This window comes from Vespa mandarinia, unplaced genomic scaffold, assembly GCF_050613455.1.
Source record: "Vespa mandarinia isolate Hongniang unplaced genomic scaffold, ASM5061345v1 scaffold_57, whole genome shotgun sequence".
Classification (NCBI taxonomy): Eukaryota; Metazoa; Arthropoda; class Insecta; order Hymenoptera; family Vespidae; genus Vespa; species Vespa mandarinia.
The window spans coordinates 751-238,481 of NW_028197191.1; the positions used below are offsets into that span (position 1 = coordinate 751).

The 237,731-nt window shown below is 28.2% G+C and overlaps 12 protein-coding genes, 7 long non-coding RNA genes and 3 pseudogenes across 52 annotated transcripts; 12 read left to right on the top strand and 10 right to left on the bottom strand.

Annotated features, from left to right (window-relative positions):
* Positions 1–3,966: 3,966 nt before the first annotated feature.
* LOC118450130 (fatty acyl-CoA reductase wat-like) lies at positions 3,967–90,173 on the top strand. Its single transcript, XM_085664409.1, is given in 10 exon segments — positions 3,967–4,175; positions 87,163–87,470; positions 88,268–88,516; positions 88,616–88,761; positions 88,886–88,995; positions 89,083–89,278; positions 89,397–89,630; positions 89,724–89,863; positions 89,915–89,981; positions 90,068–90,173. Coding segments are annotated over 9 exon segments (1,536 nt in total). The 5' UTR covers positions 3,967–4,175; positions 87,163–87,182.
* Positions 13,478–35,333, bottom strand: LOC118450119 (fatty acyl-CoA reductase wat-like; annotated as a pseudogene).
* On the top strand, positions 19,006–23,854 carry LOC146872071 (putative fatty acyl-CoA reductase CG5065). 2 transcript variants are annotated; one of them, XM_085664425.1, is made up of 5 exons: positions 19,006–21,186; positions 21,254–21,641; positions 22,817–23,148; positions 23,382–23,622; positions 23,715–23,854. In XM_085664425.1, the coding sequence occupies exons 2-4, from the start codon at positions 21,623–21,625 to the stop codon at positions 23,529–23,531; spliced, it is 501 nt and encodes a 166-aa protein (XP_085520551.1). In that variant the 5' UTR covers positions 19,006–21,186; positions 21,254–21,622; the 3' UTR covers positions 23,532–23,622; positions 23,715–23,854. The 2 variants fall into 2 exon arrangements, with proteins under 2 accessions (XP_085520551.1, XP_085520552.1); XM_085664426.1 differs by lacking the exons at positions 19,006–21,186; positions 21,254–21,641 and adding an exon at positions 21,672–21,813.
* On the top strand, positions 23,975–25,330 carry LOC146872072 (fatty acyl-CoA reductase wat-like). Of its 2 annotated transcripts, none has more exons than XM_085664423.1 (5): positions 23,975–24,084; positions 24,155–24,340; positions 24,442–24,681; positions 24,753–25,031; positions 25,118–25,330. In XM_085664423.1, exons 2-5 carry the CDS (start codon positions 24,186–24,188, stop codon positions 25,221–25,223), a joined length of 780 nt encoding a protein of 259 aa, XP_085520549.1. In that variant the 5' UTR covers positions 23,975–24,084; positions 24,155–24,185; the 3' UTR covers positions 25,224–25,330. The 2 variants fall into 2 exon arrangements, with proteins under 2 accessions (XP_085520549.1, XP_085520550.1); XM_085664424.1 differs by having other exon boundaries at positions 24,774–25,031.
* Positions 25,895–28,394, top strand: LOC146872073 (uncharacterized). 3 transcript variants are annotated; one of them, XR_014983668.1, is made up of 6 exons: positions 25,895–26,121; positions 26,229–26,432; positions 26,640–26,799; positions 27,335–27,610; positions 27,702–27,783; positions 28,010–28,394. It is a non-coding gene; the product is annotated as an uncharacterized LOC146872073 (long non-coding RNA). The 3 variants fall into 3 exon arrangements; XR_014983666.1 differs by having other exon boundaries at positions 25,895–26,099; positions 28,010–28,391; XR_014983667.1 differs by having other exon boundaries at positions 25,895–26,099; positions 27,453–27,610; positions 28,010–28,388.
* Positions 40,168–44,045, bottom strand: LOC118450109 (fatty acyl-CoA reductase wat-like). Of its 2 annotated transcripts, XM_085664389.1 has the most exons (10): positions 43,917–44,045; positions 42,415–42,746; positions 41,933–42,181; positions 41,694–41,839; positions 41,482–41,591; positions 41,216–41,411; positions 40,965–41,114; positions 40,875–40,889; positions 40,525–40,782; positions 40,168–40,438 (listed from the first exon to the last, which is right to left on the bottom strand). In XM_085664389.1, the coding sequence occupies exons 1-10, from the start codon at positions 43,933–43,935 to the stop codon at positions 40,333–40,335; spliced, it is 1,581 nt and encodes a 526-aa protein (XP_085520515.1). In that variant the 5' UTR covers positions 43,936–44,045; the 3' UTR covers positions 40,168–40,332. The 2 variants fall into 2 exon arrangements, with proteins under 2 accessions (XP_085520515.1, XP_035741463.1); XM_035885570.2 differs by having other exon boundaries at positions 40,875–41,114.
* On the bottom strand, positions 48,885–57,942 carry LOC118450144 (uncharacterized). 2 transcript variants are annotated; one of them, XR_014983651.1, is made up of 6 exons: positions 57,588–57,942; positions 57,059–57,352; positions 56,453–56,582; positions 49,743–50,061; positions 49,206–49,247; positions 48,885–49,117 (listed from the first exon to the last, which is right to left on the bottom strand). It is a non-coding gene; the product is annotated as an uncharacterized LOC118450144 (long non-coding RNA). The 2 variants fall into 2 exon arrangements; XR_014983650.1 differs by lacking the exons at positions 56,453–56,582; positions 57,059–57,352; positions 57,588–57,942 and adding an exon at positions 50,766–51,238.
* Positions 60,224–62,251, top strand: LOC146872074 (uncharacterized). 3 transcript variants are annotated; one of them, XR_014983657.1, is made up of 4 exons: positions 60,224–60,398; positions 60,787–61,002; positions 61,073–61,789; positions 62,082–62,246. It is a non-coding gene; the product is annotated as an uncharacterized LOC146872074 (long non-coding RNA). The 3 variants fall into 3 exon arrangements; XR_014983658.1 differs by having other exon boundaries at positions 60,781–61,002; positions 61,073–62,251; XR_014983656.1 differs by having other exon boundaries at positions 61,073–62,250.
* On the bottom strand, positions 71,523–73,228 carry LOC146872075 (uncharacterized; annotated as a pseudogene).
* Positions 72,321–182,742, bottom strand: LOC118450134 (uncharacterized). 10 transcript variants are annotated; one of them, XM_085664400.1, is made up of 6 exons: positions 76,415–76,609; positions 76,082–76,285; positions 74,930–75,904; positions 74,755–74,836; positions 72,578–74,331; positions 72,371–72,510 (listed from the first exon to the last, which is right to left on the bottom strand). In XM_085664400.1, the coding sequence occupies exon 5, from the start codon at positions 73,878–73,880 to the stop codon at positions 73,380–73,382; it is 501 nt and encodes a 166-aa protein (XP_085520526.1). In that variant the 5' UTR covers positions 73,881–74,331; positions 74,755–74,836; positions 74,930–75,904; positions 76,082–76,285; positions 76,415–76,609; the 3' UTR covers positions 72,371–72,510; positions 72,578–73,379. The 10 variants fall into 10 exon arrangements, with proteins under 10 accessions (XP_085520530.1, XP_085520526.1, XP_085520528.1 ...); XM_085664402.1 differs by having other exon boundaries at positions 72,578–74,392; XM_085664399.1 differs by having other exon boundaries at positions 74,393–74,836.
* On the bottom strand, positions 78,352–83,999 carry LOC118450140 (putative fatty acyl-CoA reductase CG5065). Of its 5 annotated transcripts, none has more exons than XM_085664396.1 (9): positions 83,881–83,999; positions 81,792–83,817; positions 80,442–80,773; positions 79,969–80,208; positions 79,730–79,875; positions 79,506–79,615; positions 79,218–79,435; positions 78,590–79,148; positions 78,352–78,504 (listed from the first exon to the last, which is right to left on the bottom strand). In XM_085664396.1, the coding sequence occupies exons 3-4, from the start codon at positions 80,751–80,753 to the stop codon at positions 80,059–80,061; spliced, it is 462 nt and encodes a 153-aa protein (XP_085520522.1). In that variant the 5' UTR covers positions 80,754–80,773; positions 81,792–83,817; positions 83,881–83,999; the 3' UTR covers positions 78,352–78,504; positions 78,590–79,148; positions 79,218–79,435; positions 79,506–79,615; positions 79,730–79,875; positions 79,969–80,058. The 5 variants fall into 5 exon arrangements, with proteins under 5 accessions (XP_085520522.1, XP_085520523.1, XP_085520520.1 ...); XM_085664395.1 differs by having other exon boundaries at positions 78,354–78,504; positions 79,250–79,435; XM_085664394.1 differs by having other exon boundaries at positions 78,353–78,504; positions 78,590–79,435.
* LOC146872076 (uncharacterized) lies at positions 96,933–97,455 on the top strand. Its single transcript, XR_014983652.1, has 3 exons — positions 96,933–96,997; positions 97,091–97,236; positions 97,351–97,455. It is a non-coding gene; the product is annotated as an uncharacterized LOC146872076 (long non-coding RNA).
* Positions 97,659–98,631, top strand: LOC146872077 (fatty acyl-CoA reductase wat-like). Its single transcript, XM_085664410.1, has 4 exons — positions 97,659–97,726; positions 97,828–97,923; positions 98,090–98,410; positions 98,497–98,631. The coding sequence occupies exons 1-4, from the start codon at positions 97,659–97,661 to the stop codon at positions 98,600–98,602; spliced, it is 591 nt and encodes a 196-aa protein (XP_085520536.1). The 3' UTR covers positions 98,603–98,631.
* Positions 113,716–114,624, top strand: LOC146872078 (histone-lysine N-methyltransferase SETMAR pseudogene; annotated as a pseudogene).
* On the bottom strand, positions 117,763–119,773 carry LOC146872079 (uncharacterized). Of its 3 annotated transcripts, none has more exons than XR_014983655.1 (3): positions 119,671–119,773; positions 118,992–119,207; positions 117,763–118,921 (listed from the first exon to the last, which is right to left on the bottom strand). It is a non-coding gene; the product is annotated as an uncharacterized LOC146872079 (long non-coding RNA). The 3 variants fall into 3 exon arrangements; XR_014983654.1 differs by having other exon boundaries at positions 118,992–119,213; positions 119,596–119,770; XR_014983653.1 differs by having other exon boundaries at positions 117,764–118,921; positions 119,596–119,770.
* LOC146872080 (uncharacterized) lies at positions 122,043–131,158 on the top strand. 2 transcript variants are annotated; one of them, XR_014983659.1, is made up of 6 exons: positions 122,043–122,406; positions 122,643–122,936; positions 123,413–123,542; positions 129,936–130,254; positions 130,748–130,789; positions 130,858–131,158. It is a non-coding gene; the product is annotated as an uncharacterized LOC146872080 (long non-coding RNA). The 2 variants fall into 2 exon arrangements; XR_014983660.1 differs by lacking the exons at positions 129,936–130,254; positions 130,748–130,789; positions 130,858–131,158 and adding an exon at positions 125,043–126,790 and having other exon boundaries at positions 123,445–123,542.
* Positions 135,997–139,717, top strand: LOC118450108 (fatty acyl-CoA reductase wat-like). The gene is made up of 9 exons (XM_085664414.1): positions 135,997–136,050; positions 137,182–137,513; positions 137,747–137,995; positions 138,089–138,234; positions 138,345–138,454; positions 138,525–138,720; positions 138,822–139,061; positions 139,154–139,411; positions 139,498–139,717. Exons 1-9 carry the CDS (start codon positions 136,032–136,034, stop codon positions 139,601–139,603), a joined length of 1,656 nt encoding a protein of 551 aa, XP_085520540.1. The 5' UTR covers positions 135,997–136,031; the 3' UTR covers positions 139,604–139,717.
* On the top strand, positions 141,456–144,315 carry LOC146872081 (uncharacterized). Of its 5 annotated transcripts, none has more exons than XR_014983662.1 (6): positions 141,456–141,688; positions 141,818–142,021; positions 142,227–142,703; positions 143,013–143,195; positions 143,287–143,688; positions 143,945–144,315. It is a non-coding gene; the product is annotated as an uncharacterized LOC146872081 (long non-coding RNA). The 5 variants fall into 5 exon arrangements; XR_014983665.1 differs by having other exon boundaries at positions 141,457–141,688; positions 143,287–143,368; positions 143,945–144,314; XR_014983664.1 differs by lacking the exon at positions 143,945–144,315 and having other exon boundaries at positions 141,457–141,688; positions 143,287–143,368; positions 143,487–143,896.
* On the bottom strand, positions 155,589–168,939 carry LOC118450111 (fatty acyl-CoA reductase wat-like). Of its 3 annotated transcripts, XM_085664392.1 has the most exons (10): positions 168,645–168,939; positions 161,912–162,246; positions 159,820–160,068; positions 158,501–158,646; positions 157,623–157,732; positions 157,357–157,552; positions 157,023–157,262; positions 156,153–156,256; positions 155,999–156,065; positions 155,589–155,925 (listed from the first exon to the last, which is right to left on the bottom strand). In XM_085664392.1, the coding sequence occupies exons 2-10, from the start codon at positions 162,224–162,226 to the stop codon at positions 155,838–155,840; spliced, it is 1,515 nt and encodes a 504-aa protein (XP_085520518.1). In that variant the 5' UTR covers positions 162,227–162,246; positions 168,645–168,939; the 3' UTR covers positions 155,589–155,837. The 3 variants fall into 3 exon arrangements, with proteins under 3 accessions (XP_085520518.1, XP_085520517.1, XP_085520516.1); XM_085664391.1 differs by having other exon boundaries at positions 155,999–156,256; positions 168,730–168,939; XM_085664390.1 differs by having other exon boundaries at positions 155,999–156,256.
* A 1,850-nt stretch (positions 182,743–184,592) lies between the features above and the next one.
* Positions 184,593–190,651, bottom strand: LOC146872082 (fatty acyl-CoA reductase wat-like). 2 transcript variants are annotated; one of them, XM_085664417.1, is made up of 9 exons: positions 190,541–190,651; positions 186,699–187,030; positions 186,217–186,465; positions 185,978–186,123; positions 185,758–185,867; positions 185,492–185,687; positions 185,151–185,390; positions 184,801–185,058; positions 184,593–184,714 (listed from the first exon to the last, which is right to left on the bottom strand). In XM_085664417.1, the coding sequence occupies exons 2-9, from the start codon at positions 187,008–187,010 to the stop codon at positions 184,609–184,611; spliced, it is 1,617 nt and encodes a 538-aa protein (XP_085520543.1). In that variant the 5' UTR covers positions 187,011–187,030; positions 190,541–190,651; the 3' UTR covers positions 184,593–184,608. The 2 variants fall into 2 exon arrangements, with proteins under 2 accessions (XP_085520543.1, XP_085520542.1); XM_085664416.1 differs by lacking the exon at positions 190,541–190,651 and adding an exon at positions 188,147–188,273.
* Positions 190,652–208,873: 18,222 nt separating this feature from the next.
* Positions 208,874–222,013, top strand: LOC118450110 (fatty acyl-CoA reductase wat-like). Of its 3 annotated transcripts, XM_085664412.1 has the most exons (10): positions 208,874–209,174; positions 215,528–215,862; positions 217,706–217,954; positions 218,955–219,100; positions 219,869–219,978; positions 220,049–220,244; positions 220,339–220,578; positions 221,345–221,448; positions 221,536–221,602; positions 221,676–222,013. In XM_085664412.1, exons 1-10 carry the CDS (start codon positions 209,171–209,173, stop codon positions 221,761–221,763), a joined length of 1,539 nt encoding a protein of 512 aa, XP_085520538.1. In that variant the 5' UTR covers positions 208,874–209,170; the 3' UTR covers positions 221,764–222,013. The 3 variants fall into 3 exon arrangements, with proteins under 3 accessions (XP_085520538.1, XP_085520539.1, XP_035741465.2); XM_085664413.1 differs by having other exon boundaries at positions 215,528–215,697; positions 221,345–221,602; XM_035885572.2 differs by having other exon boundaries at positions 221,345–221,602; positions 221,676–222,012.
* Positions 222,014–227,874: 5,861 nt separating this feature from the next.
* LOC146872083 (fatty acyl-CoA reductase 1-like) lies at positions 227,875–232,708 on the bottom strand. The gene is made up of 4 exons (XM_085664411.1): positions 232,690–232,708; positions 231,052–231,344; positions 228,959–229,207; positions 227,875–227,958 (listed from the first exon to the last, which is right to left on the bottom strand). The coding sequence occupies exons 1-4, from the start codon at positions 232,706–232,708 to the stop codon at positions 227,917–227,919; spliced, it is 603 nt and encodes a 200-aa protein (XP_085520537.1). The 3' UTR covers positions 227,875–227,916.
* Positions 232,709–237,731: the final 5,023 nt, after the last annotated feature.

Here is a 237,731-nt window from a genome sequence, read left to right on the forward strand (position 1 = left end):
GTTTAATTATTGATAAAAAATCAGTGGAAGCCAAAATTTTATTGTGGTGAAATAAATTTTTTTTTCAGTTGCATACTGCCAAGTGGAATGTTATAAATTTTTAATAAGAAAACTAATTAACCTTTAAACTATAACATTACTATTAGAATGATATTTTAAAGCAAAATTCATTATTTTAATAGTTACAGTAGCTGACGCGTTATGTCTGTACTGTATGTGTATGAGTGTAACAACATGTGACAAGTTTCCTGAATATATTGGGTTATTCGAAATGTAATTTCGTTTTGTCCCGACAGAAGATTTTTATTTTCAAAGTGACCTAACTCCATTTATCTTCAAATTGAGATATTTAAGGGTTTGCGTTTCAATGAATTAAAAAATATACGTATAGGATACTAATGAGTCATACTACTTAAGTATATCTAAGGGTGTTAAATTTATAGTTCCTATTAAAATAGTGGCAATTATTAAGTGAATAATATCCGTTTTCTTATCAAGAGTGAAATTAGACAACTTTCAAAATTAACAATCAGATTCATTATAAAATTTAAAAGTGCCCAAGTCCATTCAACATAATTTAAGATGCTTCAAATTGAAAACAACAATACTTAATTTATTTTACATATCTTTAGAACACTTTGAAAACAAAATTTATGCGATTCAAAACATTTTTTAACTACATAACGTACAAAATTACAAATATAAATTTATTACAGAACAATTTACTACTCATCTAGATTTTGTGTGTGTGAAAGGGATTTGAAGAAATCATGATGTTCCGGTAATATACATCGTAATAGGTCAATCATGTCCTTGAATTTTGCTGTTGTAATTTGTCTGATATTTTTATACAGTGGTGTCAATACAATATTTTCGAACTTTTCTTGGTCTACCCCGACGTGGTAACAAATTCAGGACTTTAAAATTTTCATTTTCATTCATTAATATCTTATAGAAAATTTTATACGGTTTATTTCTGACAAAACGCATCCAACATATTTTTAACCAGTTTATTGATTCTCCATCAGAATTCTTTACTCTTTTAAAAATTGCGTCTTCTAATAATTTTGTTCATACAAAATCTTCTTTTCTCATTTCATTTACAATAAAGTTATTACCTTTCCGACACTTTTTTAATAACCTTGTAATAATCTTCGGGAACGAACAGTAAATTATTTTTTTTTAATGACATTTCTATCACGCCAAAATCTTTATCATTTGGTAAAAACGAATGTCCTGATATTAAAAATTTGTGGTCTATGATTTCCACATTATTTTTCAAAGTTTTTACCACATTAAAGCTACTTTAATGTTCCTTTTGCCCGGTGCACATGTCACTGTACGCTATAATTTGTCTTTCATTTCTTAAATTTTTAATATGTTTTAGGATGCATGAAACAATTTCTTGAGCACCTCTGGATGCAATAGTTTCATCCCAAACGTACATGTAAACATTATCGTTATGAAAATTGTTAATAATCCAAATTTAGAACATTCATATTGCGTTTGTAATATGCTACTGTGGTAGTCAACTTGGAATACGGTAATGCTTTTTGCAAGTCGAACGAGAAAGCGAAATAATAATCTGAATTACGTGATACTTGCCCTTGATCTTGTTTTAGTGAATTCCTAGCTGATTCTGCTAGTTTTAAATGGACTTCGTGTTCTTCTGTAAGTTTATTCTTTTCTTCATCATCATTTGATGCTTTAATTTTGATGTTTAATAAGTCGCATTTTTGACATGTATCTTTGCGCGATTGGTGGAAATGTAAATCAAAATCTTTTATAAATATTTTTCTGTAAGTTCGCTCATTAACGGCATTTATTTTATTTTCCTCGCAATGAAGCTTGTATAAATCGAACATTTTCCTGAGAGTTAGATCAGGATGTAGATATCTTCTATTAGGATTATGAGATCTGGTATAATGGGATTCAAATTTATCATACTACTACCAGAAAGATGGCAAAGATATTGGATCAGAATGGCCAATATATAATTTAATAAAATATTTGTTCATTATACGAAAATTGTCTTTTATTTTCACAAAAAAAAAAACGAAATTACTTTCCGAACAACACATTAGTAGATAATACAATTAATATAACGTTGATAGTGTCACGTCTTCGTGCGTTAGTCAACCAGAAACTATAAAAGACACCTCAAAGAAGAGAAACTCTTATAGGCACGAATACGTGTGCATATGGAGAGATATCATTTTTTCAATTGTTTCTCCTCTATCTTTCCCATAAGAATAACCATCGGCAGCTTGTAGTTGATAAGTAATTTAGATCTATAAGACACGTAGTAAAGAAATACGAGAAGACAAAGAAGGACAAAAAGTATGTGCAGGAATGCAGATGCGTCATACCTCTTTCACCTTTGGCAACGGAGCACTCCCAAGAGCCACGCGTGCAGAGATAAAGCTGACCAAGGAAGTATTAGGTGTCCCAAAAGTTTCTCATTATCCGTCTATGTCATCGGTTTCAGTCGTCCCAAAGCTATTTTATAGTACGTTTCGTTTGCGCCACAGTCTCTTTTCAAACTTTCATCCACAGTGTTAAACATGGATAGAGAGAGACGACATTTACGTCATCTTATGTTTCATTGTTTCAAAAAAGGTGATAGTATAAAGAATACTGTCGAAGAGATTTATATCATATACGGAGATGGTGCTATAATTATTACAAACGTTTGTAATTGGTTTAAAAAATTTAAAGGGGGAAATTTTAATCTGGAAGATGAAGACCGCAACGGCCGCCCAAAGACGATGGATACGGGCCTTATCAAGGGCATGCTTGATGAAAATCCGCGATATAGTATGCGCGAGATAGTGAACGCCACTAGGATTCTCAAAACAACAGTACATAATCACCTAACTAAGATGGGATATGTTAATCTCTGCGAATTTTGAGTTCCGCACTTACTAATGAAAACTAGTCTTATGAATCGCAACTCTACATGCGACTTGCTTCTCCAGCGACATGAAGAAGATCCGTTTCTAAAGAGGCTTGTCGCTGGAGACAAAACTTGGATTTTATATGAAAATGTCCATAGAAAACGCACTTGGTATAAGGACAATACAACTTCAACTGTTGCAAAGCAGGGATTACAGCCCAAAAAAGTTCTTTTATCCATTTGGTGAGATTGGAAAGGTGTAATTTTCTACGAGCTCCTTCCTCAAGGTGAAACAATAAATTCTACGATCAACTGAATCAATTGAAAGCTGCTATAACAAGAAATAGCCATAATAAATGAACCGACGAGGCATTATTTTTCATTATGACAACGTGAGACCACATATTGCATTAGCGGTAAGAGAAAAGCTCTTACAATTTGATTGGGATGTTTTACCGCATCTGCATACTCTCAATGATCTCGCTCCATCTGATTATTACTTCTTTCTGTCCTCAAAAAATTCTCTTCGCGATAAGCATTTTAAATCCAGTCAGCGAAAAAGTGCACCACCGGGATTATTTTTTGTCCAAAACACAACAATTTCGGAATGAAGGCATAATGAGGCTTCCTGAGAGATGGAAGAAGATAATAGAGCAAAAGGGTTCTTATATAACAAAATAAATAATAACTTAAACAGTAAACATTGTATATTCCTTTCACATTAGAAAAAAGAAACAAACTTATGGGATACCCTAATATATGCAGCAACAGTGTAACGAAATGGCTTATCGCTTGGAAATTGACGATAGTAAAATGCGCGAGAATGATTCTTGCAAGTATGTATGTGTAGGAGAGGCATGTGCAGGCGAGGACGCAGCAGAAAAAACTTAATCGTCAACACTTCATCGTCAGGACATCATCATCCACAGTCGTCTAGATAAATTCATCACAGTTAGCCGTTAAGATCATTTTGTTGGAGTCAGTCGCTAAGCACAGTTCTTTACAATTAGCAGTTACAATACTTAAGACTTATATTATATTAAGACTTATATTATTATTCATTGTAAATTTCCATCATCGATTTTATACTAAATAAATCAATTCGTAAAAGAGAAGAAAAGTGTGCGGAATACCAAGCATCGCTTAGCCCTATTATTCCTCAGCTATCGTTAGCAAGAGAAAACCAATTCAAGGATCAGTACCAGAGTCAGGAACACACGAAAGAAGTATAGACGCGAGGAACGATATTCGGAGCCTCTATCATCGTTTCATCGAATAAGTAAGTTAAAGTAAATCTTTCCTGGCGTAGTTCGATTGCCCTATTGTGAAGAAAAAAGAGGAAAGAAGAGCCTCGCTCCCGTGTAAGATTTCGAAACGATTGACCGAAAAAGAGGCGTGTGATTAGGTTGGTGTAATTGGAAGGCTGCAGGCACTTCGGTTACTCTACAGCCATTCAAGACACAACATCAAGTTGATGTCACAATAGCGAGACGAAGTTGAACTATCTTTTGAAAAGATTAAAATCTCTCGAAGTCGTTTTCCGTAACGACTACTTCTTGTCCATCCTCTTCTAAGAGTAATTCCATCATTTCTACTGTTCCAGATCAATCTGCGAACGTGTTCGTATAGATAAACTTGTAAGTCTTTTTACTTCTTCATCGTACGAGAAAGGTTCTTTCACTTTTCTTTTGCTCGATTTTTATTCATCCGTATTATGCAGTTGTGGAGAATTCTGCGCGAGGAGAGATTGACCTATGTTTCATTTAGGTAATGTCCGTGTGACATAAATATAAATACAAATATAGATATCTCTCTCAACCTGGCAAATAACTGGAAAGCACTCATTCAAAGATATTCTAAACCTTTTCTGCACCATGGACATATATATTATAATTACATATTAATTCAAGAAATTAATACATAGCTTTTATATATTAGTTCAAAACATTATTTATCAATTTCTTTTTTTCTTTTATGTCTACAAAATACTAAATATTTAATATTATAATAAACTAATAAATAATATATTTTACAATAAAATAATTACATTATATATAATTCATTATTACAAATAATTTCATATACTTTATACTATATTTAAACTAAATTATTAATTTTTAATATTCCTTTTTTTTTAATTCTAAAAATACTTCATATTTTTATTTCTCACTACCTTCAAAATTAATTTAAAAGAATTAATTTAAAAGAATTAATTTAAAAAAAAAAAGACTAATTTAAAAGAATAGAATCGTAGAAGAACCTGTTAAATTGGATAAGTTCTCATCTGTGATGGAATATCGAATATTTCTTATGAATTATATAATATTCGCTATTCCGGATAGTTTTGCTTTTTTTGTCTCCTTTGACATTGATTTTGAAAAACATAAATATTCATTAACAATTTGTACATATGTAGATTAAATATATTCCAAGCTGTAGTTGTTGCTGTACTTCGTGCAAGTAAATAAACAAGCCAATATATCGTCTGCGCGAGATAAATATAGATATATGTTTAGTTCTAGGAATATGTATAGGTATACGAATGTAAATGTTTCCATTAAAATGATTATTTTTCATTGCCGACGGACTATAAAATGGATTTATGGGAATATTATTCAAATAAGAGATCACTCAGCTTTCAATGCAGAGATTTTTGCGAGCAAAAACATGAATTATAATTCACACGTAAAGCATATGACTCGGTCGTGATGTATTAATTATTTTTTTTTTTTAGAATTTATAATCCTTCCTACTTTTCTTGATTTATTTTTGTTCAATATGATCAAACGGCACGAGATTCTGCAAATAATAGTCTGCTTCAGTAAATTTCAAATCGACTTAAGTAAACATTCAGACATTTTGATAAATAATTTACAGAAGAACAATAGTGAAATGGACTATCAGAGGTAAATAAAGTTTAGGTGATAAATTTAATTGAAAATGAGTGGGCGAATTTTGTCGAGTTATTTGATTTAGGTACAAACCAATTTCATTCGCTAGATCGATTAACTACATGAAACAAATCGTAAAGAAAATTGGTATAGTAACATTATTTATTATTCAGAGGCAATAAAATTGTTGATCATTTAGTGGTGTTAAGCTTAATTATTTATTTTTAATTTAAAATTTATTTTTAATATAAAAAAATAAATTTTAATCAAGTCCATTGTCATGAAAATTTAAAAAGAATTCTATAGTAGAGTTAATCATATTGGCCTGTGAACAGATCACACAAGTTCGTTGATATACTCATGCTATCGAAAGCAAATAATTTAATATTTTCCAATCTTGATTATTTATTCCATGTCCAGTCCTAACTGTTTTGTAATATAGAATATTTTGAAAAAAACTGTTTCCCGTAATATTGTACTTACTTCCATTTCACTTCCGCGAAATAATGATAATTTTTAAAAATGAATATCCATATAATTTTATTTACTTTTAAAAATATTTTCCATTTTGCACAATTAAAATTGATGCACTTTTATCGAAATCATAAACATTTGAAACAGCATTTTTTCCTTGTACTCACGTAGTGTAGATGTTGCTCGACCGAAGGTTTCGAATTAACTGTAAAGTAGTTAACATTACAACCTCTTACATTTCAAAGCTTAAACTAACGGAAATCAAAATGATAAAAGATTCTACATTCACAGATTAATTTTTGACGTTTTCAAATTCTTAAAATATACTACGATGATGGCAGATATCATGGGTTGTTCGGAAAGTAATTTCGTTTTTTTTTTGTGAAAATGATAGACAATTTTCGTATAATGAACAAATATTTTATTAAATTCTATACTGGCCATTCTGGTCCAATACCTTTTGCCATCTTTCTGGTAATAGTATGATTCCATGCACATAAAATTATTGGTCTTTGCTGACAAAAATAGATCGAGGTGATTTTTGACTTCCTCATTCGAAGTGAAGGTTTTACCGTCTAAAAAATTTTGCAGTGACCGAAATAAATAATAATCCGAAGGTGCCAAATCTGAAGATTATGGTGGGTGTGGCATTATATCCCATTCAAGCTGTAAAAGCTTTTAGCGAGAGACCAAACTTGTATGAGGTCTCGCATTATCTTAGTGGAACACTATACCTTTTCTGTTGTCAATCATTCAGTTCGTTCAGCTGATGACAGTAGACTTCCGAATTAATTGTTGTGTTATCCGGTAAAATCACAAAAAAATGATTCCTTTATAATCCCACCAAACAGACAGCATCACCTTTTATTGATGGATATTGGCTTTGGAAATGCTTTGAGCCGTTTTGCTCCATAATCTCTTGCGTTTGACGTTGTTATATACAACCCTTTTGTCGTCCCCAGTAATGACGCGCTTCAAAAATGGATCATTTTCGTGACATTTGAGAAGCGAATCTCAGACGTCAACGCGACGACACAAATTTCTCTCCGTGAGAACATGGAGATTCCATATATCAACCTTCGGGGTTAAACCCAGGCCTTTCAAGTGGTCCTAAACAGTTGAATTTGATAAATTTAACCTCTCACCGACGTGTTGTTACTCGCCGGTTTGCATCAACTAATGCCTTTATCGTGTCTTTATCAGCTACAAACGGCCTTCCAGAACGTGATGCAACTTCGACATCAAAATTGCCGGATCGAAATTTTGCAAACCTCTGGCACTAGCGTACTGTCAACACATCTTTTCCATACACATCGGTTAATTTCTTTCTAGCTTGAACAGCATTTTTACCTTTTCTATAGTAAAAAAGTAAAATATGACGAAAATGCTGCTTATTGCTCCCTATATTTAATATGGCACCAACCAAAAACTACTGCGTAGAATAAATTAGACTTTTTCACACACAAGCCTTGTTATATCAGCCCTCAAAACATATGATTACGCGGCTTAAATGTAAAGTTGGTTGCAAAAAAAATACAATTAAATGTTCTGTCGGGAAGAAACGAAATTACTTTCCGAACAACCCAATAAATTTATAAATATGTACATTCTATAAAGCAGTAGTTATTTTTAAATATGGTTACAATTTTTTCTTTCTCTCTCTCTCTCTCTTTTTTTTAGATCAATGCAATGTAATTTTGGGAATATTTTCTATTTTGAAATTAACTGTCTCTATAGATAGGTAAGATAGGGACTAAATGTCTTAATGTTGAGAAAACATACAAAAGACAATAAAATATATTATAGTTCATACCATACATCATTTTGTGATAACATTGGAAGTAACAAAAATAACTAATCTAAAGAAAATTAACAACTTCAACTATGTTAAAATATAGGATTGGTAGGAAATAGAAGAAAGGGAGATAATAGGCGTGGCCAAATGGCGGTGTATAGACGAATGTTGGCTTATGTTCTTCGCCCAAAGTAATCTTACTGGTCCTGCTGTGTCACCATAGCGTAACATTAGCGTCATTTTTACGCGTTACTGCCATCAAATCCGAGAAGCACGAAGACATTTGCTATGAAGAACATATACAAATACGCCCTCGGAAAATGAATGTTGTAATACGAAGAATGTACAATACAATGGCTCACGAAAGTATTCGAATGCTCACTATTGAAACTTTACATGTATAATGAAAATGTTACACTTAAGCTCGGGAAGTAATATTGCAGTTATTATAGAGCATAACTATCCAGATTATGTATACTAAATTTGAAGCGAATCGAATAATATTAGTAAAAGTTATGAAACATTCATTGTAATGATCACAAAAGTATTTGAATGCTTAGATAACAAGTGGTCGAAAAATGTTTTCGTAGAGAAAACATGTGGAAAATCCAATTAATGAGTAATTTCATTAAAGTGCATATAATTAATACCGTTGAAATACTTTTGTGACCCTGTTTCAATACATCTTTGCAATGAATGTTTTATATGTACTATAAATATTATACGATTCATTTCAAAGTTTGTACATATAATTTCGATAGTTATGCTTTATAGTGGTTGCATTACTTCCAAAATTTAAGTCTAACATGTACGATTTTATTATTTTAAGATTTAATACCGAGCGTTCGAATACTTTTGTTAGTCATTATGTATGTATATATATGACTTCGGAAAATAAAAACGTTATTTATAAAAGACATAAAATAATTTCAAGTGAGATAAGTAATAACGCATGAGAAAATTCGATCTAATATTTTCTAAATACAGTCCAATTTTCGAATATTTGTTGGATGATAGGATTGACCATTATTAATAATTTTCAGGAACAATACACTTTGTTTATTTTCAATAAAAGAATTTATTTATAATATAAAAATTAAATTAAATCTAAAAAATTTTTCTCTTGATCGTTAAATCATAATTTATTAACGATTTATCAAAAAATGATGTCTTTTTCTGAATAGGGTGCATTAACATAGTATCTAAAAATTATATTTGCATTTATTATAAAATATTGACGTGGGATTTGTGAAAAAACAAATACAGATTACTCCCTGACTTTCCAATTAAATGGTTGGGATTTTTTCGAGGATTTTTTCGAAGTACACTCGGCTGCTTACAGAGATGAAAAGATTTTTATTCTTTGTCTTAATCATTTTTAATGACAAAAATCTATTATGATCTTTTTTAAATGCAGAACAATAAACAGAACGATATGTCTCATGTATTTAGAGAAGATACAAAAAATCAGAAGTAAAGAAGCAGAACCTATCTGACCTGGTTGTTATGTAAGAAACACAAGAAACGAGTACAAAAGCAATCGGCAAGTGACAATGTAATAGAAAACGTAGATAATAATGTTAATGCCTAAGTTACTGATAGTTTCATATTACCCTACTTTTCGTACAGACGTGAATGATTTAATACAATAAGACAATGTAATAGCACGTTAATAACCTTCGTAATAATTTGATCTATAAAGTTGATCGAATGAATTGAGATTAGATGAGGGTGAAAAGATTAAGGGGACTGGTTACTCTAGAAGATTAAAAAAATTGTATTTTTTTTTTTTTTTTACATTTTCATTGACTTTGAAATTTTGTGAGGAATTTAAGCCAAGATCAATAAATTCGAAAAATTGACGAAGTTATAGGTGTTCATAGCTTGAGCCACTGCAAGTAGTGTATCGCGCGGTACGGTCCGTACATACTCGTCGTGTATGACTGTTCCATTGTGTCCTTTCGTATGCGTACAGTGAAGAAAAAGTGACAAAAAAGAATGCACTAATCACGTGCAGAAAAGAGTGGCCAAACGACTTTGCAACGCAAAAGAGCAAGCAAAATTTTCGATGGAAGAAGAAAACTATCTGATAAGCTAATCAACTAGTTAAGAGCATACTACAGTTTTACTATTCGAAGGTCTTCTTATTCCAAAGACGAAATGAAGCCACGACATGAAAAGCCGCAAGATGAAAATTGTTCTTCTGGAGAAAACACGTGATCTTCTTGGCAAAAATCGAAAGCAATCGGCACTTTGGATGAATATGAGTACGAAAATTTTCTACCTTCAATCGTTCACGGTGCCATTTGACCAATTTTTAAGGATCTCATTTGGGATGAATTGTTGGTGCGGTGTGAAGGAGGTTTCATTAAAAATAATCAGAGCCTCTGTTGTTTGGTCGATGACTTCTAAAAGCAATTCATCAACGATGGCTACAAAAACATCCTATAGATGATGAATTTGATGCATCTGCAAATCGGGCATCGCTACTATAAATTATGAATGTTGACAAGCAATGTTGCGAAACCGCTGAGATCCAAATACAAGAAAATACGAAAGACGCTCACCAAGCTCGAAGATCATCCGAGAGAAAATTTCAAGATACCCTATCTGCTGCTGAAGGAACATCATATGGACCAGGAATCTCTGAGTAAATATGCGCAAAAAAATCACTGTATCAACCAAATAACCGGGCACATTTTCTTTTGCGTTTTTCTCGAATCTACATTTTTCGATATAACCGAAAAGAAATTTCGAAAACTACAGGACTAATCGACTTGAAATTTGGACACAATACTCCCAGATACATTATCTATAAAGTAACGTATGATTTTTGCGATATGTTAATTAGTTTTTTTAATATTAATTTTTTTGTTGTCAAATATTCGTGCAAAAACAATATTTCATTTACTTATTACCCATTTCTCAAGACAGGAAAAAATCTGTATGCTAATTTATACCCATAATATTCACGAATAAGAAAATAATTTTTTTCTTCAAATGCGCCATTACGGAGATCCACTTCCGGTCAGCAACGAGCGTTCCAGCGTTCCAAATTTCTACGGCATCACCTGCAATGCCGCTATTTTTAAATACTTTAAAATAATTTTTGTATGACAAATTGTTTAAGCTACAAATCACCATGTAGCAAAAAATAATAAATGTTCGTTTGATACTTTTGAGTTTGATTTTTAAAAATAAACCCATTTTTCGAGCGCTCTGGATGGCCTGACCCATTAATATAAGCTAGTTGTCAAGCGAGAAACAGTATGCTGATATTTGTACAAAATAAAAATCAAAGAAAAATTTATTATAGTGCTTGAATATGTATATATAAAAAAGAAATATATAAAAAGGAAATAATTAAATAGGGAAGTATTGATTATCACCTTGTATATAGTGACGTTTGTGACATCAGTCTAATGAGAGTTAATTAAACTTTGTTCTTTCTTTGAGAATAAAATAAATACTCAAATGGTCGTTTCAAAACATACAATTATTTTCTAGTACAAAAATATCTTATTTTGAGAACAAAAAAAATACTCATTAATTCCATCAATCTCCATTATTTTCAGTATTTTTTTTTTTTCATTCATTTAATTGAAATTACCATACATACAATCTCTTATCTCTACAAAGAGCTATAAAAAAAAGAAATTACAGTAAAAAAATAATAAAATGTTTACTCGTGACCGATTAACTGAACAATGAATAACTCAAAGTGATGCTTATGGCAAATTGGGCGTCTATATGAGGGACATTCAATCTTAGTTTTCCCGTCTTTCGAACGTGGACAAATCATAAGGGTGTTGCTTTTCATATACTATAATTCGAGAGAATTCATTTGCCCAATACCAAGTTCGAGTATGCTCTTAATTCCTAATTTAAAATCAAATCAAAGAAATAGCATATAGAAACGCTCTAATATAAAGTTCTATCAGACAAGATTGAGAATTTGAACATATTAATATTTCTATTTATTATAGAATTTTGACATTTCTATCAGCATTTTTACTTTTCAGTAATATTCTGGCATTTATAGCAACTGTATCCAACATCCCGATGAAAATTCTTATAGGCCAACGATTAATGTTACTATTAACAGTGACTGAATGACTTAACTGATCAAAAGATTCGATTTCTCCTTTATTTTCATCATATCATTCATTAATGTATAATAACTTGTTTTTCCTTCTCATTGATTGCATTTGATTCTGAAATATAACGAGACATAAGGTTAGAAAATAACTTTTACCATACTTATATATATAGGATCACGCATGACGGTAAAAAGCATGAATGGACTAAAAATCTTTAATAATAGAAAATCAAAAATTAACGCAAAACAAATTTACTGTACTCAGGAGGAATAGTACACCCAAGATTTTGCGAACTTCAATATTACTCCACCAAAATACAGCGACTGTCACAATGCGCACTGTTCTGGCAATATAAAGATACATATCTCATCTACTGACAAATGGCGGCGCTAGTCCTATTTACAAACATTTATTTGTTTTAAATTGTGTTTATAGTTGGTCTGTGATGTCCTGCACCCCAAACAGGTACAACAAAAAGGATAAAAAAACGAGTAAAACTGCCAAAAAAAGAAATAAAAATTAGCTATTGAAAAACGAATTCGAAATTTCAAGAGGACTCAGTTCTCGGAGCTGGAATTTTATATCAATTGTAAATATATTAAATATACTTAATAAAAATTTACCATAGAAGCTTACATTTCAAGTTTTAACAATATATTTCTCAAATCTAATCGCAAAAATTACAAAAAGAAAAATTACTGAATCAATTGATTTAAAACCAATGTACGTTTAAAGTATATTGAACATTTATTAATTTGTTGAAATAATTAAATTACATTTTTTTATCTCAAAGATTTGTCATTTGGAAAGTCAGCAAACTATTGAAATAATTGATATTTGATTTTCCAGAGAATAATAGAATATTTTAAATCCACGTCTCGTACATTTGTTATTTTGTGCATTTTGTACAACGTACATTTCAATAGCAACATTCGAACAGATTGAGAATTCGTTTGAAATTTATATCATTTTCTTTTTTTTTTTTCAATTTGCGACCAGCGACAGATGGTCGCCATCAAGAGGGGTAGAAGAGTATCAGAATCTTAAAACTTCCATACCAGAGTTTATTGACAAAAAAACCAAAACATCTTAAAGAATGACATTTATACACTAAAAACTCGTTCGGTAAAATATATCCAAGCAAGTGAAGCCTATTTAAATTAAATAAACATTTAAAAAAAAATATAATGTTTTTAATATTCATTAAAAATCCGTCACTTCATAAAGACCAAACTATTATATTCGAATAAGGATGAATTAATTTAATTTGTTCTAAAATCATTATTTTATTCAATCGTGAACGATATCATTTAACGCTACCTTAGATTATTAGCAATGCCCAGGCACTAGGAATTAATCCATTAATCGTCAGATCTCCGGGAACAAGTTCACTTTCATCGATACATCGCAATGATGAATTCGCATTATTCCCATTAAAACACTTGCTGTAATTCCTATAGGTCCGTACATATTATCTACTCATCCTTGAATAGGTTCTCGATACGTGGATATCACTGGATATCAGGAATATTAAATTGATTAACATACACCATTTATTGTTTTATTTTATAATTTATTACATATATTACATTACTACCAATTAATTCCAGGACAAAATATTCCAATCGGTATAGAGTCAGCATGCTTTTTTACCACATTCTCAGCAAGTGATTTCGTATACACATAACAATTTGGCCATCTTCCAAGTAAAGTAAAATAAAAAAATTGTACGAGTGTATTATCAATCAACGTGCACCACCTATTTCTTTAATATCTTCGTTATAAAAAAATATGAAACGTACTGCGGTGTAATATCGTTAAGTAATTTGTCAGCATCTATCGGTGGATCATAAATCTTTTCCTCGATTTGATTGTAAAGGCAGTTGGCATAAGCCGTGGATACGTGGACGAAACTCTGACATATTAAAAATAACAAACATTTATTATAATCAGAGCTTTCATTAAAAGATCTTGATAGTTATCAGTAAGTATCTATAGGATAAAGATGATACCTTCAAATTCGGCATTTCTTTGGACAAATTTATCAAATCCCTTAGACTTTGGACGTTAATAGCTACCGCCGCTTTCATTGCTTCATTGAATCTCACGGTCGCGGCGACATTGAAAACAATTGATACTTCGCGTATGAGTGTAGCTCTATCAATTTTGGAAATACCGAGATTTGGCAAGCTACAATCTCCCTTGATCGCGACTATTCGTTTTCGGAAATTTGGTTCTACCTTCCTCAACTTGGAAAATAACTAGAAAACGCACAGAGTTGTAAATTTTGTCTACTTCGTTTAAATAAATGTCATAAAAAAATAAATAGCATTCGAAGACTTTGTACATGTTCAAAGTACACTAAACCAATAATTTATTTATTAATTTCTTGTTTCTTATATCTAGCAAGTATATACAAGGTATTCAATTTATCTCAAATAATTAAAACTTGAGAGACTGAAGAAAGCAAAAAAATTTTTGAAGAGATTTGTTTGATATGATCGGAAACATTAGATGATGCCAAATTTATTTATTGTAATTCGAACGATATGGAAAATTCTACTGTTAAGTTCATTTTTTTAATAGAAATATATATTCTTTTTTCACGGTGAAATGATTTTTTGAGACGAATTCGACGACTTTCTATATGAAGTCATTTATTATTATAAAATACTACAAATTACATTATAAATTCGTAAGATCTTAAATAGTAAGGAATACAAACATATATCACTAGTTCCTGACTGTTATACTCCATACAATTCAACATGAACATGATTTAAAAAAATGAATTTGACTTTGAAATTCTCCTAACGTTTAACACATTTAAAAAGAAATTGAAACATTATGTATCCCTTCACATTAAACAAATCCATAGAAAAACTTTCTTTTTTAAGTTCGACCTCTCATAAGATATTCTCATTTTTCAAAATAAATAAGACACGCTGTATACATTATTTAATAAATACAGAATCTCATAGATAAAGAATCAAAGAAAATATAGAAATAATAAACAACTAACCGAATCTTCCATAAATTCATCCAAGCGTTCAAGAACATTTTTCCCTTTTTTCGAACGTATCAAAATATAAATGCATCTGATGCCAGGACATCCTCTTAACAATTTCTCGATTAATAATTTTCCCATGAATCAAGTTCCGCCAGTTAAAAATACACTTTCATCGTCGTAAAACTTTTGAATAGGTGTAAGATTGTCGATTATTTCGACGGATGATTCTATAGTTGATGTTCCAACTGTTGAATCAAGGGCCACTTCTTGACCATACTCTTCTAACAGCGGTTTCATCATTTCTACTCTTCCAAATTGATCTATAAAAGTAAGCGCGAATTAGAAATTTTTTTAAATTCTATATCATAATTTTCTCTTTCGAACGAGTTTTTTTAATCTGCTTCTGAAAAGAAAACTGATAATTTTATAACCTTAACGTCAGAGTATATATGCTAACGCGACGAAGCTGAAATGTCTTCTGAAAAAATTATAAATTGTACTGTCGATTATTATTGACGCATTTTTTTATTCTAACGCATTTTATTCTAACTGCGTCTTTTCTTTTATCTTCATATTCATCTGACTATCACTTTCAATTATAAAATATATATTCATGGTAAGCACGTTTGTGTATATATACCTACATACTACTTTTCTGAGATGCGAACGTACAAAAAGTAATAATGCGAAATAAAGAATGTTAAATACGGTTGACAAAATATTCTCGAAAAAATCTACTTTTTAATTGATTATTACAATATATTTTCTTCTATAATCTGTTACGATTATGATCAAAGAAACAATTTTTCGTGGGAAGAATTTCATCTTTTTGGCTTGTCTTGAAATTATTCGAAAAAAATCAATTAACACAATGCGTTATGAGGGCAGTGAGGAGTCGATTGTGACATTGGTTCGTCGAAATTTATCCACAATAAGTATGTAGCCAATATAAAATACATATCTATATCTATAATAAATAGGTATCTTATTTTCAGCCTACCGTTTTGAGACATTGTTCGACAAAAAAAAAAAAACAACCGCTAAGGTTATGCATTCATTATCTTTTTTTTTTAAATCTTACGCCGAATTTTACGATAGTTTTCTCTCTATTCTTGATTTATCATTACACAATTCAATTAAGAAATATAACGTTTAGATAACAATCAGGGTTCGATAAATTCCAAATCGATGTAATTAAACAGTCGAACTGTCGATTTAATAGAGAAATAAAAAAAAAAAGCAATAGTGGCATATAATGGGAAAAAAGAAAAGTTTATGTAACTCATTTAATTGAGAAAACTATCTTTCTACAATAATGTCGTTTATATATTATAATATACAATATTGAATACATAATCTTGAATAGAACATAATATTGAATATTCGTTTCGAAAATGCGATTCTATGCTTGTTTTTTATACTGTATTCCCTGTCAAATGTTAAATATATAGTTTATATTTGTATTATATTTAATGCTACTTGCAAATTAATATAATAAAATTATATGATATAATATTTTATAATAATGTATAATTTCAGAAAAGAAATGTTCATAAAAGTATAATATGTTATGAAATAATATAATAAAAAAGATACGAAACATATAAACGAAGTATCGTGATTGTTTCTCTCACACTGACTATTATTTTCGCGTAATATCACGCATAATTGTAAATATAATCTTTAATAATTAAAATATTTTTCTTTTTTCATAAATACACAAATTTTACTCTCTTTCACACATATTTTCCAATTATGGATTGAAATGGCGTATGTGCTTAAAAAAAAATTATTAACGTAATTAATAACTTTATCACTAATGTACTTTCCTTCCGCACTCACTATAAGAGTATATATTCAAACAGAGTTCACTTTCACACTAAACTATAAAATCAGATAGAAGCAGCTTAATATTATTCCCCTTTACTATTTATTCAGCATATCCAACACGATCTGAAGGTGTAACAATTCTAAAGGTCAAAACTTCATTTTTAAGTTTTTGCTCGAATTATTGAAATCTAAAATAACTGTAAACAAAAAATGCAAATCAATTTATCATGATGAAAATGATAAGGAATATTCGAAATCAAAACTCGCCAATAATAACCTCAATATACTTATGTATTTATTGACCTGACGCATAATTATTGCATTATTAATTTCATGCTAATTTTCATTGCTTTCCAATAAATATCGAAGAACAAATTATCTAACAGTAATATATTGTTTTCAAAAAATATTTGCTTTTATGTGATTTACGATTTAAATTTATGCAGGAAATATTTTTATATAAGTACATAAAAATATTTAATTACTTTATACAAGTTTTTAAAATTATAGCGGGATATCTTTTTATCAGTAATAAATAAGTTAATTAATAAGAAAAAAAATATCCGACCAAATTTTTATGAATAAAAATATCCAAATAATTATAATTTCTGGCTTCCTTCCGTGCCATCCGAAAAGAAGGCTAAAGTTATAATTTTTCATAAAATTTACATTTTAGAATCCCTTAAATATGAGAACTCATTGATCCGCATTTTGACAAGAACGTGAATTAAAATTATTCTTTCCTCTTCATCTTCATTGACAATCTTGTTTCTTTTACGAAAAATCTGAACATTACGATAAGACGTGAAATCATGTAATTATAAAGAAGATACAGGCAATAACGAATTTCAATATTTGATGCTTCCATTAAAGCATTGAAAATTCGAAAAATAAATATTATTAGAAAGCGATAGTGAACGTAAAATGCAAGAAAGAAGATATCTCTGTTGTTTTACACAAACATGTAGATGCATTTCAATGAAATTCTTTAAGAGTTTGAAAATAAATATCCTTCAAAAATAAAGTCCTTCATAAAAGGAAAAAGAAGTATTTACGATCTTTGGATGCTAATTTATGCGATATATCAACCACTAATGACTAGCGGTTTGAACATCAGAACTCCGGACATTAAGTTCACTTTTACCAATCCATCCTGATGATTAGTTTCTATTAATCCCATTCCAGCACCTGCTGTAATTCCTATTGGCCCGTATATATTATAAATCCATCCTTAAATAGATTCTTAATATATGAATGTTATTAAGAATATTATATTAATTTTTTCGCTATCATGGGTGACTATAGTTAATCACTATAAAATTTTCCTAATACATTATGATCGACTAAAGTGGTTTACGTTCAAAATCCTTCATATATACCAGAGACGACTAAAGTCACGAATAATTAAGTTCACGAAAATCAGTGAAAAAAATCAAATCAAGTAAAAGAAATTTAGATAGCCTATATATATATATATATTATATATACTATATATATATATATATATATATATATAATTTTATAATATATATAATTATATAATACTAAATGGTAATAACTATATATATATATATAAAGTATACTTTCTTCAGGTAGATTTGCCGCGCTTCTCATAGCCCGCCCTTGCATTGTCTTCTGTTATTTACAAATTCTTTTGTTACCTACAAATCGAGCCGTTAAGATTTGGAAGAAAAACGTGCAGTAAGAAATAGAACTTAGAAGAGAGAAGTAGTATAAGAGTTTACAAAGAAATTTATAAAAGATAATATATTAAATAAAATTTAAGTAGTGTGAATAATAAACGTAAATTATCGTTTCTTTGTTCACAGGTAAGACTGTAAATAACAAATAAGTATTATTTAACAAATAAAGATTTATTCCTTTGTTCACAGAGAAACATATTTTCGTTTATCACCTCACATAATCAATTCGAGATATTATAAAACGACAATTTTTGGTTTATAATCGAAAAAAACTACAATTCGCATTTAAATGTGTGGCATCACCGAGCGACAGAAAGACAAACGTGATTGCCATAACCTCTATCACAACTGAGGACAATGAAAAATATATGTTGCCAGAAAATGAAAAATTTGCAAGTAACCACAGCGAACTAATAAAAACAGAAAGTTATAAGAGAATAAAAAAAAGCTTCAATCAAAGAGGCCAAGAAAAAAAATATGGATTAAATGCACACAGGAAATGGACAGTACGTATTTGGATGAAAATGGCAATTTAATGTTTAATGATCTATACCTAGAAGAAATAGTAGAAACAAACATAGTAGAACCCGTACAGAAGAAAGAATAGATTAAAAGTAATACCAAATAGATTTAAAGTGTATATCGGAAAAATTCATGATTGAAAAATTTGGATGTAAACACTCAAATGTAGAACAATGGTTGGAGATATTTGAAAAAGATTGTCAAAGAATCGAAATTAAAGAAGATAAAACAAAAATTGAAATTCTAAGATTATTCCTTGACAGGGCATGTTTAGACTGGCACTCAGCAACACTAACAGCGTTGACAATAGAGGCTGGTTGGAACGAATGGAAACAGAGATTCTTGAAATCATTTGCTGATAGGGGATGGAATACAAGTATATACGCTATATCTTACAGATATAAATAAGGTTCACTAATGCAATACGCTATGAGAAAAAAAACCTACTATATATACCAGAATTCATAAGAGATAAAATAGACAGCGAAAATTGTCAAAACTCAACAGAACTATTACAGGAGATAAAGCAATGTGAAAATCTAGTAAGTAAGAACAATTTAAAAAAAAAGAAAGAGGAAAGACAAGATAATAAGAAGAAATTTGAAGAAAAGAAACCATGTAAGAATTGTGAAAAACTAAACAAAGGCATTAGATATCATTCAGAGGACTCCTGTTGGTTTAAAAAGGAAAATAGAAAGGAAACCAGAATAAATTGAAGCAATTCAATGATAGAAGTGGACCTATGTAAGGAATAAAAAACCACACTTTTTGATCAAAGTGAAGTTAATATTAGAAGAGAAGTTAGAGGTAAACGGAACATATGACCCAGGTTCCCAAATCTCTCTAATAAATTCGAGACTAGTCAAAATCAAAAAAAAAGAGACAGAAGATAAAAATAAAATATTTTTAAAGATGGTCAATGGTGTGACACAAACAAAAGGTTTAGTAACCATTAAAGTAAAAATTTTCGGTAAAGAGGAATACGTTGATGTATTTATTGTAGAAAGAAATAACTTGGATGATTTCATTATTGGGTTAGATATGGTAAAGAAATTCAAACTAATTCAGGATGAAAACTTACAGATATCTCAAAAGAAAGAAACACAAACAAAACAAAAATATAAATACATTGGATAGAAATGAAGAAATAAAAGAAGTTAAAGTAAATTTTAACAAACATGTGAATGAAAACAAATTTAGATTGGATCTGAATCAGACCCTAGTAAACAAAATAAGATGCAGGATAAATGAGAAAGAAAAAAAAGAGCTTGGACAACGATCGCTAAAGAATGTTTGGATAAATATAATGAAACAGAACATACAGTAACCGGCTTTACGCCTAAGTATTTGTTAGATGGCACAAACACTAGCATTTTACCCGAAGAAATAAAAAGAAGAAACAGTAAAGAAAATTGGATAAGAGATAAAGAACTAGCTCTAGAAAGAACAAAAAAATCACACAAATATAATAAAAAGATATTTAATAGGTTGAATAGAATAGGTTGAATAGAAATAAATTAGACGAATTGAGAATTGGTCCTTTCCAAATAGTAAAAAAAATATCAGAATCAATATACAAAATAAAAACAGGAAAACGAAAACAAGAAACTGGATTCTTCCACATAACAAAATTACTTCCAATATCAGAAGATGGAGACGAGGACTAAAAATTGTAGGAATTTTATCCTAGGGGGGGGGGAGATTTAAAGAAAGTATATTTTCTTCAGGTAGATTTTGCCACGGTTCTCATGGCCCGCCCTTCCATTGTCTTTTGTTATCTACAAATTCTTTTGTTATCTACAAATCGAGCCGTTAAGATTCGGAAGAGAAGCGGGCAGTAAGAAATAGAACTTAGACGAGAGAAGGAGCACGAGAGTGTATAAAGAAATTCATAAAAGATAATATATTAAATAAAATTTAAGTAGTGTGAATAATAAACGTAAATTGGCGTTTCTTTGTTCACAGGTAAGTAAGACTATAAATAACAAATAAGTATTAATTAACAAATAAAGATTTATTCCTTTGTTCACAGAGAAACATATTTTCGTTTATAACCACACATAATCAATTCGATGTATATATATATAATACATTATTATACAAACAATAACCTGTGTGTGCTGATCGCTTCTTTTGGAACACATGTGTTTTCCAGGATATATGTTTTCCACGAAATATATTCGAATATGAGGAAAAAAAGCAAGAGTGTCGAAGAAGATCAAAAATTGATCAGTGAAACGTGGTAGGAGAAAATGGTTAAATACTTTTGATCGTTTTTATATTTCAGTGCAAAAGTGAGCATCGTTCAATTAACATCTACTACTGTCCTAAGGAATAGAAAAAATCTCTACTACGAATGATCATAACTTTACTGTAAGCCCGTTTATTTTAATTCTGCAATATGGAAAATAATTCTGAAAGTAAGTAAATTTTATAGAAGTATACACTTAAAAAGAATCAGAATCATAAGGTGTGTTATAAAAATTAAGTAACATTTTTTACGAAAATTCAAATAAATAATTACGTAAAAATTTTAAGAAGCATAAAAAGGTTTGTGAGTTACATGAAATTACGGAAAAATAAGAAATTAAGGTATTCGGTTAATATTACAATTCAACAAAATATAGAAGAATTAGTTAGCAACTACCATAATTAATACGATAAATAGAACGCGAAAATTTTTTTTTTAATTTTCGAAATATTCCTTAGTGTAAACTCGGAATGTGATCAGCTTTGATTATTCTTTTGTTAATGGACCGATCAAAAATATTTTTATTTGACATAAACATTGTTGAGACGAAATATGTAATGTAATTATCTACAGTAAATTTCCTGACACTCTTTTTTGTCGGTTTTTATATAGTCCCCTTTAGTTTTACATAGACCAATATTTAACTTTTATTGCACTTATCTTTTAACAAATATTGAAAAGATTTCTCTAAGAACCGTAATAAATATTTTTTTCCTGTCTGAACGAAGTGAAGATTAAAAAATTTGTCTAGTAGAAAGAATTTCGTATCATTTTATTAACGAGGAATATCACACGTTGTTCTGTTTGCGTAGTACCCGAAAAATTATAGGTAGACTAGTACAGAAAAATGATCGCATTCGAAGACTCAATTAATTTTTCTTCTATAACTTGTTCTATGATGTTAACTAATTACATATTATTCTGAGATAGGTTGAACGATACATTTGCAAGTGAAAAGTTTTTCATACTTTTTTATACGAGGTCATTTCATTCTTATAGTAGACAAAAACCAATATGAAACAATTATTATTACGTGTTTATTAATATTATTACATACGTACATGTTTCTTTCTTACTTCTTTGTTATTTATCCCTTTCCAATTCAGGACACCAATTATCGATCATTTTCTATTATAACGAGATTGTCTATTTTAAATTATAAATATCTATTAGGACGAGTAATAGATGCCATGAATGCCTTTTAATGATAATCAAACGTTCGATTATAATATTTTCAACGGACACTTGAACTTACTTGCATTATCGTTTAAACGATTAATATAAATAAATACGATAGAGAAACAGAAAAGATTTCTACATTTACGTTTATGTTTATGTTTTCAGATCAATTTAGAAAAGCAAATATGATAGACGTACTGCCAGAAAGAGGTGAACAAGAAAGAGCCCTACCAGAAAGTTCTTTGAGAAATGCTACGGAAACTAAATATGCTCCTGTATATATTCAACCCATCGAGGATAATGACGAACTTACACCCATTCAAAAATTTTACAGTGGTCAAAGTATTTTTATAACTGGTGGAACAGGATTCGTAGGAAAGTTATTGATCGAGAAATTGTTAAGAGAATGTCCCGGTATCACTTGCATTTATCTTTTGATACGTACAAAAAAAGGAAAAAGTGTGCATCAACGCATGAAAGACCTAATTGAAAATTCTGTGAGTTATTATATCTATTACAGGGATTAGTAAATTATTATTTCACCTTTGACCCAACTTTGAAATTATCTCTTTTTATTAAATAATATAATAGATATATAAAATAAAGAAAATTGAGAGACAAAGTAGTGGTCTATCATAACCAGTGGAAAAAATCGCAAAAAGTCGTTTTCCTGTTATTTATCATAACGAACGTGAGAGAGAAAATATTTACAACTCTATCAATTTTCCAGTTATTTTCCACTTTGAGAGAGAAACAACCAACATTCCAGAATCGTATAGTCCCAATCAAGGGCGATTGTACCTTGCAGAATCTCGATATCTCAATGGCCGATAGAGCTACGCGAGGTCTCAATTATTTTTCATGTCGCCGCAACCGTTAAGTTCAACGAGAGAATAAAATTGGCGACAGAAATCAACGTTCGAATTGTAAAGGATATAATAAATTTGTCGAAAGAAATGTCAAAACTGAAGGTGCCACCTTTGTCCTCTGTATACCTATTAATAACAATTAGAGTCTTTCAAAATCTGCCTTTAACAAATCTTTGTTATCCTTAACATTTCAGAGTGCTGTGCAGGTATCAGCGATTTATTCCAATTGTTTTCATATTACACTTGAGGAGAAATTTTATGATCCACCGATATATCCCGATAAGTTGATAAATTTGGTGAACAATATAAATGAAAAATTGCTCGACGATATTACCCCACAGTATGTTTATATCTCGGAGTATCGATTGCTTAGTTTATAATATATTTAGTTATAAAAAATATAAAATAAATAGATAGTGCATTTAATTACACTCAGACAATTGCTTGATTGTAGATTACTCGGAATATGGCCAAATACTTATGTTTATAAGAAAACAGCCGCAGAGAATTTTATAAAAAAGCATGCTGACTCTATACCGATTGGAATATTTTGTCCAGGAATTGGTTGGTAGTAATATAATCCTTACAGAATAAAACAATAAATGGTGTATGATAATCAATTTAATATTCCTAGTAATATCCACTTATCGAGAACCTATTCAAGGATGGATCGACAACGTGTACGGATCATAAAAAATGTTTTTATGGGATTAATGCGAATTCACTACTGTGGTAAATCGAAAAATGCGGACATCGTACCTGGTGATTTGACCGCCAATGGAGTAATCGCTAGCGCATGGGAAATTGCAAATAATCGGAAGTAACGACAAATACTTCAAACAATATTTTTAGGTTCAAATTAAATAATGACATTAGATAATATTGAATTAATTAGTCTGTATGAATACATAATCTTTTTAGATCCAATGAAGATATTTCCATTTACAATTACGTATCAAAGGATAATCCATTGACTTACGGCAGATTTATAGAAATGATAGTTTCGTATGGAGAATTGATATCATCTGAAAAGGCAATTTGGTGCCCCACCTTTAAAATAACAAAATATCGGTCGATTTATGTTTTCTACATATATTTTGTACATTTACTACCAGCTCTTATAATTGATACACTCTATTTGTGCAGAGGTAAAAACCTAAGGTAAATTTCTCTTATCTTATTTTCTAAAGGGAGCATATTAGAACGATAAAGAAACGAAAAATTTCATCTAGCGATGATCCTTTTCGTTCAAGGTTACTCAGAATGTATAATAAAATTCACGAAATGTCAGATCTACTTAATTATTTTTGTATAAACGAAAAAAAATTTACGAATGAAAGATGGAACGAATTGTTGAGGAAGTTGACGCCGGAAGATCGTGAATTATTCTTTTGTGGTATGAAGGTTCTCGTTTGGAATATTTATTTTGAAACATACTTCTCAGGTATAAGAAAATATATCTTAAAGGATCCTATTGAGACACTTCCACAAGCTCGTATAAAATGGCGAAGGTATCTCTCTTATTGCATTTTTACTTCATTTTCCCTCTGTTATTGATAATCACTTTCAAATAATATTGATTTTTCAAATTTTCAAGGTTTTATTTGATGCATCAAGCATTGGAATTTCTTATCGCCTGTGTTCTATTTATCATCACATGTGCTGTGATTTCCTGGCTGCTTGTAACGTTTGTATCTCCGTAAAAGAAGCAAAGATAAGCAAAAGAATGAAGAATAAAAATAATCATAATTTAGACTATCGCCTATGTACGAATCAATAATTTCTTGAATAAAATATATCAAAGTTAAACGGTTTTTATTCGTGAAATCAAGGACAAATATTTGGGTTAGAACAAGTTTCATTCCTAAACTTCACTGAAATCATGTATCACTTTTTCTGCATTTTCTCTTTCTTACTAAAAATTAAAGTAAAATGAATAAGACAATAATTCAAAATCCGTTCGATAAGTACATATTTCGGAATCATAACTGGTGAGATTTGTTCTTGAAATACATATTAATGTCGTATCATTTTTATTGGTAAATTTATTATTTTGGATTTTTTTGTGAAGTGCATTTATTATACTGATCCCAAATCCCATAAATTTAACCAAAACGTCGAAAATTAATTTCTAAATATAAAGTTTCTGATCGTTGAGTTGCGTATCATTATCGAGCTTAGTATATCGTTCAGCGATTCTATTTTTAAACATGGCTGATACCATAGTGTCGATAAATAAGGAAGCAATATTTCGAGATAACTTATGGTTTGATAGTCCAGTAAAAACTACAAACGCGAACGCCGCCAAAATAAGCTTACACATTACTACCGCAAGGTGTCGCCTAAGTTATTCTTTGATTCTTCCACTCTTCTACTAACCAAAATAAAAGTTTTTTAACTAAGATGTACGTTCAACTTAATATAAGTTCTGGTTGTAAAAAAATCCATTGTTACCAATTAATTAGTAAAGTTGATGACGTAAAATATTATTAAAATTAAAATCATTGAATGCAGTTTTGAAATATTATATTAAAATGAAGAACAGATCAACACGTCATAAATGGAAAGATACATTTTAGGTTATATTATATTATTAATAATGTAATAATTTTTGAGAAAATTAAACGTTATTTAATAATATACCCTAATGTTATAATTTAAATCGTTCTTTTGAAAAAGTACATGACACAAGTATTTTCTTTGTGTAGCTTGCAAAAGGGAAGAAAACGACGAGGAAGTGGAAATGTATTTTTATGAAGCGACACAAAAATGGAATCTCATGAAATTAACATATGACTATTGCAGTTCTAAAATATAAATGAGAAAAATTATTATACTTTCGTAATCGCTCGATAAGGAACAATTAATCATCGAACGTTCCTAAAATATATATAGTTAAAAATTAAAGAAGAGTAAGTATTACAATTTCTTTTTAGAAAAAATTGCAAGATAATAAACATTAACTTACTCGCATTTAAAAGTTAATGTCTGAAGATTTAATAGACTATATCGATATTATTTCTTTCTAAAACAGACATTATAACCTTATTCCAATAAAAAAATTAATTCTTAAATCAAAATTTTATTTATACCAATTAAAAAGAAATATTCAATTTCAGCTACAAATTATCCAGGAAAACTCGGAATTATCAGCAAATGAAAATAAGCTTATCTCTAAAAACAATGAAAAAGAAAACGAAGATGGTAATGACGATAATGAAAACGTGATGATAAAAATAATACTTTAGTTGAGCAAGACAAAGAAGAAAGAATGGAATGGTATGAAATTAAATAATGAAAATATTGTATATATTTAGAAGATAAAGATGAAACGACAGATGCACATTTGTTTGACATACGAAGACATATTGAATTTTCGTATATTTATTCATATATTATTTTCATAATCTAGACCAAACTATAATTCGATAGATATGCAACATTGGAGAATTATGGTTATGCTAATCTGATTGCTACTTTCAAGATTTTAACTTGGATTGTAATCGAGCGATTACAAATTAGCGATTAAAAATTTTCATTCATAAAATTCATAAAATTAGTAAATATATTTTTCAAAAATTTAATTTTCTTCGCATGGATTTCGAAATAAGTTAAAAGTCATATTGTTTACTCAGATAACGATTATTGATTATATAAAAAGAGTAATACTTTACCTCTTACTTCACTGATGAAATGATAAAGAAAAACTGTAGCTATAGAAATAATTGAGGCACTTAATTTGTTCTCAGTGGTATCATTCCATTTAATATTAATTAGGATCTCTATTCTAAGTATACAAATTTATTATGTTCAGAGAAATACAATATTCAAATGGGCCACTGATATAATGGGTACTATATAAATGCGAAGATTAAATAAAATACTTTTTAATGTAAAGTCTCTTCTGATACAAGAAACGTCCACGATTATAGAATCATCTACTTTTGAAAAAATTGACAAAGGAGGTAACTTCTGTGACAAAGAAATAAATGCGTAAGGAAGAAAATACCAAATTCTATAGTAAAAGACAACAAAACTACAACAAGAGATATATAAGCTGCATGTAAAGTGTCGTAATTAGTTCTACAAAGTATGTCATCCATATATATGGTTCTTTTTATTTGTAATACGATTACCAACATTTATATTTCCTTATACATTTAATAAATTTATAATTGTAGTTTGTGGGAGAATTGAAATTAGCAATAGAGGAAGAAACCTAAAATTATGCAATAAAGGAAGAAAGTAAAAAAGAAGAAAAACGTAAGTAGTGAAATGTCTATAAGAAAGAGAGTGTCAAACGAAAGATCGACTTTGAAATTCTCTAATTATGCGTTTTATATATATATACATATATTATTACTTTTTAATTTAATGATATAGCACTGTCGGTATTAAAAGTAATAATATCACTCATTAAAAGACTTTAAAAAATTAATATACTTAAAACTATTAAATACAATTTTATATAATAATATTTCTGTTGTAGGCTTAGTAAACATCTTCAGTTATATGCACCTGCACCTCTGCTGACACGCTTTTCCAAATTACAGTAAATACATGGTACTGATGTGATATTGCCGCATCGTGATATATCTCACACTTTTCCTCTGTGTTTCTACCATGCAATTGCTTCTTTTAAAGGAATAGTGTTTTATCGCTAAGGAAGAAGAAGAAGGAAAAAGCAGTCAGTTTTAATTCAGTAGTCAAAAATCTTAATTAGAGAATGTCTGAAATTAATCTTTCCAATCGGTTCATAACCCTGTAAATCTATTAATATATACATATTTGTGTCATATTTAATCAATTTTTACTCCTTAAATTATATTAATTTCTAACGATTGATCTATATTATTTCTTATAAATATGTAAGAAGAGAAATAAACTATGAGAATGTTTGGATTGTCAGAAAACAAGTGTAAATAATTTTTTATTTCAGACCTACAGGTAATTTCTTAATAAACGTAATTAACATAAACTTCAATCTAATCGTTTCATAGTATTGCAATTCATTCACAAAAAAAATATAAATTTATAACAAATAATATTGAATAACTGGAATAATAAAAATACATATATCATAAAATTCATTCATTTATAAAAATAACAAGCTGCAATAATATATTTACATCAAGGTAAGAAAATTAAAAAAGGAAAAAAAAAGTTGTATCGCCGTTCGATTGAAAAAAATCTCACTTTTGCAATGACTAAACTCAGTTTCCTTTCTTTTTGTAAATTTTTAATTGGAATGTTAGCAAACTGTAGAAAAATTCTAATAAAATCAATGTTGAATCATCTATGGAGCGTTTGATTTTTTTCGATTTAAATTTCGTCGATCTTTTATTTTAGTGATTTTAATAGTAGCTAGTAACTCTGACAGATTAAGAATTGAAATATTTTTTTTAGTATCAATCTAAAATCTATAATTTCAGTTGCTCTCGATAAGTATTAGATCACCAAAAAGTCTACTAGTTTAAAAATAGGCGTAAATTTTCAGAATTCTGATTGCATCTTTAACAGCATGGAAAATAAGTAGAAAGCGGACATTGTTAAATTTATAAATTTTTCCGTACGTATATGCATCTTTTTTTCCGTATTACATGATTTTTAAACTCATGATTATTCATTTTCCATTTCTAATTTATAAAAATAAATTACAAGTGAAAACTTATACGCAGTTTCTATTGTGTCTTAAAGGTAATTATAAACATCGACGTGTTTCTAAATCAATTCTCTCGCCAGCGAATGAGGGTTGTATCCTAACGCATTAAAAATCAGGACATTTTTCATTAAATATTTTCATCCTGTGAAATTATTCCATATTATGTTTAGATTATAAGTAATGGGAGATACAGAAAATCGCCGTCTTATAAATGGAGAACAATTACGGTAGTATCAATGAGAAAAAAGAAAGTGTAATTCAAGAAATCTGATACAGTGCCTGAAATAACTTTAATGCACGTATCCAATAATAAACGCTGAGGAAAACAGTATATATTTATTTGGCTTATGATAAGAAAATTAATAAATATTATCATACTCAATTGCTTAAATATTTTTGTTTTCAAATATGCCTACGTTCTTTTACATAATCAAAGTCTGATTTATTTATTCATAAAAAATGCATTTCTATTAGGCAGTTTTTATGATTCGAGTTCGATAGCTTAATCTTATGTCATGATTGTGAGCAAAAAATTGGATACGCAATGACGCAACTTTTATTTGGAGATTTTGTAGAGAATCATAAATGTAAAAATAAATATTTTATCGAATAGCATGTAAATGAACATTACAATTAAAATATTAAACTTCTATTGATAATTTGTTCGTTCAATTTCGTTTAATTTGATTTAATTTTGTTATAAAACATATACAAAATTTGTAATTATTATTTGATACAACGTAAAATTATTATATAAAACAAATCTGTAAATAGGTTATTTAGTTTTACGTGAGTTAATACCGTAAATTCATTATATTCATTTTCAAGAAATATATTTAATCAGTTTAAGTAATTCTTTCTAAATTTAATATTTCCAGTAATATTTTGTTCTCAATTATATTTGATACTTCTTGTTTAAATTTTAAACAAAAAATTATTGTAAAAATTATATCAAGAAACAATATTTCCAATATTCATACATATTGAAATAACAGAACATTGAGGTATTCAAGTATAGTCTTTTGGAAATTAGACGTAGTATCCAACTATTCGTCTCGCTTTACACATTTAGGCATGAATGTTTTAATATACGAGAAGCTGTGTATCCGACTTTGGAACACTTTTCCTAAACCATTCTTTTGATTATTCTTCGTAAATTTGAAAATTTATTTCACTGAAATTTTTTACAACACTTCCATCAAGGCGAATTATTAGATAACTAAATAGAGAATATGTGTTCAATATTAATTTTAATGTTACCATTAACAAAAAGATAGACAGAAAAAAACCCATTGAAGATTTCAAAATTGAAACTTGACAAATTTCATATGATCTAATACGTTGAGCACGATATATACCCGATGAATAAATGGAGTTTTAATGCGAGAATACAAAAAAGAAACAATTATCATAGTTTAATATGCAAAACAAATACGGATCTATTTCGCGTATATTATTTTTTTATTTATCATTACGTCATTATATTTTCATTCTACCTTGTTTTATTATTACCATATGTTAGTCTGAACGATCATATATACTTAACTGAAAAGAAATGCAACCAGATATTGGATAAATTTTTTTTACAACGTTTTGTCGATGAGGTTATTCAATGCAAATGAAATGATACCAATAAAAACACTAGCGTACAAATAATAGGAAAGATTTATAAACGCTGAACCGTTATGTTTACATTCTAGGCAAAAATTATCTTTCTACAATGTATATATATATATATATATATATATATATATATATATATATATGTATGGATATATGTACATACACACTAATTAGAAGTTTAACATTTACCAATTTAAATAATATTGATAAAAAGTCGACTTAAGTAATTGAATAAAATTGTCTCAAAAATATTTACCATAAATAGTATACATTAATTATTGTAATATTCCTAGAGATATTCATGTTTCAAATACTTATTAAAGATTGATAACAAAAATATGAACATATGAACAGGAAGGAATTACATTTGCTACTCTAAAAAAATAATAATCATGATTTCCTCTATCTACGAATCAATGTTTTCTCTTATTCAAGGTATCTAAATCGAAACATGGTATGAAAGAGGAATTAAAATACGATTCTGGAGAACTTTATTCGTAAAATCTCTGACAAATATGGATATATTGTTTGTTATTTATTAAGTTACTTATTAGATATAGAAAATATACTTATATTACCATTACTGTTTTTGTTATTGAGTACGAATGATTCGTTGCAAGTTTAAGTTCATAAACCTTAAAAATGTATACTTTTCGAAGCAAATTTATAGCTATTATATGATTTGTTCTTCGATATATATTGCAAAGCAATTTGAAAGGAATGATACAATAATTCACCGTTGTAACGACACACATACATTGAAGTCATAAACAACTAGTTTCGCAGATAAAGTACTTATCATAAGTTCCGTATCTTTTTTCTGATAAATTCGTCTTACATTTATCTGTTATGTGGGTTATTCGGAAAGTAATTTCGTTTTTTCCCGACAAAGGATTTAATTGTATTTTTTTTGCACTCTACTTAAGCCGTATAATCATTAAAAATCAGAAAGCTGATATGGCAAGGTTTGTGTGTGAAAAAGTCCAATTGATTCTACGCAGTAGTTTTTGGTTGGTGCCCTTTTAAATATGGAGAGCAATAAGCAGCATTTTCGTCATATTTTACTTTTTTACTATAGAAAAGGTAAAAATACTGTTCGAGATAAAAAGAAATTAACCAATGTGTATGGAGATGTGTCGACAGTACGCCAGTGCCAGAGCAGGTTTGCAAAATTTCGATCCGTCAATTTTGATGTCGAAGGTGCACTACGTTCTGGAAGGCCGGTTATAGCTGATAAAGACACGATAAAGGCATTAGTTGATGCAAATCGGCGAATAACAACACGTGAAATTGGTAAGAGATTAAATTTATTAAATTCAACTGTTTATGATCACTTGAAAGGCCTGAGTTTAACCTCGAAGCTCGATATAGTGGTTCCCCATGTTCTCACGGAGAGAAATTTGTGTCGTCGCTTTGATGTCTGTGATTCGCTTCTAACACGTCACGAAAATAATTGCAATTTTTGAAGCGCATCATTACCGGGAACGAAAAATGGGTTGTATATAAGAATGTCAAACGCAAGAGATCATGGAGCAAAAAAGATGAACCGGGTCAAAGCATTTCCAAAGCCAATATCCATTAAAAAAAAGGTGATGCTGTCTGTTTGGTGGGATTTTAAAGGAATCATCTTTTTTGTGATTTTAACGGATAACACAACAATTAATTCGGAAGTCTACTGTCATCAGCTGGACAAACTGAATGATGCACTTCAACAGAAAAGGTTAGAATTAATCAAAAGAAAAGTTGTAGTGTTTCACCAAGATAATGTGAGACCTCATACAAGTTTGGTCACTCACCAAAACCTTTTACAGCTTGAATGGGGTACAATGCCACATCCACCATATTCTCCAGATCTGGTACCTTCGGATTATTATTTGTCCCGATCACTGCAAAATTTTTTAGACGATAAAACCTTCACTTCGAATGAGGAAATCAATAATCACCTCGATCAGCTTTTTACCAGCAAAGACCAATAATGTTATGTGCGTGGAATCATACTATTATCAGAAAGATGGCAAAAGATATTGGATCAGAATGACCAATATATAATTTAATAAAATATTTGTTCATTATACGAAAATTGTCTTTTATTTTCACAAAAAAAAACGAAATTACTTTCCGAACAACCCATTAGTAGATAATACTATTAATATAACGTTGATAGTGTCATGTCTTCGTGCATTAGTCAACCAGAAACTATAAAGGACACCTAAAAGAAGAGAAACCCTTATAGGCACGAATACGTGTGCATATGGAGCGATATCATTTTTTCAATTGTTTCTCCTCTATCTTTCCCATAAGAATAATCATCGACAGCTAGCCATAGTTGAAATGTAATTTAGAACTATCTATAAGACACGTAGTAAAGAAATACGAGAAGACAAAGAAGGACAAAAAGTACGTGCAGGAATGCAGATGCGTCATACCTCTTTCACCCTTGACAGCGGAGCGCTCCCAAGAGCCACGCGTGCAGAGATAAAGCTGACCAAGGAAGTATTAGGTGTCCCAAAAGTTTCTCATTATCCGTCTATGTCATCGGTTTCAGTCGTCCCAAAGCTATTTTATAGTACGTTTCGTTTGCGCCACAGTCTCTTTTCAAACTTTCATCCACAGTGTTAAACATGGATAGAGAGAGGCGACATTTACGTCATCTTATGTTTCATTGTTTCAAAAAAGGTGATAGTATAAAGAATACTGTCGACGAGATTTGTATCATATACGGAGATGGTGCTATAATTATTACAACCGTTCAATTTTAATCTATTTGAAAGACGATTCCGCTTCGTCGCGTAACCTAACGTTTGGTTAAACAATTGTTAATTTCATCTCATTTTCAGGAATGAATGAAAAAAACAGTTTACAGTTACGCTTATGTTTACAAATCGATTTGGAAAAAGTAGAATTGATAGAAGCTCTTAGGAGGAGGTGGAACAATAGTAGTTGTTGGGGAAAGTACTTTGACAGGTGGTATGACGACGAAATATACGCCTGCAAAAATGCAATCATCCAAGGCAACTGTCTTTAGGCTTACCCCACATTCAAAAGTTCTACGACGGTCAAAGTATATTTTTAACCAGTAGAACAGGAATATTATAAATTGTTTTCCATGCACAAGTCTTGGAATTTGTGGGTTTCATGACCTAATGAATAATTTAAATCGTGAAATATTTTATTAACACATAATGGACCAATGCCGCCATATGAAAGGCCTTGTACTTTACTTACTGGATCCAATCCCGCGCATATGGTGGCAAGAACGGATTTATTATTTTTATTGCTGTGATTGTTGTTATATGTACTAGTAATGCGTTCAATATCGTGCCATGTCATTTTTGTGAATTATCTATGTTCCGTTATCTTTTATCTTCTCCTGAAATACTTCCGGACCGTTAAGGGTTAATTATTAAACTATAAAACAAAGAACAAGCAGAAAGTTTTTTTTTTATTGAATTTAACCTCTATATTGCAAACAAAGCACATAATTTCTTAATTGAAAACAAATAAATAGTATTGTTCATGAGTCCTGTTAAAAATTTTCATCCCTTCTGCTAATGATATCAGAAATATGTTATATAAAATATAAGATAGTCGACTGACCATCATGGCCATCTTATCTAGAGTTTCTCTATAATTAAATATTTAGTATTTTGTAGACATAAAAGAAAAAAAGAAATTGATAAATAATGTTTTGAACTAATATATAAAAGCTATGTATTAATTTCTTGAATTAATATGTAATTATAATATATACGTCCATGGTACAGAAAAGGTTTAGAATATCTTTGAATGAGTGCTTTCCAGTTATTTTCCAGATTGAGAGAGATATCTATATTTGTATTTATATTTATGTCACACGGACATTACCTAAATGAAACATAGGTCAATCTCTCTTCGCGCAGAATTCTCCACAACTGCATAATACGGATGAAAAAAATCGAGCAAAAGAAAAGTGAAAGAACCTTTCTCGTACGATGAAGAAGTAAAAAAGACTTACAAGTTTATCTATACGAACACGTTCGCAGATTGATCTGGAACAGTAGAAATGATGGAATTACTCTTAGAAGAGGATGGACAAGAAGTAGTCGTTACGGAAAACGACTTCGAGAGATTTTAATCTTTTCAAAAGATAGTTCAACTTCGTCTCGCTATTGTGACATCAACTTGATGTTTGTCTTGAATGGCTGTAGAGTAACCGAAGTGCCTGCAGCCTTTCAATTACACCAACCTAATCACACGCCTCTTTTTCGGTCAATCGTTTCGAAATCTTACACGGGAGCGAGGCTCTTTTTTCCTCTTTTTTCTTCACAATAGGGCAATCGAACTACGCCAGGAAAGATTTACTTTAACTTACTTATTCGATGAAACGATGATAGAGGCTCCGAATATCGTTCCTCGCGTCTATACTTCTTTCGTGTGTTCCTGACTCTGGTACTGATCCTTGAATTGGTTTTCTCTTGCTAACGATAGCTGAGGAATAATAGGGCTAAGCGATGCTTGGTATTCCGCACACTTTTCTTCTCTTTTACGAATTGATTTATTTAGTATAAAATCGGTGATGGAAATTTACAATAAATAATAATATAAGTCTTAATATAATATAAGTCTTAAGTATTGTAACTGCTAATTGTAAAGAACTGTGCTTAGCGACTGACTCCAACAAAATTATCTTAACGGCTAACTGTGATGAATTTATCTAGACGACTGTGGATGATGATGTCCTGACGATGAAGTGTTGACGATTAAGTTTTTTCTACTGCGTCCTCGCCTGCACATACCTCTCCTACACACACATACTTGCAAGAATCATTCTCGCGCATTTTACTATCGTCAATTTCCAAGCGATAAGCCATTTCGTTACACTGTTTCTGCATATATTAGGGTATCCCATAAGTTTGTTTCTTTTTTCTAATATGAAATGAATATACAATGTTTACTGTTTAAGTTATTATTTATTTTGTTATATAAGAACCCTTTTGCTCTATTACCTTTTTCCATCTCTCAGGAAGCCTCATTATGCCTTCTTTCCGAAATTGTTGTGTTTTGGACAAGAAATAATCCCGGTGGTGCACTTTTTCACTGACTGGATTTAAAATGCTTATCGCGAAGAGAATTTTTTGAGGACAGAAAGAAGTAATAATCAGATGGAGCGAAATTATTGAGAGTATGCAGATGCGGTAAAACATCCCAATCAAATTGTAAGAGCTTTTCTCTTACCGCTAATGCAATATGTGGTCTCACGTTGTCATAATGAAAAATAATGCCTCGTCGGTTCATTTATTATGGCTATTTCTTGTTATAGCACCTATCAATTGATTCAGTTGATCGTAGAATTTATTGTTTCACCTTGAGGAAGGAGCTCGTAGAAAATTAAACCTTTCCAATCTCATCAAATGGATAAAAGAACTTTTTTGTGGTGTAATCCCGGCTTGGCGACAGTTGAAGTACTAATGTCCTTACACCAAGTGCGTTTTCTATGGACATTTTCATATAAAATCCAAGTTTTGTCTCCAGCGACAAGCCTCTTTAGAAACGGATCTTCTTCATATCGCTGGAGAATCAAGTCGCATGTAGAGATGCGATTCATAAGACTAGTTTCCGTCAGTAAGTGCGGAACCCAAGTTTCGCAGCGATTAACATATTCTATCTTGGTTAGGTGATTATGTACTGTTGTTTTGAGAATCCCAGTGGCATTCACTATCTCGCGCATACTATATCGCGGATTTTCATCAAGCATGACCTTGATAAAGCCCGTATCCGTCATCTTTGGGCGGCCGTTGCGGTCTTCATCTTTAAAAATTTCCCCCTCTAAATTTTTTAAACCAATTAGAAACGGTTGTAATAGTTATAGCACCATCCCCGTATATGATACAAATCTCGTCGACAGTATTCTTTATACTATCACCTTTATTGAAACAATGAAGCATAAGATGCCGTAAATGTCACCTCTTTCTATGTTTAACGCTGTAGATGAAAGTTTTAATAGAGGCTGTGGTACAAACGAAGCGTACTGTAAAATAGCTTTGGGACGACTCAAACCGATGACATAGACGGCTAATAAGAAACTTTTGGGACACCTAATACTTTCTTGATCAGCTTTATTTCTGCACGCGTGGCTCTTGGGAGCGCTCCGCTGTCAAGGGTGGAAGAGGTATGACACATCTGCATTCCTGCACGTACTTTTTGTCCTCCTTTATCTTCTCGTATTTCTAGGTGTCTTATAGATAGTTCTAAATTACATATCAACTACAAGCTGCCGATGGTTATACTTATGGGAAAGATAGAGGAGAAACAATTGAAAAAATGGTATCGCTCTATATGCACACGTATTCGTGTCTATAAGGGTTTCTCTTCTTTTAGGTGTCTTTTATAGTTTCTGGTTGACTAATGCACGAAGACATGACACTATCAACGTTATATTAATAGTATTATCTACTAATGGGTTGTTCGGAAAGTAATTTCGTTTTTTTTTTGTGAAAATAAAAGACAATTTTAGTATAATGAACAAATATTATTCGGGGAAGGAAATTGAGTTTAGTTGATAAAAATAGAAGAAAACATTACCTCTCAATTCTATTTTGCAAAGCAATCACACGTACTTTATCTACTGTTAGCGTTTAAATGTCCTACATACGTTCATTTCGATCATAAATACTTCTCTATCAAAATCAAAACAGACTTCGGTTTAGACTGTAGCACGCGAATACTTAATTATGCTTTTTCTTATATCTATAGGAATGTTAAACCAAACTTTTTCTTACTATATTATTCATACGTAACCGTTGGGGACAAAAACTGGTTAATAAGCTACCGTTCGATAAAATGCTAATTAGATTGCGTGACGACAGTGACGTAGGTCATGAATACGACAGATCGTATACAAATGAGACGGCGAGTGATGAATTAAACATAAAATCGTTGTAACCTCGGATCCAAAAAAATGTTTATCATCTTTTCCTTTTAAACTTGTGTCGGTTATATCTCTCTCACTCGTACATAATAATCGCTTTCTCGTTGCAGATTGTTATGATTTTGAAAATCATAACTGAAATTACTTATAGTAAATATACCCTATAGTTTTTTTTTCTTTTAAATGTGTGGAAGAAGAAATTAAATGCTATTAAATTTGATAAATTTTTAGTTTTGATCTCTATTGAATATTGTTCCCCAATTTTGTATGTAACATTTGCTCTTCCAGATCTTTTTGTTTTTATTTTTCTCTTTACTCTTGAAATTGCAAAATATTCATGTTCACTCGTAAGCTGTATATATGTAGACTTCGCATTTTCAAGTTGAAGTTATTGATAAAATTCGTACGAGTAGAAAAACAAGCTTATCTAACTTTTTGCGATATAGATGTATACAATAGGTATAGTTGTAGGTATTGTAGAATTAGGAAAATATTCATGTATATATGTATCAGTGTCGAAAAAGTGCTGGGAATGATGTGAGTAAGATAGAGGTGTAGACCTGATATAGATATGGTATAAGATAGACATGTAGATATGAGTGATACGAACGATATATAAGCGAGAGTATATGAGCGATGGAGTTAAGTGACGTGTGATGATTAAGTGACGTTTAGGATTTTGTTGAAACACATAGTTCGTAGATCCGTATCCTAAAAGATATACGATAATGAGAAGAAAACGATAATGGGCGAGCGAAAGAAAGAAACGATAATTAGTATAAAGAATTAGGCATTAGTGCGGAGAGATTAGAATAGTACAGAATAGATCAAAATAGAGAATAGAGTAATATACACTGAAAAGTATAAAAGAAAAGAGCAAAGGAGAACAAAATAGTTAAGTTTTATCGAGTATCGAAGAGAATAGAGAATCTATTTATATCTTTTATTTAAATAAAAGAATTTGTTGTTTTCTTTGTCTGAAGCTCATTATCCTACGGTATGTAAATATTGGTTTTAGAATGAATATTTATTGTTGACAAACTACGACAAGTCATATAAATATCATTTAGATAAGAAACCATTTAGCTTGCAATGCAGAACCCATTTTTATATTTCAAATTAGGGGACTCAAACAAAACCGATGCACTATAAATTCTTATTTCGTCTTTTCTATCTCACTTCTCCCAACATCCAATTAAATAAATATGTTTCATTAAGAAAATGATATTCTATAAGTTCTTGCTAATATATCGTATATCCTGATTTATAGTAATCTTGTGTATATTATAATAAATTAATCTTTGAATATTGATGATTATCAAAAAAAAAAAAAAAATGCTTCGGAATGAATATTTTCCACTGTCAACCGACTATGAAAACGGGCATATGGGAATTTTACCCAAGAAAGAGGTCAATTAATTAAGAATGCACAATGCGTTTTAGGGCAAAAGATATGAATTATAATTCGAAAGGGAAATAAATGACTTACAATCTTTCCTCCTCAACATGATTTATCGTTGTTTAATAATATTACGAAACATGAGAATATGCAAATTATAATCATGATCGATAAATTGCAAATCGACTTAAGTGAGCAATCGGGCATTTCGAATTGTCATTTTGAAAAATACTATGATAGATCGTAAGATAAAAGAAAGCTCATATAATATAAGCGTTGAAGAAAAGCTTATGTAAAAATTCTGAAGAGAAGTTAATCGCATTTTTTTTATACTTTTTACAATGTATACACAATTCGTAACTTATATTATCATAGAGGAATATGACTAAATTTGTATAACATATTTATTATACAATTATGATATCACTGTATGTAAATCTATATATATTTTACTTATTTGCAGAAGTATTTTCCATTTTGCATAATTCAAATTGATGTCCTTTCATCGCAATTATAAATGTTTGAAGCAAACATTCTTCCCTTATGCTCATGTCACATACAGATATTGTTATCGAATGTACTCACTGTAGCACTGAACTATAAAGTTTAGTAGAAGTAGATAGCCTTTTCCCCTCAATCACGGAAGGTTTAAACTGTCAGTGTACGCAATCCATAACCATCAAAAACTATACATTTAGAAATTAATTTTCAACGTTTCGGTTAAATTTTTGGGATTTGAGATCAGTATGGCGAATACATTTCACAAAAAAGTAATGAATATACCAGTAAAAATGATACGGAATTAATAAGTATTTCGGCAACAAATCTCAGTAGTTACGATTTCGAAATACGTATTTGTCGAACGAATTTTGAATTATTGTCTTATTCGTTTTATCTTAATTTTTACTAAGAAAGAGAAAATCCAGTAAAAGTGATACATCTTTTCAAAGAATTTTGGGAATGAAACTCATGGCTAAGCATTTGGCCACAATTTAACATTTAATAAAAATTAAATATAAAAGAATAATTATATATTATATGCAATAGATGGTATAGTATATAAGGAAAAAGTTCTAACCCCAACATCTGTCCGAGATTTCACGAATAAAAACCGTTTAATATCGATTTATTTTCATTCAAGAAATTATTGATTCTTATATAGACGATAGTCTAAATTATGATTATTATTATTCTTCATTCTTTTGCTTATTTTTGCTTCTTTTACGGAGATCCAAACGTTACAAACAGCCAGGAAATCACAGTACATGTGACGATAAATAGGACACAGGTGATAAGAAGTTTCAATGCCTTATGCATCAAATAAAATCTTGAAAATTTCAAAAATCAATATTATTTGAAAGTGATTATCAATAACAGAGGGAAAATGAAGTAAAAATGCAATAAGAGAGATACCTTCGCCATTTTATACGAGCTTGTGGAAGTGTCTCAATAGGATCCTTTAAGATATATTTTCTTACACCTGTGAAGTATGTTTCAAAATAAGTATTCCAAACGAGATCCTTCATATCACAAAAGAATAATTCACGATCTTCGGGCGTCAACTTCCTTAACAATTCGTTCCATCTTTCATTCGTAAATTTTTTTTCGTTTATACAAAAATAATTAAGTAGATCTGACATTTCGTGAATTTTATTATACAATCTGAGTAACCTTGAACAAAAAGGATTATCGCCAGATGAAATTTTTCGCTTCTTTATCGTTCTAATATGCTCCCTTTAGAAAATAAGATAAGAGAAATTTACCTTAGGTTTTTACCCCTGCACAAAGAGATTGTATCGATTATAAGAGCTGGTAGTAAATGTACAAAATATATATAGAAAAAATAAATCAACCGATATTTTGTTATTTTAAAGGTGGGGCACCAAAGTGCCTTTTCAGATGGTATCAATTCTCCATACGAAACTATCATTTCTATAAATCTGCCGTATGTCAATGGATTGTCCTTTGATACGTAATTGTAAATGGGAATATCTTCATTGGATCTAAAAATATTATGTATTCATACAGACGAATTAATTCAATCTTTTCTAATATCATTAATTAATTTGATCCTAATAATATTGTTTCGAGTATTTGTCGTTACTTTCGATTATTTGCAATCCCCCATGCGCTAGCAATTATTCCATTGGTGGTCAAATCTCCAGGTACCAAGTCCACATTTATCGATCCATCGCAATGGAGAATTCGCATTAAACCCATAAAAACATTTTTTACGATTCCTGTTGGTCCGTACACGTTGTCCATCCATCCTTGAATGGGTTCTCGATAAGTGGATATCACTAGAAATATTAAATTGATTATCATACACCATTTATTGTTTTATTCTGTAAGGATTATATTACTACCAACCAATTCCTGGACGAAATATTCCAATCGGTATAGAGTCAGCATTCTTTTTTATAAAATTCTCTGCGGCTGTTTTCGTATAAACATAAGTATTTGGCCATATTCCGAGTAATCTGCAATCAAACAAGTGTAATTAAGTGCACTATCTATTCATTTTATATTTTTTATAAATAAATATGAAACTAAGCAATCGATATTCCGAGGTATAAACGTACTGTGGGGTGATATTGTCGAGCAATTTTTCATTTAAACAGTTCACTAAATTTATTAACTTATCGGGATCTATCGGTGGGTCATAAAATTTCTCCTCAAGTGGAATATGAAAACAATTGGTGTAAGCCGTAGATATATGCACAACACTCTGAAATTTTAAGGATAACAAAGATTTGTTAAAGTCAGATTTTGAAAGACCCTGATTGATATTAATACGTAGGACAGAGGACAAAGGTGGCACCTTCAGTTTTGACATTTCTTTCGACAAATTTATTATATCCTTTACACTTCGAACGTTGATTTCTGTCGCCAATTTTATTTTCTCGTTGAACTTAACGGTTGCGGCGACATGAAAAATAATTGAGACCTCGCGTATTAATGTAGCTCTATCGACCATTGAGATATCGAGATTCGGCAAGGTACAATCGCCCTTGATTGGTACTATACGATTCTGGAATGTCGGTTGTTTCTCTCTCAAAGTGGAAAATAACTGGAAAATTGATAGAGTTATAAATATTTTCTCTCTCACGTTCGTTATTATAAATGACAAAAAAACAACTTTTTGCGATTTTTTCCACTGGTTATGATAGATCAGTACTTTGTCTCTCAATTTTCTTTACTTTATATACCAATTATATTATTTAATAGAAAGAGATAATTTTAAAGTTGGGTCAAAGGTGAAATAATAATTTACTAATCCCTGTAATAGATGTAATAACTCACAGAATTTTCAGTTAGTTCTTTCATGCGTTCATGCACACTTTTTCCTTTTTTTGTACGAATCAAAAGATAAATGCAAGTGATACCGGGACAATCTCTTAACAATTTCTCGATTAATAACTTTCCTATGAATCCTGTTCCACCAGTTATAAAAATACTTTGACCACTGTAAAATTTTTGAATGGGTGTAAGTTCGTCATTATCCTCGATGGGTTGAATATATACAGGAGCATATTTAGTTTCCGTAGCATCTCTCAAAGAACTTTCTGGTAGGGCTTTTTCTTGTTCACCTCTTTCTGGCAGTACGTCTATCATATTTGCTTTTCTAAATTGATCTGAAAACATAAACATAAACGTAAATGTAGAAATCTTTTCTGTTTCTCTATCGTATTTATTTATATTAATCGTTTAAACGATAATGCAAGTAAGTTCAAGTGTCCGTTGAAAATATTATAATCGAACGTTTGATTATCATTAAAAGGCATTCATGGCATCTATTACTCGTCCTAATAGATATTTATAATTTAAAATTGACAATTTCGTTATAATAGAAAATGATCGATAATTGGTGTCCTGAATTGGAAAGGGATAAATAACAAAGAAGTAAGAAAGAAACATGTACGTATGTAATAATATTAATAAACATGTAATAATAATTGTTTCATGATATTGGTTTTTGTCTACTATAAGAATGAAATGACCTCGTATAAAAAAGTATGAAAAACTTTTCAATTGCAAATGTATCGTTCAACCTATCTCAGAATAATGTGTAATTAGTGAACATCATAAAACAAGTTATACAAGAAAAATCAGTTTGAGTCTTCGACTGCGATCATTTTTCTGTACTAGTCTACCTATAATTTTTCGGATACTACGCAAACAGAACAACGTGTGATATTCCTCTTTAATAAAATAATACGAAATTCTTTCAGCCTGAAAAATTGTTTAATCTTCCTTCGTTCAGACAGGAAAAAAATATTTATTGTGATTCCTGGAGAAACCTTTTCAATATTTGATAAAAGATAAGTGCAATAAAAGTTAAATATTGGTCTATGTAAAACTAAAGGGGACCATATAAAAACCGACAAAAAAGAGTGTCAGGAAATTTACTGTAGATAATTACATTACATATTTCGTCTCAACAATGTTTATGTCAAAAAAAAAATATTTTTGATCGGTCCACTAACAAAAGAATAATCAAAGCTGATCACATTCCGAGTTTACACTTCTGAATATTTCGAAAATTAAAACAAAATTTTTCGCGTTCTATTTATCGTATTAATTATGGTAGTTGCAACTAATTTTTCTAGATTTTGTTGAATTGTAATATTAACCGAATTCCTTAATTTCTTATTTTTCTGTAATTTCGTGTAACTCACAAACTTTTTTATGCTTTTTAAAATTTTCACGTAATTATTTACTTGAATTTTCGTAAAAAATGTTACTTAATTTTTATAACACACCTTATGATTCTGATTCTTTTTAGGTCTATAAAATTTACTTACTCTCAGAATTATTTTCCATATCGCAGAATTAAAATAAACGGTCTTACAGTAAAATTATCAACATTCAGAGTAGAGATTTCTTTCTATTTCTTAGGACAGTTGTAGATGTTGATTGAACGAAGCTCACTTTTGTACTGAAATATTGAAACAAAACAAAAGCATTTAACCTTTTTCTCCCACCACGTTTCAATGATCAATTCTTGATTGTCTTCGAAACTCTTGCTTTTTTTCCTTATATTCTAACATAATTCGTATCCTGGAAAGCACGTGTGGTTCAAAAAAGCTATTAACACACACAGATTATAGTTTGTTTTAATGCTTGATGTATCCAATAAAGCATTAAATATTTAGAAAGTGGGCATTATTTTAAATTTTAATGACAAACGAACAATGAAAGGAAAAGGCAAGAAAGAAGATATTTTTGTTATTTTATATATACTTGTAGAAGCGTTTCAATGGCATATTTAAGATATGTATATTCTTATCGTTAGGAGATATGATCAATAGTATGTAGTTAAACATTACGAACGATGCTTAAACGAAAATTAATATTATCAGTCTTTTTGGAAATGGATGAAACATTCATGCGAAGAAGAAATGAAGGGGCGATTTAATGTGTATTTAATTTGTATTTAATATGTAAGATAGAATAACAGAAAAAATTTCTACATTCTAATTTACATGTCGCTTTCTAGATAAGTTTGAAAATGATGTAATAAATAATGTAAATGTTGGTAAAAACAGTTAGATAACGATTTTCATAATCAAAAGAGATGACAAGTAGTTTCTTTTAAAATGGATCTTTTAAAAGATAAATGTATCATTTAAAGTGATATCCTTTTAACAATTCCTTGGTCGATAATTACCTCGTTGACTTTATTCCCCTATTTACAAATATTTATTTACGTGTTTATTTTTATACTCAAAAGGCCGAAAGATCATTATCTAATTAAATGTTTAGAACGCTGTTAAGCAAAATTTTCTTTTCGTTACTACAAAATCTCTTATCATTGCGAATAATCTGATATCATCACATATGAATATGTCAGTGTTTTTTCCGAAATGCAAATGTGCAAAAATAATCCGTAATACGAAGTGAAAAATGAATGGAACTTTCCTGTCAGCTTTCTTTTTATTTTCAAATTTTATATTTCTACCAATACATAAATATTTTTTCTTAAGAAAATGACACTTTGTAATATCTTGATAATACATTTTTTATATTTCTGTATAAATCATTATGAAAGGAGAAATAACAAAGAATTTTTAATGATAGAAAATAGTAAGACATTATGGGAACTAAGAAAATACTACATTATATATTTAGTTGAGTCAAAAATTTTGTTAATGTCGTTTATATCCATGTCCATAGACACTAACAATGCGCTTGCAGTGAATAACTGAATAATTGTCAACCTTAAATATTAGTTGCACGCTCCATCCTTACTTTGAGCAATATAAGAATATTTTCGGAAAAGTAATTTTTTTATTTTTTACACGTGATCCTAAAATATCAAATGTAACTTTATAGATGGTATTTGTATTGTATTTAATGTTAGTTGCACTATTAAATAATATAAGTAAATATAAAATATGGGAAAAATACAATGTAACGTAAATGAAGAGTCATTCCTATTGTACTTGCCATTATTCGTTTATTTCTGCTAAATTATAGAAACAGAGTACGAGTAACAACGTATACGTCTTTTCAAGTGTCTCTTCAAGCTAATAACATACAACGATACGTTTTCGAAGTAATTTTCCTTCCAAAAATTGAATCCTAACACATTGCAAAATCAAAATATTTTCCACTGAGTACTTTAACGGAATCGAACTATTTTCAGAAATGATTAAATTACAACTGAAATAATAAGAGAAAGAAAAGATAGTGAGTGAATCGAATAATAATATAATCAATCAGAATAAAGAAAATTGGATGCAAGCTGTTAACAGTTCTGACATTTTCGATATGTATACGCAAAAACTATACAAACATTATTTGCATCCTATTTATCACGCATGGATTTAAATGTGTTTGAAACAATTAATTTTTAACGATATTACTAAATTATAGTATCAATCGAAGCCTGTACTTAACTTATTTTAGCCCAACTCTATGTAATTCATAAAATTTAACTTTTCATAAAATAATGTTACTAAATTTTCATAATCCAACGAACGTATAATTACGATTTTCTAAATGCATACGTATATAAATTTTACCTACTTTCAGAATTATTTTCTATATGGCAGAATTGATGCACTTTCAAGAAAATTATGAAGATTTAAAACAAGTGTTCCTTCCTTCTTCTTACTTCAGATGCAAGTGTTGTTGGAACGAAGTTTATCTTCATAGCACTAAACTATTATACAAGTGAAAGAAGTATCCTTCTACTTTCAACTGTATAACTCACCATCTTTCTTTAATGTTGCTTTTTTTATGCATAATCGAAGGTCTGACGAAAGTAGTTCATGAATCATAACAAGGTAATAACTGACTTCAATTCTTAATACATCCAACGAAGGCATAAAAATTCGAAAAACGAGTGTCATTAGAAAGTGATTGTCAACGATAGAGAAATGGAGAAAGGAGCAAAACAACAAAGTTATATTTATTATTTTATATAAGATTGTAGAAGCGTTTAAATGTGATCGTTTAAGACATATACTCTTATGCTTAGGGGATACGAAAAATAAAGATTACAAACGAGATCATATCAGATAAAAACAATTCCCGACCATTGCTTGTTAACCTTCTGAAATGATTGATATTTCTTCCACCATAATTATTTATCATGCTATACTTTCTTTTTTATTCATTGCGAAGTGACAAAAATGCTTTTCAATTACCGTTTAATCGGATTTTAAATTATTTGTAAAATAAATCGACACGATCCCTCTTAGTGAGACGAGTGAAAGAGATTAGTGTACTTGAATCGTTTCGTTTGTCAAAATTTATTTGTAATAGATACAGATACATTTCATTTTATACTTATTTATAAAGAAACAATATTGATATGTAATAATTTATTTTATTTAATTAAAAGATGAGTAAGTATATTTAATTCTAGTGCAAGCTGATAACCTAACCACATATTTTTTATTACTTTGTTTATTTTTCGACGTTTAGCATAAAAATCTCTGTTAACAAAAAAAATGGCGATTATTTATAAACAACACTGTATTAGAGAATAATTGTCCTTGTCAAAAATGTGGACAGTTTAGTCGAGAAAAATAGATATGCGAATTTTTCCGGTTTTATGCGCGCCTGGAATTACTTATAGTAAATTTCTTCCGTATTTTTATATTAATTTTCGTGTACGTATCATAAAAAATCTTGAATAATATTAAATTCGTCAAGGTTTTAGCTTTGATCGAATGTAGAATATTGTTTCCAAATTTAATAATATTCTCTCTTCCGCATTTGCTTGCTTTTATTTTCTTCTTTGATCTTTATATTAAAAATATAAATAGTCATTAGTAAAAATATAAATATTTTATATCAAAGTATTACATTAATATTTAAAAAATTTTTTTATTACCAAATTATAATTGTAATAATTGTGATTTATAAATTTAATTGTTGTTTAAATTGTAATATATTAATTTAAATTTTTCATATTTATTTAAATTTTGATTATACAAAAATATTTAATATTTCAAAAATTATGAAAAATTTGTTACTATTTTAATTACCACGGACCATTTAAATTATCGGTTTAGCATTATCTCATTACAATTAGAGTGCAATCTTTTGCATCTATTTTTTTTTTATTTTGTTAAATTATGATAATAACTAAATAACTGAAAAATTATTTTGCATAACTGCAAAAAACTTAATATAAAAACTTAAAAAGTTTTTTTATACTTTTTCCAATGTAAATTTGGAATTTGTTGAATTATCATACAGGAATATGACTAAATCTTTATAACATATTTTGTAATTATGAATTTTTAATGCAAATTTACATAAACTTAACTTAGTTTTGGAAGTATTTTCCGTTATGTACAATTAAAATTGACGAACATTCATCAAAGTTATAAACGTTTTTGTCTTGTGCTCATGCAATTTTTAGATGTTACACGAAAGAAGGGCATTCTTGCACTGAATTATAAAGTCTAGTAGAAATTGGTAGCCCTTTCCCTCTACCTTTCAAAACTTTAATTATCATTGTACAAAACAAATAACGAACGAAAACTCTACATTTTAAAATTAAATTTCGACGTATTGGTTAAATGTTTGGAATTTGTCTAAAATCGATAAGAATGTTAAAAATCAAAGTACTCGAAGAAAAATAAAGTGAAGTGATGAAAATTTTCTATTCCATCATTTCGCTATAAATTCATATTTTGTCGCTTCTGTCCCACGTCCACCACTACTCTATTAAATAAACATGTTACGTTAAGGAAATCAAATTTTACAAATTCTTATTTATGTGAACCTGACGCATTTATTTTATCTACGTTAATCTTGTGCATGTTATGACTAATGAACTTTCGCTGATGAAATTTTGCTCAAAAAAAAAAAAGGAACGACATTATGCATTATTTAGTCTTTGTTATATCTTGCATGCTTTTTTTTGTTCTATTTTTTACTTATCGTCGTTAAATTCAATCACAAGGCATGGTATAGTATGAATAATAATCAGGTTCGATAAATTTCAAATCGACTCAAATATATAGGCAGATATTACCAATAAATATTTAGAAAAGAACAATGACGGATGATCGGCAGAAATTAAAGATTATGTAATATATCTAATTTAGAATGACTTATTTCTTATATAGGTTGACTTTACACAGAAAACAAAGTAGTAAAATTACATAAATATATATATAGTAAATTATAAAGGTATATTTACATACATCGCATATTATTTATTATTCAACAGTCATAAATGTCATTTAGTAATATTAAGCCTAACGGTATAGATAATTTGTAATGAAAAACTGTAATTTATTCCTGCCTCCTTATCATATCGTTTCATCAAGATCTATCAAATACGATAAATAATTGGTTCGTATATAGAGGAAACCGTCAATTATTATTTAATTATTTTATTTCCCTTTGCTTTCTTTCACAATTATACTTCTGTTACGATGATCCGAACGTTACAAATAGTTTCGAAACAATAGTCCATCAGATGATAGAAGGACACGAACGATAATAAGTCTCATTGCTTGATGCATCCAATGAAATTCTGAAAATTTTTAAACTATCAATAATATACGGTCAATGAAGTAAAAATCCAAGATAAAAAGTACCTGCGCCATTTTATAAGTGCTTACCGTTGATCTCAATGGAATAGTAGAATATATATTTTCTTATAGCTAGAAAATGTGTTGGAAAATTAGTGTCCTAAATCTTTCATAGAAATAAAGATCTTTCATAACAGAAAAGAATAATTCACGATCTTTAGATATTTACTTGTAGCGACATTAAAAAGAATGGAGATTTCGTGTATAAATGTAGCTTTATGGATCATTGAGATATCGAGATTCAGCAAGCTACAATCGTACTTGATTGCGATTAGGTGATTTTTGAATGTTGATTGTTTTTTTCACAAAAAAAAAGAGGAAAATAACTAAAAAGTTGACAGAGTTGTAAATATTTTCTCTTTAACGTTCGTTATCATAAATAAGAGGAAAACAATTTTTTGCGACTTTTTACACGTTAAACATATGTTAGACCAAAACTAAATTTCTCAAGTTTCTTTATCTTATATATCAATTATGCTATTTAGTAGAAACAGATAATATGAAAGTTTTTTAAATGAAAAATGAAATAATAATTTATTAATCTCTTTAATAGATATAATAACTCACCGAATGTTCGATTAATTCTTTCGTACGTTATAGCATACGTTTCTCTTTCCTTGTACATATCAGAAGATAAATCCAAATGATGCCGGAACATTTTCTTAACAATATCTCTCCCAATAATTTCCCTATAAATTCTGTTTCGTCAAACATAAAAATATTTTGACATTCGTAAAATTTTTGAATTGGCGTGAACTTGTTAGAATTCCGACAGATTCCATATCTGAAGGAGCATACTCAGTTTTCGTAACATCTCTCAAAGAACTTTTCTCTATGGCTATTTTTTGTTCATCTTCTCTTATCATATTTACTTTTCCAAATCGATCTGCAAACATAAACATAAACGTAAACGTAAAAAATCTTCTCTATTTCTCTATCGTATTCATTGATTTTAATCATCTAAACGATAACGGAAAGAAGCTTCAAGTGTCTCTTGAAAAGAAGGCAATCGAACGATTATCATTCACATTTTTTATTCTAATGTGTTTGCTTTTTTTATTATAATATTCATGCGACGATACGATCATTATTGATTCCGATTATTAAAACATATTCATAGCATCAATTACGCTTCTTAATTACTCATCGAAAATATTTTAAAACAGTGTTTCATTATGATTGAAAATGATTGATGATCGGAGCTTTTAATTCGAGAGGAAAAAATAAGAAACAAAACCATATATACAAAGGTGCAACATCTTCGAATACATCTATTTCGAGTACATCTATTTATATACCACTATTTATATACCACTTATTTTAATTGCTTCATTACGGCATATATTTAATTAGTTTTTATCTGTTACAAGATAAGAAAAGTAATTTATTATTGTAAATTCACCGTTCACCTTACTTCATAATAATTCGATATAAATTGACACGATATGTCTTAACGAAGCGAATAAAAGTCAATGATGAGCTTTGTTTCGTTCGTCGAAATCTATATTAGGTGCATATGTTATTTTACACTTAATTATAAACTAATAAAACGATTGTTTTAGAGGGATGTGATCAATGTCGGACTCTTACCCCTATGTTGAATCACCAATTTATTTTCTTCAATATATAAATATACTGGGTTGTTCGGAAAGTAATTTCGTTTTTCCCCGACAAAGGATTTAAATGTGCTTTTTATTGCACCCTACTTCACACTTAAGCCGTATAATCATTAAAAATCAGAAAGCTGATATGGCAAGGCTTGTGTGTGAAAAAGTCCAATTGATTCTACGCAGTAGTTTTTGGTTGGTGCCCTTTTAAATATGGAGAGCAATAAGCAGTATTTTCATCATATTTCACTTTTTTATTATAGAAAAGTTAAAAATGCTGTTCAAGCCAGAAAGAAATTAACCGATGTGTATGGAGAAAATGTGTCGACAGTACGCCAGTGCCAGAACTGGTTTGCAAAATTTCGATGTCGTCAATTTTGATGTCGAAGATGCACTACGTTCTGGAAGGTCGGTTGAAGCAGATAAAGACACGATAAAGGCATTAGTTGATGCAAACCAGCGAATAACAACACGTGAGATTGGTAAGAGATTAAATTTATCAAATTCAACTGTTTATGATCACTTGAAAGACCTGAGTTTAACCTCGAAGCTCGATATATGGGTTCCCCATGTTCTCACGAAGAGAAATTTGTGTCGTCGTGTTAACGTCTGTGATTCGCTTCTAAAACGTCACGAAAATAATAACAATTTTTGAAGCGCATCATTACTGGAAACGAAAAATGGGTTGTATATAACAATGTCAAATGCAAGAGATCATGGAGCAAAAAAGATGAACCGGTTCAAAGTATTTCCAAAGCCAATATCCATAAAAAAATGGTGATACTGTCTGTTTGGTGGGATTTTAAAGGAATCATCTTTTTTGTGATTTTAACGGATAACACAACAATTAATTCGGAAGTCTACTGTTATCAGCTGAATGATGGACAACAGAAAAGGTGTAGCGTTTCACCAAGATAATGCGAGACCTCATACAAGTTTGATCACTCACCAAAACCTTTTACAGCTTGAATGGGATACAATGCCACACCTATCATATTCTTCAGATCTGGCACTATTGGATTATTATTTGTTTCGCTCACTGCAAAATTTTTTACACGGTGAAACCTTCACTTCAAATGAAGAGGTCAAAAGCCACCTCGATCAATTTTTCTCATTATGCTACTACCAGAAAGATGGCAAAAGGTATTAGACTAGAATGGCCAATATATAATTTAATAAAATATTTGTTCATTATACGAAAATTGTCTTTTATCTTCACAAAAAAAAAAAACGAAATTTCTTTCCGAATAACCCATTATTCATAAGTGTAACAATTAATTCACAACAACATTCACAAATGAAACTACGAAATCACGGTCACTTATTTCTTATTAGTGAATTATACGTTGATTTCTAAACTGGCAATTATTCGTCTTTTACTTGTTATTTGTAAAAATAATAATAGAAGTAAAAAATCTATATGCTTTTTTAACTCTTTCTTAAAGGTAATAATAAAGAGCGATATGTTTCTTAAAGAATTCTCTTTCGTCGAACCGAATTTCTAGGCGTCACAAAATTGGAACGTTTTTCACCGATTATTTTGATACGGTCAAACTATTTCCTTTAATTTTAATATTATAGACGATAGACAACAATAAGAAGAATCGGAAATTCGTGGTCTGATGAATCGATGGTAAGGAAAATAGAAACATTGAAAAAAATAAAAATTATATGGAAGAAAGATACTAAAACATTTAAATTAGCTAATTTGTGTTAACCCAATAAAAAATACAGAGGAAAATAAATATATATGTGACATTTACAAACAAAACTAATGAAGTTTTGAAATTTAACTTTATTATATTTAATTTTCTAACTATTTTTATGTTTCAAAATAAATCATTCTACTACATAACCAAAGTGTATTTCAATTTTCTACATATCAAAAAAAGAAAAAATACATAAATGAATTAATTAGTCAGTCTTAATCTGTAAGAATTAGAATGTCCTCATATTGACAACTTTTTCTAAAATATCTTCCTTGACATTTCTTCCTAAATTCAAAATTGCTTTCCTTTGTAATTTTTTACACGAATTTTGTTCTGCTGGTTTTTAGATAAATAATTAGAGAATCCTTTGCAATTAACAACTTAATATTAACATTAACATCGAGAAAGTTATTAAAAAGAAACTCGTTAATAATATCCTAAATTCTTTCAACTAGAATATTTCTTTAATTTTCTTTCGGTTCAAATGGGAAAAAAATATTTATTACAATAACTCCGGAATAAGCGTTAATTAATTGGTTTTCGTCTCGTACCTTCGTATAATTCATTAATCTTTTTAAGTATTTAAAATTTTCATATAATACTTTGTTTAAATTTTCGTAAAAGAATTTTATTAAATTTTTATAACGTATCTTATAATAATTTTTTTTTAATGTATACCTATATAAATTTTTCATACGTTCAGAATTATTTTCCGTATTGCGAGAATTAAAACAGACCGATATAGCTATCAGTAAAATGTTGAATGTTAGAAGTAAAATTCTTTCCTTATTTTTATGTTAGTTACAAGAAATTGATCGAATGAAGCTCACTTTCGAACTGAAACATAAAATCAACCAAAAGCAATTAATCTTTTTCCCCGGCACAATTCAATACTCAAATCTTTCATTTCTTCGACAATTTTGCATTTTTGCGCATATTAACAGGCGATAAGAGGTTTCAATGCTTAATGCATCCTATAAAACCTTGAAAATTCGAAAAATAAGTATCATTTAAAAGTGTCTGTCAATGATAAATGAATAACGAAGGAAGAAGATCAGAAAAAAATATCTTTGTCATTTTTATACATGTTTGTAGAAACGTTTCAATGACATCCTTTATGACATGTATTATATTCTTATCATTAGAAGATACGTTTGATAGGAAGTACTTATGTATTACGAATGAGATTGTTTACATCGCGTATGAATTTCTTATGACTTAGAATCGTTAACTTTCTTGTCAGTTTGTTTTTCATTTTTTATTCGTCTTATTTACCATTTATTACCTATTATTTATAAAATTTCATTCAACTACAGAAAAATTACCACATAGGTCCGACATTTTGTGAATTTTCAATAAGCACGAAAGAAAAGGAATAAAAGAGATTGAATGTCAATGATGGCGAATAAAAATTGATTCTCATTTATTTTATTAAATAAAATATAGAGAAAACATAGACGATTATGACATGCGTACAGTGTACCATTTTGTATTCGTTTCTCTACCGTTCAATTCGTTTGATCCTCTAGCTTTTCGATATTTTGACGATAGTGCTTATCACACAGGTGAAATCAAATAGATTATATGTTAGTAGGATCGAATCTAACTGCATAATTTCGATTGTTCCACAAATATTTCAATAATAAAAAATAATACTTTTAAATCGTGAACTTTCAGAAACCGAGGAACTTATCGATTATAATAAATGTTAATAAACATAGAAAGTAAGCGCAGAAAAAAGTTTAACTGGCCGATATTTCGTCGTCCTAACGCTACAATATCAAATAGGTTTTTTTTCTCGGCATCAATATCTTTCAATTTGTCTTATGATGAAATGTAATTGCAAATGGAAATATTTTCATTGGATCTAAAAGATAATCTAATTCGAGTAAGCACGTAATGATTTAATTTTTTCTATAAATCTTTATTTGAGAGCAAAATTTGACGCTATCTTCGATTATTAATGCATTATGAATCCATTGTTAGGCATATCTGGAAGTATTATGTTCACTTATCGATTCATTGCAATAACAAGTTCGTATTATTTCGTAACAAGGAACATTTATTATTTTATTCTACAAAGATTACGTTATATTACAACAAGCACCAAAATTAATATTCTAATTCGAATGAAGGTCCGCTGCCACCTATTTTTATGATATTTTCATTAACTGATTTTGTATTCGGTCATATTATCGCAAGTATTCTAAAATGTATTTTTAATTAAAAATTATTTTTCATTTTAATAAATTTTTAATCAATATATCTGTAAAGTTGGTATAAACGTGCAAACGACACTTCAAGATAAACGTATTGCGGTATAATCTCGAATAATTCGTCAAGTTATTTCTCGTTCATATAATTCATCAAATCTATCAACTTATCTGCATCCATTGGTGCATCCATCATGAAATTTCTCATCGATCGGATTGTTGAGATTGATTGATGGCTGAGATTGAAGCTGTGGATTGAAAAACAAAATTCTGAAATATTATTAGAAAATTCTGAAATATTATTGAGAACATTTGGTAGGTTCAAATGTTTTATTGAAAAATTATGATTGTGATATATATATGATATATATGCAAAGTATCCGAATGAATCTGTTAGAAAGTAATAATCTCTTTTACTTTTAATGATAAAAGAAAATGTCGAATAAACGAATCGTTTGATTCGAAGGGCATACATTGCAATTTGAGAATGTATTTTTCTCAAGATCGTTCTAAAATCAAGAGATTTTATAATGTTCGACGTTTTTTTTGCATAGCACATATTCCGCCACCGCAACATAATAGCTAAGGTAAATCGGACGAGTTATGATACTATGACCTATAGATGAATTTGAGTGAAAACAAAATTACATAATTTGAGCAATTTATGGAAGTAATGAAATCACAATGATATAAAAATTAATGTTAAAAATTTATAACAAAAGTAAAATATTATTTATCGATTATTTTTCGAAATGTTCGATATGTTACGAAAACAGATTGATAACATCCAGGATGATTCGATGAAGGAATCTTCGTTGATATTCCCGTACAATAGTTAGAGCAGTTTCATTAATAAAATCATAAATAAAATATGTATTGGCATATTAATGATTTAAGAACTTACGCGGTATATTGATATACCATATACATTATGATTACTGATTTCAACAGAATTAATTTCTATTAATCTCTAATTAATTACATTAATCTCTTCAATGATCTCAAGTAATAAACATAGCATTTGTAAAGAGATTAGATAACTGCCGTCAATCTATTAATATAATATAAATTATATAAAACGAAAACTAGTTCGTTGTTGTTTCCCGTTATTGTTATATGTTTATAAAGAAGCATTTTTGAGCCTATATTTACGTGACATTTTTCTTTTATTTGAATTCGTAGAATAAACTGGCATCGTTATGTGAAAAAAAGTGAGGACATTATATACACGAACATATTGTTTTTGTTTATTTCTGTTCATTTCGTTCTCTGGAATGAAATGGACCAATCACTTTCTAATAACGAAATCTTCTATTATACAGTATTCATACAGTAATCGGTGATCGTAATAACCATCATAAATATCTTTCTATAATTGTAATTAATCGTTACTATGTGGTCATATGAATATAAAACTAAAAAAGCAAAGAAATCTGACTGAAAAGTATATAGAAGATAATCCGATTTTTGATATTGATCCTTTTAAAAGGCAATGGAAATTTAACGCGTTAGCGGACGAATAAAAATCGTAGAAAAGTAAAGATAAAGAAAGGATCAAAATCAATGTGTATGATGAAAACGTTTTTAAAATTGCTCGAAATTCCCTGGATTCGATAATTTTCTTTTTCACGTAATCAAATAGCCATTGATTTAAAGACTCCTAGTAATCAATCATCATAATTTTTCTGGATTTCTTGTCCAGCATTTGTCTGAACAACAATATGGACATAAGTTTTCGATTCGAATACCTTTATATGTCATTGTATTCTGGGTTTCTCTTTTGGCCAGGCATCGTGCGGTGTCATCTTCTCAGGATCATCGTATTCCATTTGGTTAAGCGAGTAAACTGCAATGTATACCGGTTCCGGATATAATATCCTGGGCAGATTTTATTGTTCTGTTTGATGCCACTAATCATTATTTCTCCGTTTCGTAAAATTTAAACAAAATTTTCTTCGAAATTAACTAAGAAACATTTCGATTACCAATTGAAAATACCAATTGAATATTAGATTTTGTTTAATTTCGTACTAAGAGTTATATTATTTACTCGTACATTGTCCCATATTTATTATTAATGAACTTTTTAATTCTAATTATCGAAAACCAGCAAACTTGTGTGATAACACGAATTCTTACCAAAAGATAATTAGTCTTAATTCAAAAAATCATTCAAAGCTGTGCAAAATTTACCGAGACCCAATATTATTGATAACTCTAGTATCTATCTATGATTGATACCGTCAGTGATAACAAAAGCGTTAATCGATTCGTCATCTATCAGTTTATAATCCTTTTTTCTTATTATTTCCCGAAATTATTTGATTATTTGCACATAAAGAATTTATTTTTACCTATTCGTATCATAACTTTCTTCTTTGCCTTCCATTTTCAGTTTTTGTTTTCTTCCGTCATTTCACTTGTCGTTGTCGCTGACAAGGTACATGTCTCTTTCATTTCTTACACCATCCGATCCTTTTATGAATTTATCTTGGAATCTTTTGATCGTTTGATCACCTACTGGAATGCTATCACCTGTTATTTGTGTTATATCGTTGGCAAATTGTCTTCAAAATCATAACAAGATCTACAAGTTCAATAATTTTCTTCCTCAGATCTCTCTCGTTTGATGTGACCTCTCTTTGACCCTTAACACGTGAAACATAACAGAATGAAACTTCTTCATTAGCGTCAACTTATATGAGTTTATTTTCATTTCATAAATAAAACAATTATTTTTTTTTCCATAATTCACATACATTTAAGTTCCTAATCAAATATTCTAATGTGCGTTAGACGATTGAAGACAAAATAAGACACACGATACGCACGTTTTTTTGTATCCATTACCTCACCTTTTGATTTTCCGGATCGTTAGCTTACCTTTGAATTACAACCATCAGATCTTCAATTCCATATTCAGAAATAGTTTTCTGATGAAATTTCCAAAATAGAAAATCATTCCTGTTAAATTGATCCCGTTCTTCGCGAGATATCATCTTTGACTATTTTGTAAATGATTCCTGCACGTGTCTTTTCTTTCTGCTGATTTAACTCGCGAAATTAATGTGTATTTTGTTACTTATGTGACAAAAATATTGATCCAATAATCTGTCACGAATATTGAAGAAGGAAATGATAACTTTATATACATCGATTAAAGAAATAAATCATATAATTAAACGGATAAGAAAACAATATTTATAAGAACGCAGAAATACGTGGTTGAATATATTCGTACGATTACTCACGCCTAATATCATTACACTCACAGATGTCACTCGCATACGGCGCGTTAATAAAAAGATATTTAAATAATAGCCAAGTTTTTAACGCTTCCAGTTTTGTTAGCACGAATTTTTGTTTTATCAATAACTAGTGGTCACGATAATTGGTTTCAATGACCACTAATGGCTTAATGTGCGCTTTCTAATTACCGAAAGGCTTACAAGAGGAGCAATTAGAATTCCGAAATCATATAGTCACAATCAAGAATGGTTGTATATCGTCGATTTTCGATATCTCAATAAAATAATTTAAATTTGAAAAAGAAATCGACGAAAGCTATCAATTGTTCGAGGTCTCTAGAATGCAATAAACTTATCAAAGGAAACGCGTAAATTGAAGGTACCATCTTTATCCTATATCTGTTTTAATGACTTGTCAAGATATTTTAATGAAATGTCTGATTTTATTAAACGTTCATTATTTTTGAGGTAGAAAAGTTTTGTCCTTGCTTCAACAGCTTATTGTTTTCATATTTTGATCGAGAAATTTTATGATTTATCGATAAGTTGATTAATTTGATGGAGTACATAATCGAAAAACACTTCTACGATATTAAACTGCGGTACGTTTATTTTTCCGAGTATCGAACGTCTATATTAGTTTCACATTCATTTATAAAAAATATTAATTGAATAGATTTTATGTATCGGTTGATAAGATATAGAATTTTTGGATTTTAGATTACTTTGAATATATTTACTTATTTACGAAATCAATTGCTGAAAATCTTGTAAATATGCATGTTGACTCAATAACATAATAACAAATATTTCAATATTTCGTCCAGAAATAGGTCGTTTAAGATAATAACGTAAGCCTTGTAGAACAAGACAACAAATATTCTACATTTAATTAGTGTAATATTTCTAGTAATATCAACGGATCGAGAATTTATTTGAGAATGAGTATGGACTAATAGGAATTACAGTTGTTCTAATGAGATTAATGCGAATTCAATATTGTTATGTATATCGTAATGTATAAAATATTCTCTTAAAGGAGACTCATTTATATATGTGCAATAAATGGAACGATTTGCCGAAAACTGGATTCTCTCTTCCATCCTTAGTCACGAATAAGATGTAACTCATTTCTTAAAAATTAAACATGATTCGATAGATTTATTGGAAAATTTTTCATTTAATACTTAAGAAAATATATACGTATTAAGGAAACGCAACGAAATATTAATTTGAAAATAATAAATAAAATTGAATATTGTTGAATTATAATATAAATATATCTAATCCCGATACATACCGTTAATAATTTCTCGATCAATAGTTTTCCTATAAATCCTCTTTCACTGTGAGTATTTCAAAAATACTCTGACGTAGAACTTTCGAATTGGCGAGGGCGTGTGAACGTTCTCGACAAATAATTCCAAGTCCATAACGTAATATTTCGTTTACTTGACATCTCTCGAAACATTTTTACCTTTCCAATCGATTTGTAAATCTAAACGTAAATATGAACTTAAAGATCCTTATTATTTCTCTATCGTACTAGTTCTTTTTACTTTTCGAGTTCTTTCAACCATTCTTAAGAATTAGATTAATATTTCAAACAGATTTAGAATTATAAAACTTCAGATATTTGAAAAATAATTATAAACTACTACTTTACTTTTATTTGCTAAACTTTACATATAGGCAAAGCATTCTTTCTTTATTTTGTACTATTCTTATTCTTATTTAAGAAAGATGTACTACTACGTTAACCGCTCTCAGTTTTGTATTTTTAAAAAGATATCGATATCAAAGATTACTTAATAAAACGTACTTTGAAGATAAAATTGATAATTATTTTAAAAAATCAAGATCAATGAAGAGAGCGTCTATAGATTATAAAGCCTATAAGTTACCAAATTGGACTGAAAAAAGTTTTTTGTCCAAATAAAAATATAAGATATAAACCCAAAATATAAAAATATATATAATCATAAATATCACAAATATAAAAATTATAGAAATAACAACATAAAATTATTTTTTTAATTTATTTATTTTATGTTATTCATTCAACTACGATCTCGAAAATATCCCTTTATATTGTGCGTAAGTACGACAGAAATTATCGATCGGGTACATAAATGTGATTAATACAAAGTGTCAATAAATCAGGAAGTTCTACTTCTAAAGATTGTAAAAAATTATAAAATCGGATTATGAAAAGCAAATATGAATCGAACATCCCGCGAAAATTAGAATAATACAAGAGCGCCACCATGGTAAGAGTACGAGTTACTACAGCAATATCGCTTAAGTCAGTTGTTTTATTTTTTCTGCTAAGTAGAAAGGCTTAAACAGAATGAAGAAAATAATCTAAAAGGCAGCAATATATTATCACATTATTATAAATGTTTTAAGGATTCAAGCAAATATTAATAATCATAAATTTATCCACGTTTATATTTTTCTAACCTCTTAAGTTTTATATCTATTGATTATTATAGAATCTATGCATGAACTATAATATATATTAATTAATAAGTAAAGTAGTTTGTGTTATAAAATATAAATTGAAATTAGAATCACTAAATACAATTTTTAAATACTTTTTCAAAATGAAGAACAAGTCAACACGTCATAAAGACAGAGATACATTTCAGATATTATTCAAAAATAAATGTGATTTTCCATAATATTATATGTTATTTAATATTGTTTTCTATTTTTTAATTATATTTTTAATTATAATATTTTTTAATTTTATATTTTATATTATAATTCAAATGATTTTCTAAAAGAGTCAACAGAATAGATATTAATGTCTTTCATTGTATAAGTTACAGACGTCAGGACAAGGATGAAATCAAAACCTATTTTCATGAAATGAAAAATGGCTTCAAAAATGAAATCTCCTGAATCTAAGAGAGAGTTATTGGAATTTAAAAAGACAAATAAAAGAATTTGTTATATCAATTGCTTAGTAAGAAGTGTTATGTCATTGATTCATTTTTAGAATATTTAGACAAGCGAGATGTTCTATTTCTACAGCTAATATTGGAGTAAGTATTTTAAATGACATACTAAATATATCTATTTTAATTATATTTGCACAACAATTTTATGTTTTAGATAAATAGCGACAAATCTATGAAAGGATTTTTATCAATTTTTACAAGGTATAATGGATATTTTGATTAAAAAATATAAAAGAAATAGAATACACATTCATGACTTGCCAACTAATTCAAATATCTGTGGCGATATTAATTCTAAAATGTAAAAACTCTTCTTTTACTCGATCCAATCATTTTATATTAATAGTATTGGTACAGAAAGTTCTGTCTTCATTGTCAAAATTAATTAAGAGTTACTGCGATACTTTCTACGTCTATTGACAAGGTCACCATAAATGCGGTAAAGTGGTACGACAATAAGGCCGTTCAGTTGATGAGCACGTTTTGCGAAGTTGAACCAGTAGACATAGTGAAAAGGTGGGACAAAAAAATAAACAGAATGATCGATGTATAACGAACAAATATAGTGAAAACATACAACTAACACGTGGGTGGAGTAGATTTGGTTGATTCGTTGATAGCGTTGTATCGAATTTAAGAATATATAAGAATAAAAATTCGATCAAAGAAGTGGTACCATTGCATTATGTTTTACCTCTTAGATTTTACGGTGGTCAATGCTTGACTCTTATATAAGCGAGATTGCTCATCGCATTCTGTAAGCCCCGGTCGTCAGTATAGTTTATTGAAATTTAAAACTGACATTGCATCTTGTTTATGTCAGGAACACAAAGGAATCCAGTAAAACAGGGGGAGTCCTACTTCAAATGAGGTATTTGATCATATATATATTTTACATTATTAGTATTTTAGACTTATAATAAATTGTTCGATATATTAATTTCTATATTCAAGTTAAAGCATTGGAATCGAATAAATGTTTAATGATAAACGATAAATAATAATGAAAGTGTTGTAACTTTGTAGATATATGCCAGATAATTTCTTTTGAATTAGCTTATTGCTAATCATAAATAAACATCCTTTCTGTATTCTTTATTTTTCACGTAACATTGCCATTATTTTCTTAATATAATTTTAAGTAAAATATACGGTTCTTACAGCTTGTTTTGTAGCTATAATAAATATGATGAAAGTATTGGTAGAAAATGAAATAGTTTACAACGATCAAACCAGAATGTGCTAATTATATAAGAACGATGTTAGTAAATTATTTGTATTTTACGATAATTTATTTTCTAAGTTAATAGATTCTTACGGTTCTTGATTTATTATTTTATAAGATTAGTTAATTTCTATAATCGTTATTGTATATAAAATAAAATATTCATATTTATTTATATTCGTTATGAATTATAATATTTACATAATTAGTTTGAAAAACTAATAACAAATCCTAATTATTTAATTTTTTTTAACATTTTCAGTTACTTAATATTCTTAATAAGGAAACTATATATTATGTTTTTTATATTAATTTAAAGCAAATAATGTGTTTTACATAGCAAGTGTACTTTGTACATTATTACACGTAATTATATATCCTTATAGATTAATAATATTTTTTTTAGATTTACTATTATAGGATAAAAGTTTTTTTTAATATTTGTAAGTAATTTTAAATCAAATCTGATCTCAGGAAAAGACTGTGTCAAGTTTGCATCAGCATTGTATAATATGAAAGTTGATTAATCCCTGATATACTTACATATGAGACCTGACACGACACTAACGCATGTTTACGCAACATCATAATGTTTTATAGCAAACTATTGTAAAGGTTCGATGTTAAACTCTGAATTTTAATTTAAAAGTAAATAGAAATAAACTTTTTAAACTTTTATGTATTCGTATCAAATGTTAAAACATTTATTACGTGAAATAGCAATTATGACTTATATATTTTTTAATATTTCTAGTATATATATATATAATTTTAATACATAAATAATTAATATTGACCGTTTAGTGTATATATATATTTTATACATATATATTAATAATTATTATTTTATATATTATATAATATTCTGCTTATTCAATATTCTTCATTATTATCTGATATCCTTCTTTTGAAAAGTTCTAATACTGCAAAACAATTAGATTGAAAATTATCTTAATTATGATTGAAGACGTAAATAATATATTGTCTTAGAACATCAATGGTCAATCTTTTTTAGTAAGTAAAAGTGAAATGTTATACTAACTTATGCGATAATTTTGTCAGATTCTTAATATAAATATTAAAAGACTATCCTCAGTTATTAACGAACGTTCAATTTGTTAATTTCAATATAATCACATAGGTTTGAAGGGAATAAATACAAAGAATTCTGAAAAATTAACTCTTCACAATATCACGTAATTTTTAAATTTCATTTTTATATATCTACTTTTTAATTTGATTTTTTTAATTTGTTTTTAGCTTTATATCCAAAATTGTTATTGTGTCTTAAATATATATTATGATTGGTATAGTGTAATTATATTAACAATAATAAGATTAAAATTTTTTTTTATATAATTTTTATATAAATAGTAAATATTGCGCCTGAAAGAAGGCTTCAGTTTGTACTTTTGTAAGACCTGTACTTTCAAGAGGAATCGATCAGTAAAAAATGTTAATTGTTTTATAAGTCAGTAAGCATATTATAGTAGCATAAAAATGTTTCTTATTCAACTTCGAGCTAATAATTACATTAATTTAAAAAATTAATTTCAAAATTTTTATGATATTTAATGCATTGTAGAATTTATTTATAAAATATAAAAAGACAAAAAAGAATGCAACAAATAATATCAAAAGGAAAAAGAAGATGAAACTTTCAATCTTACTGAAAGTTCTATTGAGTTAGATAATATCACTCTAAATAAAATTGATAATTCGTCTCGAACATATTCTCTAGGTTTACTTTGACTAATACACATTCGCTCAATCTCGGAAGATCAACTAAAACTTCCCCATCTTAGATTGAGAAAGATGGGGAACAGAAAGTGTTATTTTTATGACTAAAGTAACGTCACTCTTCTGCCAAAAGTCCAAGTATTTTTCTCAGAGCAAGTTCAGGATTACTGACTAACTTTCACAAGTAATCGGATAAACTCTTTATTTTATGAACTTTTTATATACATTTATAAATATAACAAAAAAAATATATATATATATTGAATTTATTATTATTATTTATTATTTGTATTTCTTATTTTACGCATGAAAGTTTTGAAAAGTTTTGAAAAAACTTAATATTATATATCTCTTATTAAATTAACGAGTCTTTTTGCATTTAGTTACAATTCTATTTCCTCCTATTAATTACTTTTTATACGTTTAGAGATCGATATGATGGTAGTACCGATAAAAGTAGACGAAGAAATAAGAAATGACTGCTGCAAAAATCGTCTCGAGAATTGGTACATCAATCGAATAAGTGCTAATTGATACGCAATTCCGATTTCTTTCAATTTATTTATATTCATAAATTCTTTTCTTTAATTGACATAAGAATTTTTTATTTTGATCATGACAGTCCTTTTTTAAGGGTTATTAATAAGTATAAGTATGATATTAGCAATATAATCAATTTTTGTTATATTCATGCACCTTAAAATAGTTGAATCTTTCAGTAGTTATAGAATTCGGAAAATTATATAAGGTATACAGTTAAGTATTCTACGGACAAACACCGCTTATAAATGTGTTAGTATGTGAGGAGTATGGGATGTTACTTTGAAAGAATTCTTTTAATTGTTAGCAATAAGTTAGTTGGCGCACATTCGTTCGATATGCCAAAGTTCAAATCATTTTTCGCAACAGGCATTTCTTTTATCCGCATTTATTAGACCTCCCATTATTTCTGCTCTTCCAAATCTATCTGCAAACGTATAGATGAACATAAACCTGAAGATATTCAAAACTTCTTATCTCATTAATTTTATTGTTTCATTTTGATTGTTCTTTTTTCTATTTATTAGAACGAATTTTTCCATTCACCTCAAATTAGTGTGATTGATGATTGATTAATGATTCTATTGAAAAAACAATTTAAAAAAAAAAATATTGTGTGTGTGTGTGCACGTGTGCGGGAGCATGGCTTTTGTTCTGTCTCATTATCGGCCCAGTTCTTTACTTCACACGCTCTGATGGAGTGAAAAACATAACGTAATTATCTAAATATATACACCGATATAATGAATTCATAGAAGTATAAACAGTATATTGCTTAATATATTTTTAATTCATTTTTTTCGTACATACATAAGCGATATTGATTTAACGTTGAATAATCTCGGATTATCTTTCGCACGAAGCGTGTGATTTCAACAAAAGTATGGACGTTATATAAAGTATAAGTATGTCTCTCATATGGGTGTATAAACTTTTCTAAGTTATATATTTTTCACGTCTGTACTAATCGAATAATAATCAGACTCATATCCGATTATAGTAATTAGTGTTAGTAAGTTATGAATTCACGCTTTTTAATTCTTTTATTTCTTTTACTTATCATTGTTCTTATTATTATATCATTATTATATTAATAATAGTAGTAACAGTAATAATATAAATTGGATATTACTATACGAGAAACCATAACAAAAATAGTAGTGATCTTAAGTCATAGATAATATGGAAATGAACTCGTTTTTTGATTTATATAAAAATATATATATTCTCTAATTATTATTTTTGATGAAATGATTGATAAATTTAAATATTTTATATATATCTGTCATTAAATAAAATTGTATCATAGTTATGTTCTATGTAACACAAAATCATTTAGAAACGCACATCAAGCATAAGAGATTAAATAGTACCGTCTCACTAAACTATCAAATAAGGAGAAAAAAGAATAAATTAGTCAATTACATTGGCTTAAATCTATACAATAAAAAAATAACTGATGAAATATCGTTCAGTTTCTAGACGAATCTAAATGCTTGTCAATGTGCTTATAAAATTGATGTCTCATATTGCTTATAAAATTTAAGGCTCTAAAATATAAAGAACAAATGAAAGTATAAATTTTTTCTAAAATTTAACAATATCTTAGAAACTGAAATTCATTTGATTGAACGGCTGAACATCTATTTCATTATTTTTGCCATAAAATCATCTATCGAAAGCATCATTAAAATATCCGAATGAGTTACAGTAATTTTTTCGTGAAACTCATTTCTTTGCGTTTGAAGTGGATTCGAAAATCTAAGCATCATCAATTTACACACACGAACAAGCAGGTAATCATCTACTTTGACATCGGTAGTACAAGTTTCTTCTCTTTTGCTGAAAATTTTGAGAAGTGCCATTGTATGAAACTTTTTCTTGTTGAAAGTAAATATTTATTTTAAACGTTAAAAACAATATTTACGCCCAAAATTTTTTAAACAATTTTGATGAGCAATGCCTCATTTTAAATATGAAAGTTTAAGCAAGGATTTTGCTATTTCGAATTTTTGAAGAAGCTTTACTGTAAAAGCATAAATTATTTTCGAAAGAATATAATTTTTTTTATAGGATGATTTTAAGAAAAAATAAAACTAAAACTAACAAATTACTTGCTTGTAAATTCTTTATGATTTTCATAATTGTAAATCGATTAAAATAATGAAATTGTGCGTGTAGAGAGGACGGTATGCTACACGATCATGTCCTACCGCAAAGGGAAAGAGGTCAATGTTATCTAATTTATTTACCTGTCTACCTGATTTTACTGCTTATTATTAGTAGAAACGCGAGCTTCATATGAGCAACATATTTCTGTCGTGAGAACAAAAAGAAAGATGTTCGACATGAATCTTAATACTTTATCATTGTTTGAGTATATTTTTAATTCAGTGAAATCGAAAATACATCTAAAAGTGAATAAAAATTGTATATGCATTTAAAAAAAAAATCATAATTATACAACATGATATGAAAATTTAGTGATACACTTCTATAAAAATTCAAATAAATAAGTCAAGTAAATAATAAAAATTTTAAAGTTATATAAGAAAATTTATGATTTATGTGGAATTACGATGAAAAATTAACCCAGGCGTTTGATTTAATAAGATTATATTTATAATAATTATTTGATTATTAGATATTTGATTAATCTAATTTGATTATAATTTAATAAGATCAAATAAAATAAGCTACCATTACGTATCGTTAATGTCTAATAATAAAAATAAAATTTGTATAATGTTAAATGGACATTTAGGGCCATGCCAGGTAATTGGGGAAGGGAGAGAACATTTTTTTATACTTTTTGATATATTAATATGTTTTAATATTATATAACGATTTGATTAATTTAATAATACATTTTTTTGTAATTTATTAACATACAAACAAATACGGCGAAAATTTCGATCTTTTCTTTGGGTCACCATCAACGCAAAATATAATAAAAAATTGAACTATAATTAAACACAATGAGCGCTATGGTTTACAAACTCTTGTAACGTTCCATATATGCATAAGAGATGTAAAATAATCAACACGTGGCGTTGAAGAGGTTCATAATACAATCTGGAAGAATTCTTTTTTCGAACAGTTCGGACATTTGTTTTGTTTTGACTTGATATTTCGTTATTTATTAAACAATTTGTTGCTTTTAGAATATTTATGCCTATTTCTATGTATTTTGAAGTAGTAGACGTTTTTGTAAAGCTTATTATTACTTATTGAGGGCAGTTAAAATTATAAATCTTAGATAGATACACAACAAAAATTTTAAACGGATTCTTAACCTGTAAGAATGTCACTATTAAAATCATTAAAATAAGAAATCTACGATATTAAAATTCAGAATAATCAAATACTCCATAGAAGATTCAATAAAGATTTTAATAGAATTTTTCTACAGTTTGCTAACATTCCAATTAAAAATTTACAAAAAGAAAGAAAACTGAGTTTAGTCATTGCAAAAGAGAGATTTTTTTCAATCGAACGGCGATACAACTTTTTTTTTCCTTTTTTAATTTTCTTATCTTGATGTAAATATATTATTGCAGCTTGTTATTTTTATAAATGAATGAATTTTATGATATATGTATTTTTATTATTCCAGTTATTCAATATTATTTGTTATGAATTTATATTTTTTCCGAATGAATTGCAATACTATGAAACGATTAGATTGAAGTTTATGTTAATTACGTTTGAAAACACAAATAATATATTGTTTTAAATGATCAATTGTTAAGCTTTATTAATATGTAAAACTGAAATGTTACAATTGCGTATGTGATAATTTTGCAAACCGTTTAGTATTAATGTTAAAAGATTATTGCCATTCGACAACATTAACAATTCTTTAGTAACTTCTTAGAGTGTTATTTACAATTAATAGAACGTTTAGCAATTTCCTGATTTTTATGAAGATTCCATTCGTCAAGTTCAATATAATCACGTAGGTTTGAAAATATTAAGTACGAAGAATTTCAAAGTTTAACCCTTTTATATATTTTATATATATATATATAAAAGTTTTTTTATAATATCGACACAAAATCTTAATTATTGCTTCGTATCCGAAATATTTATTGTTTTTTAAATATAGATTATGATTCCTATATTGTAATAATATTAATACAAATAATATTGAGATATTTTTCTACATAAACCCAGTACAAATATTACACATTGCCCCTGAAAGTAGGCTTCTCCCTACACAATATTGAAATTAGGATTATATACTCTATTATAATATGAGATTAAATGAAAAATTATTAAATTTAAAAGATTTGGAGGTGCTCTTTTTTGTTAGGGGAATCGGTATAATAACTGATAATCCACAATAAGATGAAATTAACAAAATTTTAATTTATGTATGCTATTTTTGATATTTAATTAATATTAAATTAAATTAAATTTTTTTTTTATAAAACTAATTCGAGTCAAAATATATATTATTATTAAGATTTTATACAAATTACATTTATATCAATTAATTGAATTATAAAGTTTCATTTTTATACGAAATCAAATTTAACAGTAAAATTAAATAAATTAATTAACTTAAATAAAAATTAAAATATGTGCGAATTATCTGTCATTTCTAATAAAATATTCTATCTAAGAAATTTGAAATAATTTCTATTGCAGCAGCTAGGTATTACAAAATGTTTTCTATTTAACATAGAGCTAACAATCATTAAGTTAATTTATTAAATTAATTAAACAGTTTTTATTTAATGCATTTAAGAATCCATTTATAAAAATAAAAAAATACGAAAAGGAGGAGGAAATAATTGCAAAAGAACTTTCCTCGCTGAAAGACCTGTTCAGTTTTAGATACGAAAGATTCATCCACACAATATGAATAGAAATCCGCGTCTCGAACACATCAAAAACTTTACTTTGACCAATACACTCTCTCGTCCAATCTCGAAAAGATCACAGCCAAAGGGCTTTCTATATTCTATAATCGAGAAAGACGGCGAAGAAAGGATTAAAACAGCTAAAAGTTACGGGGCACTCTTCTTCTCTTGCCGAAGGTCCAGGGGGAGACTTTCCTCAAAGCAAGTTGAGAGTTACTGACGAACTCCGCTAGTGGCTCCAAAGTGACGCACAAAGAAACTTCATTATTGTTAATCTTGGAAGTTTATTATGTAGGAATAGCAGACCATCTGAGCACTTGCGAGAAACGTAACAGTGACTCTCAATTCCTACCTAACTTTGCATTTTATTCGAACAAGCATATAATATATTTTTAATCTAATACTGAATGATTTATAATTTTAATATATTTCATTACTTATGACTGACTTTATAATATATACATATATATTTTGTAAAATTTTACATAACAATTTACAAATGACAAAACCGCTATTTTTTTCTATATTCAGATACAAAATTAGAAATATTTAAAAGGACTTAATCAACAAGTGTACGAGAAAATAAAGTAATACATTAATAAACATTAAGATACTTTTCAAATGACTTACATCGAAATATATATGCACAAAAAAAATACAATTCGAATGTAATTAGTATGAAATACTATAAAATAAAAGAAATTACCTGTAGATCTGAAATAAAAAATTATTTACACTTGTTTTCTGACAATCCAAACATTCTCATAGTTTATTTCTCTTCCTACATATTTATAAGAAATAATATAGATCAATCGTTAGAAATTAATATAATTTAAGGAGTAAAAATTGATTAAATATTACACAAATATGTATATATTAATAGATTTACAGGGTTATGAACCGATTGGAAAGATTCATTTCAGACATTCTCTAATTAAGATTGTTGATTACTGAATTAAAACTGACTGCTTTTTCCTTCTTCTTCTTCTTCAGCGATAAAACACTATTCCTTTAAAAGAAGCAATTGCATTACCAGATCTCCTGTGTTAAACCGGTGAGTCTTTCTATTCTTGTTAAATATCTTTTTGTTATATTTGTGCGATTTTTTTGTTCTTTCTAGAGCTAGTTCTTTATCTCTTATCCAATTTTCTTTACCGTTTCTTCTTTTTATTTCTTCGGGTAAAATGCTGGTGTTTGTGCCATCTAACAAATACTTAGGCGTAAAGCCGGTTACTGTATGTTCTGTTTCATTATATTTATCCAAACATTCTTTAGCGATCGTTGTCCAAGCTCTTTTTTTTTCTTTCTCATTTATCCTGCATCTTATTTTGTTTACTAGGATCTGATTCAATCTCTCGTTCAGACCGTTGGAGAAGGGTATGTTGGCAGCCGTAAAAATTAGTTTAGTGTCATTATTAGGAATTCCTTAAATTCTCTTGAGTTTATTCCCGGATATTGATCTGTGAGTATTAGTCCTATTTTGTTTGTTTCTAGCATTTTATTTATCAGCTTGATGAAATCCATTGCACTCTGGGTTTTTGATGTTCCCATAAATGCGTATCTTGTAAAATGTTCCACCAGCAGGTGGAGATATCTTTTTGTCGATCTTTGTCCTCCAAAGCCTCCAATGGTATCTATTGATTTTGACATTATTTCAAATGGTTTTGTTGCTGGTCCTAATTGTGACATCAGTCCATATTTTCCTTGCCCTCTGAATTTATTCTTAATACATATTTCACAATTCTGGCAAATTTTTTTTACATTTGCAGTTATACCATTAGCTGTATAATAAGGAGATATCCTGTTTTTGTTTGATCATTATATGACACCATTCAGAGTGTATTTCTTTAACACTAGAACTACTAACAGTTATTATATATCTATTTTTACCAAACAGGTCATTTTGACCAGTCTGATATTTAGTTGGCAAAATATAAACATTCAAAGAAAAATTTTAAAGAAAATAAAATATATTTTATTCTAATATTGCAAGTACATGATATATACATCTATTTACATAAAAGGTAGTACTATTATTTGTTTTTTATTTAGGTTTAGTTATTATTTGGATCACCACAATTTTTGCATAAAGAAATTTTTTTTCAATGTACATTTACCACAAACATGTTTTTTACAGCCAGCATATATAGTCATAGTTTTATTTTCATTACAAAAATCTATTTGGCAAGTTTTTCGTATATTAGAACCCTCGGGGCTCTTCAAGAACTCATTCAAGTTTTCCAGTTCAGATGTATCTTGAAAAAAATTGATGACTGTCTTGTTTCGTCCTTTCCCAAATAAGAGAACCCATTTATTAAAAATTTTTGGAGATCAGATGCCAACCAAAATTTTATTCCGAACTTATCGGGTTTGTTCGGCATATACTGCATGAATCGGCATCTCGCTTTGCTTGGAAATAGTTGTTCGTCGACTGTAATATTTTCTCCTGGTACGTAACAATTCTGGCTATTTTCAATGAATGAATATCAAACATTGAAATCAATGCAAATTTATCCGTTTGCAATCGTACACTCCGTTCATTTCTCTTATCGAGGCGGTTAAATTTTAAAATATCCGTAAACTCCTTTCTACTCATAGTTTTCGAAAAAAACGCTGGTCCCCACTTTTTAAACCATAAATAAGATAATTTCAAATTCTTAGCTTTATAAGCATCACGTGCATATAAAATTGCAAGAAAATTTTTCTTAAGATAGATTCCATTTTTCACCAAGAACTCTAAAAGCTTCTAGTTTTGTGCATGTTCTAATATAATCCATCATTCGTCGATTAATTATAAAAAAAAAAAAAAAGCACTACTTACAGTGGCCTTCATTATGCTTCGTTTTGTATATGCTGTGGGTCCAATTACTGCTTTGAAAATGCTATTTATTGATCTCCTTCCTGGAGTGGATCTAGCTTTTATTTTTGTCCAGATAGTTCCATCAGGAGCAATTTCAGTTTGTTGACGGTCATTCTGATCCGAAGATGACAATCTCAAAAGTCTTCTTGATCTATGTACATTCAGGATGTTCTCTTCTTCATTATTGCCGTCTGAGGAAACACACTTCTTCTTCTGATTGATTCTCTGAAATATCTGATGGTCCAATCTCAGGGTCAAAATCACCTTGGTCGATATCGGAAAAGTCTTCTCTTATATTTGTTATGTTCTCTAAAATTTTAGGTATTTTCGAACGTCTCGGCATTTTTAAGGTAAATTTTCTGGATAAAAATATTCTAAATATATTTTCCCTTATTATAATAAAAATATTCACAATTTACTACTCACTATTAATGAGAATGGTTGAGCTTGTGGTGTAACTATCTTGTTCAATTTGCGGAAATCTATAACAATCGTGATCGTTTGTTTTCATCTCTTTTGAATGTTAGAGTTATTGGTGCTGCAAACGGACTATAGATTCTTCAATTAATTTATTTTCTAATAGTTTTGCCACCTGATTTTCTATCTCCTTTTTATCCTCTATAGTGCATCTATATGGCCTCTTACTGCAATATTTATCAACCAGTAAGCCTATTCGAGCTTCGTAGTCCGAAACGGTGCCTACATCATATTTATTTTTTGCGAATATGAAATTATACTTTTCTATAAGTTTTTTATCCTTTTTTCTTGTATTGTCCAAGTGATTCAGATCCAATCTAAATTCATCTTCATTCACCTGTTCGTTAAAATTTACTTCAACTTCTTTTATTTCTTCATTTCTATTCAATGTATTTATATTCTTTTTTTATTTGTTTTTTTTTCTTTTGAGATATCTGTAAGTTTTCATCCTGAGTTAGTTTGAATTTCTTTATCATATCTAACCCAATAATGAAATCTTCGAAGTCTTTATATAATAAATACATCAACGTATTCCTGTTTATCCAAAATTTTTACTTAAATGGTTACTAAACCTTTTGTTTCTGTCACACCATTGACCATCTTTAAAAATATTTTATTTTTATCTTCTGTCTCTTTTTTTTTATTTTGACTAGTCTCAAATTTATTAGAGAGACATGGGAACCTGTGTCATATCTTCCGTTGACCTTCAACTTCTCTTCTAATACTATCTTTACTTTGATCAATGGTATGGTTATTTGTTTTTTTGTTCCTTGCTTAGGTCCACTTCTATCATCGAATTTCTTCCATTAATCCTGATTTCCTTTCTATTTTCCTTTTTGAACCAACAGGAGTCCTCTGAATGATATCTAATATCTTTGTTTAGTTTTTCACAATTCTTACATGGTTTCTTTTCTTCGAATTTCTTCTTATTATCTTGCCTTTCCTCTTTCTTTTTTGTAAAACTGTTTTTACTTACTAAATTTTCAAATTTTTTTATTTCTTGTAATAATTCTATTGAGCTTTGACAATTTTCTCTATCTATTTTATCTCTTATGAATTCTGGTAATCCTGCTGCTATAAGCATCATCAGATTCTTTGTGCTGATATCGCTGTCCATATCCAGTAATAGTTTTTCTTTCCTCATAGCGTATTCCATTAGTGAACCTTCTTTATATCTGTAGGATATAGCGTATATACATGTACTCCATCCCTTGTCTGCATTTGAGTGTTTACATAAAAATTTTTTAATCATGAATTTTTCTGATATACACTTTAAATCTATTTGGTATTCTTTCTACTGTGTGGGTTCTACTGTGTTTGTTTCCACTATCTCTTCTAGATATAGATCATTAAACATTATATTGTCATCTTCATCAAAATACGTACTGTACATTTCCTGTGTGCACTTAATCCATATTCTTCTTTCTTGGCCTCTTTGATTGAGGCTTTTTTCCTTCTGTTATAACTTTCTGTTTTTGTTAGTCCGCTGTGGTTACTTACAAATTTTTCATTTTCTAGCAACACATTTTTTTTTGTCCTCAGTTGTGATAGAGGTTATGGCGATCACATTTGTCTTTCTACCGCTCGGTGATGCCACACATTTAAATACGAATTGTAGTTTTCTTGCCATTATAAACCAAAAATTGTCGTTTTATAATATGTTTTATTATTTTGGATGAGGTGATAAACAAAAATATGTTTCTCTGTGAACAAAGGAATAAATCTTTATCCGTTAATTAACAATTATTTGCTATTTAGTCTTACCTGTGAACAGAGAAACGACAATTTACGTTTATTATTTACCCTACTTAAATTTTATTTAATATATTATCTTTATAAAATTTCTCTGTAATCTCTCATACATAGGTCCTATTTCCTAATGCTCGTTTTTCTTCAAAATTTTAACGGCTCGACTTGTACATAACAAAAGTCAATCGAAGAACGGGACATGAGAAACGCGGCAAATCTAACTCAAGGAAGTACACTTTTTTTACATGGATATGTACATAAAACGCCTAATTAGAGAATTTCAAAGTCGATCTTTCTTTTGACATTCTCTTTCTTATAGACTACTCTATTATTTTTTACTTTTCCTATTGAGATTCTCTTTCTTATTCACTACTCACGTTTTTCTTCTTGTTTACTTTCTTTCTTCGTTGTATAATTTAAGGTTTCTTCCTTTACTGCTAATTTCAATTGTCCCACAAACTACAATTAGAAATTTATTAAATGTATAAGGAAATATAAATGTTGGTAATCGTATTACAAATAAAAAGAACCATATATATATGGATGACATACTTTGTAGAACTAATTACGACACTTTACATGCAGCTTATATATCTCTTGTTGTAGTTTTGTTGTCTTTTACTATAGAATTTCGTATTTTCTTCCTTACGCATTTATTTCTTTGTCACAGAAGTTACCTCCTTTGTCAATTTTTTTAAAAGTAGATGATTCTATAATCGTGAACGTTTCTTGTATCAAATGAGACTTTACATTAACAAGTATTTCATTTAATTTTCCCATTTATATCCCATTAATATCAGTAGCCCATTTGAATATTGTATTTCTCAGAACATAATAAACTTGTATACTTAGAATAGGGATTCTAATTAATATTAAATAGAATGATACCAATGAGAACAAATTAAGTGTCTCAATTATTTCTATAACTACAGTTTTTCTTTATCATTTCATCAGTGAAGTAAGAGGTAAAGTATTACTCTTTTTATATAATCAATAATCGTTATCTGAGTAAACAATATGACTTTTAACTTATTTCGAGATCTATGCGAAGAAAATTAAATTTTTGACAAATATATTTACTAATTTTATGAATTTTATGAATGAAAATCTATTTGTAATCGCTCGATTACAATCCAAGTTAAAATCTTGAAAGTAGCAATCAGATTAGCATAACCATAATTCTCCAATGTTGCATATCTATCGAATTATAGTTTGATCTAGATTATGAAAATAATATATGAATAAATATACGAAAATTCAATATGTCTTCGTATGTCAAACAAATGTGCATCTGTCGTTTCATCTTTATCTTCTAAATATATACAATATTTTCATTATTTAATTTCATATCATAATCACATATCATTCATTCCATTCTTTCTTCTTTGTCTTGGTCAACTAAAGTATTATTTTTATCATCACGTTTTCATTATCGTCATTACCATCTTCGTTTTCTTTTTCATTGTTTTTAGAAATAAGCTTATTTTCATTTGCAGATAATTCCGAGTTTTCCTGGATAATTTGTAGCTGAAATTGAATATTTCTTTTTAATTGGTATAAATAAAATTTTGATTTAAGAATTCATTTTTTTATTGGAATAAAGTTATAATGTCTGTTTAACAAAGAAATGCGAGTTTTTTTAATGCGAGTAAGTTAATGTTTACTATCTTGCAATTTTTTCTAAAAAGAAATTGTAATACTTACGCTTCTTTAATTTTTAACTATATATATTTTAGGAACGTTCGATGATTAATTGTTCCTTATCGAGCGATTACTAAATTCTAATAATTTTTCTCATTTATATTTTAGAACTACAATAGTCATATGTTAATTTCATGAGATTCCATTTTTGTGTTGCTTCATAAAAATACATTTCCACTTCCTCGTCGTTTTCTTCCCTTTTGCAAGCTACACAAAGAAAATACTTGTGTCATGTACTTTTTCAAAAGAACGATTTAAATTATAACAATAGGGAATATTATTAAATAATATGTAATTTTTTCAAAAATTATTACATTATTAATAATATAATATAACCTGAAATGTATCTTTCCATTTATGACGTGTTGATCTGTTCTTCATTTTAATATAATATTTCAAAATTGCATTCAATGATTTTAATTTTAATAATATTTTACGTCATCAACTTTACTAATTAATTGATAACAATGGTTTTCTTTTCAGCCAGAACTTATATTAAGTTGAACGTACATCTTTGTTAACAAATTTTTATTTTGGTTAGTAGAAGAGTGGAAGAATCAAAGAATAACTTAGGCGACACCTTGCGGTAGTAATGTGTAAGCTTATTTTAGCGGCGTTCGAGTTTGTAGTTTTTACTGGACTATCAAACCATAAGTTATCTCGAAATATTGCTTCCTTATTTATCGACACTATGGTATCAGCCATGTTTAAAAATAGAATCGCTGAACGATATATAAGCTCGATAATGATGCCGAGAGCGTACCTAGAGAAGAATTACCAGAAATAGGGTAGATTTTGTGAAAAATAAAACACTATTTGGAAAATGATTTGGTATGAAATACTTTTTAGGTATAAGGTATAGTGCTACAATTAACTATCTTTTCAAATTCTCCATAGCATCTTATTATTTACGTTTATTAACTTTGAAACGCCTTATTTCTGTTCATGTTTTTCTGAATTCTTGATAATCTCAAATATTACATCATTCATTTTTATTATATTTTTGCATTTACATATTCGAATCAACATGCAAAGCAACTATGTCGCATTAATTGATTTCATATTATTCTAACAATTTTTTAATCTATTTCTGTCGATGCAAGTATACTTTTCGTTGATCCTGTTTAACGCGCATTTTATAGAATAATTTTTGTTTTTATTTGATCTCTATTTTTCTATTAATCTTGTTCATATATCTTTTTATAAAAATGTAACTACTAGATATCAATATGAACTACAGGATAAAGAAAATTGTTCCCTACTTTGGTAAACTAAAATCATGGATTTTTTTTAAATCAATTCAATCCAACATTTATCCTTATATCTGTTAGAAATCCATTCCGACTTCTTTCAATTTGTTTTTATTTATAAATACTCTTATTTATTTGGCATAAGAATGTTTTCTTTTGATCGTGTCAGTTCTTTTTTAAACGACAATTAATTTTAAACATGATATCAGAAGAGAATATTTTTATAATATTGATATACATTTTATATATTTCTATCTTTCAATACTTACATATAGATTTTCTTAAATTACATGAGGCATCCTCATCTTGATCATCACGATCATTAAACCGAAAAACACCGTTCATAAATGTGTTAATATGTGAGAAATATGGGATGGGACTAAAATCAATGTATATTTTACTTCTTGCAGAAGTTTTTCCCGTTTTGCATAAATAAAATTGACGCATTTTCATCGCAATTATAAATGTTTGAAGCAAACATTAGTTCCTTATGCTCATGTCACGTACAGATGTTGTTGAATGTACTCACTGTTGCATTGAACTATAAAGTTTAGTAGAAATAGGTAGCCTTTCCCTTCAACCATAGAAGGCTAAAACTATCAATGTACGCAACTCATAAGGATCAAAAACTTTACATTTAGAAATTAATTTTCAATGTTTTGGTTAAATTTATGGGATTTAAGATCAGTATGATGAATGCACTTCACAAAAATATCCAAAATAATAAATTTACCAGTAAAAATGATACGAAATTAATATGTATTTCAGAAACAAATCTCACCAGTTATGATTCCGAAATACGTTTTTATCGAACGGATTTTGAATTATTGTCTTATTCATTTTACTTTAATTTTTAGTAAGAAAGAGAAAACGCAGAAAAAGTGATACATGATTTCAGTGAAGTTTAGGAATGAAACTTGTTCTAACCCAAATATCTGTCCGAGATTTCACGAATAACAACCATTTAACTTTGATATATTTTATTCAAGAAATTATTGATTCGTACATAGGCGATAGTCTAAATTATGATTATTTTTATTCTTCATTCTTTTGCTTATATTTGCTTCTTTTACGGAGATCCAAACGTTACAAGCAGCCAGGAAATCACAGCACATGTGATGATAAATAGAACACAGGCGATAAGAAATTTCAATGCTTGATGCATCAAATAAAACCCTGAAAATTTGAAAAATCAATATTATTTGAAAGTGATTATCAATAACAGAGGGAAAATGAAGTAAAAATGCAATAAGAGAGATACCTTCGCCATTATATACGAGCTTGTGGAAGTGTCTCAATAGGATCCTTTAAGATATATTTTCTTACATCTGTGAAGTATGTTTCAAAATAAGTATTCCAAACGAGATCCTTGATGTCAACTTTCTCATCAATTCGTTCCATTTTTTATTCGTAAATTTTTTTTCGTTTATACAAAAATAATTAAGTAGATCTGACATTTCGTGAATTTTATTATACATTCTGAGTAACCTTGAGCGAAAAGGATCATCGCTAGATGAAATTTTTCGCTTCTTTATCGTTCTAATATGCTCCCATCAGAAAATTAGATAAGAGAAATTTACCTTGGGTTTTTACCCCTGCACAAAGAGAGTGTATCGATTATAAGAGCTGGTAGTAAATGAACAAAATATACGTAGAAAAAATAGATCGGCCGATATTTTGTTATTTCAAATATGGGGCACCAAATTGTCTTTTCAGAAGTTACCAATTCTTCATACGTAAGTATCTCGTTTAAAAATCTGCCGAATGTGAATGAATTGTCCTTTGATATGTAATTATAAATGGGAATATCTTCGTTGAATCTACAAAGATTATGTATTCATACAGACGAATTAATTCAATATTATCTAATATCATTATTTAATTTGAACCTAAAAATATTGTTTGAAGTATTTGTCGTTACTTTCGATTATTTGCAATTTCCCATGCGCTAGCGATTACTCCATTGGAGGTCAAATCACCAGGTACCATGTCCGCATTTTTCGATTTATCACAGTAGTGAATTCGCATTAATCCCATAAAAACATTTTTTATGATCCGTACACGTTGTCGATCCATCCTTGAATAGGTTCTCGATAAGTGGATATCACTAGGAATATTAAATTGATTATCATACATCATTTATTGTTTTATTCTGTAAGGATTACATTACTACCAACCAATTCCTGGACGAAATATTCCAATTGGTATAGAGTCAGCATGCTTTTTTATAAAATTCTATGCGGCTGTTTTCGTATAAACATAAGTATTTGACCATATTCCGAGTAATCTATAATCAAACAATTGTCTGAGTGTAATTAAGTGCACTATCTATTCATTTTATATTTTTTATAACTAAATATATTATAAACTAAGCAATCGATACTCCGAGATATAAACATACTGTGGGGTAATATCGTCGAGCAATTTTTCATTTATACTGTTCACCAAATTTATCAACTTATCGGGATCTATCGGTGGGTCATAAAATTTCTCTTCAAGTGGAATATGAAAACAATTGGAATAAGCCGCTGATACCTGCACAGCACTCTGAAATGTTAAGGATAACAAAGATTTGTTAAAGTCAGATTTTGAAAGACCCTGACTGATATTAATACGTAGGACAGAGGACAAAGGTGGCACCTTCGGTTTGACATTTCTTTGGACAAATTTATTATATCCTTTACACTTCGAACGTTGATTTCTGTCGCCAATTTTATTCTCTCGTTGAACTTAACGGTTGTGGCGACATGAAAAATAATTGAGACCTCGCGTAGCTCTGTCGACCATTGAGATATCGAGATTCGGCAAGGTACAATCGCCCCTGATTGGGACTATACGATTCTGGAATGTTGGTTGTTTCTCTCTCAAAGTGGAAAATAACTGGAAAGTTGAAAGAGTTATAAATATTTTCTCTCTTACGTTCGTTATGATAAATGACAGGAAAACTACTTTTCGCGATTTTTTCCACTGGTTATGATAGACTACTACTTTGTTTCTCAAATTTCTTTATTTTATATACCAATTATATTATTTAATAGAAAGAGATAATTTCAAAGTTGTGTCAAAGGTGAAATAATAATTTACTAATCCCTGTAATAGATATAATAACTCACAGAATTTTCAGTTAGTTCTTTCATGCGTTGATGCACACTTTCTCCTTTTTTTGTACGTATCAAAAGATAAATGCAAGTGATACCGGGACATTCTCTTAACAATTTCTCGATTAATAACTTTCCTATGAATCCTGTTCCACCAGTTATAAAAATACTTTGACCACTGTAAAATTTTTGAATGGGTGTAAGTTCGTCATTATCCTCGATGGGTTGAATATATACAGGAGCATATTTAATTTCCGTAGCATCTCTCAAAGAACTTTCCGATAGGGCTGTTTCTTGTTCATCTCTTTCTGGCAGTACGTCTATCATAATTGCTTCTCTAAATCTATCTGAAAACATAAACATAAACGTACGTGTAGAAATCTTCTCTGTTTTTCTATCGTATTTATTTATTTTAATCGTTTAAACGATAATGCAACTAAGTTCAAGTGTCCGTTGAAAATATTATAATCGAACGTTTGATTAACACAATCTTTATTCCGATGGGTTTGGTCTGTCTATCTTAATATCGATTATTAAAAAGCATTCATGGCATCTATTACTCGTCCTAATATATATCTATAATTTAAAATAGACAATTTCGTTATGACAGAAAATGATCGATAATTGGTGTCCTCGATAATTCGAAAGGGAAAAATATCACATGTACATATATTAATATTAATTGCTTCATGATATTGTTTTTTATCTACTATAAGGTAAAAAAAACATTTCAATTGCAAATGTAATCTAAGTATAATTTTTCGCGTACTACGCAAATGGAACAATGTGTAATATTCCTCGTTAATAAAATGATACGTAATTCTTTCTACTAGACAAATTTTTTAATCTTCACTTCATTCAGACAGGAAAAAAATATTTATTACGATTCTTGGAGAAATCTTTTCAATATTTGATAAAAGATAAGTGCAAAAAAGTTAAAAACTGGTCTATATAAAACTAAAAGGGGATCATATAAAAACTGACAAAAAAGAATGTCAGGAAATTTACTGTAAATAATTACATTACATATTCCTTCTCAACAATGTTTATGTCAGATAAAAATATTTTTGATCAGTCCACTAACAAAAGAATAATCAAAGCTGATCACATTCCGTGTTTAGACTTCTGAATATTTCGAAAATTAAAAAAAAATTTTTCGCGTTCTATTTATGGTTTTAATTACGGTAGTTGCAGCTAATTCTTCTATATTCTATTGAATTGTAATATTAACCGAATACCTTAATTTCTTATTTTTCCGTGATTTCGTGTAACTCACAAACTTTTTTATGCTTTTTAAAATTTTCACGTAATTATTTACTTGAATTTTCGTAAAAAATGTTACATGAGAAGCGTGGCAAAATCTACCTGAAGAAAATATACTTTCTTTAAATCTCCTCCACCCCCCCGCAGGATAAAATTCCTACAATTTTTAGTCCTCGTCTCCATCTTCTGATATTGGAAGTAATTTTGTTATGTGGAAGAATCTAATTTCTTGTTTTCGTTTTCCTGTTTTTATTTTGTTTATTGATTCTGATATTTTTTTTACTATTTAGAAAGGACCAATTCTCAATTCCTCTAATTTATTTCTACTCAACCTATTGACATCTATATACACCAGATCTCCTGTGTTAAACCGGTGATTCTTTCTATTCTTGTTAAGTATCTTTTTATTATTTTGTGATTTTTTTGTTCTTTCTAGAGCTAGTTCTTTATCTCCTATCCAATTTTCTTTACCGTTTCTTCTTTTTATTTCTTCGGGTAAAATGCTGGTGTTTGTGCCATCTAACAAATACTTAGGCGTAAAGCCGGTTACTGTATGTTCTGTTTCATTATATTTATCCAAACATTCTTTAGCGATCGTTGCCCAAGCTCTTTTTTTTTCTTTCTCATTTATCCTGCATCTTATTTTGTTTACTAGTGTCTGATTCAGATCCAATCTAAATTTGTCTTCATTCACATGTTTGTTAAAATTTACTGTAACTTCTTTTATTTCTTCATTTCCATCCCATGTATTTATATTTTTTTTTGTTTGTGTTTCTTTTTTTTGAGATATCTGTAAGTTTTCATCCTGAATTAGTTTGAATTTCTTTACCATATCTAACCCAATAATGAAATCGTCAAAGTTATTTCTTTCTACAATAAATACATCAACGTATTCCTCTTTACCGAAAATTTTTACTTTAATGGTTACTAAACTTTTTTTTGTGTCACACCATCGACCGTCTTTAAAAATATTTTATTTTTATCTTTTGTCTCTTTTTTTTTTGATTTTGACTAGTCTCGAATTTATTAGAGAGATTTGGGAACCTGGGTCATATGTTTCGTTTACCTCTAACTTCTCTTCTAATATTATCTTCACTTTGATCAATGGACTTCGATCAAACGATTATTCGTTTTTTTTTGTTCCTTACATAGGTCCACTTCTATCATTGAATTGCTTCAGTTTATTCTGGTTTCCTTCCTATTTTCCTTTTTAAACCAACAGGAGTCCTTTGAATGATATCTAATGCCTTTGTTTAGTTTTTCACAATTCTTACATGGTTTCTTTTCTTCAAATTTCTTCTTATTATCTTGTATTTTCTCTTTCTTTTTTGTAAAACTGTTTTTACTTACTAAATTTTCACATTTTTTTATTTCTTGTAATAATTCTGTTGAGCTATGAAAATTTTATCTATCTATTTTATCTCTTATGAACTCTGGTAATCCTGTTGCCATAAGCATCATCATAAGAATCTCTGTTTCCATTCGTTCCAACCAGCCTCTATTGTCAGCGCTGTTAGTGTTGCTGAATGCCAGTCTAAACATGCCCTGTCAAGGAATAATCTTAAAATTTCAATTTTTGTGTTATCTTCTTTAATTTCGATTCTTTGACATTCTTTTTCAAATGTCTCCAACCATTGTTCTACATTTGAGTGTTTACATCCAAATTTTTCAATCATGAATTTTTCCGATATACACTTTAAATCTATTTGGTATTCTTTCTTCTGTATGGATTCTACTATGTTTGTTTCTACTATTTCTTCTAGGTATAGATCATTAAACATTAAATTGCCATTTTCATCCAAATACGTACTGTCCATTTCCTGTGTGCATTTAATCCATATTTTTTTTCTTGGCCTCTTTGATTGAAGCTTTTTTTTATTCTCTTATAACTTTCTGTTTTTATTAGTTCGCTGTGATTACTTGCAAATTTTTCATTTTCTGGCAACATATATTTTTCATTGTCCTCAGTTGTGGTAGAGGTTATGGCAATCACGTTTGTCTTTCTGTCGCTCGGTGATGCCACACATTTAAATGCGAATTGTAGTTTTCTTTCGATTATAAACCAAAAATTGTCGTTTTATAATATCTCGAATTGATTATGTGAGGTGATAAACGAAAATATGTTTCTCTGTGAACAAAGGAATAAATCTTTATTTGTTAATTAATACTTATTTGTTATTTACAGTCTTACCTGTGAACAAAGAAACGATAATTTACGTTTATTATTCACACTACTTAAATTTTATTTAATATATTATCTTTTATAGATTTCTTTGTAAACTCTTATACTACTTCTCTCTTCTAAGTTCTATTTCCTACTGCACGTTTCTCTTCCAAATCTTAACGGCTCGATTTGTAGGTAACAAAAGAATTTGTAAATAACAGAAGACAATGCAAGGGCGAGCAATGAGAAGCGCGGCAAATCTACCTGAAGAAAGTATACTTTATATATGTATATAGTTATTACCATTTAGTATTATATAATTATATATATTATAAAATTATATATATAGGCTATCTAAATTTCTTTTCCTTGATTTGATTTTTTTCACTGATTTTCGGGAACTTAATTATTCGTGACTTTAGTCGTCTCTGGTATGTATGAAGGATTTTGAACGTAAACCACTTTAGTCGATCATAATGTATTAGAAAAATTTTATAGTGATCAACTATAGTCACTGATAGCGAAAAAATTAACATAATATTCTTAATAATATTCATGTATTAAGAATCTATTTAAGGATGGATTTATAGTATATGTAAGGGCCAATAGGAATTACAGCAGGTGCTGGAATGGGATTAATAGAAACTAATCATCAGGATGGATTGGTAAAAGTGAACTTAATGTACGGAGTTCTGATGTTCAAACCGCTAGTCATTAGTGGTTGATATATCGCATAAATTTGCAACCAAAGGTCGTAAATACTTCTTTTTCCTTTTATGAAGGACTTTGTTTTTGAAGGGTATTTATTTTCAAACATATCTCTTAAAGAATCTCATTGAAATGCATCTACATGTTTGTGTAAAACAACAGAGATAACTTCTTTCTTGCATTTTACGTTCACTATCGCTTTCTAATAATATTTATTTTTCGAATTTTTAATGCTTTAATGGAAGCATCAAATATTGAAATTCGTTATTGCCTGTATCTTCTTTATAATTACATGATTTCACGACTTATCGTAATGTTCAGATTTTCATAAAAGAAACAAGATTGTCAATGAAGATGAAGAGGAAAGAATAATTTTAATTCACGTTCTTGTCGAAGTGCGGATCAATGAGTTCTCATATTTAAGGGATTCTAAAATGTAAATTTTATGAAAAATTATAACTTTAGCCTTCTTTTCGGATGGCACGGAAGGAAATTATAATTATTTGGATATTTTTATTCATAAAAATTTGGTCGGATATTTTTTTTCTTATTAATTAACTTATTTATTACTTATAAAAAGATATCCCGCTATAATTTTAAAAACTTGTATAAAGTAATTAAATATTTTTATGTAATTATATAAAAATATTTCCTGCATAAATTTAAATCGTAAATCACATAAAAGCAAATATTTTTTGAAAACAATATATTACTGTTAGATGATTTGTTCTTCGATATTTATTGGAAAGCAATGAAAATTAGCATGAAATTAATAATGCAATAATTATGCGTCAGGTCAATAAATACATAAGTATATTGAGGTTATTATTGGCGAGTTTTGATTTCGAATATTCCTTATCATTTTCATCATGATAAATTGATTTGCATTTTTTGTTTATAGTTATTTTAGATTTCAATAATTCGAGCAAAAACTTAAAAATGAAGTTTTGACCTTTAGAATTGTTACACCTTCAGATCGTGTTGAATATGCTGAATAAATAGTAAAGGGGAATAATATTAAGCTGCTTCTATCTGATTTTATAGTTTAGTGTAAAAGTGAACTCTGTTCGAGTATATACACCTATCGTGAGTACGGAAGGAAAGTACGTTTGTGATTAAGTTATTAAGTACGTTAATAATTTTTTTTAAAGCATATACGCAATTTCAATTCATAATTGGAAAATACCTGTGAAAGAGAGTAAAATTTGTATATATATGGAAAAAAAAAATTTTACAATTATTAAAGTATATATTTACGATTATGCGTAATATTAGGTGAAAATAATAGTCAGTGTGAAACAATCACGATACTTCGTTTATATGTTTCGTATCTTTTTTATTATATTATTTTATAACATATTATATTTTTATGAATATTTATTTTCTGAAATTTTATATTATTATAAAATGTTATATTATATAATTTTATTATATTAATTTGCAAGTGGCATTAAATATAATGCAAATATAAACTGTATATTTAACTATATATTTGACAGGGAATTCAGTATAAAAAACAAGCATAGAATCGCATTTTCGAAACGAATATTCAAAATTATGTTCTATTCAAGATTATGTATTCAATATTGTATATTATAATATATAAACGACATTATTGTAGAAAGATCGTTTTCTCAATTAAATGAATTACATAAACTTTTCTTTTTTCCTATTATATGCTGCTGTTGCTTTTTTTTTTATTTCTCTATTAAATCGACAGTTCGATTGTTCAATTACATCGATTTGTAATTCATCGAAGCCTGATTATTATTTAAATGTTATGTTTCTTAATTGAATTGGGAGATGATAAATCAAGAATAGAGAGAAAACTATCGTAAAATTTGGCGTAAGATTTGAAAACAATAATGATAATGAATCCATAACGTGAGTGGTTTTTTTTTGTTTTTGTTTTATCGAACAATTTCTCAAAACGGTAGGCTGAAAATAAGATACCTGTTTATTATAGATATAGATATGTATCTTATATTGCATACGTACTTATTGTGGATAAATTTCGACAAACCAATGTCACAATCTCACTCCCCTCATAACGCACTGTGTCAATTGATTTTTTTGCGAATAATTTCAAGACAAGTTAGAAAGGTGAAAAATACTTTCCACGAAAAATTGCTTCTTTGATCATAATCATAATAGATTATAGAAGAAAATATATTGTAATAATCAATTAAAATGTAGATTTATTCGATTGTCAACCGTATTTAACATTCTTTATTTCCCATTATTACTTTTCGTACGTTCGCATCTCAGAAAAGTAGTATGTAGATATATATACACAAACGTGCTTACTATGAATATATATTTTATAATTGAAAGTGATCGTCAGATGAATATGAAGATAAAAGAAAAGACGCAGTTAGAATAAAATGCGTTAATAAAAAAATGCGTCAATAATAATCGAGAGTACAATTTATAATTTTTTCAGAAGACATTTCAGCTTCGTCGCGTTAGCATATATACTCTGACGTTAAGGTTATAAAATTATCAGTTTTCTTTTCAGAAGCAGATTAAAAAAACTCGTTCGAAAGAGAAAATTATGATATAGAATTTAAAAAAATTTCTAATTCGCGCTTACTTTTATAGATCAATTTGGAAGAGTAGAAATGATGAAACCGCTGTTAGAAGAGTATGGTCAAGAAGTGGCCCTTGATTCAACAGTTGGAACATCAACTATAGAATCATCCGTCGAAATAATCGACAATCTTACACCTATTCAAAAGTTTTACGACGATGAAAGTGTATTTTTAACTGGCGGAACTTGATTCATGGGAAAATTATTAATCGAGAAATTGTTAAGAGGATGTCCTGGCATCAGATGCATTTATATTTTGATACGTTCGAAAAAAGGGAAAAATGTTCTTGAACGCTTGGATGAATTTATGGAAGATTCGGTTAGTTGTTTATTATTTCTATATTTTCTTTGATTCTTTATCTATGAGATTCTGTATTTATTAAATAATGTATACAGCGTGTCTTATTTATTTTGAAAAATGAGAATATCTTATGAGAGGTCGAACTTAAAAAAGAAAGTTTTTGTACGAATTTGTTTAATGTGAAGGGATCCATCATGTTTCAATTTCTTTTTAAGCGTGTTAAACGTTGGGAGAATTTCAAAGTCAAATTCATTTTTTTAAATCGAACTATATAACTGCTTTTTGATAATTGGATTGATTTACATTCATGTTGAATTCTATGCAGTATAACAGTCATGAACTAGTGATATATATTTGTATTCCTTATTATTTGAGATCTCACGAATTTATAATGTAATTTATAGTATTTTATAATAATAAATGACTTCATATAGAAAGTCGTCGAATTCGTCTCAAAAAATCATTGAACCATGAAAAAAGAATATATATTTCTATTAAAAAAATGAACTTAACTGTAGAATTTTCCATATCGTTCGAATTATATAAATAAATTTGGCACCATCCAATGTTTCCGATCATATCAAACAAATCTCTTCAAAAATTTTTTTGCTCTCTTCAGTCTCTGAAATTTTAATTATTTGAGATAAATTGAATACCTTGTATATACTTGCTAGATATACGAAACAAGAAATTAATAAATAAATTATTGGTTTAATGTACTTTAAACATGTACGAAGTCTTCGAATGCTATTTATTTTTTTATGACATTTATTTAAACGAAATAGACAAAATTTGCAACTCTGTGCGTTTTCTAGTTATTTTCCAAGTTGAAGGAAGTAGAACCAAAATTCTGAAAACGAATAGTCGCGATCAAGGGAGATTGTAGCTTGCTAAATCTCGGTATTTCCAAAATTGATAGAGCTACACTCATACGCGAAGTATCAATTGTTTTCAATGTCGCCGCGACCGTGAGATTCAATGAAGCAATGAAAGCGGCGGTAGCTATTAACGTCCAAAGTCTAAGGGATTTGATAAATTTATCCGAAGAAATGCCGAATCTGATGGTACCATCTTTACCCTATATATACTTACTAATAACTATCAAGGAATATTTCGAGGAATACATTGACTTTTGTAAATGTTCGTTATCTTTGATAATTTAGAGTTTTGTACACATATCAACGGATTACGCTAATTGTCTTCATAATTCGATTAAAGAGATATTTTATGATCCACCTATGGATGGAAACAAGTTGATTGATCTGATGAATTCTTTGGATGAAAAATTGCTCAACGCCATTACACCGCGGTACATTTAAATTTCCAAATAATAATTCTTTTTACTTATTTCACATTTATTTACAAAAAAAAGAATTTAAGAATTTGTATTATGCATTAATTAATAATACATTTACATCGTTCCTTTTTTTTAGATTACTTGGAATATGCCCGAATACATATGTGTACACGAAATCAGTCGCTGAAGATATGATACAGAAGCATGCTAAATCGATATCGATTGGAATCTTTCGTCCTGCAATTGGTTGGCAGTAATATAGTTTGTGTAGAATAATACAAAAAAAAAATAATTAATATAAATAATGTATATTAATTAATGTAATATTTTTAGTAACATCAACTTATCGAGAACCTTTTCCGGGATGGATCGACAATATAAACGGACCAGTAGGAATTACTGCATCCGTTTTTATGGGATTAATGAGAACTCATTATTGTGATGGGTCGTTAAAAATAGACTTGGTACCCGGAGATCTAACTATAAATGATCTAATTGCGAGTGCCTGGGATATTTCAAATAAACATCGGTAGGTTCAAATGATTTCGTTTACACGGAAATAGTATTTTCACGATCAAATTAAATAATGATTTTAGAAAAAAAAAATTATATCTTCTTTATTCGAATCGATAATGTTTCAGATTCAGCGATGATATTCCCATTTACAATTACATATCTGAATATAATGTAATCACTTACAACAGACTGAAGAAAATATTATTTAAATACGGACAATTAATGCCGTTTAAGGAAGCAATTTGGTACTGTTCTTTAAACATAACGAAATACCGGCCGGTCTATTTATTCTACGTTTATTTTCTATATTTACTACCAGCTTTTATAATTGGTACGATCGCATTGTGTTTATATAAACGGCCAAGGTAAATTTTTCTGATCTTATTCTCTGAAGGAAAAGCATTAGAACGAAAAAAGGGAGAAAAATTTTATACTGATAATAATATTATTCGTTCAAGATTACTCAGAATGTATAATAAAATACACAAAATATCGGACAATCTTGGTTATTTTTCTATGAATGAATGGAACTTAACAAATGAAAGATGGAACGAATTGATGAGGAATTTAACACCTGCGGATGACGAATTGTTCTTTTGTAATATAAAAAAGCTCGATTAGGATAGTTACTTTCAAACTTATTTCCTAGGGATAAGAACGTACATTTTAAAGGATCCCATTGATACGCTTCCGCAAGCTCGTATAAAATCGCAAAGGTATCTTCTTTCTTTCATTTTTACATTATTGTTTATCTGTCATTAATATTAATTTCTAAATGATACTTATTTTTCGAATTTTCAAGACTCTATTGGATGCATCAAATATTGAAATTTGTTATCGCCTATTTCTTTCTTATGGTCGCATGGGCTATCGTTTCCGGACTACTTGCAACGTTCAGATCATCGTAAAAGAAGCATAATAGTGAAAGAAAATGAAGATAAAATAATAATCATAATTTAAATTTTCATATATATACAAATCAATTATTTCTCATATTTGATAGATTTTAATTAAACGGTATGGCGAAGAGGCAGGAGTAAATTACTAGTTTTTATTTGTGATATTTCAACAGATATTTGGGTTTTCTTTTTTGCATTTACTCTACTACTAAATATAACTACTAAATATAACGTAGAAGAGAAAAGTAACACGACAGCTATAAGAAAATTTATATATATTAATTAAAATTTAACAGTGTGAATAATAAACATAAATTGTCGTTTCTTTGTTCACAGAGAAACTTATTTTCGTTTATCACCTCATCTTATCAATTCGAGATATTATATATATATATATATATATATATATATATATATAATATATATATATATTAATATATATATTATTGTGATTATTGCAAATCTGTTTTAAAATAAATCTATAAAATGCTATAGATCGTTCTGCTTCTCTTCATATAATATTTATCATGAATAAAATATTTTTCATGAATTAAAGAAACAGTATATGCTTTCAACTTGTCCTTCTATATCGTGATGCTGGAACAATGTATATTTTCAAGCGATAAAAATAACTTTGTCTACAATGCAATTAGTTATCCCACAACATTTTATATCATGAATGTGCATAGACTGCTCGGAAATAAAATCTTTTTGTACTTTCTTTACTTTTCCAACAGTCGCATATGTTTCTAATTAGTAAGCTCGTAGTTGAATAATTTACCGCTTTCTTCAAAATTTCTTTGAAAAATATTAATTTGTTAACAAATTATAGCATTAGTTCTTCGAACGTAACGCGTTGGAAAGTAATGACACAAAATCATCACATATTTAGATTATCTCCAGCTTCAAAGGACGTCAATGTGTTATTATTTCAAAAATTGCTGAAAAACTTGTTTATATCATATTTACCGTCAGTCGTACATAATTTTTGTTGATTTTGGTAAATTACGTTATTATTCAAATACTTGAATTACTCTTTTTGCGGAATTCTGCGTAATTCATTAATATTTTTTTATTTTTAAAAATTTCTACTTAATTCTATTCTTGAATTTTCATAAAATACTTTTAATAAGTTTTTATAACATGCTCTGATAGGATTTTTTAAAATTCATATCTATATAATTATTCTTTACTTTCAAAATTATTTTCCATATTGCAGAATTAAATTGATGCGCCTTCAAGATAGTTACGAAAGTTTAAAGCAGGCGTTTCTTCCTTTTTACTTCAGATGTAGGCGTTACTCGAACAAAGTTTACATTTATATTGAATTATTAAAGTGAATTCAAAGAGTATCCTCGCTACTTTCAAATGATTTCATCTTTGTTTTCATTTTTTGACAACGTTGTTTCTTATACAAATATTCGAACGTCAGTAATCTGAAGAAAGTAGCTCAATTTTATAACTGGTTATAAGAAGTTTCGATATTTAATGCATTCATCGAAGTACTAAAAATTCAAAAAATAAGCGTCATTTGAAAGTGATTGTCAAAAAGAGACGAATAATGAAAGAAGCAGAAAAGAAAGAAGATATATTTATTATTTTATACAATACTGTAGAAGTTAATTTTCTTTTTGGTTCGTTCTATTTATCATTCATACCCTTTTATTCGATCGTACAAAAATGATCGACAATATATTGTAATTTTTATTATAAATTTTGAGTAATCTGGAAAGAAAAGGAACGTCGAGTATCAATGATGTCGAATAGAGATTGATTTTCATTTAATTTTTTAAAATACGATAAAGAGTGGATGAAAATTATAATTGAATGCGATCAGGTGACTCACGGCATGTAACGTTCGATATTCGCTCTTGTATTGCTAGATTATTGTTCCTAGATGGAAGAGCTATAGATAGATAATTGATCCTAGACGATTTCGTTATTGTTGCGAAAATATATATAGAAAAAAAACGGGGATAAAAGTCAGTTTTGAATGATTCATTAGTACTGTTGAAAAGGGAAGCAATAATTTCAAATACATTCGATGTATAGAAGAAATAGATTTGAACTCTTTGTGAGTTTTTGAGAAACATAAATGTTACTCCCAAATATATTTGAGATATGTGAGAAATGAAATCAAAATTGAGGTGATATTTATACAGGGTGTCTCACATAACTGGAATACGCTGAATTGAAACCGAGTAATGGTTGAAAATAAAAAAAAAACTTATAAGTCAAAGTTGAATGGTGTTAGATAGTACATGATACGCAAATGATTTTATACATTTTTATGCATCGATATATCAGAATAATGCAACTGGACTTTTCTTTTAAAAGAGATCTATATTTTTGTCTGCACCAATTGATGCATTTTTTTTTATTCCTTAGATAAGTGTATTAAGTGATTTATGTCCTAAACATATACGTTAAGAAGTTAATACCTATAGTATTAGTCGTTCATTAACACTTGACGATAGACCTAAATAATTAAAAAAAATCTAGCTACGATAACTTATAAATTTATATCGTAATGTCATCATCATTATATAAATATATATTATATAATATATATATATATATATATATATATCGATTTTAATCCGATTAAAAGAATGGACTATATAATTGAAAGATAAAAAAAATAATAATAGAAGCAAGCAGCTGAGCTAGACATTTCAGCTAAAAGTAGATTTATATGCACTTATAATCATTCAGATTGTATTACAGAATAAAACAATTAACATATAATATATGTTAAATATTGTATCGAGAAGTAAGTTAAAGATAATGTATCATATGAATATGTTCCAAAAATTAATTTCACAGAAATTGCAGCAGATATTATAATTAAATCAATCATGAATTTATCATTACGATTGATTGATAAAAGTGACTTTAAAATTTTAATTGAATACGATCACAAAAAATTAGATGAGAATTGTTATACAATGAGAATATAAAAATCATGCTCTTTATCTTACTTTTATATTTCTTTCTATTTCATTTTTCCGAAGGTTCATTTTATTTTTCTGATAAATGTACCACGAAAGAGTCGATCATACTTCGCGATAAATTCTATTTAATCGTGGAAGATGGCGGGAATGGAGAAGCACCGTGACTGTTTGTCTACACGGTTAGTTTTATTAATTGTTAATAAATTTATATTAATATAAATTTATATTAATATAAATTTATATTAATATAATATAGAGGTACGCTCTATTGCGGAATGTTTTATCGTAGAATTCAAGTTATTTAATTATTTTCGATGCCGCGACCGTACGTTATTTCTGAGTTACAAGAATTTGTTGAACGATCGACAAATGTATAATAAAGTAAGTGTGTATTTTTTCTTTTAATACATTGTATTTTCATGTTCTATATAATTTATAGTAAAATAAATATTGAGAGAATATTTTAAAATTTGTATATTAGACGATCCGTTGAGATTGTACTATTTTTCTTTTTATAGAATTAATAATTTGAGACTATGTAGAGTATTAAAGTAAAACTGATCGTTGACTAATAACTAGTTCAAAAAGAGGTTCATCTTCAACTTAATTGTTTCAGTTTAACAAAAATTTGATTGAAACTTAAAAAAGTCGTAATAAATGATATAGATCATATCTATGTATCTTTCATAATGATTTATACAGAAATATAAAAGATTTATTATTAAGATATTACAAAGTGTCATTTTCTTAACAAAAAATATTTATGTATTGCAAGAAATATAAAATTACAAAATAAAAAGTAAAATGACAGGAAAGTTCCACTCATCTTTCACTTCGTATTACGGATTATTTTTGCACATTTGCATTTCGGAAGAAAACACTGACATATTCATATGTGATGATATCAGATTATTCGCAATGATAAGAGATTTTGTAGTAACGAAAATTTTACTTAACAGCGTTCTAAAAATTTAATTAGATAATGATCTTTCGATCTTCTGAGTATAAAAATGAACACGTAAATAAATATTTGTTAACAAGGGGATAAAATCAACGAGGTAATTATTGACTAAGGAATTGTTATGAGGATATCACTTTAAAAGATAGATTTATCTTTTAACAGGTTCTACAAAAAAAGAAAGAACTTGATGTCTCTTTTGATTATGAAAATCGTTATCTGACTATTTTTGCCAACATTTACATCATTTCTTGCATCATTCCCAAACTCATCTAGAAAGCGACATGTAAATTCGAATGTAGAATTTTTTTCTGTTTTCTACCTTACACATTATTTTTCATCGTCCCTTCTTTTCTCTTTCGCATGAATGTTACATCCATTACTAAAATAAGACTGATAATATTAATTTTTGTTTAAATCTCGTTCGTAATTTTTAAATAAATACTATTGATCATATCTCCTAACGATAAGAATCTTAAATATGCCATTTAAACATTTCTACATAGCATATATAAAATAACAAAGACATCTTCTTTCTTGCCTTTTCCTTTCATTGTTCGTTTGTCATTAAAATTTAAAATGATTCTCTCTTTCCGAATTTTTAAAACTCTATTAGATACATCAAGCATTAAAACAAGCTATAACCCCTATGTGTTAATAGCTTCTTTTGAACCACATGTGTTTTCCAGGATACGAATTATATTCGAATATAAAGAAAAAAAAGCAAGAGTGTCGAAAAAGATCAAGAATTGATCAATGAAAAGATTAAATACTTTTGGGAGAAAAAGATTAAATACTTTTGGTTGTTTTTACATTTCAGTGCAAAAGTGAGATTCGTTCAATCAACATCTACAACTGTCCTAAGAAATGGAAAGAAATCTCTACTCCGAATGTTCATAACTTTACTGTAAGCCCGTTTATTTTAATTCTGCAATATGGAAAATAATTCTGAAAGTAAGTAAATTTTATAGAAGTATACACTTAAAAAGAATCAATATCAAAAGGTGTGTTATAAAAATTTAGTAACATTCTTTTACGAAGCTTCAAGTGAATAATTACGTGAACATTTTAAAAAGCATAAATAGGTTTGTGAGTTACACGAAATTACGGAAAAATAAGAAATTAAGGTATTCGGTTAATATTACAATTCAACAAAATATAGAAGAATTAGCTGCAATTACCATAATTAAAACCATAAATAGAACGCGAAAAATTTTTTTTTAATTTTCGAAATATTCAGAAGTCTAAACACGGAATGTGATCAGCTTTGATTAGTCTTTTGTTAATGGACTGATCAAAAATATTTTTATCTGACATAAACATTGTTGAGAAGGAATATGTAATGTAATTATTTACAGTAAATTTCCTGACATTTTTTTTTGTCAGTTTTTATATGATCCCCTTTTAGTTTTATTATGACCAATTTTTAACTTTTTTGCACTTATCTTTTATCAAATATTGAAAAGATTTCTCCAAGAATCGTAATAAATATTTTTTTCCTGTCTGAATGAAGTGAAGATTAAAAAATTTGTCTAGTAGAAAGAATTACGTATCATTTTATTAACGAGGAATATCACACGTTGTTCTATTTGCGTAGTACGCGAAAAATTATACGTATAGTATAGATTAATGATTTGAAGACTCAATTGATTTTTTTTGTATAACTTGTTCTATGATGTTCATTAATTACACATTATTATAGGGTAGGTTGAACGATACATTTGCAATTGAAATGCTTTTTTTTTACCTTATAGTAGATAAAAAACAATATCATGAAGCAATTAATATTAATATATGTACATGTGATATTTTTCCCTTTCGAATTATCGAGGACACCAATTATCGATCATTTTCTATCATAACGAAATTGTCTATTTTAAATTATAGATATATATTAGGACGAGTAATAGATGCCATGAATGCTTTTTAATAATCGATATTAAGATAGACAGACCAAACCCATCGGAATAAAGATTGTGTTAATCAAACGTTCGATTATAATATTTTCAACGGACACTTGAACTTAGTTGCATTATCGTTTAAACGATTAAAATAAATAAATACGATAGAAAAACAGAGAAGATTTCTACACGTACGTTTATGTTTATGTTTTCAGATAGATTTAGAGAAGCAATTATGATAGACGTACTGCCAGAAAGAGATGAACAAGAAACAGCCCTATCGGAAAGTTCTTTGAGAGATGCTACGGAAATTAAATATGCTCCTGTATATATTCAACCCATCGAGGATAATGACGAACTTACACCCATTCAAAAATTTTACAGTGGTCAAAGTATTTTTATAACTGGTGGAACAGGATTCATAGGAAAGTTATTAATCGAGAAATTGTTAAGAGAATGTCCCGGTATCACTTGCATTTATCTTTTGATACGTACAAAAAAAGGAGAAAGTGTGCATCAACGCATGAAAGAACTAACTGAAAATTCTGTGAGTTATTATATCTATTACAGGGATTAGTAAATTATTATTTCACCTTTGACACAACTTTGAAATTATCTCTTTCTATTAAATAATATAATTGGTATATAAAATAAAGAAATTTGAGAAACAAAGTAGTAGTCTATCATAACCAGTGGAAAAAATCGCGAAAAGTAGTTTTCCTGTCATTTATCATAACGAACGTAAGAGAGAAAATATTTATAACTCTTTCAACTTTCCAGTTATTTTCCACTTTGAGAGAGAAACAACCAACATTCCAGAATCGTATAGTCCCAATCAGGGGCGATTGTACCTTGCCGAATCTCGATATCTCAATGGTCGACAGAGCTACGCAAGGTCTCAATTATTTTTCATGTCGCCACAACCGTTAAGTTCAACGAGAGAATAAAATTGGTGACAGAAATCAACGTTCGAAGTGTAAAGGATATAATAAATTTGTCCAAAGAAATGTCAAACCGAAGGTGCCACCTTTGTCCTCTGTCCTACGTATTAATATCAGTCAGGGTGTTTCAAAATCTGACTTTAACAAATCTTTGTTATCCTTAACATTTCAGAGTGCTGTGCAGGTATCAGCGGCTTATTCCAATTGTTTTCATATTCCACTTGAAGAGAAATTTTATGACCCACCGATAGATCCCGATAAGTTGATAAATTTGGTGAACAGTATAAATGAAAAATTGCTCGACGATATTACCCCACAGTATGTTTATATCTCGGAGTATCGATTGCTTAGTTTATAATATATTTAGTTATAAAAAATATAAAATGAATAGATAGTGCACTTAATTACACTCAGACAATTGTTTGATTATAGATTACTCGGAATATGGTCAAATACTTATGTTTATACGAAAACAGCCGCATAGAATTTTATAAAAAAGCATGCTGACTCTATACCAATTGGAATATTTCGTCCAGGAATTGGTTGGTAGTAATGTAATTCTTACAGAATAAAACAATAAATGGTGTATGTTAATCAGTTTAATATTCCTAGTGATATCTACGTATCGAGAACCTATTCAAGGATGGATCGACAACGTGTACGAACCAACAGAAATTACAACTAATGTTCTAATTGGATTAATGCGAATTCACTAGTGCGATAGATCGATAAATGTGGACATGGTTCCTGGAGATTTGACCGCCAATGGAATAATCGCTTGCGCATGGGAGATTGTAAATAATCGAAAGTAACGACAAATACTCGAAACAATATTTTTTGGATCAAATTAAATAATGATATTAGAAAATATTGAATTAATTCGTCTGTATGAGTACATAATCTTTTTAGATCCAACGAAGATATTCCCATTTATAATTACGTATCAAAGCACAATTCATTCGGCAAATTTTTGAACGAGATACTTACGTATGGAGAATTGGTACTGTCTGAAAAGACAATTTGATCAAATTCTTTGAAATAACAAAATATCGGCCGATCTATATTTTCTACGTATATTTTGTCTATTCATTACCAGCTCTTATAATCGATACACTCTCTTTGTGCAGGAGTAAAAACCCAAGATAAATTTCTCTTATCTAATTTTCTGAAGGGAGCGTATTAGAACGATAAAGAAGCGAAAACTTTCATCTGGCGATAATCCTTTTCGTTCAAGATTACTCAGAATGTATAATAAAATTCATGAAATGTCAGATCTACTTAATTATTTTTGTATAAACGAAAAAAAATTTACGAATGAAAGATGGAACGAATTGTTGAGGAAGTTGACGCCCGAAGATCGTGAATTATTCTTTTGTGATATGAAGATTCTCGTTTGGCATATTTATTTTGAAACATACTTCTCAGGTATAAGAAAATATATCTTAAAGGATCCTATTGAGACACTTCCACAAGCTCGTATAAAATGGCGAAGGTATCTCTCTTATTGCATTTTTACTTCATTTTCCCTCTGTTATTGATAATCACTTTCAAATAATATTGATTTTTCAAATTTTCAAGGTTTTATTTGATGCATCAAGCGTTGAAACTTCTTATCGCGTGTGTTCTATTTATCATCACATGGGCTATGATTTCCAGACTGCTTGTAAAGTTTGGATCTCCGTAAAAGAAGCAAAGATAAGCAAGAGAATGAAGGATAAAAATAATTATAATTTAGCCTATGTACGAATCAATAATTTCTTGAATAAAATAAATCAAAATTAAACGGTTTTTATTCGTGAAATCTCGGACAGATATTTGGGTTTGAATTTTCTCCTTATACACTATGCTACTTATTGGATATAATATATACTTTTTTTTTTTATATTTAATTTTTATTATGGTCGAATATTTAGCTACAATTTTCATTTCTAAACTTCACTGAAACCATGTATCACTTTTTTTGCATTTTCTCTTTCTTAGTAAAAATTAAAGTAAAATGAATAAGACAATAATTTAAAGTTCGTTCGATAAATACGTATTTCGGAATCATAACTGGTGAGATTTGTTGCCGAAATACTTATTAATTCCGTATCATTTTTACTGGGAAATTCATTACTTTTTTGTGAAATGTATTCGCCATACTGATCTCAAATCCCAAAAATTTAACCGAAACGTTGAAAATTAATTTCTAAATGTATAGTTTTTGATGGTTATGCATTGCGTACACTGACAGTTTAAGCCCTCCGTGATTGCGGGGAAGAGGCTACCTACTTCTACTAAACTTTATAGTTCGGTGCTACAGTGAGTACATTCGATAACAATATCTGTATGTGACATGAGCATAAGGGAAGAATGTTTGCTTCAAATGTTTATAATTGCGCTGAAAGTGCGTCAATTTTAATTGTGCAAAATGGGAAACACTTTTGCAATAAGTAAAATAAATATAGATTAACATTATTGTATGTAATACAATAATCATAATTTATAATAAATATTATATGTAATACAATAATCATAATTGTATAATAAATGTGTTATACAAATTTAGTCATATTCCTCTATGATAATATAATTATCTATACATTGTGTATACATTGTAAAAAGTATAAAGAAAATGCGATTAACTTCTCTTCAGAATTTTTACATAAGCTTTTCTTCAACGCTTATATTACATGAGCTTTCTTTTATCTTATGATCTATCATAGTATTTTTCAAAATGACAATTCGAAATGTCCGATTGCTCACTTAAGTCGACTTGTAATTTATCGATCAGGATTATAATTTACATACTCTCATGTTTCGTCATATTATTAAACAACGATAAATCAAGATGAGGAGGAAAGATTGTAAGTCATTTATTTCCCTTTCGAAATATAATTCATATCTTTTGCCCTAAAACGCATTCTGCATTGTTAACTAACTGACCTCTTTCTTGGGTAAAATTCCCATATGCCCGTTTTCATAGTCGGTTGACAGTGGAAAATATTCATTCCGAAGCATTTTTTTTTTTTTTTTGATAATCATCAATATTCAAAGATTAATTTATTATAATATACACAAGATTACTATAAATCAGGTTATACGATATATTAGCAAGAACTTATAGAATATCATTTTCTTAATGAAACATATTTATTTAATTGGACGTTGGGAGAATGGAGATAGTAAAGACGAAATAAGAATTTATAGTGCCTCTGTTTTGTTCGAGTTCCCTAATTTGAAATTTAAAAATGGGCTCTACATTGCAAGCTAAATGTCTAAATGATATTTCTATGTCTTGCCGTAGTTTGTCAACGATAAATATTCATTCTAAAACCGATACTTATATATCGTAGGATAATGAACTTCAGCCAAAAAAAACAATCATTTATTTAAAAAAAAAGATATAAATAGATCCTCTATTCTCTTCGATACTCGATAAAACTTAACTATTTTGTTCTGATTTGCTCTGTTCTTTTATACTTTTCAGTGTATATTACTCTATTTTCTATTTTGATCTATTCTGTACTATTCTAATCTCTCCGCACAATGCCTAATTCCTTATACTAATTACCGTTTCTTTCTTCCGCTCGCTCATTATTGTTTTCTTCCATCTATGTACATCTTTTATGATACGGACCTACAATCCATGTGTTTAGACAAAGTCCTAAACGTCACTTAGTCTTCACACGTCACTTAACTCCATCGCTCATATACTCTCGCTTATATATCGTTCGTAACATATCTACATGTCTATCTTATACCATATCTATATCAGGTCTACATCTCTATCATCATTTCCAGCACTTTTTCGACACTCATACATATATACATGAATATTTTCCTAATTCTACAATACCTACAACTATACATATTGTATACATCAATATCGCACTAAGTTACATAAGCTTGTTTTTCTACTCGTACGAATTTTATCAACAACTGCAACTTGAAAATGCGAAGTCTACATATGTACAGCTCACGAATGAACATGAATATTTTGCAATTTCAAGAGTAAAGAGAAAAATAAAAACAAAAAGATGTTGGAAGAGGAAATGTTACATGCAAAATTGGGGAGCAATATTCGATAGAGATGAAAATTTATCAAATTTAATAGGATCTAATTTCTTCTTCCATACATTTAAAAGAAAAAAAACTATAGGTAATATTTACTATAGGTAATTTCAGTTATGATTTCCAAAATCATAACAATCTGCAACTAGAAAGCGATTATTATGTACGAGTGAGAGAGATATGACCAACACAAGTTTAAGAGTAAAAGATGATAAACTAATTTTTTTGGATCCGAGGTTACAACGATTTTATGTTTAATTCACAACTCGCCGTCTCATTTGTTTTCGATCTGTTGTATTTATGAACTACGTCAATGTCGTCACGCGATCTAATTAGCATTTTATCGAACGGTAGCTTATTAACCAGTTTTTGTCCCCAACGTTTACCAAAATGAATAATATAGTAAGAAAAAGTTTGGTTTAACATTCCTATAGACATAAGAAAAAGCATAATTAAGTATTCGCGTGCTACAGTCTAAACTGAAGTCTGTTTTGATTTTGACAGAGAAGTATTTACGATCGAAATGAACTTATGTAGGACATTCAACCGCTAACAGTAGATAAAGTACGTGTGACCGCTTTGCAAAATAGAATTGAGAGGTAATGTTTTCTTCTATTTTTATCAACTAAACTCAGTTTCCTTCCCCGAAAGTACTTTCCAATTCTGCATGTACTGACCCTATCGAAATTTTTAAATAGTCGAAAAATAATCAAATATAGTGAACTCTATCAAAACATTTCATTTCTAAACTTTATATGAAAATATTTCAAATTGACGGAAAAATTAAAAGATAATTATAACAAATAACAAACTGTAGGTATCATTATCCATCGTTGTATATTAATTTACGGTGTACATACAAACGAATAATTCTTCTTTCACATTTTAAGATCATATAAAACTTTTAAGCATTAAAAAGCAATATGTTTTTACTATATTTTTTTCCTTTGACAAATCTGTATAATTATACAAATATAACTAAATTTAGTTATATTTTGGTGGAGGAAAGCTGGAAGTTTGAGGAGTATACAAAATGACTGAGTTAACATTTATCAAGTCCAAACAATTTTTTTATCAATGTAAAACGAATATTTTGAACAAATGATAGATACGAAGTATGAAACAAGTGTTTAATCATTGATAAAATCAGTGGAAACCAAAATTTTATTGTGGTGAAATAAATTTTTTGAGTTGCATATTGCCATTGGAAAGTTATAAATTTTTAAGAAAAAAACTAATTAACCATTTAACTATAAGATTACTATTAGAATGATATTTTAAAGCAAAATACATTATTTTAATAGTTACAGTAGTTGACGCGTTATGTCTCAACTGTAACAACGTGTGACAAGTTTCCTGAATATATTGGGTTGTTCGGAAGGTAATTTCGTTTCTTCCCGACAGAACATTTAATTGTATTTTTTTTTGCAACCAACTTCACACTTAAGCCGCGTAATCATTATATGTTTTGAGGGCTGATATAGCAAGGCTTGTGTGTGAAAAAGTCCAATTTATTCTACGCAGTAGTTTTTGGTTGGTGCCATTTTAAATATAGAGAGCAATAAGCAGCATTTTCGTCATATTTTACTTTTTTACTATAGAAAAGGTAAAAATGCTGTTCAAGAGAATGTTGAACGTTGAAAATGCTGTTCTTTGTAGAAAGAAATTAACTGATGCGTATGGAGAAGATGTGTTGACAGTACACCAGTGCCACAAATGGTTTGGAAAATTTCGATCCGGTAATTTTGATGTCGAAGATGTATCACGTTCTGGAAAGCCGGTTGAAGCTGATAAAGACACGATAAAGGCATTAGTTGATGTAAACCGGCGAATAACAACACGTGAGATTGGTGAGTGGTTAAATTTATCAAATTCAACTGCTCATGACCACTTAAAAGGCTTGGGTTTAACATCGAAGCTCTATATATGGGTTCCCCATGTTCTCACGGAGAGAAATTTGAGTCGTCTGTGATTCGCTTCTGAAACGTCACGAAAATGATCCATTTTTGAAGCATACTATTACTGGGGACGAAAAATGAGTTGTATATAACAATGTCAAACGCAAAAGATCGTGGAGTAAAAAAGATGAACCGGCTCAAAGCATTTCCAAAGCCAATATCCATTAAAAAATGGCCATTCTATTTGTTTGGTGAGATTTTTTAGAAATCGTTTTTTTTTGAGACTACCGGATAACACAACAATTAATTCGCAAGTCTACTGTCATCAGCTGGACAAACTGAATGATGCACTCCAACAGAAATGGCCAAAATTAATTAACAGAGAAGATGTTGTGTTTCATCAAGATAATGCGAGACCTCATACAAGTTTGATCACTCGCCAAAAGCTTTTACAGCTTGAATGAGATACAATGCTACAGCCACTATATTTTCCAGATCCGGCACCTTCGGATTATTATTTGTTCCGACCACTGTAAAATTTTTTAGACGGTAAAACCTTCACTTCGAATGAGGAGGTCAAAAACCACCTCGATCAGTTTTTTGCCAGCAAAGACCAAAAATTTGATGAGCGTGGAATCATGCTACTACCAGAAAGACGGCAAAAGGTATTGTACCAGAATGGCCAATATATAATTTAATAAAATATTTGTTCATTATACAAAAATTGTCTATCATTTTCACAAAAAAAAACATTATTACTTTCCGAACAACCCATTAGTAGATAATACAATTAATATAACGTTGATAGTGTCACGTATTCGTGCATTAGTCAACCAGAAACTATAAAAGACACCTCAAAGAAGAGAAACCCTTATAGGCACGAGTACGTAGAGTAATAGAACTTCAACTGTCGCAAAGCCGGGATTACACCCCAAAAAAGTTCTTTTATCCATTTGGTGAGATTCGAAAGGTGTAATTTTCTACGAGCTCCTTCCTCAAGGTGAAACAATAAATTCTACGTCAACTGAATCAATTGAAAGCTGCTATAACAGAAATAGCCATAATAAATGAACTGACGAGCACCATATTATAGAGACATAAATGTAAGAACTGATTACTTTTTATCTAATCGGATTTAATAACGATCTTGTGGTCGCTCGATTATACGAAGAAAAATAACGTCATAACATTGTAAAATGCGTAAGTAATATTCGATTACAATATTTTTTTTTTAATTGTTTTTTCTAATAGAATCATTAATCAATCATCAATCACACTAATGTGAGGTGAATGGAAAAATTCGTTCTAAAAAATAGAAAAAAAAACAGTCAAAATGAATCAATCAAATTAATGAGATAAGAATTTTTTAATATCTTCAGGTTTATGTTCATCTATACGTTTGCAGATAGATTTGGAAGAGCAGAAATGATGGGAATGACGATAAATGCGGACGAACAGGAGAAAGCTGTTGCAACAAGTTAATTGAAATTGAACACTTTGACTGAAATTACGCCAACAAATTTAGTGTTAAAAATTATGGTTTAATAGAATTCTTTCAAAGTCATATTTCTCATATAGTAACACAACTATGAGCGTCGTTTGTCTGTCGAGAGACTCAGATAAATACCTCATATAATTTTCAAATTTTATAGTTAAATACTGAAAAATGCAACTATTTAAGTTCGAACGAATATAAAAAAAATATGCTTCTTGATAGCATACTTATAATTATTTTTTTTAAAGAGCTGACACGATTAAAAGAAAATTTTTTTATGCCTATTAAAGGAGGGAATTAATGTATAAAAATAAAGTAAAAAACGTTGAAGTAGATTTTTAACAAACATATAGATCACAAGAGTATAGAGTTGATCTAAAAAAGTTATATAATTTTTCGTGAACAAGATAGGAAATAATTTTCCTACTTCATATTGATATCTAATATGTTACATATATATATATATGTATACAATAGTCAGTATTTTAGAGAAAAATATATGAAGAAGCATAGTAAAAAAAAACATACCGAATAAAAACTAAAACTCCTCTAGGAATTCAGGTTAATCAAACATAATAGAGAAAATATATGCATTAGCAAAAATAGATTGAAAAATTGTTAGAATAATGTATCCCTACATGTGTATACTAAACCAGAATTTTAAAAATAGCTAATTTTCCATAATAATCCTTATAAAGTTGCCCATCTCCTGGTCTCGATCGAGTCACCCGTTCAACAGGGTTGTTAGACATTCAAATGTGGCCTGCACACAAATGTCTATATGTCAGGAAGCTTTGGTCCAAAAGAGCAATTATGAAATAAACGTACCCCAATAACAATGGCGCTAGAACGCCGCGGTGAAAGAATACAAGTTACTGCCGCATGATGTCACCCGAATCAATTATCGTTTTGATTCTTCCAAAAATATATGTGATTTATAAATTCTTGTTATACAATAGCCAATATAATTTTATCATTAACGTCGTTGGTATCACACAATATAATTGAAATTAGATACAATAAATGCAATTTTAAAATATTGTATCAAAATGAAGAATTGGCAGAAACGCCATAAATGGAAAGATGAACTTCAGGTATTATTATAAATGAATGCTGTTTTTTACAATGTTATATGTTATTCAATGCTGTTATCTATTGTTACAATTTAAATAATTTTTTGAAAGGGTAAGAGAGGTAGATATTAATATTTTTCTTTGTGTATCTTACAAAAGTGAAGCGAACGAGGAGGATATGGAAATGTATTTTCTTGAAACAATTCAAAAATGGAATTCCCTGATTCTAATCAATCTATAGTTATTGTAATTCGTAAATATGACTAAGAGAAATCGTTACACTTTCTCAATTGCTATCATTCCTGAAATATGTAAAGAAGCAAGATGTTTTTTCTGCGATTTATTCTAGAGCATGAGACAAGTAAAATACATGTATTTTAATATTTACATAACTACTTTATGGCATAGATAAATGATAATAGGTTTACAAAATGATTTTTTAAATGTATTTTCCTCAGTTGTTATATTTATTATCAACAAAACATATGGAAAAATTATAATATGCGTTCATGGCTTTTGTCAACTAATTCAAATTTCTATATCGATATTATTTCCAAAATATCAATATACCTTACCGATTAACCATTTGCCGTCTTACCTTAGACTTAACAGTTAACAATTTTGCTATAAAAAGTTTTCCCTTCATTATTTTCGAAATTAAACGTAAAATGGTAAACTTTCTGTTAAGATATTGTAAGGAAGTCAAGATGTGATTGCCGGTTTTAAAAGATTAAAATCTAAAGATCTAATACGGTATAAATTTCATTTCAGTTTAAAAGATACCTTTAAGAAAATTACAAAATTTTTCTTTTCAACTCACAAATTTCATTTTATCTGCCCGCGAACATTTGACTATTTAAAGTGTAGAGTGAAAAATATATGCATTTATTTCTAAATACATAATAATTTTTCCGATCTTACTATACTTCTCAGTCCTGATCGCGCTTCACATAGACGCTGTAACTTTAATAAAATATGGTGACGATAAAAAAAGGTTCGAATCCTAATCTGCACTTCGATCGTCAAAATTATGAAAGATCTAAAAATCGACGTTAATGCGAATATTTAGAGCACTCGAACAAAAAAGAATCTATTTCGTCACTTCGTTAAAAAACTCAAACTATTTTCTCGTTCTTCTATTACTACTTACTCTCCCCGCCCTTCCCCCCCCTCCCCGTCCCTACTATCTCACCTTGAACTTACGTTTATAACTCGGCTACTTTTCATTATTTTGAAATTTATGTGTAATGCATAAAAAAATCACAATGTACAATTTTCTATTAACATATCGTATAACCTGTTGTATAGAATAAATCTGCATTAATCTTTTGAATATGTTAATCTTTTGAATTCTTAATAGTTAAGACTATCATCTTGAAAAATTTTCTAATAATAAAAATATACGCGCGTGATGCATTAATTATATCGCGAATATTTTCTTCCTCTTATAATGTTTCTTACTATCATTGATTTATCGACGTCGAATTTAATCGCGTAGCATGAGATTATTTAAATAATAAGCAGATAAATTTCAAATTGACATAATTAAACAGTCAGACATTTTTAATGATATATTCCAAAGAAAAAAAAAAAAAGAAAACGGAAAAGAGACAGATGAGAACCTACACAATTTATTTAATTCAATACGCAAATTTTGTCGAATAATATCGTTTAGGTTTTGCATACATAGACATTTCTCAATTTTTGATTATTCGTTCGACGTTCAGTGTAAAACATTTTTTCAAAAGAATGATTTTTGGCTTTTTCTTTGGTATAACTGATGCTTTTTTTATTCACATTTCAAAGGAGAATCTATAATTTACATTTGTATTATATTTAATGATACTTTTAACATTAAATAATGAAATGAAATTCAAGATACGCTTGCTATCGTCATAGAATAAATTTTTTTTAATTGATATCAAGTTTTAATCGCAAAGATAATCGTAAATAATAATATTACTATTTTCAAAAATATTATCAGAACGCAATAATAATAAACCTTATTATTATTATTATAAGACACTATTTTCGTTATATTTATTAATTATAGTAAGGATTATTATTATTATTAGTAGGAGTAATTATTTGACGAAGAGACAATTCGATCTATTATTTTTTAAGTGAATAAATCCATTCGTCTAGATCTTTGTAGGATTCCATACGAATATAAAACTATGAATAGGATGAACTTACATTATTCTAATATATATGTCAATAACAATCAGCCTACTGTCTTGAAATGTTATCTAAAGAAAAAAAAAAGAAAAAAAAAAAGAAAAAAACAAACAACGCAAGCGATATGAGTTAATTGTTTTTTACTAAATTTTACAATTTTTCATTTTATCCTTAATTTATTATCGTTCAATTATCGAGAAGCCTGAAATTATTGAAATATAATTTCTCTCGCAACTAGTATTGTCTTCTCGTAACTTGATATATTTGATATCAAACGTAATAGTAAAGATAATCGCAATAATAATATTTTTATTTTGAAAAATATTATCAATATGAAATGTTAATAAGTCTTATTATTATAGTAAGGCATTTATATTTATCATATTTATTAATTATAATAAGATATTATTATTATTATTCCAAGAATTATTTGACGAGAGATAATTCGTTTTAATTGGACAATCGAACTGTTTTATCTTTTGTTTTGTAAAATTTTGTATTTGTTGAAACTGGCGAATTTAATTACGTTTTATTTACCAAATTTTTCCAATAATTATTTATTTATTCTTTATTCAATACACTGTAATTTAGCTTTTACTAAACTATAAGATTAAAAGTATTTGGCTTCTTTCTCCTCTACCACTTATGTTTAATTGCGATCAGTATATACCGAATGATAATGATGCAATGATCCATAGATTAAAATTTTTAATTTCATTTCAGTGATTAGGCTAGGTTTTTGAAATTTTATCGTGCTCGCCATCATAAAAAATGCAAAATTAAACGATTTATCAGTAAAAATGATAAAGAATTTAAAACTACTTCGACAGTGATGTCCGTCATGATTTCGTATGTATGTATTGACCCGACGCTATTCCATTAATAATTTTATCCTAGTTCTCACTGTTTTACAGTAAATATCGAAAAATAAATCTTATAATTATAATAAATTGTCTTCCAATAATATGAGTTAATAAATCTTTAGGATTAAAAATTGTGAGAATGTTTGTTCGTTCGCAATAAGAAAACAAAAATAAAAATATATTTTCTTTGGAAGTAATATATAGCTTAATAAATGAAAACAAAAATATTTCACGAATAAAAGTCAAAATTGTACCTTCACCTCTTTTTCTATTTCACTCAACTTGATCTAGATTTATAAAATAATGTTAATCATTTATTCTTACTACAGTAATAGCATAAATTATGATTATCTTTCTCTATTAACATTCTTTGATAACCTTGTTCCGTTTTATCCTTTATAAAAAAAAAGTAATTAGATAATAAAAATGATACAGGCGATACACAGTGAACGTGAAAAGTATTCGTACAACAGTGAATTTGAAGAAAAACTTCGTAGAACTTTATTTATTACAAAAAAATTGTTAACAAAATATATATATATATATGTATACATATTCTTAGAAATCTCTAAAACGAATGTTATTAAAAAATAATTATTTATTTATATTTGTTATGATTATAAATGTTCAGAAATTAGCAGAAAATGTACACGTAATAAATATTCGTACATTTCTACGTTTGCAACTAGAAAAACTATACAATTTAATACATAAACGTAATAAACAAATAGCAATTTAATTAATGCTTAATAGTAATAAATTAATAGTAATAAATAAATAGCAATTTATTTATAATTTTAGTATCTAGTGAGATTTCCTTTAGATTGTATAATCGTTTTAAGCCTTCGTGCCATCGAATTTATTAAATTTTTGGTTTTAATACTAAAAATTTTATTCCACTTCTAAGAGTCCATTTTTTTAATCTTTCTTTAAAGAAATATGATAATCACGAATTTTTTCTTCGAGATAACCCCATAAATATTTTATAACATCCAAGTTTAAAGACTGTAGGAAGATTTTTAATTGATTTAGTACATTATACAGGATCCATTATCATGTATTCTGCTTTGGATCATTATCTCGTAAAAACACATAATTGTCCTATAATCCAATTTTATTTGTACTAACTTAAAAATATTGTTTTAAATTATCAATACATAATTTATGGTCCATGATATCATTGATAAAATGGAGATATCCAACTCCTGCTTTAAGTACAACAAATATTTTATGAATGCCTACAAATTGTTTTTCTCATATTCGGTGTTTTTTTTTCTCTACACAGTATATCATTCATTCAACCCAAATATGTTAAATTTACTTTCATTAACCCTTAACGCTCCGCGCGTTTCTCTAGTACTGCCTACCAACAACTCCGGCACATTTTTGGAGCGGAACGCCTGAGATAAAGAAAGTCTTATTTTGAGCGCAAAAGATTACACGTCCTTGTGAATGCATTTGATTTTATTTATTTTATAAATATGCATTTTCCTATTGTAAATAAAAAATAAATTTAAAATTCTGTAATTCACCATGTAATATCTTTGTGTGTAATATCTTTGGAAACAATCTCCGATGTGCATTCTGGGTTTACTTAAGCAAGTGTCACAGTAATCACTTGCTTGACGTCTGCCATTCATTTGTTTCCTTTTAGAGCATACAACGCAATCCCTCTTTGCACCTTTTCTCATTATATGAATTATTTTTCGTTTAGTCTGATTTCAGAAATTGATGTAGAAACTCTTGTTCTATCGTGACAAAAATCTCCTACAAGTTGATCGATTAAAATTTTTCTATACTATAACTCCGTCAATGCTTTCTCATTTTTATTGTGCTGTACAGTTTTATAGAGAATGTATAAATTAATTATTGATATCTCCATTCCCCAGAAAAACAATTTCCGCCACCGTTTAAGCGATTTCTTCAAAAAGTAATAATAAAGGCATATTGATCAGCCCGATCAACTCCACTCATCGACTTTGTGTACCCGACAATTACGCTTGGCTTTTCAATTACTTCCACTTTTCAATTGTACCACCTCGTAGAAATCTTCTAGTAGTTATCATTTCAGCATTATGCCAGTTGCTCAATAACGATATTATCCTCTTATCCCTCCAAGCTAAGATCATTGTATTTTCTTGTTTATATACGACAGTCCTTTTTTCATATAATTTTGGTTTCTTCAGAGTTGTTGGAATACCTTTTCTGTTTGCTTTTATGGTACAGGTCAAGTGGCACTTCATTTTTCTTAATCCTTCAGCTAACGTAGCATCTTAAGCGTAATCACATGCTAAAAACATTTGGCTCAGCAGCGGAGCCTTTGGAGTTAGGGAACAAATGTTTCCATAGCGGAACTAACGGAGCATTAAGGGTTAATAAATATAACACGATTCTCATACTCCATAGGAACATTGACATACTCTTTCGCAAATTCTAATCATTTCTTTCTATTAACTTCATTTACGAAATATTTTCTACGGACTACTCTGCCATGGTATCTTGCAGTTCGTAAAAAATTACACACTGTACTATTGCACACATTAATTATTAAGATTATTTTTAAGTTTAGTAGTGATGTTTACCGCACATATCTTCCGATTTTGTTTTATTTCTTGAATTATTTATTGACCAGTGTACTCATTTATTTTACGTTTACGTTCGTTTCATGGATTACTTTTTAAAGTTTTTCGGTCTCAATATCTGTCAATGATTTTATTTACTATTCTAAAAATTTCATTGAGTGTTCTACATTTATTAGAAAAATTTCTAATAATTTTCTTTTCTTTTTCAATAGTTTCCTTATTTTTTCATTTCATTTTACGATTATCACTATTGACAATATATGAATTTAGAATACTATCTTCATTGACAACGTTTACAGATATATTCATCCTAGATATTCCAATAAAATATTCTATCGGTAAGTAACTTTAAATAATTTCTAATGCAAATAAATATTACAAAATGTTTTTTATTCAAAATCGAGCTGACAATCATGAAGTTAATTTAATAAATTAATTAAAAAGTTTTTATGATATTTAATATATGCAAGAATTTATTTATAAAAATAAAAAAAAAAAAACACGAATAAGAGAAACAAATAATCGACAAAAGAAGTTTCTTCGTTGAAATCCCTATTGAGTCAGATACGAATTTCACCCACAAGATGAGTTTAAAATTCGACTCGAACACATTGAAAAACTTTACTTTGGACCCAATAATATAACATTCTCGCCCAATCTCGGAAAAGGTCAGCCGACGAAGGCATCCCATCTTAGGAATCGAGAAAGATAGCAAGAATGTTTATATTTATAGCAATTAAAAAAGCTATGGGGCATTTTCTGCCTAAAAAGGTCTCTAGGGGAACTTACAAAACTCAGAGCAAATTTGAGATTTACTGGAACAAATTCTCTGCTTGTGGCTCCGGAGTAACGCACCAGGGAACTTCGATACTTGTATTTTTGGAAATTTATTATATAGGAATAGCAGATCAACCGAGTACTTGCGAGAAACGGAACAGTGACTCTCAATTCTTACCTAATTTTGCATTTTATTCGAACAACCATAAAATATAAATTTTAATCTAATACAGAATGATTTATAATTTTAATATATTTTCTTACTTATGATTAACATTATAATTTATATATATTTTATAAAATTTTATATAATCGATCTTTCTTAGAACGCTTCCTTATAATTTTGTTTTTATCTCTCACGTTGTCTGATCTTTTATTTTTATTTGCTTTCTTACTTTTTTATAACGCTTTTGTTATCTTTTATCAAGAAATTTCATTACACATTTGTTTTCTTTGTCACAGAAATTATTTTCTTTACCAATTGACGCAAAAACGCAGATGATTCTTCAATCATGGATATTTTTTTTATCAACTGACGATGAGATATTATATTAAAAAAATATTTTATTTCATTGTTCCATTTAATAATTATTTCTGTATTGATGATACATTTAAAAACTATTATATTTCTCTGAAAACAATAAATTTGTATATCGAATATAATGATTGATAATATTTATATTAAATAACAGTATCATGTAAAATAACAGTACTGTAAAATGACAGTACTTGTTAATTTTGTAAATGATTAAAAAAAACTTTCGATAGCAAAATTGTTAATATAACATGATTAGATGTCAGGTAAAAGTGACATCTAAGTTTAACAAATCTAAAACTATTTTTACATTTTAGAATTAATATCGCTACAGTTATTAGAATTATTTAACAAAGGCCCATGGATGCATATTATATTTTCTCTGACATATTATCTGAAATGTTTTGTTGACAAAAATACCTTTAAGAACTCTTTTAAAAAAATCCAATAAATAGATATAACTTACGTGTCTTATGCTCCAATATATAACATAAAAATATTTTGCTTCTTTATATATTTTAAAAATAATCAATGAGCAATTAAAGAAATATAACAATTTTTCTTATTCATATTTTAGAATTGCAATAATATGTTATGATTCCATTTTTGAATTGTTTCATAAAAATATATTTTCACTTCTTCGTCATTTTTCTTATTTCTTTAAGTTACACGATAAAAAAAAGAAAAAAAAAATTAATATTTCTTTCAGTTACTATTTCATGGGAACAATTAAAATTGTAGGAGTAGACAATAATATATATATAAATGTAAAGAAAGTATACTTTCTTCAGGTAGATTTGCCACGCGTCTCATAGCCCGCCCTTCCATTGTCCTTTATTATTTACAATTTCTTTTGTGACCAACAAATCGAGTCGTTAAGATTTGAAAGAGAAACGGGCAATATGAAATGTAACATAGAAGAGAAAAGTAACATGAGAGCTAGAAGAAGATACATAAGATAATAGAAATAAAATTTAATAGTGTGAATAATAAACGTTAATCGTCATTTCTTTGTTCACAGGTAAGGCTAATCAGAACTAAGCATTAATTAACAAATAAAGATTTATCACTTTGTTCACAGAGAAACATATTTTCGTTTATCACCTCCCATAATCCATTCGAGATATTATATATATATATATATATATATATATATATATATATATATATATATTAGATGGACCGGAAAGTAATGTCGTTTCTGTGCATATCGATATTTGATTGTCATTTGTCAGCTCATTGTGTACTTTGAAGTCGTGTCAAAGACATTTTAAGGTTATTGTGACTTGTTCACTTCTAATAAATAATTAAATATTAGACTTTTTTTTGCAATTTGGGGTGAAATGGCCAGCCAGATACCAGAAGAGCATATCCGGCATTGTATGCTTTTTGAGTTTCGCAAGTAATGCTTGTTGAGTAACGCAACAGTTGCGACCAAAAACATTTGCGATGTTTATCCAAGTGCATTAGACGTTCGTAAATGCCAAAGATGGTTATCTAAGTTCAGATCCGATAATTTTAATCTCTCTGACTCCTATCGATCAGGAAGATCATCAACATTAGACGATATGCTAAGGGCAGAAGTGGGAGCAAATCCATGTCAGATAATCGAAGAACTCTCAAACACCCTTAATCAACCTTGGTCGACCATCTAAGAACATTTGCAGCAAATTGGAAAAATAAGCAGAGTAGGTGTTTGGATCCCCCATAATCTATCCGAAAAGAACAAAGCCAACTGATTCATCACATGCAACATATTGCTTCAACGGCAGCATACAGAACCGTTTTTTGATCGCTTGATCACTGGAGACGAAAAATGGGTCCTATATGATAATTCAAAACGCAAAAGGCAGTGGCTCTCTTCAAATGAATCACCACGAAGTATTGCGAAGCCGAGTTTACATACCAAAAAGGCGCTTCTGTGTGTTTGGTGGAGTATACGCGGAAGTGTTCATTTTGAAGTGCCAAAACCTGGACAAACTGTTATTGCAGATCTTTATTGTGAACAATTGGATCGAGTGAACCAATCTTTAATCAAAAAGTATCCGACGATTGTCAACAGAAAAAGCGTTATTCTGCAACACGACAATGCAAGACCACACTGTGCAAGACGAACCTTGGTAAAAATTAATGTATTGGGGTGGGAGGTAGTGCCTCACCCACCATACTCGCCCGATATCACATCCTCGCATTTCCTTTTATTCCGATCGCTACAACATATTCTTAGTGGCAAAATACTAACACATTTATAAGCGGTGTTAGTCCGTGGAATACTTAACTATATACCTCATATAATTTTCCGAAGTCTATAACTAAGTACTGAAAGATCCATCTATTTTAAGGTGTATGAATATAACAAAAATTATTGATTATATTGCTAATATCATACTTATAATTATTTGGCATTTAAAAAAGGGATGACATGATAAAAATAAAAAGTTCTTATGTCAATTAAAGAAAAGTATTTATGAATATAAATAAATTGAAAGAAGTCGGAATTGCGTATCAATTAGCACTTATTCGATTGATGTACCAATTCTCGAGACGATTTTTGCAGCAGTCATTTCTTATTTCTTCGTCTACTTTTATCGGTACTACCATCATATCGATCTCTAAACGTATAAAAAGTAATTAATAGGAGGAAATAGAATTGTAACTAAATGCAAAAAGACTCGTTAATTTAATAAGAGATATATAATATTAAGTTTTTTCAAAACTTTTCAAAACTTTTATGCGTAAAATAAGAAATACAAATAATAAATAATAATAATAAATTCAATATATATATTTTTTTTGTTATATTTATAAATGTATATAAAAAGTTCATAAAATAAAGAGTTTATCCGATTACTTGTGAAAGTTAGTCAGTAATCCTGAACTTGCTCTGAGAAAAATACCTGGACTTTTGGTAGAAGAGTGACGTTATTTTAGTCATAAAAATAACACTTTCTGTCCCCCATCTTTCTCAATCTAAGATGGGGAAGTTTTAGTTGATCTTCCGAGATTGAGCGAATGTGTATTAGTCAAAGTAAACCTAGAGAATATGTTCGAAACGAATTATCAATTTTATTTAGAGTGATATTATCTAACTCAATAGAACTTTCAGTAAGATTGAAAGTTTCATCTTCTTTTTCCTTTTGACATTATTTGTTGCATTCTTTTTTGCCTTTTTATATTTTATAAATAAATTCTACATTAAATATCATAAAAATTTTGAAATTAATTTTTTACATTAATGTAATTATTAGCTCGAAGTTGAATAAGAAACATTCTTATGCTGCTATAATATGCTTACTGGCTTATAAAACAATTAACATTTTTTACTGATCGATTCCTCTTGAAAGTACAGGTCTTACAAAAGTACAAAGTGAAGCCTTCTTTCAGGCGCAATATTTACTATTTATATAAAAATTATATAAAAAAAAATCTTAATCTTATTTATGTTAATATAATTACATATCATAATTTAGTTAATATAATTACATATAATTACATATCATACTATACCAATCATAATGTATATTTAAGACACAATAACAATTTTGGATATAAAGATAAAATCAAATTTGTTAAAAAGTAGATATATAAAAATGAAATTTAAAAATTACGTGATATTGTGAAGAGTTAATTTTTCAGAATTCTTTGTATTTATTCCCTTCAAACCTATGTGATTATATTGAAATTAACAAATTGAACGTTCGTTAATAACTGAGGATAGTCTTTTAATATTTATATTAAGAATCTGACAAAATTATCGCATAAGTTAGTATAACATTTCACTTTTACTTACTAAAAAAGATTGACCATTGATGTTCTAAGACAATATATTATTTACGTCTTCAATCATAATTAAGATAATTTTCAATCTAATTGTTTTGCAGTATTAGAACTTTTCAAAAGAAGGATATCAGATAATAATGAAGAATATTGAATAAGCAGAATATTATATAATATATAAAATAATAATTATTAATATATATGTATAAAATATATATATATACTAAACGGTCAATATTAATTATTTATGTATTAAAATTATATATATATATATATATATATATATATATATATATATATATATACTAGAAATATTAAAAAATATATAAGTCATAATTGCTATTTCACGTATTAAATGTTTTAACATTTGATACGAATACATAAAAGTTTAAAAAGTTTATTTCTATTTACTTTTAAATTAAAATTCAGAGTTTAACATCGAATCTTTACAATAGTTTGCCATAAAACATTATGATGTTGAGTAAACACGCGTTAGTGTCGTGTCAGGTCTCATATGTAAGTATATCAGGGATTAATCAACTTTCATATTATACAATGCTGATGCAAACTTGACACAGTCTTTTCCTGAGATCAGATTTGATTTAAAATTACTTAAAAATATTAAAAAAAACTTTTATCCTATAATAGTAAACCTAAATAAAATATTATTAATCTATAATGACATATAATTACGTGTAATAATGTACAAAGTACACTTGCTATGTAAAACACATTATTTGCTTTAAATTAATATAAAAAACATAATATACAGTTTCCTTATTAAGAATATTAAGTAATTGAAAATGTTAAAAAAAATTAAATAATTAAGATTTGTTATTAGTTTTTCAAACTAATTATGTAAATATTATAATTCATAACGAATATAAATAAATATGAATTTTCTATTTTATATACAATAACGATTATAGAAATTAACTAATCTTATAAAATAATAAATCAAAAACCGTAAGAATCTATTAACTTAAAAAATAAATTATCGTAAAATAAAAATAATTTACTAAAATCGTTCTTATGTAATTAGCATATTCTGGTTTGATCGTTGTAAACTATTTCATTTTCTACCAATACTTTCATCATATTTATTATAGCTACAAAACAAGCTGTAAGAACCGTATATTTTACTTAAAATTATATTAAGAAAATAATGGCAATGTTACGTGAAAAATAAAGAATACAGAAAGGATGTTTATTTATGATTAGCAATAAGCTAATTCAAAAGAAATTATCTGGCACATATCTACAAAGATACAACACTTTCATTATTATTTATCGTTTATCATTAAACATTTATTCGATTCCAATGCTTTAACTTGAATATAGAAATTAATATATCGAACAATTTATTATAAGTCTAAAATACTAATAATGTAAAATATATATATGATCAAATGATATAGAAAAAAAAATTATATAAAATACTATAATATAAAAACGTATATACAATTTTTAAATATTTATAAAAATGACGAATTGAAACGATATAATTATATTAAGATAAGGAATTTATTATAAGCAATCGGTTATAAAAGTAATTGCGAGTCGAAAAACAAATTAGAACAATATATATTATAAAAAAAGTCATTAACTTGATATAAAATAAAAAAATTTCAGTGAATTAACCCTCGGTGGGCCGAATTTTTGTTATAAATCCAAAAAAATTGGGGGAAAGAAAAATCAGCAATTATAAACCTATATATGCAAATGAAAAAAAAAATTTCTGTTTAAACAATTTTATTGCAGTATATTCACTATGTGACTTTCAGGTCACAACGGCCTATAATGTTCGCAATTTTGTGTTTGAAAGCTTAAGCGTGGAATTCCACACAACAGTTGGCACTTGGCGTTAAACATAAATAAATATTACATTTGGAACATTTAATTTTCGGAACTCCTTTACATCCGGTCTTACATACTGCAACGTCCTCTGTTATCCGAAAAAATTGGCCAATGTACCACTTCATCTTTTCGCACGTCTTCTACAGGTAGCGTTATATTTGGTCTTTTTCTTCGTTTATTTTGCAATTTTTTATATACCTCATTTGAAGTAGGACTCCCCCTTTTTTACTGGGTTCCTTTGTGTTCCTGACATAAACAAGATGCAATGTCAGTTTTAAATTTCAATAAACTATACTGACGACCGGGGCTTACAGAATGCGATGAGCAATCTCGCTTATATAAGAGTCAAGCATTGACCACCGTAAAATCTAAGAGGTAAAACATAATGCAATGGTACCACTTCTTTGATCGAATTTTTATTCTTATATATTCTTAAATTCGATACAACGCTATCAACGAATCAACCAAATCTACTCCACCCACGTGTTAGTTGTATGTTTTCACTATATTTGTTCGTTATACATCGATCATTCTGTTTATTTTTTTGTCCCACCTTTTCACTATGTCTACTGGTTCAACTTCGCAAAACGTGCTCATCAACTGAACGGCCTTATTGTCGTACCACTTTACCGCATTTATGGTGACCTTGTCAATAGACGTAGAAAGTATCGCAGTAACTCTTAATTAATTTTGACAATGAAGACAGAACTTTCTGTACCAATACTATTAATATAAAATGATTGGATCGAGTAAAAGAAGAGTTTTTACATTTTAGAATTAATATCGCCACAGATATTTGAATTAGTTGGCAAGTCATGAATGTGTATTCTATTTCTTTTATATTTTTTAATCAAAATATCCATTATACCTTGTAAAAATTGATAAAAATCCTTTCATAGATTTGTCGCTATTTATCTAAAACATAAAATTGTTGTGCAAATATAATTAAAATAGATATATTTAGTATGTCATTTAAAATACTTACTCCAATATTAGCTGTAGAAATAGAACATCTCGCTTGTCTAAATATTCTAAAAATGAATCAATGACATAACACTTCTTACTAAGCAATTGATATAACAAATTCTTTTATTTGTCTTTTTAAATTCCAATAACTCTCTCTTAGATTCAGGAGATTTCATTTTTGAAGCCATTTTTCATTTCATGAAAATAGGTTTTGATTTCATCCTTGTCCTGACGTCTGTAACTTATACAATGAAAGACATTAATATCTATTCTGTTGACTCTTTTAGAAAATCATTTGAATTATAATATAAAATATAAAATTAAAAAATATTATAATTAAAAATATAATTAAAAAATAGAAAACAATATTAAATAACATATAATATTATGGAAAATCACATTTATTTTTGAATAATATCTGAAATGTATCTCTGTCTTTATGACGTGTTGACTTGTTCTTCATTTTGAAAAAGTATTTAAAAATTGTATTTAGTGATTCTAATTTCAATTTATATTTTATAACACAAACTACTTTACTTATTAATTAATATATATTATAGTTCATGCATAGATTCTATAATAATCAATAGATATAAAACTTAAGAGGTTAGAAAAATATAAACGTGGATAAATTTATGATTATTAATATTTGCTTGAATCCTTAAAACATTTATAATAATGTGATAATATATTGCTGCCTTTTAGATTATTTTCTTCATTCTGTTTAAGCCTTTCTACTTAGCAGAAAAAATAAAACAACTGACTTAAGCGATATTGCTGTAGTAACTCGTACTCTTACCATGGTGGCGCTCTTGTATTATTCTAATTTTCGCGGGATGTTCGATTCATATTTGCTTTTCATAATCCGATTTTATAATTTTTTACAATCTTTAGAAGTAGAACTTCCTGATTTATTGACACTTTGTATTAATCACATTTATGTACCCGATCGATAATTTCTGTCGTACTTACGCACAATATAAAGGGATATTTTCGAGATCGTAGTTGAATGAATAACATAAAATAAATAAATTAAAAAAATAATTTTATGTTGTTATTTCTATAATTTTTATATTTGTGATATTTATGATTATATATATTTTTATATTTTGGGTTTATATCTTATATTTTTATTTGGACAAAAAACTTTTTTCAGTCCAATTTGGTAACTTATAGGCTTTATAATCTATAGACGCTCTCTTCATTGATCTTGATTTTTTAAAATAATTATCAATTTTATCTTCAAAGTACGTTTTATTAAGTAATCTTTGATATCGATATCTTTTTAAAAATACAAAACTGAGAGCGGTTAACGTAGTAGTACATCTTTCTTAAATAAGAATAAGAATAGTACAAAATAAAGAAAGAATGCTTTGCCTATATGTAAAGTTTAGCAAATAAAAGTAAAATAGTAGTTTATAATTATTTTTCAAATATCTGAAGTTTTATAATTCTAAATCTGTTTGAAATATTAATCTAATTCTTAAGAATGGTTGAAAGAACTCGAAAAGTAAAAAGAACTAGTACGATAGAGAAATAATAAGGATCTTTAAGTTCATATTTACGTTTAGATTTACAAATCGATTGGAAAGGTAAAAATGTTTCGAGAGATGTCAAGTAAACGAAATATTACGTTATGGACTTGGAATTATTTGTCGAGAACGTTCACACGCCCTCGCCAATTCGAAAGTTCTACGTCAGAGTATTTTTGAAATACTCACAGTGAAAGAGGATTTATAGGAAAACTATTGACCGAGAAATTATTAACGGTATGTATCGGGATTAGATATATTTATATTATAATTCAACAATATTCAATTTTATTTATTATTTTCAAATTAATATTTCGTTGCGTTTCCTTAATACGTATATATTTTCTTAAGTATTAAATGAAAAATTTTCCAATAAATCTATCGAATCATGTTTAATTTTTAAGAAATGAGTTACATCTTATTCGTGACTAAGGATGGAAGAGAGAATCCAGTTTTCGGCAAATCGTTCCATTTATTGCACATATATAAATGAGTCTCCTTTAAGAGAATATTTTATACATTACGATATACATAACAATATTGAATTCGCATTAATCTCATTAGAACAACTGTAATTCCTATTAGTCCATACTCATTCTCAAATAAATTCTCGATCCGTTGATATTACTAGAAATATTACACTAATTAAATGTAGAATATTTGTTGTCTTGTTCTACAAGGCTTACGTTATTATCTTAAACGACCTATTTCTGGACGAAATATTGAAATATTTGTTATTATGTTATTGAGTCAACATGCATATTTACAAGATTTTCAGCAATTGATTTCGTAAATAAGTAAATATATTCAAAGTAATCTAAAATCCAAAAATTCTATATCTTATCAACCGATACATAAAATCTATTCAATTAATATTTTTTATAAATGAATGTGAAACTAATATAGACGTTCGATACTCGGAAAAATAAACGTACCGCAGTTTAATATCGTAGAAGTGTTTTTCGATTATGTACTCCATCAAATTAATCAACTTATCGATAAATCATAAAATTTCTCGATCAAAATAAGAAAACAATAAGCTGTTGAAGCAAGGACAAAACTTTTCTACCTCAAAAATAATGAACGTTTAATAAAATCAGACATTTCATTAAAATATCTTGACAAGTCATTAAAACAGATATAGGATAAAGATGGTACCTTCAATTTACGCGTTTCCTTTGATAAGTTTATTGCATTCTAGAGACCTCGAACAATTGATAGCTTTCGTCGATTTCTTTTTCAAATTTAAATTATTTTATTGAGATATCGAAAATCGACGATATACAACCATTCTTGATTGTGACTATATGATTTCGGAATTCTAATTGCTCCTCTTGTAAGCCTTTCGGTAATTAGAAAGCGCACATTAAGCCATTAGTGGTCATTGAAACCAATTATCGTGACCACTAGTTATTGATAAAACAAAAATTCGTGCTAACAAAACTGGAAGCGTTAAAAACTTGGCTATTATTTAAATATCTTTTTATTAACGCGCCGTATGCGAGTGACATCTGTGAGTGTAATGATATTAGGCGTGAGTAATCGTACGAATATATTCAACCACGTATTTCTGCGTTCTTATAAATATTGTTTTCTTATCCGTTTAATTATATGATTTATTTCTTTAATCGATGTATATAAAGTTATCATTTCCTTCTTCAATATTCGTGACAGATTATTGGATCAATATTTTTGTCACATAAGTAACAAAATACACATTAATTTCGCGAGTTAAATCAGCAGAAAGAAAAGACACGTGCAGGAATCATTTACAAAATAGTCAAAGATGATATCTCGCGAAGAACGGGATCAATTTAACAGGAATGATTTTCTATTTTGGAAATTTCATCAGAAAACTATTTCTGAATATGGAATTGAAGATCTGATGGTTGAAATTCAAAGGTAAGCTAACGATCCGGAAAATCAAAAGGTGAGGTAATGGATACAAAAAAACGTGCGTATCGTGTGTCTTATTTTGTCTTCAATCGTCTAACGCACATTAGAATATTTGATTAGGAACTTAAATGTATGTGAATTATGGAAAAAAAAAATAATTGTTTTATTTATGAAATGAAAATAAACTCATATAAGTTGACGCTAATGAAGAAGTTTCATTCTGTTATGTTTCACGTGTTAAGGGTCAAAGAGAGGTCACATCAAACGAGAGAGATCTGAGGAAGAAAATTATTGAACTTGTAGATCTTGTTATGATTTTGAAGACAATTTGCCAACGATATAACACAAATAACAGGTGATAGCATTCCAGTAGGTGATCAAACGATCAAAAGATTCCAAGATAAATTCATAAAAGGATCGGATGGTGTAAGAAATGAAAGAGACATGTACCTAGTCAGCGACAACGACAAGTGAAATGACGGAAGAAAACAAAAACTGAAAATGGAAGGCAAAGAAGAAAGTTATGATACGAACAGGTAAAAATAAATTCTTTATGTGCAAATAATCAAATAATTTCGGGAAATAATAAGAAAAAAGGATTATAAACTGATAGATGACGAATCGATTAACGCTTTTGTTATCACTGACGGTATCAATCATAGATAGATACTAGAGTTATCAATAATATTGGGTCTCGGTAAATTTTGCACAGCCTTGAATGATTTTTTGAATTAAGACTAATTATCTTTTGGTAAGAATTCGTGTTATCACACAAGTTTGCTGTTTTTCGATAATTAGAATTAAAAAGTTCATTAATAATAAATATGGGACAATGTACGAGTAAATAATATAACTCTTAGTACGAAATTAAACAAAATCTAATATTCAATTGGTATTTTCAATTGGTAATCGAAATGTTTCTTAGTTAATTTCGAAGAAAATTTTGTTTAAATTTTACGAAACGGAGAAATAATGATTAGTGGCATCAAACAGAACAATAAAATCTGCCCAGGATATTATATCCGGAACCGGTATACATTGCAGTTTACTCGCTTAACCAAATGGAATACGATGATCCTGAGAAGATGACACCGCACGATGCCTGGCCAAAAGAGAAATCCAGAATACAATGACATATAAAGGTATTCGAATCGAAAACTTATGTCCATATTGTTGTTCAGACAAATGCTGGACAAGAAATCCAGAAAAATTATGATGATTGATTACTAGGAGTCTTTAAATCAATGGCTATTTGATTACGTGAAAAAGAAAATTATCGAATCCAGGGAATTTCGAGCAATTTTAAAAACGTTTTCATCATACACATTGATTTTGATCCTTTCTTTATCTTTACTTTTCTACGATTTTTATTCGTCCGCTAACGCGTTAAATTTCCATTGCCTTTTAAAAGGATCAATATCAAAAATCGGATTATCTTCTATATACTTTTCAGTCAGATTTCTTTGCTTTTTTAGTTTTATATTCATATGACCACATAGTAACGATTAATTACAATTATAGAAAGATATTTATGATGGTTATTACGATCACCGATTACTGTATGAATACTGTATAATAGAAGATTTCGTTATTAGAAAGTGATTGGTCCATTTCATTCCAGAGAACGAAATGAACAGAAATAAACAAAAACAATATGTTCGTGTATATAATGTCCTCACTTTTTTCCACATGACGATGCCAGTTTATTCTACGAATTCAAATAAAAGAAAAATGTCACGTAAATATAGGCTCAAAAATGCTTCTTTATAAACATATAACAATAACGGGAAACAACAACGAACTAGTTTTCGTTTTATATAATTTATATTATATTAATAGATTGACGGTAGTTATCTAATCTCTTTACAAATGCTATGTTTATTACTTGAGATCATTGAAGAGATTAATGTAATTAATTAGAGATTAATAGAAATTAATTCTGTTGAAATCAGTAATCATAATGTATATGGTATATCAATATACCGCGTAAGTTTTTAAATCATTAATATGCCAATACATATTTTATTTATGATTTTATTAATGAAACTGCTCTAACTATTGTACGGGAATATCAACGAAGATTCCTTCATCGAATCATCCTGGATGTTATCAATCTGTTTTCGTAACATATCGAACATTTCGAAAAATAATCGATAAATAATATTTTACTTTTGTTATAAATTTTTAACATTAATTTTTATATCATTGTGATTTCATTACTTCCATAAATTGCTCAAATTATGTAATTTTGTTTTCACTCAAATTCATCTATAGGTCATAGTATCATAACTCGTCCGATTTACCTTAGCTATTATGTTGCGGTGGCGGAATATGTGCTATGCAAAAAAAACGTCGAACATTATAAAATCTCTTGATTTTAGAACGATCTTGAGAAAAATACATTCTCAAATTGCAATGTATGCCCTTCGAATCAAACGATTCGTTTATTCGACATTTTCTTTTATCATTAAAAGTAAAAGAGATTATTACTTTCTAACAGATTCATTCGGATACTTTGCATATATATCATATATATATCACAATCATAATTTTTCAATAAAACATTTGAACCTACCAAATGTTCTCAATAATATTTCAGAATTTTCTAATAATATTTCAGAATTTTGTTTTTCAATCCACAGCTTCAATCTCAGCCATCAATCAATCTCAACAATCCGATCGATGAGAAATTTCATGATGGATGCACCAATGGATGCAGATAAGTTGATAGATTTGATGAATTATATGAACGAGAAATAACTTGACGAATTATTCGAGATTATACCGCAATACGTTTATCTTGAAGTGTCGTTTGCACGTTTATACCAACTTTACAGATATATTGATTAAAAATTTATTAAAATGAAAAATAATTTTTAATTAAAAATACATTTTAGAATACTTGCGATAATATGACCGAATACAAAATCAGTTAATGAAAATATCATAAAAATAGGTGGCAGCGGACCTTCATTCGAATTAGAATATTAATTTTGGTGCTTGTTGTAATATAACGTAATCTTTGTAGAATAAAATAATAAATGTTCCTTGTTACGAAATAATACGAACTTGTTATTGCAATGAATCGATAAGTGAACATAATACTTCCAGATATGCCTAACAATGGATTCATAATGCATTAATAATCGAAGATAGCGTCAAATTTTGCTCTCAAATAAAGATTTATAGAAAAAATTAAATCATTACGTGCTTACTCGAATTAGATTATCTTTTAGATCCAATGAAAATATTTCCATTTGCAATTACATTTCATCATAAGACAAATTGAAAGATATTGATGCCGAGAAAAAAAAACCTATTTGATATTGTAGCGTTAGGACGACGAAATATCGGCCAGTTAAACTTTTTTCTGCGCTTACTTTCTATGTTTATTAACATTTATTATAATCGATAAGTTCCTCGGTTTCTGAAAGTTCACGATTTAAAAGTATTATTTTTTATTATTGAAATATTTGTGGAACAATCGAAATTATGCAGTTAGATTCGATCCTACTAACATATAATCTATTTGATTTCACCTGTGTGATAAGCACTATCGTCAAAATATCGAAAAGCTAGAGGATCAAACGAATTGAACGGTAGAGAAACGAATACAAAATGGTACACTGTACGCATGTCATAATCGTCTATGTTTTCTCTATATTTTATTTAATAAAATAAATGAGAATCAATTTTTATTCGCCATCATTGACATTCAATCTCTTTTATTCCTTTTCTTTCGTGCTTATTGAAAATTCACAAAATGTCGGACCTATGTGGTAATTTTTCTGTAGTTGAATGAAATTTTATAAATAATAGGTAATAAATGGTAAATAAGACGAATAAAAAATGAAAAACAAACTGACAAGAAAGTTAACGATTCTAAGTCATAAGAAATTCATACGCGATGTAAACAATCTCATTCGTAATACATAAGTACTTCCTATCAAACGTATCTTCTAATGATAAGAATATAATACATGTCATAAAGGATGTCATTGAAACGTTTCTACAAACATGTATAAAAATGACAAAGATATTTTTTTTCTGATCTTCTTCCTTCGTTATTCATTTATCATTGACAGACACTTTTAAATGATACTTATTTTTCGAATTTTCAAGGTTTTATAGGATGCATTAAGCATTGAAACCTCTTATCGCCTGTTAATATGCGCAAAAATGCAAAATTGTCGAAGAAATGAAAGATTTGAGTATTGAATTGTGCCGGGGAAAAAGATTAATTGCTTTTGGTTGATTTTATGTTTCAGTTCGAAAGTGAGCTTCATTCGATCAATTTCTTGTAACTAACATAAAAATAAGGAAAGAATTTTACTTCTAACATTCAACATTTTACTGATAGCTATATCGGTCTGTTTTAATTCTCGCAATACGGAAAATAATTCTGAATGTATGAAAAATTTATATAGGTATACATTAAAAAAAAAATTATTATAAGATACGTTATAAAAATTTAATAAAATTCTTTTACGAAAATTTAAACAAAGTATTATATGAAAATTTTAAATAATTAAAAAGATTAATGAATTATACGAAGGTACGAGACGAAAACCAATTAATTAATGCTTATTCCGGAGTTATTGTAATAAATATTTTTTTTCCATTTGAACTGAAAGAAAATTAAAGAAATATTCTAGTTGAAAGAATTTAGGATATTATTAACGAGTTTCTTTTTAATAACTTTCTCGATGTTAATGTTAATATTAAGTTGTTAATTGCAAAGGATTCTCTAATTATTTATCTAAAAACCAGCAGAACAAAATTCGTGTAAAAAATTACGAAGCAAAGCAATTTTGAATTTAGGAAGAAATGTCAAGGAAGATATTTTAGAAAAAGTTGTCAATATGAGGACATTCTAATTCTTACAGATTAAGACTGACTAATTAATTCATTTATGTATTTTTCCTTTTTTTGATATGTAGAAAATTGAAATACACTTTGGTTATGTAGTAGAATGATTTATTTTGAAACATAAAAATAGTTAGAAAATTAAATATAATAAAGTTAAATTTCAAAACTTCATTAGTTTTGTTTGTAAATGTCACATATATATTTATTTTCCTCTGTATTTTTTATTGGGTTAACACAAATTAGCTAATTTAAATGTTTTAGCATCTTTCATCCATATAATTTTTATTTTTTTCAATGTTTCTATTTTCCTTACCATCGATTCATCAGACCACGAATTTCCGATTCTTCTTATTGTTGTCTATCGTCTATAATATTAAAATTAAAGGAAATAGTTTGACCGTATCAAAATAATCGGTGAAAAACGTTCCAATTTTGTGACGCCTAGAAATTCGGTTCGACGAAAGAGAATTCTTTAAGAAACATATCGCTCTTTATTATTACCTTTAAGAAAGAGTTAAAAAAGCATATAGATTTTTTACTTCTATTATTATTTTTACAAATAACAAGTAAAAGACGAATAATTGCCAGTTTAGAAATCAACGTATAATTCACTAATAAGAAATAAGTGACCGTGATTTCGTAGTTTCATTTGTGAATGTTGTTGTGAATTAATTGTTACACTTATGAATAATGGGTTATTCGGAAAGAAATTTCGTTTTTTTTTTTTTGTGAAGATAAAAGACAATTTTCGTATAATGAACAAATATTTTATTAAATTATATATTGGCCATTCTAGTCCAATACCTTTTGCCATCTTTCTGGTAGTAGCATAATGAGAAAAACTGATCGAGCTGGCTTTTGACCTCCTCATTTGAAGTGAAGGTTTCACCGTGTAAAAAATTTTGCAGTGAGCGAAACAAATAATAATCCAATAGTGCCAGATCTGAAGAATATGATAGGTGTGGCATTGTATCCCATTCAAGCTGTAAAAGGTTTTGGTGAGTGATCAAACTTGTATGAGGTCTCGCATTATCTTGGTGAAACGCTACACCTTTTCTGTTGTCCATCATTCAGCTGATAACAGTAGACTTCCGAATTAATTGTTGTGTTATCCGTTAAAATCATAAAAAGATGATTCCTTTAAAATCCCACCAAACAGACAGTATCACCATTTTTTATGGATATTGGCTTTGGAAATGCTTTGAGCCGGTTCATCTTTTTTGCTCCATGATCTCTTGCATTTGACATTGTTATATACAACCCATTTTTCGTTTCCAGTAATGATGCGCTTCAAAAATTGTTATTATTTTCGTGACGTTTTAGAAGCGAATCACAGACGTTAACACGACGACACAAATTTCTCTTCGTGAGAACATGGGGAACCCATATATCGAGCTTCAAGGTTAAACTCAGGTCTTTCAAGTGATCATAAACAGTTGAATTTGATAAATTTAATCTCTTACCAATCTCACGTATTGTTATTCGCTGGTTTGCATCAACTAATGCCTTTATCGTGTCTTTATCTGCTTCAACCGACCTTCCAGAACGTAGTGCATCTTCGACATCAAAATTGACGACATCGAAATTTTGCAAACCAGTTCTGGCACTGGCGTACTGTCGACACATCTTCTCCATACACATCGGTTAATTTCTTTCTGGCTTGAACAGCATTTTTAACTTTTCTATAATAAAAAAGTGAAATATGACGAAAATACTGCTTATTGCTCTCCATATTTAAAAGGGCACCAACCAAAAACTACTGCGTAGAATCAATTGGACTTTTTCACACACAAGCCTTGCCATATCAGCTTTCTGATTTTTAATGATTATACGGCTTAAGTGTGAAGTAGGGTGCAATAAAAAGCACATTTAAATCCTTTGTCGGGGAAAAACGAAATTACTTTCCGAACAACCCAGTATATTTATATATTGAAGAAAATAAATTGGTGATTCAACATAGGGGTAAGAGTCCGACATTGATCACATCCCTCTAAAACAATCGTTTTATTAGTTTATAATTAAGTGTAAAATAACATATGCACCTAATATAGATTTCGACGAACGAAACAAAGCTCATCATTGACTTTTATTCGCTTCGTTAAGACATATCGTGTCAATTTATATCGAATTATTATGAAGTAAGGTGAACGGTGAATTTACAATAATAAATTACTTTTCTTATCTTGTAACAGATAAAAACTAATTAAATATATGCCGTAATGAAGCAATTAAAATAAGTGGTATATAAATAGTGGTATATAAATAGATGTACTCGAAATAGATGTATTCGAAGATGTTGCACCTTTGTATATATGGTTTTGTTTCTTATTTTTTCCTCTCGAATTAAAAGCTCCGATCATCAATCATTTTCAATCATAATGAAACACTGTTTTAAAATATTTTCGATGAGTAATTAAGAAGCGTAATTGATGCTATGAATATGTTTTAATAATCGGAATCAATAATGATCGTATCGTCGCATGAATATTATAATAAAAAAAGCAAACACATTAGAATAAAAAATGTGAATGATAATCGTTCGATTGCCTTCTTTTCAAGAGACACTTGAAGCTTCTTTCCGTTATCGTTTAGATGATTAAAATCAATGAATACGATAGAGAAATAGAGAAGATTTTTTACGTTTACGTTTATGTTTATGTTTGCAGATCGATTTGGAAAAGTAAATATGATAAGAGAAGATGAACAAAAAATAGCCATAGAGAAAAGTTCTTTGAGAGATGTTACGAAAACTGAGTATGCTCCTTCAGATATGGAATCTGTCGGAATTCTAACAAGTTCACGCCAATTCAAAAATTTTACGAATGTCAAAATATTTTTATGTTTGACGAAACAGAATTTATAGGGAAATTATTGGGAGAGATATTGTTAAGAAAATATTCCGGCATCATTTGGATTTATCTTCTGATATGTACAAGGAAAGAGAAACGTATGCTATAACGTACGAAAGAATTAATCGAACATTCGGTGAGTTATTATATCTATTAAAGAGATTAATAAATTATTATTTCATTTTTCATTTAAAAAACTTTCATATTATCTGTTTCTACTAAATAGCATAATTGATATATAAGATAAAGAAACTTGAGAAATAGTTTTGGTCTAACATATGTTTAACGTGTAAAAAGTCGCAAAAAATTGTTTTCCTCTTATTTATGATAACGAACGTTAAAGAGAAAATATTTACAACTCTGTCAACTTTTTAGTTATTTTCCTCTTTTTTTTTGTGAAAAAAACAATCAACATTCAAAAATCACCTAATCGCAATCAAGTACGATTGTAGCTTGCTGAATCTCGATATCTCAATGATCCATAAAGCTACATTTATACACGAAATCTCCATTCTTTTTAATGTCGCTACAAGTAAATATCTAAAGATCGTGAATTATTCTTTTCTGTTATGAAAGAACTTTATTTCTATGAAAGATTTAGGACACTAATTTTCCAACACATTTTCTAGCTATAAGAAAATATATATTCTACTATTCCATTGAAATCAACGGTAAGCACTTTTTATCTTGGATTTTTACTTCATTGACCGTATATTATTGATAGTTTAAAAATTTTCAGAATTTCATTGAATGCATCAAGCAATGAGACTTATTATCGTTCGTGTGCTTCTATCATCTGATGGACTATTGTTTCGAAACTATTTGTAACGTTCGGATCATCGTAACAGAAGTATAGTTGTGAAAGAAAGCAAAGGGAAATAAAATAATTAAATAATAATTGACGCTTTCCTCTATATACGAACCAATTATTTATCGTATTTGATAGATCTTGATGAAACGATATGATAAGGAGGCAGGAATAAATCACAGTTTTTCATTACAAATTACCTATACCGTTAGGCTTAATATTACTAAATGACATTTATGACCGTTGAATAATAAGTAATATGCGATGTATGTAAATATACCTTTATAATTTACTATATATATATTTATGTAATTTTACTACTTTGTTTTCTGTGTAAAGTCAACCTATATAAGAAATAAGTCATTCTAAATTAGATATATTACATAAGCTTTAATTTCTGCCGATCATCCGTCATTGTTCTTTTCTAAATATTTATTGGTAATATCTGCCTATATATTTGAGTCGATTTGAAATTTATCGAACCTGATTATTATTCATACTATACCATGCCTTGTGATTGAATTTAACGACGATAAGTAAAAAATAGAACAAAAAAAAGCATGCAAGATATAACAAAGACTAAATAATGCATAACGTCGTTCCTTTCTTTTCGAGCAAAAATTCATCAGCGAAAGTTCATTAGTCATAACATGCACAAGATTAACGTAGATAAAATAAATGCGTCAGGTTCACATAAATAAGAATTTGTAAAATTTGATTTCCTTAACGTAACATGTTTATTTAATAGAGTAGTGGTGGACGTGGGACAGAAGCGACAAAATATGAATTTATAGCGAAATGATGGAATAGAAAATTTTCATCACTTCACTTTATTTTTCTTCGAGTACTTTGATTTTTAACATTCTTATCGATTATAGACAAATTCCAAACATTTAACCAATACGTCGAAATTTAATTTTGAAATGTAGAGTTTTCGTTCGTTATTTCTTGTGTACAATGATAATTAAAGTTTTGAAAGGTAGAGGGAAAGGGCTACCAATTTCTACTAGACTTTATAATTCAGTGCAAGAATGCCCTTCTTTCGTGTAACATCTAAAAATTGCATGAGCACAAGACAAAAACGTTTATAACTTTGATGAATGTTCGTCAATTTTAATTGTACATAACGGAAAATACTTCTAAAACTAAGTTAAGTTTATGTAAATTTGCATTAAAAATTCATAATTATAAAATATGTTATAAAGATTTAGTCATATTCCTGTATGATAATTCAACAAATTCCAAATTTACATTGGAAAAAGTATAAAAAAACTTTTTAAGTTTTTATATTAAGTTTTTTGCAGTTATGCAAAATAATTTTTCAGTTATTTAGTTATTATCATAATTTAACAAAATAAAAAAAAAATAGATGCAAAAGATTGCACTCTAATTGTAATGAGATAATGCTAAACCGATAATTTAAATGGTCCGTGGTAATTAAAATAGTAACAAATTTTTCATAATTTTTGAAATATTAAATATTTTTGTATAATCAAAATTTAAATAAATATGAAAAATTTAAATTAATATATTACAATTTAAACAACAATTAAATTTATAAATCACAATTATTACAATTATAATTTGGTAATAAAAAAATTTTTTAAATATTAATGTAATACTTTGATATAAAATATTTATATTTTTACTAATGACTATTTATATTTTTAATATAAAGATCAAAGAAGAAAATAAAAGCAAGCAAATGCGGAAGAGAGAATATTATTAAATTTGGAAACAATATTCTACATTCGATCAAAGCTAAAACCTTGACGAATTTAATATTATTCAAGATTTTTTATGATACGTACACGAAAATTAATATAAAAATACGGAAGAAATTTACTATAAGTAATTCCAGGCGCGCATAAAACCGGAAAAATTCGCATATCTATTTTTCTCGACTAAACTGTCCACATTTTTGACAAGGACAATTATTCTCTAATACAGTGTTGTTTATAAATAATCGCCATTTTTTTTGTTAACAGAGATTTTTATGCTAAACGTCGAAAAATAAACAAAGTAATAAAAAATATGTGGTTAGGTTATCAGCTTGCACTAGAATTAAATATACTTACTCATCTTTTAATTAAATAAAATAAATTATTACATATCAATATTGTTTCTTTATAAATAAGTATAAAATGAAATGTATCTGTATCTATTACAAATAAATTTTGACAAACGAAACGATTCAAGTACACTAATCTCTTTCACTCGTCTCACTAAGAGGGATCGTGTCGATTTATTTTACAAATAATTTAAAATCCGATTAAACGGTAATTGAAAAGCATTTTTGTCACTTCGCAATGAATAAAAAAGAAAGTATAGCATGATAAATAATTATGGTGGAAGAAATATCAATCATTTCAGAAGGTTCACAAGCAATGGTCGGGAATTGTTTTTATCTGATATGATCTCGTTTGTAATCTTTATTTTTCGTATCCCCTAAGCATAAGAGTATATGTCTTAAACGATCACATTTAAACGCTTCTACAATCTTATATAAAATAATAAATATAACTTTGTTGTTTTGCTCCTTTCTCCATTTCTCTATCGTTGACAATCACTTTCTAATGACACTCGTTTTTCGAATTTTTATGCCTTCGTTGGATGTATTAAGAATTGAAGTCAGTTATTACCTTGTTATGATTCATGAACTACTTTCGTCAGACCTTCGATTATGCATAAAAAAAGCAACATTAAAGAAAGATGGTGAGTTATACAGTTGAAAGTAGAAGGATACTTCTTTCACTTGTATAATAGTTTAGTGCTATGAAGATAAACTTCGTTCCAACAACACTTGCATCTGAAGTAAGAAGAAGGAAGGAACACTTGTTTTAAATCTTCATAATTTTCTTGAAAGTGCATCAATTCTGCCATATAGAAAATAATTCTGAAAGTAGGTAAAATTTATATACGTATGCATTTAGAAAATCGTAATTATACGTTCGTTGGATTATGAAAATTTAGTAACATTATTTTATGAAAAGTTAAATTTTATGAATTACATAGAGTTGGACTAAAATAAGTTAAGTATAGGCTTCGATTGATACTATAATTTAGTAATATCGTTAAAAATTAATTGTCTCAAACACATTTAAATCCATGCGTGATAAATAGGATGCAAATAATGTTTGTATAGTTTTTGCGTATACATATCGAAAATGTCAGAACTGTTAACAGCTTGCATCCAATTTTCTTTATTCTGATTGATTATATTATTATTCGATTCACTCACTATCTTTTCTTTCTCTTATTATTTCAGTTGTAATTTAATCATTTCTGAAAATAGTTCGATTCCGTTAAAGTACTCAGTGGAAAATATTTTGATTTTGCAATGTGTTAGGATCCAACTTTTGGAAAGAAAATTACTTCGAAAACGTATCGTTGTATGTTATTAGCTTGAAGAGACACTTGAAAAGACGTATACGTTGTTACTCGTACTCTGTTTCTATAATTTAGCAGGAATAAACGAATAATGGCAAGTACAATAGGAATGACTCTTCATTTACGTTACATTGTATTTTTCCCATATTTTATATTTACTTATATTATTTAATAGTGCAACTAACATTAAATACAATACAAATACCGTCTATAGAGTTACATTTGACATTTTGGGATCACGTGTAAAAAATAAAAAAATTGCTTTTCCGAAAATATTCTTATATTGCTCAAAGTAAGGATGGAGCGTGCAACTAATATTTAAGGTTGACAATTATTCAGTTATTCACTGCAAGCGCATTGTTAGTGTCTATGGACATAGATATAAACAACATTAACAAAATTTTTGACTCAACTAAATATATAATGTAGTATTTTCTTAGTTCCCATAATGTCTTACTATTTTCTATCATTAAAAATTCTTTGTTATTTGTCCTTTCATAATGATTTATACAGAAATATAAAAAATGTATTATCAAGATATTACAAAGTGTCATTTTCTTAAGAAAAAATATTTATGTATTGGTAGAAATATAAAATTAGAAAATAAAAAGAAAGCTGACAGGAAAGTTCCATTCATTTTTCACTTCGTATTACGGATTATTTCTGCACATTTGCATTTCGGAAAAAACACTGACATATTCATATGTGATGATATCAGATTATTCGCAATGATAAGAGATTTTGTAGTAACGAAAATTTTACTTAACAGCGTTCTAAACATTTAATTAGATAATGATCTTTCGACCTTCTGAGTATAAAAATAAACACGTAAATAAATATTTGTAAATAGGGGAATAAAGTCAACGAGGTAATTATCGACCAAGGAATTGTTAAGAGGATATGACTTTAAATGATACATTTATCTTTTAAAAGATCCATTTTAAAAGAAACAACTTGTCGTCTCTTTTGATTAAGAAAATCGTTATCTGACTGTTTTTACCAACATTTACATTATTTATTGCATCATTTTAAAACTTATCTAGAAAGCGACATGTAAATTAGAATGTAGAAATTGTTTCTGTTATTCTACCTTACATTTTAAATACAAATTAAATACACGTTAAATCGCCCCTTCATTTCTGCTTCGCATGAATGTTTCATCCATTTCCAAAAAGACTGATAATATTAATTTTCGTTTAAGCATCGTTCGTAATGTTTAACTACATACTATTGATCATATCTCCTAACGATAAGTATATACATGTCTTAAATATGCCATTGAAACGCTTCTACAAGTATATATAAAATAACAAAGACATCTTCTTTCTTGCCTTTTTCTTTCATTGTTCGTTTATCATTGAAATTTAAAATAATGCCCACTTTCCAAATTTTTAATGCTTTATTGGATACATCAAGCATTAAAACAAACTATAATCTGTGTGTGTTAATTGTTTTTTTGGAGCACACGTGCTTTCCGGGATACGAATTATGTTAGAATATAAGGAAAAAAAGCAAATGTTTCGAGGACAATCAAGAATTGATCATTGAAACTTGGTGGGAGAAAAAGGTTAAATGCTTTTGTTTTGTTTCTATATTTCAGTACAGAAGTGAGCTTCGTTCAATCAACATCTACAACTGTCCTAAGAAATAGAAAGAAATCTCTACTCCGAATGTTCATAACTTTACTGTAAGCCCGTTTATTTTAATTCTGCAATATGGAAAATAATTCTGAAAGTAAGTAAATTTTATAGAAGTATACACTTAAAAAGAATCAGAATCAAAAGGTGTGTTATAAAAATTTAGTAACATTATTTTACGAAGCTTCAAGTAAATAATTACGTGAAAATTTTAAAAAGCATAAATAGGTTTGTGAGTTACATGAAATTACGGAAAAATAAGAAATTAAGGTATTCGGTTAATATTACAATTCAACAAAATATAGAAGAATTAGCTCCAACTACCATAATTAAAACCATAAATAGAACGCGAAAAATTTTTTTTTAATTTTTGAAATATTCAGAAGTCTAAACACGAAATGTGATCAGCTTTGATTATTTTTTTGTTAGTGGACCGATCAAAAATATTTTTGTCTGACATAAACATTGTTGAGAAAGAATATGTAATGTAATTATTTACAGTAAATTTCCTGACAATCTTTTTTGTCAGTTTTTATATGATCCCCTTTTAGTTTTATATAGACCAACTTTTAACTTTTTTGCACTTATTTTTTATCAAATATTGAAAATATTTCTCCAAGAATCGTAATAAATATTTTTTTCCTGTCTGAATGAAGTGAAGATTAAAAAATTTGTCTAGTAGAAAGAATTACGTATCATTTTATTAACGAGGAATATCACACGTTGTTCTGTTTGCGTAGTACGCGAAAAATTATACGTATAGTATAGATTAATGATTTGAAGACTCAATTGATTTTTTTTGTATAACTTGTTCTATGATGTTCATTAATTACACATTATTATAGGGTAGGTTGAACGATACATTTGCAATTGAAATGCTTTTTTTTACCTTATAGTAGATAAAAAACAATATCATGAAGCAATTAATATTAATATATGTACATGTTTCTTTCTTATATGTTACGTGGTATTTTTCCCTTTCGAATTTAGGACACCAATTATCGATCATTTTCTATCATAACGAAATTGTCTATTTTAAATTATAGATATATATTAGAACGAGTAATAGATGCCATGAATGCCTTTTAATGATAATCAAACGTTCGATTATAATATTTTCAACGGACACTTGTACTTATTTACATTATTGTTTAAACGATTAAAATAAATAAATACGATAGAGAAACAGAGAAGATTTCTACATTTATGTTTATGTTTATGTTTTCAGATCAATTTAGAAAAGCAAATATGATAGACGTACTGCCAGAAAGAGGTGAACAAGAAACAGCCCTATCGGAAAGTTCTTTGAGAGATGCTACGGAAATTAAATATGCTCCTGTATATATTCAACCCATCGAGGATAATGACGAACTTACACCCATTCAAAAATTTTACAGTGGTCAAAGTATTTTTATAACTGGTGGAACAGGATTCATAGGAAAGTTATTAATCGAGAAATTGTTAAGAGAATGTCCCGGTATCACTTGCATTTATCTTTTGATACGTACAAAAAAAGGAAAAAGTGTGCATCAACGCATGAAAGAACTAACTGAAAATTCTGTGAGTTATTATATCTATTACAGGGATTAGTAAATTATTATTTCACCTTTGACACAACTTTGAAATTATCTCTTTCTATTAAATAATATAATTGGTATATAAAATAAAGAAATTTGAGAAACAAAGTAGTAGTCTATCATAACCAGTGGAAAAAATCGCAAAAAGTAGTTTTCCTGTCATTTATCATAACGAACGTAAGAGAGAAAATATTTACAACTTTATCAATTTTCCAGTTATTTTCCACTTTGAGAGAGAAACAACCAACATTCCAGAATCGTATAGTACCAATCAAGGGCGATTGTACCTTGCCGAATCTCGATATCTCAATGGTCGATAGAGTTACATTAATACGCGAGGTCTCAATTATTTTTCATGTCGCCGCAACCGTTAAATTCAACGAGAAAATAAAATTGGCGACAGAAATCAACATTCGAAGTGTAAAGGATATAATAAATTTGTCCAAAGAAATGTCAAAACTGAAGGTGCCACCTTTGTCCTCTGTCCTACGTATTAATATCAATCAGGGTCTTTCAAAATCTGACTTTAACGAATCTTTGTTATCCTTAAAATTTCAGAGTGTTGTGCATATATCTACGGCTTACACCAATTGTTTTCATATTCCACTTGAGGAGAAATTTTATGACCCACCGATAGATCCCGATAAGTTAATAAATTTAGTGAACTGTTTAAATGAAAAATTGCTCGACGATATTACCCCACAGTACGTTTATACCTCGGAATATCGATTGCTTAGTTTTATATTTATTTATAAAAAATATAAAATGAATAGATAGTGCACTTAATTACACTCACACAATTGTTTGATTGTAGATTACTCGGAATATGGCCAAATACTTATGTTTATACGAAAACAGCCGCAGAGAATTTTATAAAAAAGCATGCTGACTCTATACCGATTGGAATATTTCGTCCAGGAATTGGTTGGTAGTAATATAATCATTACAGAATAAAACAATAAATGGTGTATGATAATGAATTTAATATTTCTAGTGATATCCACTTATCGAGAACCTATTCAAGGATGGGTCGACAACATGTACGGACCAACAGGAATCATAAAAAATGTTTTTATGGGATTAATGCGAATTCTCCATTGCGATGGATCGATAAATATGGACTTGGTACCTGGAGATTTGACCACCAATGGAATAATTGCTAGCGCATGGGAGATTGCAAATAATCGAAAGTAACGACAAATACTCGAAACAATATTATTAGGATCAAATTAAATAATGATATTAGAAAATATTGAATTAATTCGTCTGTATGAATACATAATCTTTTTAGATCCAATGAAGATATTCCCATTTACAATTACGTATCAAAGGACAATCCACTGACTTACGGCAGATTTATAGAAATGATAGTTTCGTATGGAGAATTGATACCGTCTGAAAAAGCAATTTGGTGCCCCATCTTTGAAATAACAAAATATCGGTCGATCTATTTTTTCTACATATATTTTGTACATTTAATACCAGCTCTTATAATCGATACAATCTCTTTGTGCAGGGGTAAAAATCTAAGGTAAATTTCTCTTATCATATTTTCTGAAGGGAGCATATTAGAACGATAGAGAAGAGAAAAATTTCATCTGGCGATAATCCTTTTTGTTCAAGGTTACTCAGAATGTATAATAAAATTCACGAAATGTCAGATCTACTTAGTTATTTTTGTATAAACGAAAAAAAATTTACGAATGAAAGATGGAACGAATTGTTGAGGAAGTTGACGCCCGAAGATCGTGAATTATTCTTTTGTGATATGAAGGATCTCGTTTGGAATACTTATTTTGAAACATACTTCTCAGGTATAAGAAAATATATCTTAAAGGATCCTATTGAGACACTCCCACAAGCTCGTATAAAACGGCGAAGGTATCTTTTTTATTGCATTTTTACTTCATTATCCCTCTGTTATTGGCAATCACTTTCAAATAATATTGATTTTTCAAATTTTCAAGGTTTTATTTGATGCATCAAACGTTGAAACTTCTTATCGCCTGTGTTCTATTTATCATCACATGTGCTGTGATTTCCTGGCTGCTTGTAACGTTTGGATCTCCGTAAAAGAAGCAAAGATAAGCAAAAGAATGAAGAATAAAAATAATCATAATTTAAACTATCGCCTATGTACGAATCAATAATTTCTTGAATAAAATATATCAAAGTTAAACGGTTTTTATTCGTGATATCTCGGACAGATATTTGGGTTGGAACTTTCTCCTTATATACTACGCTATTTATTGCATATAATATATACTTATTTTTTATATTTAATTTTTATTAAATGTTAAATTGTGGCCAATCCTTAGCCATGAGTTTCATTCCTAAACTTCTTTGAAAAAATGTATCACTTTTACTGGATTTTCTCTTTGTTAGTAAAAATTAAGATAAAACGAATAAGACAATAATTCAAAATCCGTTCGATAAATACGTAATTCGGAATCATAACTACTGAGATTTGTTGCCGAAATACTTATTAATTCCGTATCATTTTTACTGGTAAATTCATTATTTTGGATTTTTTTGTGAAGTGCATTCATCATACTGATCTTAAATCCCATAAATTTAACCAAAACATTGAAAATTAATTTCTAAATGTAAAGTTTTTGATCCTTATGAGTTGCGTACATTGATAGTTTTAGCCTTCTATGGTTGAAGGGAAAGGCTACCTATTTCTACTAAACTTTATAGTTCAATGCAACAGTGAGTACATTCGATAACAACATCTGTACGTGACATGAGCATAAGTAAATAATGCTTGTTTCAAACATTTATAATTGTGATGAAAGTGCGTCAATTTATTTATGCAAAACGAGAAATACTTCCGGAAATAACTAAAATATATATTAATTTTATTCCCGTGCCATATTTCTCACATAATAAAAACATTTATGAACGGTCTTTTTCAATCGAGATGCTTAGCTGGATATCTCATATAATTTTAAAAAATCTATAGCTAAATATTGAAAGATACAAATATACAAATGTATACCAATATAATAAAAATATTGTCTCCTGATATCATGTTTATAATTATTTGTCGTTTAAAAAAGAAATGATACGATCAAAAGAAAACGTTCTTATGCCAAATAAATAAGAGTATTTATAAATAAAAATAAATTGAAAGAAGTCGAAATGGATTTCTAACAGATGTAAGGATAAATGTTGGGTTGAATTGGTTTAAAGAAAATCCATGATTTTTCTTTACCAAAGTAGGAAACGATTTCCTTTATCCTGGAGTTTATATTGATATCTAATAGTTACATTTTTATATAAAGATGTATGAACAAGATTAATAGAAAAATAGAGACCAAATAAAAACAAAAATTATTCTAAAAAATGCGTGTTAAATAGGATTAGCGAAAAGTATATGTGCATCGACAGAAATAGATTAAAAAATTGTTAGAATGATATGAAATCAATTAATGCGACATAATTGCATTGCCTGATGATACGAATATGTAAATGCAAAAATATAATAAGAATGAATGATGTAATATTTGAGTTTATCAAGAATTCAGAAAAACACGAACAGAAATAAGACGTTTTAAAGTTAATAAACGTAAATAATAAGATGCTATGGAGAATTTGAAAACATTAGTTATTGTAGTTAATTGTAGCACTATACCTTATATCTAAAAAGTATTTCAAACAAAATCATTTTCCGAATAGTGTTTTATTTTTCACAAAATCTACCCTATTTCTCGGAATTCTTCTTCAGGCACGCTCTCGGCATCATTATCGAGCTTAGTATATCGTTCAGCGATTCTATTTTTAAACATGGCTGATACCATAGTGTCGATAAATAAGGAAGCAATTTTTCGAGGTAACTTATGGTTTGATAGTCCAGTAAAAACTACAAACTCGAACGCCGCCAAAATAAGCTTACACATTACTACCGCAAGGTGTCGCCTAAGTTATTGTTTTGGTTCTTCCACTCTTCTACTAACCAAAATAAAAATTTGTTAACAAAGATGTATGTTCAACTTAATATAAGTTCTGGTTGTAAAGAAAACCATTGTTATCAATTAATTAGTAAAGTTGCTGACGTAAAATATTATTAAAATTAGAATCATTAAATGCAGTTTTGAAATATTATATTAAAATGAAGAACAGATCAACACGTATAAATGGAAAGATATATTTCAGGTTATATTATATTATTAATAATGTAATAATTTTTGATAAAATTACATATTATTTAATAATATTCCCTATTGCTATAATTTAAATCGTTCTTTTGAAAATGTACATGACACAAGTATTTTCTTTGTGTAGCTTGCAAAAGGGAAGAAAACGACGAGGAAGTGGAAATGTATTTTTATGAAGCGACACAAAAATGGAATCTCATGAAATTAACATATGACTATTGTAGTTCTAAAATATAAATGAGAAAAATTATTAGAATTTAGTAATCGCTCGATAAGGAACAATACATCATCGAACGTTCCTAAAATATATATAGTTAAAAATTAAATGAGAGTAAGTATTACATTTTCTTTTTAGAAGAAATTGCAAGATAATAAACATTAACTTTAAAAAGCTTTAAAAAGTTAATGTCTGAAGATGTGATAGACTATACCGATTTTATTTGTAAAACAGACATTATAACTTTATTCCAATAAAAAAATGAATTCGTAAATCAAAATTTTATTTATACCAATTAAAAAGAAATATTCAATTTCAGCAACAAATTATCCAGGAAAACTCGGAATTATCTGCAAATGAAAATAAGCTTATCTCTAAAAACAGTGAAAAAGAAAACGAAGATGGTAATGACGATAATTAAAACGTGATGATGAAAATAATACTTTAGTTGAGCAAGACAAAGAAGAAAGAATGGAATGATATGAAATTAAATAATGAAAATATTTTATATATTTAGAAGATAAAGCTGAAACGACAGATGCACATTTGTTTGTCATACGAAAACATATTGAATTTTCGTATATTTATTAATATGTTATTTTCATGATATAGACCAAACTATAATTCGGTAGATATGCAACATTGGAGAATTATGGTTATGCTAATCTGATTGATACTTTCAAGATTTTAACATGGATTGTAATCGAGTGATTACAAATAGATTTTCATTCATAAAATTCATAAAATTAGTGAATATATTTTTCAAAAATTTAATTTTCTTCGCATAGATCTCGAAGTAAGTTAAAAGTCATATTGTTTACTCAGATAACGATTATTGATTATATAAAAAGAGTTATACTTTACCTCTTGCTTCACTGATGAAATGATTAAAAAAAACTGTAGCTATAGAAATAATTGAGGCACTTAATTTGTTCTCAGTGGTATCATTCCATTTAATATTAATTAGGATCTCTATTCTAAGTACACAAATTTATTATGTTCAGAGAAATACAATATTCAAATGGGCCACTGATATAATGGGTACTATATAAATGCGAAGATTAAATGAAATACTTTTTAATGTAAAGTCTCTTTTTTTTTAAAGGAAACGTCCACGATTATAGAATCATCTACTTTTGGATAAATTGACAAAGGAGGTAACTTCTGTGACAAAGAAATAAATGCGTAAGGAAGAAAATACGAAATTCTTTAGTATGAGACAACAAAACTGCAACAAGAAAAGATATATAAGTTACAGATAATGTATCGTAATTAGTTCTGCTACAAAGTATGTCATCCATATATATGGTTCTTTTTAATTTTAATACGATTATCAACATTTATATTTCCTTATACATTTAATAAATTTATAATCGTAGTTTGTGGGAGAAGTGAAATTAGGAATAGAGGAAGAAACCTAAAATTATGCAACAAAGGTAGAAAGTAAACAAGAAGAAAAACGTGAGTAGTGAAATGTCTATAAGAAAGAGAATGTCAAAGGAAAAATCGGCTTTGAAATTCTCTAAATATGTGTTTTATGTATATATGCATGTAAAGAAAGTATACTTTCTTGAGTTAGATTTGCCACGCTTCTTATGTCCCATCCTTCGATTGACTTTTGTTAATTACAAGTCGAACCATTAAGATTTTGATGAAAAACGGGCATTAGGAAATAGGACCTATGCATGGGAGATTACAGAGAAATTTTATAAAGATAATATATTAAATAAAATTTAAGTAGTGTAAATAATAAACATAAATAGTCGTTTCTTTGTTCACAGGTAAGATTGTAAATAGCAAATAATTGTTAATTAATGAATAAAGATTTATTCCTTTGTTCACAGAGAAATATATTTTCGTTTATCACTTCATCCAAAATAATAAAACATATTATATGCATATAGCATTTCTTTTAAATTTAATGGTATAGCACTGTCGGTATTAAAAGCAATAATATTAGACCCATTAAAGACTTTAAAAAATTAATATACTTAGAACTATTAAATACAATTTTATATGATAATATTTCTGTTGTAGGCTTAGTAAACATCTTCAGTTATATGCACTTGCACCTCTGCTGACACGCTTTTCCAAATTACGATAAATTCATGATACTGATGTGATATTGCCACATCTTGATATATCTCATTCTTTTCCTCTGTGTTTCCACCGTGCAATTGCTTCTTTTAAAGGAACAGTGTTTTATCGCTGAAGAAGAAGAAGAAGGAAAGGGCAATCAGTTTTAATTCAGTAGTCAACAATCTTAATTAAAGAATGTCTGAAATGAATCTTTCCAGTCGGTTCATAACTCTGTAAATCTATTAATATATACATATTTGTGTCATATTTAATCAATTTTTACTCTTTAAATTTTATTAATTGTTAACGATTGACCTACACTATTTCTTATAAATATGTAGGAAGAGAAATAAACTATGAGAATGTTTGGATTGTCCGAAAATAAGCATAAATAATTTTTTATTACAAACCTACAGGTACTTTCTTTTATTTTATAGTATTTCATATTAATTACATTCGACTTGTATTTTTTCTGTGCATATATATTTCGATGTAAGTCATTTCAAAAGTATCTCAATGATTATTAATATATTACTTTATTTTCTCGTACACATGTTGATTAAGTTCTTTGAAAAATTTCTAATTTTGTGTCTGAATATACAAAATATATATAAATTATAAAGTCAACCATAAGTAATGAAATATATTAAAATTATGAATCATTCTGTATTAGATTAAAAATATATTATATGATTGTTCGAATAAAATGCAAAGTTAGGTAGGAATTGAGAGTCACTGTTACGTTTCTCACAAGTGCTCAGATGGTCTGCTATTCCTATATAATACATTTCTTAGATTAATAGTAACAAAGTTTCTTCGTATGTCGCTTCGGAGCCACTAACGGAGTTCGTCAGTAATCTCAAATTACTCTAAGGAAAGTCCCTGGATCTTTCGGTAGAAAGAGAAGAGAGAGAGGAGTGGTCGTAACTTTTTTAGCTGTTATAAACCTTTCTTTGCCGTCTTTCTTGATTGTAGGATATAGAAAGCCTTTGGCTGATCTTTTTCAAGATTGGGCGAAAGTCTATTGGTCAAAGCAAAGTTTTCGATTTGTTCGAGACGCGAATTTCTATCCATTTTGTGTGGATGAATCTTCGTATCTAACTGAACAGGGCTTCAGCGAGGAAAGTTCTTCTTTTGCAATTATTTCCTTCTCCTTTTCGTGTTTTTTTATTTTTATAAATGGATTCTTAAATGTATTAAATAAAAACAGTTTAATTAATTTAATAAATTAACTTAATGATTGTTAGCTCGATGTTGAATAGAAAATATTTTGTAATACCTAACTGCAATAGATATTATTTAAAATTTCTGAGATAGAATATTTTATTAAAAATGACAGATAATTTGCACATATTTTAATTTGTATTTAAGTTAATTAATTTATTTAATTTTACTGTCAAATTTGATTTCATATAAAAATGAAACTTTATATTTCAATTAATTGATATAAATGTAATTTGTATAAAATCTTAATAATACTATATATTTTGACTTGAATTAGTTTTATAAAAAAAAATTAATTTAATTTAATATTAATTAAATATCAAAAATAGCATACATAAATTAAAATTTTTTTAATTTCATCTTATTGTGGATTATCAGTTACTATACCGATTCCCCTAACAAAAAAGAAAAATCCAAATCTTTTAAATTTAATAATTTATCATTTAATCTCTTATTATAATAGAGTATATAAACTAAATTTCAATATTGTATAGGGAGAGGCCTACTTTCAGGGGCAATGTGTAATATTTGTACTGGGTTTATGTAGAAAAATATTTCAATATTATTTGTATTAATATTATTACAATATAGGAATCATAACCTATATTTAAAAAACAAGAAATATTTCGTATGCGAAGTAACAATTAAGATTTTGTGTCGATAAAATTACGAACTTTTATATACATTAATTAAATATATAAAAGGGTTAAACTTTGAAATTCTTCGTATTTATTATTTTCAAACCTACGTGATTATACTGAACTTGACAAATGGAATCTTCATAAAAGTCAAGAAATTGCTGAACATTCTATTAATTGTAAATAACACTCTAAGAAGTTACTAAAGAATTGTTAATGTTGTCGAATGGCAATAATCATTTAACATTAATACTAAACGGTTTGCAAAATTATCACATACGCAGTTGTAACATTTCAGTTTTACATATTAAAAAAGCTTAATAATTGATCGTCTGAAACAATTTATTATTTGTGTTTTCAAACATAATTAACATAAATTTCAATCTAATCGTTTCATAGTGTTGCAATTCATTCAGAAAAAAATATAAAATCATAACAAATAATATTGAATAACTGGAATAATAAAAATACATATATCATAAAATTCATTCATTTATAAAAATAACAAGCTGCAATAATATATTTACATCAAGATAAGAAAATTAAAAAAGAAAAAAAAAGTTGTATTGCCATTCGATTGAAAAAAATCTCTCTTTTGCAATGACTAAACTCAGTTTTCTTTCTTTTTGTTAATTTTTAATTGGAATGTTAGCAAACTCTAGAAAAATTCTGTTAAAATCTTTATTGAATCTTCTATGGAACATTTGATTTTTCTGAATTTTAATATCGTAGATTTCTTATTTTAGTGATTTAATAGTGACATTCTTACAGGTTAAGAATCCGTTTAAAATTTTTGTTGTGTATCTACCTAAGATTTATAATTTTAACTGCCCTCAATAAGTAATAATAAGCTTTACAAAAATGTCTACTACTTCAAAATACATAGAAATAGGCATAAATATTCTAAAAGCAACAAATTATTTAATAAATAACGAAATATCAAGTCAAAACAAAACAAATGTCCGAACTGTTCGAAAAAATAATTCCTCCAGATTGTATCGTGAACCTCTTCAACGCCACGTGTTGATTATTTTACATCTCTTATGCATATGCGGAACGTTACAAGGGTTTGTAAACCATAGCGCATGTTGTATTTAATTATAGGTCAATTTTTTTATTATATTTTACATTATGGTTACCCAAAGAAAAGATCGAAATGTTCGCCGTATTTGTTTGTATGTTAATAAATTAAAAAAAATGTATTATTAAATTAATTAAATTGTTATATAATATTAAAATATATTAATATATCAAAAGTATATGAAAATGTTCTCCTCCTTCCCCAATTACTTGGCGTGGCCCTAAATGCCCATTTAACCCATTTCTTTTTGTTTTCACGACAGAAATATGTTCGTATGAAGCTCGCGTTTCTACTAATAATAAGCAGTAAAATCAGGTAGATAGGTAAATAAATTAGATAACATTGACCTCTTTCCCTTTGCGGTAGGACATGATCGTGTAGCATACCGTCCTCTCTACACGCACAATTTCATTATTTTAATCGATTTACAATTATGAAAATCATAAAGAATTTACAAGCAAGTAATTTGTTAGTTTTAGTTTTATTTTTTCTTAAAATCATCCTATAAAAAAAATTATATTCTTTCGAAAATAATTTATGCTCTTACAGTAAAGCTTCTTCAAAAATTCGAAATAGCAAAATCCTTGCTTAAACTTTCATATTTAAAATGAGGCATTGCTAATCAAAATTGTTTAAAAAATTTTGGGCGTAAATATTGTTTTTAACGTTTAAAATAAATATTTACTTTCAACGAGAAAAAGTTTCATACAATGGCACTTCTCAAAATTTTCAGCAAAAGAGAAGAAACTTGTACTACCGATTTCAAAATAGATGATTACCTGCTTGTTCGTGTGTGTAAATTGATGATGCTTAGATATTCGAATCCACTTCAAACGCAAAGAAATGATTTTCACGATGAAATTACTATAACTCATTCGGATACTTTAATGGTGCTTTCGATAGATGATTTTATGGCAAAAATAATGAAATAGGTGTTCAGCCGTTCATTCAAATGAATTTCAGTTTCTAAGATATCGTTGAATTTTAGAAAAAATTTATACTTTCTTTTGTACTTTATATTTTAGAGCCTTAAATTTTATAAGCAATATGAGACATCAATTTTATAAGCACATTGACAAGCGTTTAGATTCGTCTAGAAACTGAACGATATTTCGTCAGTTATTTTTTTATTGTATAGATTTAAGCAAATGTAATTGACTAATTTATTCTTTTTTCTACTTATTTGATAGTTTAGTAAGACGTTACTATTTAATCTCTTATGATTGATGTGCGTTTCTTGATGATTAGTTTTACATAGGACACAACAATGATACAATTTATTTAATAACAGAGTTATATAAAATATATATTTAAATTTGTCAATCATTTTACCAAAAATAATAATTAGTAAATATATACATTTTTATATAAATCAAAAAACGAGTTCATTTCCATATTCTCTATAAGTTAAGATCAATACTATTTTTGTTATGGTTTCTCGTATAGTAATATTCAATTTATATTATTACTGTTACTATTATTATTAATATAATAATAATATAATAATAAGAACAATGATAAGTAGAAGGAAGAACAGAATTACAAAGCATGAATTCATAACTTACTAACACTAATTACTATAATCGGATATGAGTCTGATTATTATTCGATTAGTACAGACGTGAAAAATGTATAACTTAGAAAAGTTTATACACCCATATGAGAGACATGGTTATACTTTATATAAGGTCCATACTTATGCTGAAATCACAGCGAAAGGTGATACGAGATTACTCAACATTAAATCAATATCGCTTGACATATATATGTACGAAAAAAAATGAATTAAAAATACATTAAGTAATATACTGTTTATACTTCTATGAATTCATTTTATCGGTGTATATATTTAGATAATTACGTTATGTTTTTCACTGCATCAGAGCGTGTGAAGTAAAGAACTGAGCCGATAATGAGACAGAACAAAAACCATGCTCCCGCACACGTGCCACACACACACACACGCACACTTCTTTCCAGTGGAACATAGCCTCAGGAAATTCATAAATAGACCGATATGAGTCATTTATACATGGCAGTCTCGTTAACATTTGACATACAAAGCAGAAATTAAAATTATCACATAAATAGTATACAAGGTGTCCCACACAACTGGAAGGTATTAACCTTTCTTACAATTTAAACGATTGACAACAGAAAAAAATATTATAAGTTAATTAGTATTAAATGTAGTTAAATGGTATTAAATGGTGCATAATATGCAAATAATTTTATGTAATTATATCGATCGGATCGTCAGAAAAATCCAACTGTATTTTTTATTTTAATGGAAACTTATATTTTTGACTGGAACAGTTGATGTAATTTTTTATGCTCTACATAAAAATATTAACATACTTATGTCCTAAACTAATACGTTAGAAAATTATCTTAATTAAAAGCTTTTTGAATTATTTAGGTTTATTGCTGAGTGTTAATGAACGGGTAATATCATGGGTAATGAGTACTTATTAATGAAAATTTTAATCTTATATTAATATGAGTGATTAATATTAGTAGTCGGTTTGTGTTTACCGGAAAAAATTTAGAAAACTTACAGTATAAGATATCCTGTATTTTTTTGTTTCTACCTTCTCATTTTGTTCTCTCGAATTAATCGGAACGATCTTTAAAAGAAACTTGAACTTCATCGCATTAGAGACCATTCCGTTATTGTGTTAATACAATTACGAAGCTAAATCTAAGAGCGGATGACAAAAAAAAACCCGTATGGAAGAGAAGAAAAAAGAACGACCAAAATGAATGAATACGATAGAGAAATAGAGAAGAACTGTACGTGTTCGTTTATGTTTACAATTTCAGGATGTAGAAATGATGCTATGGATGAGAAATTGCTCGATGATATTACACCGCAGTAAGTCTATCATCGAATCTTGATTTCACGATTGTTTTTTCCTCCTATATTTCCATACAATCGTGATTGGCAATTGTCAAGCGAAACGATTAGCTGAACACGTATACAATCTTCAAAAATCTGAGTTATTTTAAGTACTTTAGCAGATTTCTTGAATTCAACTTTCTTTTTTTTCATCGATCCTATCGTCATTGTTCTCGATTCATGTTTTTCACATTATTTATAATGTAAAAATAATAGAAAGTAGTTTGACAGCATAAAAAAATTTGGTAAACGATGCCCCGATTTTTAATGCGTTAAGATGCCCTCAATCTCTCTCGAGAGAATCAATGTCGAAACATGTCGATGTTTACAATTACCTTTAAGACACTTATACGAACTAATCTTTGCGATGAATCGCTAAATGTAATCTTAGTACCCGGAGATCTGAGGACTAATGCGCTAATTTTTAGTGCCTGTGACATAGCGAATAATCGAAGGTAGCGTCAATTAATCACGTTTAATCGAAACATTTTCGATCAAACCAAATGAAGTTTAGAAATGAATTAAATTACCGCGTATTGTAATCTTTCAGATCTATCGAAGAAATTCCTATTTATAATTACATATTTACGGATAATCCAATCACTTTTACAGAATTCAATCATCCATCAATATTCGTCTTATCATCTCTTATAGAAAAAATGTATTATTAGACTAAAATAAAAAAAATGGCATGCCGTATACTTTCTTGTTCAAGGCTGATTAATTAGGCTAATAGTTTCTAATAGTTCTTATCATTGCAGTTTGATTCTACAAAATTATAGATAACATAATTACAAATTATAGACAAATATACATAAATATTCTAAATATATATGGACATATATACATAAATATAGACAAATAATAGATAAATATTCTCTCTCTGAATATGATTTTAGTAATGCTCAGATTACCAGAAAGTTTAATAGAGGCAATTTTTACAAAAATGCTTTTACAGATCTAAAAATAACACAAACCAGTGTTGATTCTTTCTTATTCGACTTTCTAAGTTCGAACATGGGATTAGCATTGCTTCACGTTTTTCGACATTTCATCGAAAACAAAACTGATCTTTCCCTAGATCAATCTTTTTATTAGACAGTTTTAACGCTTCGAGTCCGCTAACGTAGTCTTATGTCTTGATTATCAGCAAAAAGTGAAAACGCAGTGTTACAACATTTATTTTCAGATTTTGAAAAAAAAATCATAGATGTAAAGTTCAATATTTTATCGAATTGCATTATATCGAAAGAACATCATTATTAAAATATTAAATTTTTATTGGTAAATTTTTTGTTCAATTTCGTCTAATTTGACTTTGGAAACCTTTTACTAAACCATTCTTTTTGATTGTTTTTTATAAATTTGGAAATGTATATTATTGCAATTTTTTACAAGACTTCTATCAAAGTCATTATATAAGAGAAGTAGAGAATATTTTCCGTTTAAATATTAATTTTAACGTTAACTTTAGAAAAGACACAGAAAACAAACAATTGAGGATCGTACTTTCTATTATGCTTTACTGCTACCACTTTCTAATGCGGTTTATTAGAAGGAAGGAGACTTTTGAAAATTCTTTATCAATTTTTGTCTTCTTAAATGTATCTATTAAATGTATTAAATATAAATACTATTCAGTGAAGACATAGAATCGTAGAGTTGAATGAAAATCTAATCACAAGATAAAAATAATAATTGATTGTAAATGAAGGACTCACCGAATTTTCGAGAATTTCTTCCATTCGTTTAGAGACACTTTTGACTTTTTCCTACGAATCAAAACGTAAATGCAGTTTATGCCAGGACATCCTCGTAATAATTTTTCAATCAACATTTTTCCCATAAAACCTGTACCACCGGTTATAAAAAAACATTAATTTACGTAAAAAGTTTGTATCGTCGTTAATTTGTGGATGTTTTCAACTGAAGATAGCCTTTCATTTGGCGAATATTTGTTCGATGTTCCAAGCTTCAAATTCTTTTTCGCTACGGCTGTTTCTTGGTCATTCTCTTTTATTTGCACATCCATCATTTCTGTTCCTTCAAATTGCTCTGTAAACAAAAATATTAACATACATTTTTCGATCGTTCTTTTTCTAATTTTTAGCACGAGTTCTTCCACATTTCTCTTATTAGTAAGCCGATAATTCTATTAAAAAAAAATATTATAATCGAACCTTCGAATAATATTCAAGCATTCTCCAGTCCCACATGATTAACTGATTTTTGTTCATATAATCAAGCTATCACACTATCTTAATTAATACCGATTGAATGAAAAGAGATCATGGCTGTTCTTACATGTATGCTTCTATAATATTCTAGGCCACTAATTCATTTATAATATTTTAAACTGATAAAGGTGTAATTAGAAAATCGTTTGATCTGTAATGAGTTGAAAATAATCAGTGTCTCCATATGTGTGTCTACTTATATACATACATATTTTTATATGATCGTCCCGTTATTCAAGTGAGCCAGAATGTAAAATAATTAGCAAACTAGAAAGTATTAAATAAAATCTCGCAATATATCTTTGAGGTGTTCACCTTAATCGTTTGTCTTAATATGTTTTCTTTTCTAACAATGAATAAATAAAAGATATGATTTTCTGTGGTCAGAATTCACCTTGAATTTATTCCATAGATAAATCGACACGTATGGTTTCACCAGGTCAAGCAAAAAATAGATGGGAAATTTGATTTGTATCGCTACTAGAAATTCATTCATAATTAATACATATTTTATTTTGGATTTACGTATAACAACAAAACGAATATGCAAGAATTATATATTTAAATACATTTATACATAAGAAGATTAAAGCAGGAATACAGTTAACACTCAATGTGGTCTAAGAAGATCGCTTAGTCATTTTATGTTAATTACACATACTAATGGGGATTATATCTATGTACACAGCCACTGACAATATACTTGTTAGCGAATATTTTAATAATTTTCAATCTTGGATATTCGTCCCAAGTGCAGACTTACTAATTTCGTGCAATGTAGAAATAATGGAAAAGTGATTTATTTATCATTTATATTTCATTTTATTTATTATTGATGCTATTTCAAATTCTATTCCATAATTGGGATTTATATTGTATCTAATGGTACAAGTACCATTTAATTTATAATTTTTGGAAGCCTTAATATTATATAGTAAGATTTCATATTTATTATATTTATTATTAAAAAGAAGGCTTATAATTATAGTAAAAATTGTTTGATCAGAAACAATTTGATTTTCATGTGACAATCGTATTTTTTGACTTCTACATTGTTAAATTTTCTATCGATGGAAAATAAAAATTATGATATTTTTAATGAACATATGAATTTTACTTACTTTCAGAAGTATTTTCCATTACGCAGAACAAGAATTGATTATGTTATCTACGAAGTTATCAAAATCAGTCATCTATCAACATTACTCGAATGAAGCTTACCGTTTCACTGAATTTTATTGCAGAAAATAGATACCTTTTATATCCACCGTTTAACCTATCTAAACTTGACACAATAACGTACAGATTTATATTTATAATTTTATTTCAATGGATTAAGCTATGTTCATAAGATTTCAACAATTATGCTTGCAGTACATCTTAAAAAGTGCAAAGATTAAACGATTAAATTGATAAATATTTTAAAAGTACTTTGATCTGTCTTTTAATACCTATTCTTTTATGTCCAATTGATTTTACGAATAATTTTAACTTTAATAAAGGTAGTTTTGAAAGTCATAACTCTTTTTAAAATAGGGGTCAGAGCAACGGAAGACACTTAGATGTCATTTTACGAGTCGTATTTAACATAATGTGTATTCCATCACCTATTACTTTTAAAACATTCATATATATATAACGACCATACATACATATATATACCGAGTTATTTAATAAAAATGGGACAAACTTAAAAAATGATAATATATTCTAAAGCATTTTTCGTTCATAGCTGACGAAATCACGAATTAAACATTAAGGTTATAGGTCTTAAAGAAGATGTTGCTATGTATTATTTTGTTAATTCAATTTTATATTTACTCGGTTGAAGAGGAACAATACGTATGCAAATTTAATCTAATGAAGTGACTTTATATTTTTATGTAAATTCTTTTAACCCGAAATATACGACCTTTTTAATTACCATCACACGTTACATTACAAACGCTAACAGATCAAACGATTTTTTCATTATTTATAATTTTACAATATTATAGAGGCATAAATGTAAGAACTGATTACTTTTTATCCAATCGAAGTTAATAACGATCTTGTGGTCGCTCGATTATACGAAGAAAAATAACCTCATAACATTGTACAATGCGTAAATAATATTCGAATATAATTTTTTTTTTTTTATTGTTTTTTCTAATAGAATCATTAATCAATCTTCAATCACACTAATGTGAGGTGAATGGAAAAATTCGTTCCAAAAAATAGAAAAAAAAAACAATCAAAATGAATCAATCAAATTAATGAGATAAGGATTTTTTAATATCTTCAGGTTTATGTTCATCTATACGTTTGCAGATCGATTTGGAAGAGCAGAAATGATGGGAATGACGATAAATGCGGACAAACAGGAGAAAGCTGTTGCAGCAAGTTAATTGAAATTGAACACTTTGACCGAAATTACGCCAACTAATTTAGTGTTAAAAACTATGGTTTAATAGAATTCTTTCAAAGTCATATTTCTCATATAGTAACACAATTATGAGCGTCGTTTGTCTGTCGAGAGACTCAGATCAATACCTCATATAATTTTCAAAAGTCTATTGTTAAATACTGCAAAATGCAACTATTCAAGTTTGTACGAATATAAAAAAATATGCTTCTTGATATCATACTTATAATTATTTTTTTTTTAAAGAGCTGACATGATTAAAAGAAAATTTTTTTATCCCCATTAAAGGAGGGAATTAATGTATGAAAATAAACTTAAAGACGTTGAAGTGGATTTTTAACAAACATATAGATCACAAGCGTATAGAGTCGATCTAAAGAAGTTATATAATTTTTCGTGAACAAGGTAGAAAATAATTTTTCTACTTCATATTGATATCTAATATATTACATACTGATATATATATATATATATATATATATATATATATATATATATATCTAATAGTCAGACTTTTATAGAAAAATATATGAAGAAGCATAATAAAAATTTTCCTCAGTTACTATATTTATTATCAACAAAACATATGGAAAAATTAAAATATGCGTCCATGGCTTTTGTCAACTAATTCAAATTTCTGTATCGATATTAATTCCTAAATATTAAAATACCTTACGGAATAGCCATTTGCCGTCTTACCTCTGACTTAACAGTTAATAATTTTACTATAAAAAGTTTTCCCTTCATTATTTTCGAAATTAAATGTAAGATGGTAAACTTTCTGTCAAGATATTGTAAGGTAGTCAAGATGCCGGTTTTAAAAGATTAAAATCTAAAAATCTAACACGATATAAATTTCATTATTTCTCAAGTTCCTGTAACCTTATTTTAACAGTTTAAAAGATGGACTGGGTTAAATTAAAATGAAATATTCAATTTCAATTACAAATTATTCAAATATAATAGGAATTATTTGTAAATGAAAATAAGGTAATAATATCTAAAAATTATGAAAATGAAGAAGATGATTGTAATCATAATTAACATGAAAATATATTTATTATCACGATTTTTAAGAAAGATACTTTTTTATACAACTTTGAAATCCAATCCGCATTAAGTACTATACCCTCATTTGAAATAGAATTCGCTTAAATCTACAAATATCAACAGAGTACAGAGTACAAGTTTATTTTCAGGCGCAATTATTAGCATTCATATAAAGAATTATGTAGAGAAGATCTTAATATTATTTACACAATAATAATTAGACTATATTGATATCAATTTCAAACAAAAAAAAAACTTCTCAAAGCTGTATTGTCACTCTCCTTAACGTCAGTTGTTTATTTTACCCATATTCGAACGTTAAAAGTGTCTGAATATCATGACCCAAGTTATCATAAGGAATACACAGACGATAAAAAGTTTTAATGCTTGATGTATCCAGTAAAGTCTTAAAAATTAAAAAGACAAGTATTATTTGAAGGTCATTGTGAATAATAGACGATCAATGAGAAAGAAGATACCTTTGCCATTTCATACGAGCTTGTGGAAGAGTTTCAATGGGATCCTTTAAGATGTACATTCTTATGCCTAGAATGTAATTTTTAAAGTATGTATCCCAAATGAGATCCCTTATATCACAGAAGAAAAATTCGCGATCTTCCGCCGTTAACTTACTTAACAGTTCGTTCCATCTTTTATTATTAAAGTTAAATTTGGTAGTGGCAAAATAATTGAATATGTTCACCAGTGTATAAATTTTTTTATACATTTTGAGTAACCTTAAACATAGTTGTACATTTGTTAAAAATTGTATGATCGTTGAAAAGATAGGTGCCGCATATAAAAATAATTAAAGTTATAATTAAAGAAAAGAAAAATATATGAATATTGGAAACTAAAAGAGTTAATAAGTGTTATAGAAAAAATATAAGTCTGATAGATGATAAGGAAATAAATACAGCAATTGTGCCAAGAAAAGGAACTCAAAGATCGGCTACTAAAAGAAAGGAGATGGGAGATTCAATTTTGTTATCAGAATTTTACGGACTATTACGGAACATGACAGTAACTAAGAACAAGACACCTCGAATTTCTAAAGGCTTTTTGGAAAAGGGGAGATACAATTATGACAAATGGTCTTTCATTCAGTTCGTAAGATGCATGATACTGGCGAAGTATTATATGAATAATGTGATTATCATTATGTACTTAAGAAAAGAAGGTGCTGACAAGGGTATAAATAACCGCATTGTTAGCCTAGATATTCAATCATGTACCATTTTGATACGAATTAATTATAGATTAATGGGAAGACAAGTTTAAACTAAATTGTTTGATGATCAGTTTTTTCTTCGAAAAATTGTCGAAACATGCGAACCATTGCTAACCCTAGACGAGAACTTAGAAAGCTCAACAAGGCCAAACAAACGTTTTAAGGAATTTTTAAATTTGAAATAAGCTGATTAAATCGAATTTTTTGAGAATCTGAGAATGACATCAACCACAGGATGCATCGAACTCGAAAAAAAGATAAGAAAAAATTACCTTGGCTTTTTACCTATACATAACGAAATCGTATCGATTATAATAGCCGGTAGTATATGTAGAAAATACATGAAGGTAAGATAAATTGGTCGATATTTTATATTCCAAAAGCTTATGTACCAAATTGCTTCGTTAGTCGGTAATAATTCAATATTCTTCCTCGACATTTTTATGAATTCCTCATAAGTGATTGGATTATCCATAGATGTGTAATTATAAATAGGAATTTCTTCGATGGATCTGAAAGATTACAGTAAGCGGTAATTTAATTTTTTCTAATCGTCATTTGGTTCGATCGAAAATATTTCGAATAAACGTGATTAATTGACGCTACCTTCGATTATTCGCTATATCCCATGCACTAATGATTAGTGCATTAGTCGTCAGATCTCCGGGAATAATGTTTACAATTAGCGATCCATCGCAAAGATTAGTTCGTATTATTCCCATTGTTACACCTGCTGTAATTCCCACTAACCCGTTTATATTATCGATCCATCCTTGTGCAGGTTCTATGTACGTTGGTAACACTAAGAATATCAAGTTAATTATTATGTATTATTTATTATTTTGTTCTAACAGAGTCACATTATTACCAACCGATTCCTGGACGAAATATTCCAATCGGCATTAAGCCAGCATGTCTTTTTACGATATTCTCGGCGATTGATTTCGTATAAACATATGTATTCGGCCATATTCCAAGTAAGCTAATACCAGTAATAAGATTCAATTTTTAATTGTCGGTTCCGTAACCAGTCGTCTTAATATATTTTTAATATATTCACGACCGGAAATGTAATTACAAAGTGTCATTATAATATCGATAGATGGACAAACGTAACGAAGTTCTAGCGATAATGGCATTGACAAAAATAATGAATAGCCACAAAAAATTGCAAATCTTTGATCTATCAAGTAGATTTTTCAAATGAAGTTATATAACTAAAGAACATTATTATTAAATATTAAATTTAAATTGTTAATTTGTTTCTTCAACTTCTTCTTAACTTTGTTAAATTCTATTGTCAAATATGTTCAACGGTGATATTATTTTTTAATTCAATAATGAATCGTAATTCGTGTTATGATTAGATACAACGTAAAGATAATATTCAAAAAGAATTTGAAAAAATGTTATCGAATTTTACTTTACAGTAAATTCATTATTTTCGTTTCCCAGAAATATAATCAATGAATTTAAATAAAATTTTAAATTTTAATATTTTCAGTAACTTTTCATGAATTATTTAATTTGTTCCCTAATATTTTCACAAAAATTTACTTAAAATAAAAACATTACGAGAAGAAGCAATATTTTTTATAATCTCATACATTTGGATAGTAGAAACTTGCGATATTCTGGAATAGATTTTCGAAGATTGTATACATATGCAACTAATCGTTTGGCTCGACATATGTATGGAAATATAATGGGAGAAAACAGTCGTGAAATCAAGATTCGGTGATAGACTTACTGCGGTGTAATATCATCGAGCAATTTTTCATCCATAGATTCCATCAAAGCGATGAATTTGTCGGCATTCATAGGTGGATCATAAAATTTCTCCTCGATCTGATTTTGAAGACAATTGGCATAAACCGTTGATACATGGACGAAACTCTATAATATAAAAGATAACAAACATTTATTAGAGTCAGATCATTCAATTAAAGATCTACATAATTAATAATATGTGCAGGCTGTCTCAATAACCATGTAACGAAACAATTCCTTGCAAATTTTAATGATGCGAAGAAATAACGGAGAACCTAATTCTTTGCTTCAAAGGAACATACTTTAATCAATTGTTTTTCAGAATCATTTTTTCAAATTTTTGACGTCACAGAAAATTTGTTAAATAGGGATACATACTGACATATGTATTCGAAATGTGATAGATAAGGTCAGGATGAATCCAACGACCTATAATACTGTGACCTTGACACAATTTTGAGTAAAAAGAAAATAATAAAAGTGAATCAATTGATGTAAATAATAAAATAACTATGATGGAAATATTAATTAGGAAAGATTTGCTTGATGTACTCGAAATGATACCCATCAAAAATAAATTTCTCTTAACATTTATTGATTGAAATAATGAGTCCGACCATGTCCGTCATGTTAAATTACATTCGGTATTATCGAGGCGTGCAAGTGTCTTCTAACTGACCAAATTTTATAATAATTTTTTCGCGCAACGACTCGACAAGGTCACAGTATCATAATTTGTTGGTCACCCCTCGATCTCAGCTATCACGCTGCGACGACTACAATTTCTTTAAAAATATACACTCGACATGAATTTGTGCTCACAATTTTATAGCTTTAATAAATTATTTTTCTTAACATTTTTTCTTTTTTTTTGAAAAAATTATCTTTTGCCTGAATTAGCGTATACTTATAAATAATCCTTATCGATTTATTAATTTCGTATGAAACGTTCAATGCTACACTCCTCTACACGAAGCATTTTTTTTCATTGCCTATTTATATGCCGATATATATGAGTATAATAACACTTGTGAATTCTTTGTCAAGGAAGCGTTTTTATTATCCGTATTTGAATTTTACAAATAATAAAATATAAAAGAGATTAGTTGAATAATTTCATCGCGAAACGTCAATTTCCTCGATTGGAAAAATTTCAGTGACTTAGAGAAGGAACTGAGTCACACAATAATGCGTTTCTTTGAAACAAACAATTGATTTCTTCCTCTTATCATAAAAAGTAATCGAAATAGAGATTGATGATAGAGTTATTAGCACTCATACAAAGAATAGAATGCTTACCTTTAGTTTCGACATTTCCTTAGATAAGTGTATCAAATCCTTCAGACTTTGAACATTAATAGCTGCCGCCAATTTAATATTCTCGTTGAACCGCACAGTAGCGGCAACGTTAAAAACAATAGAGACTTCTCGTATGAGTTTAGCTCTATCGGTTGTCGAAATACCGAGATTCGGCAAACTACAGTCACCCTCGATCGCTACTATTCGATTTTGGAATCCTGGCTGCTGCTTTCTCAGCGTGTTAAATAACTGAAAAGTGTGCATTGTTAGGTTTATAAATATTTCCTGACCCACATATACACCTATATATCATTAATAGAGGAATGACTAAAAAGTCGGATCCTATGTCGTATCTTCGACACACTTTGTTAAATAAATGTTGGAAGCATTGAAAAGTGTATATATTAGTGCAGAATAAAGCCATGAATCTATCTAATCACGAATTTATTCTTATTATTATTAAGCATTGATAAGTTACGAGTTGATTTCTATTTTTGTGATTTATGAATTTGTTTCATCTTATATTTTCTTCCCTAGTATTTGATTTCTAAATTTCTAAATTATTCTTTTTTCATTTATAATTTATAGAAATAGACAGCAAATAACTATTTATATATAATTTCGACAGTGTCTTAAAGGTAAATAAAACATCGACATGTTTCGTTAAGAATTCTCTCTCCAAAGAATGAGTATCTTAATGCATTAAAAATCGTTTACCAAATTTTTTTATGCTGTCAAACTATTTTCTATTATTTTTAGATTATAAATAATGTGAGAAACATGAATAGAGAACAATGACGATACGATCGATGAAAAAAAAGAAAGCTGGATTCAAGAAATCTGCTAAAGTACCTAAAATAACTCTGATGCGTTTAACCAATGAAAAATGTTTAGAAAAAATATAGATATATTTATTAGGCTTGTGAAAAGAAAACTAACAATCTTTTAAGATTTAGCCTCATCATACTTAATTGCTTAAATATTCTTATGTTTTCAAATGTGATTATGTTCTTTAACATAATCGAAGTCTATTTTATTTATCAATATTAAATGCATTTTTATTAGACAGTTTTAATGCTTCGAGTCCGTTAACGTAGTCTTATGCCTTGATTATCAGCAAAAAGTGAAATCGCAGTGTTACAACATTTATTTTCAGATTTTGAAAAAATAATCATAGATGTAAAGTTCAATATTTTATCGAATTGCATTATATCGAAAGAACATTATTATTAAAATATTAAATTTTTCTTGGTAAATTTTTTGTTCAATTTCGTTTAATTTGATTTAATTTCGTTATAAAACGTGCACAATTTCTAGTTATTATTTATACAATGTAAAGCTATTAGCTGAAACAAATCTGTAAATATGTTATTTAGTTTTGCCTTAGAAAATTCAGTATATTCGTTTGCTAAATATAAATTTCATCAATATAAGTAACTCTTTCTAAGTTTAATATTTCCTGTAATATTTTATCCAATATTTAACTTCCCGTTTAAATTTTAAGCAAAAATTAATTGAAAGTATGATATCAAGAAGCTACATTTCCTATATGAATACATATTTAAATAACAAATCATTGCGGTATTCAGCTATAGATATTTGCAAATTAAACTTGGTATCCTGCTGTTCATATCGTTTTATACGCTTGATCGTGAATGTATTAATGTACGAGAAGTAGTCTTTTCGACTTTGGAAACCTTTTTCTAAACCAACCTTTTTGATTGTTTTTCATAAATTTGGAAACGTATTTCATTGCAATTTTTTACATGACTTCCATCAAAGTCATTATATAACTAAGTAGAGAATATTTTCCGTCTAACTATTAATTTTAACGTTAATATTAGAAAAGATACAGAAAACAAACAATTGAGTATTTTGCTTTCTATTATGCTTTACTGCTGCCACTTTCTAATATGGTTTAATAGAAAGAAGGAGACTTTTCATAATACTTTATCAATTTTCTTCTTCTTATAAGTATCTATTAAATGTATTAAATATTAAATACTATTCAGTGACGACATATAATCATAGAATTGAATGAAAATCTAATCACAAGATGAAAATAATAATCGATTGTAAATGAAGGACTCACCGAATTTTCGACAATGTCTTCCATTCGTTTAGAAACACTTTTATCTTTTTTCCTACGAATCAAAACGTAAATGCAGTTTATGCCAGGGCATCCTCGTAATAATTTTTCAATCAACATTTTTCCCATAAAACCTGTACCGCCGGTTATAAAAAGACATTGATTTACGTAGAAGGTTTGAATCGTCGTTAATTTGTCGATGTTTTCAATTGAAGATAACGTTTCATTTGGCGAATATTCGTTCGATTTTCCAAGGTCCAAATTCTTTTTCGCTACAGCTGTTTTCTGCTCGTCCGCTTTCATTTGCACATCCATCATTTCTGTTCCTTCAAATCGCTCTGTAAACAAATATATTAACATATATTTTTCGATCGTTCTTTTTCTAATTTTTAGCACGAGTTCTTCCACATTTCTCTTATTAGTAAGCCGATAATTCTATTAAAAAAAAATATTATAATCGAACCTTCGAATAATATTCAAGCATTCTCCAGTCCCACATGATTAACTGATTTTTGTTCATATAATCAAGCTATCACACTATCTTAATTAATACCGATTGAATGAAAAGAGATCATGGCTGTTCTTACATGTATGCTTCTATAATATTCTAGGCCACTAATTCATTTATAATATTTTAAACTGATAAAGGTGTAATTAGAAAATCGTTTGATCTGTAATGAGTTGAAAATAATCAGTGACTCCATATGTGTGTCTACTTATATACATACATATTTTTATATGATCGTCCCGTTATTCAAGTGAGCCAGAATGTAAAATAATTAGCAAACTAGAAAGTATTAAATAAAATCTCGCAATATATCTTCGAGGTGTTTACCTTAATCGTTTGTCTTAATATGTTTTCTTTTCTAACAATGAATAAATAAAAGATATGATTTTCTGTGGTCAGAATTCACCTTGAATTTATTCCATAGATAAATCGACACGTATGGTTTCACCAGGTCAAGCAAAAAATAGATGGGAAATTTGATTTGTATCGCTACTAGAAATTCATTCATAATTAATACATATTTTATTTTGGATTTACGTATAACAACAAAACGAATATGCAAGAATTATATATTTAAATACATTTATACATAAGAAGATTAAAGCAGGAATACAGTTAACACTCAATGTGGTCTAAGAAGATCGCTTAGTCATTTTATGTTAATTACACATACTAATGGGGATTATATCTATGTACACAGCCACTGACAATATACTTGTTAGCGAATATTTTAATAATTTTCAATCTTGGATATTCGTCCCAAGTGCAGACTTACTAATTTCGTGCAATGTAGAAATAATGGAAAAGTGATTTATTTATCATTTATATTTCATTTTATTTATTATTGATGCTATTTCAAATTCTATTCCATAATTGGGATTTATATTGTATCTAATGGTACAAGTACCATTTAATTTATAATTTTTGGAAGCCTTAATATTATATATTAAGATTTCATATTTATTATATTTATTATTAAAAAGAAGGCTTATAATTATAGTAAAAATTGTTTGATCAGAAACAATTTGATTTTCATGTGACAATCGTATTTTTTGACTTCTACATTGTTAAATTTTCTATCGATGGAAAATAGAATTTATGATATTTTTAATGAACATATGAATTTTACTTACTTTCAGAAGTATTTTCCATTACGCAGAACAAGAATTGATTATATTATTCACGAAGTTATCAATATCAGTCATCTATCAACGTTACTCGAATGATGCTTACTTTTTATCCATTCGGAGTTAATAACGATCTTGTGGTCGCTCGATTATACGAAAAAAAATAACGTCATAACATTGTAAAATGCGTAAATAATATTCGATTATAATTTTTTTTTTTAATTGTTTTTTCTAATAAAATCATTAATCAATCATCAATCACACTAATGTGACGTGAATGGAAAAATTCGTTCTAATAAATAGAAAACGAACAATCAAAATGTATCAATCAAATTAATGAAATAAGAAGTTATGAATATCTTCAGGTTTATGTTCATCTATACGTTTGCCGATAGATTTGGAAGAGCAGAAATGATGGGAGTTCTAATAAATACGATTGAAAGAAATGGCTGTTGCGAAAAATGATTTGAACTTTGGCATTTCGACCGAATGTGCGCCAATTAACTTATTGTTAACAATTAAAAGAATTCTTTCAAATTAGCATCCCATACTCCTCACATATTAACACATTTATAAGCGGTGTTTGTCCGTGAGATACTTAACTGTATACCTCATATAATTTTCCGAAGTCTATAACTAAGTACTGAAAGATTCAACTATTTTAAGGTGCATGAATATAACAAAAATTATTGATTATATTGCTAATATCATACTTATAATTATTTGGCGTTTAAAAAAGGGCTGACATGATCAAAATAAAAAGTTCTTATGTCAATTAAAGAAAAGAATTTATGAATATAAATAAATTGAAAGAAGTCGGAATTGCGTATCGATTAGCACTTATTTGATTGATGTACCAATTCTCGAGATGATTTTTGCAGCAGCTATTTCTTAATTCTTCGTGGACTTTTATTGGTACTACCATCATATGGATCTCTAAACGTATAAAAAGTAATTAATAAGATGAAATAGAATTGTAACTAAATGCAAAAAGACTCGTTAATTTAGTAAGAGATATATAAAATTAAGTTTTTTTAAAACTTTTCAAAACTTTTATGCGTAAAATAAGAAATACAAATAATAAATAATAATAATAAATTCAAAATATATATATATATATTTTGTTATATTTATAAATGTATATAATTATAAAAAATATAATAAAATGTTCAGTAATCCTGAACTTGCTCTGATAAAAATACCTGGACTTTTGTCAAAAGAGTGACGTTACTTTAATCATAAAAATAACATTTTCTGTCCCCCATCTTTCTCAATCTAAGATGGGGAAGTTTTAGTTGATCTTCTGTGATTGAGCGAATGTGTATTAGTCAAAGTAAACCTAGAGAATATGTTCGAGACGAATTATCAATTTTATTTAGAGTGATATTATCTAACTCAATAGAACTTTCAGTAAGATTGAAAGTTTCATCTTCTTTTTTCTTTTGACATTATTTGTTGCATTCTTTTTTGCCTTTTTATATTTTATAAATAAATTCTACATTAAATATCATAAAAATTTTTAAATTAATTTTTTACATTAATGTAATTATTAGCTCGAAGTTGAATAAGAAACATTCTTATGCTGCTATAATATGCTTACTGGCTTATAAAACAATTAACATTTTTTACTGATCGATTCCTCTTGAAAGTACAGGTCTTACAAAAGTACAAAGTGAAGCCTTCTTTCAGGCGCAATATTTACTATTTATATAAAAATTATATAAAAAAAAATCTTAATCTTATTTATGTTAATATAATTACATATCATAATTTAGTTAATATAATTACATATAATTACATATCATACTATACCAATCATAATGTATATTTAAGACACAATAACAATTTTGGATATAAAGCTAAAATCAAATTAAAAAAATCAAATTAAAAAGTAGATATATAAAAATGAAATTTAAAAATTACGTGATATTGTGAAGAGTTAATTTTTCAGAATTCTTTGTATTTATTCGTTTCAAACCTATGTGATTATGTTGAACTTAACAAATTGAATCTTCGTTAAAAACTAAAGATAGTCATTTAACATTTATATTAAGAATCTGACAAAATTATCGCATATGTTAGTATAACATTTCAATTTTACTTACTAAAAAAGGGTGACTATGTTCTACGACAATATATTATTTACGTCTTCAATCATAATTTACATAATTTTCAATCTAATTGTTTTGCAGTATTAGAACTTTTCAAAAGAAGGATATCAGATAATAATGAATAATATTGAATAAGCAGAATATTATATATTATATAAAATAATAATTATTAATATATATGTATAATATATATATATATATATATATATATATATATATATACATTTAAAATACCCACAATTATGTTAAACGGTCAATATTAATTATTTATGTATTAAAATTATATATATATATTAGAAATATTACAAAATAGATAAGCCATAATTGCTATTTCAAGGATTAAATGTTCTAACATTTAATATTAATAGGTAAAAGTGTCGAAATATTATTAAAAGGAATTAAAAAGTTTATTTTTATTTACTTTTAAATTAAAATTCTGAGTTTAACATCGAACTTTTATAATAGTTTGCCATAAAACACTATGATGTTGCGTAAACACGCGTTAGTGTCGTGTCATGTCTCATATATAAGTATATCAAGGATTAATCAACTTTCATATTATACAATGCTGATGCAAACTTGACACAGTCTTTTCCTGAGATCAGATTTGATTTAAAATTACTTAAAAATATTCAGAAAAACTTTTATCCTATAATAGTAAACCTAAAAAAAATATTATTAATCTATAATGATATATAATTACGTGTAATAATGTACGAAGTACACTTGCTATGTAAAATGCATTATTTGCTTTAATTTAATATAAAAAACATAATATATAGTTTCCTTATTAAGAATATTAAGTAATTGAAAATTAAAAAAAAAATTAAATAATTAAGATTTGTTATTACTTTTTCAAACTAATTATGTAAATATTATAATTCTTAACGAATATCAATAAATATGAATATTTTATTTTATATACAATAACGATTATAGAAATTAACTAATCTTATAAAATAATAAATCAAAAACCGTAAGAATCTATTAACTTAAAAAATAAATTATCGTAAAATAAAAATAATTTACTAACATCGTTCTTATATAATTAGCACATTCTGGTGTGATCGTTGTAAACTATTTCATTAAAAATAAATAATTAAGCTTAACACCACTAAATGATCAACATTTCTATTGCCTCTGAATAATAAATAATGTTACTATACCAATTTTTTTTATATTTTGTTTCATGAAGTTAATCAATCTAGCGAATGAAATTGGTCTGTACCTAAATCAAATAACTCGACAAAATTCGCCCACTCATTTTCAATTAAATTTATCACCTAAGTTTTATTTACCTCTCATAATCCATTTCACTATTGTTCTTCTGTAAATTATTTATCGAAATGTCTGAATGTTTACTTAAGTCGATTTGAAATTTACTGAAGCAAATTATTATTTGCATAATCTCGTGCCGCTTGATCATATTGAACAAAAATAAATCAAGAAGAGCAGGAAGAATTATAAATTCTAAAAAAAAAATAATTAATACATCACGACCGAGTCATATGCTTTACGTGTGAATTATAATTCATGTTTTTGCTCGCAAAAATCTCGGCGTTGAAAGCTGAGTGATCTCTTATTTGAATAATATTCCCATAAATCCATTTTAGAGTCCGTCGGCAATGAAAAATAATCATTTCGATGGAAACATTTACATTCGTATACTTATACCTATTCCTAGAACTGAACATATATCTATATTTATCTCGCACAGACAATATATTAGCTTGTTTATTTACTTGCACTAAGTTCAATAACAACTACAGCTTGGAATATAATTGATCTACACATGTAAAAGTTGCTAATGAATATTTATGTTTTTCGTAATCAATGTCAAAGGAGGCAAAAAAAGCAAAATTATCCGGAATAGCGAATATTGTATAACTCAAAAGCAATATTAGATATTCTATCACAGATGAGAATTTATCCAAATTAACAAGTTCTTTTACGATACTATTCATTATTCAAAAATGTATAATGAATCAAAAATGTACAATAAAGTACAATAAAGGCATTGTACTTTACTTACTGGATCCAATGCCGCACATATGGCGGCAAGGACCGATTTATTATTTCTATTGCTGTGATTGTTATTATATGTACTAGTAATGCGTTAAATATTCTTTGTTAAAAAATGTGTTAAAAATTGTTCATGAGTCTTGTTAAAAATTATCATCCCTACAGCTAAAGATATCAGGATTATGTTATATAAAATATAAGATAGTCGCCTCACCATCATGGTCATCTTATCTAGAATTACTCTATAATTAAATATTTAGTATTTTGTAAACATAAAAGAAAAAAGAAATTGATAAATAATGTTTTGAACTAACATATAAAAGCAATATATTAATTTCTTGAATTAATATGTAGTTAAAATATATACGTCCATGGTGCAGAAAAGTTTTAGAATATCTTTGAATGAGTGCTTTCCAGTTATTTTCCAGGTTGAGAGAGATATCTATACTTGTACTTATATCTATGTCATACGGACATTACCTAAATGAAACATAGGTCAATCTCTCCTCGCGCAAAATTTTCCACAACTGCATAATACGGATGAAAAAAATCGAGCAAAAGAAAAGTGAAAGAACCTTTCACGTACGATGAAGAAAGAAAAAAGAGAAATAAAAAAGTTAATCTATAGGAACACATTTGCAGATCGATCTGGAACAGTAGAAATGATGGAATTACTCTTAGAAGAGGATGGACAAGAAGTAGTCTTTACGGAAAACGACTTCGAGAGATTTTAATCTTTTCAAAAGATACTTCAACTTTGTCTCGCTATTGTGACATCAACAGTTGGGTCTTGAATGGCTGTATAGTAACCGAAGTGTCTGCAGCCTTTCAATTACACGAACCTAATCACACGCCTCTTTTTCGGTCAATCATTTCGGAATCTTACATGGGAGCGAGGCACTTTTTTTCTCTTTTTTCCTCACAATAGGGCAGTCAAACTGCGCCAGGAAAGATTTACTTTAACTTACTTATTCGATGAAACGATGAGAGATGCTCCGAATATCGTTCCTCACGTCTATATTTCTTTCGTGGGTTCCTGACTCTGCTACTTACCCTTGAATTAGTTTCCTCTTGTTGACGATAGCTGAGGAATAATAGGGCGAAGCGATGCTCGGTATTCCGCACCCTTCTCTTCTCTTTTACGAATTGATTTATTTAGTATAAAATCGGCGATGGAAATTTACAATGAATAACAATATAAGTCTTAATATAATATAAGTCTAAAGTATCGTAATTGCTAATTGTAAAGAACTGTGCTTAGCAACTGACTCTAACAAAATGATCTTAACGGTAAACTGCGATGAATTTATATAAATGACTGCGGATGATGAAGTCCTGACGATGAAGTTTTTTCTGCTGCGACCTCGTCTGCATGCACCTCACATACACGTACATACTTGTAAGAATCATTCTCGCGCATTTTCTTATCGTCAATTTCCAATCGATAACATTGCGTTACACTGTTCCTGCATATATTAGGGTGTCCCATAAGTTTCCTTCCTTTTTCTAATATGAAATGAATATACAATGTTTACTGTTTAAGATATTATTTATTTTGTTATATAAGAACCTTTTCGCTCTATTACCTTCTTTCATCCCTCAGGAAGTCTCATTATGCCTTCTTTCCAAAATTGTTGTATTTTGGACAAGAAATAATCCTGCTGGTGCGCTTTTTCGCTGATGGATTTAAAATGCTTATCGCGAAGAGAACTTTTTATGGACAGAAAGAAGTAATAAGCTGATGGACCGAGATCATTGAGAGTATGCAGAATGCAGTAAAACATCCCAATCAAATTGTAAGAGCTTTTCTCTTACCGCTAATGCAATATGTGGTCTTGAGTTGTCATAATGAAAAACAATGCCTCGTCGGTTCATTAATTCTGGTCGTTTTTTTGCTATAGCAGCTTTCAATTGATTTAATTGATAGTAGAATTTATTGTTTCATCTTGAGAAATGAGCTCGTAAAAAATTACACCCTTCCAATCCCGCCAAATGGATAAAAGAACTTTTTTGTGGTGTAGTCCCGGCTTTGTGACAGTTGAAAGTCTATTGTCCTTACACCAAGTGCGTTTTCTATGCACATTTTCATATAAAATCCAACTTTTGTCTCCAGCGACAAGCCTCTTTAGAAACGGATCTTTTACATATCACTGGAGAAGCAAGTCGCATGTAGAGATACGATTCATAAGACTAGCCTCCGTAAGTAAGTGCGGAACCCAAACTTCGCAGCGATTAACATATTCCATCTTGGTTAGGTGATTATGTACTGTAGTTTTGAGAATCCTGTGGCATTCATTATCTCGCGCATACTATATCGCGGATTTTCATCAAGCATGGCCTTGATAAGGCCCGTTTCCATCGTCTTTGGGCGGCCGTTGCGGTCTTCATCTTTCAGATTAAAATATCCTCCTCTAAATTTTTTAAACCAATTGCAAACGGTTGTAATAGATATAGCACCATCCCCGTACACGATACAAATCTCGTCGACAGTATCCTTTACACTATCACCTTTTTTGAAACAATGAAGCATAAGATGCCGTAAATATCGCCTCTCTCTAACTATGTTTAACGCTGTAGATGAAAGTTTTAATAGAGACTGTGGCACAAACGAAACGTACTGTAAAAGAGATTTGGGACGACTGAAACCGATGACATAGACGGCTAATAAGAAATTTTTGGGACACCTAATACTTCCTTGATCAGCTTTATCTGTGCACGCGTGGCTCTTGGGCACTCTCCGCTGCCAAGGGTGGAAGAGGCATGACACATCTGCATATCTGCACGTAATTTTTGTTCTCCTTTGTCTTCTCGTATTTCTTTACTACGTGTCTTATAGATAGTTCTAAATTACATATCAACTACAAGCTGCCGATGGTTATTCTTATGGGAAAGATAGAGGAAAAACAATTGAATAAATGGTATCGCTCTACATGCACACGTACTCGTGCCTATAAGAGTTTCTCTTCTTTGAGGTGCCTTTTATAGTTTCTGGTTGACTAACGCACGAAGACGTGACACTATCAACATTATATTAATTGTATTATCTACTAATGGGTTGTTCGGAAAGTAATTTCTTTTTTGTGAAAATGATAGACAATTCTTGTATAATGAACAAATATTTTATTAAATTATGTATTGGCCATTCTGGTCCAATACCTTTTGTCATCTTTCTGGTAGTAGCATGATTCCATGCTCATCAAATTTTTGGTCTTTGCTGGCAAAAAACTGATCAAGGTGTTTTTTGACCTCCTCATTCGAAGTGAAGGTTTCACCGTCTAAAAAATTTTGTAGCGGCCGGAACAAATAATAATCCGAAGGTGCCAGATCTTGAGAATATGGTAGGTGTGGCATTGTATCCCATTCAAGCTGTAAAAGCTTTTGGCGAGTGACCAAACTTGTATGAGATCTCGCATTATCTTGGTGAAACACTACAACTTTTCTGTTGATTAATTCTGGCCTTTTCTGTTGAAGTGCATCATTCAGTTTGTCCAGCTGATGACAGTAGACTTGCGAATTAATTGTTGTGTTATCCGGTAAAGTCTCAAAAAAAAAGATTCCTTTAAAATCTCACCAAAGGGATAGAATCTCCATTTTTTAATGGATATTGGCTTTGGAAATGCTTTGACCCGGTTCATCTTTTTTGCTCTACGATCATTTGCGTTTGACATTGTTATATACAACTCATTTTTCGTCCCCAGTAATGGTATGCTTCAAAAATGGATCGTTTTCGTGACGTTTGAGAAGCGAATCACAGATGTCAACGCGACGACACAAATTTCTCTGCGTGAGAACATGGGGAACCCATATATCGAGCTTCCAGGTTAAACCCAGGCCTTTCAAGTGGTCATAAACAGTTGAATTTGATAAATTTAACCTCTCACCGATCTCACGTGTTGTTTTTCGCCGGTTTGCATCAACTAATGCCTTTATCGAATCTTTATCAGTTTCAACCGGCTTTCCAGAACGTGGTACATCTTCGACTTCAAAATTACCGGATCGAAATTTTGCAAACCATTTGTGGCACTGGTGTACTGTCAACACATCTTCTCCATACATATCGGTTAATTTCTTTCTGGCTTGAATAGCATTTTTATCTTCCCTATAGTAAAAAAGTAAAATATGACGAAAATGCTGCTTATTGCTCTGCATATTTAAAAGGGCACCAACCAAAAACTACTGCGTAGAATCAATTGGACTTTTTCATACACAAGCCTTGTTATATCAGCTTTCAAAACATATAATGATTACGCGGCTTAAGTGTGAAGTTGGTTGCAAAAAAAACACAATTAAATGTTCTGTCGGGAAGAAACAAAATTACCTTCCGAACAACCCAATATATTCAGGAAACTTGTCACATGTTGTTACAGTTGAGACATAACGCATCAGCTACTGTAACTATTAAAATAATGAATTTTGCTTTAAAATATCATTCTAATAGTAATCTTATAGTTAAATGGTTAATTAATTTTTTTATTAAAAATTTATAACTTTCCACTGGCAGTATGCAACTCAAAAAATTTATTTCACCACAATAAAATTTTGGCCTCCACTGATTTTATCAATGATTTTTCAAAAGCAACTTGTTTCAAACTTCGAATCTATCATTTGTTCAAAATATTCGTTTTAAATTGATAAATAAATTGTTTGGACTTGATAAATGTTAATTCAGTCATTTTGTATACTCCTCAAACTTCCAGCTTCCCTCCTCCGAAATATAACTAAATTTAGTTATATTTATATAATTATACAGATTTGTCAAAGAAAAAAATATAGTAAAAACATATTGCTTCTTAATGCTTAAAAGTCTTATATGATCTTAAAATGTGAAAGAAGAATTATTCGTTTGTATGTACACCGTAAATTAATATACAACGATGGATAATGATACCTACAGTTTGTTATTTGTTATAATTATCTTTTAATTTTTCCGTCAATTTGAAATATTTTCATATAAAGTTTAGAAATGAAATGTTTTGATAGAGTTCACTATATTTGATTATTTTTCGACTATTTAAAAATTTCGATAGGGTCAGTACATGCAGAATTGGAAAGTACTTTCGGGGAAGGAAACTGAGTTTAGTTGATAAAAATAGAAGAAAACATTACCTCTCAATTCTATTTTGCAAAGCAGTCACACGTACTTTATCTACTGTTAGCGGTTGAATGTCCTACATAAGTTCATTTCGATCGTAAATACTTCTCTGTCAAAATCAAAACAGACTTCGGTTTAGACTGTAGCACGCGAATACTTAATTATGCTTTTTCTTATGCCTATAGGAATGTTAAACCAAACTTTTTCTTACTATATTATTCATTTTGGTAAACGTTGGGGACAAAAACTGATTAATAAGCTACTGTTCAATAAAATGTTAATTAGATCACGTGAAGATAGTGACGTAGTTCATGAATACAACAGATCGAAAACAAATGAGACGGCGAGTTGTGAATTAAACATAAAATCGTTGTAACCTCGGATCCAAAAAAATTAGTTTATCATCTTTTCCTCTTAAACTTGTGTTGGTTATATCTCTCTCACTCGTATATAATAACCACTTTCTCGTTGCAGATTGTAATGATTTTGAAAATCATAACTGAAATTACCTATAGTAAATATTACCTATAGTTTTTTTTCTTTTAAATGTATGGAAGAAGAAATTAAAACCTATTAAATTTGATAAATTTTCATCTCTATCGAATATTGCTCCCCAATTTTGTATGTAACATTTGCTCTTCCACATCTTTTTGTTTTTATTTTTCTCTTTACTCTTAAAACTGCAAAATATTCATGTTCATTCGTAAGCTGTACATATGTAGACTTCGCATTTTTAAGTTGCAGTTGTTGATAAAATTCGTACGAGTAGAAAAACAAGTTTATGTAACTTTGTGATATAAATGTATACAATAAATATAGTTGTAGGTATTGTAGAATTAGGAAAATATTCATGTATATATGTATGAGTAATCGAAAAGGTGCTGGGAATGATGTTAGTAAGATAGAGATGTAGAGCTGATATAGATATGGTATAAAATAGACATGTAGATATTAGTGATACAAACGATATATAAGCGAGAGTATATGAGCGATGGAGTTAAGTGACGTGTGAAGATTAAGTGACATTTAGGACTTTGTTTAAACACATAGTTCGTAGATCCGTATCCTAAAAATATACGATAATGGGAAGGAAACAATAACGAGCAAGCGAAAGAAAGAAACGGTAATTAGTATAAGGAATTAGGCATTGTGCGGAGAGATTAGAATAGTACAGAATAGATCAAAATAGAAAATAGAGTAATATACACTGAAAAGTATAAAAGAACAGAGCAAATCAGAACAAAATAGTTAAGTTTCATCGAGTATCGAAGAGAATAGAGGATCTATTTATATCTTTTTTTTTAAATAAATGATTGTTTTTTTTGGCTGAAGCTCATTATCCTACGGTATATAAGTATCGGTTTTAGAATGAATATTTATCGTTGACAAACTACGGCAAGACATAGAAATATCATTTAGACAAGAAACCATTTAGCTTGCAATGTAGAGCCCATTTTTACATTTCAAATTACGGAACTCGAACAAAACAGAGGCACTATAAATTCTTATTTCGTCTTTACTATCTCCATTCTCTCAAGGTCCAATTAAATAAATATATTTCATTAAGAAAATGATATTCAACAAGTTCTTGCTAATATATCGTATAACCTGATTCATAGTAATCTTGTGTATATTATAATAAATTAATCTTTGAGTATTGATGATTATCAAAAAAAAAAATGCTTCGGAATGAATATTTTCCACTATCAATCGACTATGAAAACGGGCATATGGGAATTTTACTCAAGAAAGAGGTCAGTTAGTTAACAATGCAGAATGCGTTTTAGGGCAAAAGATATGAATTATAATTCGAAAGGGAAATAAATGACTTACAATCTTTCCTCCTCATCTTGATTTATCGTTGTTTAATAATATGACGAAACATGAGAGTATGCAAATTATAATCCTGATCGATAAATTACAAGTCGACTTAAGTGAGCAATCGGACATTTCGAATTTTCATTTTGAAAAATACTATGATAGATCATAAGATAAAAGAAAGCTCATGTAATATAAGCGTTGAAGAAAAGCTTATGTAAAAATTCTGAAGAGAAGTTAATCGCATTTTTTTCTACTTTTTACAATGTATACCAATTAAATTTGTATAACATATTATACAATTATGATATTATTATATGTAAATCTATATATATTTTACTTATTTGTAGAAGTAGTTTCCATTCTGCATAATTAAAATTGATGTACTTTCATCGCAATTATAAACGTTTGAAACAAACATTCTTCCCTTATGCTCATGTCTCATACAGATATTGTTATCGAATGTACTCATTGTAGCACCGAACTATAAAGTTTAGTAGAAGTAGGTAGCATTTTCCCCGCAATCACGGAAGGCTTAAACTGTCAGTGTACGCAATATATAACCATCAAAAACTATACATTTAGAAATTAATTTTCAACGTTTCGATTAAATTTTTGGGATTTGAGATCAGTATGGCGAATACATTTCACAAAAAAGTAATGAATTTACCAGTAAAAATGATACGGAATTAATAAGTATTTCGGCAACAAATCTCACCAGTTATGATTCCGAAATACGTATTTATCGAACGAACTTTAAATTATTGTCTTATTCATTTTACTTTAATTTTTACTAAGAAAGAGAAAATGCAGAAAAATACATGGTTTCAGTGAAGTTTGGGAATGAAACTTGTAGTTAAATATTCGGCCATAATAAAAATTAAATATAAAAAAATAAGTATATATTATATGCAATAAATAGCGTAGTATATAAGGAGAAAATTCTAACCCAAATTTCTGTTCGAGATTTCACGAATAAAAACCGTTTAATTTTGATTTATTTTATTCAAGAAATTATTGACATAGGCTAAATTATAATTATTTTTATCCTTCATTCTCTTGCTTATCTTTTCTTCTTTTACGGAGATCCAAACGTTACAAGAAGTCTGGAGATGATAACCCATGTGATGATAAATAAAACACATACAACATATTCTTTTTAAGTGTATACTTAATAAAATTTACTTACTGTCAGAATTATTTTCCATATGGCAGAATTAAAATAGACGGGTTTACAGTAAAGTTATGAACATTCGGAGTAGAAATTTTTTTCTATTCCTTAGGACAGTAGTAGGTGTTGATTGAACGAATCTCACTTTTGCACTGAAATATAAAAACGACCAAAAGTATTTAACCTTTTTCTCCTACCACATTTCATTGATCAATTTTTGATCTTTTTCGACACTCTTGCTATTTTTCCTTATATTCGAATATAATTCGTATCCTGAATAATTCCATTTGCTCATCTACAAAACGATGGAAGAAAAATTCATCCAATATATGCTTGCATTTCTTTTCAGCTAAGTAAGGATGATCATTCAAACCAACATATGGTAATAATAAAACAAGGTAGAATTCAAATATAATGATGTAATGATAAATAAAAAAATAATATAAGCGAAATAGATCCCTATTTGTTTTGTATATTAAACTATGATAATTTTTTTTTTGTATTCACGCATTAAAACTGCAATTATTCAACGTGTACCTATCGTGGACAAAGTATTAGATCATATGAAATTTGTCAAGTTTTCAATTTTTAAATCTTCAATTGGTTTGTTTGTCTATCTTTTTGTTAATGTTAACATTAAAATTAATATTTAGACGGCATATGTTCTCTATTTAGTTATCTAATAATTTGCCTTAATGGAAGTGTTGTAAAAAATTACAATGGAATACATTTTCGAATTTATGAAGAATGATCAAAAGAATAGAAAAAGTGTTCCAAAGCAGGATACATGGCTACTCGTATATTAAAACATTCATGAAATGTGTAAAGCGAGGCGAATAGTTGGATACTACGTCTAATTTCCAAAAGTCTATACTTGAATACCTCAATGTTCTGTTATTTCAATATGTATGAATATTGGAAATATTGTTTCTTGATATAATTTTTACAATCATTTTTTGTCTAAAATTTAAACAAAAAGTATCAAATATAATTGAACAAAATATTACTGGAAATATTAAATTTAGTAAGAATTACTTAAACTGATTAAATATATTTCTTGAAAACGAATATAACGAATTTACGGTATTAACTCACGTAAAACTAAATAACATATTTACAGATTTGTTTTATGTAATAATTTTACGTGGATCAAATAATAATTACAAATTTGGCATATGTTTTATAACAAAATTAAATCAAATTAAACGAAATTGAACGTACAAATTATCAATAGAAGTTTAATATTTTAATAGTAATGTTCTTTTACATGCTATTCGATAAAATATTTATTTTTACATTTATGATTCTCTAAAAAATCTTCAAATAAAAGTTGTGTCATTGCGTATCGAATTTTTTGCTCATACTCATGACATAAGAATAAATAAGCGGACTCGAATTATAAAAACTGCCTAATAGAAATGCATTATTTATGAATAAATAAAACAGACTTTGATTATGCAAAAGAACGTAGGCATATTTAAAAATAAAAATATTTAAGCAATTGAGTATGATAAGGCTACATTTCAAAGGTTTATTAATTTTCTTTTCATAAGCCAAATAAATATATATTTTTTTTCTCAGCGTTTATTATTGGATACATGCATTAAAGTTATTTTAGGCACTGTATCAGATTTCTTGAATTACACTTTCTTTTTTCTCACTGATTCCACCGTAATTGTTCTCGATTCATAAGACTTCGATTTTCTGTATCTCCCATTACTTATAATCTGAACATAATAGGGAATAATTTCACAGGATAAAAATATTTAATAAAAAATGTCCTGATTTCTAATACGTTAGGATACAACCCTCATTCGCTGGCGGGAGAATTGATTTAGAAACACGTCGATGTTTATAATTACCTTTAAGACACAATAGAAACTGCATATAAGTTTTCACTTGTAATTTATTTTTATAAATTAGAAATGGAAAATGAATAATCACGAGTTTAAAAATCAAGTAATACGGAAGAAAAGACGCATGTACGTAAGGAAAGATTTATAAATTTAACAATGCCTGCTTTCCACTTATTTTCCATGCTGATAAAGAAGCAACCAGAATTCTGAAAATTTATGCCTATTTCTAAAGTAGTAGACAATTTTGTAGATCTAATGCTTATCGAGAGCAGCTGAAATTATAGAAAAAAGAATATAGAAAAAAAATCTGCGAAACATACTTCGAAAAAAATCAAACGCTCTATAGAAGATTCAATATCGATTTTAATAGAATTTTTCTACCGTTTACTGATATTCGAATTAAGAATTTACAAGAAGAAAGAAAACTGAATATAATTATTTCAAAAGGAGTAAATAATAGATTTTAGATAAAGTAGAATATTTTTTTGAATGGCGATACTACTTTTTTTTTCCGATTATAATTTTCTTATCTTGATGTAAATATATTTTTGCTGCTTGTTATTTTTATAAATGAATGAATTTTATGATATATGTATTTTTATTATTCCGGTTATTCAATATTATTTGTTATGAATTTATATCTTTTCTGAATTAATTGTAATACTATGAAACGATTAGATTGAAATTTATGTTAATTATTTTTAAAAACAAAAATGATATATTTTTTCAGACGATTAATTGTTAAGCTTTTTTAATATGTAAAGCTGAAATGTTACAACTGCGTATGTGATAATTTTGCAAATCGTTTAGTATTAATGTTAAAAGATTATTGCCATTCAACAATATTAACAATTCTTTAGTAACTTCTAGAGTGTTATTTACAATTAATAGAATGTTCAGCAATTTCCTGACTTTTATGAAGATTCCATTCGTCAAGTTCAGTATAATCACGTAGGTTCGAAAGTAATAAATACGAAGAATTTCAAAGTTTAACCCTTTTATATATTTAATTAATGTATATAAAAGTTCGTAATTTTATCGAAACAAAATCTTAATTGTTGCTTCGTATCCGAAATATTTATTGTTTTTTAAATATAGGTTATGATTCCTATATTGTAATAATATTAATACAAATAATATTGAGATATTTTTTCTACATAAAGCCAATACAAATATTACACATTGCCCCTGAAAGTAGGCTTCTCCCTATACAATATTGAAATTAGGATTATATACTCTATTATAATAAGAGATTAAATGATAAATTATTAAATTTAAAAGATTTGGAGGTGTCCTTTTTTGTTGGGGGAATCAGTATAGTAATTAATAATCTACAATAAGATGAAATTAACAAAATTTTAATTTATGTATGCTATTTTTGATATTTAATTAATATTAAATTAAATTAAATTTTATTTTTATAAAACTAATTCGAGTCAAAATATATAGTATTATTAAGATTTTATACAAATTACATTTATATAAATTACATTTATATCAATTAATTGAAATGTAAAGTTTCATTTTTATATGAAATCAAATTTGACAGTAAAATTAAATAAATTAATTAACTTAAATATAAATTAAAATATGTGCAAATTATCTGTCATTTTTAATAAAATATTCTAAGAAATTTTAAATAATATCTATTGCAGTTAGGTATTACAAAATATTTTCTATTCAACATCGAGCTAACAATCATTAAGTTAATTTATTAAATTAATTAAACAGTTTTTATTTAATGCATTTAAGAATCCATTTATAAAAATAAAAAAACACGAAAAGGAGAAGGAAATAATTGCAAAAGAAGAACTTTCCTCGCTGAAGCCCTTCAGTTAGATACGAAAGATTCATCCAAACAAGATGAATAGAAATCCGCGTCTCGAACACATCAAAAACTTTGCTTTGACCAATACACTCTCGCCCAATCTCGAAAAGATCAGCCAAATGCTTTCTATTCTATAATCGAGAAAAACGACGAAGAAAAAGGCTTATATAAAACAGCTAAGTTACGGCGCCACACTCTGGTCGAAGGTCAACGGACTTTCCTCAGAGCAAGTTGAAAAATATTTACTGACCGAACACTGCTAGTGGCTTCGAAGTGACACACGAAGAAACTTTGGTAATTTCAATCTTGGAAGTTTGTTATATAGGACTGGCAGACCATCTGAGCACTTGTGAGAAACGTAACAGTGACTCTCAATTCCTACCTAATTTTGCATTTTATTCGATCAACCATAAAATATAAATTTTAATTTAATACAAAATGATTTATAATTTTAATATATTTCATTACTTATGACTGACTTTATAATATATATATATATTTTGTAAAATTTTACCTAACTATTTACAAATGACAAAACCGCTATTTTTTCTATATTCAGATACAAAATTAAAAATATTTCAAAGAACTTAATAAACAAGTGTACGAGAAAATAAAGTAATATATTAATATTTATTGAAATACTTTTGAAATAACTTACATCGAAATATATATGCACAGAAAAAATACAATTCGAATGTAATTAGTATGAAATACTATAAAATAAAAGATATTACCTGTAGGTTTGAAATAAAAAATTATTTACACTTTTTTTCTGACAATCCAATATTCTCAAAGTTTATTTCTCTTCCTACATATTTGTAAGAAATAGTGTAGGTCAATCGTTAGAAATTAATATAATTTAAGGAGTAAAAACTGATTAAATATGACACAAATATGTATATATTAATAGATTTACAGGGTTATGAACCGATTAGAAAGATTCATTTCAGACATTCTCTAATTAAGATTGCTGACAACTGAATTAAAACTGACTGCTTTTCCTTCTTCTTCTTCTTCAGCGATAAAATACTATTCCTTTAAAATAAGAAATTGAGCAGTGGATACACAGAGGAAAAGTGTGAGATATATCAAGATGCGGCAATATTACATCAGTACCATGTATTTATTATAATTTGGAAAAGCGTGTCAGCAGAGGTGCAGGTGCATATAACTGAAGATGTTTACTAAGCCTACAACAGAAATATTATTATATAAAATTGTATTTAATAGTTTTAAGTATATTAATTTTTTAAAGTCTTTTAATAAGTGATATTATTGATTTTAATACCGACAGTGCTATATCATTAAATTAAAAAGTAATGATATATACATATATACATAAAACGCATAATTGGAGAATTTCAAATTCGATCTTTCTTTTGACATTCTCTTTCTTATAGACATTTCACTACTCACGTTTTTTTTCTTGTTTACTTTCTTCCTTTGTTGCATAATTTTAGGTTTCTTCCTCTATTCCTAATTTCAATTCTCCCACAAACTACAATTACAAATTCATGAAATGTATAAAGAAATATAAATGTTGGTAATCATATTAAAAATAAAAAGAACCATATATATGGTTGACATACTTTGTAGCAGAACTAATTACGATACATTATCTGCAACTTATATATCTTTTCTTGTTGCAGTTTTGTTGTCTCATACTATAGAATTTCGTATTTTCTTCCTTACGCATTTATTTCTTTGTCACAGAAGTTACCTCCTTTGTCAATTTTTCCAAAAGTAGATGATTCTATAATCGTGGACGTTTCCTTTAAAAAAAAAGAGACTTTACGTTAAAAAGTATTTCATTTAATCTTCGCATTTATATAGTACCCATTATATCAGTGGCCCATTTGAATATTGTATTTCTCTGAACATAATAAATTTGTGTACTTAGAATAGAGATCCTAATTAATATTAAATGGAATGATACCACTGAGAACAAATTAAGTGCCTCAATTATTTCTATAGCTACAGTTTTTCTTAATCATTTCATCAGTGAAGCAAGAGGTAAAGTATAACTCTTTTTATATAATCAATAATCGTTATCTGAGTAAACAATATGACTTTTAACTTACTTCGAGATCTATGCGAAGAAAATTAAATTTTTGACAAATATATTCATTAATATTATGAATTTTATGAATGAAAATCTATTTGTAGTCGCTCGATTACAATCCAAGTTAAAATCTTGAAAGTATCAATCAGATTAGCATAACCATAATTCTCCAATGTTGCATATCTACCGAATTATAGTTTGGTCTATATCATGAAAATAACATATTAATAAATATACGAAAATTCAATATGTTTTCGTATGACAAACAAATGTGCATCTGTCGTTTCATCTTTATCTTCTAAATATATAAAATATTTTTATTATTTAATTTCATATCATTCCATTCTTTCTTCTTTGTCTTGCTCAACTAAAGTATTATTTTCATCATCACGTTTTCATTATCGTCATTACCATTTTCGTTTTCTTTTTCACTGTTTTTAGAGATAAGCTTATTGTCATTTGTAGATAATTCCGAGTTTTCCTGGATAATTTGTTGCTGAAATTGAATATTTCTTTTTAATTGGTATAAATAAAATTTTGATTTACGAATTCATTTTTTTATTGGAATAAAGTTATAATGTCTGTTTTACAAATAAAATCGGTATAGTCTATCACATCTTCAGACATTAACTTTTTAAAGCTTTTTAAAGTTAATATTTATTATCTTGCAATTTCTTCTAAAAAGAAAATGTAATACTTACTCTCATTTAATTTTTAACTATATATATTTTAGGAACGTTCGATGATGTATTGTTCCTTATCGAGCGATTACTAAATTCTAATAATTTTTCTCATTTATATTTTAGAACTACAATAGTCATATGTTAATTTCATGAGATTCCATTTTTGTGTCGCTTCATAAAAATACATTTCCACTTCCTCGTCGTTTCTTCCCTTTTGCAAGCTACACAAAGAAAATACTTGTGTCATGTACTTTTTCAAAAGAACGATTTAAATTATAGCAATAGGGAATATTATTAAATAATATGTAATTTTATCAAAAATTATTACATTATTAATAATATAATATAACCTGAAATATATCTTTCCATTTATGACGTGTTGATCTGTTCTTCATTTTAATATAATATTTCAAAACTGCATTTAATGATTCTAATTTTAATAATATTTTACGTCAGCAACTTTACTAATTAATTGATAACAATGGTTTTCTTTACAACCAGAACTTATATTACGTTGAACGTACATCTTAGTTAAAAAACTTTTATTTTGGTTAGTAGAAGAGTGGAAGAATCAAAACAATAACTTAGGCGACATCTTGCGGTAGTAATGTGTAAGCTTATTTTGGCGACGTTCGAGTTTGTAGTTTTTACTATCAAACCATAAGTTACCTCGAAATATTGCTTCCTTATTTATCGACACTATGGTATCAGCCATGTTTCAAAATAGAATCGCTGAACGATATACTAAGCTCGATAATGATGCCGAGAGCGTGCCTGAAGAAGAATTCCGAGAAATAGGGTAGATTTTGTGAAAAATAAAACACTATTCGGAAAATGATTTTGTTTGAAATACTTTTTAGATATAAGGTATAGTGCTACAATTAACTACAATAACTAATGTTTTCAAATTCTCCATAGCATCTTATTCTTTACGTTTATTAACTTTAAAACGTCTTATTTCTGTTCGTGTTTTTCTGAATTCTTGATAAACTCAAATATTACATCATTCATTCTTATTATATTTTTGCATTTACATATTCGTATCATCAGGCAATGCAATTATGTCGCATTAATTGATTTCATATCATTCTAACAATTTTTTAATCTATTTCTGTCGATGCACATATACTTTTCGCTGATCCTATTTAACACGCATTTTTTAGAATAATTTTTGTTTTTATTTGGTCTCTATTTTTCTATTAATCTTGTTCATACATCTTTATATAAAAATGTAACTATTAGATATCAATATAAACTCCAGGATAAAGGAAATCGTTTCCTACTTTGGTAAAGAAAAATCATTGATTTTCTTTAAACCAATTCAATCCAACATTTATCCTTACATCTGTTAGAAATCCATTTCGACTTCTTTCAATTTATTTTTATTTATAAATACTTTTATTTATTTGGCATAAGAACGTTTTCTTGTGATCGTATCATTTCTTTTTTAAACGACTAATAATTATAAACATGATATCAGGAGACAATATTTTTATTATATTGGTATACATTTGTGTATTTGTATCTTTCAATATTTAGCTATAGATTTTTTAAAATTATATGAGATATCCAGCTAAGCATCTCGATTGAAAAAGACCGTTCATAAATGTTTTTATTATGTGAGAAATATGGCACGGGAATAAAATTAATATATATTTTAGTTATTTCCGGAAGTATTTCTCGTTTTGCATAAATAAATTGACGCACTTTCATCACAATTATAAATGTTTGAAACAAGCATTATTTACTTATGCTCATGTCACGTACAGATGTTGTTATCGAATGTACTCACTGTTGCATTGAACTATAAAGTTTAGTAGAAATAGGTAGCCTTTCCCTTCAACCATAGAAGGCTTAAATTAACAGTGTACGGAACTCATAACGTTCAAAAACTTTACATTTAGAAATTAATTTTTGACGTTTTGGTTAAATTTATGGGATTTGAGATCAGTATGATGAATGCACTTCACAAAAAAATCCAAAATAATGAATTTACCAGTAAAAATGAAAAGGAATTAATAAGTATTTCGGCAACAATTCTCAGTAGTTATGATTCCGAATTACGTATTTATCGAACGGATTTTGAATTATTGTCTTATTCGTTTTATCTTAATTTTTACTAAGAAAGAGAAAATCCAGTAAAAGTGATACATTTTTTCAAAGAAGTTTAGGAATGAAACTCATGGCTAAGCATTGGCCACAATTTAACATTTAATAAAAATTAAATATAAAAAAATAAGTATATATTATATGCAATAAATAGCGTAGTATATAAGGAGAAAGTTCCAACCCAAATATCTGTCCGAGATATCACGAATAAAAACCGTTTAACTTTGATATATTTTATTCAAGAAATTATTGATTCGTACATAGGCGATAGTCTAAATTATGATTATTTTTATTCTTCATTCTTTTGCTTCTTTTACGGAGATCCAAACGTTACAAGCAGCCAGGAAATCACAGCACATGTGATGATAAATAGAACACAGGCGATAAGAAGTTTCAACGTTTGATGCATCAAATAAAACCTTGAAAATTTGAAAAATCAATATTATTTGAAAGTGACTGCCAATAACAGAGGGATAATGAAGTAAAAATGCAATAAAAAAGATACCTTCGCCGTTTTATACGAGCTTGTGGAAGTGTCTCAATAGGATCCTTTAAGATATATTTTCTTATACCTGAGAAGTATGTTTCAAAATAAGTATTCCAAACGAGATCCTTCATATCACAAAAGAATAATTCACGATCTTCGGGCGTCAACTTCCTCAACAATTCGTTCCATCTTTCATTCGTAAATTTTTTTTCGTTTATACAAAAATAACTAAGTAGATCTGACATTTCGTGAATTTTATTATACATTCTGAGTAACCTTGAACAAAAAGGATTATCGCCAGATGAAATTTTTCGCTTCTTTATCGTTCTAATATGCTCCCTTCAGAAAATATGATAAGAGAAATTTACCTTAGATTTTTACCCCTGCACAAAGAGATTGTATCGATTATAAGAGCTGGTAGTAAATGTACAAAATATATGTAGAAAAAATAGATCGACCGATATTTTGTTATTTCAAAGATGGGACACCAAATTGCTTTTTCAGACGGTATCAATTCTCCATACGAAACTATCATTTCTATAAATCTGCCGTAAATCAATGGATTGTCCTTTGATACGTAATTGTAAATGGGAATATCTTCATTGGATCTAAAAAGATTATGTATTCATACAGACGAATTAATTCAATATTTTCTAATATCATTATTTAATTTGATCCTAATAATATTGTTTCGAATATTTGTCGTTACTTTCGATTATTTGCAATCTCCCATGCGCTAGCAATTATTCCATTGGTGGTCAAATCTCCAGGTACCAAGTCCACAGTTATCGATCCATCGCAATGGAGAATTCGCATTAAATCCATAAAAACACTTTTTACGATTCCTGTTGGTCCGTACACGTTGTCCATCCATCCTTGAATGGGTTCTCGATAAGTGGATATCACTAGAAATATTAAATTGATTATCATACACCCTTTATTGTTTTATTCTGTAAGGATTATATTACTACCAACCAATTCCTGGACGAAATATTCCAATCGGTATAGAGTCAGCATGTTTTTTTATAAAATTCTCTGCGGCTGTTTTCGTATAAACATAAGTATTTGGCCATATTCCGAGTAATCTACAATCAAACAATTGTGTGAGTGTAATTAAGTGCACTATCTATTCATTTTATATTTTTTATAAATAAATATAAAACTAAGCAATCGATATTCCGAGGTATAAACGTACTGTGGGGTAATATCGTCGAGCAATTTTTCATTTAAACAGTTCACTAAATTTATTAACTTATCGGGATCTATCGGTAGGTCATAAAATTTCTCCTCAAGTGGAATATGAAAACAATTGGTGTAAGCCGTAGATATATGCACAACACTCTGAAATTTTAAGGATAACAAAGATTCGTTAAAGTCAGATTTTGAAAGACCCTGATTGATATTAATACGTAGGACAGAGGACAAAGGTGGCACCTTCAGTTTTGACATTTCTTTGGACAAATTTATTATATCCTTTACACTTCGAATGTTGATTTCTGTCGCCAATTTCATTTTCTCGTTGAACTTAACGGTTGCGGCGACATGAAAAATAATTGAGTCCTCGCGTATTAACGTAGCTCTATCGACCATTGAGATATCGAGATTCGGCAAGGTACAATCGCCCTTGATTGGTACTATACGATTCTGGAAAGTTGGTTGTTTCTCTCTCAAAGTGGAAAATAACTGGAAAATTGATAGAGTTGTAAATATTTTCTCTCTCACGTTCGTTATGATAAATGACAGGAAAACGACTTTTTGCGATTTTTTCCACTGGTTATGATAGACTACTACTTTGTCTCTCAAATTTCTTTATTTTATATACCAATTATATTATTTAATAGAAAGAGATAATTTCAAAGTTGTGTCAAAGGTGAAATAATAATTTACTAATCCCTGTAATAGATATAATAACTCACAGAATTTTCAGTTAGTTCTTTCATGCGTTGATGCACACTTTTTCCTTTTTTTGTACGTATCAAAAGATAAATGGAAGTGATACCGGGACATTCTCTTAACAATTTCTCGATTAATAACTTTCCTATGAATCCTGTTCCACCAGTTATAAAAATACTTTGACCACTGTAAAATTTTTGAATGGGTGTAAGTTCGTCATTATCCTCGATGGGTTGAATATATACAGGAGCATATTTAATTTCCGTAGCATCTCTCAAAGAACTTTCCGATAGGGCTGTTTCTTGTTCACCTCTTTCTGGCAGTACGTCTATCATATTTGCTTTTCTAAATTGATCTGAAAACATAAACATAAACATAAATGTAGAAATCTTCTCTGTTTCTCTATCTTATTTATTTATTTTAATCGTCTAAACGATAATGCAAATAAGTTCAAGTGTCCGTTGAAAATATTATAATCGAACGTTTGATTATCATTAAAAGGCATTCATGGCATCTATTACTCGTACTAATATATATCTATAATTTAAAATAGACAATTTCGTTATGATAGAAAATGATCGATAATTGGTGTCCTGGATTCGAAAGGGAAAAATACCACGTAACATATAAGAAAGAAACATGTACATATATTAATATTAATTGCTTTATGATATTGTTTTTTATCTACTATAAGGTAAAAAAAAAGCATTTCAATTGCAAATGTATCGTTCAACCTACCCTATAATAATGTGTAATTAATGAACATCATAGAACAAGTTATACAAAAAAAATCAATTGAGTCTTCAAATCATTAATCTATACTATACGTATAATTTTTCGCGTACTACGCAAACAGAACAACGTGTGATATTCCTCATTAATAAAATGATACGTAATTCTTTCTACTAGACAAATTTTTTAATCTTCACTTCATTGAGACAGGAAAATAATATTTATTACGATTCTTGGAGAAACCTTTTCAATATTTGATAAAAGATAAGTGCAAAAAAGTTAAAAGTTAGTCTATATAAAACTAAAGGGGACTATATAAAGACAGACAAAAAAGAGTGTCAGGAAATTTACTGTAGATAATTACATTACATATTCCGTCTCAACAATGTTTATGTCAGATAAAAATATTTTTGATCGGTCCACTAACAAAAGAATAATCAAAGCTGATCACATTCCGTGTTTACACTTTTGAATACTTCGAAAATTAAAAAATAATTTTTAGCGTTCTATTTATAGTTTTAATTATGGTAATTGCAGCTATTTCTTCTAGATTGAATTGTAGTATTAACCGAATATCTTAATTTCTTTTTTTCCGTAATTTCGTGTAACTCACAAAGCTTTTTAAAGTTTTCACGTAATTATTTACTTGAATTTTCGTAAAAGAATGTTACTTAATTTTTATAACACACCTTATGATTCTGATTCTTTTTAAGTGTATACTTCTATAAAATTTACTTACTTTCAGAATTATTTTCCATATTGCAGAATTAAAATAAACGGGCTTACAGTAAAGTTATGTACATTCGGAGTAGAGAAATTTTTCTATACCTTAGGACAGTAGTAAGTGTTAATTTAACGAAGCTCACTTTTGCACTGAAATATGAAAACAACCAAAAGTATTTAACCTTTTTCTCCCACCACGTTTCATTGATCAATTTTTGATCTTCTTCGACATTCTTGCTATTTTTCCTCATATTCGAATATAATTCGTATACTGAATAATTCCATTTGCTCATCGACAAAACGGTGTAAAAAAAATTTATCCATTACCTGCTTGCATTTCTATTCAGCTAAGTATGATCGTTCAAACTTACATATGGTAATAATAAAACAAGATAGAATGCAAATATAATGATGTAATGATAAATAAAAAAATAATATACGCGAAATAGATCCGCATTTGTTTTGCATATTAAACTATGATAATTTTTTTTTTTTGTATTCTCGCATTAAAACTCCATTTATTCATCGGGTACATATCGTGCTCAACGTATTAGATCTTATGAAGTCTGTCAAGTTTCAATTTTTAAATCTACAATTGGTTTTTTTTGTCTATCTTTTTGTTAATGGTAACATTAAGATTAATATTTAGCATATATTCTCTATTTAGTTATCTAATAATTCGCCTTGATAGAAGTGTTGTAAAAAATTACAGTGAAATATATTTTCGAATTTATGAAGAATAATCAAAAGAATGGTTTAGAAAAAGTGTTCCAAAGTCGGATACACTGCTTCTCGTATAAAACATTCATGACCAAATGTGTAAAGCGAGACGAATAGTTGGATACTACGTCTAATTTCCAAAAGACTATACTTGAATACCTCAAAGTTCTGTTATTTCAATATAAATGAATAGTGGAAATATTGTTTCTTGGTATTATTTTTACAATCATTTTTTGTTTAAAATTTAAACAAGAAGTATCAAATATAATTAAACAAAATATTACTGGAAATATTAAATTTAGAAAAAATTACTTAAACTGATTAAATATATTCCTTGAAAACGAATATAACGAATTTATAACGGCATTAACTCACGTAAAACTTCTCACTACCTCCAAAATTAATTTAAAAGAATTAATTTAAAAGACTTAATTTAAAAAAAAAAGACTAATTTAAAAGAATAGAATCGTAGAAGAACTTGTTAAATTGGATAAGTTCTCATCTGTGATGGAATATCGAATATTTCTTATGAATTATATAATATTCGCTATTCCGGATAGTTTTGATTTTTTTGTCTCCTTTGACGTTGATTTTGAAAAACATAAATATTCATTAGCAACTTATACATATGTAGATTTAATATATTCCAAACTGTAGTTGTTACTTTACTTCGTGCAAGTAAATAAACAAGCCAATATATTGTCTGCGCGAGATAAATATAGATATATATTTAGTTCTAGGAATAGGTATAGGTATACGAATGTAAATGTTTCCATCGAAATGATTATTTTTCATTGACGACGGACTCTAAAATTTTTTATTAATAACTCTAAAATTTTTATAAATTCTTTATAGGAATATTATTGAAATAAGAGATCACTCATCTTTCAACGCAGTGATTTTTGCGAGCAAAAACATGAATTATAATTCACACGTAAAGCATATGACTCGGTCGTGATGTATTAATTATTTTTTTTTTTTAGAATTTATAATCCTTCCTACTCTTCTTCATTTATTTTTGTTCAATATGATCAAGCGGCACGAGGTTATGCAAATAATAATCTGCTTCAATAAATTTCAAATCGACTTAAGTAAACATTCAGACATTTTGGTAAATAATTTACAGAAGAACAATAGTAAAATGGATTATCTGATGTAAATAAAGTTTAGGTGATAAATTTAATTGAAAATGAGTGGGCGAATTTTGTCGAGTTATTTGATTTAGGTACAAACCAATTTCATTCGCTAGATCGATTAACTACATGAAACAAAATGTAAAGAAAATTGATATAGTAACATTATTTATTATTCAGAGGCAATAAAATTGTTGATAATTTAGTGGTGTTAAGCTTAATTATTTATTTTTAATTTAAAATTTATTTTTAATATAAAAAAATAAATTTTAATCAAGTCCATTGTCATGAAAATTTAAAAAGAATTCTATAGTAGAATTAATCATATTGGCTTGAGAACAGATCACACAAGTTCATGGATACACTCATGTTATCGAGAGCAAACGATTTAATATTTTCCAATCTTGATTATTTATTTTATGCCCAGTCCTAACTGTTTTGTAATATAGAATATTTTGAACAAAACTGTTTCCCTTTTTATTGTACTTACTTCCATTTCACTTCCGCGAAATAATGATAATTTTTAAAAAAACAATATCCATATAAATTTTACTTACTTTTAAAAATATATTCCACCTTGCACAATTAAAATTGATGCACTTTTATCGAAATCATAAACATTTGAAACAGCATTCTTTCCTTGTGCTCACGTAGTGTAGATGTTGCTCAAGACTTCGATTTAACTGTAAAGTAGTTAACATTACAACCTCTTACATTTCAAAGCTTAAACTAACGGAAATCAAAATGATAAAAGATTCTACATTCACAGATTAATTTTTGATGATTTGGTCAAATTCTTGAAATATACTACGATGATGGCAGATATCATGGGTTGTTCGGAAAATAATTTCGTTTTTTTTTGTGAAAATTATAGACAATTTTCGTATAATGAACAAATATTTTATTAAATTATATATTGGCCATTCTGGTCCAATACCTTTTGCCATCTTTCTGGTAATAGTATGATTCCACGCACATAAAATTTTTGGTCTTTGCTGGCAAAAAATTGATCGAGGTGATTTTTGACTTCCTTATTCGAAGTGAAGGTTTTATCGTCTAAAAAATTTTGCAGTGATCGGGACAAATAATAATCCGAAGGTGCCAGATCTGGAGAATATGGTGGATGTGGCATTGTACCCCATTCAAGCTGTAAAAGGTTTTGGTGAGTGACCAAACTTGTATGAGGTCTCACATTATCTTGGTGAAACACTACAACTTTTCTTTTGATTAATTCTAGCCTTTTCTGTTGAAGTGCATCATTCAGTTTGTTCAGCTGATGACAGTAGACTTCCGAATTAATTGTTGTATTATCCGTTAAAATCACAAAAAAGACGATTCCTTTAAAATCCCACCAAACAGACAGCATCACCTTTTTTTAATGGATATTGACTTTGGAAATGCTTTGACCCGGTTCATCTTTTTTGCTCCATGATCTCTTGCGTTTGACATTGTTATATGCAACCCATTTTTCCCAGTAATGATGCGCTTCAAAAATTGTAGTTATTTTCGTGACGTTTTAGAAGCGAATCACAGACATCAAAGCGACGACACAAATTTTCTCTCCGTGAGAACATGGGGAACCAATATATCGAGCTTCGAGGTTAAACTCAGGTCTTTCAAGTGATCATAAACAATTGAATTTGATAAATTTAATCTCTTACGAATTTCACGTGTTGTTATTCGCCGGTTTGCATCAACTAATGCCTTTATCGTGTCTTTATCAGCTATAACCGGCCTTCCAGAACGTAGTGCACCTTCGACATCAAAATTGACGGATCGAAATTTTGCAAACCAGCTCTTGCACTGGCGTACTGTCGACACATCTTCTCCATACACATTGGTTAATTTCTTTTTATCTTGAACAGTATTTTTACCTTTTCTATAGTAAAAAAGTAAAATATGACGAAAATGGTGCTTATTGTTCTCCATATTTAAAAGGGCACCAACCAAAAACTACTGCGTAGAATCAATTGGACTTTTTCACTTACAATCCTTGCCATATCAGCTTTCTGATTTTTAATGATTATACGGCTTAAGTAGGTTGCAAAAAAATACAATTAAATCTTTTGTCGGGAAAAAACGAAATTACTTTCCGAATAACCCACATAACAGATAAATGTAAAACGAATTTATCAGAAAAAAGATACGGAATTTATGATAAGTACTTTATCTGCGAAACTAGTTGTTTATGACTTCAATGTATGTATGTGTCGTTACAACGGTGAATTATTGTATCATACCTTTCAAATTGCTTTGCAATAACTATCGAAGAACAAATCATATAATAGCGATAAATTTGCTTCGAAAAATATACATTTTTAAGGTTTATGAACTTAAACTTGCAATGAATCATTCGTACTCAATAACAAAAACAGTAATGGTAATATAAGTATATTTTCTATATCTAATAACAAACAATATATCCATATTTGTCAGAGATTTTACGAATAAAGTTCTCCAGAATCGTATTTTAATTCCTCTTTCACACCATGTTTCGATTTAGATACCTTGAATAAGAGAAAACATTGATTCGTAGATAGAGGAAATCATGATTATTATTTTTTTAGAGTAGCAAATGTAATTCCTTCGTGATCATATGTTCATATTTTTGTTATCAATCTTTAATAAGTATTTGAAACATGAATATCTCTAGGAATATTACAATAATTAATATATACTATTTATTGTAAATATTTTTGAGATAATTTTATTCAATTACTTAAGTCGACTTTTTATCAATATTATTTAAATTGGTAAATGTTAAACTTCTAATTAGTGTGTATGTACATATATCCATACATATATATATATATATATATATATATATATATATATATATATACATTGTAGAAAGATAATTTCTGCCTAGAATTTAAACATAACGGTTCAGCGTTTATAAATCTTTCCTATTATCTGTACGCTAGTGTTTTTATTGGTATCATTCCATTTGCATTGAATAACCTCATCGACAAAACATTGTAAAAAAAATTTATCCATTACCTGCTTGCATTTCTATTCAGCTAAGTATGATCGTTCAAACTTACATATGGTAATAATAAAACAAGATAGAATGCAAATATAATGATGTAATGATAAATAAAAAAATAATATACGCGAAATAGATCCGCATTTGTTTTGCATATTAAACTATGATAATTTTTTTTTTTTGTATTCTCGCATTAAAACTCCATTTATTCATCGGATACATATCGTGCTCAACATATTAGATCATATGAAATTTGTCAAGTTTCAATTTTTAAATCTTCAATGGGTTTTTTCTGTCTATCTTTTTGTTAATGGTAACATTAAAATTAATATTTAACACATATTCTCTATTTAGTTATCTAATAATTCGCCTTGATGGAAGTGTTGTAAAAAATTACAGTGAAATATATTTTCGAATTTATGAAGAATAATCAAAAGAATGGTTTAGAAAAAGTGTTCCAAAGTCGGATACACAGCTTCTCGTATATTAAAACATTCATGCCTAAATGTGTAAAGCGAGACGAATAGTTGGATACTACGTCTAATTTCCAAAAGACTATACTTGAATACCTCAAAGTTCTGTTATTTCAATATGTATGAATAGTGGAAATATTGTTTCTTGGTATTATTTTTACAATCATTTTTTGTTTAAAATTTAAACAAGAAGTATCAAATATAATTAAACAAAATATTACTGGAAATATTAAATTTAGAAAAAATTACTTAAACGGATTAAATATATTTCTTGAAAACGAATATAACGAATTTACAGTATTAACTCACATAAAACTAAATAAAATATTTACAGATTTGTTGTACGTAATATTTTTACGTTGTATCAAATAATAATTATAAATTTTGCATATGTTTTATAACAAAATTAAATCAAATTTAACGAAATTGAACGAACAAATTATCAATAGAAGTTTAATATTTTAATAGTAATGTTCTTTTACATGCTATTCGATAAAATATTTATTTTTACATTTATGATTCTCTACAAAATCTCCAAATAAAAGTTGCGTCATTGCGTATCGAATTTTTTACTCATACTCATGACATAAAAATAAATAATCGGACTCGAATCGTAAAAACTGCCTAATAGAAATGCATTATTTATGAATAAATAAAACATTTGACGTTTATTTCCTTTATTTCCTTTATTTCCTTTATTTATTCCTTTACATTGATTATATAAAGGAACGTAGGCATATTTAAAAATAAAAATATTTAAGCAATTGAGTATGATAAGGCTACATTTCAAAGGTTTATTAATTTTCTTTTCATAAGCCAAATAAATATATATTTTTTTTCTCAGCGTTTATTATTGGATACATGCATTAAAGTTATTTTAGGCACTGTATCAGATTTCTTGAATTACACTTTCTTTTTTCTCACTGATTCCACCGTAATTGTTCTCGATTCATAAGACTTCGATTTTCTGTATCTCCCACTACTTATAATCTGAACATAATAGGGAATAATTTCACAGGATAAAAATATTTAATAAAAAATGTCCTGATTTCTAATACGTTAGGATACAACCCTCATTCGCTGGCGGGAGAATTGATTTAGAAACACGTCGATGTTTATAATTACCTTTAAGACACAATAGAAACTGCATATAAGTTTTCACTTGTAATTTATTTTTATAAATTAGATATGGAAAATGAATAATCACGAGTTTAAAAATCAAGTAATAAGGAAGAAAAGACGCATATACGTACGGAAAGATTTATAAATTTAATAATGTCCGCTTTCCAATTATTTTCCATGCTGATAAAGAAGCAACCAGAATTCTGAAAATTTATGCCTACTTCTAAACTAGTAGACAATTTTGTTGATCTAATACGTATCGAGAGCAACTGAAATTATAGATTTTAGATTGATACTAAAAAAAAAATTTTAAACGGATTCTTAATCTGTAAGAGTTACTAGCCACTATTAAAATCACTAAAATAAAAAATCGGTGAAATTTAAATCGAAAAAAATCAAACGCTCCATAGAAGATTCAATATCGATTTTAATAGAATTTTTCTACTAGTTTGCTGATGTTTGAATTAAGAATTTACAAGAAGAAAGAGAACTGAGTCTAATCATTTCAAAAGGAGTAAATAATAGATTTTAAATAAAGTAGAATATTTTTTTGAATCGAACAGCGATATTTTTTTTTTCCTTTTTTAATTTTCTTATCTTGATGTAAATATATTATTGCAACTTGTTATTTTTATAAATGAATGAATTTTATGATATAATGTATTTTTATTATTCCAGTTATTCAATATTATTTGTTATGAATTTATATTTTTTTCTGAATGAATTGCAATACTATGAAACGATTAGATTGAAATTTATAATTATGTTTGAAAACACAAATAATATATTGTTTCAGACGATCAATTATTAAGCTTTTTTAATATATAAAACTGAAATGTTACAACTGCGTATGTGATAATTTTGCAAACCGTTTAGTATTAATGTTAAATGATTATTGCCATTCGACAACATTAACAATTCTTTAGTAACTTCTTAGAGTGTTATTTACAATTAATAGAATATTCAGCAATTTCCTGACTTTTATGAAGATTCCATTCGTCAAGTTCAATATAATCACGTAGGTTTGAAAATATTAAGTACGAAGATTTTCAAAGTTTAACACTTTTATATATTTAATATGTGTATATAAAAATTTTTTCATTTTATCGACACAAAATCTTAATTATTACTTCGCATACGAAATATTTCTTGTTTTTTAAATATAGGTTATGATTCCTATATTGTAATAATATTAATACGAATAATATTGAGATATTTTTCTACATAAACCCAGTATAAATATTACACATTGCACCAGAAAGTAGGCTTCTCCCTATATAATATTGAAATTAAGATTATATACTTTATTATAATAAGAGATTAAATGATAAATTATTAAATTTAAAAGATTTGGAGGTGTTCTTTTTTGTTAGGGGAATAGGTATAGTAATAGGGGTAGTAACTGATAATCCACAATAAGATGAAATTAAAAAAATTTTAATTTATGTATACTATTTTTGATATTTAATTAATATAAAATTAAATTAAATTTTTTTTTATAAAACTAATTCAAGTCAAAATATATAGTATTATTAAGATTTTATACAAATTACATTTATATCAATTAATTGAAATATAAAGTTTCATTTTTATATGAAATCAAATTTGATAGTAAAATTAACTAAATTAATTAACTTAAATACAAATTAAAATATGTGCAAATTATCTGTCATTTTTAATAAAATATTCTATCTCAGAAATTTTAAATAATATCTATTGCAGTTAGGTATTACAAAATATTTTCTATTCAACATCGAGCTAACAATCATTAAGTTAATTTATTAAATTAATTAAACAGTTTTTATTTAATACATTTAAGAATCCATTTATAAAAATAAAAAAACACGAAAAGGAGAAGGAAATAATTGCAAAAGAAGAACTTTCCTCGCTGAAGCCCTGTTCAGTTAGATACGAAGATTCATCCACACAAGATGGATAGAAATTCAAGTCTCGAACACATCGAAAACTTTGCTTTGACCAATACACTCTCGCCCAATCTTGAAAAAGATCAGCCAAAGGCTTTCTATATCCTACAATCAAGAAAGACGGCGAAGAAAGACTTATAAAAAACACAGCTAAAGTTACGGCGCCACACACACTCTGCCGAAGGGTCCAAGGGGACTTTCTTTAAAGCAAGTTGAGAGTTACTGACGAACTCCGCTAGTGGCTCCGAAGTGACGCACAAATAAACCTCATTACTGTTAATTTTGAAAGTCTATTATAAATTTTAATTTAATAGAGAATAATTTATAATTTTAATATATTTCATTACTTATGATTGACTTTATAATATATATATATATTTTGTAAAATTTTACATAACTATTTACAAATAACAAAACCCCTATTTTTTCTATATTCAGATACAAAATTAGAAATATTTCAAAGAACTTAATCAACAAGTGTATGAGAAAATAAAGTAATACATTAATAATCATTAAGATACTTTTGAAATGACTTACATCGAGATATATATGCACAAAAAAAATACAAGTCGAATGTAATTAATATGAAATACTATAAAATAAAAGAAATTACCTGTAGGTTTGTAATAAAAAATTATTTACGCTTATTTTCTGACAATCCAAACATTCTCATAGTTTATTTCTCTTCCTACATATTTATAAGAAATAGTGTAGGTCAATCGTTAACAATTAATAAAATTTAAAGAGTAAAAATTGATTAAATATGACACAAATATGTATATATTAATAGATTTACAGTATTATGAACCGATTGGAAAGATTCATTTCAGACATTCTCTAATTAAGATTGTTGACTACTGAATTAAAACTGAGTGCCTTCTTCTTCTTCTTCTTCAGCGATAAAACACTATTCCTTTAAGAGAAACAATTGCACGGTGGAAACATAGAGGAAAAGTGTGAGATATATCACGATGCGGCAATACCACATCAGTACCATGAATTTATCGTAATTTGGAAAAACGTGTCAGCAAAGATGCAAGTGAATATAACTGAAGATATTTACAACGAAAATATTATCATATAAAATTGTATTTAATAGTTTTCGAATTATCGAGGACACCAATTATCGATCATTTTCTATTATAACGAAATTGTCTATTTTAAATTATAAATATCTATTAGGATGCGTAATAGATGCCATGAATACTTTTTAATAATCGATATTAAGATAGAAGAAGCAAACCCATCGGAATAAAGATTGTGTTAATCAAACGTTCGATTATAATATTTTCAACGGACACTTGTACTTATTTGCATTATCGTTTAGACGATTAAAATAAATAAATAAGATAGAGAAACAGAGAAGATTTCTACATTTATGTTTATGTTTATGTTTTCAGATCAATTTAGAAAAGCAAATATGATAGACGTACTGCCAGAAAGAGGTGAACAAGAAACAGCCCTATCGGAAAGTTCTTTGAGAGATGCTACGGAAATTAAATATGCTCCTGTATATATTCAACCCATCGAGGATAATGACGAACTTACACCCATTCAAAAATTTTACAGTGGACAAAGTATTTTTATAACTGGTGGAACAGGATTCATAGGAAAGTTATTAATCGAGAAATTGTTAAGAGAATGTCCCGGTATCACTTCCATTTATCTTTTGATACGTACAAAAAAAGGAAAAAGTGTGCATCAACGCATGAAAGAACTAACTGAAAATTCTGTGAGTTATTATATCTATTACAGGGATTAGTAAATTATTATTTCACCTTTGACACAACTTTGAAATTATCTCTTTCTATTAAATAATATAATTGGTATATAAAATAAAGAAATTTGAGAAACAAAGTTACTGGTCTATCATAACGTGGAAAAGATCGCAAAAAGTCGTTTTCCTGTCATTTATAATAACGAACGTGAAAGAGAAAATATTTACAACTCTGTTAACTTTCAAGTTATTTTCCACTTTAAGAGAGTAAAAACCAGCAATCTAGAATCGTATAGTCCCAATCACGGAGGATTGTACCTTGCCGAATCTCGATATCTCAATGGTCGATAGAGATATATTAATACGCGAGATCTCAATTATTTTTCATGTCGTCGTTACTGTTAAGTTCAACGAGAAAATAAAATTGGAGACAGAAATCAACGTTCGAAGTGTAAAGGATATAATAAATTTGTCCAAAGAAATGTCAAAACTGAAGGTGTCATCGTTGTTCTCTGTACACGTATTAATAACAGGGTCTTTAAAAATCTGACTTTAACAAATCTTTGTTATCCTTAAAATTTCAGAATGTTGTGCATGTATCAACGGCTTATTCCAATTATTTTCATATTCCACTTGAGGAGAAATTTTATAGCTCACCGATAGATCCCGATAAGTTGATAAATTTAGTGAACTCTTTAAACGAAAAATTGCTCAACGATATTACCCCACAGTACGTTTATATCTCGGTGTATCGATTACTTAGTTTCATATTTATTTATGAAAAATTTAAATGAATAGGTAGTGCACTTAATTACACTCACACAATTGTTTGATTGTAGATTACTCGGAATATGGCCAAATACTTATTTTTATACGAAAACAGTCGTAGAGAATCTTATAAAAATGCATGCTGACTCTATACCGATTGGAATATTTCGTCCAGGAATTGGTTTAGAGCAATACAATCCTTATAAAACTAAGTAATAAATAATGTATATTAATTGATGTATTATTTCTAGTGATATCCACGTACCGAGAATCTATCCGAGGATCGATTGACAACAGGAATGGACCAATAGGAATTACAACAATTGTTTTAATGGGATTAATGCGAACTCATCATTGCGATGGACCGATAAATATGGACTTCGTATCTGGAGATTTGATCACCAATTGAATAATCGTTATCGCATAGAAGATTGCAAATAATCGAAAGTAACGACAAATACTCGATACAATATTTTTAGGAACAAATTAAATAATGATATTAGAAATTATTGAATTTATTCGTCTATATGAATACAAAATTTTTTTAGATCGAACGAAGATATTTCCATTTACAATTACGTATCAAAGGATAATCCATTCACTTACGGCAGATTTATAGAAATGATACTTATGTATGGAGAATTGATATCGCTTGAAAAGGCAACTTGGTGCCGTATCTTTGAAATAACAAAATATCGGTCGATCTATCTTTTCTACGTATATTTTGTACATTTACTACCAGCTCTTATAATCGATACAATCTTTTTGTTCAGGGGTAAAAACCAAAGGTAAATTTCTCTTATCTTATTTTCTGGAAGGAGTGTATTAGAACGATAAAGAAGCGAAAAATTTCATCTGGCGATAATCCTTTTCGTTTAAGGTTACTCATAATGTATAATAAAATTCACGAAATGTCAGATCTACTTAGTTATTTTTGTATAAACGAAAAAAAATTTACGAATGAAAGATGGAACGAATTGTTGAGGAAGTTGACGCCCGAAGATCGTGAATTATTCTTTTTTGATATGAAGGATTTCGTAAGGAATACTTATTTTGAAACATACTTCACAGGCGTAAGAAAATATATCTTAAAGGATCTTATTGAAACACTCTCACAAGCTCGTATAAAATGGCGAAGGTATTTTTTTTATTGCATTTTTACTTTATTGTCCCTCTGTTATTGGCAATCACTTTCAAATAATATTGATTTTTCAAATTTTCAAGGTTTTATTTGATGCATCAAACGTTGAAACTTCTTATCGCCTGTGTTCTATTTATCATCACATGTGCTGTGATTTCCTGGCTGCTTGTAACGTTTGGATCTCCGTAAAAGAAGCAAAAGAATGAAGAATAAAAATAATCATAGTTTAGACTATCGCCTATGTACGAATCAATAATTTCTTGAATAAAATATATCAAAGTTAAACGATTTTTATTCATGATATCTCGGACAGATATTTGAGTTAGAACTTTTTCCTTATATACTACGCTATTTATTGCATATAATATATACTTATTTTTTTATATTTAATTTTTATTAAATGTTAAATTCTGGCCGAATCTTTAGCCACAAGTTTTATTCGTAAACATCTTTGAAACAATGTATCTCTTTTACTGGATTTTCTCTTTCTTCATGAAAATTAAGGTAAACGATTAAGATAATAAATCAAAGTTCGATCAACAAATACATATTAAGTAATCATAACCGCTGAGTTTCATTGCTGAAATACTTATTAATTCCGTATCATTTTTACTGGGAAATTCATTACTTTGGACTTTTTTGTGAAATGTATTTGCCATACTGATCTCAAATCCCAAAAATTTAACCAAAACGTTGAAAATTAATTTCAAAATGTATAGTTTGTTTTATGGTTATGAATTGAGTACACTGACAGTTTAAGCCTTCCGTGATTGAAGGGAAAAGGCTACTTACTTCTACTAAACATTATAGTTCGGTGCTACAGTGAGTACATTCGATAACAACATCTGTATGTGAAATAACCATAAGGGAAGAATGTTTGCTTCAAACGTTTATAATTGCGATGAAAGTGCGTCAATTTTAATTATGCAAAATGGGAAACACTTTTGCAATAAATAAAATAAATATAGATTTACATTATTGTATGTAATACAATAATCATAATTTATAATAAATATTATATGTAATACAATAATCATTATTGTATAATAAATGTGTTATACAATTTTAGTCATATTTCTCTATGATAATACAATTATTTATACATTGTGTATACATTGTAAAAAGTATAAAAAAAATGCGATTATCTTCTCTTCAGAATTTTTACATAAGCTTTTCTTCAACGCTTATATTACATGAGCTTTCTTTTATCTTATGATCTATCATAGTATTTTTCAAAATGACAATTCGAAATGTCCGATTGCTCACTTAAGTCGACTTGTAATTTATCGATCAGGATTATAATTTGCATACTCTCATGTTTCGTAATATTATTAAACAACCATAAATCATGATGAGGAGGAAAGATTGTAAGTCATTTATTTCCCTTTCGAATTATAATTCATATCTATCCTAAAACGCATTTTGCATTGTTAACTAACTGACCTCTTTCTTGAGTAAAATTCCCATATGCCCGTTTTCACAGTCGGTTAACAATGGAAAATATTCATTCCAAAGGAAATATTTAAATTCTTATACCTATATCTATATCTACATCTATATTACACAGACATTACATTGGTTCGTTTCTCTACTTGCGCGAAATTCGTCAATAAATACAGCCTGAAATATGTTAAATCTACGTATGTACAGTTTGCCAATAAATATTTATATTCTCCAATATTAATGTCAAAAGAGGAAATAGAAGCAGAACAATGCGAAAGAGCGAATGTTATTAAATTTAAAAGCAATATTATGGAAAAACTTATCGAATTTAATATGATTTTAATTTTTCTACGACACGTGCATGATATTTAAAATTCAAAATTAATTTACTATATATATTTCCAGGCTACAAATAAAGGAATTCGCGGATTTTTTCTTTTCAATTTCACTTTCCACGTTCTTGACAAAGACAATTATTCTCTAATACAGTTTCGATTATAAATAACCATTTTAATTTCTATTGTCATTAGAAATTTTTATGCTAAACGTCGAAAAATATACAAAGTAATAAAAAACTAATGATAGGTTAGATATCACCGTTCGCTACATAGCGAGTTGAATGTACTTATTTTCTTTTGATCGTTTTGTGTATAAATCTATTTAAATACAATAAATTATTTCATATTCATCCTGTTCCTTTACAAATGAGTGTAAAATAAGGTATATCTATATCTATTATAAATTGATTTATACGAACGAAACTAATCAAGTACACTATAGAGTTTCACTCGCCTCATTAAAACAAATCATGACAATTAATTTTACGATTAGTTAAACGGTGAAGGCTTGCTATTGAAAATCATTGTTCTTATCTCGTAACAGATAAAAAAAAATATAATTATTCAATGCAAATTTTTTCATTAATTTTCTAAATAATCTAACTTCTCTTTGTTCCGCTCATCCATCACTATTCTTTATAACTAAAAATAGCCGTTTAATTAAGTCGATTTGTTATTTATCGATTCTAATTATTATTCGAATAATCCCACAGTCCGTGATTTTCTTACACGAGGATAAGATAAAAGATAAGGTAAAAAGAAATTATAAGATATGGCAAAATGTAATAATAAAAAAATAATAAACGCAAATGATATTTTTTATTGCTTTTTTTTCATAATCATTCATTCCGGATGGCGACTTGATTATGAGATTAATGCATAATGTTAATGTCGACTTATTATTATAAATGCGTCAGGGTTAGAAGTTATAAAATGTGATTTTCTTAACAAAATATAATTACGTATTCTAGAATGGATATGACTTTAAAGTAAAGGAAAGGGCCTGAACCATAAGCCAAAAAGTTACGCTCGTTTTTACATTCGCACGAAACTGATCGACAAATATAATTTGAAATGTACATTTATGCATATACGTACAGCTTTCGAATGAATAATTATATTTTCACAATATGAACAACAAAGGGAAAAATAAAAGCAACAGAAAAGTGGAAGAGTGAATGTTTAGGTAAATGAATGACTGTTATCTAAACGACGTAACTAGACTAAATTCATCCACTTATGCTCAACTAGTTATATTACATAAGCTTTCCTTCCTTCGTTGTTCTTTTCTGAATAACCATTGAAAATATTCGACTGCTTATTTAAATCGAAATGAAATTTATCGTATCTGATTATATGTAAATCACGTTATCTCATATTTCGTGATTGAATTTAATAACCTTAGTAATGTATGCGTCATTTTTTTTTTTTTTTAGATAATCATCAATTCTCAAAGACTAATTTATTATGATATACATAAGATTACAATAAATCAGGTTATACGATATATTAGCAAGAATTTGCAGAATATCATTTTCTTAAGGAAATATATTTATTTAATTGGATGTTGGGAGAAGTGAGATAGAAAAGACGAAATAAGAATTTATGGTGCATCTGTTTTGTTTGAGTCCCTAATTTGAAATGTAAAAATGGGCTTTGCATTGCAAGCTGAATAGTTTCTTATCTAAATGATATTTATATGTCTTGTCGTAGTTTGTCAACAATAAATATTCATTCTAAAACCGATATTTACATACCGTAGGATAATGAGCTTCAGCCAAAAAAAAATAACAAATGCTTTTATTATAATAAAAGATATAAATAGATCCTCTATTCTCTTCGATACTCGATAAAACTTAACTATTTTGTTCTGATTTGCTTTTTTCTTTTTTACTTTCTATTGTACATTACTCTACTCTATTCGCTACTTTGATCTACTCTGTACTATTCTAATCTCTCCGCACTAATGCCTAATTCTTTATACTAATTATCGTTTCTTTCTTCCGCTCGCTCATTATTACTTTCTTCCATCTATGTACATCTTTTATGATACGAACCTACAAAGCACGTGTTTAGAAAAAGTCCTAAACGTCACTTAGTCTTCACACGTCACTTAACTCCATTGCTCATATACTCTCGCTTATATATCGTTCGTAACACTCATATCTCCATGTCTATCTTATACCATATCTATATCAGGTCTACATCTCTATCATCATTTCCAGCACTTTTTCGACACTCATACATATATACATGAATATTTTCCTAATTCTACAATACCTACAACTATACATATTGTATACATCAATATCGCACTAAGTTACATAAGCTTGTTTTTCTACTCGTACGAATTTTATCAATAACTGCAACTTGAAAATGCGAAGTCTTCATATGTACAGCTCACGAATGAACATGAATATTTTGCAATTTCAAGAGTAAAGAGAAAAATAAAAACAAAAAGATGTTGGAAGAGCAGATGTTACATACAAAATTGGGGAGCAATATTCGATAGAGATGAAAATTTATCAAATTTAATAGGATCTAATTTCTTCTTCCATACATTTAAAAGAAAAAAAACTATAGGTAATATTTACTATAGGTAATTTCAGTTATGATTTCCAAAATCATAACAATCTGCAACTAGAAAGCGATTATTATGTACGAGTGAGAGAGATATGACCAACACAAGTTTAAGAGGAAAAGATGATAGACTAATTTTTTTGGATCCGAGGTTACAACGATTTTATGTTTAATTCATCACTTTGTTTTCGATCTGGCGTATTCATGATTTATGTCACTATCGTATCGTATATATTAGCATTATATCTAATTAGCATTATATTATATATCTAATTAGCATTTTATCGAACGTTAGCTTATTAACCAGTTTTTTGTCACTAACGCTTATCAAAATGAATAATATAGTAAGAAAAAGTTTGGTTTAACATTCCTATAGACATAAGAAAAAGCATAATTAAGTATTCGCGTGCTACAGTTTAAACCGAAGTCTGTTTTGATTTTGACAGAGAAGTATTTACGATCGAAATGAACTTATGTAGGACATTCAACCGCTAACAGTAGATAAAGTACGTGTGACTGCTTTGCAAAATAGAATTGAGAGGTAATGTTTTCTTCTATTTTTATCAACTAAACTCGGTTTCCTTCCCCGAAAGTACTTTACAATTGTGCACGTACTGACCATATCGAATTTTTTAAATAGTCGAAAAATAAACAAATATAGTGAACTCAATCGTAACATTTCATTTTTAAACTTTGTATGAAAATATTTCAAATTGACGGAAAAATTAAAAGATAATTATAACAAATAACAAACTGTAGGTATCATTATCCATCGTTGTATATTAACTTACGGTGTACATACAAACGAATAATTTTTCCTTCACATTTTAAGATAATATATGTCTTTTAAGCATTAAAAAGCAATATGTTTTTACTACATTTTTTTCTTTGACGAACCTGTATAATTATACAAATATAACTAAATTTAGTTATATTTTGTTGGAGGGAAGTTGGAAGTTCGAGGAGTATACAAAATGATTGAGTTAACATTTATAAAGTTCAAACAATTTATTTATCAATTTAAAACGAATATTTTGAACAAATGATAGAATCGAAGTTTGAAACAAGTGTTTAATCACTGGTAAAATCAATGGAAGCCAAGTAAATTTTATTGTGATGAAATAAATTTTTTGAGTTGCATACTGCCAATGGAATATCATAAATTTTTAATAAAAAAAACTAGTTAACCTTTTAACTATAAGATTACTATTAGAATGATATTTTAAAGCAAAATTGATTATTTTAATAGTTACAGTGGTCGTTGTGTGTCAACTGTAACAACATGTGACAAGTTTCCTAAATATATTGGGTTGTTCGGAAAGTAATTTCGTTTTTTTCCCGACAGAGGATTTAATTGTATTTTTTTTGCATCCAACTTCACACTTAAGCTGCATAATCATTATATGTTTTGAGAGCTGATATAACAAGACTTGTGCGTGAAAAAGTCCAATTGATTCTACGCAGTAGTTTTTGGTTGGTGCCCTTCTAAATATGGAAAGCAATAAGCAGCATTTTCGTCATATTTTACTTTTTTACTATAGAAAAGATAAAAATGCTGTTTAAGCCAGAAAGAAATTAACCAATGTGTATGAAGAAGATGTGTTGACAGTACACCAGTGCCATAACTGGTTTGCAAAATTTCGACCCGGTAATTTTGATGTCGAAGATGCACCACGTTCTGGAAGGCCGATTATAGCTGATAAAGACACGATAAAGGCATTAGTTGATGCAAACCGGCGAATAACAACACGTGAAATTGGTAAGAGATTAAATTAATTAAATAGTACTCTTTATGACCACTTGAAATGCCTGGGTTTAACCTCGAAGCTCGATATATGGGTTCCGCATGTTCTCACGGAGAGAAATTTGTGTTGTCGCGTTGACAACGCGTTGTGTATCGCGATCTGTGATTTGCTTCTCAAACGTCACGAAAATGATCCATTTTTGAAGCATATCATTACTGGGGACGAAAAATGAGTTGTATATAACAATGTCAAATGCAAGAGATCATGGAGCAAAGAAGATGAACCGGCTCAAAGCATTTCCAAAGCCAATATCCATCAAAAAATGGTGATGCAGTCAGTTTTTTGGGATTTTAAAGAAATTGTCTTTTTTTTTTGAGATTTTAACGGATAACACAACAATTAATTTGGAAGCCTACTGTCATCAGCTGAACAAACTGAATGATGCACTTCAACAGGAAAGGCCAGAATTAATTAACACAAAAGGTGTAGTGTTTCACCAAGATAACGGGAGACCTCATACAAGTTTGATCCCTCGCCAAAAGCTTTTACAGCTTGAATGAGATACAATGCCACACCCACCATATTCTCCAGATCTGACACCTTCAGATTATTATTTGTTTCGGTCACTGCAAAATTTTTTAGACGGTTAAATCTTTCACTTTAAATGAGGAGGTCAAAAACCACCTCGATCAGTTTTTTGCCAGCAAAGATCAAAAATTTGATGAGCGTGGAATCATGCTATTACCAGAAAAATGGCAGAAGGTATTGGATCAAAATGGCCAATATATAATTTAATAAAATATTTGTTCATTATACGAAAATTGTCTTTCATTTTCACATAAAGAAGCGAAATTACTTTCCGAACAACCCATTAGTAGATAATACAATTAATATAACGTTGATAGTGTCACGTCTTCGTCCGTTAGTCAACCAGAAACTATAAAAGACTCCTCAAAAAAGAGAAACCCATATTGGCACGTATGCCATATAGTAAGTATGCGTGTAGAGCGATACCATTTATTCAATTGTTTCTCCTCTATCTTTCCCATAAGAATAACCATCGGCAGCTATGTAATTTAGAACTATATATAAGACACGTAGTAAAGAAATACGAGAAGAAAAAGGAGGACAAAAAGTACGTGCAGAAATACAGATGCGTCATGCCTCTTCCACGCTTGGCAGAGGAGTGCGCCCAAGAGCTACGCGTGCAGAGATAAAGCTGATCAAGGAAATATTAGGTGTCCCAAAAGTTTCTTATTAGCCGTCTATGTCATCGGTTTCAGTCGTCCCAAATCTCTTTTACAATACGTTTCGATTGTACCACAATCTCTATTAAAACTTTCACCCACAGCGTTAAACATAATTAGAGAGAGGCGACATTTACGGCATCTTATGGTTCATTGTTTAAAAAATGTGATGGTGTAAAGAATACTGTCGACAAGATTTGTATCGTGTATGGGGATGGTGCTATATCTATTACAACCGTTTACAATTGGTTTAAAAAATTTAGAGGAGGATATTTTAATCTGAAAGATGAAGATTGCAACGGCCGCCCAAAGACGACGGATACGGGCCTTATCAAGGCCATGCTTGATGAAAATCCGCGATATAGTATGCGCGAGATAGTGAATGCCACAGGATTCACAAAACTACAGTACATAATCACCTAACCAAGATGGAATATGTTAATCGCTGCGAAGTTTGGGTTCCGCACTTACTTACGGAGGCTAGTCTTATGAATCGCATCTCTACATGCGACTTGCTTCTCCAGTGATATGTAAAAGATCCGTTTCTAAAGAGGCTTGTCGCTGGAGACAAAAGTTGGATTTTATATGAAAATGTGCATAGAAAACGCACTTGGTGTAAGGACAATAGACTTTCAACTGTCACAAAGCCGGGACTACACCACAAAAAAGTTCTTTTATCCATTTGGCGGGATTGGAAGAGTGTAATTTTTTACGAGCTCCTTTCTCAAGATGAAACAATAAATTCTACGATCAACTGAATCAATTGATAGCTGCTATAGCAGAAGAACGACCAGAATTAGTGAACCGACGAGGCATTGTTTTTCATTATGACAACTCAAGACCACATATTGCATAAGCGGTAAGAGAAAAGCTCTTACAATTTGATTGGGACGTTTTACTGCATTCTGCATACTCTCAATGATCTCGGTCCATCAGATTATTACTTCTTTCTGTCCATAAAAAGTTCTTTTCGCGATAGGCATTTTAAATCCATCAGCGAAAAAGCACACCAGCAGGATTATTTCTTGTCCAAAACACAACAATTTTGGAAAGAAGGCATAATAAGGCTTCCTGAGAGATGGAAGAAGGTAATAGAGCAAAAGAATTCTTATATAACAAAATAAATAATATCTTAAACAGTAAACATTGTATATTCATTTCATATTAGAAAAAGGAAGGAAACTTATGGGACACCCTAATATATGCAGGAACAGTGCAACGCAATGTTATCGGTTGGAAATTGACGATAAGAAAATGCGCGAGAATGATACTTACAAGTATGTACATGTGTGTGAGGCGCGTGCAGACGAGGTCGCAGCAGAAAAAACTTCATCGTCAGGACTTCATCATCTGCAGTCATTTATATAAATTCATCGCAGTTAACCGTTAAGATCATTTTGTTGGAGTCAGTTGCTAAGCACAGTTCTTTACAATTAGCAATTACGATACTTAAGACTTATATTATATTAAGACTTATATTGTTATTCATTGTAAATTTCCATCACCGATTTTATACTAAATAAATCAATTTGTAAAAGAGAAGAAAAGGGTGCCGATTACCGAACATCGCTTCGCCCTACTATTCCTCAGCTATCGTCAACAAGAGGAAACCAATTCAAGGGTCAGTAGCAGAGTCAGGAACACACGAAAGAAATACAGACGCGAGGAACGATATTCGGAACATCTCTTATCGTTTCATCGAATGAGTAAGTTAAAGTAAATCTTTCCTGGCGCAGTTTGACTGTCCTATTGTGAATAAAAAAGGGGAAGAAAGAGCCTCGCTCCCGTGTAAGATTCCGAAACGATTGACCGAAAAAGAGGTGTGTGATCAGGTTTGTGTAATTGAAAGGCTACAGGCACTTCGGTTACTCTACAGCCATTCAAGATCCAACTGTTGATGTCACAATAGCGAGACGAATTTGAACTATTTTTTGAAAAGATTAAAATCTCTCGAAGTCGTTTTCCGTAACGACTACTTCTTGTCCATCCTCTTCTAAGAGTAATTCCATAATTTCTACTGTTCCAGATCGATCTGCAAATGTGTTCGTATAGATTAACTTTTTTATTTCTCTTTATTATTTCTTCATTGTACGTGAAAGGTTCTTTCACTTTTCCTTAGCTCGATATTTTTCATCCGCATTATGCAGTTGTGGAGAATTTTGTGTAAGGAGAGATTGACCTATGTTTCATTTAGGTAATGTCCGTGTGACATAGATATAAGTACAAGTATAGATATCTCTCTCAACCTGGAAAATAACTGAAAAGCATTCATTCAAAGATATTCTAAACCTTTTCTGCACCATGGACGTATATATTCTTTTAGAATTTATAATCCTTCCTATTCTTCTTGATTTATTTTTGTTCAATGTGATCAAGTGGCACGAGATTATGCAAATAATAATCTGCTTCAGTAAATTTCAAATCGACTTAAGTAAACATTCAGACATTTCGATAAATAATTTACAGAAGAACAATAGTGAAATGGATTATGAGAGGTAAATAAAGCTTAGGTGATAAATTTAATTGAAAAGGAGTGGGCGAATTTTGTCGAGTTATTTAATTTATGTACAGGCCAATTTCATTCGCTAGATCGATTAACTTCATGAAACAAAATGTAATGAACATTGGTATAGTAACATTATTTATTATTCAGAGTCAATAGAAATGTTGATCATTTAGTGGTGTTAAGCTTAATTATTTATTTTTAATGAAATAGTTTACAACGATCAAACCAGAATGTGCTAATTATATAAGAACGATGTTAGTAAATTATTTTTATTTTACGATAATTTATTTTTTAAGTTTATAAAATTAAGTTAATAATTAAATAGTAAATTTTTAATTAATTTAAGTTAAAATTCTTACGGTTTTTGATTTATTACTTTATAAGATCAGTTAATTTCTATAATCGTTATTGTATATAAAATAAAAAATTCATATTTATTGATATTCGTTAAGAATTATAATATTTACATAACTAGTTTGAAAAAGTAGTAACAAATCGAAATTATTTAAGTTTCTTTAAAATTTTCAATTACTTAATATTCTTAATAAGGAAACTATATATTAAGTTTTTTTAAATTAATTTAAAGCAAATAATTTGTTTTACATAGCAAGTGTACTTCGTACATTATTACACGTAATTATATGCATAATAGATTAATAATATTCTTTTTGGTCTTACTATTATAGGATAAAATTTTTTTTTTAATATTTTTAAGTAATTTTAAATCAAATCTGATCTCAGGAAAAGACTCTGTCAAGTTTGCATCAGCATTGTATAATATGAAAGTTGATTAATCCCTGCTATACTTACATATGAGACCTGAGACGACACTAACGCGTGTTCATGCAACATCATAGTGTTTTATGGCAAATTATTGTAAAGGTTCGATGTTAAACTCAGAATTTTAATTTAAAAATAAATAAAAATAAACTTTTTAATTCCTTTTAATAATATTTCGACACTTTCATCTATTTCAAGTATTAAATGTTAGAACATGTAATCCTTGAAATAGCAATTATGGCTTATCTATTTTTTAATATTTCTAATATATATATATAATTTTAATACATAAATAATTAATATTGACTGTTTAACATGATTGTGCGTTATTTAAATATATATATATATATATATATATATATATATATATATATTTTATACATATATATTAATAATTATTATTTTATATAATATATAATATCCTGCATATTCAATATTATTCATTATTATCAGATATCCTTCTTTTGAAAAGTTCTAATACTGCAAAACAATTAGATTGAAAATTATGTTAATTATGATTGAAGACGTAAATAATATATTGTCTTAGAACATCAATGGTCACTCTTTTTTAGTAAGTAAAATTGAAATGTTATACTAACTTATGTGATAATTTTGTCAGATTCTTAATATAAATGTTAAATGATTATCCTCAGTTATTAACGAACGTTCAATTTGTTTAATTCAATATAATCACATAGGTTTGAAACGAATAAATTCAAAGAATTCTGAAAATTAACTCTTCACAATATCACGTAATTTTTAAATTTCATGTTTATATATCTACTTTTTAACAAATTTGATTTTAGCTTTATATCCAAAATTGTTATTGTGTCATAAATATACATTATGATTGGTATAGTGTAATTATATTAACATAAATAAGATTAAGAATTTTTTTATATATTTTTTATATAAATAATAAATATTGCGCCTGAAAGAAGGCTACACTTTGTACTTTTGTAATACTTGAACTTTCAAGAGGAATCGATCAGTAAAAATATTGTTTGTTTTATGTCAGTAAGCATATTATAGCAGCATAAGAATGTTTCTTATTCAACTTCGAGCTAATAATTACATTAATTAAAAAAATTAATTTCAAAATTGTTATGATATTTAATGCATTGTAGAATTTATTTATAAAATATAAAAAGGCAAAAAAGAATGCAACAAATAATGTCAAAAGAAAAAAGAAGATGAAACTTTCAATCTTACTGAAAGTTCTATTGAGTTAGATAATATCACTCTAAATAAAATTGATAATTCGTCTCGAACATATTCTCTAGGTTTACTTTGACTAATACACATTCGCTCAATCACGGAAGATCAACTAAAACTTCCCCATCTTAGATTGAGAAAGATGGGGGACAGAAAATGTTATTTTTATGATTAAAGTAACGTCACTCTTTTGACAAAAGTCCAGGTATTTTTCTCAGAGCAAGTTCAGGATTACTGACTAACTTTCACAAGTAATCGGATAAACTCTTTATTTTATGAACTTTTTATATACATTTATAAATATAACAAAAAAAATATATATATATTGAATTTATTATTATTATTTATTATTTGTATTTCTTATTTTACGCATAAAAGTTTTGAAAAGTTTTGAAAAAACTAAATTTTATATATCTCTTACTAAATTAACGAGTCTTTTTGCATTTAGTTACAATTCTATTTCATCCTATTAATTACTTTTTATACGTTTAGAGATCGATATGATGGTAGTACCGATAAAAGTCAACGAAGAAATAAGAAATGGCTGCTGCAAAAATCGTCTCGAGGATTGGTACATCAATCGAATAAGTGCTAATTGATACGCAATTTCGCCTTCTTTCAATTTGTTTATATTTATAAATACTTTTCTTTAATTGACATAAGAACTTTTTATTTTGATCATGTTAGCCCTTTTTTAAACGCCAAATAATTATAAGTATGATATTAGCAATATAATCAATAATTCTTGTTATATTCATGCACCTTAAAATAGTTGAATCTTTCAGTATTTAATTATAGACTTTGGAAAATTATATGAGGTATACAGCTAAGTATCTCACGGACAAACGCCACTTATGAATGTGTTAATATGTGAGGAGTATGGGATGCTACTTTGAAAGAATTCTATTAATTTTTAACAATAAGTTAGTTGGCGCATATTCGGTAGATGTGCCAAAATTCAAATCATTTTTCGCAACAGCCACTTCTTTCATTCGCATTTATCGTCATTCCCATCATTTCTGCTTTTCCAAATCGATCTACAAACGTATAGATGTACATAAACCTGAAGATATTAAAAAATTCTTATCTCACTAATTTGATTGATTCATTTTGATTGTTTTTTTTTTCTATTTTTTGAAACGAATTTTTCCATTCACCTCACATTAGTGTGGTTGAAGATTGATTAATGATTCTATTAGAAAAAACAATTAAAAAAAAAAATATTATATTCGAATATTACTTACGCATTTTACAGCGTTATGACGTTATTTTTCTTCGTATAATCGAGCGACCAAAAGATCGTTATTAACTCCGATTGGATAAAAAGTAATCAGTTCTTACATTTATGCCTCTATAATATTGTAAAATTATAAATAATGAAAAAATCGTTTGATCTGTTAGCGTTTGTAATGTAACGTGTGATGGTAATTAAAAAGGTCGTATATTTCGGGTTAAAAGAATTTACGTAAAAGTATAAAATCACTTCCTTAGATTAAATTTGCATACGTATTCTTCTTCTTCAACCGAGTAAATATAAATTTGAATTAACTAAATAATACATAGCAACAGTTTCCTTAAGACCTATAAGCTTAATGTTTAATTCGTGATTTCGTCAGCTATGAACGAAAAATGATCTTAGCATGTGTTACCATTTTTTAAAGTTCCTCCCATTTTTATGGAATAACTCGGTATACATATATATATATATATATATATATATATATTATATATATATATATATATTATATATATATATATATATTATATATATATATATATATATATATATATATATATATATGTATACCGGTCGCTATATAAATATAAATGTTTTAAAAATAATAGGTGATGGAATACACATTATGTTAAATACGACTCGTAAAATGACTTTTAAGTAACTTCCGTTGAGCTGATCCCTATTTTAAAAAGAGATATGATTTTCAAAACTACATTTATTAAAGTTAAAATTATTCGTAAAATAAATTCTACGTAAAAGAATAGGTATTAAAAGGCAGATCAAATAAGTTTTAAATTTTTTATCAGTTTAATCGAATAACTTTCCACATTTTAAGATGTACGGCAAGCACAATTGTTGAAACCTTATGAACCTTAACCCATTGAAATCAAAGTATAAATTTAAATCTATAGGTTATTGTGTTAAATTTAGATAAGTTAAACAGTGGATTTAAAAGATAACTATTTCCTGTAATAAAATTCAGTGGAACGGTAAGATTCATTCGAGTAACGTTGGTAGATGACTAATATTGATAACTTCGTGGATTACATAATCCATTCTTGTTCTGCATAATGGTAAATACTTCTGAAAGTAAGTAAAATTCATATGTTCATTAAAAATATCATAATTTTTATTTTACATCGATAGAAAATTTAACAATGTAGAAGTCAAACAATACGATTGTCACATGAAAATCAAATTGTTTCTGATCAAACAATTTTTACTATAATTATAAGCCTTCTTCTTATTAATAAATATAATAAATATGAAATCTTACTATATAATAATAAGAAATAGCATCAATTATAAATAAAATGAAATATAAATGAAAAAAAAAATCACTTCTCCATTATTTTTAAATACCACGAAATTAGTAAGTCTGCACTTGGGACGAATACCCAAGATTGAAAATTATTAAAATGTTCGCTAACAAGTATACTGTCGGTGGCTGTGTACATAGATATAAACCCCATTAGTATGTGTAATTAACATAAAATGACTAAGCGATCTTCTTAGACCACATTGAGTGTTAACTGTATTCGTGCTTTAATCTTCTTATGTATAAATGTATTTAAATATATAATTATTGCATATTCGTTTTGTTGTTATACGTAAATGCAAAATAAAATATGTATTAATTATGAATGAATTTCTAGTGGCGATACAAATCAAATTTCCCATCTATTATTTGCTCGATCTGGTGAAACCATACGTGTCGATTTATCTATGGAATAAATACAGGGTGAATTCTGAGCACTAAAAATCATATCTTTAATTTATTCATTGTTACAAAAAAAAACATATTAAGACGAATGATTAAGGTGAACACCTCGAAGATATATTGCGAGATTTTATTTAATACTTTCTAGTTGGCAAATTATTTTACATTCTGGCGCACTTGAATAACGGAAGGACCATATATAAATATGCATGTATATAAGTAGACACACATATGGAGATATTTAATTATTTTCAACTGATCACAGATCAAACCATTTTTTAATTACACCTTTATCAGTTTAAAATATTATAAATGAATTAGTGGCTTAAAATATTATAGAAGCATACATGTAAGAACAGCCATGATCTCTTTTCATTCAACCGGTATAAATTAAAATAGCTTGATTATAGCTTGATTATATGAACAAAAATTAGTTAATCATATGGGATTGGAAAATGCTTGAATAATATTCGAAAGTTCGATTATAATATTTTTTTTTAATAGAATTATCACACTATTAATAAGAGGTATGTGGAAGAACTCGTGCTAAAGAATAGAAAAAGAACGATCGAAGAATATATGTTATTATTTTTGTTTACAGATCGATTTGAAGGAAAAGAAATGATGGAAGTGCAAATGAAAGCGGACGGGCAGGAAACAACTGTAGCGAAAAAGAATTTGAACCTTGGAAAATCGAACGAATATTCGCCAAATGAAACGCTATCTTCAATTGAAAACATCGACAAATTAACGACGATTCAAACCTTCTACGTAAATCAATGTCTTTTTATAACCGGCGGTACAGGTTTTATGGGAAAAATGTTAATTGAAAAATTATTACGAGGATGCCCTGGCATAAAATGCATTTACGTTTTGATTCGTATGAAAAAAGATAAAAGTGTCTCTAAACGAATGGAAGAAATTTTCGAAAGTTCGGTTAGTCCTTCATTTACAATCGATTATTATTTTCATATTGTGATTAGATTTTCATTCAATTCTATGATTCTATGTCGTCACTGAATAGTATTTATATTTAATACATTTAATAGATACTTTTAAGAAGATGAAAATTGCTAAAGAATTTTCAAAAGTCTCCTTCCTTCTAATAAACCACATTAGAAAGTGGTAGCAGTAAAGCATAATAAAAAGTACGATCCTCAATTGTTTGTTTTCTGTCTCTTTTCAAATGTTAACGTAAAAAATTAATAGTTAGACGGAAAATATTCTCTACTTAGTTATATAATGACTTTGATGGAAGTCATGTAAAAAATTGCAATGAAATACGTTTCCAAATTTATGAAAAACAATCAAAAAGGTTGGTTTAGAAAAAGGTTTCCAAAGTCGAACAGACTTTTTCTCATACATTAATACATTCACGATCAAGCATATAAAGCAATATGAACAGCAGGATACCAAGTTTAATTTGCAAATATATATAGCTGAATACCGCAATGATTTGTTATTTAAATATGTATCCATATAGGAAATGTAGCTTCTTGATATCATACTTTCAATTAATTTTTGCTTAAAATTTAAACGGGAAGTAAAATATTGGATAAAATATTACAGGAAATATTAAACTTAGAAAGAGTTATTTATATTGATGAAATTTATATTTAGCAAACGAATATACTGAATTTTCTAAGGCAAAACTAAATAACATATTTACAGATTTGTTTCAGCTAATAGCTTTACATTGTATAAATAATAACTAGAAATTGTGCACGTTTTATAACGAAATTAAATCAAATTAAACGAAATTGAACAAAAAATTTACCAAGAAAAATTTAATATTTTAATAATAATGTTCTTTCGATATAATGCAATTCGATAAAATATTGAACTTTACATCTATGATTTTTTTTTAAAAATCTGAAAATAAATGTTGTAACACTGCGATTTCACTTTTTGCTGATAATCAAGGCATAAGACTACGTTAACGGACTCGAAGCATTAAAACTGTCTAATAAAAATGCATTTAATATTGATAAATAAAATAGACTTCGATTATGTTAAAGAACATAATCACATTTGAAAACATAAGAATATTTAAGCAATTAAGTATGATGAGGCTAAATCTTAAAAGATTGTTAGTTTTCTTTTCACAAGCCTAATAAATATATCTATATTTTTTCTAAACATTTTTCATTGGTTAAACGCATCAGAGTTATTTTAGGTACTTTAGCAGATTTCTTGAATCCAACTTTCTTTTTTTTCATCGATCGTATCGTCATTGTTCTCTATTCATGTTTCTCACATTATTTATAATCTAAAAATAATAGAAAATAGTTTGACAGCATAAAAAAATTTGGTAAACGATTTTTAATGCATTAAGATACTCATTCCTTGGAGAGAGAATTCTTAACGAAACATGTCGATATTTACAATTACCTTTAAGACACTGTCGAAATTATATATAAATAGTTATTTGCTGTTTATTTCTATAAATTAGAAATGAAAAAAGTATAATTTAGAAATTTAGAAATCAAATACTAGGGAAGAAAATATAAGATGACACAAATTCATAAATGACAAAAATAGAAATCAACTCGTAACTTATCAATGCTTAATAATAATAAAAATAAATTCGAGATTAGATAGATTCATGGCTTTATTCTGCACTAATATATACACTTTTCAATGCTTTCAACATTTTTTAACAAAGTGTGTCGAAAATACGACATAGGATCCGACTTTTTAGTCACTCCTCTATTAATAATACATAGGTGTATATATGGGACAGGAAATATTTATAAACCTAACAATGCACACTTTTCAGTTATTTAACACGCTGAGAAAGCAGCAGCCAGGATTCCAAAATCGAATAGTAGCGATCGAGGGTGACTGTAGTTTGCCGAATCTCGGTATTTCGACAACCGATAGAGCTAAACTCATACGAGAAGTCTCTATTGTTTTCAACGTTGCCGCTACTGTGCGGTTCAACGAGAATATTAAATTGGCGGCAGCTATTAATGTTCAAAGTCTGAAGGATTTGATACACTTATCTAAGGAAATGTCGAAACTAAAGGTACGCATTCTATTCTTTGTATGAGTGCTAATAACTCTATCATCAATCACTATTTCGGTTATTTTTTATGATAAGAGGAAGAAATCAATTGTTTGTTTCAAAGAAACGCATTATTGTGTGACTCAGTTCCTTCTCTAAGTCACCGAAATTTTTCCAATCGAGGAAATTGACGTTTCGCGATGAAATTATTCAACTAATCTCTTTTATATTTTATTATTTGTAAAATTCAAATACGGATAATAAAAACGCTTCCTTGACAAAGAATTCACAAGTGTTATTATACTCATATATATGGGCATATAAATAGGCAATGAAAAAAAATGCTTCGTGTAGAAGAGTGTAGCATTGAACGTTTCATACGAAATTAATAAATCGATAAGGATTATTTATAAATATACGCTAATTCAGGCAAAAGATAATTTTTTCAAAAAAAAAGAAGAAATGTTAAGAAAAATAATTTATTAAAGCTATAAAATTGTGAGCAAAAATTCATGTCGAGTGTATATTTTCAAAGAAATTGTAGTCGTCGCAGCGTGATAGCTGAGATCGAGGGGTGACCAACAATTTATGATACTGTGACCTTGTCGAGTCGTTGCGCAAAAAAATTATTATAAAATTTAGTCAGTTAGTAGATACTTGCATGCCTGGATAATATCGAATGTAATTTAACATGACGGACATGGTCAGACTCACTATTTCAATCAATAAATGTTAAGATTTATCTATCACATTTCGAATACATATATCAGTATGTATCCCTATTTAACAAATTTTCTGTGACGTCAAAAATTTGAAAAAATGATTCTGAAAAACAATTGATTAAAGTATGTTCCTTTGAAGCAAAGAATTAGGTTCTCCGTTATTTCTTCGCATCATTAAAATTAGCAAGGAATTGTTTCGTTACATGGTTATTGAGACAGCCTGCACATATTATTAATTATGTAGATCTTTAATTGAATGATCTGACTCTAATAAATGTTTGTTATCTTTTATATTATAGAGTTTCGTCCATGTATCAACGGTTTATGCCAATTGTCTTCAAAATCAGATCGAGGAGAAATTTTATGATCCACCTATGAATGCCGACAAATTCATCGCTTTGATGGAATCTATGGATGAAAAATTGCTCGATGATATTACACCGCAGTAAGTCTATCACCGAATCTTGATTTCACGACTGTTTTCTCCCATTATATTTCCATACATATGTCGAGCCAAACGATTAGTTGCATATGTATACAATCTTCGAAAATCTATTCCAGAATATCGCAAGTTTCTACTATCCAAATGTATGAGATTATAAAAAATATTGCTTCTTCTCGTAATGTTTTTATTTTAAGTAAATTTTTGTGAAAATATTAGGGAACAAATTAAATAATTCATGAAAAGTTACTGAAAATATTAAAATTTAAAATTTTATTTAAATTCATTGATTATATTTCTGGGAAACGAAAATAATGAATTTACTGTAAAGTAAAATTCGATAACATTTTTTCAAATTCTTTTTGAATACTATCTTTACGTTGTATCTAATCATAACACAAATTACGATTCATTATTGAATTAAAAAATAATATCACCGTTGAACATATTTGACAATAGAATTTAACAAAGTTAAGAAGAAGTTGAAGAAACAAATTAACAATTTAAATTTAATATTTAATAATAATGTTCTTTAGTTATATAACTTCATTTGAAAAATCTACTTGATAGATCAAAGATTTGCAATTTTTTGTGGCTATTCATTATTTTTGTCAATGCCATTATCGCTAGAACTTCGTTACGTTTGTCCATCTATCGATATTATAATGACACTTTGTAATTACATTTCCGGTCGTGAATATATTAAAAATATATTAAGACGACTGGTTACGGAACCGACAATTAAAAATTGAATCTTATTACTGGTATTAGCTTACTTGGAATATGGCCGAATACATATGTTTATACGAAATCAATCGCCGAGAATATCGTAAAAAGACATGCTGGCTTAATGCCGATTGGAATATTTCGTCCAGGAATCGGTTGGTAATAATGTGACTCTGTTAGAACAAAATAATAAATAATACATAATAATTAATTTGATATTCTTAGTGTTACCAACGTATATAGAACCTACACAAGGATGGACCGATAATATAAACGGGTTAGTGGGAATTACAGCAGGTGCAATAATGGGAATAATACGAACTCATCTTTGCGATGGATCGCTAAATGTAAACATTATACCCGGAGATCTGACGACTAATGCACTAATCATTAGTGGATGGGATATAGCGAATAATCGAAGGTAGCGTCAATTAATCACGTTTATTCGAAGTATTTTCGATCGAACCAAATGACGATTAGAAAAAATTAAATTACCGCTTACTGTAATCTTTCAGATCCATCGAAGAAATTCCTATTTATAATTACACATCTATGGATAATCCAATCACTTATGAGGAATTCATAAAAATGTCGAGGAAGAATATTGAATTATTACCGACTAACGAAGCAATTTGGTACATAAGCTTTTGGAATATAAAATATCGACCAATTTATCTTATCTACATGTATTTTCTACATATACTACCGGCTATTATAATCGATACGATTTCGTTATGTATAGGTAAAAAGCCAAGGTAATTTTTTCTTATCTTTTTTTCGAGTTCGATGCATCCTGTGGTTGATGTCATTCTCAGATTCTCAAAAAATTCGATTTAATCAGCTTATTTCAAATCTAAAAATTCCTTAAAACGTTTGTTTGGCCTTGTTGAGCTTTCTAAGTTCTCGTCTAGGGTTAGCAATGGTTCGCATGTTTCGACAATTTTTCGAAGAAAAAACTGATCATCAAACAATTTAGTTTAAACTTGTCTTCCCATTAATCTATAATTAATTCGTATCAAAATGGTACATGATTGAATATCTAGGCTAACAATGCGATTATTTATACCCTTGTCAGCACCTTCTTTTCTTAAGTACATAATGATAATCACATTATTCATATAATACTTCGCCAGTATCATGCATCTTACGAACTGAATGAAAGACCATTTGTCATAATTGTATCTCCCCTTTTCCAAAAAGCCGTTAGAAATTCGAGGTGTCTTGTTCTTAGTTACTGTCATGTTCCGTAATAGTCCGTAAAATTCTGATAACAAAATTGAATCTCCCATCTCCTTTCTTTTAGTAGCCGATCTTTGAGTTCCTTTTCTTGGCACAATTGCTGTATTTATTTCCTTATCATCTATCAGACTTGTATTTTTTCTATAACAATTATTAACTCTTTTAGTTTCCAATGTTCATATATTTTTCTTTTCTTTAATTATAACTTTAATTATTTTTATATGCGGCACCTATTTTTTCAACGATCATACAATTTTTAACAAATGTACAACTATGTTTAAGGTTACTCAAAATGTATAAAAAAATTTATACACTGGTGAACATATTCAATTATTTTGCCACTACCAAATTTAACTTTAATAATAAAAGATGGAACGAACTGTTAAGTAAGTTAACGACGGAAGATCGCGAATTTTTCTTCTGTGATATAAGGAATCTCATTTGGGATACATACTTTAAAAATTACATTCTAGGCATAAGAATGTACATCTTAAAGGATCCCATTGAAACTCTTCCACAAGCTCGTATGAAATGGCAAAGGTATCTTCTTTCTCATTGATCGTCTATTATTCACAATGACCTTCAAATAATACTTGTCTTTTTAATTTTTAAGACTTTACTGGATACATCAAGCATTAAAACTTTTTATCGTCTGTGTATTCCTTATGATAACTTGGGTCATGATATTCAGACACTTTTAACGTTCGAATATGGGTAAAATAAACAACTGACGTTAAGGAGAGTGACAATACAGCTTTGAGAAGTTTTTTTTTGTTTGAAATTGATATCAATATAGTCTAATTATTATTGTGTAAATAATATTAAGATCTTCTCTACATAATTCTTTATATGAATGCTAATAATTGCGCCTGAAAATAAACTTGTACTCTGTACTCTGTTGATATTTGTAGATTTAAGTGAATTCTATTTCAAATGAGGGTATAGTACTTAATGCGGATTGGATTTCAAAGTTGTATAAAAAAGTATCTTTCTTAAAAATCGTGATAATAAATATATTTTCATGTTAATTATGATTACAATCATCTTCTTCATTTTCATAATTTTTAGATATTATTACCTTATTTTCATTTACAAATAATTCCTATTATATTTGAATAATTTGTAATTGAAATTGAATATTTCATTTTAATTTAACCCAGTCCATCTTTTAAACTGTTAAAATAAGGTTACAGGAACTTGAGAAATAATGAAATTTATATCGTGTTAGATTTTTAGATTTTAATCTTTTAAAACCGGCAAACACATCTTGACTACCTTACAATATCTTGACAGAAAGTTTACCATCTTACATTTAATTTCGAAAATAATGAAGGGAAAACTTTTTATAGTAAAATTATTAACTGTTAAGTCAGAGGTAAGACGGCAAATGGCTATTCCGTAAGGTATTATAATATTTAGGAATTAATATCGATACAGAAATTTGAATTAGTTGACAAAAGCCATGGACGCATATTTTAATTTTTCCATATGTTTTGTTGATAATAAATATAGTAACTGAGGAAAATTTTTATTATGCTTCTTCATATATTTTTCTATAAAAGTCTGACTATTAGATATATATATATATATATCAGTATGTAATATATTAGATATCAATATGAAGTAGGAAAATTATTTTCTACCTTGTTCACGAAAAATTATATAACTTCTTCAGATCGACTCTATACGCTTGTGATCTATATGTTTGTTAAAAATCCACTTCAACGTCTTTAAGTTTATTTTCATACATTAATTCCCTCCTTTAATGGGGATAAAAAAATTTTCTTTTGATCATGTCAGCTCTTTAAAAAAAAAATAATTATAAGTATGATATCAAGAAGCATATTTTTTTATATTTGTACGAATTTGTATAGCTGCATTTTGCAGAATTTAACTATAGACTTGAAAATTATATGAAGTATTGATCTGAGTCTCTCGAAAGACAAATGACGCTCATAATTGTGTTACTATACGAGAAATATGACTTTGAAAGAATTCTATTAAACCATAGTTTTTAACACTAAATTAGTTGGCGTAATTTCGGTCAAAGTGTTCAATTTCAATTAACTCGTTGCAACAGCTTTCTCCTGTTCATCCGAATTTATCGTCATTCCCATCATTTCTGCTTTTCCAGATCGATCTACAAACCTATAGATGTACATAAACCTGAAGATATTAAAAAATTCTTATCTCATTAATTTGATTGATTCATTTTGATTGTTTCTTTTTTCTATTTTTTGAAACGAATTTTTCCATTCACCTCACATTAGTGTGATTGAAGATTGATTAATGATTCTATTAGAAAAAACAATTAAAAAAAAAATATATTCGAATATTATTTACGCATTTTACAATGTTATGACGTTATTTTTCTTTGTATAATCGAGCGATCACAAGATCGTTATTAACCCCGATTGGATAAAAAGTAATCAGTTCTTACATTTATGCCTCTATAATATTGTAAAATTATAAATAATGAAAAAATCGTTTGATCTGTTAGCGTTTGTAATGTAACGTGTGATGGTAATTAAAAAGGTCGTATATTTCGGGTTAAAAGAATTTACGTAAAAGTATAAAATCACTTCCTTAGATTAGATTAAACAAAAAAAAAACGTATTGTTTCTCTTCAACCGAGTAGATATAAATTTGAATTAACTAAATGATACATAGCAGCAGCTCCCTTAAGACTTATAACCTTAATGTTTAATTTGTGGTTTCGTCAGCTATGAACGAAAAATGTTTATCTTAGAATATATTACCATTTTTTAAGTTCGTCCCATTTTTATTAAATAACTCGGTATACATATATATATATATATATATATATATATATATATATATATGAATAAATATGAATGCTTCAAAAATAATAGGTGATGGAATATACAGTATTTTAAATACGACTCGTAAAATGACATCTAAGTGACTTCCGTTGCTCTCACCCCTATTTTAAAAAGAGATATGACTTTCAAAACTACCTTTATTACAGTTAAAATTATTCGTAAAAGCAATTGTACGTAAAAGAATAGGTATTAAAAGGTAGATCAAAGTACTTTTAAAATATTTATCAATTTAATCGTTTAATCGAATAACTTTGCACTTTTTAAGATGTACTGCAAGCATAATTGTTGAAATTTTATGAACATAGTTTTACCCATTGAAATAAAATTATAAATTTAAATCTATACGTTATTGTGTCAAGTTTAGATAGATTAAACGGTGGATATAAAAGATAACTATTTCCTGTAATAAAATTCAGTGGAACGGTAAGATTCATTCGAGTAACGTTGGTAGATGACTAATATTGATAACTTCGTGGATTACATAATCCATTCTTGTTCTGCATAATGGTAAATACTTCTGAAAGTAAGTAAAATTCATATGTTCATTAAAAATATCATAATTTTTATTTTACATCGATAGAAAATTTAACAATGTAGAAGTCAAACAATACGATTGTCACATGAAAATCAAATTGTTTCTGATCAAACAATTTTTACTATAATTATAAGCATTCTTCTTATTAATAAATATAATAAGTATGAAACCTTACTATATAATATTAAGGCTTCAAATAATTACAAATTAAATGGTACTGTTACCATTAGATACAATATAAATCCCAAATAAGGAATAGAATTTGAAATAGCATCAATTATAAATAAAATGAAATATAAATGAAAAATAAATCACTTTTCCATTATTTCTACATTGCACGAAATTAATAAGACTGCACTTGCGACGAATATCCAAGATTGAAAAATATTAAAATATTCGCTAACAAGTGTATTGTCAGTGGCTGTGTACATAGATATATACCCCATTAGTATGTGTAATTAATATAATACGACTAACCGATCATTTTAGACCACATTGAGTGTTAACTATATTCCTGCTTTAATCCTCTTATGTATAAGTGTATTTAAATATATAATTCTTGCATATTCGTTTTGTTGTTATACGTAAACGCAAAATAAAATATGTATTAATTATGAATGAATTTCTAGTGGCGATACAAATCAAATTTCCCATCTATTATTTGCTCGATCTGGTGAAACCATACGTGTCGATTTATCTATGGAATAAATTCAAGGTGAATTCTGACCACTGGAAATCATATCTTTTATTTATTCATTGTTAGAAAAGAAAACATATTAAGACAAACGATTAAGGTGAACACCTCAAAGATATATTGCGAGATTTTATTTAATACTTTCTAGTTGGCAAATTATTTTACATTCTGGCGCACTTGAATAACGGTTCGATCATATATAAATACGCATGTATATAAGTAGACACACATATGGAGGTAACGAATTATTTTCAACTGATCACAGATCAAACGATTTTCTAATTACACCTTTATCAGTTTAAAATATTATAAATGAATTAGTGGCCTAGAATATTATAGAAGCATACATGTAATAACAGCCATGATCTTTTTTCATTCAATCGGTATTAATTAAGATATTGTGATAGCTTGATTATATGAACAAAAATCAGTTAATCACGTGGGACTGGAGAATGCTTGAATATTATTCGAAGGTTCGATTATAATATTTTTTTTAATAGAATTATCGGCCTACATATAAGAGAAATGTGGAAGAACTCGTGCTAAAAATTAGAAAAAGAACGATCGAAAAATATATGTTAATATTTTTGTTTACAGAGCGATTTGAAGGAACAGAAATGATGGATGTGCAAATAAAAGAGAATGACCAAGAAACAGCTGTAGCGAAAAAGAATTTGAAGCTTGGAACATCGAACAAATATTCGCCAAATGAAACGCTATCTTCAGTTGAAAACATCCACAAATTAACGACGATACAAACTTTTTACGTAAATCAATATCTTTTTATAACCGGCGGTACAGGTTTTATCAGAATAATGTTGATTGAAAAATTATTACGAGGATGTCCTGGCATAAACTGCATTTACGTTTTGATTCGTAGGAAAAAAGTTAAAAGTGTCTCTAAACGAATGGAAGTAATTGTCGAAAATTCGGTGAGTCCTTCATTTACAATCGATTATTATTTTTATCTTGTGATTAGATTTTCATTCAACTCTATGATTTTATGTCTTCACTGAATAGTATTTATATTTAATACATTTAATAGATACATTTAAGAAGTCAAAAATTGATAAAGAATTTTCAAAAGTCTTCTTCCTTCTAATAAACCGCATTAGAAAGTGGTAGCAGTAAAGCATAATAGAAAGTACGATCCTCAATTGTTTGTTTTCTGTGTCTTTTCTAAAGTTAACGTAAAAAATTAATAGTTAGACGGAAAATATTCTCTACTTAGTTATATAATGACTTTGATGGAAGTCATGTAAAAAATTGCAATGAAATACGTTTCCAAATTTATGAAAAACAATCAAAAAGGTTGGTTTAGAAAAAGGTTTCCAAAGTCGAATTAGACGAAATTGAACAAAAAATTTACCAATAAAAATTTAATATTTTAATAATAATGTTCTTTCGATATAATGCAATTCGATAAAATATTGAACTTTACATCTATGATTTTTTTTTCAAAATCTGAAAATAAATGTTGTAACACTGCGTTTTCACTTTTTGCTGATAATCAAGACATAAGACTACGTTAGCGAACTCGAAGCGTTAAAACTGTCTAATAAAAAGATTGATCTAGGGAAAGATCAGTTTTGTTTTCGATGAAATGTCGAAAAACGTGAAGCAATGCTAATCCCATGTTCGAACTTAGAAAGTCGAATAAGAAAGAATGAACACTAGTTTGTGTTATTTTTAGATCTGTAAAAGCATTTTTGTAAAAATTGCCTCTATTAAACTTTCTGGTAATCTGAGCATTACTAAAATCATATTCAGAGAGAGAATATTTATCTATTATTTGTCTATATTTATGTATATATGTCTATATATATTTAGAATATTTATGTATATTTGTCTATAATTTGTAATTATGTTATCTATAATTTTGTAGAATCAAATTGCAATGATAAGAACTATTAGAAACTATTAGCCTAATTAATCAGCCTTGAACAAGAAAGTATACGGCATGCCATTTTTTTTATTTTAGTCTAATAATACATTTTTTCTATAAAAGATGATAAGACGAATATTGATGGATGATTGAATTCTGTAAAATTGATTGGATTATCCGTAAATATGTAATTATAAATAGGAATTTCTTCGATAGATCTGAAAGATTACAATACGCGGTAATTTAATTTATTTCTAAACTTCATTTGGTTTGATCGAAAATGTTTCGATTAAACGTGATTAATTGACGCTACCTTCGATTATTCGCTATGTCACAGGCACTAAAAATTAGCGCATTAGTCGTCAGATCTCCGGGTACTAAGATTACATTTAGCGATTCATCTCAAAGATAAGTATGTATAAGTGTCTTAAAGATAATTATAAACATCGACATGTTTCGACATTGATTCTCTCGAGAGAGCATAAAGGTCCCATCTTAACGCATTAAAAATCGGGACATCGCTTACCAAATTTTTTTATGCTGTCAAATTACTTTCTATTATTTTTACATTATAAATAATGTGAGAAACATGAATTGAGAACAATGACGATAGGATCGATGAAAAAAAAAAGTTGTATTCAAAAAATCCGCTAAAGTACCTAAAATAACTCAGATTTTTGAAGATTGTATACGTGTTCAGCTAATCGTTTCGCTTGACAAATACCAATCACGATTGTATGGAAATATAAGAGGAAAAAACAATCGTGAAATTATGATTCGGTGATAGACTTACTGCGGTGTAATATCATCGAGCAATTTCTCATCCATAGATTCCATCAAAGCGATGAATTTGTCGGCATTCATAGGTGAATCATAAAATTTCTCCTCGATCTGATTTTAAAGACAATTGGCATAAACCGTTGATACATGGACGAAACTCTATAATATAAAAGATAACAAACATTTATTAGAGTCAGATCATTCAATTAAAGATCTACATAATTAATAATATGTGCAGGCTGTCTCAATAACCATGTAACGAAACAATTCCTTGCTAATTTTAATGATGCGAAGAAATAACGGAGAACCTAATTCTTTGCTTCAAAGGAACATACTTTAATCAATTGTTTTTCAGAATCATTTTTTCAAATTTTTGACGTCACAGAAAATTTGTTAAATAGGGATACATACTGATATATGTATTCGAAATGTGATAGATAAATCTTAACATTTATTGATTGAAATAGTGAGTCCGACCATGTCCGTCATGTTAAATTACATTCGATATTATCCAGGCGTGCAAGTATCTACTAACTGACTAAATTTTATAATAATTTTTTTGCGCAACGACTCGACAAGGTCACAGTATCATAAATTGTTGGTCACCCCTCGATCTCAGCTATCACGCTGCGACGACTACAATTTCTTTGAAAATATACACTCGACATGAATTTTTGCTCACAATTTTATAGCTTTAATAAATTATTTTTCTTAACATTTCTTCTTTTTTTTTGAAAAAATTATCTTTTGCTTGAATTAGCGTATACTTATAAATAATCCTTATCGATTTATTAATTTCGTATGAAACGTTCAATGCTACACTCCTCTACACGAAGCATTTTTTTTCATAGCTTATTTATATGCCCATATATATAGGTATAATAATACTTGTGAATTCTTTGTCAAGGAAGCGTTTTTATTATCCGTATTTGAATTTTACAAACAATAAAATATAAAAGAGATTTGTTGAATAATTTCATCGCGAAGCGTCAATTTCCTCGATTGGAAAAATTTCGGTGACTAAGAGAAGGAACTGAGTCACACAATAATACGTTTCTTTGAAACAAACAATTGATTTCTTCCTCTTATCATAAAAAATAACCGAAATAGTGATTGATGATAGAGTTATTAGCACTCATACAAAGAATAGAATGCGTACCTTTAGTTCCGACATTTCCTTAGATAAGTGTATCAAATCCTTCAGACTTTGAACATTAATAGCTGCCGCCAATTTAATATTCTCGTTGAACCGCACAGTAGCGGCAACGTTGAAAACAATAGAGACTTCTCGTATGAGTTTAGCTCTATCGGTTGTCGAAATACCGAGATTCGGCAAACTACAGTCACCCTCGATCGCTACTATTCGATTTTGGAATCCTGGCTGCTGCTTCCTCAGCGTGTTAAATAACTGAAAAATGTTCATTGTTAGGTTTATAAATATTTCCTGTCCCACATACACACCTATGTATTATTAATAGAGGAGTGACTAAAAAGTCGGATCCTATGTCGTATCTTCGACACACTTTGTTAAACAAATGTTGAAAGCATTGAAAAGTGTATATATTAGTGCAGAATAAAGCCATGAATCTATCTAATCTCGAATTTATTTTTATTATTATTAAGCATTGATAAGTTACGAGTTGATTTCTATTTTTGTCATTTATGAATTTGTGTCATCTTATATTTTCTTCCTTAGTATTTGATTTCTAAATTTCTAAATTATTCTTTTTTCATTTCTAATTTATAGAAATAGACAGCAAATAACTATTTATATATAATTTCGACAGTGTCTTAAAGGTAATTGTAAATATCGACATGTTTCGTTAAGAATTCTCTCTCCAAAGAATGAGTATCTTAATGCATTAAAAATCGTTTACCAAATTTTTTTATGCTGTCAAACTATTTTCTATTATTTTTAGATTATAAATAATGTGGGAAACATGAATAGAGAACAATGACGATACGATTGATGAAAAAAAAAAAAGTTGGATTCAAGAAATCTGCTAAAGTACCTAAAATAACTCTGATGCGTTTAACCAATAAAAAATGTATAGAAAAAATATAGATATATTTATTAGGCTTGTGAAAAGAAAACTAACAATCTTTTAAGATTTAGCCTTATCATACTTAATTGCTTAAATATTCTTATGTTTTCAAATGTGATTATGTTCTTTAACATAATCGAAGTCTATTTTATTTATCAATATTAAATGCATTTTTATTAGACAGTTTTAATGCTTCGAGTCCGTTAACGTAGTCTTATGCCTTGATTATCAGCAAAAAGTGAAATCGCAGTGTTACAACATTTATTTTCAGATTTTGAAAAAATAATCATAGATGTAAAGTTCAATATTTTATCGAATTGCATTATATCGAAAGAACATTATTATTAAAATATTAAATTTTTCTTGGTAAATTTTTTGTTCAATTTCGTTTAATTTGATTTAATTTCGTTATAAAACGTGCACAATTTCTAGTTATTATTTATACAATGTAAAGCTATTAGCTGAAACAAATCTGTAAATATGTTATTTAGTTTTGCCTTAGAAAATTCAGTATATTCGTTTGCTAAATATAAATTTCATCAATATAAGTAACTCTTTCTAAGTTTAATATTTCCTGTAATATTTTATCCAATATTTTACTTCCCGTTTAAATTTTAAGCAAAAATTAATTGAAAGTATGATATCAAGAAGCTACATTTCCTATATGAATACATATTTAAATGACAAATCGTTGCGGTATTCAGCAATAGATATTTGCAAATTAAACTTGGTATCCTGCTGTTCATATCGCTTTATACGCTTGATCGTGAATGTATTAATGTATGAGAAAAAGTCTGTTCGACTTTGGAAACCTTTTTCTAAACCAACCTTTTTGATTGTTTTTCATAAATTTGGAAACGTATTTCATTGCAATTTTTTACATGACTTCCATCAAAGTCATTATATAACTAAGTAGAGAATATTTTCCGTCTAACTATTAATTTTTTACGTTAACTTTAGAAAAGACACAGAAAACAAACAATTGAGGATCGTACTTTCTATTATGCTTTACTGCTACCACTTTCTAATGCGGTTTATTAGAAGGAAGAAGACTTTTGAAAATTCTTTATCAATTTTTGACTTCTTAAATGTATCTATTAAATGTATTAAATATAAATACTATTCAGTGAAGACATAAAATCATAGAGTTGAATGAAAATCTAATCACAAGATAAAAATAATAATCGATTGTAAATGAAGGACTCACCGAATTTTCGACAATTACTTCCATTCGTTTAGAGACACTTTTAACTTTTTTCCTACGAATCAAAACGTAAATGCAGTTTATGCCAGGACATCCTCGTAATAATTTTTCAATCAACATTATTCTGATAAAACCTGTACCGCCGGTTATAAAAAGATATTGATTTACGTAAAAAGTTTGTATCGTCGTTAATTTGTGGATGTTTTCAACTGAAGATAGCGTTTCATTTGGCGAATATTTGTTCGATGTTCCAAGCTTCAAATTCTTTTTCGCTACAGCTGTTTCTTGATCATTCTCTTTTATTTACACATCCATCATTTCTGTTCCTTCAAATCGCTCTGTAAACAAAAATATTAACATATATTTTTCGATCGTTCTTTTTCTAATTTTTAGCACGAGTTCTTCCACATTTCTCTTATATGTAGGCCGATAATTCTATTAAAAAAAATATTATAATCGAACCTTCGAATAATATTCAAGCATTCTCCAGTCCCACGTGATTAACTGATTTTTGTTCATATAATCAAGCTATCACAATATCTTAATTAATACCGATTGAATGAAAAAAGATCATGGCTGTTATTACATGTATGCTTCTATAATATTCTAGGCCACTAATTCATTTATAATATTTTAAACTGATAAAGGTGTAATTAGAAAATCGTTTGATCTGTGATCAGTTGAAAATAATTCGTTACCTCCATATGTGTGTCTACTTATATACATGCGTATTTATATATGATCGAACCGTTATTCAAGTGCGCCAGAATGTAAAATAATTTGCCAACTAGAAAGTATTAAATAAAATCTCGCAATATATCTTTGAGGTGTTCACCTTAATCGTTTGTCTTAATATGTTTTCTTTTCTAACAATGAATAAATAAAAGATATGATTTCCAGTGGTCAGAATTCACCTTGAATTTATTCCATAGATAAATCGACACGTATGGTTTCACCAGATCGAGCAAATAATAGATGGGAAATTTGATTTGTATCGCCACTAGAAATTCATTCATAATTAATACATATTTTATTTTGCGTTTACGTATAACAACAAAACGAATATGCAAGAATTATATATTTAAATACACTTATACATAAGAGGATTAAAGCAGGAATATAGTTAACACTCAATGTGGTCTAAAATGATCGGTTAGTCGTATTATATTAATTACACATACTAATGGGGTATATATCTATGTACACAGCCACTGACAATACACTTGTTAGCGAATATTTTAATATTTTTCAATCTTGGATATTCGTCGCAAGTGCAGTCTTATTAATTTCGTGCAATGTAGAAATAATGGAAAAGTGATTTATTTTTCATTTATATTTCATTTTATTTATAATTGATGCTATTTCAAATTCTATTCCTTATTTGGGATTTATATTGTATCTAATGGTAACAGTACCATTTAATTTGTAATTATTTGAAGCCTTAATATTATATAGTAAGGTTTCATACTTATTATATTTATTAATAAGAAGAATGCTTATAATTATAGTAAAAATTGTTTGATCAGAAACAATTTGATTTTCATGTGACAATCGTATTGTTTGACTTCTACATTGTTAAATTTTCTATCGATGTAAAATAAAAATTATGATATTTTTAATGAACATATGAATTTTACTTACTTTCAGAAGTATTTACCATTATGCAGAACAAGAATGGATTATGTAATCCACGAAGTTATCAATATTAGTCATCTACCAACGTTACTCGAATGAATCTTACCGTTCCACTGAATTTTATTACAGGAAATAGTTATCTTTTATATCCACCGTTTAATCTATCTAAACTTGACACAATAACGTATAGATTTAAATTTATAATTTTATTTCAATGGGTAAAACTATGTTCATAAAATTTCAACAATTATGCTTGCAGTACATCTTAAAAAGTGCAAAGTTATTCGATTAAACGATTAAATTGATAAATATTTTAAAAGTACTTTGATCTACCTTTTAATACCTATTCTTTTACGTACAATTGCTTTTACGAATAATTTTAACTGTAATAAAGGTAGTTTTGAAAGTCATATCTCTTTTTAAAATAGGGGTGAGAGCAACGGAAGTCACTTAGATGTCATTTTACGAGTCGTATTTAAAATACTGTATATTCCATCACCTATTATTTTTGAAGCATTCATATTTATTCATATATATATATATATATATATATATATATATATATATGTATACCGAGTTATTTAATAAAAATGGGACGAACTTAAAAAATGGTAATATATTCTAAGATAAACATTTTTCGTTCATAGCTGACGAAACCACAAATTAAACATTAAGGTTATAAGTCTTAAGGGAGCTGCTGCTATGTATCATTTAGTTAATTCAAATTTATATCTACTCGGTTGAAGAGAAACAATACGTTTTTTTTTTGTTTAATCTAATCTAAGGAAGTGATTTTATACTTTTACGTAAATTCTTTTAACAAGAAATATACGGCATATTACGATCATAGATTACATTAGAAACGTAGACAGATCAAACGATTTTTTCATTATTTATAATTTTACAATATTATAGAGGCATAAATGTAAGAACTGATTACTTTTTATCCAATCGGAGTTAATAACGATCTTTTGGTCGCTCAATTATACGAAGAAAAATAACGTCATAACACTGTAAAATGCGTAAGTAATATTCGAATATAGTATTTTTTTTTTTAATTGTTTTTTCTAATAGAATCATTAATCAATCTTCAACCACACTAATGTGAGGTGAATGGAAAAATTCGTTTCAAAAAATAGAAAAAAGAAACAATCAAAATGAATCAATCAAATTAATGAGATAAGAAGTTTTTAATATCTTCAGGTTTATGTACATCTATACGTTTGCAAATCGATTTGGAAGAGCAGAAATGATGGGAGTTCTGATAAATGCGGATAAAAGAAATGGCTGTTGCGATAAATGATTTGAACTTTGGCATATCGACCGAATGTCTATAACTAAGTACTGAAAAATCCATCTATTTTAAAGTGCATGGATATAACAAAAATTATTGATTATATTGCTAATATCATACTTATAATTATTTGGCGTTTAAAAAAGGGCTGACATGACCAAAATAAAAAGTTCTTATGTCAATTAAAGAAAAGTATTTATAAATATAAATAAATTGAAAGAAGTCGGAATTACGTATCAATTAGCATTTATTCGATTGATGTACCAATTCTCGAGACAATTTTTGCAGCAGCCATTTCTTATTTCTTCGTCGACTTTTATCGGTACTACCATCATATCGATCTCTAAACGTATAAAAAGTAATTAATAGGATGAAATAGAATATTTTAAATACAAAAAATGTTATCGAAAAATATCTTTAATGTGATTTTCATTGCTATACTATCTTAATCATTTATCATGATCGTTCAACCTATTGGATCATTTCACTAATAACACCGCCCTCCCTTGGTTCGCCATGATCAAAAATTCACGAAGAAAATCTTAGATAGAGTGGCCTCTGATTTTGATGAGCTTTCACACAGTGAAATTGGACGGAAAATTAGCAGACACGTATTTTTTCTTAGGTGTAAACACTTGACGATTTTCGAAAAAATTGGTCATTTTGTCGAAGAAAAAATTAATTATAATTGAAGAACTTGTTCATGCTGCTTCAAAATAACTTAGTTCGTAGTGCAGTGGTTAAAGCGTTAGTGTACCATTTTTCAAATCCATCAACAATTTTTTTTTTCTTCTTACTTGTTATTGTGAATATTATAAATAAACGATAGACATATTTTTTTTATTACACAGTAAAGCTTTTTTCATTATTTGTGTATAATTTTTTTATCATTATTTGAGAATAAAACTTGAAAGAAAAAATATTTTTTACAAGCATACATTCATTGTTTGCATTTGTCATTAACAGTCGCGTTATTATTTCGAATTCGATGAAAAAACATACGAATTAATCAATACATTAATTAGTTTTTACAGTATCTTACAACGTTTTCTTTTATCTTGGAATCGTCCGCAAATTCAAATGCAAAGGGGAAGGTTATTTAAATAAATTTAAAATTTACTTAGTTAAACAATCGGACGTCTTTGATTTATTCCATGAAAGAAAAAGAATAAATGAATAAATAAATAAATAAATAAATAAAATAGTGATGGATGATGAGAAAAGATAAAAGCTTATATAATCTATTTAATTGACAATGAGTGCACGAATTTTGTAGAGGAGTAATATCGTTTAAATTGATTTACTTAGAATTTGAAAAAAAAATTTTTTTGCTTTTTTTTGCATTTGATTCTATTTCAAATTCGAATCTATAGTTGATATTTGTATTCTGTCTAATTACACTTGTATCATTTTAATAAGCGTTTAATAATAATTTGTAATTATAATAAACATTATTATTATTATAGCAAGATATATTTATTTATATAAGAGTATGATAAATAAAACTACATATTATTTACACATTTTATTATTATATTTATTAATTATAGTAAGACATATTATTGTACTAATATATATTTGACAATAGACAATTATAAATTAACAAATAAAAAAAAAATATATATATATATATTATTTTCTTTTTTAATTCAATTATCTACATACATATTACTTCTTAACATACATATTACTTCAGGAAAAACGACTTTTTGTAACTTTATATACATTCCAGGTTTGCTAAACCAATAATTTCTTTATCAATTTAAGATAACTAATAAATACGAAATATATCAAATACTATATACTAGTAAATCGAAATAAAGAATATCAAATTTGAATGAGTATGACAATAATCGATGAAAAGTAAACAACTAAGTGATTCTACGATGAGTTCATTTCTTTAATAAACAAATTTTTCTTTTTTTATTTGGACATATCAAAAAATAAATCCACCTGATGCCAAGTCGATCTCTTTATAATTTTTTTCTACAACGATCATATTTTGTCCGTTTGTTTTTAACAACATTTTAATCATTTCTACATCCTGAAATTGTAAACATAAACAGACACGTAAAGATCTTCTCTATTTCTCTATCGTATTCATTCATTTTGGTCGTTCTTTTTTCTTTTCTTCCATACGGGTTTTTTTTTGTCATCCGCTCTTAGATTTAGCTTCGTAATTGTATTAACACAATAACGGAATGGTCTCTAATGCGATGAAGTTCAAGTTTCTTTTAAAGATCGTTCCGATTAATTCGAGAGAACAAAATAAGAAGGTAGAAACAAAAACATATATAGGATGCCTTACACTGTAAGTTTTCTAAATTTTTTCCGGTAAACACAAACCGACTACTAATATTAATCACTCATATTAATGTAAGATTTTCATTAATAAGTATTCATTACCCATGATATTACCCGTTCATTAACACTCAGCGATAGACCAAAATAATTCAAAAAGCTTTTAATTCAGATAATTTTCTAACGTATTAGTTTAGGACATAAGTATGTTAATATTTTTATGTAGAGCATAAAAAATTACATCAATTGTTCCAGTCAAAAATATAAGTTTTCATTAAAATAAAAAATACAGTTGGATTTTTCTGACGATCCGATCCATATAATTACATAAAATTATTTGCATATTATGCACCATTTAATACCATTTAACTACATTTAATACTAATTAACTTATAATATTTTTTTCTGTTGTCAATCGTTTAAATTGTAAGAAAGGTTAATACCTTCCAGTTGTGTGGGACACCTTGTATACTATTTATGTGATAATTTTAATTTTTTTCAATCGAATGGCAATACAACTTTTTTTTTCTTTTTTAATTTTCTTATCTTGATGTAAATATATTATTGCAGCTTGTTATTTTTATAAATGAATGAATTTTATGATATATGTATTTTTATTATTCCAGTTATTCAATATTATTTGTTACGATTTTATATTTTTTTCTGAATGAATTGCAACACTATGAAACGATTAGATTGAAATTTATGTTAATTATGTTTGAAAACACAAATAATAAATTGTTTCAGACGATCAATCAAACTTTTTTAATATGTAAAACTGAAATGTTACAACTGCGTATGTGATAATTTTGCAAACCGTTTAGTATTAATGTTAAATGATTATTGCCATTCGACAACATTAACAATTCTTTAGTAACTTCTTAGAGTGTTATTTACAATTAATAAAATGTTCAGCAATTTCTTGACTTTTATGAAGATTCCATTTGTCAAGTTCAATATAATCACGTAGGTTTGAAAATAATAAATACGAAGAATTTCAAAGTTTAACTCTTTTATATATTTAATTAATGTATATAAAAGTTCGTAATTTTATCGACACAAAATCTTAATTGTTACTTCGCATACGAAATATTTCTTGTTTTTTAAATATAGGTTATGATTCCTATATTGTAATAATATTAATACAAATAATATTGAGATATTTTTCTACATAAACCCAGTACAAATATTACACATTGCCCCTGAAAGTAAGCTTTTCCCTATACAATATTGAAATTTAGATTATATACTCTATTATAATAAGACATTAAATGATAAATTATTAAATTTAAAAGATTTGGATTTTTCTTTTTTGTTAGGGGAATCGGTATAGTAACTGATAATCCACAATAAGATGAAATTAAAAAAATTTTAATTTATGTATGCTATTTTTGATATTTAATTAATATTAAATTAAGTTAAATTTTATTTTTATAAAACTAATTCGAGTCAA

Excerpts from the sequence above, each read along its gene's own strand:
- LOC146872072 (XM_085664423.1), top strand. The coding sequence starts at position 24,186 with ATGGATCGACAACGTGTACGGATCATAAAAAATGTTTTTATGGGATTA. Across the intron at positions 24,682-24,752 it reads TGCAGAGGTAAAAACCTAAG|CGATGATCCTTTTCGTTCAA; the intron begins GTAAATTTCTCT and ends AATTTCATCTAG. Across the intron at positions 25,032-25,117 it reads GCTCGTATAAAATGGCGAAG|GTTTTATTTGATGCATCAAG; the intron begins GTATCTCTCTTA and ends CAAATTTTCAAG.
- LOC118450110 (XM_035885572.2), top strand. Across the intron at positions 215,863-217,705 it reads AAGAAATTTTCGAAAGTTCG|TTATTTAACACGCTGAGAAA; the intron begins GTTAGTCCTTCA and ends CACACTTTTCAG. Across the intron at positions 220,245-220,338 it reads GATATAGCGAATAATCGAAG|ATCCATCGAAGAAATTCCTA; the intron begins GTAGCGTCAATT and ends GTAATCTTTCAG.
- LOC146872071 (XM_085664425.1), top strand. Across the intron at positions 23,149-23,381 it reads AAGACCTAATTGAAAATTCT|TTATTTTCCACTTTGAGAGA; the intron begins GTGAGTTATTAT and ends TCAATTTTCCAG.
- LOC146872083 (XM_085664411.1), bottom strand. Across the intron at positions 229,208-231,051 it reads AAGTAATTGTCGAAAATTCG|TTATTTAACACGCTGAGGAA; the intron begins GTGAGTCCTTCA and ends AACATTTTTCAG. Across the intron at positions 227,959-228,958 it reads AGGAAATGTCGGAACTAAAG|AGTTTCGTCCATGTATCAAC; the intron begins GTACGCATTCTA and ends TTTATATTATAG.
- LOC146872082 (XM_085664416.1), bottom strand. Across the intron at positions 186,124-186,216 it reads AAGAAATGTCAAAACTGAAG|AGTGTTGTGCATATATCTAC; the intron begins GTGCCACCTTTG and ends TTAAAATTTCAG. Across the intron at positions 185,868-185,977 it reads CTCGACGATATTACCCCACA|ATTACTCGGAATATGGCCAA; the intron begins GTACGTTTATAC and ends GTTTGATTGTAG.
- LOC118450109 (XM_035885570.2), bottom strand. Across the intron at positions 41,412-41,481 it reads AATATTTCGTCCAGGAATTG|TGATATCCACTTATCGAGAA; the intron begins GTTGGTAGTAAT and ends TAATATTTCTAG. Across the intron at positions 41,115-41,215 it reads GGGATTGCAAATAATCGAAA|ATCCAATGAAGATATTCCCA; the intron begins GTAACGACAAAT and ends TAATATTTTTAG.
- LOC118450111 (XM_085664391.1), bottom strand. The coding sequence starts at position 162,226 with ATGATGGATGTGCAAATGAAAGCGGACGAGCAGAAAACAGCTGTAGCG. Across the intron at positions 157,733-158,500 it reads CTCGATGATATTACACCGCA|CTTACTTGGAATATGGCCGA; the intron begins GTAAGTCTATCA and ends TACTGGTATTAG. Across the intron at positions 156,257-157,022 it reads TGTATAGGTAAAAAGCCAAG|GTTACTCAAAATGTATAAAA; the intron begins GTAATTTTTTCT and ends ACTATGTTTAAG.
- LOC118450140 (XM_085664393.1), bottom strand. The coding sequence starts at position 82,521 with ATGGTAAAGAAATTCAAACTAATTCAGGATGAAAACTTACAGATATCT.
- LOC146872077 (XM_085664410.1), top strand. The coding sequence starts at position 97,659 with ATGGTTCCTGGAGATTTGACCGCCAATGGAATAATCGCTTGCGCATGG. Across the intron at positions 97,924-98,089 it reads ACGTATGGAGAATTGGTACT|GGAGCGTATTAGAACGATAA; the intron begins GTCTGAAAAGAC and ends AATTTTCTGAAG. Across the intron at positions 98,411-98,496 it reads GCTCGTATAAAATGGCGAAG|GTTTTATTTGATGCATCAAG; the intron begins GTATCTCTCTTA and ends CAAATTTTCAAG.
- LOC118450108 (XM_085664414.1), top strand. Across the intron at positions 137,996-138,088 it reads AAGAAATGTCAAAACTGAAG|AGTGTTGTGCATATATCTAC; the intron begins GTGCCACCTTTG and ends TTAAAATTTCAG. Across the intron at positions 138,721-138,821 it reads GAGATTGCAAATAATCGAAA|ATCCAATGAAGATATTCCCA; the intron begins GTAACGACAAAT and ends TAATCTTTTTAG.
- LOC118450134 (XM_085664404.1), bottom strand. The coding sequence starts at position 73,880 with ATGATTAAAAAATTTTTATGTAAACACTCAAATGCAGACAAGGGATGG.